The following is a 288,358-nucleotide window of genomic DNA, read 5'->3' on the forward strand; positions in this document are numbered from 1 at the left end:
TTTATCCAGTGGTCATGTATGGATGTTGAGAGTTGGACTGTGAAGAAAGCTGAGTGCCTAAGAATTGATGCTTTTGAACTGTGGTGTTGGAGAAGACTCTTGAGAGTCCCTTGGCCTGCAAGGAGATCCAACCAGTCCATTCTAAAGGAGATCAGTCCTGGGTGTTCTTTGGAAGGACTGATGCTAAAGCTGAAACTCCAGTACTTTGGCCACCTCATGTGAAGAGTTGACTCATTGGAAAAGACTCAGATGCTGGAAGGGATTGGGGGCGGGAGGAGAAGGGGGTGACAGAGGAGGAGATGGCTGGCTGGAAGCATTGACTTGATGGACATGAGTTAGGGTGGACTCCGGGAGTTGGTGATGGACAGGGAGGCCTGGCGTGCTGCAATTCATGGGGTCGCAAAGAGTTGGACACGACTGAGAGACTGAGCTGAACTGAACTGATAGCAATGCTATTGCCCCACGGGGCCTTCACAGAGCTCCTTTCTTCCTTTGTTGTATGAAAACTGAGGCTGTCTCTCATACAGGTTATCATTACCATCTTTCTAAATTCCATATATATGAGAAACAAATCGCCAGTCCAGGTTCGATGCATGATACTGGATACTTGGGGCTGGTGCACTGAGACGACCCAGAGGGATGGTACGGGGAGAAAGGTGGGAGAGGGGTTCAGGATGGGGAACACGTGTATACCTGTGGTGGATTCATGTTGATGTATGGCAACACCAATACAATATTGTAATTAACCTCCAATTAAAATAAATAAATTTATATTAAAAAAAAAGAAAAACTGAGGCTGTAAGAGGTTGGATAACTCTCTCAGATTCACACAGAAAACACAGAATTATTATCTAAATTATCAAACCCATTCTTGCAAAGGGTGAAGCCAGATAAGTATACTCAGAATATGTCATCTGATGTTCTTGAGTCCAGTGCACTAAAAATAACAAAAGTATCAAAGTAAAACAGATCTGGATTCAAGCACAGCTGAGCTACCTATGAGCTGCGTGATTTGGTTTTTACATTTGACCATTTCTAAAATTCAGTTGGTGCTTCCCAGTTGGCACTAATGCTAAAGAATCCACCTGCCAATGCAGGAGATGTAAGAACCACGGTTCCATCCCTGGGTTGGGAAGATCTGCTGGAGAGGGAAATGGCCACCCAGTCCAGTGTTCTTGCCTGGAGAATCCCATGGACAGAGGAGCCTGGCAGGCTGCAATCCATAGGATTCCAAAGAGTCAGACATGACTAAAGTGACTTAGCACACACACACAAGAAAAGAAGATCAGATGAGGTAAATTTAGAAGGTATCTAGTGCAGTAACAAACATGGTTATTTTTCAAACTGTCATTAAAGAATAACATGAATTATACTTAAAGCAAAACAAAATGTAAGTATAATGGTGTTTTTTTTTAAATTCCTGTGTGCATTTTTCATTTAAAGACCAAAAGTTAATATATAGTTACTAAGATACTAATCTTCATACACAATAGTTGAAACTATAAAACCAAAGCTTGACTAATGTTGCTGCTGCTGCTAAGTCGCTTCAGTCATGTCCGACTCTGTGCGACCCCATAGACGGCGGCCCACCAGGCTCCCCCGTCCCTGGGATTCTCCAGGCAAGAACACTGGAGTGGGTTGCCATTTCCTTCTCCAATGCATGAAAGGGAAAAGTGAAAGTGAAGTCGCTCAGTCATGTCCGACTCTTCGCGACCCCATGGTCTGCAGCCTACCAGGCTCCTCCGTCCATGGGATTTTCCAGGCAAGAGTACTGGAGTGAGGTGCCATTGCCTTCTCCATGACTAATGTTACATTACCTTTAAATGTGTATTTTTAATAAATACATGTCTATGTTATTCTAGCTTTATCTGTTAAATTATGCTGTATATATGTTAGCTATATTTTACAGATAATACAATGATTGAAAATAGATCTTTCTTTTAGAAAAAAATTGAGGTCTTACATATTAATCAGTTGGTCAGTTTAAAAATTAGAGGGCCCCTTTTATAAGCTTTGTGGCACAGATGGTAAAGAATCTGCCTGCATGCAGGAGACCTGGGTTTGATCCCTGGGTTGGAAAGATCCCTTGAAGAAGGGAATGAATACCCATTCCAGTATTCTTGCCCAGGAAATCCCATGGACAAAGGAGCCTGGCGGACAACACCCCATGGGATCACAAAGAGTTGGACACATCTGAGTGACAATCATTTTTTATGAGCTTACCTGTGTGGCAGGCATGTAATAATGTATGTGGTGGTAATGCTACAATGTGTAAATAAGACTAGATTTTAGCCTCCAATGAAATTGCTTTCTGATAGAGGTAGCACGGTCTATTTCTCCCTGAGAGACAGAAAGAAACATATGCCCATTAGTAATATCTAAAGAGGAGTGGTGTATCATTACCTTTACCCTCACAGAGGACATGACATTTAAACTCTTTTGAAAGATTCAAAAAAAAAAAAAAAAATGCTGAGAGCGGTAAGAGTTCCCTGGCAGAAGGAATGGTATATGCAAAGTATTTAAAACAAATGAACAATAAGGAGTTCATTAAGGAAGTATGAAAAATTACATCTACCATGAGCACTGCATATCATGTTGGAAGCAGTGGAACCTAAAGTCTTTGGAGCTTTCAAGACATCAAATGCTTAGACCCTCTCCTGAACTTAACCAAGGAGTGAATCTGCAAGCTCTTTCTCAGATCAGCTCCCAAGCCTGTGGCTGGGAAGTTGGAATCACCAGGGAAGCCAAGGGAACTGCCAGGATCTGGGCTGTATTCAGCCTAGAACAACTAAGTCAGAATCTCAGGATGAGAAACCTATCCTCAGGTGATTTTCATGCATGAACAGGGTCAAGTACCACTGATCTAGTTATTCCAACCAGTTTTAGACGCTAACAGGCAGGAGATAAGAGTCAAAAGTCTTTCCTTTTTATTGGTTTCAAAGAAAACTCAAGGTCACCTTCACTTTGCAGGGTATAAATTATCCCTATCATATCTTAAGAAACTCAAACTTGCCACTCTGGCGTTTTGTGCTTCTAGCAAAGTACTGTGTGTGAAGATATTCTTTAAAGGTTTGCTTATTTATGGAGATGATTTTAAAGTCACTGTTCAACTCAGACCTTTCAATCCTTTTTTTGGCTGTGCATTTAAGACATATGTATAGCATCTTATAATATGTTAACTATAATTTTTGTACAATATATAATATGTCTACTATGATTGTAAAATGTTTCAGAATATGTTGATACATCATACACTTTGTAAAATACATAATATAAAATTTTGCAAATGTTAAATAAATTTAAAAATATATAAAACTTAAAAAAACTAAAAATATAAAAGAACTATAATACAAGTTACGTTTATCTTTAAAAGACTTGGGAAAAAAGTTAAAAAGGACATTAGCAGCTGAAAGATTTGCAAGACAAGTTATATTAACGGCATGGATGGAAGCATCCTTATGAACTACCAATTAGAAATTGCTATTAAAGAAATCAAAACATGAGACACACATAGAACAGCTATTAGATTCATTGTTGAGGAAACATTTTTCTTCTTTCAATTCTCTACAGCTTCTGTTATTTGTATGAGCAGCCTCCTCTTTTGAAGCTTTGAGATACTGTTTATAACAAATTTCTTTGATTTAAGAATCCTTGCTTTCAGCAACTAAACTGTTAATACCAGGCTTTTCAATATCAAACTTTCTCAATTCATATTTTTCTTTTCAAGTTTGGTAGAGCAAATGCCATTATATTATTTTTTTTTGTATTTTATTTTTTCTTTAATAGAAAATTATTTAATTAGTATACATGTGTTCCCCATCCTGAACCCTCCTCCCTCCTCCCTCCCCACACCATCCCTCTGGGTCGTCCCAGTGCACCAGCCCCAAGCATCCAGCATCATTATATTATAAATGTTCTTCTATAAATCAATAAACTCAAACCTAAACATAGAGCCTGCATTACTCTGGGAAGTGAACACATATATATATATATATAAGCTTCCTTCCTGATACCCAAATGAAACATATCCCAGTGAAGAAAATAGCAGAAGAGTGTAGTCACTAAAATTCAGAAATTTAAAAACAGGAATTCCCTAGAAGTTCAAATGTTAGGACTCTGAGCTGCCACTGCAGGGGAATGACTTCAATCATTAGCCTGGGAACTAAGATCTCAGCATAGTCAAAATAAATAAATAAAAGAAACTTGAAAACAAGTGGCTTTACTGTTTCACTAAGCAAGGCAAATTCAAAAATTGCATTTGAGAAATTTAATATAAATGTAAACTTTAAAAATTAATAAATATTACATAAAATACTTAGCAACCTTTGAAGCAATCAGTTCAATTCAGCTTAGTTCAGTCACTCAGTTGAGTCCAACTCTTTGTGACCCCATGGACTGCAGCATGCCAGGCCTCCCTGTTCATCACCAACTCCTGGGTTTCACTCAGACTCATGTCCACTGAGTCAGTGATGTCATCCAACAGTCTCATTCTCTGTTGTCCCCTTCTCCTCCTGCCTTCAATCTTTTCCAGCCTCAGGGTCTTCCAATAGATCAGGTCTTCGCATCAGGTGGCCAAAGTATTGGAGTTTCAGCTTCAGCTTCAGTCCTTCAAATGAATATTCAGGACTGATCTCCTTTAGAATGGACTGGTTGGATCTCCTTGCAGTCCAAGGGACTCTCAAGAGTCTTCTCTAACACCACAATTCAAAAGCATCAATTCTTCATTGCTCAGCTTTCTTTATAGTACTACACTCATATCCATACATGACTACTGGAAAAGCCATAACTTTGACAAGACAGACCTTTGTTGGCAAAGTAATGTCTCTGCTTTATAGTATGCTCTCTGGGTTTGTCATAGCTGTTCTTCCAATGAGCAAGTGTATTTTAATTTCTTGGCAGCTGTCACCATCTGCAGTGATTTTGGAGCTCAATAAAAGAAAGTCTGTCACTGTTTCCATTGTTTCCCCATCTATTTGCCATAAACTGATGGGACTGGATGCCATGATCTTAGTTTTCTTAATGTTGAGTTTTAAGCCAACTTTTCACTGTCCTCTTTCACTGTCATCAAGTGGCTCTTTAGTTCGTCTTTGCTTTCTGCCATAAGGATGGTGTCATTTACATATCTGAGGTTATTGATATTTCTCCAAGAAATTTTGATTTCATCTTGTGCTTCATCCAGCCCAGCATTTCTCATGATGTACTCTGCATATAAGTTAAGTAAGCAGGGTGACAATATACAGCCTTGGTGTACTCCTTTCCCGATTTGGAACTAGTCTGTTGTTTCATGTCCAGTTGTAATTGTTGCTTTTATGACCTCCAAACAGATTTCTCAGGAGGCAGGTCAGGTGGTCTGGTATTCCCATCTCTTGAAGAATTTTCCACAGTTTGGTGTGATCCACACAGTCAAAGGTTTTGGCATAGTCAATAAAGCAGAAGTAGATTTTTTTTCGGGAACTCTGCCTTTCTGATGATCCAACAGATGTTGCCAATTTGATCTCTGGTTCCTCTGGCTTTTCTAAATCCAACTTGAACATATGGAAGTTCACGATTCACATAATGTTGAAGCCTGGCTTGGAGAATTTTGAGCATTACTTTGCTAGTGTGTGAAATGATTGCAACCGAATGGTAGTTTGAGCATTATTTGGCATTGCCTTTCTTGGGGATTGGAAATAGAACTGACCTTTTCTGGTCTTGTGGCCACTGCTGAGTTTTCCAAATTTGCTGGCATACTGAGTGCAGCACTTTCACAGCATCATTTTATAGGATTTAATATAGCTCAACTGGAATTCCACTATCTTTGTTCATAGTGATGCTTTGTAAGGCCTGCTAGACTTTGTGTTCCAGGAAGTCTGGCTCTAGGTGAGTGATCACACCATCCTGAATATCTGGGTCATAAATACCTTTTTTTTGTATAGTTCTTCTGTGTATTCTTGCCACCTCTTCTTAATAGCGTCTGGTTCTGTTAGATCCATACAATTTCTGTCCTTTATTGTGCCCATCTTTGCATGAAATGTTCCCTTGGTATCTGTAGTTTTCTTGAAAAGATTTCTAGTCTTTCCCATCATATTGTTTTCCTCTATTTCTTTACACTGATCACTGAGGAAGGCTTTCTTATCTCTCCTTGCTATTCTTTGGAACTCTGTATCCAGGTATATATTTTCTTTTCTCTTTAGCCTTTCACTTCTCTTCTTTTCCCAGCTATTTGTAAGGCATCCTCAGACAATCATTTTGCCTTTTTGCATTTTTCTTGGGGTTGGTCTTGGTCACTGCCTCCTTTACAATGTCACAAACCTCTATCCATGGTTCTTCAGGCACTCTCTCTATCAGATCTAATCCCTTGTATCTATTTCTCACTTCCACTGTATAATCAAAAGGGATTTGATTTAGGTCATACCTGAATGGTCTAGTGGTTTTCCCTAGTTTCTTCCATTAAAGTCTGAATTTGGCAATAAGGAGCTCATGATCTGAGCCACAGTCAGCTTTTGGTCTTGTTTTTACTGACTGTATAGAGCTTCTCCATCTTTGGCTGCAAAGAATATAATCAATATGATTTTGGTATTGGCCATCTGGTGATGTCTATGTGTAGAGTCTTCTCTTGTGTTGTTGGAAGAAGATGTTTGCTATGACAAGTGTGTTTTCTTGGCAAAACTCTACTAACCTTTGCCGTGCTTCATTCTGTACTTCAAGGCCAAATTTGCCTGTTACTCATGTATTTTTTGACTTTCTACTTTTGCATTCCTGTCCCCTTTAATGAAAATACATCTTTTTTTGATTTAGTTTTGGAAGTCTTGTTGGTCTTCATAGAACCGTTGAACTTCAGCTTCTTCAGCATTAGTGGTTGGGGCATAGACTTGGATTACTGTGATATTAAATGGTTTGCTTTGGAAATGAACAGAGATCATTCTGTCATTTTTGAGATTGCATCCAAGTACTGTATTATGGACTCTTTTGTTGACTATGATGGCTACTCCATTTCTTCTTAGGGATTCTTGCCCACAATAGTAGATATAATGTCACCTGAGTTAAATTCATCCATTCCAGTCCATTTTAATTCGCTGATTCCTAAAATGTCAATGTTCACTCTTGCCATCTCCTGTTTGACCACTTCCAATTTGTCTTGATTCATGGACCTAACATTCCAGGTTCCAATGCAATATTGCTCTTTTACAGCATTGGACTTTACATTCATCACCAGTCACATTTACAACTGGGTGGTGTTGTTGCTTTGGCTCCTTCTTTCATTCTTTCTGGAGTTATTTCTTTATTGCTCTCCAGTAGCATATTGGGCACTTACCTACCTGGGGAGTTCATCTTTCAGTGTCCAATCTTTTTGCCTTTTCACACTGTTCATGAGGTTCTCAAGATAAGAATACTTAAGTGTTTTGCATTCCCTTCTCCAGTGGACCACGTTTTGCCAGAACTCTCCATCATGACCCATCCATCTTGGGTGGCCCTACATGGCATGGCTCATCAATTGGCTTCTAGAGATGTTTCACAATATATTAAGTGGTAAAGCAGGTTTCCAAGAAGGTAATAAAATATATGGTCTATTTTTAATTAAAACACTAATAGGTAGAGTGATTGATAGATATAAATAGGTGATAGAGACATAGATGCATAAATACAAAGATATACAGATTAAAACATGAATAGATAGATTTTTAAATTTGATCATAGAAGATACAGAAAATTGTATGAAGCTATTAATGTTAGTACCTACATTGAAAGAAGGGGTTTGAAAAGAAAAGAAGGGCAGAGAGGAAGAAAAATAAGGGGAAAAGAAGAAGTATAAAAAACATTTAAGGTTTCCATGATAAAAATAATATACAGGATATAATCTCATCTATTTAAAATTAAATGTGTTGGTGACTTAAGTTACATGCTAAAATATAGCACTAGAAATTTTCTTTTATTTGAGTGTTATTGAGTGATCTCTGTTTGACTTTTAGGATAAGCATACAATGTTATATACCCACTTATACCAATACTATTTTAAGTAAAAAAGAAAATAAATAACAATACTTTTTACTAAATTTTCATTTTGTTTGAAACATATAAAGTGCATTTACTGGCTAACTAGTTTTATTTCATGTGCTAAAGAGATACAAAGATGAGTAAAAATCTAGGGATTTTTAAAATATATCTTTCTCTAATGTAGGTGTTAAGGGAATTTTTGTTATAACACATTATTTTCAGAATACTTATCTGACTAACATAATCTAGATGAGCATTTCTAAGTATTTCCAAAGATTTACTCATGAGCCAGAAAAAAGAAAAAAAAAGCTTTAAAATATGCTTAATACTTACAAATCATTTATAAATTGTTGTGTTCTTTTAGCCTAATTCCTTAGTAAAACTTATTCTAAATGTAGATACACATTTCCTAAGTTATATATAATAAAATATATATAGTAAGAATTTACATTTTAGGTATAATTCTATGCTGTATAGAAATTTGGTGAATGAGAAATCTTTCCAAAGGATACACAATATTACAGCTACGCTTGGCCATCAGTGCCTAGAGTCGTAATGTGTTTTGTTGCCAATGAGCAGTTGAAGGAGACTATATAGTGCTTAACATAATGGGCACTAAATTTAAGTATAACAGGTTTCTACTCCTGATTCTATCAACTGCCTAGCTAAGTAAATTTTGACAATTTCATTGACTGTCAGTATCCTTATATCAAGTGAAGTCAACATTCATCTTCTAAATTTGAGATGTTTGTAAAATACTTGTATTTATTAATGCAAATACGGAATAAGTCAGCCATTGCTATTATGATAATCAGTTGTATCTTTATGAGTGATAGCAATAGCAGTTGCAATAATTATAACAGTGACAATCAGGTGACAATTATAAATATAAGCAGAATTTTTAAAAAATAATAAAGGACTCATATAAGTCATCCATGTTCTGCATGGTTTATGAATATCCAAGGAAAGACTTCAAGGATTCTTAGAACTCCCTAAGTTTTCATCATCTGCATAAAGACTGGAAAATGTTGAAGTTCTTCAAACTATGATGAAAAACAAAGATCAACATGAATAATGAATCCAGAATTCTACTTCTGCTGCATTATTTGGTACATGCATCAATCCAAGATCCCAGAGTCTGTGCATGGTTCATGTTTCATTACTACAAACATGATAGTAAACCCCCCTCTCTTTTATATATATTTTTTCAATACTTTAGAAAAGTATTGCTTATTGCTCACTAGAGGGGGAAGAGTACATGCAGTTATGAATCAAGAGTAGAACAAGAGCATATGCAAATAAATAATTTTGATAATGGGCCCTGGGATCAAACCTGAGTGAACTGAGAAGTAAGAATCACAAAGGGGTGAGAAACATTGAAAGAAGATGTGAGGTCAATGGCGTGAGATCACAAGGAGAATTAGAATGGTGGTCATAAGATTCAAGGAAGAATTAAAATAGGAAAATCAAAGCAAGGAAGAGTCAGTGTGTTGTGTGGATAATCTAAGTGATTGCTGAATTTATTTAAAAATGATGGCAATTGTTGAATAGAGTGTCTTTTCACCATTGTATATTCTTTCCAACTTTGTCATGGATTAAATGCCCATATGTGCGTGGGTTTATCTCCAGACTCTCTTTTCTGTTCTATTGATACATGTATCCTTTTTTGTGCCAATATCATGCTGTTTTGATTACTGCAACTTTGTAGTATAGTGTGAAATCTGTGAAGATAATACTTCCACTTTGTTCTTTTTCTCAAGATTGATTTGGCAATTCAGGATCTTTTGTGGTTTCATATGCATTTTAAGATTATTTGTTCTAGTTCTGTGAAACGATGAGATTAGAGTATTTCTCACATCATATACAAAAATAAGCCCCACATGGATTAAAGACATAAAAGTAAGACCTGAAACCATAAAACTCTTAGAAGAAAACATAGGCAGAACATTCATTGACATAAGTCATACAAATATTTTTGACTTATTTCATAAAACAAAATCTAACAGCAAAAATAAATAAATGAGACCTAATTAAACTTAAAGTTTTTGCATAGCAAAACCCAAAAGATGACTTATGAAATGGGAGAAAATATTTGCAAAATGGGGGAAATTTTTTTTGAATTATATGACAGAGAATAAGTTAATTTCCAAATATAGAAACAGCTCATACAACTCAATATTAAAAAAAAAAAAAATCTGAGCACCTGAATACACATTTTTTTTCCAAATAAGAAATGCAGATTGCTAGCTGGCACATGAAAAGATGTTCAATATCACTAATTATTAGAACGATGCAAATCAAAACAACAAGATATTACCTCACAGCTGTCAGAATGGCTGTCATCAAGAAGCCTAAAAATAGCAAATGCTGGAGAGAATGTAGAAACAAAAGAACCCTTACCCATTGTTTGGGGAAAGGTAAATTTGTGCAGCTATTATGGAAAACAACATGGAAACTCCTCCAAAAACTAAAAAGTAGAACTACCATATAGTCTAGCATTTCCATATCTGAGTATACAGCTGGAAAAAAAACAAAACAAAAAAACCCACTAATTTGAAAAGATACAGGCAGATTCTTTGCCATTTGAGACACCAGGGAAGTTCTAAATGTTCATATCATCACTGCTTACAATAGCCAAGTTAAGAAAGTAACCCAAGTGCCCATCAATAGATGAATGGATAAAAAATGATGAAATTGAAATTTTGCCATTTGCAGCAATGTGGATAGATTCAGACAAAACTATACTTAGTGAAATAAATCAGATCAGTTCAGGTGCTCAGTCATGTCTAACTCTTTGCGACCCCATGGACTGCAGCACACCAGGCCTCCTTGAGTTTAAACTCCCGGAGTTTAAACAAACTCATGTCCATTGAGTCGGTGATGCCATCCAACCATCTCATCCTCTGTCATCCCCTTCTCCCCCCACCTTCAATCTTTCCCAGCATCAGGGTCTTTTCAAATGAGTCAGCCTTTCACATCAGGTGGCCAAAGAATTGGAGTTTTCAGCTTCAACATCAGTCCTTCCAATGAACATTCAGGACTGATCTCCTTTAGGATGGACTGTTGGATCTCCTTGCATCCAAGGGAATCTCAAGAGTCTTCTCCAACACCACAGTTCAAAAGCATCAATTATTTGGAGGCTTCATTACATAGGTATAATTGATTAAATCATCAGACACTGGCCATTGAGCCAATCTCCAACTTCTCTCCCCTTCCTATATCAGGGGAGTGGGACTAAAATTTCCAACTCTTATAATCACATGTTCTGAACTCAAGCAGGGCCCTGTGGGATTCCTAAGCATGGAAATCTTTCTGTCCCCTGTTTCTTGACTCTAGCATTAATGACCTTTTTCAAGTTCCAAAGGGTAGAATCAAGTAGTTGCTAATTTAGGAAGGGAGAGTGAGGCAAAGACTATGGAAGAACAAGCCAGGAAATAAAGAGTGCTGTCTTGAGGTAGGGTCCTGGCATGACCACGAAGGATACACATAACGTTATTAGGCTCTTTTAAGTGGTTAACCTCTTTGAGAGTTGGACCATAAAGAAGGTTGAGCATTGAAGAATTGATGCTTTCATACTGTGGTGCTGGAGAAGCCTCCTGAGAGTCCTTTGGACAACAAGCAGATCAAACCCATCAATTCTAAAGGAAATCAACCCTGTATTTTCATTGGAATGTGATGCTTCCGATGCTGAAGCCAAAGGTTCAATAACTTGGCCACCTGTGATGAAGAGTCAACTCATTGGAGAAGACCCTGATGCTGGGAAAAATTGAGGGCAGAAGGAGAATAAGGTGGCTGGATGTTATCACCAACTTAATGGACATGAATTTGAGCAAACTCCAGGAGATGTTGAATGACAGAAAGCCTGGTGTGCTGAGGTCAGTGGGGTCGCAAAGAGCGACTGAACAACAACAAAGAGGTTAATATTCTTCATACCAGAGAAAGACACGTCCCTCCACTCACGTTGCCTTAAAGTAATCAGAAAAGCTGATTACTGTGCATCCGTAATTAGTAATTACTGTGCATTACTGTGAAGACTGTGCATGCTCAGTCACTTCAACCATGTCCAATTCTTTGCAACCCCATAAACTGTAGCCCACCAGGCTCCTCTGTTCATGGGACTATCCCAGCAAGAATACTGAAATGGTTGCCATTTCCTCCTTCAGGGGATCTTCCTGACCCAGGGATCAAACCCTTGTCTCCTGCGGCTCTTGCACCGGAGGGCGGATTTTCTACCACTGAGCCACCTGGGAAGTGCCAATCTTTTCAGCATCCCTCTACTTAAAGCATTGTCATGAAAGTTCTCACCAAATCCCCCTGGGTTGGGACTTTGTGAGGGCAGAAGCCCACTGTGCCCCTCTTTGCCTGGCAAACCAATAAAGCTATTCTTTTCTACTTCACTCAAAACTCTGTTTCTGAAATTCAGTTTGGCACTGGTGAACAGAGACTGAGATTTTGGCATCAGTTATCCTGTCATCCAGCCCCCATCCTTAGGTGCAGTTTAGTAGTCACCTCACTAACCTAGGAAGAGGTACCTTTTGGATCTTACTTCTTAGAAATTCCAATGATTTTAAGGAGCTCTGTGCCAGAAACCAGGATGAAGAGTCAATATATACATATATATTTCTTATATACCACAATATCATACAGGAATAAGTCAATGGTTTTGAATTATGTTATAAAGATGAGTCCCCAGGTATGAAGACACAGTGTATTCAAAGACTAAGGAAAAGAAAAAAAACAAAACAAAACAAAGTAAAACAAACAAACAAAAAAAAACAGGGTTTTTTTTTTTTGCAGTAAGGTAGTACTTTTAAAGTACTAAACAATTAAGAAAAGCTAATTCGAGCTAAAGTAATATTGAAAAGAATAATTCAAATAACATTTTACATTTACTAGAAAAGGAAATATACTCCTACTACTGTTAATAATGATGATGATGACTAGTTTTGTGCAAACTTTTTGCTAAATATTTATAAACATTATACTAAGTATCAAAAGCTATTTTATATGATGCAGAATGCTACTTATATTTGAAAAGATAGCTATACATATAATAAGGAGAAGGCAATGGTACCCCACTCCAATACTCTTGCCTGGAAAATCCCATGGACAGAGGAGCATGGTAGGCTGCAGTCCATGGGGTTGTGAAGAGTCAGAAACGACTGAGTGACTTCATTTTCACTCTTTTACTTTCATGCATTGGAGAAGGAAATGGCAACCCACTCCAGTGTTCTTGCCTGGAGAATCCCAGGGATGGGGGAGCCTGGTGGGCTGCCGTCTATGGGGTTGCACAGTTGGACACGAGTGAAGTGACTTAGCAGTAGCAGTACTTTTAAAGTACTAAACAATTAAGAAAAGCTAATTCGAGCTAAAGTAATATTGAAAAGAATAATTCAAATAACATTTTACATTTACTAAAAAAGGAAATATACTCCTACTACTGTTAATAATGATGATGATGACTAGTTTTGTGCAAACCTTTTTGCTAAATATTTATAAACATTATACTAAGTATCAAAAGCTATTTTATATGATGCAGAATGCTACTTATATTTGAAAAGATAGCTATACATATAATAAGGAGAAGGCAATGGTACTCCACTCCAATACTCTTGCCTGGAAAATCCCATGGAAGGAGGAGCCTGGTAGGCTGCAGTCCATGAGGTCGCTAAGAGTCAGACACGACTGAGCAACTTCACTTTCACTTTTCACTTTCATGCATTGGAGAAGGAAATGGCAAGCCACTGCAGTGTTCTTGCCTGGAGAATCCCAGGGACGGGGGAGATTGGTGGGCTGCCATCTATGGGGTCACACAGTGTCTGAGACGACTGAAGCGACTTAGCAGCAGCAGCGGCATACACATAATATAAAGTAATTTTCAGTAATCCCAAGGTTTAGGCCCCTTGTTTTCAAATGCTCCAAATCACTGTGACAAAGGAGTGAAAGGTAGAGGATTTCTGAGATAGTAAGATAACACCCATTCTTTTAGTTGGCAAGTTCCCCTCTCCCACCTCTAGAAGTAGTAAAAATAACTTCAAATCAGGCAGTAGAATGTTTTGTTGGATTGTGAATTCACACAAAACAGCCTTTCCCTACAGTTGGGTTTCAGTGGGAAATGAAATGCATGCAACTTTAGGGATTTAAAGCTTTTATTTGTGAACATTCACCTTAAGCTATGATAAAATATTTTGTTTGGTTCCTTTTTCCCACTCTACAAGCATTACTTTATCAGCATTAGCAGAGAGACTTTTATAATATGTTTATTTAAAGGAACAAGTAGACCCAGAAGAAATGAATATAAAGGAGAATGTGAATTTTATATTAAGTGTCTTTGCCTCAAGAAAACTCTCTTAGCCTCCGTGAAAAATTCACTAAGCTGTTCTTAACCACTTGGATCTATCCAGTCCTGGACAATATACTTTATTTCTTCTTTCACTTCCTTCATTTGTAGATGAACAAAGTTAAGTCCCTTTTTGTTGTTGTCCATCGGTCGCTAAGTCACATCAGACTCCTTGCAACCCCGTGGACTGTAGCACTCCAGGCTCCTCTGTCCTCCATTATCTCCAGGCGAGTTTGCTCAAATTCATGTCCACTGAGTAGGTGATGCTATCTAACCATCTCTTGGTGGGGGGCTGGGGGGCGTGTCCATTTCCTACACTTTAAATTCACAAGTATTTAAAAACTGTGTACTACTTAAATTATCATGCATTAGCTATGTCACATTTTATTTTGGGACAAGTGAAACTGTATTTTTAAGTATTTGTTTTCCCTTTTAAGAAAGGAATTTCTATAATGTACATAAATAACAATGGCTCAGATAGGCAGCTCTATTATCTGCACTTCGTGGATAAGCTTCACCACTGGGGGGGCAGAAGTGGCAATTTTATTTTTATTTTCTATTGTCAGTTTTCCTTTGAAGCATCAAATAGAATATTGATATTTTTGGCACTTATGCTATTTACTTACTGTGATTTAACGAGCCGTTATAAAGTGAGCCATATTCCCACTATGCATTTCATACAACTATTACTAGAACTTCTTTTCAGAAAGATTTATCTACAAATCAATATTTCTCTTATTGTACCATTTCCAGAAGTACTAAAGAAACTTCTAAAACAGGATTTGATTCTGTTATAGTTTACCCTCTCTAATAGTTGTACAATGTACAGCAGCAAATCTAACAGGTGGAATATCTAGTTTTTATCATGTTGCTATGGTCACAATTATATGTGGACATTTCCAAGAAAGGTGAAAATACATCAATTGCATTATCAAAAGATTAGCAAAACGTTATAGAAATCTGAAATCATATTTAAAATCATTCTCTTTACTGAAAAATCATGTTAAGGTATTAGATGTGTTAAATTATTGTTAATGAAAGATTATTTTAGTCTATAAAGTCAGAGACACAGATAAAAATTCATGATCACTGATAAATAGAATTTAGATTCTTTTTCTTAAACTTGAAATTTTGAAATTTAAACAGATAGTCATGAATTCTGTGGGGACTATACACAAAATTCCTTTTGAGTATCAGAACTGTCCATGTGATATATATTTGCTACAGATGATTTACAGGTTACAGACATGCTGTGACCTTTCTCTCCCAACTGCAAACATATTAAGCAGAGCTGATTAACGGAGACGGAAACACTGGGTTGTTTTCTCTAATGGGAGTCTTTGACAAAGCCCTCTTTGAGCCCTCCCACTTTATTCGCCTGCAAATCGCCGTGCCTAAAGAGTCTTTAGTCCCCAGCCCAAACCTGGAGCCCTGCAGCGCCATCAGCGGCAATATCTTCCTATGTGAGGGACGTCTCTTATTAATCAGAAACGCTGAATGGAAACCAATCAGATAGAGAGTTCCTTTGGCTTCAGCTTCCTGCCTGTCTGAGTTAAAAGTGATGCTCGCTGTACGAGGAAGGCACACTGAGATTCAGGAAGATTCAGCTGAGAAGATACTATAAAAAGAGAAGAGAAGGAATGAGAGAGAAGCAACACCGGAATTGTCAGCGCTGAGCAGGGCTAAACTCAATTTCATTACGGAACAAGGTAAATGTCATTTACTTTGCTTGACATTATAAGCTCTTTAATTTTTGCTTTCTTGTAATGTAATAATACAAATAGTGCTTTTCTCTTAGTTGCTGTATTTTGCTCTTTCATTCTCTCTCTCAACATTTGAAAGCAGGTAAGAGTACATTTTTTAGTATTTGGATAAGATATTAAAATGCTCAGGGAAAAACTTGCAATGTTTGCTTCTTATTTTACTTTTACAAAACTGATACCACCAAAGCTCTTTTTGTAGTGCTCAAATTTGCATATGGAGCTTTACTAAAAAAATAAAGCTAAACTTCACATCATGTTGATTTGGGTGGCTTTCAAACACATATTAATTTTGTTTGTGTGTACTATTATTATATTAATTTGAAATAGACTCCTGTTTTTCTCATAACTTTTGCTTACATAATTTGAGTCAGAACTGTCAAAGCCATCTTGATCATGTCTTAAAAAGTGATTTATTTTTAATATTAAAATGAAATGACATAGAAATAATAAAAATACCACATATATAGATAAACATAGGATGCCAGGATAATAGTGATCACTTTACCTGGTGAAGGAGGTTTCTTCACATATTTGTGGTTCTCACTCAGGTCAACATTCTGAGTGTGTACATCTGTTGGCTATAATTGTTCTCCATTATTCTGGGCAAATGTATCTTAATGTAATAAAGACTGGATGAAAACCACAGGAGGGAGTTTCAAAGGCAAAATTGATGTGTTTTATTTGAAGTGATATGGAAAATGCAACGACTTAATGGAGCATTTTTTTTTTACCTTGCATACTCAATATAACCATTCACATCAATTATATTTTCAAGCATGCTAATCTCTAAAAAGCCATGATGAATTTTAATTAAAAGGTTATCAATATTCTATAGCACTTACATTTAGATACTGTTAACAGTGTATGTTCTCAGAATCTATTTTAAATAACAAAAGTGCACAAAGGAACAGTGATCACCTGTAGTAAAGTTTACATTTATTTGTATTATCAACTTTTGGAAGTCTTTTCTGGGAGACTTGTAATATAATATTGTGTTATATATCTATGAGATTAATAATCAAGATTTTTTAACAAGGTCTTTGAAATCTGTAGCATAAAAAAATGAGTGATTTTTGTAATTGACAAAGGTGGTAACTTTTGCAAGACAGGAGGAAATTTTCATGTGGCTCTCTACTTGTCTGTGGAATTAGAATGTTGCCCATCTTCAGCCATTAACTAAGAATGAGCTTGATCATTCAATGTTCTTAACTTGGCAAAAAAGTACAATTTAAAAACCTCCAGCATTCAATAGAGGATGGATCTTATTTTCAGACTGAGACACTGCTTCATTACCTAGGCAGTGCTATGTCAAGGGTAGCATAATTTGTGTAACTACAAAACTTCTTAATACAGGATTGAATGGTAGATATATTTTGAAAAATAAAGAAAATGAAATAACATGCTATTCCAGCCCATAGCAGCAGAGAAATGGAACTCAACACCAGCAGCATGTATTGTGGTCTTGTCGTCAAACATATTATGGATTCAACTGAAGTTTTCTGAAATGAAGAGAACAAAATAATTGTACGCACTTAATAGATATATTCTGAGGTGTTGAAATACTGTCATCTCTGTATTTGTTTTGAAACATGAGAAAATGTAAGATAAAGCTCATTATATGAGCAAATCTAATTCTGGAAATAATGAATAGAAAAATGCTTCAGAGGAAGCAGAATAGTAGTATCAGTTTAGAAAGAATTCACTAACTTTAAGTCAGAAAGGTTTGTTAGGACTGAAAAAGCAAATCATGTAAGATCATATTACTTTCTAGGATAGAAAAATGATTTTCCCCTTATTATACTATTTATAGTTTAAGAACAATTTTGAAATGTTTCACATAATTATACCACCATTATTATACTCATTGTATAATTGAAATAAAAATGTCTTGTACCACTGCCTATGTATAAAAGATTATGGTATCAAAGTTAGCTTTGAAATTATGTCTTTAAATGTTATGTTGCTCTACTTGATAAATTACATGTTAGATCAGAAGCTCTTCTGAATGTCACCTTGCATAAAAAGATTTCACTGGGTATTTGGTATTTTACTGTGACCCTCATACACACAAAGTTTAGTCAGTTTAATGTCCCTTCTTTGGTACATGCCCCAAATGTGAATTAAATAAAATTTCATCTGATATTTTTTTTTTCTACTGAGTTACTTCTTTATAGACATCAGTAGTAATCTAAGGCAGACATGCATTCCCTATAATCTTTGCACAATCTGGAGGTGCAGTTAATCAGAATGCTTTGGACAATGCTTAAAATTACAATAAAATATGTGAGTAATATGGAAATATATTGTACACAAGAAAATATAAATTAAGCTCTGTTAATTAAAAATATGAATGTGTGTCATGAATAAACATTGGCTGTAACTTGTTCTCTATGAAAGTGAATGGACTAGATGGATAATTATTTAGTGTTAATACAAATGCTTCAATAAACTAGATCATTAGCTTGTTATACTCTTTAATACTAATTCTGTCCTCTCAAAGGCATTTTAAATATAAAGTATAAATAAATCTAATGTTTTTAAAAAACAGAGTATGATACTTTAAAAATGTTCTATGTGATATTTTAAATATTTGCACCTCTGACTTCAAGGACACACACACACATATATATATATCTTATATATATATATATATACACACATAATATATTATTCTCTTCTATTATAAAAGCTCTAGTTAGGTTCTTAGGCATTTTACTTGCTAATTTATCTACTTAAGTTTTCTTAAGAAAGAAGAAAATATTCTAAATGGTACCAAAGGGTATTGGTCTTAGTTAGCTTTGTTTTTACCTAATGTAAATTTATGAATACATTATTTTTATTGTAGAATAAGATACTTCTTAAGGTAAAGAAATCATTTCCTTTGTAGCTTGCATATCTGTTTTCAAAATGAGCTGTGTCTTAAAATATACCCCCCTCAAACCTCTTAATGTCTATAACATCTTATCATCTTATTTAGGTGTTAACATAAAATCCTAGAACTTTAAAAAAGGGATTTTAACCACCTCCAACTCTGATGTTGCACAGGAAAACTAAGGTTTAGAAAAATCAGATTATATAACCGAGGATGTCGAATTATATGTGAAAATTGTCAACATTTTGTAAAAATATATCATTACGTGGGAACATTATGTGAAAGTTGAGTCATGAGAATCATATCAGGGATACACACACAGACACACACAGACACACACACACACACACACACACACAGAGTGACTAGCTGAAAATACTAGATTGTTTTAAACATCCTGAAAAGTTTTTTTTTTTTCTTATAAGTCACTTCAAATTACTCTTCCTGGAACTACCATTATCCTCATCAATAAAATAAGGTAAGGAATGCACAGTGAGGAGAGTATCTTTATAGCACTGTTATACATTTTCATAGCAGTCCTAATATGTTAATGTACTTATTCCTAAATTTAGCACTACTAAGAGATGGTCTTATAGCCATATTAAGAATGCAAAGTGCCTGAATAAAAGAAGGATCTCTGGAGCCTAACCAAGACATTTTATATTAACACTATCAAGAAACACCTCCCAAAGCATAAAAGTCATAATAATGGATCTTACTACTTATGAAGAGCAAATGGAAATCTCATGAGGTTACTGTTGCTGTGGTATGTGTGTGTGTGTATAATACATATGTCTTTATACTACAGCCCATGGGATCACAAAGAGTTGGACACACCTTAAGGACTGAACAACAGTTTATTTTTAAGAGAAAAGGTGGGGACAAGAAGAAGGGAGAAGACCTGAATATTTTCTTAAAGTGACATTCAAGGTTTTCCTTTTTTGCCCATATTCAATCACTTTGCTAAATTATAAATCAATTTCAGGAGGAATGGTTGTACTCATAGTCTATATTTCTATTCATGAGCAAGGTAATTATTGGTCTTTCTGATTAATCAATGAAACACCAGAGCGTATGGTTATTTTGTAAGCATTAATTTAAAAACCTACTCTTTATATCACTGTCTGAGATTAACAGTTTGGAAAGAATGGAGATAGTAGTGGCTAGTAGTTGCTATTTGATTCTTGAGTTTAAAGGTGAACGTGTAAGAAATAGATACACCTGGTAGAATTTATATTCAAATATGTTAAAATCACTACACTTTATGTATTATTAATAGAGTATCTAATGAATAGTGGACATTTTCCTCATATTTACTGAAACAAGATCTTAGGAAAGTCATAAAAAGCAAGAAACAACATTTACAGGAAGGAAGTGTAATAAGGATGACAACAATGCATATCAATGTGTAATCTAAGCAAATAAACACCAGTAATTCACTTCCTGTGATAAAAGATATCATGTGAAATACAGTACTTTTATGAACTAGGCCCTCAATACTATAAGTTTTGAAAGGGTGTTTTCCTTCAGACAAATAATTTCTTTATCATCTATTTTTTTCTAGCAAAACAGGTTATTGAAATGATTTAATATAATTGCTTGAAATATTTTTCAAAATATTAACATCTGTGTGTTATAAACACTTCACAATTCAAATCTCTTTCCACTGTAATGGTAATTAACCACAGATGAAACACTGGAGAACATTTACAGGTCAAATTACAAAGTAATATCTATCTATCTATGTTGTGTAGTGTACTTAGTTGCTTAGTCATATCTAACTTTCTGTTACCCCATGGACTATAACCCGCTAGGCTCCTCCGTCCATGAGGATTCTCTATGCAAGAATACTGGAGTGGGTTGCCATGCCCTCCTCCAGGGCTATCTATCTATATCTTTATATATTTATCTATACATCTCCATCTGTATGTATTTCTTTTTCTGTATATATATAGGTAGATCTGTGTACATGTGTTTTTGTGTACCCAAAAATATATAATGGAAAAAACAGACTGTTCTATACGTGAATGTCTCTTTTGCTGTAAAGTTAAAAAATAAAATAAAATAAATTAAAAAAAATAGAAAGGAATAACATGATCATTGCAATGTACAAATTATTATAGCCTTTAAATTAGTAGAATGGTGTAATATTAAGCAGTAAAAATCTGTTTTATTGGCAATCATGGATATGAACAAATAATAAAATAGGAGTTAAAACTACATTTTAATACTGGAAAAGTTTAAACACAAAGTTCATGTTTATGGCTGATTTTTTTAGATAGGGAGAGTTACACGTCCATTTTTTAAGACCATAACTAGAAATAATCACTTTCCATTTAATGTACAAAATTCTTGAAGACTTCATAAAATTATAATCTCTTTACCCACTTGTATGGTGGGTAGAAAATAAAGTAGGAATTTTAATGCTATCTCAAGCCATATTGGTTAAAACTTAGATTATTTTTATTGGAAAATAAGATCTTTATTATTTATTTAAAATATAGCCATAGCATGTAATGATTTATTTGGTCATTTTCCATAGTTGAGTGTGTCAATAGCCATTTTATATTTCTTGTATTATTGGGTAAATTAACTATTTGCTTATCCAAATTTTCTTTGTATTAAAAATATGATACTAAGATTAAATATCATTGCTTTATGTCATATAACTTATGTACAATAATTTAATAAATCAGTGAAGGATAAATATGTGTATTACAGTCCTTTAAGGTTAATTTTATATAACAGCATATTACAAATTAACTATGCATGCACTGAGCAGGGTTGAAATAGGTTTAACTGTTAGAATAAAAGCAATACTTTTCCTTCCCCCCTAAATCTTGTCAGTTTATCTAGATGATGTGACATTTTATATATATTTTCAATTCAGTTACACTTTTTTGAGTACAAGAGCATTAAATAAGATTCAGGTTTATATTTCTGATAATACTTAACTCTTCCAAAGACTAAATAATTAATACTATTGTAATAATACATATGAAAATCATCTTTCTTATATGTTTAACTTAGATTAAGATTCCTGATACAGTCATTAACAATGAAGAATGTTATCATATAGGGAATAAATATTTTTTATATAATTGAAATTAACTTTGGTCAGTTTAGAATAGGGAGTTCTATTGAAATATAAATAGTGAATAACAATAATAAGCTTAAAATTTTTAATATAGAGTTATTTTAACTCTTTAAAATAAAGACTTTTTAAAATCAATGCTATCTATGTCTATATATTTAAATGTCTATATGTATACTGAATATATATATGTATGATGTGTCTCAAGCTCACTACTTTGGACTTGAGACCTATGTTAAATTTTGTTTTCAGTAGGTAAATATGGAAGATTGTTTTATTTAAATAAGAAAGTTTCAATTTTAGAAATTTAGAAAATTGATTTCAGAAAATTAAGTGGGCAATTGTTCTAATAGAATTTTTAAAATAAATATATATCAGGAAACTACTTGAGTATATAATTACAAGTGCTCAAAGATGAATACTGAAACTGATGGAGACCAAATGACAGAATGGAGACTAAAAAAGTAATGAGATTCAATGGGAGACTCAGTAGCAGAGACACACAATAATTTAATAATGATGCTATCATAAGTGTCTGATGTCTCCCCAAACATTCTTATGGTTTGGTGCTGACAAATGAAGCATTATCTTTGGATTCACTGTAACTCTATTTAAACACAGGCATAGAGATTCCTCTCCATTTCACTCAAAACTGAACTGTATTTATTGCAGTTTTACATTGAAATTGAGCTTTAAGCATTTTCATGGAAGAATAAAATTTACTTCATGATAAATATGTCAATTGTGTATGTCTCGCATTATACTTCAATGACCATATTATTAAATTATGGCCTTCCCTGGTAGCTCAGTTGGTAAAGAGTCTGCCTGCAGTGCAGGAGACCCTGGTTCAATCCCTAGGTAGGGAAGATCCCCTGGAGAAGGAAATGGCAAACCACTCCAGTATCCTTGCCTAGAAAATTCCATGGATAGATAAGCCTGGTAGGCTGCAGTCCATGGGATTGCAAAAAGTCGGGCACAACTGAGCAACAAACACATTTTAAATTGCACTCTTCTAAAACAATAATTATGTTTTAAACAAAATATTTAAACAAAAATAATTATGTTTTAAACAAAAAAATGTAGGTAAACAACCCAAATGGAAAGAGTGTTGAGTAAATTCTACCCCAGAATGAAAATTTTATTTAGATGATGGGTTTTGACAAACATATCCTTATGTATTTATAACTAATATTTTTATGTAAAATATGGATTTGGAAACAGATTTTAGAAAATAAATAACTAGAATTAGACACATAGTCTTACAATGCAATGACTTTCTAAAAATAAGAGATGTTTTATAAACTATCAGTGATACACATTTTATTAAAATTATAGCTTTATATTATTTTTTAAATGTAATCATTTAATGTTTTTATTACTTTTCATCCAGTATTTTGACTTATGTCAATGGAACTCATATGAAATTAACCTTTATCCCCAAGATGAGAAAAATTTTAAGTATAAGTAGTTAATTTACTAAAAGTATATATATATATATATATATATATGTATGTATTTGTTTTTTTTTTTTGGTCATGCCACACAGTTTGCCCTGGGCAGTGAAAGCACACAGTGAAACCACTGGTCACCGGTGCATACATTCTCAGTTGCTCAGTCATGTCCAACTCTTTGTGATCCCATGGACTGTAGCCTGCCAGGCTCGTTTGTTCATGGGATTCCCCAGGCAACAATACTGGAAGGCGAGGAAATTCCCACTAAAAGTAGCTTCTTAACCTATTTAATATATAGGAAAGTAACCATATTTTAAGATTATGTAAAGAACTTTTTGTCTTTAACATGTGATTAAAATGTTCTCAAGAAACAATTCAGTAATAAGATACATCAAATGAGGGGGTGACAGAGGATGAGATGGTTGGATGGCATCACTGACTCAATGGAAGTAAGTTTGAGAGGACTCCGGGAGAGAAAGACAGGGACACCTGGCATGCTGCCTTCCATGGGGTCACAAAGAGTTGGACATGACTTAGCCACTGAGCAAATACATAACTATATATAATGCAAGTATATAACTATATATAATGCGTTAATTTTCTAATATGCTTGGTGACATGTATTGTGCTGAAAGTGTTAAATATATTTCTCCTTTAACTATAACTATTATCTCTGAGGAAAAAAAAAATGATCCACATCCATCTTCTTTTAACCTTTCACTTCTGCTTGAATTCTGAATTGTTTGGTGGCTAAAATAGACTTCATTTGAGTTGTACGTTTCCCACTGATTTCTACCAAATTGAATGTAAATCTTTAGTGATTCATAGAAGGCAGATTTTTTTTTTCTGATGTAATGACCTATGATAATTTGTTTCTCTTGCTGCTTTTAACTACTTTAGCTTTCTTACCTTCACTGAAGTTTTACTTTTCTGCTATTTCTGTTTCCCTGTTTACTGCTTTGCTCCTTCCACCTACCCCTACACCTTCTGTTTTTCCTACCCCTACACCTTCTCTAATTTCAAGGCAGAATATGTTTAACTACAAGTGCTTTTTCATTCTTAATTTGGCTTGCTTTTCAGGGAGATGATTCAGTGAACTGTAACAGAAAATAGCTTTTCTAACTCGAGGAGCTCCTTAGATGTGATGCTAATAAAAATTGGTCAAAATATTCAATGGATGATTTTATTGATAGAAACACTTCTCTGCCATTCCACTTCTCCCAACTTTACCTTCTAATTGACTGGAAATGGGCGTTATGGTGGTGGTTTAGTTGCTAAGTCGTGTCTGACTCTTGTGATCCCATGAGCTGAAACCCACCAGGCTCATCTGTTCATGGGGTTTTCCAGGCAAGAATACTGGAGTGGGTTGCCAGTTCCTTCTCCAGGGAATGGGCCTTATGGGGAGCTGAATATTACCTGGGTCACAATTCATTAAGAAGAGATAAGTGGAGCAAAGAGACATGATACTATTGACTAGTGGGTTTGACTGCAGGTCCAGGAATGTAGCCCTGACTTGCATACAGCTGCATCAAGATTTTGGAGAACCATTAATAAAAATCAGGACTTGCAACTGGTAAGGCTGTTCTTTGTATAGTTAATATACATAAGGTGTATGTGTGAGGAGACAAATTAGCAAAAGTATTTTCATGCTGACTGCTCAAGAATCCCAAAACTGATACCTATGAACTTTTCACATTAAGAAGCTGATTGTGTTCCATTTTCATGTAGTGGAAATGACAGTCCATCTTACAGTTCGCTGGTATTGGCAGAAGCAATGCTTCTCATAACATCAATAGCAGTATGTGGTGCTCTAAATATGTGCAGGTTTATTGAGAAGTCTGTTCAGAATCTTATATGCATCCTTTATGTTCTTTTAAGTTCACTATCAGGAGAAAAAGATCTTCTGATTAGTTGTAGAAATTAATTTTTCCATTGGCTGATTATTTCATTTTCTTAGCTTTGAATTTATTCATCAGTGAAGATCTGCTTCACGTCTTAGGCTCTGTGCTATTGTGGGACATGTTCTGGGAAGACCATCACATGGAAATCACTTTCATTTCCAAACAGCTTCAGTTGTTAGAGAATCTCCTCTTGCCATAAGTGGCAACATTTATCTTTGCTGTCTCTCTTTATTTTTTCTTAGTTTTCCTTGGTATTAATTTTTCTTTCACCATTATGTAATAGTATTAAAAGAAAAGTATTCAAAGAAAACATTGTCCAGCCTATACTTTCCTTTCAGTGTGAACAGGCCTCGTTTCTTCAGTTTTAAAATAAGTAACATTTTATAGACTGCTATACCATTCCAGTTGCCCTGTGCAAATTGAACTCTTGTTTGATATTATCCCAAAATTGAGATCAATAATCCTAATATGAAATAGGAGTACACAATAAGTAGGACTATAACTCCCTTTTATAAGCTGCTTTCCAAGTTAATCCAAGACCATTTTTCTATTCTTCTTCACTGCTTTCGAATGACATACATAGAAAAAAATGTCTTTATGATTTATAATTCTGTGTTACAAGGCAAAATACCAAATCCTAAGAGATAAAATACTAGTCATATCTTACATCGATCTTTTACTGTCTTGTCCTTCAACCAGTCTTCTTATGAAAACTTTCATATCTCTTTTCCCTAATAAGATAAGAAATTTTAATTGCTCACCTACCCAACAGTATGTTTAAATATTTTTCTCTTTTACATATACCCCTTTTTTTTTTTTAATTTCCTTTCTATTTAGGTCATCATAGGGCATTAAGTATCCCTGGATTGGGAAGATTCCTGGAGAAGGGAAAGGCTAGCCATTCCAGTATTCTGGTCTGGAGAACTGCGTATAGTTATGCGGGTCACAGAGAGTTGGACACGACTGAGTGACTTTCACTTTCACTTTCTTTTCTGTTTTCACTTTCTTTTAGGGCATTAAGAAGAGTTCCCTGTGCTACACACCAGGTTCTCATTAGTTATCTATTTTATACATATCAGTGTGTATATATGTCAATCCCAATCTTGGCCTGTTCTCTAGTATGTTTAATTAATGATATATTCCACAAACTATAATCTTGTAAATTAAGAATATATCTCAGTAACCTCTTCTCCCTTACCTCTAACCCACCCTTCATCATGTCTAGAAATACATCAGTACTTCTCAGCCTTGGATATGAGTCTTCAGCAATTCGTTTATATATTTTAGTTTTGTTCTGCTATATTATGAATCTTAAAAGTATGTTCACAGCCTTAAAGGGCCCAAAATATACATTTCAAATGATCAGAACTATCCTGGAATCCTTATAAAAATATTTATGATTTGGTGTGAGTTCCCTGGAAGAAAGACCAAAGCTTTCATTATATTTATGGACTTTTCATATTGAGCTGACAAAGCTGTGGACTGCTTAACAGTTTATAAGTTAAAATATTTGTAGTTAACATACAAGTTTATCAAAATAATAGCAAAAATGCACTTGGCTGATGATGTAGGTAAATATACAATCTCTTCCCAGCTCCATTTACAGGTTCTGTCTTGTTGGTAAGTTATCTTCTGTTCTGGGTACAAATTTTCTCATATATAGTAAAATGCAATGAGCAGGAAGTTTAGATAGGTAATATTTTATGGTCATAAGGGCAAGCAAAGTCCTGGAGTCATACATTTAAAATATAAAAGTAGTTTTACTATATACTTCATGTATGAGGTTGAAAAATATTTTTAATGCTTCAGGGCTCTTGGATCTTCCTGAGTAAAGATATTAGCAATACCTACATGATAGTATATTATGAAGAGACACTATTGATACTATAACAACCACTGTTATTAAGAATGTTATTTCTCAGGTTCATTGTGTCTAGGTAAAGTGTATTGAAACTTGTATAAAAGCATAAGAGTGACCTAGCTTAATTTGATGACTACTTTCATTGTTCTTGAAATTAGATAAGGTAAATCTGAAAGTCACATACAACATTATTAATATAAATATGCATATTTATCACATGGTTTCTTAAGTTGACAGAGCATACAATGGCAATATTTTACATTTTGAAAAATTATGTGGTATAAATTTATACCATATTTAAAGTAAGATAGAATATTTACAGTCATAGGTTGGATACTATAAAGTTTATTGCTTCAAGTTGGGATGAGTACGTTACACATGAATCTTGATGATGTGAATGAGTTATGAAAGTCTTTTAAATCAATGGTAATAACATTTCATAGTAACTCATATCTTCCTTTTCTATCATTTTTATGGTCTTCTACCTTTTATTCTTTGAATTACATTAATAAATATAAAATGAATGACATTCTTGACCTTAAAGTGCCTAGAGTTTATAAAGATGGTTTACTTGTATAAGAATTTTACTATGATTTGAAAAATATAGTTCAAATAAAAATGATAATAATGATTGCAGGCTTGTGACATTCACTAAAATTAACTTGTAAGCTATCTTTGTGATGAATATTACTGATTTGATGGTTTATTCTTAATCCATGTAAAATGGAGATAATAGTCATAAAATATAGAAACTATTTAGTTATATTTATTAAATATTTACTATGCAGATAGCACTTTTCTGAGTGCTAAGGTTATTGCAGTAAACATGATACAAAGTGTTTCTAGTCATCAGATTGTACTTTCTTGGGGAGTAATATAAATAATAAATAAGATAAACATGGTACTGATGAATGCTAAGGAAATAGGCAGTGGGATAGAGAGGTACTGAGGAGGATGGGGTGGAACTTATCAGGGTAGCCAGGAGCTTTTTTTTGAGGTGATATTTAAATTGGTTCTGAATGGAAATATTAAAAAAAACCATCATTTTAGGCAGAAAGAATGGCAAGTTCTAAAGTTCTAGTATGTTGATAAATTTTGCCCTTTTTTAATAATATTCTGATATAACTGCTTTAATTTATAAAAATTATTATATATACTTAGATGCTTATAAACTTAATAATAAAGATGTGAACTGGACATTTTCCATTTTTCACCTATTGATAACAATGTGCATTCTCCCATTTTTTTCTTCCTTCATGAAATAAATGGTTCTGACATAATAGTCATCTTTGTATGTATACAAAGCTAGACTTTTATTAAATGTTACTATTTTATAGTGGTAGGAATTTCAGACAACTACTATAGAATATATAAATATTAATTCTTAGTGTCCAAAATATTTATTTCTCTTTTTTCTCCTGGTTATAAGTTGAAGATTCACTGACGCTAAGGCAGGAAAGAGTATCTTATTGTAAGGAGGACATATATATCTGTATATATCTCTGTATATTTCTGTGTCTATAATAAGGGACAGTTAATCTTAAATTCTCCAAAGGGGAAAAATGAACTCTATAATAGGTTTGATCCTCCTTTTTCCTAAATATTGAGGGAAATTCTATCCTTCTTGAAGGCACTAGGGACAGCAGGATCTGTTCTAGAATTGTCTCGAATGTCTCCAAATGTTGATACGTTCCTATCTGTGTTATTATTTTGAACATGATTTTCATACTTCTCTAGAGTTTCCAAAAGAAAGAGTCTAATTATGTGATTGAATTTTTCTCTACTCCTGAAGATCTGCTGTCCTACATGTTCCACTTTTATCACTTTATTATGTCATGCTTACCTTTAGATTCTGGCACATTTGCAGTTTCTCTTTTGTTACTCATTTCCTCTTTTTTGATGATCTGTGGTTAAAATTTCAGAGATAATTGTATTACTCTTTTATTTCTTTGTTCCAGGACCCTAGACAATCTTTTAGTTGGTGCTCAGTATTTTGAGCACCAACTAAATTAGGTTGTTGTTTTTGTACAGTCACTCAGTCATGTCTGATTCTTTGCGACCCCATGGATTGCTATACACTAGGCTTCCCTGTCCTTCACTATCTCCTAAAGTTTGCTCAAACTCACGGCCATTGAGTCGGTGATGCCATCCAACCATCTCTTCCTCTGTCGTCTCCTTCTCCTCCTGCACTCAGTGTTTCCTAGCATTAGGGTCTTTTCCAGGGAGTCGGCTCTTCACATCAAGTGGCCAAATATTAGAGCTTCAGCTTCAGCATCAGTCCTTCTAATGAATGTTCAGGGTTGATTTCTTTTAAGATTGACTGGTTTGATCTTACTGTCCAAGGGATTCTGAAGTCTTCTCCAGTACCAAAGTTCAAAGCTACAATTCTTTGGTGCTCAGCCTTCTTTGTGGTCCAACTCTCATATCTGTACATGACTACTTGAAAAACCATAGCTTTGACTAGACAGACCTGTGTTGGAAAAGTGATGTCTCTACTTTTTATTATGCTATCTATGTGTGTCATAGCTTTACTTCCAAGGAGCAAGCATCTTTTAATTTCATGGCTATGGTCATCATCTACAGTGATTTGAAGCCCAAGAAAATAAAATCTGTCACTGTTTCCACTTTTTCCCCATCTATTTACCTTGTAGTTATGGGACCAGATGCCATAATCTTCGGTTTTTGAATGTTGAGTTTTAAGCTATCTTTTTCACTCTCCTCTTTCACCTTCATCAAGAAGCTCTTCAGTTTCTCTTCACTTTCTGCCATAAGGGTGGTGTCATCTGCATTTCTGAGGTTGATATTTCTCCCAGCAATAGTGATTCCAGCTTGTGCTTCATCTAGTCTGGCATTTCATATAGTACACTCTGCATAGACGTTAAATAAGCAGGGTGACTATATACAGCCTTGACATACTGCTTTGTCAGTTTTAAACTAGTTCATTGTTTCATGTCTGGTACCAACTGTTGCTTCCTGATCTGCATATAGGTTTCTCAGGGGGCAGGTAAGGAGGTCTGGTATAGTTGATCCTAGTCGTATTCTCTTGGATCCTTGATATACAATGTATTTGTGGAGAAATTGACCTTTGACCTCATCAAGGACTGGTTGGACACCCTTCTTTAAAAGCACCTGTCAGCACAGTACTCAATGTACATGTATAAGATTACACCATTTATGCAAAGTAAACAATTATAATGACAAGATTCTCAACCCAAATGACATGTAGAAAATATGCTTATCTTGCAAAATTGTGTTCATTTTGGCTAAAATTTCATTTGCAATTATAAAACAAAAATGAAAACATACTCAGTTTAGACTTTTAAGATTATATCATAAAAAGTTATTGGATGTTTTCAGTAAAGAAACACAATGGTTTAAGTATATTGGGTGAATTGTGCTTTGCTAAATAATTCCTTCCATAAGTTCTACATTGCTTAATTATGAAACTGATTCATATACCATATTGGAAGGTGTGTTATTTATAACTTTTGATTTGATGCTTACTTTATATTTCCTATATCCCTGCTTCTCCCTTTCCCAATGCAAATCTACCTGCCATTCTTTTGAACTACAGAGTAGGGAACAAATTATATTTACTTAAGTGCTAACTGTAATAGTTAGAGCTTAGATTCTTAAGCCAGAAACACCAGCTTTATATCTTGCCTCCAGTGTGATCTCAGGAAATTTATTTTATCTTCCTAAATCTAAATTTCCTCAGGTGAAAATATGGACAATTGAATCATTAAAATTATTGCAAGAGGGGTTATTATAATGCATACATCCAAGTGATCTCTGGAGGCCTTGGCTTGCAGTGGCTCGAAGCAGGACTTGTGTTCCCATCCAGAGACTGGTCAGGTCACAGCAATGAGAGCACCAAATCCTAGTCACTGGACCCCATAAGGGTCTGGGCCTTTCAGCTTTGCAGAAAAGAATTCCCACAAAGATGGAAAGTAGTGAAAACAGTAAAGTATTTATTACAAGAAAAAAAAGTACAGTACATGTGGATAGACATATGGGTGGGCAGACACACAGGTGGGCTCAGAGACAGAATTGCTGTCATTCCCTTGTGGTGGCCTGAATTACTTTTATGAGGCATTTCTTCCACATTTTCTTGACCAATAATTCTGACTTGCTTGGTTCAGAGTCCATATTTGGTATATCTCAGGATCCTCCCATGTGTGTGTACATATCACCCAGTCAAGATGGATTCTACCAAAGAGGTCTATGGGTAGCGTCATCAATTGACATCACTCCCCTTTTGAACCCCAAGGAGCCTTTCTGCACGTGTGTAGTCAGGAAGATCTTCTGACTGAGAATGAGAAATATGTGGTCTCTTATCTTCTGTCTGGGCAGGGCCCAGGCTCCTCTCAGTTGTCCTGCTATTCTTATCTTGGTGTACTGGCCCACAGGGGGAAAACGTCCCATTGTTTTACCCTGGCTCGCCATCTACCTCCTCCCTCAAAAGCGCTTATATAGTAGCCATTTAATAAGTATTAATTTTGCTAACTATTCTTGTTATATTCACAAAATACTCAAACTGTCAGTTTCTAATACTATTTTTAGAGAATTTTACCCTTGTATTTGGAAAAATGTAGTTATAAAATTCTGTACATGTTTCAGGACTTTTCCTGTCTAAACTTTTAAAATAAAGCAGAAAAGGAAATATAATTGTACCTTCAAATAATTGACTGAAAAGATGCTTTTGCCCTGCTAAGGTTTTACTTGATTAGGCAACATATTTTTTCAAAAGAAATCTTCACTGACTTTTAAAAATACCATATCATCAATCATGAAAGCAGAGAGTAGGAGTAACAATAAGAACATATTGGAAACATTGAAGAAATGTTGTTTAAAATTATGTAAGCAATCACACTTTGAAAACGCACAGAGCACTAAAAAAACTCCCAATTATCAGAGGATGAAAAATAGGTTTGAAAATGCATGAAAAATACATTGGTCTTAGAAAAATACTTGTCCAGTTTTCATTATTAATAAAAATAGGGCCAAGTTGTCATAATGATTTTTAATGCTATTTTTAAATTAAAAAGTTTATGCTATAAAATGTGATCTTTCTCTTGGAAGGAAGATCTTAAATTAAGAAAAGATTGATTCAGTGTAACCAGGGATTTAGGTAAGGATACCAAGACCCTGAAAAACTTGCTTAAACTGATCCTATACAAGAAAACTCAGGATAAAATCTAGGTCTCCAAGGATAAGTTATGTGATTAAGAATGACTGATCAATGTAAATCATTATATTTTTTAAAAATCAGTTTTGATTCATACCCTTTACATGTAAAATATGGCATATTAGTAAGCATGAATAGCCAGACATAATGACTGCCATTTATTTCACCACTGTAGTTGGCCTGACTTTCTCTATAAACCCTACAGAAAGAGTAGGATAAAACTAATCAACTCTGAATACAGAGAAGGAAAAATAGCCTTATGCCAATTGTCTCTGCTGTCTGCAAGAATTAAAGTGGGGTTAACTATTTCTAAAATTTTATGTGGTGGAATTACATTACAATCTAGTCAAAAGAACAAGAGATGGGGCTAAAAAGACTGGAGATAGGGGCTCTGTATTCATTTACCACTTTGGAATTTCTTCATTTTGAAAATGATTGATGGAGATAAGATTTCTAAGGGCCTTTTCAGTTCTGAAGTCAATTAAATTTGTGAAAACAGTTATATTAATATTTAACATTCTGTTATTTCTCTAACAATCTTCCATCTTGTAGGGAAATAAAAAACAGAACAATAGAAATAAAACAGTTTGAAAGTACCCAAAAACCTGGTACTATGCTCTTATGCATGGTCCTTTTGAAGGCCTTTCCTGAGATGTGATCCCTCTATGTTGATGTCCACTCTAGTATTAGAGTAATAGTTTGTGTTCAGTTGATACTGTCCATATTGCCTAAGTTTTTCACATTGATATCAGACTTTCTTTGCATTAAAAAATATGAGTTTGAATTTTATTATTGTCACAAATATTCAGAAATGTATTAATTTATCATGTTTACAGCACCAAACATTCTGTGTTTTTTCAAGCACATTCACAACTATTATATTTTTTCAAGCATATTTGCAACTGTTGTATTTGTATAAAACTTATTGTATACAATAAGCTATACATAGCTTATTGTATACGCTATGTATGTAGAAATACATAGCTTTCTAAATAAATTATCTTGTTTTTTGTTCAGATAACTGAAATAATGTAATCTACTCATTTGATTGAACTTATATGTATGTTTCTGTAGTTATAAAATTATTTAACACTATTTATGTACTTTTATATATGGATTTCCCTGGTAGCTCAGCTGGTAAAGTATCCGCCTGCAATGCAGCAGACCCCAGTTCGATTCCTGGGTCAGGAATATCTCCTGGAGATGGGATAGGCTACCCACTCCAGTATCCTTGGGCTTCCTTGGTGGCTCAGATGGTGAAGAATCTTCCTGCAATGTGGGATACCTAGGTTCAATCTCTGGTTGGGAAGATTCCCTGGAGGAGGGCATGGCAACCCATTCCAGTATTCTTGCCTGGAGAATCCCCATGGACAGAGGAGCCTGGTGAGCTCACCATGGACAGAGGAGCAGAGCGGGGCAGGCTACAGTCCATGGGTCCCCAAAGAGTTGGACACAACCAAGAGACTAAGCACAGCACAGCACATGTGTGTGTGTGTGTGTGTGTGTATTATTTTTATTTTTATTATTTCTGTATTGTAGCAAAGATTGCTTGAAATGGAACAGTTTGCTAACATAAGAAAAAGCTCAATCTTTGGGAAAAAGAAAGTATGTCAGTTTCCCAGTTTCAAAGATAACAATTGGATTCATTTAAAGAATATGTAATTCTAATATCAAGTGAATTCCTAAAAATACACTCAATTTGTAAATGACCAGATTTAAAAGAAGAAATGTAGGTCAGTTATTTCTTCTAGACTTAAATATTGATATCTTTCAATAATTCTATCCTTGGATATCATCATACCATTGGTTTATATCAAAAAATATGTCAGGCATTTCAGATGTTAGATCCCTCATTTAAACCTAGAAGAATTTATTACCCTTAACTATGTTTTATTTATAGTGCTATCAGAGTAGTAAAAGCATAAATGTATAAGATAAGTTCTCCCAAATCGCAAAGGAGCAACACCCTCTGTTTCAATGTAATGTCTTGAGGAAGCATAACATTACAAGTATTTGATAGTCAATTAAACATTTTGCTTTCACAATCTATTTACATGAAAATTAATTATTTATAGGTAAATTATTTCATCTCTTTGTGATTTCCTACTGGACTTAGAGATTTCTTTATGATGTTTAGGAGAAGGAAATTAAACTATACACTAAATAAATTAATCCCACTGTAAAGTAACATTTTGTAATAAGGAACTACAGACTCTATTTTTCTTTGGCAATGAACCTTTATTAATAATGGTATCTTGCCCTAGTCTGTAGGGAAAATGGGTAGTAGCTGTCCTGGATAAAACTCACATATTATTAATATATAAGATCTCTTTGCCAATGATATCACTGGTTATGTAAAATATATACTTTTGGTGTCCTTTTTAAAATCCATCATATTTTGTTTTATTTTAATTGTATTCATGTAGATGAAAACAACCTCAATGTTATTGACCTTATTTATTCAAGTATAGGGACTTCCCTGGTGGCTCAGATGGTAAAGCGTCTGTCTACAATGAAGGAGACCTGGGTTCGATCCTGGGTCGGGAAGATTCCCTGGAGAAGGAAATGGCAACCCACTCCAGTACTCTTGCCTGGAAAATCCCATGGACGGAGGAGCTTGATGCAGGCTACTGTCCATGGGGTCGCAAAGAGTCCCGCACGACTGAGCGACTTCACTTTCACTTTCATACAAGTATAGACAAAAATCATGTGATTCAAGTAACTTGAAGATTATGTGATTTCTCTCTTTATAAGACTAAATTTTTTAAGAGTTTGCATAATATATCAATGTTAATTGGTCAATATCAGACCTAGTTAAATTTACATCTAAATACATCCCTTCCAGTCCTATGTAAAATTGATCCATATAAAAAACCAAGCTACGTAGCACAATACTTTAGCGCCCTCTTTTGGTTGGCCCAGATTGCAATATGAAAATTACAAGGAAATGCTCTAATATGCTTTCATTTCTACTGTCATTTTATATTTGAAACAGTACTTATTTCATTGTTCCTGCATAAAATTAAACATCTAAATTACTTTTATAACAAAAATAATCAAATCTATTTCTGGACTGTTTTTACATAGCTAAATGCTAATTTACTGAACACTTCATTTTAAAGTTAAAGATATATTTCGACACAGTTTTACAACATATCATTTAAAAAATAGTATTTACTTAATGTTTGAGATTTTAAAGTATGATTTCTCCAAATAAAACGTGAGCGTATATATCACTTATATGTGTTTCCTAATCTGTATCAAAACTTGTATCTCCAAATCTATATTCTCATCTGTATTCTCATCTATATTTCTTAGCCTCATTTTTCGAGTCTTCATATTTGTGGCTTTCTTTCATAACCTGTACTTAATCCTAGTTCCAGCTTTCATGATTACACCAAACTGAGTCCATCTCTCTAAATATTTCCTTAAAATTTCTGGGAGTGTTTCCAAGTTCTGAGTTTCACCTATTAGTACATACTTAGGATCCCTTTTCAAGTTTCAGCTGACCAATGCTCAGCCCCAATAGGCCTCTGCTGTTTTCTCTCAGCCCTACTAATTCTAGGACATAATAGTAATTAATAATAATATCAATAATGATAATGTAACACCCTTGAGGGAAGGATGGGCTTCCCAGGTGGCTCAGCAGTAAAGAATTGACCTTCAATGCAGAAGCCATGAGTTTTATCACTGGGTTGGGAAAATCCCCTGGAGAAGGGCACGGCAACCCAATCCAGTATTCTTGCCTGTAAAATTCCATGGACAGAGGAGCCTGCCAGGCTACAGTCCATAGAGTTGCAAAGAGTCGGTCATGACTGAAGCAACTGAGCACACACACACTCAGTGAAAGATAGAAGAACAAAGATTATGTTAAGGAACAAAAGACATCAGGGAAGAAAAATTACAACAGAGTACTTCACTGCTGTTGTTTAGTCACTAAGTTGTATTAGACTCTTTTATGACCACATGGACTATAGCCCGCCAGGCTCCTCTATCCATGGGATTCTCCAGGCAAGAATACTGGCTTGGTTGACATTTCCTTCTCCAGGAGATCTACCCAACTCAGGGATTGAACTCACATCTGCATTGCAGGTCGATTCTTTACTGCTGAGCCACCTGGGAAGTCCTGCAGTTCACTGATGAATCAAAATAGTCCATGCAATTTCCCAGAACTTGACTCTAAAAATTCTTCTTCCTTTGCTCTCAGCCTGCTGACTAACCAACAGATATTGCCTTGACAATAAATGTCATTTGCGAGCCCCAAATCCTCAATTCTTCTCAGACTATAGAAAAAGTTTTTTTTTGTTTTTTTTTTTTAATGAAATAATTTGGGCTTCCCCAGTGACTCAGTGGTAAAGAACCTGCTAGCCAGTGCAGGAAATGCAGGAAACATGGGTCTGATCCCTGAGTTGGGAAGATGTCCTGGAGGCAGAAGTTGCATCCCACTTCAGTATTCTTGCCTGGAAAATCCCATGGACAGAGGCGCCTCCCAGGCTACAGTCCATGGGATCACAAAAGAGTTGGGCATGACTTAGCACCTAAACAACAACAACAAAATAATTTACTCTAATATTATCTTAGAGATGCCAATATTTTTGAAAATTATATTATTAAAGAGTACACGTGAGCATTTGTAGTTTCTCATTAGAAATCACAAGACCATCACTTAACCTTTATCTACATGACTTACAAGGCTTTCTGTGTGTGAGGACAAATCACATCTTCAAATTAGATAATCTAAAAAATTATTCTATAAACTTTGTCAATGATATTTTGTCACTAATCACTATCCAAAGATCAAAAGTATTTTATACTGTTTTCCCTCCTAATTTTGGGTATATATAAAAGTACTTCAATGTTTATGCTTATTGTGTGGTTAAGTGAAGATGGTATAAATTTGAGAAAAATCTGTATATAGTATGTGAAAACCAAATTTCTTTATCTCGTCTTTTAAATAAACAGAAACCCAAATCACTTTGAATAGCTTCCTATTTTTGTTTGTTTGTTTTTTGGTTATCCTCATTTATGACATTTGTAACATAATAATTGTTTCAAATAATTTTTAGAAAGATAATGAATCTTAAACTTTCTTTTAAAAAATGAATAAAAATTAGAATCACTGTCTTTCAGCCTTATTAGAACTAATGCCAGCCTTTATTTTAAAAACCAAAGATAATATAATCTCTGTCACAATACATCAAAAGAGGAAGAACATATGTGTTAGAAATAGTTGGTTCTGAGATTAAAATGGTAGCACAGATTACTAACGGAATTTTGAAAATTAGGCAGGGTTTGAACCTGATCTAGGTGGCAGCACCAGAGGCTGGTCTAAACAAGTAAATGAGACTTTATTTACAAAAATGTTCTTGGAAATAATATCATGTGGTTTCATATTCCAACCCAGTCATGCTCTAACTCCAGTCCTAGAGGAGTGATTTGATCCTTCTGAGGCTCAATTTATTTCTGTATAAAAGACCCATAATAGTTTTTCATATGTATTCCTTTATGAGTCTTGATGAAATATACCTAAATAGAATGTGTCTATTATGATAAAAGTAATATTTGGCAGAAAAATATTTTAAGAAAAGCACTTTGACACATGTATGTCAGAAATCAAAGAATAAAGAATAGAATGAAGATAATAACAGTTTATAAATAATGAGTTCCTATATTTATTAAGCTTGAAGCTCGTCATGTTGAAGGAGACAAAGAGAAGAAATTAATGACAGAACTTGATAACAATCTGGCACTGAAACTCCAAATGATCTTCATTCAACCCTTTGGAAAACAATCAAGGATTAATTCCAATGAATAAAAATATGTCTCTCTTCTCTGTGGATTAAGGTATGATGTATTTTTGTAACTTTGTGCTTCCTTAATTGTCTCTTAATTTCACCAAAACTCCATACATAAAAAGTTAGCATATCCTAAGTTTAGGTTCTTAAAAGCATTTTTTGAAAGCTAATTGAAAAAAAAAATAGAATTTTACTTCATGAGTGATTTCCACAATGAATTTAAGTTACTCTTGGATTTGAGAATGCAAAGAGAAATATCAACAATCTCAGATATGCAGATGATATCACTCTAATGGCAGAAAGTGAAGAGGTACTAAAGAGCCTTTTGATGAGGCTGAAACAGGGGAGTAAAATACTTGCAGAGAGAGGAGAACAAGATGGCAGAGGAGTAGGTGGATGTGGATCTCTCTCCAAGGATGCATTAGGAATACACCTTCAGACACAGACATGCATGCAGAACACCAACTGAGAACGGACAGGAGTGCCTGACCAATGGAAAAGAATATATAGAACCATGCAAAACTCGGTAGGATTCAAAGAAACCAGGGGGAAAAACAGGAGTGTTAGTAAGAATGGACCTGCCCTCCACAGGTCAGGGAATTGAAGCAGGGGTCAGATCCCCACATCAGGGCAATTGTCTGAGTCAGAGGAGAAACATTTAAAGCTGAATGTGAAACAGCTGATCTGTGGCAGCCTAAATAGAATGAGAATCAGACAATCCTTGCTGCAGCCATACAGACCCTGGACAGGGATGCCTACCTAGAAGGCGCAGAAGCTAGATGCTGGATTTTAGGGATTCTGGAGCCATCCCAGGGCAAGGGCTGCTGTTGACTGCATAGAGATGGATTGAGGGGATGTGAGGGAGGAGATCATGGTGGGAAGAGAGTAGTTTGCAGCAATACAATCCTACCTCAAGAAATAAAAAAAAACATCAAATAGACAACCTAACTATACACCTAAAACAACTGGAAAAAGAAGAACAAAACCCCCAAAATTGGTAGAAGGAAAGTAATCATAAAGATCCAAGCAGAAATAAATGAAAAAGAAATGAAAGAAACAATAGCAAACTAAAAGCTGGGTCTTTGAGAAGATAAACAAAGTTGACAAACGTTTAGCCAGACTCATCAAGAAAAAAGAGAGAAGAATCAAATCAACAAAATTAGAAATGAAAAAGGAGAGTTTACAGCAGACAACACAGAAATAAAAAGGATTATAAGAATTATGAACAACTATATGTCAATAAAATAGATAACCTGGAAGAAATGGGCAGATTCTTAGAAAAGATCAATCTTCTAAGACTGAACCAGAAAGAAATAGAAATTATGAACAACCCAATTACAAGCACTGAAATTGAAGCTGTGATAAAAAAAAAAAAAAAACTCCCAAAAAACAAAAGCCCAGGACTAGATGACTTCACAGGAGAATACTATAAACATTTAGAGAAGAAGTAATGCCCATCCTTCTAAAACTCTTTCCAAAAATTGCAGAGGAAGGAACACTTTCAAACTCATCCTATGAGGCCACCATCACCCTGATACCAAAGCCAGACAAAGACAACACACACAAAAAAAGAAAACTACAGGCCAGTATCACTGATGAACATAGGTGAAAAAATGCTCAACAAAATTTTGGCAAAGAGAATCCAGCAACACGTCAAAAAGCTTGTCATGATCAAGATGGGTTTATTCCAGGGAAGCAAGAATTCTTCAATATATGCAAATCAATCAATGTGATACACCATATTAACACATTGAAAGATTAAAAACCATATGATACTCTCAATAGATGCAGAGAAAGCCTTTGACAAAACCCAGTACACATTTATGATAAAAACTCTTCAAAAAATGGGCATAGAAGGAACCCACTTCAACATAGTAAAGGCCATATATGATAAGCCTACAGCAAACATTCTCAATGGTGAAAAACTGAAAGCATTTCCCCTAAGATCAGGAACAAGACAAGTGTGTCCACTTTGCCACTATTACTCAACATAGTCTGGAAGTCCTACCTATAGCAATCAGAGAAGAAAAAGAAATAAAAGGAATCCAGATCAGAAAAGAAGTAAAGCTCTCACTGTTTTCAGATGACATGATACTGTATGTAGAAAACTCTAAAGATAGTATCAGAAAATTATTAGAGCTAATCAATGAATTTAGCAAAGTGCAGGATGCAAATCAATACATAGAAATCACTTGCATTTCTATATACTAACAATGGAAAATCAGAGAAATTAAGGAATCAATCCCATTCACCATTGCAACAAAAAGAATTATATATCTAGGAATAAACTTACCTAAGGAGACAAAAGAACTGTACACAGAAAATTATAAGACACTATTGAAAGAAATCAAAGATGACATGAACAGATGGAGAGATATTCCATGTTCCTGAGTAGGAAAAATCAATATTGTGAAAATGACTCTATTACAAAACACAATCTACAGATTCAATGCAATCATTACAAATTACCAATGGCATTTTTCACAGAACTAGAAAAAAATTTCGTAATTCATATGGAAACACAAAAGAATCCGAATATCCAAAGCAGTCTTGAGAAAGAAGGATGGAGCTGGAAGAATCAACCTTTCTGACTCCAGACTACACTACAAGCTACAGTCATCAAGACAGTATAGTACTGGCACAAAAACAAGAAATATAGAAAATGGAACAAGATAGAAAGCCCAGAAATAAACCCATGCACCTATGGGTACCTTATTTTTGACAAAGGAGGCAAGAATATTCAATAGGACAAAGGCAGCCTCTTCAATAAACGGTGATGGGGAAATTGAAAAGCTACATGTAAAAGAATGAGCTCAGAACACTTCCTAACACTATATACAAAGATAAACTCAAAATGGATTAAAGACCTAAATGTAAGCCCAGAAACTATAAAACTCTTAGAGGAAAACATAGGCAGAACACTCAATGACCTAAATCAAAGGAAGATCCTCTATGACCCACCTCCTATAGAATAAGTAAGTAAGTGAAGTCGCTCAGTTGTGTCCGACTCTTTGCAACCCCACAGACTGTAGCCTATCAGGCTCCTCCATCCATAGGATTTTCCAGGCACGAATAGTAGAGTGGGTTGCCATTTCCCTCTCCAAAAGATCTTCCCCACCCAGGGATCGAACCCAAGTCTCCTGCATTGTAGACAGACGCTTTACCATCTGAGCCACCAGGGAGGTCTTTAGAGTAATGGAAATAAAAACAAAAGTAAACAAGTGGGACCTGATTAAACTTAGAAGCTTTTGCATAGTAAAGGAAACTATAGGCAAGGTGAAAGACCCTCAGAATGGAAGAAAATAATAGCAAATGAAACAACTGACAAAGGATTAATTTCCAAAATATACAAGCAGCTCATACAACTCAATACCAGAAAAACAAACAACCCAATCAAAAAGTGGGAAAAATACCTAAACAGACATTTATCCAAATAAGATATACAGATGGCTAACAAACACATGAAAAGATGCTCAACATTGTTCATTACTTTCTAGCATGTGAGATGAGTGTGATTGTGCAGTAGTTTGACCATTCTTTGGCATTGCCTTTCTTGGGATTGGAATGAAAACTGACCTTCTCTAGTCCTGTGGCCACTGCTGAGTTTTCCAAATTTTCTGGCATATTGAGTGCAGCACTTTCACAGCATCATCTTTTAGGATTTGAAATAGCTCAACTGGAATTCCATCACCTCCACTAGCTTTGTAGTGATGCTGGGAATGATGAAGGCAAAAGGAGAAGGGAATGCCAGAGGATGAGATTGTTAGATAGTATCACTGACTCAATGAATATGAGTTTGAGCAAACTCTGGGAGATGGTGAAAGACAGGGAACCCTAGCATGCTTCAGTCCATAGGGTCGCAAAGAATGGGATATGACTTCAGTTCAGTTCAGTTCAGTCACGCAGTCGTGTCCGACTCTTTGCGACCCCATAAATTGCAGTGCACCAGGCCTCCCTGTCCATCACCAATTCCCAGAGTTCACTCAAACTCATGTCCATCAAGTCGGTGATGCCATCCAGCCATCACATCCTCTATCGTCCCCTTTTCCTCCTGCCCCCAATCCCTCCCAGCATTAGACTTAGCGACCTAAAAACAACTCAGGGGAAAATTATGTGACCAAGCATTCTAAAGTTTTTTCCTACAATGGATAGAATCAAATCCTCAGATTTTTTTACCACAACCATTGAAAAATTCAAAGTTCACAAATAGCTAAACTTAGATAAGCATTCTTATCTTATAAGATAAATATCATATGTGTTTTAAGTTTATTTGCCAAATAAATTCCTTTTCTGAAATGATGGTAGACTCTAAAGTGCACAATGTTTAACCTCTTTGTGTACACATCCCCACTTGTGTACACACAGTAGCATTTTGTGACTAGTATATTTTTTTTTTCATTAAATGAGAGTCCTTCTCAACTGCATCCCTCTGCTCTATCTATTAGTCTATTGATTTCAGATCTGTGTTGTATTAACAGAAATGAGTTTCGAGTGCATGGTCAAAACCCATACCTGATAGTCCATCAGTGTTCTGGAAAAATCCAAGACAAAGTTTATGAATAGCAGCTAACCAAATACCAGTACTCTCTGTTATAGATTTATTGAAATGTTCCAGTATCTAAAGATGGTTTAATTAAGGAAAATAATAAACTGTTCAAACCTGTAAAATATGCAGAAATTAAACAGAGAGACTATCTCACTAATACAAAGATATGTTAGTGCACATTGAATTTGTCTTTATTCAATCCTCCTATTTATGTACTTACATTAGTTCTGATGATGATGATGATGTCTCATTAGATTAAGATGATGAAATCATGGACTAGAAGTAGTTGTTCTCTAAGTTATTATTAGGAAATAATGATATACTGGATGTTCTGAGTTGCAGTGTTGGCACAGGTGATTCTCATATGCTTAATAAGCAGAATCCTATTAAAAAAGACAGCTGGGTTAAGTGTTTGGCAGAGTATGTAGTTATAATATTATGCAATGGAAACATGAATTAATTCTGGGAATCACTATTAATGCTCAAGAAACCAGAGCATATATTAGAATTTATACCTAGTAATAAGTATCTTCCTAAGAGATAAACATTTGAGGACATCTTGACTTTAGTTAATATATTGGAGAAGACTCTTGGGAGTCCCTTGGACAGCAAGGAGATCCAACCAGTTCATCTTAAAGGAAATCAGTTCTGAATATTCATTGGAAGGACTGATGCTGAAGCTGAAACTCCAATACATTGGCCACATGATGCAAAGAACTGACTCTTTTGAAAAGACCCTTATGCTGAGAAAGATTGAAGGTGGGAGGAAAAGGGGACAACAGAGGATGAGATGGTTGGATGGCATCACCCACTCAATGGACATGAGTTTGGCTAAACTCCGGGAGTTGATGATAGACAGTGAGGCTTGGCATGCTGCAGTCCATGGGGTTGCAAAGAGTTGGACATGACTGAGCAACTGAACTGAACCAAATATATTACATTTAGTATTTCACATCTCTGATACTTAAAGACACTATTTAAGCAGCAGGCATATATTCCTTTGTCGAATATATAGAGAAAAAAATTAAAAATAAATTGATCTTATCATATATCTTACTTAAAATAGTTTCCTACAGAGAAGGATCCATAGCTGGAGGAATAAGAAGCTCAATAGGGCCTGACTTTAGAAGGTATTTCTGATCTATTTTTACTTCTTGGAGTTTCTCTTATAGCAAAGAAAAGATAGCCTAATAAAGATTAATAGTGAGACTGAAGTGACATAGCATGAATGATAATTTAAACTGAAAATAGTAAATATTCTCTGCTTGGGATTCAGTGGATTAAGAGATACTTCAAAGCTTTATTAACCTCATTGGCTGTGCAGTATTTCTAACTAAATTTTTAGCATTTTTAATATTACAGTGCCTTAAAAATGAGATCCAATTATGTGCAATATGTGTAGAGTGAAAGATAACATGTTGAAGTCATCTGTTATAGTTAGCTGTTCCCTAACATCCCCTTCCTTAATGTACAGACTCAGTGCATTGAGTCACTCGAACTCTTAGTCCATTATTCTTCCTCCAAATCAGACCATGATTCTACACTAATCTTAGGGCACATGATGAGGTTAATTAATTTTATTATAAAACACTTTGATTCCCAGGTTATATTATTTATTGAAAAATCCTCAAGAAAACTGGGGGAGGTGAGAATGGCAGATGGGAATAAAATAAAAATAAATCAAGAAACAAGAGAAGGTCCTTGTATGATGTGATAATAATTACAGTCCATGAGCTGAGAGTATAATTTATTCAGCCCTCTACCCTTGAGGTTGGGCACTGAGATAAGAACTGAGTCTGTTCTTTAACAACCTTCCTTATAAATTCATATGTGTGTATACACACACATACACTCATACACACATACCCCAAAATGTCATATTTGTGCCAGTTTTACTACACTGTTCTTTGACAGTTTTAACAGTTCTTTGATAGTGATATTGTTTTAATCTTACCCTTTGATGTATTCAAACTATCTATCATGGAATTACATTAAGAAAGGAACTAACCTAAGTAAACTCATTGATTCTCAAAATTCATACTGCTCTGTTTCAATGACAGCATAGTTGTTGTGTGGTGGACAATAGAATCAGACTCCCCAGGTATAAACCTTGATTCTCACTGAAAAGTCCAATACCTAAAGGACAGCCAGGAACACAGTTTTAGTCAAAATTTGGCATATTAACTTCCTGGAACAAGGTATAGTGCTATCATGGGGAAATTGGAGATATTTGGGGCGGAGGGAGTTAAGATAAGCCTGCCATAGAGTTTGGGGGTATGCTGGGGCATTTGGACTGTGTTGATAAAAGCAGGGATCAGCACTAGATTAGGTAATACCAGGAAATTGAGGCAATTCTGTACATGTATATTACTTTCTACATGGTACCTGGGAAAACAGTTTGAAGATGTTTTTGATAAAGACATAGTAACTAAGAGAGGGAAGATATTTGGTCATTTTGAGGCTGCCTAGTGCCTGAGAACTTTGTCTTATTCATTCATAGAGGGAGCTCATCTAGTGATGGTATTCTGTTAAATTGTGCTCAGCAGAAGAAACCACAACCTTTTCTTAGTTGCCAGAGCAGATACCAGCTGTCAGCTCTCAGAGCTGATTTTAATTTCTCCCTTATCACCTAATGGATGTTTATCTTGGGCAATTTATTTAAACACTCTGAACTTTCATTTTTTTGTGTGTAAAGTAGGAATAATATAGTACTTCATCAAGCAGATTTTGAGACTGTTATGTGATTTAAGATAGATTCATCAGTCCTAAAGGACTAAGGTGTTCAGGGAGCGTAAACAAAAATTTTAATTTTCTCTCCCCCTGTTTACAGTTTTCCTAGGGGGGATGTTAGGGAGCTCCGTGTGGTCTTCATTTTGGGTCCTCGTGGGAAGTCCTGCTATTTGGTATGGCAAAGGGAAACGCATAGTGGCAGGATTATTTAGCCGTTCATAAATTTTCTTCCAGAAAGACCAGAGATCACATCCACTCAAACTTCAGTGGCTAAAGAGCTACAAAGAACTTCAAGATGGCAGTGCAACACAACCCCAGTGGACTAGAATTGGCATAATGAACTGTTTGTGAACTGAACAGACACATTACCAAAACTGTGAGGCACTTAGAACAGTGCCTGGGGTATAAGATGGGTTTCATAAATGCTAGATATGACAATAATAAATAACACTATTATCTTCATTTTCCTTCCCTCCATAAGATTTCACAGTAATGACTTACCTATCATATATGAGTTTATTTTCAGATGAACTTTCCAGATGAAATAAACACTGGATTTTTAATATCAATGTCTGTTAACGACATATGAAGCAATTTCTTTGTAACTTTATTGTGTTTGAGCAGGTGGTTTGCAAGGGAACAATGCTAATGTATTTTTACACTAGATTATTTGTAAAGTTTAGTGAGTACTTGAAATTAAAAAATTAGGGATAGTACATGGTCGATGCTTTTTTCATTTTTTTTTTTTTGGCCTGTTTAGATTTTATTGACTAGTAAAATTAAATAATCTGTAGATCCATTATGAACCTGCCAAGTGGTACATTAGACTCATGTTATGCTGTGACTGTGAACACTAATTGAAAACATTACCATAGTGATTGCTATAGTAACATTTAAATTGGCATCAGTGCCAAGAAATCTTTATTGTTGATCTGATAGAGATTAATTCACACTACATTTCTAGAATATAAATGAATTTTTGCTCATATTTTCATTCATATGAGCTGAAAAAAGAGCATGTGTATATGTTCTTAAAATAATAGATTTTAATAAAAATTGCTTAAATGCAATTTGCTACATTTCATATATGATGTGATATTTTAATGATATCAGAGTACTTCATATAGTTTTCTTCCATAATATCACACTATATTTTCAGTTTGAAATATAAAAGATATTAAGGTACACTCTGCTGCTGCTGCTGCTAAGTCGCTTCAGTCGTGTCCGACTCTGTGCGACCCCATAGACGGCAGCCCACCAGGCTCTGCCATCCCTGGGATTCTCCAGGCAAGAACACCGGAGTGGGTTGCCATTTCCTTCTCCAATGCATGAAAGTGACAAGTGAAAGGGAAGTCGCTCAGTCGTGTCCGACTCTTAGTGACCCCATGGACTGCCGCCCATCAGGCTCCTCCGTTCATGGGATTTTCCAGGCGAGAGTACTGGAGTGGGTTGCCATTGCCTTCTCCGAAGGTACACTCTAGGTAATTCCATATACTAAATATTAAACATTTTAAGTCTATTAAAGTATTTAATCCTTCAACATATACTTCTAATCTTCTTCTCTGCTCTGTGCAAGATAATTTAATATAAAGACAGAAAAGCCTGTTCTGGTTTTGAATAAGAATCTGAAAAAAGAGAGTCATATGTAATTTAAAGATAGTTAAACTTAATTGAGCATTTTTCTAAGCTTTTTATGAGAATTAGCAACAACTTCATGAGTATTATTATTAAGTTTTACAAATTAAGAAACTAAGACATAGAGAGAAGTTAGTGTCTTACCTAAAATTACACTCTGATAACCAATAGGTAACATAGCTTTCTGAAACAATTCCAATTTATGGTCCTAAAAATGCTTTATGTTAACTCCCTTCACTGAATATTATGTTCTCATTGATATTGAAGCATCAAAAAGAAATCTCTTACCTTTACCATATACAGTGAAGAAAATCTTACAAATTGATAATAAATATTAATATTTAGTTAGCACTGTATTAGTTTCCTAGGGCTGTTGTAACAAAGCACAATAAACTGAGTAGCTTAAAAAAACCTGAAATTTATTATTTATTATTTTACAATTATGAAACTTAGCTATCTGAGGTCAGGGTATTTGTAGGTCTCTACTCTCTCCATAGACTCTAGTGGAGCATACTTCTTTATCTCTTCCAGCTTCTGGTAGGCTGTTCTGTGGCAGCACAATTCCAGTATTTATATCTGCCTTTCCAGGGCCCTTTTTTCTCTACATTAGTCTCTTCTCTTATAATTCAGTCATGATGGATTAAGGCCCACATTAATTCAGAATGACTCCATCTTAATTTGATTACATCTTCACAGACCCAATTTCCAAATAAATTCACATCCATAGGTGCCGGGGTGAGGACTTGAATATATCTTTTTGGTGAACACAATGCAACATGTAATGAGCACTCTCATAAGCAATCATCCAGACTGTTGACCAAATATTTCTGGATTTCTTTTTCCCAAATACATTGTTAAGACTGTCCTCCTTCCTAACCTCTGAATTTAAACGTAACCATGGAATTTGTTTTGCACATTAAAATATGCGTGCAGGTGAGTGTTCCTCTTCTGTGTGTACAGCCTAGGGGCCAGCCTGAGAGGCCCTATTTTCCTTCTTCCTTCTCTTGGTAATCCTGGATCATGGAGATGGGACGTCCTTTGCTTTGGGTTTCTGGTGACAAGGTTTATCACAGCCTCCCAGGAAAACCACAGTGTTGTATCTCTTGAGCAAGAATAAGCATTTGTGTCTAAGCCACCATGGAACAATGTGACTGGTTAATAAATATTTGCTATAACTCATATGCTGTCCAAACAACAACAACAACAACCCATGCAGTTTGTAACACTGACTTAAAGCCTGGCCATTCAGCAGTCAAGAAAGCCTTGTCAGAGTCTCAAAATGTGGAAATTCATTTCATACATGGGTGTAATATTTGGCAAAACTATCACCTGTGATAACTTGGAAGGTAGATTCTGGGCCCAGTGAGCTTGTAGCCTGAGTGGAAATGTGGAAAAACAGAGTATCAGTAGAGCGTACTTGTCATTATGGCTGTGTCAGCCAAGTACTATAAAAAACAGATAAATTCAGAGAGCTATTGCTTCCCTTGTGGCTCAGCTGGTAAAGAATCTGCCTGAAACATGGGAGACCTGGGTTTGAACCCTGGGTTAGGAAGAACCCCTGGAGAAGGGAAAGACTACACACTCCAGTATTCTGGCCTAGAGAATTCCATAGACTAATGGGGTCGCAAAGAGTCAGACACAACTGAGTAACTTTCACTTTTCAATGCCAGTTTGCTGGCAGGAAAAGGAGATGGCATGAATGGAGTACCAGGTTGCAACTTTCTGATACTCTTTCATAAAAGAGAAATAATATTTTGTGTGAAAATGGCTGATTAAAACTTTTCTAGCAAAAGCAAATCAAGAGAATGGTCATACATCTATTTTTTAAACTTCTGAATGAATTATATAAGCAAGTGTTCGGCTGTACCCTGCAGACCTACAAGGCCTGTACTTGCCCAGCTTTAACACCAAAGAAAGCCCAGAGTCAGCATCAGAGATATCAGTCATTTAACAGATGAGGGATCTTATATGTCTGAACCAAGGTCCTGACACCACAACTCACTATATATGGCAGACGGAGGGTAGGACATGATGGCAGTCTTCACACCAGAGTGGAAAGGGGAGATTGCCAGTTATAGGGGGAGTTGAGGGCAGTTTGGCTCATTGGTTACCAGCGAAACCAAAAGAGGGGAATGCCCTTCATCACCCATTTGATAGGCTATCATGGTGGAGATGTTATGATCTAAAGCTAGAACCAGCATTCATTATCTGGGGCCTGGAGTATGTAGGAAGGTCAGTCATGTGACTGTAATGTAAGTGAAGCAGGCATTGGTCTAGCTGAGGATGTACAGAGAGCAAGAGAACAGACATTTTGTGTGGCTTGACTCTTCAGCAAAATATTCAGGACCCAACTAAATGTTTGGTTCCCAATAAATACTTTTACTTGGACAAAATTTTTCATGTTAAAGACACTAAGACTGTGGTTTGTCCTGTAAAACCCAACGAGATTAAACAAACTAAAATCAAGTAGACAAATAACAAGAAATGTGGAACAGTAAAAAAAAATAAATAAATAAGTATAGAAAATCTAATTGTGTATAAACAGAAAATACCCTATGGAGTGTCTCTTGGCACATGAAATTGAATGGAGCCAAAAAGACAATGAACATTTTGTTTTTAAGAGTTGTACTGCCCCCAAACCAACAACCCAGGCCAAAAAACCCAGATCTCATTGTTAAAATGATCTTTGGACTATCAATCCCCATGGTCCATAAACTCACTAAGAATTTTTTTAAACTTTCAAGGTCCATGAAGGTTTCTTAAGATGTGGTCAGTGAGGTCAATAGATATGAAAGAATTTGGGAAGGTGAAGAGCTGCAAAGAACAGTGGACAAGAGTTACCATCTCAGGAATCAGACTTGAAGAATACTGTCTAATAATGGGCTGATTCTCCCACTGCCAGGATAGTAGGACATGCAAATGTGATTTCAAAACTGCCATGGCTTTCAGAAGAAAAACATTTATTATGTTTGTATTGCCCCTATGTCACCATTATTTATTGCATGTGTTGGGGGACAGATATCCTATTTTAGTTCATAGGTCTTGGGTCATGAGACACTTCATCCAGACTTGGTGTAGACTGTCTCCCTCAATTTAAACTTGATGACAAGTCTGTATATGACCCATAAGTTGTATTTTTGTATATTTTTTCTCCAGGAGGAAGAATCAGCCTTACATTTGGTAGCTAGGGCTTTAATCATAATGATTATCCTTGTTACTTATCAAATATTTCTGAGTGTTTTATAAGAAGGCACTTCACTAATAACTTTGAAGTTAGACACAGTAAACCTGATTTGGTCAATGATAAGTAAGTGGAATTGATGTGTGTCAATACTAGGTAGAGATTTTAAGAGACTGAATGCCAAAGTTACTTTTTTCCTTCCTTGGAAAAAGTGGAATCAGAGATTGGAGCAGGTCTCCTTCAGCCTGAAATTCTGATAAAGTTGAGGTAGAACAACCTTCACTAACTGACCAATGATAAAATGCTGTGTGTATGTGAGGTACATATTATTATTTTACTATAATGTTATCATTGTATTAACTAGCCCATTCAAGCTAGTAGTGAGGCACTATTCCATTTAATTTATGTATATAAACTAATGTAACACAAAACACTAAAAAAATGATAATACAACTTTCACACTAAAGCAGCTAGGGAACTAATGGCTAAATAACACATTCGGGATCGCCTAGCTAGAAGTTGAAACCAGGCATTTGTGCTTCAGAGGTCATGTCCTCAAATAATGAGACCTGTTACAGTCTGAGTCTTAACATTTGAACAGTTTTCAAGGTTCTCTCTATGGAAACATAAAATCATTGCAGGTATTAGGACATTTGCAAATATATTCATCTATTCATAAGAAAGATTGTAGCACCTTCTAGTAATTAAAAGCTAGACCACTTGAATTTTTTTCTTATTTAGAGACCATTTGAATAATCCAGGTAAAATGTAATCTGCATTTACTAATAAAAGCATTGCAAAATATTAATTGTATAGTGAAGATTGTGATTTCAATTCAATGGACAGCTTCCTGTCCCCATATTTTTGATCACTTAGCTTGATGTCATTAGCTTCTCCTTCATATGCTTTCCTCTCTGGGCTACAAGAACCTCCCTCCACCCACGCTCAGTTTCTCTGTCCTCTTCTTCTATACTCTCCCCTCTTATTTCTCTCAGATAGACACAGATGAACAAACCAGTCACACTACTGCCAACTCATTGGAAAAGACCCTGATGCTGGGAGAGACTGAGGGCAGGAGGAGAAAGGAGTGACAGAGGATGAGATTGTTGGATGGCATCATCAACAAAATGGACATGGATCTGAGCAAACTCTGGGAGATAGTGAAAGACATGGAAGCCTGGGTGTTGTAGTCCATGGGGTCACAAAAAGTTGGACATGACTGAGCAACAAAATTTATATAGGACCTTTGATTTGGCTATTACTATGATTGGGCTTCCCAAGTGGCGCTAGTGGTAAAGAACCTGCCTGTTAATGCAGGAGACATAAGAAATGCGGGTTTCATCCTGAGTCAGAAAGATCCCCTGGAGTATGAAATGACAATCCACTCTGGTATTCTTGCCTGAAAAATCCCATAGACAGAGGATCCTGGTGGGCTACAGTCCATAGGTCGCAAACAGTCGGACACGACTGAAGTGACTTAGCATGCGCATGTATGTGTATGATTGAAAGAACATCTCCTACATATCTAATTGGATGTTTCCCATTTCTTCAAATATTTACTCAAATAATGATTTCTTAATAAGACAAACCTGGAATGTCACTTCCTTTCCCTTGCCCAGCCTCTATATTCTTATCCCACTATATTGCTCTAAGTTTTTTTTTTTCAATAATTCTGAATGCTTTCTATCTACTATATATTATTCACATTCATTGTGTTTATTGATAGTGTTTGTCACTTTCTGTATGCTTTTGTTTGTATCTCAAGCACCTGAATCATGCTGATGCCTGGCAACATTAGGCACCAGACAATATTTGAAGAGTAGGTGAATGGATTACTTCTAACATGCTAAAGGCTCATTCAGACCAATTGTGTAGGTATTTCCTTAGAATCAGTCTTGGAACTGAGACTTGGATTTGGATATAGGTGTTAAATTGAAAACGTGCTTCTCAGGAGGAAACTGTAAGGAAGGAACAAAGCAAGAGAGAGAAAGAGAAAGAAGACAACTTCCTAGCTTGATGGTTCTCGTATGTCCAGAAGAATTCTCAAAAGGGAACAGCTGTAGGCAGTTAGTAGCCAGACCTCACAGCAGCTGGCTGGTAAGTAGACTGGCATGGTTGATGAGATCTGCATGGAACACAATAGAATTTACCTCTATAGATTCCAGATTAGCACTTATAGTAAACCGTGGATGTGATTATGCCTGTAAAATGGTTAATGTGATAGTTTACAATGTCCCTCTCAAACCTCATATTTTAAGTTTTCTAGACAAATGCATACTGTTTTATTGCACATTCAGTTCAGTTCAGTTGCTCAGTCGTGTCCGACTCATTGTGACCCCATGAACTGCAGCACACCAGGCCTCCCTGTCCATCACCAACTCCCGGAGTTCACTGAAACTCACGTCCATCAAGTCGGTGATGCCATCCAGCCATCTCATCCTCTGTCGTCCCCTTCTCCTCCTGCCCCCAATCCCTCCAAGCATCAGAGTCTTTTCCAATGAGTCGACTCTTCACGTGAGATGGCCAAAGTACTGGAGTTTCAGCTTTAGCATCATTCCTTCCAAAGAACACCCAGGGCTGATCTCCTTCAGAATGGACTGGTTGGATCTCCTTGCAGTCCAAGGGACTCTCAAGAGTCTTCTCCACACCACAGTTCAAAAGCATCAATTCTTCGGCACTCAGCTTTCTTCACAGTCCAACTCTTGCATACATACATGACTACTGGAAAAACCATAGCCTTGACGAGATGGACCTTTGTTGGCAAAGTAATGTCTCTGCTTTTGAATATGCTATCTAGGTTAGTCATAACTTTCCTTCCAAGGAATAAGCGTCTTTTAATTTCATGGCCTCAATAACCATCTGCAGTGATTTTGGAGCCCAGAAAAATAAAGTGTGACACTGTGTCCACTGCTTCCCCATCTATTTGCCATGAAGTGTTGGGACCAGATGCCATGATCTTCGTTTTCTGAATGTTGAGCTTTAAGCCAACTTTTTCACTCTCCTCTTTCACTTTCATCAAGAGGCTTTTTAGTTCCTCTTCACTTTCTGCCATAAGGATGGTGTCATCTGCATATCTGAGGTTATTGATATTTCTCCCGGTAATCTTGATTCCAGCTTGTGCTTCTTCCAGCACAGCATTTCTCATGATGAATTCTGCATATAAGTTAAATAAGCAGGGTGACAATATACAGCCTTAACGTACTCCTTTTTCTATTTGAAACCAGTCTGTTGTTCCATGTCCAGTTCTAACTGTTGCTTCCTGACCTGCATATAGGTTTCTCAAGAGGCAGGTTATGTGGTCTGGTATTCCCATCTGTTTCAGAATTTTCCACAGTTTTTGATCCACACAGTCAAAAACTTTAGCATAGTCAAAAGCAGAAATACACGTTTTTCTGGAACTCTCTTGCTTTTTTGATGATCCAGGGGATGTTGGCAATTTAATCTCTGGTTCCTCTGCCTTTTCTAAAACCAGCTTGAACATCTGGAGGTCCACAGTTCAGGTATTGCTGAAGCCTTGCTTGGAGAATTTTGAGCATTACTTTACTAGTGTGTGAAATGAGTGCAATTGTGTGGTAGTTGAGCATTCTTTGGCATTGCCTTTCTTTGGGATTGGAATGAAAACTGACCTTTTCCAGTCCTGTGGCCACTGCTGAGTTTTCCAAATTTGCTGGCATATTGAATGCAGCACTTTCACCACATCATCTTTCAGGATTTGAAATAGCTCAACTGGAATTCCATCATCTCCACTAGCTTTGTTCGTAATGATGCTTTCTAAGGCCCACTTGACTTCACAGTCCAGGATGTCTGGTTCTAGGTGAGTGATCACACTATCTTGATTATCTTGGTCATGAAGATCTTTTTTGTACAGTTCTTCTGTGTATTCTTGCCACCTCTTTTAAATATCTTCTGCTTTGGTTAGGTCCATACCATTTCTGTCCTTTATGGAGCCCATCTTTGCATGAAATGTTCCCTTGGTATCTCTAATTTTCTTGAAGAGATCTCTAGTCTTTCCCATTCTGTTGTTTTCATTATTGTACATTAATGTAATATAATTATATAATGACCTAATCAATAGGTCAGTTTGAATGAAAGAGTTTAATTAACACAGATCGACTATATTTCAAGGTTTCTTTATGCACACGATTTTATACCCTCTGTTTGAGATAGACTTATGATTCCTATTATAGATATGTTGAAAATAAAGACTAGTTAATAATTTCCTCTATGCTCAAAAAAAGTTACAAACTCAGGATATTAACCCATATCCCTCTTCACAATTGCTCTTTATTCTATCTTCTGCCTACATCTATAATGTCAATGTAATTTTTTTTTTTTTCAAATTTTATGTCCCTGTTACTTTAAAATATGGAGTCCATACATTTAAACTGGGAAACACTACATTACTATCCATACTAATTTCTTACTGAAATTTCAGTTCAGTTCAGTTCAGTTCAGTCGCTCAGTCGTGTCCAACTCTTTGTGACCCCATGAATCACAGCACGCCAGGCCTCCCTGTCCACCACCAACTCCCAGAGTTCACTCAGACCCACGTCCATCGAGTCAGTGATGCCATCCAGCCATCTCATCCTCTGTCGTCCCCTTCTCCTCCTGCCCCCAATCCCTCCCAGCATCAGAGTCTTTTCCAATGAGTCAACTCTTCGCATGAGGTGGCCAAAGTCCTGGAATTTCAGCTTTAGCATCATTCCTTCCAAAGAAATCCCAGGGCTGATCTCCTTCAGAATGGACTGGTTGGATCTCCTTGCAGTCCAAGGGACTCTCAAGAATCTTCTCCAACACCACAGTTCAAAAGCATCAATTTTTCAGCGCTCAGCTGTCTTCACAGTCCAACTCCCACATCCATACATGACCACTGGAAAAACCATAGCCTTTACTAGATGGACCTTTTTTGGCAAAGTAATGTCTCTGCTTTTCAATATGCTATCTAGGTTGGTCATAACTTTCCTTCCAAGAAATAAGCGTCTTTTAATTTCATGGCTGCAATCACCATCTGCAGTGATTTTGGAGCCCAAAGAAGTTTACTAAATGTTTCCCAAATTTGTGTTTATAAGTATCAATCTACAGAAGTTTTAGAGGTATCTGTGACTTTATCATTAATAGAAATAAAATAATATTCTAAATATTGTGTTTGCTCATTTTTTCTTTGTAAACTTTGAAACCAATCAGATCTGCTACTAGGTCTTATTATTTATTGTATTACTTAAGAAGCATATGCATTATTTTTATCATATGTGTGAGTGTATGTGCTCAATTGTGTCTGACTCTTTGCTACCCCCATGGACTGTAACTTGCCAGGCTCCCCTGTTCATGGAATTTTCCAGGCAAGAATACTGGAGTTGGTTGCCATTAGCTACTCCAATGGATCTTCCTGATGCAGGGATTGAATCTGTATCTCCTGCATTGGCAGGCAAATTCTTTACCGCTAGCACCACTGAGGAAGCCCTATTTTGTAATAATCAGTTTTTTAAAAATATATTAATAGTTGTATTTTAATAAAATTGATCTCCCTTTTAATACTATACATCTTATTTCTTAATTCATGCATTAAAATATTCTTATCAGATTGATAGAAAGATTCATGAAACAAAGAATTTAAATTTCCTGTGTAAAATCCATGTATGTGTATTAAGTCACTTCAGTCATGTCTGAATCTTTGAAACTCCATGGACTGTAGCCTGCCAGGCTCCTCTGTCCATGGGAATTCTCCAGGCAAGAATACTGGAGTGGGTTGCCATGCCCTCCTCCAATTGATCTTCCGTACCCGGGAATGGAACCTAGGTCTTCGGCTTTGCAGGCAGATTCTTTACCATCTGAATCTTTACCTGCTAAAGCCCTTAAAATCCATAATATATATTTTTTGATTAAACTATTAATTTCCCATCTGTATCTGTATATGGTAATTAGTATAAGTGCTTGCATATTTGTTTTGTAATTTGTTCTTCCAAAATTACTTAATTTTCCCTCTACTCCTCTGTACTTCCAAGCATACCTCACCACCCACTTGATCCTGGAATCTCCTGCTCTACCCTAAGACATAAGCTGGCCAGCAGTTTGGTGTGAACTATTGCTTTCTAGAGCTACTTTGGGAGAAAAGCTGTGTAAAATCAAATATAGTTTTAAACATGGACACTTTTTAACTGTGTAAAATCAAATATAGTTTTATTTTTAAACTTTACATAATTGTATTAGTTTTGCCAAATATCAAAATGAATCCATCACAGGTATACATGTGCTCCCCATCCTGAACCCTCCTCCCTCCCCATACCATCCCTCTGGGTCATCTCAGTGCACTAGCCCCAAGCATCCAGTATCGTGCATTGAACCTGGACTGGCATCTCATTTCATACATGATATTTTACATGTTTCAATGCCCAAACATGGACACTTTTTAAACTGTGCTCTTTCTTAAGTGAGAAATACTTAGTGTAGGCGGGTGCATGTGAGACACTTATTAGCTTGCATCTGTCAGGTTCTGATGTTCACTGGAAGCTAACATGAAACCACCAGTATAAAATTCATTTACACCTTTCTCCACTGATTAAAAATTTGAAATATAGAATTTTATTTCATTTTCCTGATAGATTAAATATTAGTCAATAAATCAGTTGTAATCTCAGTAACCTCTTCAGATATGTCATAAGCACATTTTCTCATGTTATATTTGTAGAACATATTCTTAGAATATAAACTCCTTAGAATATAAACTTCACCTGATGAGAAGAACTGACTCATTGGGAAAGACCCTGATGCTGGAAAAGGTTGAAGGAAGGAGGATAAGGGGAATACAGAAAATGAAATATTTGGATGGCATCACCAACTTGATGGACATGAGTTTGAGCAAGCTCCGAGAGTTTGCGATGGACAAGGAAGCCTGGCAGGCTGCAGTCTGTGGGGTAGCAAACATTCCAACATGACTAAGCGAATGAACTGAACTGAACTGAAACTCTTTAGGGAATCTGCAGTTCTGTTGACCTAGAAAAATGCCTAGAAAAAGATTAGGCACTTTATACATATTTGGTGAAAGAATTACTAAGTGGAGTTTTTGATGACTTCATGTATGATCTCATATTACATGTAAGTTGTAGTCTTAGACAATTAGTTCATTCTTACCTTTTTCCCAGTGTTTCTGTTAGGATATTTTCAGGAAACAACATACTAAATGAATGTGAAGGACAAAGTTTTGTTGTTCTTTTTGCTTAGTTGCTAAGTCATGTCTGGTTTTGTGGACCCCCCATGGACTATCGTCTGCCAGGCTCCTCTGTCCAAGGGATTTCCCAGGCAAGAATACTGAAATGGGCAGCCATATCCTTCTCCAGAGGATATTATCAACCCAGGAATTGAACCTCCATCTCCTGCACAGCAGGCAAATTTTTTACCACTAAACCACGAGGGAAGCCCCAAAAGATGGCATGGGTAGGGTTAAAGGAATTGATTGGGGATGGTGTAATGTTTGAACTGTGGTGTTGGAGAAGACTCTTGAGAGTCACTTGGACTGCAAGGAGATCAAACCAGTCAATCCTAAAGGACATCAGTCCTGAATATTCATCAGAAGGACTGATGCTGAAGCTGAAATTCCAATACTTTGGCCACCTGATGCAAATAACTGACTCATTGGAAAAGACCCTGATGCTGGGAAAAGGCAGGAAGAGAAGGTGATGACAGAGGATAAGATGGTTGGATGGCATCACTGACTCAAAGGACATGAGTTTGAGTTGGTGATGGACAGGAAGCCTGGCATGCTGCATGCAGTCCATGGGGTCTCAAAGAGTCAGACACAACTGAGCAACTGAACTGACTGAACTGAATGTTTGAGGTGTGTGTGTGCATATACACACACACATGTGTGTGTGTTATTTTAAGCACTGACTCATTTTCTGGCTTCCTTGTGTCTCAGACAGTAAAAGAATCTACTTGCAATGTGGGAGACTCTGGCTTAGTTCCTGAGTTGGGAAGATCCCCTGGAGAAGGAAATAGCTACCCACTCCAGTATTCTTGTGTGGAGAAACCCCTGGACAGAGGATTCTGGCAGGGTTACAGTTCATGGGGTCACAAAAATACGACAGAACTGAGCAACTAACACTACCAGTCACTTACTGGCACTACAAAAGGCTTATCTTGTATGTCTCCTGCGCTAGTTCTATAATCAGACATTTCTCCAAGAAGCCCCAGTTCCTTTAATTTGGAAAATGGTATTAGAAACTAAGATTGGTATACTAGGTGAGTTCATTGGTACTGGGTAGTATTGTTGGCAGGCCACCTCAACTAATAAAGTAAGGGCTACATATACAGCTACCTCATATGTGTAACCCATATCTATAAATATTTCAATATATAAACATCTGTGATTACATTAAAGTACATAAGTTTTCACTGATGTCTCCAATTCTAATCTGTTACCACATGGATCATGCTGTCCTCCTTTCCTTTGTTGTTCAGTCACTAAGTCATGTCTGACTCTTTGTGACCCCATGGACTACAGCACACATGACTCCTCTGTCTTTCACTATCTCCAGGAGTTTGCTCAAATTCACAACCATCGAGTTGGTGATGCTATCCAACTATCTCATCCTCTGCCTCCCCCTCCTCCTTTTGCTGTCTATCTTTCCCAGCATCAGGGTCTTTTCTAATGAGTCGATTCTTCCCATCATATGGCCAAAGTATTAGAGCTTCAGTATCAGTTCTTCTGATGAATATTCAGGGTTGATTTCCTTTTAAATTGACTGGTTTGATCTCCTTGACGTCCAAGGGACCCGTTTTCTTGCTTATCTGTAAATTCTCACAACAGCAGTGAGAAATGTGACTTCCAATATCTGCCATCCAATTACTTAATTGTTCAATTTCAGTATATATGTAGAGCAGCATAATTCTTAACCTATATTTGCCGGGGACCAGCCCCAGCTGATCCAGGGTATTCGAAGCGGGGACAGCATCGGCAACCTATTTATTTAAATATTTTATCAAAGATATAAAGAGTAATAGGATGAGGATAGCTCAGTAGGAAAATTCAGTGGAGAAAAGAGGCTGAGTAGCTTGGTTTACGCGGGAGACCAATAAAACTTCAAGACAAGAAGTTTGCACCACTTACGTAGGCCGCAGGTGTCCTTCCATTCTCCCGAAGGAGAGGAGACACTGAGGCCTCCCCGGTTGGATCTTAGAAGCCCAGGCATAATTAGCAAGCATGGTGGGTTCCATGCTCCAGATGGAGACTCAGCCAGAATTTGGGAGAGAGAGCGACATGGGGAGACCAAGTTTCGGTGAACAAGGCCCACACTTTATTTTCCAAAGTAGTTTTTATACCTTAAGTTGTGCATAGATGATAATGGGGGAAGGGGTGGAGTCATGCAAGGACAGCAGTTCCTGGTCCTAATCGAAGCCAGGCTTTCAAACTTATCATATGCAAAAGTTCAGGTGAATTACATCATCTTCTGGCCAGGAGGCCTGTTAACACTTAAAGAAACTTATCTTTCTCTAAAGGTGATTATTCCAAAGTCAGGCACCAGCCTCCAAAAAAGCATTGGACAAAGCTGCATTCCTATAGGGCAAAGGTGAGGTGGGATCAATCAAGAAAAGACTTAACTCAAGGGTCCAAGGTTACAAACATTGAGGCTACTACTTACATTTCTATACACCCATTATATCAATCAATACACTGCCAAGGACACAGTAGGTAAGGAGTATGGAGACATAGCAGCAAACATTGGCCCAATAAGTGAAAAAACCTTTCACCAATACAATTTCTAATCAATCTTTTAACTACTCAAAGGAATCTGTGTTTAGACAGTTTAGAACATCTCCTGCCTCTCACAGTTGGGAGGCTCTGAACAATCACATGTGGCCAGAAAAACCTATTCAGGCAGGCTAGAGGATTTCCAAAGGAGTTTGTAGGTTAAACACTGTCACACCCAGGAATTATTAACTGGAGTTGTAAGCTAACTCTTTTTTCAGAGAGAGGTAGTGGGGGACAGCCCCTGTAAAGTCAGAGGTGTAGGTGAAAGCACAAAGCAGAAAGTAGGCAGACTCTGGTTTTGGGGGTAGATGCTCGAGAATTTCCATGGGGACTCCTGAGGCTCAATCCCGCCTTTGCGTATGCCAAGCCTCCTTCCTCATGACCTTTGTCATGGGCGGAGTTCCTCACGCTGGCTGCCAGCAGTGATAGAATTCCAGTTGAGCTATTCCAGATCCTGAAAGATGATGCTGTGGAAAGTGCTGCACTCAATATGCAATATGCACTCAATATGCAATATGCCGGCTCCCAGCATATATTCTTGGAAGAAACAACCTTATTGGCTAGAAGGCAATGCGTATGTTCAGTTTCTTTCCATTTAGTCTTAGAGACTCATTCCCAAAGTTGTTTAGAGCAGCACCTTTCTCTCCCCTCCCCCACCCTTCACTCAGGTGGTTTCATACAATTTTAATGTTAGATTCTCTTGTAGTAGTCTGCATTCCTTCTTGGATTCAACCTCTGCAGTTTTCAATTCCTAAGTGATTTTTTTCAAGTGCATAAATTAATTATTTGAGTAAAGTTGCATGGGTTTTGACAGATATATAATGTCACACAGGCCACTGTTGTAGTATCATACAGAATTCACTGTTCAAAAGTTCCCCTTTGTACACCTATTCATCCTTGTTATCTTCCTCCCAAACTGCTGCAACCTCTGGTTTTTCTATTGTGTCTGTAGTTTTGCCTTTTCCAGACTGTCATTCAGTTTTAATGATTCAGTATTTTCAAACTTGAACGCTGCATTTTAACATTTCACTTATCACAAGGCATTTGTTTTCTCAATTTTGTGCGAGTGACTTGATAGCTCTTTTTGCCCCTGAATAATATTATATAGGTATATCCCGATTTGTTTACCCATTCACCTACATTTTGTGCCAGTCTGAGCCTACTGATAAGCAATGTCATGGCTAGATCATCCCTTACAGTTCTTTTTATGATTGCAAAACATTCTCAACACCAACAATCAAAAAACTTTGAAAAAAAGAAAAAAGCCCAGAGGTTTACTCTCACAACTCCTGGAAAGCACATGGCACACCTGAGTGCACATACCTATTTCCTGGAGGGAGGAGTTGAGGGAGAAAGAGATACACACACACACACACATATACAGAGATAGAGAGCAAGAGTAAGTTAGCTAGCCCGTGCATAGTTCTGGAGTTCTGCTGTTACTAGTGTGGAGAGTGAGGGCCTAGGGCTCCTCACTCTTTATTGGTGAATTAAAAATGTAACAGCAGAAATTTAAAGGGCAAGAAGAGAAAAAACAAGTGGCTCACAGGTTGTGAGAAGTGTTGAGTTTGGTGACTTTTAACTTCTATACGGGCATAATTATTCTTTCCTATGGAAAGCCTTCTCTTTATCTGATTTCCTGCATTTTCATAGACCCACTGTTTTTCTTTGTTTTTTATTCCTCCCTCAGGTGAAAGTGTTGTTGTATGTGCTTATGCTAATTAAATGGTGTGCATTTCTCTCAGTCTTAGTATAGTCCAATTTTATGCTGCATGTTATGTCATTTTGCCACACCAACTGAAAGTCTTTTTGTTCAGTTTTGAGTGTTTAAGAACACAGAAACAAGAACTGTCCCTCTTTGTGATATCAAATTCCAGTAATACTTTACTAGCCAACAGTCTTAAACAAATTGTGAACATGACTGTCTCTTAACAGTTTTTCCATCTCTGACCCTGACTAAAATGATTCACTTGTAAGGCAGGTCCCCCAATTAAAATATGTCCAAAATAACACCCCCTAACATGTCCCTGTTTTCTTTATCTTGTTATATTATAGGGGGTACCTCAACCAAACAGATAAGTAGTATCTTGGCCAACTACAAAGTGGGCATCTGTGTAATAGAAGGTCACATGTAAGTGTCCATCTTTTTGGTCCCATTTAGGGGACTGATATTGGGGAAAATATGCTTGCCTATCTCCTTTTGTTTGAAAGTTGATGTGTTTTCCAGAAATCATAGAGAGTCATCCATTATCATTTATTTTTTAATCTAGAACACTATTCTTACAGACAGTATTTCTCTTCAGTTCAGTTCAGTTCAGTCGCTCAGTTGTGTCTGACTCTTTGCGACCCCATGAATCGCAGCACGCCAGGCCTCCCTGTCTATCACCAACTCCCGGAGTTCACTCAGACTCACGTCCATCGAGTCAGTGATGCCATCCAGCCATCTCATCCTCTGCCGTCCCCTTCTCCTCTTGCCCCTAATCTCTCCCAGCATCAGAGTCTTTTCCAATGAGTTAACTCTTCACATGAGGTGGCCAAAGTACTGGAGTTTCAGCTTTAGCATCATTCCTTCCAAAGAAATCCCAGGGCTGATCTCCTTCAGAATGGGCTGGTTGGATCTCCTTGCAGTCCAAGGGACTCTCAAGAGTCTTCTCCAACACCACAGTTCAAAAGCATCAATTCTTCAGTGCTCAGCTTTCTTTACAATCCAACTCTCACATCCATACATGACCACTGGAAAAACCTTAGCCTTGACTAGACGGACCTTTGTTGTCAAAGTAATGTCTCTGCTTTTGAATATGCTATCTAGGGTGGTCATAACTTTTCTTCCAAAGAGTAAGCGTCTTTTAATTTCATGGCTGCAGTCACCATCTGCAGTGATTTTGGAGCCCCAAAAAATAAAGTCTGACACTGTTTCCCCATCTATTTCCCATGAAGTGATGGGACCAGATGCCATGATCTTCGTTTTCTGAATGTTGAGCTTTAAGCCAACTTTTTCACACTCCACTTTCTCTTATTTTCACTCTTCATTTTCTCTTATTTTCTTTTATTTCTCTTGCTGCTGCTGCTGCTATGTCACTTCAGTCATGTCCAACTCAGTGCGACCCCATAGACGGCAGCTCACTAGGCTCCTCTGTCCCTGGTATTCTCCAGGCAAGAACACTGGAGTGGGTTGCCATTTCCTTCTCCATTATTTCTCTTAGATTCTGACAATAGATTGTTTACATGTCTTCAGATTGTATAATCCTATACGTCCCTATTCAATAGATCCTTGATTACAAGACTTACAAGACTTGTAATTTTGGTGTCTATTCACATTCATAGTATTGATTCTTTGTATATGCATCATTTAACTCGCTAAACTATTAGACTTATCTCACCAAACACACAATAGTGTGTTGGAAAGCTCACTAGCCAAGCAAAAAACAACAAATGTATGCCATTTGCCAAATCTACAGAGTAACTGGTAATCAGAAATAGTAATAGTTTTCTTTATCTCTCCAAACCTTATATATCTCATCTGGAAAGAGATTCAGAATATAGGACCATAACCCAGGGATTTATTTGTTGTTTCTTTTGTTTGTTTGTTTTTCTTTAGATAAATATGCTGATGTGTTTGGAAGTGAGTTGTTGACTACATATCTTAAAATAAGATACTAAAATCAATCTTGTTTTGTGTGTACATTTTATCTCAGAAACTTTGCCTGAAAAATATGGTTGGAAATTTGAAAATACTTTGTCTGAATTGAGGATAAGAAATAATGATATAATTCAAATCTGGCTGGTAGTTTTATATGATGAACATCCTACTTAATTACAATAATTTACATTTTTTCTTGGTTCACAAATAGCCAACAGTCATTTTTCTCAAATGCAATTGAAATATATTTAAGAGAACAAGGGACTGATAATAAAATAATTTTCTGTTTTTAAAGTTAACAACATTCAAGTGAATTCCTTGATTACAAAATCAAGATTAAACCAAACAAAATATTATACTTCATAATATATCTGATGTTTTTTATTTATCAACAAAAATGTGGTTAAAATGCAGAGTATTTTAGGCTGATAGAGATAATTAACCATAGAAAATTTAGTAATCAGCTTGTTGCTATTGAGTAAATAAAGGCTATGAAGAATTTTTAATAAACCCTATGGGATAAGAGCTTGCTAAATTTAAAAACAAATACAACAGAACCCTTTATGATGTGCACTATTGTTCAAGAGCTGAGGAAGGTAGAGATGTTAAAATGGCCACACAAGGGGTTACATTTAATTTTTCCTAAAGGTGAATGAATTATGCTTAGAATCATGAGGAAAATAAAGAAGATATTTAATAAAAGGGCTTCACTGTAGTCTATAATTTGTACCAATCACTTTGTGAAGTTCATACTTAATCACATGTTATGCAAACTTTTATGAATATCAGTCTTACTTCACTGCAGCTACTCTTTTTTTTAAAGACTTTCCCCCCCAGAACCCTTTTAAAAAGCACATTTCCTCCCAGTTAATCTCTTTCCATATCTTTATTAGATACTTATGCAATCAGATATCATCAATCTCATATTTGATCCCAGGCTCAAATGAGGATTATCCAATTTAGGCATGAATCAACCAATCAGTTAATTTTACAAATACATATTAAGTACCTATGGTATGTCAATAATTGTTTCATGCAGGACACAAAATATCCCACAACCATCCATTATTACTAGAGGAAACTGTCAATAAACATATAATCTAAATGAAATACATAATTAAAATCATTGAAAATTATATGAAAGAAATAAATGGATGTTATGAAGGAAATCAATAGAGACTGAAGTTGGCTAAGCTATTTTTGAAAAGTTTATTTTGGAAGATTTTGAAAGAAAGCAAAATTGACATAGAAATTGAAAATAATGAGAAGGAGTTGACGATGGATGAACCAGGTAACATTGTTCAAGGTCAGAGTGTGAGTAAGGAAAAAACCTTGATTTATGCAAGCATTTAAAAATCATAAAGGAGGCCTCCAGGTAAGTTGCATGGGTAGTAATATTACTTTACAGCAGTACAATTAATATCAGGAGCCCTGATATCAGTCCAACAGAATTCAAATCCTAAACCCTTTCACTTTCCCACAGATGCCTGACTTTCTGTGATATTAGCAAGTTACTTCAGTTCCAGTTTATCCCTCTTTCTCGTATGGTCATACTTTCCTTGTAATATAGTTATGAGGAGAATTATAGAAACTGTGTTTGAAAAAAGACTTAGCACAGTGCCCACAACACAGAAGGCGAGTTGGAATGAATGTAATTTGCCAGCATCACAGATGTTAGTAGTCTATTTCTGGAGCAGTAGAGCCCAACTGCAAGTGAATGCCTAGTTTTAGCTTTCAGCCTTTCTGTTGCTATTTATGTGAACTTGTGCCATCAGTTAAACTGTGCCTCAGTTTCCTTACAACATGAAAACTATGAGGAGTTACAGAAGACTTTAGTTTAAAAGGTTGCCATAAATATATAAATTAAACTATATAAAGTCAGTAGACCAGTGAATAACTTTGCTTCCTATTATTATGCTGAAATGTTAGTAGTAGCAGTAAAAAAAAAAAATTTTTCATTTTGACCAAGAACAAGGAGAAAAATGAAACAATTTTTCTAATATATCTCCCCTGCCTCAATATAAATGACACTCCAAGTGGCTCAAGATTTTGTTCAATCATTTGCCTAGTTCACAAACTAATAATCTAGGAATTATAATTTATTTCTCCTTTATTTAATACTTTATAATCAATACAAGGACTGATGCTGAAGCTGAAACTCTAATACTTTGGCCACCTGATATGAAGAACTGACTCATTGGAAAAGACCCTGAAGCTGGGAAAGATTGGAGGCAGAAGAAGGGAATGAGAGGATGAGTTGGTTGGATGGCATCACTGACTCAATGGACATGAGTTTAAGCAGGCTCTGGGAGTTGATGATGGATGGGGAAGCCTGGTGTGCTGCAGCCTGTGGGGTCGCAATGAGTCGGCCATGACTGAGCGACTGAACTGAACTAAATCAATGCAATCAACATTCCCTTTTGAATATTGACTATGAAGATCTTACTCTGGTCTTAGTTTCCCCAGAAACAGGCAAGGATTTGGGTGCAAGTGATTGGTTAAGATTGCTTCCAGGTCAGGAAGTGTGGGAGAGAGTGGGAAAACAAGACAAGAAAAAGAATCTAAGTGAAGGTGTTATTTCAGTCAGCCCAGGCTCAGCATGATTCTTTAGGGGAGCTGCGGGATGCAAATAACATGTTGGTTTTTAATATTTCTGCACCTGTTAAACAGTGGCTCAGGGATTCCATGAGAGACAGTTGTAAACTTGCAGGCACTTTGGACTCCCTGTGCCTGTGGGCAAAGTGTCTCTAGTAACCAAGGGAAGTCCTTCAAAGAGAGTAGCAGGTGCAGGCCATTAGAAGCAAAGCATACAAAAATTGCAGTGAATATAGTGTGTGTATGTGGCCGTATTAAAGAATCAAAGGCTATCTGAGCAGAGATTCAGTGTCCACTTCAAACCACTTCTCTGTGAGCCATCATCATCACTTTCTGGATTACAGTGATAGACTGTCTCCCCAAATCATTTCCTCTCCTCTAACCTGTTTCCCAATCTGTAGCCAAATTGGTCTTTTCTAAGCATGGCATGTTAAAGCCTTCCAAGTGCTTTCCATTTTGCACTGAAATGAAAGCAAATTTCTTATGATAGATTATAGAGACCTATGGAATGCTGGCCTCTGCCTAAGTCTTTGGCTCCATCTAATACAACTGAACTTTTCAGCTTAAAGACTTACATGCTACCTAAAGTGGATATCACAGAACAAATGACAGGAAATGAAGAATGCTCTTCAATTTCTCATGGAAATCTCCCAGTGGGAAGAAACCAGGGTACCCAGTATATTCTACCAAGGAAGTGTGATTATTTATCAAAGTGAGTTAACAGCTATTCTTGAGATTCTCTGGCTGCTCATTTTCTACCACACCATCCCTGATAAAGGACTTCCCTGGTGGCTCAGATGATAAGGAATCTGCCTACAATGCGGGAGACCCAGGTTCAATCCCTGGGAATATCTCTTGGAGAAGGAAATGGCAAGCCACTCCAGTGTTCTTGCCTGGAAAATCCCATGGATACAGGAGCATGGTAGGCTCCAATCCATGAGGTCACAAAGAGTTGGACATGACTGAGTGACTTCACTTACACTTCCATCCCTGATAAATAAAACGTGGGGCATATTCTAAACTATTGACCATTAGATACTTTTCATTATATGTTTTCCATGCATTATTTGCTGTTGTACTGTTCTGAAATTTATTTCACAGTTTTATGGGTTGTGGTTAAATTTCCCAGTTTTCAGTAGTTTACAAGATTACTACTAGCTATGTAAAGTCAACAGGAATGATCAATGAACAATCTATAATGAGGTTGTTGATGGAAGTAATAAACAATCTATTGTGAGGAAAAACAAAGGGTTTTCTCTGAGTCAAACAGAGCACAAGAATTCCAGAGACACTGAATCAAGAACTTGAATTGTGTTTTGCTGGACTACAAAATGGTGATGACTGATAAAGGCAAAAACCTTTATGCATTAAAAATTACATAAACTGCTCATCAGGAACTAGGATTGGAGCTGCAAGAAGTAAGGATACTTGTTAAACAAGGATAAGTTGGTGTCCAAAATGGTTGCAGAGTTAAAAGAGAAGACCTTGAAACCATAATGTTGCAGCTACCAAAGGATGTTAATTTGAGAATGACTGGTGTTGTTGAATCTGAAATCAGGACATTCAAGTTCTCCGTGATGCAGGAACATGTCTGAAACTATGTCCATTTTGGATGACCAAACCGCAATTACTCCATTTTGGTTTTCAAATGTACTCTCTTCTTAAATGGTTAAAACAGATTTGCAATGTATGTTCAATAGACCACAGGTAGGCTTTTTTAATTAGCATAAAGTTCAACTGAAATCAGGTATAAGCCAGAATGACTTTCCCATACCTCAATAAGTGAAAATTTCTCCCATCAATAATAATTATCACCACCCATGCTTTCAGAGTAAAAAATAATAACATGACTTTGATTTCTCTCATTCTGAGTGTGTAGATTTGTGGTTACATATATGTATTTTGTTAAGTAAGAAGTTTTTTTTTAATAATACGTATGGAAATTAGAGTGCATACAGGTGGACAAGGTCTGTACCATAGCAAGTATCCATTCTTTATTATATTGGTATACATTGGGAGCAAACCTCGTTGATTGCAAACACTAACATATTGGGGAATTGTATGCAAGCACTGTGCTGATTTACTATGAGCTACATGTATTATATAAAAATTAGTTTAAAGCTGAGAATCTAAAAACTAGCTCCAACATGTACTATCTGTATGAATTTTGGCAAATTATTTAATTCTTCACACCTCAGTGTTCTCATAGGTATATGCTACTGTAAAAATTTAATCTTTGTATTATAAATAGCTATGACTTTGTGATAAATGTTCAAAATAAAATAAATACCAGTACTTTATGAGACAGATAATGATTATTCTCCTTTTATAAAAGAAGTAGTTGAGACCTCATGATGCAGGTAAGTATCCAAAGTCTCAGATAATAAGGGATAAGCAAGCTTGAGGGTTATATATGACTTTTATGACTTGATAAGTAAGTAAGTGAAGTCGCTCAGTTGTGTCAGACTATTTGCGACCCCATGGACTGTAGCCTACCAGGCTCCTCTGTCCATGGGATTTTCCAGGCAATAGTACTGGAGGGGATTGCCATTTCCTTCTCCAGGAGAGGATCTTCCCAACCCAGGGATCGAACCCAGGTCTCCCGCATTGTAGACAGATGCTTTAACATCTGAGCCACCAGGAGAGTCTTAATAACTGCAACTAAATCCAAGGTACATAGTCTAGTACTGGACATCTGGCCGAGGCCAGGTAAATTGGAGTCCATTTCTAGGATTTTTTTGTTTTTTAAACTCAGAAAAGACTATCAGTTGCTTTCTTAATTGGAAGATATTGAATCTGAAATTCATGTATTTGCAGATTTCATCAGGTTGAGAAGGCTTAGGTTGAAGCCTGAGAAAAGTGAGAGAGAGAGAGAGAAGGGGAAAAAAAGAACTCCAGTACCCAAAGCCCTAATTCTCAGTTTTCATGAGCAGAAAGTGCCCAGTTGCTTCTCCTTTCATCCTCTCCTTTCCACACTTAATTTGATGTTATAATCTAATGAATTATTTATTTACTTTTGCCTGTACTAGTTTGAGATGGGTTTTTCTTGCTTTTCAAATCATTATAATCAGTAACAACATCTCAAATGTTCTAGATTATATATGTTTCAAATTAAAGCAAAGTACTAATAGATAAAATTAATTTTTAAATACTAAAACATTTCAAAATTCTGGGTCAAATTATCTCATAGGTAAAACTGCCTATCTATTTTGCAATTCCAATTTTGTATTTTCCTTTTTGTTATTATTATTATTTGAAATAAATATGTGGCTTTTTTATAATATCAAACAGGATAATATAAATGACTAGGAGGAGAGGACATTCTCCTCATTTACTCAACTGATAGTTGGGAAAAAAGTTATTGATTGTAAAGGATCAACCTTACACTGCTAAGTAATTAAAGGCACAATCCAAAGTATATTTGGTATCATTTAATTTGCCTTGAGGCAACATCTCAACATGTTACAGAAGAAAAGAGAAGAGAAAGGAGAGAAAGAGGTACAAGAGGAGAAACAGCTCATAAAATTTGGTAGATTGTGGACAGAAAACAGTGTTCTTGTTCATATATATTTATATATTAATAAATATTCCACTTTCATTGGTCTTGAGACTTTAGGAACTCAATATGATCTTCGGTGTATTATAGAGCTTACTTTTTTTCAAAATAATGAATATTTTAAAATATGAAAATATTCACATGTACATGTCATAATACAGTAGCAGTAATTCAACTGTTTTCTGTTTATTTTTTCTATATACTTCTCCTTTACTATGAATATAAGTTTTTAATGACAATCCATTGATGTATATCTAAAAATATGTCAATATATTATTTATAACATCTAAATAATATAACTTCAGAAAAGTTTTGCAGGTTACAGGTCATATGGAAAAGAAACACAGTCTAATTATTTTTCTTCTACTACTTTTCAGGTGAAAAAGACAGTACATTGAATTTGCTTTCCTGCAGAAGCCACAGATAATGAGGACTTATCATTGCCTATCACTATTCATCTGGACCTATATGTATCATACAACTGATGCTATCCCATTTCAAGAAAAAGGTAACAGTGATTTACCGAGTGAAAGGATAGTGGGTCTGACACAAGATGATGGTAAAATGCTACATCGCACCAAGCGTGGCTGGATGTGGAATCAGTTCTTCTTGTTGGAAGAGTATACAGGTACCGACACACAGTATGTAGGCAAGGTAAGAGTTTTTATATGATAAGTCTAGAAGTTGAAAGTGATAGTTATTTTTTTACATCAATTTTACATGTCACTAATAATTATTTTAAAGTATTTGACTAATGGCAATATGCAGAGGTATCATGTTGTCAATTCATTCAGTAGGATAATGTGGGGAATGTGATTTATTTAGGTAGTTGGATTAGGGCAGTATTCATAGTAAGCCTCAAAGAATAAACTATTTGTGGACTTACTTCACTGTTAATCAGCTAGATATGATATAATTTCATGTGCATGTATCTAAAAGATTTTTTAAAAATTTCTTCAAAAATTAAGTCATGAGTAAAAATAATTTGATGCATTATATAAGGCAGAGCAAATAAAAGTGTAATATACAATTGTTACTAAAATATATTAGTCTCTGCTGATGAATAATTTGTTGTAATTAAGAATAGTATGCTGTATATGAAAAACAAGTAATTTGAATACTTCTAGATGCTTCTGTCTCCTAATCAGTCAAAATGAACTATATCTTGCCTATAATCCAGACCAAAGGATTTAAAGCAGAGGGAAGAGGAAAAGAAAAGAAAAAAAAAAAAAAAGAACTAGAAAAAAGACAGTACCCTTAGACAGACTTAATTCCATTCCAGTTGCAGCAAGTGAAAACTTGCTCATTAACAATCACGATCAAATGGCAGCAGGGAATACATAACTCCCTTCTTGTATCCAGTTTTGATGAAATAGAGTTATTGCCTCACTCCTCTTTCTGCTGTATCTTGAAATAGCTGACATATTCTTTCTGCCATCCAGAATTTTCTAATTATCTATTGTCCTCTTACCAATCACATTCATTCTATTCCACACATACACTAATTCCTTTTTTTCACTGTGAATTATCCCCCAGTTTGTGCCCAGTGCTGAGATAGTTTCAAATTCTGAACAGAAAACAAAATAAATAATTATTAATACTAAAATTTCCCACTAGTCATGTATTTATTTATTTTTTATTTTTGGCACAAGACACTAGAAGTGACTCTAATGATATAAACATTGTTTGACTCACTGGCAACTTAGGCAAATCGGATAGAATCAGACAAAAAGGAAAACATGAAAAGTACCCAGTATCACAAAAGTTATGCTTATTGCTATTAGATCAGAAATATTGGTGAAATAGACAAAATCTTGGTTAATTCTTTACTCTCTGTATGTGACAGTAGATATTTTTTTCAAATGCAACTTCTTTTAACCTATTATTTCCTTTTCTTTTGATATCTCTCTCCTCTGGTTCCATGTCATACTCATTTTGCTCCATGCATTTCACTTCCTGACTCTTTTTTCCCTTTTATTTTGCCTTAGGTTAGTCACATGGCACCTTCCAACATCCCTCATTTAACATCACTTCTCACACTATATTTAATAACTAACATCAGGATATTACAAGTTCAACTGACAAATGTTTGTGTCTGAGGACTTGAAATTGCTTTATGATTCTTTTCCTAAGGCAATGTGTAAAGGACAGATTCAGTTCATGGGGCCTTGCACAAAGGGATTTATCCTTGGAGATTCACAGATACAGAAGAATAGATACAGATAGAAAGAGATTCTAGTAATCTTAAGGTAATCAAGGCTCCTCTACAAGCATTTATTTTTAGCCATAAACAGAAACACTTCTTTCTAAATATTGATTGCACATTAATTAACTGATCACCATTACTGCACTGACATTTAAAAATATACGTTATGCTTTAGATCCTCTTGCTCCTTGTTCATTTTTAATTAGTTCTATAATCTGTCAAAAAATAGTGAAGTGGGACCTGCTTTTATTAAATTACTTTTAATCAAATATTTTATCACTTGGTACTTGGGAAAATAACCTCACTTTGATCATGGACAAGTTTCAACAAGATCATGAACCCAAAATATAAAACACATTAAAATAGCAAAATTTTTCACATGAGGATATTCAAACCAAAACTATGTGTCAAATATTTTTATATTACCAATGGAAACAACACTCATATGAAAGAAAATCTTCAACAAAACACTGTTTGGAAAAACTACTTTATCTCTTTTGTAAGAAGACCTTGTCTTAGATATGCTATCACCACCTATTTAGTTCATTATAAAAATGTGATTTCAACTCCTCCTTAACATTTATCAAGATTTTCTGTTGTGTTAGTCGCTCAGTTGCGTCCAACTCTTTGTGACCCCATGGACTGTAGGGAACCAGGCTCCTCTGTCCATGGGATTTTCCAGGCAAGAATATTGGAGTGGGTTGCCATCTACTCCTCCAGGGGGATCATCCCCACCCAGGGATTGAACCCCAGTTCTCCTGCATCAAGGGAGATTCTTTACCACTTGAGCCACCCAGGAAGCCCTATTAAACTCTTCAGCTCAGTTCAGTTCAGTCGCTCAGTCGTGTCCGACTCTTTGCGACCCCATGAATTGCAGCACACTAGGCCTCCCTATCCATCACCAACTCCTGGAGTTCACTCAAACTCACGTGCACTGAGTCAGTAATGCCATCCAGGCATCTCATCCTCTGTCATCCCCTTCTCCTCCTGCCCCCAATCCCTCCCAGCATCAGAGTCTTTTCCAATGAGTCCAGTCTTCACATGAGGTGGCTAAAGTACTGGAGTTTCAGCTTTAGCATCATTCCTTCCAAAGAACACCCAGGGCTGCTCTCCTTTAGAATGGACTGGTTGGATCTCCTTGCAGTCCAAGGGACTCTCAAGAGTCTTCTCCAACACCGCATTTCAAAAACATCAATTCTTCGGCACTCAGCTTTCTTTACAGTCCAACTCTCACATCCATACCATAGAGTTGACTAGACGGACCTCTGTTGGCAAAGTAATGTCTCTGCTTTTTAATATGCTATCTAGGTTGGTTATAACTTTCCTTCCAAGGAGTAAGCGTCTTTTAAACTCTTAAGGCTCTGTAAATTCTCTACTAATCTGCTCTCCTAGCATTTGACATTATTGCTCACTTGCATATACAGCTATCTCAGCTCTCACCCTTGAACTTGGTCAAACACTTGAGTTATGATGACAGATTAATATTTTGAACACAAGACATATTGTCTTTTTGACCACCTTGCTCTGGTTGCCCTGGGTAAACTTAAACTGAACCTTCAAGAATCCATTGCAGTGGCAATACCCTGAGTGAAGACCTACTGTATCTACCATGCATCAAGATTGGGAAAGAATAGGAGCTTCTAATAGGAAGAAATTTTCAAAGGTTTTTTTTTTTTTTTCTTCTTATTTTTCAGAAGCTAGGTATCACAGAATATGGTAAGATATATTAATTTATAGCTGATTAAAATTATAGAAATTTAGAAGTGTATCTGATCCTTGGATGTAAAATCCAGGGTTCAATTACTCTTGCCTGGAAAATCCCATGGACAGAGCAGCCTGGTAGGCTGCAGTCCATGAGGTTTGCTGAGTGACTTCACTTTCACTCTTCACTTTCATGCATTGGAGAAGGAAATGGCAACCCACTCCAGTGTTCTTGCCTGGAGAATCCCAGGAACGGGGGAGCCTGGTGGGCTGCTGTCTATGGGGTCGCACAGAGTCGGACACGACTGAAGTGACTTAGCAGCAGCAGCAGCAGCGGTCTTAGAACAAACAAAATGGCAGCTATGGAATTTAATAAATATACAAGTGTACACACACCAAACATAAAGCTTACAAGATTCAGTCCTGATTGTGCCATTCAGTAACAGTGCAAAAGTTGTAAGTCAGCTAACTTTCCCAAACTTCAGATTCTTGTTAGGTTAAATTAAAATGTCATTAAGATTTCTTAACTCGAAATTCCTGTTGTTTTCTAGGATTGTGGAGGGAGGGAGCTGAGTCTGTAGCTAGGAAGTGCTAATACAAATTTTTAAAATTTCATGTGGATAAATCCAAGGGTTGGGATTGCATACAGCAAGAAACAAACACACACACACACCCCCCTAAATAAAAGCTAGTCTAATGGGGTGAAATTAGACCACTACTATGAAATGCTGAAAATTCAATTCTGTGATGTTTTCTTATACATCATGTGATGTGAATCCCTGTTGAACTAGTGTACAAACTCATCATGAGTGGAGCACAATTCTGGGATGATCATTTTGCTTTCAATGTCAGGGTGTAGTGGAGGACTAAGGAATACATTGTGAGGATACTTTTATAAGGAAATGTTGTAGAATATTTTCTTATGTCATTTCAGGTCTTTGGAATACAAGAGAAAAGTCAGACATGTTGAAATAAAAAGCATTTTTGTTTTCACAATAATGCAAGCTGAGGTTTACTGATTCTGTTTTCTTCAATGAGGGAAACCTTTGCTTCTTATTCTTGAAGATTACAAAGTTATAACAATAGCCATGTGATTTCTCAGTAATGTGAATAGATGTGTGACTGAATTACTTGGGCAGTACTAATATCGCTCAAGAGAATTATAAAGTAAATTTAAGAAAAAGTATAGCAAAGGTTCCTACTATTCTTATAGAGAAACTTCATACACAATTGATTTTTTATATATTAGGTTTAGATCTTGAAAAATCCATACTTATGGATTAATAATCAATTGATCATATGTCTATACTTAATGAGCAGAAGTTAATTGTATTATTTTAATATTTGGCTGTTAGAACACATTTATTGCCTGATGAGATAAATTTACAGATAAAGCAATTATTGACAATTATTATTTTTGAACAAAATTTTAGTATTCATAAAATAATTTTAATATATCAACTTAATTGACCAATATATTTTAATTCAAAGATATGTAATATTTATGCTTACTTTTCTCAGGGAAATTGTTGAACTGCCTATTAATAGTCGCCATCTAAATTCAAGTTATCTTTTTTACAAAATAGCTCTCAATTATTTATAGTTTAATTCAAAAACATGTACTATTCCATAGCTGAAATCATCCAAAATATAATCATAAAATTATAAACTAGAAAAGAGTTTTAACATTCATGAAACTCTTGGTTACAGCTGGATACTATTGAGGTAGGTTTTAACAAAAATGAAGCAAAACAGAAGTATCGATTGTCAAATAGTTAGGAATCTGATTTACATTTATTGAGTATCAGGGGGTGGAATAACTCTCTTGCACTTTTACAGGTTGATGTGGTCACTAAATATGTGTCTTTCCCCCAAGAAAATATAAAATAATGTTCTTGGATAGGCAATTTTCTCTTAGGCTTTTAGGTAGGATATGGCGGTATGATTTGTACAGAGACAGAAATAAAGTCTGAAATTTCCTGAAGGCTATTTGATAAATGGTTATAGAACATTATAGTGTTTTTTCTGAATCTAAATAAATGATCTTTACAAAGGTTTTAGAATGTCATTACTTATGATGCAGTCCAGGTAGCAACTGCATCTGGTCTATGCGCACATTGTATCCCAAAATGCTCTTTATAAATTCATTGTTTAAAACCAAGAACATATGAGAAAAATACTAAGCATTAAGGCGAGGTGCTCAGGAGAGTCTACAAAGGCTTATATCATACTGAATTCTATACAAATCTACTTTTACAATAGAGTGCTGTCATTTCCTTCTGACTACCAATCCCCTCACCACCAGTACTGTAATACCACAGCCCTGTACCACTGTTATCACCACAGTAAACAGACTTTTCCCTTGACTTAATTTAATGTTTAATTCTCAGAAATATGTTGCACACTATTTCTTTCTTTTTTATTAGGAGATAGTTGCTTTATAATGTTGTTTTAGCTTCTGCTGTATAACAAAGTGAATCAGCTATTTGTACACATACATCCCTTCCGTCCCTGTTGGACCTCCCAACCCTTCACCCCTCAGATCAGTTGATATTTCAATATTCAATAAAAATATTTTTTTCAAAAATAAAAGTGAAATAATGATATTTTCACATTAAAAAGAGCTAAAAAATTTTGCTTCCAGCAAACACACTAGAAGTAATGTTAAAGGAAGTTTTTGGTTTTAAGGGAAATGACAACATACAGAAATTAAGGTCTACACATGAAAATCAAAAGCATGGCTAGAAATGGTAATCACTTAATATAACATGATTTTTTAAAAATCTTTTCCTTTTAAACTGGTAATAAATACCTAAATAATAAATGATAGCAGTGTATAAAGCAATTTGCAATATATACAGAAAGAAAATATATAACAAAACTAAAGTCCTACAGGCATGGGAGATTATAATGTTGTAAGATTGCTATTTTAATTATAAACATGTTGTAAACAATTATAAAATATATAATGTTGATTCAATTTACAGTATAATTTATAAGGTAGTAATTATTTTGGAGTAAAAGTGATTATAAAGTATATTTCTTTGAGGTTTTCTCTGCTCTTTCTGTGATGATATATAGTGTCAATCTCTCAGGACCCAAATTAATAAACACTCAATGAAAATCTATTGAGATAGCACCTCAATGTTAATTTGAGTAAATATATGATGTCAAATACTTTGAGAAAATTAAAAAAAAAATCTAACACAAATTCAAAGCCCAAGGGTCACATATTGTGTATAGGAAATAAGCTAGTAAACAAAAATAATTAAAATTCTGCCATAAATACAGTTTTGATAGATGACTTCATAACTTTGACAGTAGATTCTAGCTGGGGAGAATGAAGATGGGCTTCATGTAGGAGGAAGCACCTGATGTAAGACTTAAAGCAAAAGAGAGAAGATGAGATTATGGAAAAAGATGTTAGATACTTCCCGGAAAAGGGCCTATGAAATGATCAGATAGAGGTCAAGTATTTTGAAAAGGAAAATTTTTACTTTACCCAATCTGTTTTATCACTCATTTGCTTTATAGTATGGCTGAACCATTTCAGTTTGTCATTACTTCTAGGATTTGTCTCTTCTTGAGCTCTATAGGAGGTTTGATGTAGTTGCAAACCCAAAATAACTTGGCAATATTGAACTCTTCCATTTCCTACTGATGAAATCCACAACTCCTTAGCCTTCTTGCTGACATTTTCTACTGTTTATTAAAATCAGATATTGTTCATGTGAAGTTTAGACATCAACTTAGAGATGTTGACAGAGACTTGAGGGTTCCATTTTCTGTTACTATCTCCTCCTTAAGATTGTGCTCTGCGGTTTCTGTCTACTTTGGCAAACCCAAACTCCAACCACTGACTCCTCAGCCCAGTGATATTACTTCTTCCTTCCTGGGGTCTAATTAAATATTCCTAACTCTATCACTGGAAAATACCCTCAGAGGAAAAGTCTGGTAATAATCTGGTGGTTTAGGCCACAGAAATTTAACTCAGAGTCATAGGCTTTGCAATACCACCTCTTTTGCTTGGTGGTTTGTGTCATCAAGCAGTTTTGTCTGTTTGTATATTTGTTGGGGTCATACATTCATAATTATTCTCAGTGGATATATTTGTACATTTTATCCTGTGAGGATAAAATGCCAAATATCAAGACTGATTTTGAGAAAATGCTTTATGATGTGACTATGCATGTTTCATGAACCAGTAAGATTTATTATAATATTGTAAGACTTAAAAATGTTTCAAATGTTCTAAGTCAAAGTAAACTCTTTTTCCCAAATGTATACTTATTATTTCTGTTTCATGGTTGATTATATTAGGTAAGACTGTCAGAATGTTTTACATCATAAGTGATAGTGTGAATCAGTTCCTTACTGTGATATGTCACTTTAAACAATACAGTCCTTGGTATTTTAAAGTTCTCTGACATGTAAAGAAACATGATGGCTCACTGTTTGCTTCCTGGAAAAGAACTCAGACCTTTGAAAGGAAATTCGCTGTGACCATTTGCAAGTGTTTTCTATTCACGTCTTGTCTGGACCAGCAAGTCTATTTTAGAGTCACATTTCTGCTTTTCCATTCACACATCAAATGCCCCACAAGAAAAAGTGATAAATGACCTTTCTTTCCAGAGAAGTTTTGAACAGCTCCACTCAATCTACCAGTACATCAATGAGAGCATGAGGGCAAAATTCAGGTTTCAATAGTTAGCCTGTATCTTTTAAATTATTTACTCTTCTACTGTGTATGTTACAGTTATGTAAAATAAACATAAATATTACCATTTTGTTTTACTGCATTTTGTAAAAATAGTTCTATTTTATCTATTCAGGTTGGTTTAGTCCTTGAAAATATAGATCCCTGCCCCCCCCCCAGTTCAGTGTCTATGTTGATAGTAATCTAGGTTTTTTAGCACTGGACTGTAAGGTTATCATCAACTGTTATAATCATTACACTGATTAACCACAAGATAGAGCTAAAATTGAATAGGCGAATAGCTTCTAAACCCATTGAATGTCATTAATGGAGTTTTGCAAAAAGAAAAAAAAATCACGTATCATGCCTTTTTACTTATTCATTTTTATAGGTACATAAGTCATTATTTAGCTCATTAAAGATGGCCTTTTATTAACATCAAACATGATTTTAACAAAATGGAGCAAAAGAGGAGAAAATTAAGTTTTAAAATATATTATGCAAGATAGTTAAAACTGAGCCATGCCAAAGCCTTTGACTGTGTGGATCACAATAAACTGTTGGAAATTCTGAAAGAGATGGGAATACCAGACCATCTGACCTGCCTATTGAGAAACCTATATGGAGGTCAGGAAGCAACAGTTAGAACTGGACATGAAACAACAGACTGGTTCCAAATAGGAAAAGGAGTATGTCAAGGCTGTATATTGTCACTCTGCTTATTTAACTTATATGCAAAATATATCATGAGAAACACTGTGCTGGAAGAAGCACAAGCTGGAATCAAGATTGTTGGGAGAAATATCAATAACCTCAGATACGCAGATGACACTACCCTTATGGCAGAAAGTGAGAGGAACTAAAAAGCCTCTTGATGAAAGTGAAACTGGAGAGTGAAAAAGTTGGCTTAAAGCTCAACGTTCAGAAAATGAAGATCATGGCATCTGGTCCCATCACTTCATGGGAAATAGATGGGGAAATAGTGGAAACAGTGTCAGACTTTATTTTTTGGGGCTCCAAAATCACTGCAGATGGTGAATGCAGCCATGAAATTAAAACGCGCTTACTCCTTGGAAGGAAAGTTATGACCAACCTAGATAGCATATTGAAAAGCAGAGACATTACTTTGCCAACAAAGGTCCATCTAGTCAAGGCTATGGTTTTTCCAGTGGTCATGTATGGATGTGAGAGTTGGACTGTGAAGAAAGCTGAGTGCCGAAGAATTGATGCTTTTGAAGTGTGGTGTTGGAGAAGACTTTTGAGAGTCCCGTGGACTGCAAGGAGATCCAATCAGTCCATTCTAAACGAGATCGGTCCTGGGATTTCTTTGGAAGGAATGATGCTAAAGCTGAAACTCCAGTACTTTGTCTACTTCACGCAAAGAGTTGACTCTTTGGAAAAGATTCTGATGCTGGGAGGGATTGAGGGGAGGAGGAAAAGGGGATGACAGAGGATGAGATGGCTGGATGGCATCACCGACTGGATGCACATGAGTTTGAGTGAACTCCGGGAGATGGTCATGGACAAGGAGTCCTGGTGAGCTGTGATTCATGGGGTCGCAAAGAGTCGGACACAACTGAGTGACTGAACTGAACTGAACTGAAAATATATAAACATTATGTGTTATTGTGTTAATTTTCAACATAATTTAAAAAGTAAAGATACATTATAAACATTGTTTTAACCTTAAATTCATTCATGTTAAACACGTTAAAACAGAAAACCAGATCACAATAAAAAATGTTCACAAAATAAATATTTTAACATGTTATTGAAGGTATATGAGGTAGAGAGACACTCAGATCGGTGAAACTTGTTGCAATCATTTGTAAAACTTCGGTCATGAAAGAAGTTGAAATTAATAGTTATTGTTCTATAATCATATGCTTTTGATGAGTTTAAATTTTCTTAACTGTATATCAATACAGTTGATATATATATGCTGCTGCTGCTGCTAAGTCGCTTAAGTTGTGTCCAACTCTGTGTGACCCCATAGACGGCAGCCCACCGGCTCCCCCATCACTGGGATTCTCTAGGCAAGAACACTGGGGTTGCCATTTCCTTCTCCAATGCATGAAAGTGAAAAGTAAAAGTGAAGTCGCTCAGTCGTGTCCGACTCTTAGCGACCCCATGGACTGCAGCCTACCAGGCTCCTCTGCCCATGGGATTTTCCAGGCAAAAGTACTGGAGTGGGGTGCCATTGCTTTCTCTGGATATATGTATATGTGTGTGTGTGTACATATATATATATATATATATATATATATATATATATATGCATGCCTTGCACTGCTAATCTTCAAGGAACTTTTTAGGTAAAATAATAAAATCTAAAATAGATGTTATAAAAGTGACTATAAACTAAAGTACAAAATAAATGATATATTTATGCAATCAGATATCTAAAGATTCTTCCACATTAACTCAGGTAACTTAGGTTTTCCAATTTCTTAAACCATTACCTGAAATCATGAAATATGTTAATATAGAGAGCACATTGAGTAAATAATCTTAAAGCCCCATCTCATGATCAGGCATACTTTCAAAATTAGATTTTATATATATATATAAACTTAATATTACTTTGCTGCAGTTAGCAGTCCTAAGAATAAGACTCAGTGTCCTCACTCAGTATTTTCCTTTTTTCTGCAACCTGCATCACAAGTGCCATGCCAGAAGACATTTTTAAGTGTTTGGCCATGTGCTGCAAGTCCTAGCAAGAATTCTTTTAACATTTTTTCCTCACAGGGAAAAGCATACAGTAGAAAAGGGATACAAAATATATTCAAGGGACGTCAATGCATTGAGTTTATCATTGATGTCTCCTCTATTTCTCTTGTGTAATTGGTTCTATTGATTTATTTTCCAAATTCATAGGTGTGTTGACATATGTGTTGCTTCTGTCAGTCTTCAGTCTCTTAAAAGTCTCTAGTCAGCTTTCTTACACTATTAAATTCCTAAGAAGTCCGATGACTCCCTCTATTGTTTTTTTTTTTTTCTAACAATTTACTTTTCTATACCTAATCAGAGTACTTTTTCTAAATTATGAGTATCAATGTTATCCTCTCCAAAACATTTTAAATGGTTCTTACTTAGGAAAAATGCTCACATGTTGAGATCATCATTCTTTTAAAGCTCTTAACAGTTGAATATTCACTACTGTGTTGTTGTTTAATTGCTAAATCAACTTTGACTTTTTTGCAATCCCATGGACTGTAGCCCTCCGGGCTCTTCTGTCCATGGGATTTCCCAGGTAAGAACACTGGAGTGGGTTGCCATTTCCTTCTTCAGGGGATCTTCCCAATCCAGGGATTGTTTCCTGCATTAGCTGGTGAATTCTTTACCACTGAGCCACTAGGGTTTTCCACTTAATACTCATCCCTCCACAATTTATTTATACTCTCCATTGTATTCCCTGCTTATCATCTTATTCAATTTAAAAGGTCTATATTTGATATCACTCTTTATGATTGATTTACCCATCTGCCATGTAGAAGTTACTGTTTTCCCTTTGATATTATTGTATATTTTATAGCATTTTTTAAAATCATAGAACAATTGTATTTCTTTCTATGTGCATGTATTTGTGTGCAGGCTGTTAAAAAAATAATTACTTATCAATTTCCATGATCCTAATATAGTACAGGCATATGTACACATGAACACACACATGTGTTAGAGAAATAAGAACAGCTTTCTTTGTAAATATATTAAACTTTGTAAGCAAATAATCTAAAGTGAATTCTGTGGTTAGTGCATTTTAAGTGTGTGGTTGAATTTAGCAACATATACAAATAATATGATATAAGACAATGATTCAAGCTAAACTCCTTTCTTTTTGACGCACGGGTTTTTATATTTAATGAATTTTATGCACTGAGAGCACAATGGATAATACTGTTTCAAGTTGTTCCTACTAAACAAGTATTTCTCTAAAGTTGGAATAAAATAGTGAGAGTGATAATGCATTGCTGTAGTTAACACTCCCCCGAGTATAAAAATCGCTTCTTTAAAATGATGTGTTCAAGGCTATAACCTTCTCTTGTATTCTATGAGATATAATATGACTGATGAATGAATCCTAATTTTCTCTCATGTCATTTCACTCCTGGTTATGTGCTTCATCTTGGCCATTTTTATGGTGAATAATGCTGGAATCATAGAGTACACATTCTCTTTTCTGACTTTCCGGTCAAGGCTAGAAATAGAGACTCTCTTTTTAGCTTTGCGTAAACCTGAAAAGAAGCAGAGTTTGCATTTATGTCACAAGGAATTTCATAGAATAAAAGGTAGCTGAAATGTGTGAATTGTGATAAGAATGGCCTCTTCTATGTCAGAAGCATTTTTTGAGGTTTTTACTTGGTAACATTCTTTTCCTCGCTATGGATCAGAAAATTTAGACGAAATGAAAGTTTATGTTGGTATTCAATTTGAATTATATGTGAAGAGCCCAGGACCATTCTTATTATATTCACAGTAGACATTTGAATTACTGTAGGACTTGCAACGTTTATGAGAAAAATCATCTTATTTATATGTATACAGGTATACAAGACAAGGTCAAATTTGCAAAAGTGAGTTTTTTTCTGAAGTAAATAAGGCTTAGTCTATGTAAATATATGGAAAAATTCATTGAATGCATAAAATGAAGATTACTAATGAAAAAGCTTCAAAGTGTACTCGATTATTCTGTCGTACTGCTTTGGAGTTATTGCAATGATTTAGTTATTTTCTGTTTATTTTAGGCTAACAAGCCAAGTAAATACAGTATAACTTGAACAATGAAGCTTAGTCATAAATATCCAAGCAATACAATATTGGAAAAATCATTTACATGGCATGTGAAACCACATATGTCATGTATATTGTGTGTGTGTGTGTGTGGTGAGTATCCTTTTTCTCATATATTTCTAAGGTTTGGTAATTTGTTAAAAAAAAAAGAACTATAAATAAATCTATAATGCTTATTCTTTACAGTAAAATAATGTGCCTTATGGTGGCTTACTCATCTGACTACTTGAAAAAGTTTGAACAGTAATTAAAGGTCAGTAACTACAATTCCAATTATACATATAAAGAAAAAGTCAGTGACTGCTTAATTTTGTGACATTTCTTTTGAAGCAAAAACCTGACACTTCTTAAAATATTAAAAATTAAAGATTTACTAACTATATTTTAATTTAAAAATTCAGACTGTTATTCAGTTCAGTTCACTTCAATCGCTAGGTCATGTCCGACTCTTTGTGACCCCATGAATTGCAGCATGCCAGGCCTCTCTGTCCATCACCATCTCCCGGAGTTTACTCAAACTCATGTCCATCGAGTTGGTGATGCCATCCAGCCATCTCATCCTCTGTTGTCCCCTTCTTCTCCTGCCCCCAATCCCTCCCAGTATCAGAGTTTTTTCCAATGAGTCAACTCTTCGCATGAGGTGGCCCAAGTACTGGAGTTTCAGCTTTAGCATCATTCCTTCCAAAGAACACCCAGGGCTGATCTCCTTCAGAATGGACTGGTTGGATCTCCTTGCAGTCCAAGGGACTCTCAAGAGTCTCCTCCAACACCACAGTTCAAAAGCATCAATTCTTCAGCGCTCAGCTTTCTTCACAGTCCAACTCTCACATCTATACATGACCACTGGAAAACCCATAGCCTTGACAAGACGGACGTTTGTTCGCAAAGTATTGTCTCTGCTTTTGAATATGCTATCTAGGTTGGTCATATTCATGGCTGCAGTCACCATCTGCAGTGATTTTGAAGCCCCAAAAAGTAAAGCCTGCCTGTTTCCCCTGTTTCCCCATCTATCTGCCATGAAGTGATGGGACCAGATGCCATGATCTTCGTTTTCTGAATGTTGAGTTTTAAGCCAACTTTTTCACTCTCCTCTTTCACTTTCATCAAGAGGCTTTTTAGTTCCTCTTCACTTTCTGCCATAATGGTGGTGTCATCTGCATATCTGAGGTTATTGAGTGTTATTAAAAATACTTAAATTTTAAAATGGGTTTTGTTATGAAGAAAGTTGAGACTATGACTTACCTTGAAAAAGATGTATATGTATTTAGTGTTCACATACATATATATGTATATACATTTGTATCCCACCCATCAATAGAAGACAAGAAAAATATAAATCTAAGATTCTTGATGTCAGTAAAACAGGAAATATGTGTTAAAATATGCTAATAAAACAGGAAAAAAGTGAATTAAAATAAATAAGAAAAATATATATTAGGCAAAGGAAATTTTAAATTTTAAAGTATTAACACAATATAATTGAACTCTATAATTATGCATTGATATCTGTTAGTTCTAGCACTATGCTGTGTGATACCTAAGGTTTACAATGAATGTTTACTTAATTCATATAGTCCAGTGACATAGATATCAGAAGCATATACCCAAGAGAAAAAGCTCAATGTTTTTCACAACATTGTTGGAATCTCTGCTTTTGCTTACTTCCTTGCCCTAATTTGTCACACTGTTATTTCAAAAATTTTAAATGATCATCATCCAAAAATCTTTTATGTTCAATTAACATAAGAACAGATTCACTTCAATCACAGTAATAAAAATAATATCTAAACAACTATTAAATATAGTTCTCCAGTTAGCCTTGTAAAGATAACAAAGTTTGAGACCTGGCAAGGGATTTGAAGTGTGTTTTAGCTATCAGTATCCAAAAATAGCAAAAGACAAAATAGTAGTTAATAGTTGATGCTGTGATTCTCCCACCAGAAATGTACCCATTAGATACAACCTCAGAAATATTTGAAGATATATGCACATCTGCATTTAGTATACCACTGTATATAATAGCCAATGGCAACAAAAACAACCTGAACATCCATTCACTGAACGTTGCTTAGATAAGAATGAACAATTTCCCCACAATGTAAAATGAGTATATGGAACTACTTTAAGTTATATGAGAAGCTATCTGAGATAAATTATTTAGTATTACAAAAAAGGAAAGAAAAGTATGGGAGATGAAATTTTAGGAGGACAGACAGCTCCAGTTAATATTGCATATTTATACCTTTGATATATTAGACTATATTTCATATCAATAAGGTGAGGACAGATGTTATCTTTATATTCACTTTGTTTTTATATTTGCTGCTGCTGCTGCTAAGTCGCTCCAGTCGTGTCTGACTCTGTGCGACCCCAAAGACGGCAGCCCACCAGTCTCCCCCATCCCTGGGATTCTCCAGGCAAGAACACTGGAGTGGCTTGCCATTTCCTTCTCCAATGCATGGAAGTGAAAAGTGAAAGTGAAGTCGCTCAGGTTGTCTACTTGAAAGTTACACAGTCGTGTCTGACTCCTAGCAACCCCACGGACTGCAGTCTACCAGGCTCCTCCATCCATGGGATTTTCCAGGCAAGAGTACTGGAGTGGGGTGCCATTGCAGGTTATCTTAATTCTTTATCATCATCACATGTTCATTTCATAGTAAGTAAAAGTACTAACATGTATCCAATTTTGCCTGATGTGAGATCCTATCCAGACTTGACCCCATCACTCTTTTTAAATTCTAGGTACTTCCCCTGCCAAAGGTTGGACTGCCTAATCATACCAAAATCCTTACTATCTTCAGATCAGATTATGCTTCTTATACCTCCCTTTTGCCTCAGAGGTTAAAGCGTCTGCCTGCAATGCGGAGGACCTGGGTTCGATCCCTGGGTTGGGAAGATCCCCTGGAGAAGGAAATGGCAACCCACTCCAGTATTCTTGCCTGGAGAATCCCATGAATGGAGGAGCCTGGTGGGCTACAGTCCACAGGTGACAAAGAGTTGGACACGACTAAGCGACTTAACTAACTAACTATACCTCCAGCGTTTTGTAAATGGTTGGTTCTTTTTTAAATGTCCTGAAATATTTCCCACCTCTTTTGTTTGCCATTAACTGGATATAACTCCTATTCATATTTCATAATTACTTCATACATCACCAATTCCAGAAAAGGTTTCCTCAAATCTTCCCTCTCTTCCCTCAACATAGTTCTATATATAATTTCAGTAACATAATTTTATATTCCCTTTGTTTGTATGTTTCACATTACACTAAGATATAAATACATTAAATTGATGTTTATGTCTTTATCTCTGCATATATAATGTATTGCACAGCTCCTGACACACAGTTCAGCTCAGTTCAGTCACTCAGTCGTGTCCGTCTCTTTGCGACCTCATGAATCGCAGCACGCCAGACCTCCCTGTCCATCACCAACTCCTGGAGTTCACTCAAACTCATGTCCATCGAGTCGGTGATGCCATCCAGCCATCTCATCCTCTGTCATCCCCTTCTCCTCCTGCCCCCAATCCCTCCCAGCATCAGGGTGTTTTCCAATGAGTCAGCTCTTTGCATCAGGTGGCCAAAGTACTGGGGTTTCAGCTTCAGCATCAGTCCTTCCAATGAACACCCAAGACTGATCTTCTTTAGGATGGACTGGTTGGACCTCCTTGCAGTCCAAGGGACTCTCAAGAGTTTTCTCCAACACTACAGTTTAAAATTATCAATTCTTCGGTGCTCAGCTTTCTTCACAGTCCAATTCTCACATCCATATGTGACCACTGGAAAAACCATAGCCTTGACTAGACAGAGTGTCTATAATTTGCATGTAGTGAAAAAATAAAAGAAGAATATAAGAAATAGTATAGATATTTAAAAGGCTGGGTGTAGTTTAGAATACATATTTGAGTATCATTCACTGTTTCATGATTTATCTTTACTAGTAACTAAGTTCCCTTCAGTAGGCATTTTCATTCATGTATTTCATTGTTGGGTTCCTAATGCCTAAAAAGATACCTGGAATGTATATATGTGTGTGTATATATATATATATATATATATATATATATTCCAGTGATCTCTAGGGATCACTTCATAATGTCCAGTGAAATACTGTATCATTTTTAAAAGGAGTAATTACCAACATGCAGTAATGATCAAATGATACATGGTAAAGTTCAACTTGCATTTGTGTCCATCACTCTAGGATAATATATACAATAAATGAAGTAAAAGTTCCTCAGTTTCTCTATTTCAGAAACATTTGTAAGAAGGCTAATGGTTGCTATTGATTGAATGACTGAGTGATGATTGATTTGGTGTTAATGTCGCATCTTTGCAGCAATCTATAAGTAATAGTTAGTCTGTAATGCTCTGTTTTGGTTCAAATATCAGCAATGAATAGTTGTCGTCACCACAAACCAGAAAAGACAGAACTGACATTCACTGCCTTTGTACTTAAGACTTATTTTCTGTATATATTTTGAGGGGGTCTAAGACATAAGTGATTTCTCCAAAATAGACTTAAAAGTAGTCCAACAGAGAGCACTCCAAAGGGGACTGGAGCCAGAAGCTCAATTAGCTGCTATCCTACAAAGGGATTTAAATTATTTGAGTTCTATTGTATGCTCGTTTTCCTCTAGGCAAAATAAGCACTATTTCTTTAAAAGGACAAAAGTCAAAATGCTATAGATTATATTACTACTGATAGTTGTAAATGATCAATTCTAATATGATTTACTGAGTTATCATCAGTTCTTATTCAGTACTTAATAAGAAGTATTCAATTCTTATTCAGTCTTTAAAAGGACAAAAGTCAAAATGCTGTAGATTATATTACTACTGATAGTTGTAAATGATCAATTCTAATATGATTTACTGAGTTATCATCAATTCTTATTCAGATATCATCAATATCTCATAGTGATTATATTTGTAAATAATAACATTGGTAAATTTTTACTTTTATGCTTTCATGAAATCACTGCAGATTAACTTGTTTAAAAAGAACAGATTTTTTTTGTAGAAACATATTGAGTTAGTTTTTATGAGGGTTCTTTATAGTAAGAAAATAATTCTTGTTTAGAAAAAATTGTTAAACAGATTAGATATGGAGTAAAATATTTAGAAATAGGAAAGTTTGGGAGTTTTTTGCTCATTTTGGTGAATAGTACAGCAGAAGAGCACAGAGGTAAGGAGACTACTAATGACAGAAGGCTAACTGCTTCGATGAAAGGTCAATAAAAGCTCATAACAAAAGCTTACATTTGATAGCAAAAGGAACTCTAAGATAATGAACGCATAGTACTAAATTTCTGTATAGTGGTCAGAGTGACTCTGCTAGGTCTTCCATGCAATAAATATAATCTTCTACAACAAAGTTAAAATTATGTATGGATTTGTTAGTAGTTATGAGGTAGAATTATTAGGCAGTCAGTGTAAGGTTGGAGGCCTCAGTTCTTTTTTTTTTTTTTTTAATTTCACCTCATTTTCTCACATAAGCGTTTTGCTCCATCAGCCTAATGCTATACTTGTTGCTCCAACCAATCTAGGCATTCAGAGGAATGCCGTGCTGGTCTGAGGATCATAAAACATCCAGATCCGGGACAAAACAATCAGTAACTGCTGTCCAATTTATCAAGGAGGAAAATTCAAGGTGGATCATTAACTTTTAAGTATACATCTGGTCACTAAATGGAGAAGGCAATGGCAACCCACTCCAGTACTCTTGCCTGGAAAATCCCATGGACGGAGGAGCCTGGTGGGCTGTAGTCCATGCGGTTGTGAAGAGTTGGACACGACTAAGCGACTTCACTTTTCACTTTCATGCATTGGAGAAGGAAATGGCAACCCACTCCAGTGTTCTTGCCTGGAGAATCCCAGGGATGGGGGAGCCTGGTGGGCTGCCGTCTATGGGGTCGCACAGAGTCGGACACGACTGAAGCGACTTAGCAGCAGCAGGTCCCTAACTAATGGTCTGGGGTCTTGAGAAAGGGTTGAGGGCTGACACTCAATGTCTGGAGAAACTGAGAAACTGGGAACCCAAAGAAGCCATAAAAATGACAAACTGGATGTTGTGATATTTAACTGCTTGGTCAGAAATTACGTACATCGGGCTCTGAGCCAAACAAAAATGAACAGATCAATTCTATAAAGATATAAACTGTTTTTATTACTGCTCTTGCAGGTATTTCACCCCCTCTCAGTGTCTATGCTGGGAGTTTTGTATCTCTATCCTCTAAAATAAACTTTCTCTGTGTGTTTGAGAGTTTGTGCAATTCTTTATTCAGCTCCGCAAACAGAATTTGGTTTTCTGTTTCAGTTATATTGGTTGGCTCATTAATTAGCTTGGGTTGAAATTAAGTGGATTAAATTTTTTTCTTCGACAAAGGAGGCAAGAATATACAATGGATTAAAGACAATCTCTTTAACAAGTGGTGCTGGGAAATCTGGTCAACCACTTGTAAAAGAATGAAACTGGACCACTTTCTAACACCATACACAAAAATAAACTCAAAATGGATTAAAGATCTAAACGTAAGACCAGAAACTATAAAACTCCTAGAGGAGAACATAGGCAAAACACTCTCTGACATACATCACAGCAGGATCCTCTATGACCCACCTCCCAGAATATTGGAAATAAAAGCAAAAATAAACAAATGGGACCTAATTAACCTTAAAAGCTTCTGCACATCAAAGGAAACTATTAGCAAGGTGAAAAGACAGCCTTCAGAATGGGAGAAAATAATAGCAAATGAAGCAACGGACAAACAACTAATCTCAAAAATATACAAGCAACTCCTACAGCTCAACTCCAGAAAAATAAACGACCCAATCAAAAAATGGGCCAAAGAACTAAATAGACATTTCTCCAAAAAAGACATACAGATGGCTAACAAACACATGAAAAGATGCTCAACATCACTCATTATCAGAGAAATGCAAATCAAAACCACTATGAGGTACCATTTCACACCAGTCAGAATGGCTGCGATCCAAAAGTCTACAAATAATAAATGCTGGAGAGGGTGTGGAGAAAAGGGAACCCTTTTACACTGTTGGTGGGAATGCAAACTAGTACAGCCACTATGGAGAACAGTGTGGAGATTCCTTAAAAAACTGGAAATAGAACTGCCTTATGATCCAGCAACCCCACTGCTGGGCATACACACTGAGGAAACCAGAAGGGAAAGAGACACGTGTACCCCAATGTTCATCGCAGCACTGTTTATAATAGCCAAGACATGGAAGCAACCTAGATGTCCATCAGCAGATGAATGGATAAGAAAGCTGTGGTACATATACACAATGGAGTATTACTCAGCCATTAAAAAGAATACATTTGAATCAGTTCTAATGAGGTGGATGAAACTGGAGCCTATTATACAGAGTGAAGTAAGCCAGAAGGAAAAACATAAATACAGTATACTAACGCATATATATGGAATTTAGAAAGATGGTAACAATAACCCGGTGTACGAGACAGCAAAAGAGACACTGATGTATAGAACAGTCTTATGGACTCTGTGGGAGAGGGAGAGGGTGGGAAGATTTGGGAGAATGGCAATGAAACATGTAAAATATCATGTAGGAAACGAGTTGCCAGTCCAGGTTCGATGCATGATGCTGGATGCTTGGGGCTGGTGCACTGGGACGGCCCAGAGGGATGGTATGGGGAGGGAGGAGGGAGGAGGGTTCGGGATGGGGAGCACATGTATACCTGTGGCGGATTCATTTTGATATTTGGCAAAACTAATACAATTATGTAAAGTTTAAAAATAAAATAAAATTAGAGAAAAAAAAATTTTTTTTCTTATTTAATTTTTCTCTTTCCTTACTTCAAAGTGTTATACATGGGATTATCTGGAAGACACACAAGAGGGAAAGAGTAAAAGTGAAAGAATATAGGCATCTTTGATAAAAGTGTTCAGTTAAATGGAGAGGACTTTGCATTTCCGGAAGACATTAAAAGGGGCCAGTGAAGTCTTATCTTAAATTTCAAAAGATCAAACGATATCAGCTGATACCCAGTTTAAAACTGGAGCTATATGTTTGAAAATATATGTCACCTAAAGAACAAATGAATAAATTTTAAAGTTTCAAGATCATGTGAATTTCCTTCTCTTAAAATTTCCCGACCCAGGAATTGAACCAGGGTCTCCTGCATTGCAGGCATATTCTTTACCAACTGAACTACCAGGGAAACCTCTCTTAATATGTACTAGTCATTAAAATCATGCTACCTTTTAGTTTCAGTCTGTTTCGTAATTGAACTACTAATACTCTCCAGAAACTTACTTTTATTTTTTTTGAAGTAATTGGTTGTCTTCTTTATACTGACAAAGATGCATCAATATCTTTCTCAACATAAAGCCTCACAGAACTATATTATCAATTGGAAAGTCTAATGTGATGTCTAAACTTTTTAATTGTTTTATAATGACATACGGAAGGTAAACTCTGTGTCTATGAATGAATTTTCTTGATTTTATCCTCTGTTTAATACCTTTACTGTGTATATAATTTATTTTCAAAATAACTTCAACTGGAACATGAGCAGCATCAATCACTCCTTTATCTTTCAGTGTCCAAAGTTGTTGATGAGAACATACCTGAGCAGGTGATCTCACTGGAAGCATTTAGGATACCTTTTCTTAATGTAGTGGTATAAAATTTAATGATAACAGAGGAGAAAGAAAATCAAAAGTAAAGGATCCTAATTCTTATGTTTTATCACTTTATCACTTTTAGAACATTTTGGAAATATTGTGAATATGAAAATCAATCATTTTGAAGTATATAATTCAATGGAATTTATTTCATCTTCAGTGTGCAACCATAATTCCTATTTAGTTTCAAAACGATTGTATTACCCTCCATATAAACCCTATATTCACGAAGCAGTCACTGCCTAGTCCCACACCTCCAGCCCTGTCAACCAGTAACCTGTTCTGGATACCTCATATAAATGGAATCTATACGATGTCATCTTTTATTTCTGGCTTCTTTAATTTGGAATAATAATTCTGAGGTTCAACCACACTGTAGACGAGATCCGTTTAAATTTCTTTTTCTAATTGAGTGATATTCCATTATATGAATATACCCCATCTTGTTTATCCATTCATCCAGTAATGAATCCGGTTCCACTTTTTGCTATTGTAAATAGTGCTGCTATGAACATTTAGGTACAAGTATTTGTTTCAATATGTGCTTTCAGTTTGGGAGGATATACCATTAGGAGTGAAAATTCTGGGCATACGGTAAATTATATTTTTAACTTATGGATGTTACAAAAACTTTTTCATATTTTGTTGGTCTTCCATACATCATCTTTGATTTAAAAATTTGTTCAAGTCTTTTACCCAATTTTTAATTGTATCATCTTTTGGTATTAAGGTACAAGAATTCTTTACATAGTCTGAATACTGGACACCTCTCAAATATATGTTTTGAAAAACATAAGCTCCTATTATGTAGGCTACTTTTTTTTTACTTTTCTTATAGTGTCTTTTGATGCACAACAGCTTATGTTTGCTTATTTTTATTTACCTATGAGATTCGATTTATCTAAGTCTTCTTTTTTTGCTTGTAAGGGTGTCCTGTATAAGGGTCCACAAACAAATCCAAGGTAATGGAGATTTACTTCTATGTTTTCATCTAAGAGTTTTATATTTTTAGCTCTTAAACTCAAGCCATTGATCAATCTTGAGTTAATTTTTGGTGCCATGCTATTTTGCCCATACTTTTGTCCAGTCACTCTTATTAATATTTTTGCATAGGTTCTTATTAAATAGATAACTTCCGGATTTCTAATTGTTCTACTTTCATAGTAAAATATTTTACTAGTGTGTATGTAAGTTCTGATACAATAAACATACAATTTAGATTTTTAAAAAGTGAATTTGTTTTCACTGTACTGATACAGTATCTCCTGAGTACAGTATTCTAATCTTTATTTGCTTACTTTTAAGTCACCAGTTTTCTTCAAACTTAGCGTTTTTGTCTGTTCACCTCCATGTATATTATTATAGCCACTATTCCTGAATTTGTAGGTGACTTTCCCTCTGTGCATATGAAAGATCTCTACAAAATAACAGGCTTTATCTCAGGAGGCACTTGTGGGAATCATAAGGGCAAACAAGGAGATCATTGCTTCCTTAAATAATCAAGGGAGACTAGTGTAAGATATTGTTCTGATTTTTTTAGAAAGCCTTGTTTCAATCTCTTGTTTAGATCTCTTGTTTCATTCTGAAGGTAAACTGCCTCTTTCCCCCATGTTAGTTAGGGAAGAAGAGTAACTAAAATCAACCAATCAATGATACCATTGCCTAAAATATTATTTAATTAAGTTCTTCAATATTCAACCTTCTCATTTTCACTTTTCTGTTAATCTCAGGGTTTAGTGTGTGTGTGTGTGTGTGTGTGTGTATATATATATATATATATATATATATATATATATATATGAAACAAAAATTAAACAAGCTTCTCCATTCCTCACTAGAGTGTTCTTTTTGTTTTTTGAGCTTTGGGTCTCTTTTTTTTTTTTTATAGAATCATGTTAGTAAATCTCACTTATTTGCTCTGCTCTAGGACTTGGCTAGAATTAACTAATGCATTCATCTTTGTTCTCAATATTACTCTAAATTCATTCACTTGAGTATTTTTTTTCATATTTCATTTGACTTGTGAGAAAGAATGAGAAACTAAATTTGCTTCTGTAATCTATCTTTTTAAACTCAATGTCTCAATGACTTTGAAAGTGAAAAGAAAGTTAGTGTCTCAGTCTAGGCTCTCAGTCATGTCCTATTTGCCATCCCATGGACTACCCATGCCTGCCAGCCTCTCTGTCCATGGAATTCTCCAGGCAAGAATACTGGAGTGGGTTGCCATTTCCTTCTCCAGGTGATCTAACCCAAGGATCAAGCCCAGGTCTCCTGCATTTCAGGCAGATTCTTTACCAACTGAATCACTAGGGAAGCCAAATGACTTTGAGACAATCTTTAAATAGAATTTACATGTAAAATAATGTATTTTGTTTAAAATATAAGAGGTGTCAGAATGTATTAATTTAAGTAGAGAAAGCATAAATTTGTATCACATGAAATCTTTAGCATGCCTATATTTGTGCATTAAATTTGCCACCAAAAATATATATATATTTAGGTAATTTCAAATATTTATGGGAATATCAATTTGACAACAAAAATAAGTTGACTTTATTACTCCCAACATGTTTTTAAGACCATTTTTTCAAATAGCAACAGACTCACAGACATAGAGAACAAGCTTGTAGTTGCCAATGGGGAGGCAGGCGGAAGAGGGAAGGACTGGGAGTTTGGGATTAGCAGATGCAAACAGGATGGATAACACAGGGAACTCTATTCAATATCCTGTGATAAACCACAATAAAAATGTATAAAATATATTTTTAAAAATCTATATGTGTGTAACTGATCCACTTTGCTGTACCACAGAGATGGGCATAACATTATAAAGATTTCAATAAAAATATTAAAAATTTAAAGAACCATTTCTCATTTATATGTAAAAGTTTCTCATCAATACTATATCAAATGTTCTCAATATCACTCCTACAGCAAACCTGATTACAAATTTCAAAGAGAAGTTTACTCCTTTTAAAATTTTATATTTGATATTAAAATCCACTAAATATATGTAAAAGTTATATTAAAATTCAATTAAATAAAAGGATATTTTTGAAGGACAAATTAATAAAATTTAAGGATCAGATGTACAGAAATTACTCAATTTATCCCACTATAGTGTTTTAAGGGCATATTAAAACTATGCATTAAGAATAAAAAGCTAATTAAATGTATTCAGATAAATTAAAAAAAGGACATGGAAGGACAACTTCATTGAATTATGCCTATGATTATGTCTAATATTTCATTGAGCACTAACCATGGTCTAGGAACTTTTCTAAGTTTTTCCTACATTTTAATGAATTTATTCCTCAATTCTAAAAGTGATTGCTGGTATTAGGATGATTTTATGGAGATGCAGATGTTAAGTCACTTACTAAGGTCACACAATACCAATTTGCAGACCTAGGATTTGGGTCCAGTCTGTCTGCCTCTCAGGAACATATTTTGAACCACTACACTCTACTGATGCTTAGTGCAGCTTAGTGTATGATATATAAATAGTATATTTACTAATATAGTAGGATATAATATAGTAGATATTTATATAGTAGATATATACTATAATATATATATATAATACATAGAATAATTAGTGTAATAAACTGTACCTGAAAATATGTGATAAGTAGAATGATGGTCCCAAATTTGCCTATATTCTAATACTGAGAATCTGTGATTTTTGTACAGTATATGGCAAAAGAAAATTTGAATCCTTCTGATAGTCAGAGGGAGAGGGAAGGACAAAGAAAGAGAGGGATGCAACCACAAAAGAAAGTTCAGAGAGATACCATGTGAAAATAATTTGACTTGCCATTGCTAGTTTTGAAGATGAAGGAAAAGCTTGTAAGCCAAGGAATCAAGCAAGCAAAAGAAACTTAAAAACTCAAGAAAATGGATTCTCCCTTATATGTTCTAGGAAGGAATGCAGCCTTGATGGAATCTTGATTTTAACCTAGCTAGACCTTTTAGACTTTTGACTAAGAGAACTGTAAGAATTGGAAGATAATTAATTTGTGTTACTTCATGTCATTAAGACTATGGTAAATGGTTAAAGCAGCAACAGAACAGAATAGTTGAATGATAGACTACTGATGTTTGGTTTTAGTTTACAATGACTGTTTGCATACATGCTAAGTCCCTTCAGTTGTGTCTGGCTCTGAGACCCTATGGACTGTAGCAAACTAGGCACCTCTGTCCATGGGGTTCTCCAGGAAAGGATAGTGGAGTGCGTTGCCATTTCCTTTTCCAGGGGATCCTCCCAACCCAGGGATCAAACTCACATCTCTTGTGTCTCCTGCATTGAAAGTTAGATTCTTTACCACCAGCACCACATGGGAAGACCTCACAACTGTTTAACGTTTGTTATGGTAATGTTCTAACAGCCCATTGTAATTTGTTACTTAATTTCAAGTTTATAATGACATACATAATACAGTCAGCATTTGATTTCATGAACCTTTGCTTAAGTTATTATAATTTAAAAACTATCATTCATTATTCTTTATAACATTAAAATTATCTACCTTCACCTCAGAAGGTGGGTTTTTAAGATCCAAAGAGTGGCGATTTAATTTTCCAAGAATGGGAAAAATTAGGTAGTTACCAAAAAGACAAAAGCTCTAAACTTCCCAGCTCTAAATTTCTCTAAGTCTAGTTAGGGTGAGAATTAATGTTCAAAATTGTTAATTAATCAGAAATGAAGGAAGTCATGGAAAGTGTTGTTGTTAATTGAAATGTACATACTTGTAAGAGGAGTGAACAATGATGAAGAGTCAATAAATTGTGGCTTAAATAACATTCTGCAGTAAAATGTTAGCATGACCTTGGACACAGTAATTCATCTGTCACTCCAAATTGAAGGGGTTGTGCTCAATTATATTGAGATCCAAGGTGAATAAAGAAAGTACGGTTACAGTGAGCAAGGAGGAAAATAATGCCTGGATAAATCTGGAGAGATAGAAAGAGCAAGGCCACGTGGGTTCTTGAAAGCCATGGTAACCTTTTGCCTTTATTTGTGTGTGTGTGTGTATGTGTAATTTAGCACAATCAAAAGATGAAAAGACATGAATGTGCTTTAACCAAGTGATTTTCATATAACTGCTTCTATTTTGAAAATAATTGGTCTGGTTGTTGTGTGGAACATGGGTTCTAAAGGAGAAGGAGATTCAAAAAGACTGATTAACGATTCACTGAAATACTACAGATGATCAACAGCAGTGGTCAGAACTAAGATGTTAACAAAAGAAAAAAAAAAAATGTCACCATAGGACTAAGACAGATTGAATGAAGGGGAAGAGAAAAAGAGAGGAAATACCTTTGTCATGATCCGCTGCACTACTGACCACAATGGAGTCTACTGGAAAAGGCAAAGTGAGGGGATGAGGAGGGAATAACTCAGAGAGAAACAGACAATTCCTATGGGGCCATATAAAGTTTTACATGGCCTATTTGTCACACTGATGGGTATGAAAGGCAGTCATTTCAATGCTAGGTTTGAAAAGATAGTGGAAAATTTAGCATGGAGATATCACATGTGATACCATTTGCATAAATTGGTATGTAAAGACATTCAAATAGGTAAACTACTTTGGGAGAAAATATAAATAGAAAACAGGGATATGGACATTTTTATTATAATGACAAATTCTTTCAGGTAGTATCCATGGCAATGTCTAGAAGAAAATCCTTTATGAGCACACTTGCAGTGCACTGGTGCCTAAGTTTTCTTTTACAAATATTTTTGAAGTATAATAGAGAAAAAATTTAATAGAATGATAGTCAAATTTTAAAATTTAATCTGCAATAATAGAATCAAAACTATATAATGCCTATATGTGTCAAATTACTGTCTCATTAGGTTTTCTAAGGAAGAATGTTTGATATATTACTGAGTATGAATTTTAATGTTTTTCAGTAAAAATGAGGAAATATGTGGCAGAATTATAAAAGTTTCTATAAACACTGAGGTTACACTGAAGTTAATATGAAGAATCGACTGCAGGTAGTGTATAGATACTGCATAGAATATCAATTATTTAGCACACTTCCTAATTACATAATTTAGTTTATTATTTTGAAAACCGCCTTACTGTTCAACTTTGATTATTCTTTCCTTAATCTGTTCATTCCTTAAGAAATGGGCACATTTGGGGTTAATTCCCTGAACATTAGTCTTAAGGGGAATTGTTTTCTTTCTTTCTTTTTAATTGAACCTATTCATTGAAGATGAAAGTTTTGTAGGCATATTTGAATCAATAAAAATGGAATCTGTGAGAACAGCCTTGGGATGTCACTGATTAAGAAATGACAAATGATTGCCTTCTCTTTCTAAGCTAAGATAGGGAATTGTCAGATCAGAGATATTGCCCAACAGGAAGTAAGCTTTCCTGATGGTTTTAAGGACACCACACAATCTATGCTAAAATACAGATGGAAAGGTGCAGGGCACTTAGTGAAGATTCCAAGATCCCTAAAAGATGCATCTCAAGCCCACTTCTCAAGAATAGGTCAAGGTAAAAAGCACAGTCACTTGCTTTATAAATCATGGTGCAATTAGGTTATGAAGCATTTCCATTTTATACTTATAGAGCTTACATGATATTTTCCAGAGAGTATGTTTCATTATTCATAGATTCTTTAATACTAAAGGCAACCCTAAACCAGGTATAGTTGAGTAAAGCATTTTAAAGGTAAGTATTCTCCTCCCATTAAACCCCATTAGTTTGTTTTTAGGATATCTTTTCTTAGCATGTTTGCAATGAGATTAGATTATGTTCTTTCATCCTAAGGGGTGTTTCTTCATTAAAGAGAACGTTTTATAGGTGAACTATTTGTTAGTCATCTTCTGTCCTCTGTCATTATCTCTATACTGTATGTTTTATAGACACATTTTTACTTTCTGTCTTACATTTTGTGTTATATTATCTACAAAGATTAATCTTACTAACATGACAATGAATGAGATTTTTTAACTTATATTATAAATAGGAATTTTCTTTGCAAAACTTGTTAAATATCATATGTCTTCAGAGTTGTTTTAACTTTTTTGTCAGTGCAATTACTCTTATCCTTCAGTGAACACAATCATTTGAGTTTTTTATATATGCTGATGTAAGCCTTTATTCAATGTTTAATTTTTATAAGGTCAACTTTACTTCCTTTTCTGGACAAAGTTTTCACAGGTCTTTGTTAAGTGGTGGCTTCAATTAAGATCATAAAAATCTTTTCTCATTCTGAAGAATTATCATTTACACAAGTCTGGTTTTAATTCTATAAATCTATTTTTGAAGCATTTGTTCTTTGTATAGCTTTGTCATAGAGATTAATGTGGTAATTTCCCCATGTACCATACCGTTTGACTGATGAGATGGTAACTGAAGAACATTATGGTGTGAATTCTGGGATACACCTGGTTTGGGAATTTAACAACAATAATAGGAAAATGTTTTGGACGTTAGTGTCCAGGTGTCAGCGTTTTACACAGTTTATATACACCTAATAGGGACGGCACAGTTTTGCTCCTCTGTTTATTCAAACCCAATGAGTTGAATCTTGCAATTATTTTAGTTGTGATATTCAGGCTATTAGAAAACAATGGTTAACACCACACTTCTTTCTGATGAACCACTATTCCCTAAAGTTTAATATAGCATTCACACAATTGAACTTCCTTTGCTTGGTTCGCTAAGCCACACAGTCACTGACCTTTAAACCCATCAGGGATTGTATCTGATCCCCTGTGCTTGTAATGAATAAGCCCTCTGCCACCACTGTTGGCAGCTTTGCTAAAGTTATTATTAAATTAATCCATATAATTAGAGCTTTGTTTTCTCTTAAGGCCAATTTCCAATCATTCCTGGTCTTCTGGAAAATAGCTTTTCTAATGCCTTATTTGTGTTAAAAAAAAAAAAAAAGACTTTTTCATCATCCTGACAATGTTCTAGGGCTATTATTTTAATCCTACTGAGACTCTGCAAACAAGATCCCAACATACCCACATAATATTTGAAACAATGGGGCTGGTGCTTATCAAGTCACCATATATGTTGTTACCACAAAGGAATGAGTAGGAGTTCAGTCTTTCTTCTGTGGGGATAACAAGTCCTGAGGTTTCTCCCCTTATTGTCTTTGGTCATCATTAGACAGGAGGGGGATAACTAAGAGTATTCCTCCCCTGTGCTGAGATGCTCATTTGGATACTGCATACTTGAATCACTCTCTAGTGTTATAGTCCTTTAATGGATAAACCTTTTCATTTATTATGTCTTCTGCTTCTACTTATCACTTTTCTTTCCACCTAAGAATGATTTTTTAAGCTTAGTAGGTTTCCTTATGGACCTATAGAGCTGGTGACAAAAGAAGTCTTATTAACACTTGGTTACTCTCATCCCTGTCTCTAGGCAGATGAGGAATTTGAAAAGTAGAGAATATAGGCCAAGCCTTGCTACTTGGTAATAGAACTGCATTCATAGGTTGTCGTAATTGGGCCACAAGAGTTGATATTATGACTGATCCCAAAATACCTTTAGAAATATGTGCAGTAAATTCAATAACATCAAAATCAGATCTTAGGCATTCTTTAGACATTCAATATTTTAAAATGGGTCTGGCATCACTGGAGGAGTAATGGAAGAAAAATTTTTCTTAGATGAAAAGTTGGAGTGTTTTATAATTGCATGTCCCTACTCTTCAATTCCTACCGCTAGATTCTACAAACAATTTCAGTGAGGATCTTGCATTACTTCTTCTCATACTCAAAGTTAGGACATGTTCATTTGAATGATTAAGACAAACCATAATCTTTTTAGCCACCTGTTTTTAATAACAAGTGTTTCTATTGCCTATTGATTAGAGAAAATCTCTGTATGTTATATGTATTTTGATAGATTCATAAAATGTCTCCTTGACTCTTTCAGTATAGTAATAACAGTGTAAAAATTGTGTAGCTTGAAGAGAAGAAATACACCCATATAGGCCACATTGACGGAAAATTGCTGTTCTAATGCTTGACTTGTATTCTCTGATGTATGTCTGTTACATGATTAGAAAAACTTAAATAATAACTGGTGTCAGGCCTGCATAACTCATATTTTTAACCCTTAGGGCTACCAGTAGAGGTTGTGTGGTATTAGCTATAAGTCTTCATTTTTGGAAACTTCAGCCACAACCATGTTCAATCACTTCCTTTTTAGTTGATATTGGATGAAGTTATAGACATATGAGACATTTTGTAGGAGCTACGGGAATTTGTTATCTCTCAACCTATCAGGGATTGACTGAGTCCTGACATGTCCTTTCATTTCATGAATCAAAATAACTAGCTCTATAAATCTAACTAGGCTTCCCTGGTGGCTCCGTTGGTAAAGAATTCACCTGCAATGTGGGAAACCTAGGTTCGATCCCTGGGTTGGGAAGATCCCCTGGAGGAAGGCATAGCAACCCACTCCAGTATTCTTGCCCAGAAAATCCCCATGGACAGAGAAGCCTGGTGTGCTGCAGTCCATGGCATCACAAAGAGTCAGACACAACTGAATGACTAAGCACAGCACATAAACCTACCTAGAGCACTGCCCCAGCATTCCATTGTCTTCTTGAGCTTCTGTTTTCTGTCAGTTTTGTTTAAAGAACACCATTTTATAGTGATTTTAAGTCACAATTTACATACAATGAAAAGAAAACTGTTAGACATAGGAACAACTGTCTATTCTTAACAGCTTGGTGATGTCATATATGTTTACATGTACTCTCTCTCTCTCACACACACACACACACACATATACATTTGTGACCACTTCTCAGAACAAAGTATAGAGTTCTTATCATTTCTGGAAGTGCCACTTTGATCTTTCCAATCAACCTACTGATACTTTGATTTACTATCACCATAAGTAAGTTTTGCCTAGTTTTGAACTTTATATAAATGCATTCATACAAGATGTTCATTTGTATGTTTCATTTGCATATTTGACATTTTTTAGTTACTGTACTATATTTGCATTTCATATATGTTTCTGAATGCATCAGCATCTTGTAGTTAAATGCCGAGTGCTGTTCAATTTTACAGATATACGTAATTTGTTATCAATTCTCCTATTAATGATCAGATTATGTTGAATAAAATATCTTTGAACAATTTGATAAAATAAAATAAATATGAAGAATACAATATAAAAATTTTAAACAAATGTTTAAGTACACATTATCATACACAGGTACATATCAAGGAGTGCATATACTGTCTTTGGGTAACTATGTAATTGACTCTATTAAAAACTGCAAAATTAGTTTATCAGATTGATAAAATAAGTTACCCTTCATTATGGATAATGCTTTGCATAGCTTGTCTTTGTCAATATAGCTTTCAATTTCAGGTGTTGTGGAATATTTTAGTATTAAGCATTCAAGATTGAAGTATTTTGATGAAGAATAACATTGTTGAAAATATTTTTATGTTTAACTGTTCAAGCAACTACTTTTATGAAATGCCTGTTGTTCTTTTATCCATTTTGTATTGGTTAGATTCTTTGTCTTTTGTTTATTAATTTCTAGTATTTCATTTTATAGAGATGAGATCTTTCCTAAAGTATGTAATTCTGCAGATATTTTATTCCAGTCTATAGCTTGATTTTTATTTTCTTTACATTGATTTTTTATGACTTTGTATTTGTTGTTTTGTTTTTAATTAAAATAATTTATTTTTTAAAGTAGTTTTTGTGTTTACTGAAAATGGATCAAAAAGAGTTCCCTCTCCATTCACTCCATATAGCTTACCTTATTATTAACATCATGCAATAGTGTCACACATTTGTTAAAATTGACGTAACAAATATTGTAACATTGTATATAACTAAAGCCCATCGTTTAGATTAGTTAACTCTTTGTACCATACAGCTCTATAGGTTTTGACAGGTGGATCCAAGAATCCACCATTACTGTGTCATACAGAGTGTGTGCTGTGCTTGCTAAGTCGCTGCAGTATGTCTGACTCTTTGTGACACCATGGACTGTAGCCTGCCAAGTTCCTCTGTCTATAGGATTCTCCTGGCAAGAATAATGGAGTGGGTTGCCATGCCCTCCTCCAGTGGATCTTCCTTACCCAGATACAGAACCCATATCTGTTATGTCTCCTGCACTGGCAGTCAGGTTCTTTACCGCTAGCACCACCTGGGAAGACTCTTGACATACAAAGCAGTGGAATTTGAAAATCCCACGTGCCTCCACAATTCATCCCTTACTTTCCTGAGACCCTGGCACCTCTGATGTATTTTTATTTCTAAAGTTTTGCCTTTTCACAGAATAAAATATATTTAAATCATATAGTGTGTAATCTTTTCAGACTAGCTTGTTTCACTGAGTAATATGAATTTAAACTTCCTTTACCTCTCTTTTTTAAAGGATTATAATTTATTTCTCCAGAGTTGAGAGAAAATATAGAAAATATTCAATATAACCAGAAAGGGCAGAAAAAGATTAAACATATAAGAAAATAAACAAAGAACCAGGGATATGAATAGAAATAATTGTGAATATGGTAAATATTAAACAAACTATATCAATAAAACTTCTAAGTTTGAATGACTTAAATATACCAGTGATAGAGAATGATTAATAAATACAAAATATCACTAGATGTTGTTTAAAATGAACTCACTTTAAATATAAGTATACAAAAAGTTTAAAGTGAAGAGACACATATATTCCAAGCTAGTAGTAATCAAACTTTGAATTATCTATATCAATTTCAATCACAGCAAATATCAGATCAATATTCTTATCAGGAATAAATAGGAACAATACTTAATGATAAAAAAGGACAGTTCTCCAAGAAAACAAAACCATAGTTAATGTGTATGCACTTAACCATATAACATCAAAATAAATTGTCTTTTGATGACTATATTTTAGCATCTACTAAATCAAAACTATTGTTTTATTTTCTTTATTGGTGAGGTCTATTGTTTCTTTATAAGAAATATTTGCCTACCTTGTGTCATAAAGCCATGGTTTCTTTTTCCAATGTGCTTCTTTTGTTGTTCCATTTATCACATTCATGTCTGTGTTGCTGTTCAGTGCACAGTCATGTCCGACTCTTTGCAACCCCATGGAGTGCAGCAAACCAGACTTCCCTATCCTTCACCATCTCCTGGAGACTGCTCAAACTCATGTCCATTGAGTCGATGATGCCATGCATCCATCTCCTCCTCTGTAATCCCTTCTCCTCCTGCCTTCAGTCTTTCCCAGCATCAGAGTCTTTTCTAATGAATCAACTCTTCTCATCAGGTGGCCAAAATTGGAGCTTCAGCTTCAGCATCAGTCCTTCAATGAATATTCAGGATTGATTTCCTTTAGGATTTACTGGTTTGATCTTGTAGTCCAAGGAACACTCAAGAGTCTTCTCCAACACCACAGCTCAACACCACATCAATTCTTTGGAATTATGGTCCAACTCTTATAGCCATACATGACTACTGGGAAAACCATAGCTTTGATACAGACCTTAGTTGGCAAAGTAATGTCTTTACTTTTTAATGTATTGTCTAGGTTTGTCAAAGCTTTTCTTCCAAGGAGCAAGCGTCTTTAAATTTCATGGCTGCACTCACCATCTGCAGTGATTTTGGAGCCCAAGAAAATAAAGTCTGTCAGTGTTTCCCTTGTTGCCAGAGGCATTTTCCATGAAGTGATGGGGCCAGATGCCATGATCTTAGTTTTCTGAATGTTGAGTCTTAAGCCAGGGTTTTCATACACCTCTTTCACTTTCATCATGAGACTTTTCAGTTCCTCTTCGCTTTCTACCATAAGGGTGGTATCATCTGCATAACTGATATACCTGATATTTCTCCTGGCAATCTTGATTCCATCTTGTGCTTCATCTGGCCCAGCATTTGGCATGAGGTACTTTGGATATAAGTTAGATAAGCAGGGTGACAGTATACAGCCTTGATGTACTGCTTTCCAATTGGAAAACAGTCCATCATTCCATGTCTGGTCCTAACTGTTGATTCTTGATCTCCATACAGATTTTTCAGAAGGCAGATAAGGTGGTCTTGTATTACCATCTTGTTAAGAATTTTCTGCAGTTTGTTGTAAACACAGAGCTGAAGGCTTTAGGATATTCAGTAAAGCAGAAGTTGATGTTTTTCTGGAAACCTCTTGGTTCACCTATGATCCAGTGGATGTTGGCAATTTTATCTCTGGTTCATCTGCCTTTTCTGCAGTCAGCTTGAATGTCTGGAGATTCTCAGTTCATGTACTGTTGAAGCCAAGCTTCTCTTCAAGAAAATTAGAGTTACCAAGGGGAAATTTCATGCAAAGATGGGCACAATAAAGGACAGAAATGGTATGAACCTAACAGAAGCAGAAGATATCAAGACGAGGCAGCAAGAATACAAAGAAGAACTATACGAAAAAGATCTACATGACCCAGATAATCACAATGGTGTGATTACTCACCCAGAGTCAGACATCATAGAATGTGAAGTTAAGTGGGCCTTAAGAAGCATCACAATGAACAAAGCTAGTGAGAGTAATGGGATTCCAGTTGAGATATTTCAAAACCTAAAAGATGATGCTGTGAAAGTGCTACACTCAGTATGCCAGCAAATTTGGAAAGCTCAGCGGTGGTGACAGGACTGGAAAAGGTCAGTTTTCATTCCAATCCCAAAGAAAGGCAATGCCAAACAGTGTTCACACTACCGCACAATTGTACTCATCTCACACGCTAGCAAAGTAATGCTCAAAATTCTCCAAGCCAGGCTTCAGAAGTACGTGAACAGTGTACTTCCAGATGTTCAAGCTGGATTTAGAAAAAGCAGAGGAACCAGAGATCAAATTGTCAATATCTGTTGGATTATCGAAAAAGCATGAAAGTTCCAGAAAAACATCTACTTCTGCTTTATTGACTATGCCAAAGCCTTTGACTGTGTTCAGTTTAGTTCACTTCAATTGCTCAGTCATGTCCAACTCTTTGTGACCCCATGAATCGCAGCACGCCAGGCCTCCCTGTCCATCACCAACTCTCGGAGTTCACTCAGACTCATGTCCATTGAGTCAGTGATGCCATCCAGCCATCTCATCCTCTGTCATCCCCTTCTCCTCCTGCCCCCAATCCCTCCCAGCATCAGAGTCTTTTCCAATGAGTCAACTCTTCGCATGAGGTGGCCAAAGTCCTGGAGTTTCAGCTTCAGCATCATTCTCTCCAAAGAAATCCCAGGGCTGATCTCCTTCAGAATGGACTGGTTGGATCTCCTTGCAGTCCAAGGGACTCTCAAGAGTCTTCTCCAACACCACAGTTCAAAAGCATCAATTCTTCAGCGCTCAGCTTTCTTCACAGTCCAACTCTCACATCCATACACGACCACTGGGAAAACCATAGCCTTGACTAGATGGACCTTTGTTGGCAAAGAAATGTCTCTGCTTTTGACTATGCTATCTAGGTTGGTCATAACTTTCCTTCCAAGGAATAAGCATCTTTTAATTTCATGGCTGCAGTCACCATCTGCAGTGATTTCAGAGCCCTCCCAAAAATAAAGTCTGACACTGTTTTCACTATTTCCCCATCTATTTCCCATGAAGTGATGGGACCAGATGCCATGATCTTTGTTTTCTGAATGTTGAGTTTTAAACCAACTTTTTCGCTCTCCTCTTTCACTTTCATCAAGAGGCTTTTGAGTTCCTCTTCACTTTCTGCCATAAGGGTGGTGTCATCTGCATATCTGAGGTTATTGATATTGGATCACAATAAACTGTGGAAAATTCTGAAAGATATGGGAATATCAGACCACCTGACCTGCCTCTTGAGAAATCTGTATGCAGATCAGGAAGCAACAATTATAACTAGACATGGAACAGCAAACTGGCTCCAAATCGGGAAAGGAGTATGTCAAGGCTGTATATTGTCACTCTGCTTATTGAACTTATATGCAGAGTACATCATGAGAAACGCTGACCTGGATAAAACACAAGCTGGAATCAAGATTGCTGGGAGGAATATCAATAATTTCAGATATGCAGATGATACCACCCTTATGGCAGAAAGCGAAGAAGAACTAAAGAGCGTCTTGATGAAAGTGAAAGAGGAGAGTGAAAAAGTTGGTTTAAAACTCAACATTCAGAAAACGAAGATCATGGCATCTGGTCCCATCACTTCATGGCAAATAGATGGGGAAACAGTGCAAACAGTGGCAGACTTTACTTTTTGGGCTCCAAAATCACTGCAGATGGTGACTGCAGCCATGAAATTTAAAGATGCTTGCTCCTTGGAAGAAAAGCTGTGACCAACCTAGACAGCATATTAAAAAGCAGAGACATTACTTTGCCAACAAAGTCAAAGTCTGTCTGGTCAAAGCTATGCTTTTTCCAGTAGTCATGTATGGATGTGAGAGTTGGATTATAAAGAAAGCTGAGTGCCAAAGAATTGATGCCTTTGAACTGTGATGTTGGAGAACCTTGAGAGTCTCTTGGACAGCAAGGAGATCCAACCAGTCAATCCTAAAGGAAAACAGTTCTGACTATTCATTGGAATGTCTCATGCCGAAGCTGAAACTGCAATACTCTGGCCACCTAATTGCAAAGAACTGACTCATTTGAAAAGACCCTGATGCCTGGAAAGATTGAAGGCAAGAAGAGAAGGGGATGTCAGAGGATGAGATGGTTACATGGCATAACCAACTCAAAGGACATGATTTTGTGTAAACTCTGGGAGTTGGTGATGGACAGGGAAGCCTGGCGTGCTGCAGTGCATGGGGTCACAAAGAGTCAGACATGCAGAGCTACTGAATTGACTGAACTGAACTGAAGCCTAGCGTGGAATATTTTAAGCTTTACCTTGCCAGCATGTGAAATGAGTGCAATTGTACAGTAGTTTGAGTATCTTTAGCATCCCTCTTCTTTGGGATTGAAATGAAAATGGTCTTTTCTGGTCCTGTGGACACTGCTGAGTTTTTCACGTTTGTTGGCATATTGAGCACAGCACTTTAACAGCATCCACTTCTAAAATTTGTAACAGCTAAACTGAAATCCCATCATCTCCAGTAGCTTTGTTCGTAGTGTTGCTTCCAAAGGCCCACTTAATTTTGCACTCTAAGATGTCTGGCTCTAAGTGAGTAATCATACCTTGTGGTTATCTGGGTCATCAAGATCTTTTTTGTATAGTTCTTTTATGTCTTTATCTCAAATTAATTATTATGGATGATGTGATATATAGATGGTGTTTCTTATCTTTTTAAAATAATGATAACCAAGTTGCTACAGCAGGATGTATTGAAAATACTTTCACAATGAAATTGCATTGACACCTTTTTTTAAATTCAAATGACTATCTCTGTGAGTTTACTTCCACATTTTCTATAGTTCTTATTAGTCTTTCTAATGCCTCACTGGTTTCATTATCACAGTTAGGTAGGAAATCTTGCAATATAGTAACATAAGTTCTCTTTGCTTTTGTTTTCAAAATTGTCTAGGCTACTCTACGTTTTTTGCATTCTCATGTTTATTTTAAATTTAGTTGTCAATTTGTTATTAAAAATACTTATTGGAATTTTGATATGGATAGTATTGCCTCTGTATATTATATTTACAACTCCTTTTGGTCCCATAGACTGTAGCCTGCCAGGCTCCTCTGTCCATGGAATTTTCCAGACAAGAATACTATAGCACCCTACTACAGTACTCTTGCCTGGAAAATCCCATGGATGGAGGAGCCTGGTAGGTTGCAGTCCGTGGGGTCGTGAAGAGTCGGATACAACTGAGCAACTTCACTTTCACTTTTCACTTTCATGCATAGGAGAAGGAACTGGCAACCCACTCCAGTGTTCTTGCCTGGAGAATCCCAGGGATGGGGGAGCCTGGTGGGCTACCGTCCATGGGGTCGCACAGAGTTGGACACGACTGAAGCAACTTAGCAGCAGCAGTAGAAGCAGCAGCCATTTCCTACTCCAGGGGAAATTCCCAAGTGAAAGACTGAACCCTAGTCTCTCATGTTTCCTGCATTCTTTACCACTAGCACCACCTTGCAAGCCCACATTATACAGAGAAGGGGAAGGAATCATATAATACAGATTATACATAAATAGACTGTGGGATGTTGGTTAATTCTAGCTCATCACAGTAGTACATAGCAAAATGTGATGAATACCCCACGTGCACTTGAAAAATGTATATTATGCACATCACTGTCCAAATGTTTTATATCTTTACTAGTATTTGTTTTTCTGTTCTTTAAGTGCTAAAATTAGTATTTTAAAATATCCAAGTATCGTTCAGTCTCTCAGTCATGTCCAGTTTTTTTTGCGACTCCATGAACTGCAGCACGCCAGGCCTCCCTGTCCATCACCAACTCCCAGAGCTTCCTCAAACTCATGTCCATTGCAGTCCAAGGGACTCTCAAGAGTCTTCTCCAACACCACAGCTCAAAAGCATCAATTCTTCGACACTCAGCCTTCTTTACGATTCAGCCCACACATCTCTACATAACTACTGGAAAAACCATAGCTTTGACTAGACAGATTTTTGTTAGTGAAGTAATGTCTCTAGTTTTTAATATGCTGTCTAGGTTGTCTATGTTTTCTTCCAAGGAGAACGCATCTTTTAATTTCATGGCTCCAAGTATCCAAGTATATATATATATATATATATATATATATATATATATATAAAATATATCAGAATAAACTGCATATAGATGCAGCTAGTTTCATAGTGCATGAATGCCTGCTCAGTCACTCAGTCATGTCCAACTCTTTGCGACCCCATTGACTGTCACCTGCCAGACTCCTCTGTCTATAGAGTTCTCCAGGTAAAAATACCAGAGCATGTTGCCATTTCCTCCTGCAGGGGATCTTGGAACTGAACCAGCATTTCTGGTGCCTTCTGCATTGGCAAGAGGATTCTTTACCGCTGAGCCATCCGGGAAGCCCCCTTATTTCATAGTACTGTACAATGTAGGCTTATAATACTTTTCACATAAGTAATACACAAGAAACACAAAGATAAATAAAACATTTTTTAATCCTACAGTATAGTACTTTGAAAAGTACAGCAGTGCAGTACAATAGCTGGCAAACAGGAGTGACTTTGAATGAACAGGCAAGAAGAGTTACTGACAGGAGGAGGGAAAGCAGTTGAGAGATTGTAGAGCTGAAGGATCATCAGCAATAGGAGATGGAAGACAAGCTACAATTTCACTCATGCTTTACATGTATAGAATCAATGGTTCTCATCTTTGAAAGTTCACAACTTGAAGGTTCATACGTAGGGGACTTCCTGTAATATTTTTAGAATATGTTTTTAATTTACAGGAAATATACAAAGATACAGCAGTTAGTTCACAAATACCTTACATCCAGTTTCTCCTTTATTAACCTCTTACACTCCTATAGCATAGTTCCTACAATTAATGAACCAATATGGACAAATTATTATTGACTAAAGTCTACATTTTATTTGGAGCCCTGAAGAATTGATGCTTTTGAACTGTGGTGCTGGAGAAGGCTCTTGAGAGTCCCTTGGACTGCAAGGAGATCCAACCAGTCCATTCTGAAGGAGATCAGTCCTGGGATTTCTTTGGAAGGACTGATGCTAAAGCTGAAACTCCAGTACTTTGGCGACCTCATGCGAAGAGTTGACTCATTGGAAAAGACTCTGATGCTGGGAGGAATTGGGGGCAGAGGGAGAAGGGGATGACAGAGGATGAGATGGCTGGATGGCATCACTGACTCAATGGACATGAGTCTGAGTGAACTCCGAGAGTTGGTGATGGACAGGGAGGCCTGGCATGCTGCAGTTCATGAGGTTGCAAAGAGTCAGACACGACTGAGCTACTTAACTGAACTGAACTTTTTACCTAGTATCTTTTATCTTTTCCACACTGCATTTAGTCCTCATATCCCTTAGGCTTCTCTATGTTGTGTGATTGTTTCTCAGATTCTTTTCATTTTTATTACCTCCAAAGATTTGAGGAGTCCATGTTATGTCTTTAGTAATATGTTCCTCTAATAGGATTTATTTCATATTCTTTTTCAAGATTATACTAGGACTATGGTTTGGGGAAAAAGACCACAGGCGTAAAGTGGGGTAAAGTGCCATTTCATCACATCATGTCAAGGGTATTACTTTCAAAATGATGTATTACTGTCAATGTTAACTTAGTTGACTTAGTGTTTGTACAGTGTCTCCTCTGTAAAGATACTCTATTTTTTCCCTTTCCTTAGTGTGTTCTTGGGAGAAAGCCACTATGTTCTATCAACATTTAAAGGGTGGGACTCATGTTTCACCTCCTTGAAGGACTTAAGAACACAGTCTGAATAGAACTTGTTTGTATGTAGGGAACTTTCTGTATTAATATGAGTGTACAGCATTAAGTGAACCTACCTATTCTTTGTGCCTAAATTGTTATTTGCTGTTTTAATTATATGTGGACAGCATAATGACTCAATGGGATCATCTACTCTAAAATGTCATAATTTCGATTATATATAGAAGAAATAAAACTTGATCATTCCCATAATAAAATTCAACTGTGATTTCAATTTGTCTACTACTTTAAGTTTTATGAAATGCACTTCATGTATTTTGAACTTTTATGGTGGCTGAGCTGGTAAAGAATCCTCCTGCAATGCGGGAGACCTAGTTTCAATCTCTGGGTTGGGACCATCCCCTGGAGAAGGCCATGGTTACCCACTCCAGTATTCTGGCCTGGATAATTCCATGGACTGTATAGTCCATGGGGTCACAAAGGGTCAGACATGACTGAGAGACTTTCACCTTTGTGTAGTTCTAAAATTTCTTTTAGTTCCATTCACAATAGTTATTGTTACATATTTTTAAGATAATTCCCTTTTATCATTATAAAATATTCCTCTTTATCATCTCTCAAACTTTAGGTTGTTTGGTATTAATATAGCCCCACATATACTCCTAAAATTATTATTTCTTATGTCTTTATTTTTTACTTTAAATGTATTTGTACTATTAAATTGAAATCATGGCTGTTGGAATATACCAATAGTTAAGTATTTTTTAGTGGATTCTCATAATCTCTTTATTACTTGAGGTTTTAGTCTATTAATATGTTATGATCTATTTGTATTATATTTGTCCTACTTATTCTTTTTTTTAACTCCTTCTTTGTTTCTTGTCTTTGTTTATGAAACAGTGTTCCTGTCTCTTTTTCCCCTTTTTTCTCCCCTATGGTTTAAATTTCACTCTGATATTTTCAGCCTCATCTTCTTATATTATTTAGTGGTTGTGCTAAGGATTATAGAACAATTAAAAGATAAAGATAAGTATCCATCCTTAATTTATATCCAAATAGAATATGATGCCCTTATTACAAAACATTATAACTTTGTAAAAGTGCAATTCCAGTTACTTTTTACACACTAGGCGATTATTTCTATATAATTTATTTTTACTGTGCTGTAGAAACCTCATGGAGAAGGCAATGGTACCCCACTCCAGTACTCTTGCCTGGAAAATCCCATGGATGGAGGAACCTGGTAGACTGCAGTCCATGGGGTCGCTAGAGTTGGACATGACTGAGCGATTTCACTTTCACTTTTCACTTTCATACATTGGAGAAGGAAATGGCAACCCACTCCAGTGTTCTTGCCTGGAGAATCCCAGGGATGGGGAAGCCTGGTGGGCTGCCATCTATGGGGTCGCACAGAGTCAGACACTACTGAAGCGACTTAGCAGCAGCAGCAGAAACCTCATAATACATTGCTATTATCCTAGATTTAAACAATCAATTATTTTTAAGGAATATGTCTAAAGTCTCAGATTTACCAAATGTTTTTCCCTTTCCAAGGCTCCTCATTTCTTATGTCAAGGATTCAACCTAGTATTATTTCTATACAGCCTAACGATATCCACTTAGTATTTTTTGCAATGAAAGTCCTATTATAGTCAGTTCTCTCAGCATTTTTCTCTGAAACGTTATTATTTCTTTATTTTGGAAAGTTATTTTACTCAACAATTTTGCATTTCAATAATTCTAATTCCCTGAGCATATGTTTATTTTTTTGGATGCTTTAAAGATCTCTTTATTCATAATAGAATGAGATTAAAAGTGATAAAAATAATAAGAAAACATTTGCAAATTAATAATACACTTCTCAATAACTAAAGAGGAAATCATAAAAATTAAGAAACATCAATTTATTTTCTAAAACTTAGTTTTCATTGATTAACCTTCGTGTGCCCCCATTTACATTTTTTGTAATTATTTTCATTGAAATTCACTGAAATTGGATATATGGATCAATGCCCATCACTAACTTGGAGAATGATCACCATTATCTCTTTTAAAAATTATTCTCTGCCATACTTTTTCCTCTCTTTTTAACTACATGTATATTAATTGGTTCTCTAAGTACATATACTTTTGTTAGTTTCCATGTCTGAGTTGTTTCCTTCCATTGAGATGGAGATACAAACAGACACACATATATATGTGTATGTATATATAACATTTTTCTCCTGATTTTGTTGTTGCTCATCTCCTCAGTCATGTCCGACTCTTTGCCACCTCATGGATCATAACCTGCCAGGATCCTCTGTCCATGGGAGTTCGCAGATAAGAATAAAGAGACACTGATGTATAGAACAGTCTTATGGATTCTGTGGGAGAGGGAGAGGGTGGGAAGATTTGGGAGAATGGCATTGAAACATGTAAAATATCATGTATAAACGAGTTGCTAGTCCAGGTTCGATGCACGATACTGGATGCTTGGGGCTGGTGCACTGGGGCGACCCAGAGGGATGGTATGGGGAGGGAGGAGGGAGGAGGGTTCAGGATGGGGAACACATGTATACCTGTGGCAGATTCATTTTGATATTTGGCAAAACTAAAACAATTATGTGAAGTTTAAAAATAAAATAAAATTTAAAAAAAAACTATCATGGATTAAAAAAAAGAATATTAGAATGGCTTGCCATTTCTTTCTTCTGGGGATCTTCCTGACCCAGGGACCAAACCTGCTTCTCCTGCTTGGCAGTGGATTCTTTACTGCTGAGCCAATTGGAAAGCCACTATCTATCTATCTATTTATATCTATCTATCCATGTAATATTATGTGTGTGTGTGTATATATATATATATATATATATATATATATATATATATACATAATTTTCTTTTTACTTTACTAATTAATTTAAGTTACTATATTGTGGGTATTATAGATAATACAGTGTCTTGTTGTTTTGATTCTAGAAACTATTTGAATGGGTCTATGTTAGTCTTTTCTTCTTAGAATGTACTTTCTTATTCATAGAACACATTCCTTTCTCCTGAGGCATGGGTTTTCTCAAGTCTTAATGCCCAAGATACTCACTTAAGATGAATTATTCTAGTTGTGTCCAAACTCCTATCTCTTCCCATTCTTTGCAGTGGCTGACATTATCTGTTAAAATCTTAGATTCCCACAAGTGTCTTTTTCTGGGCCTTCCTCCCTGTATATGTACAGATTAAGATTCTACTATAAATTTTAGCAGGAATCTTACAAAGTTACCTTGGTAAGGCCCTTCTGTGGTTCTCTGGTTCTCTCCTCTTTGTATCCTCTCCATGAAATTTATGCCACAATAGCAGCCCTGGATTCTGATCTCTGTTTTTTCTGCAGTATTGCTAATCTCTGTACACAGGCTACACATCCCTACAATAAAGCTCTTCCCAAACAAATGCTAGAGTGAATTTATATCTTATTCTGTTGCTTCCCCTCTGCTCTTCAGTTCTTATAATCAGAAACTTCATATATTTTGTCCAGATTTTTACTTGCTTACTATGAGAGTATAAGTCCAACTAATGTATTTTAGGTTAAGCTAGAAATCTTTATGGTGTAAATATATTGCATATCAGTGGCTTTCTATTTAGGTTTTATTTACTATAGAACTGGATATTAACATAAAGTTATGAAGCCAATACTTAATATAAGTAAATGTAAAAAGTTGTTTTATCTGAAAGAAATATGCAAAAAGACACTGTTAAAACTGACACACAATGTACTGTTTTTGAAGATGTATTTTAACATTATTAAAATATCAGAGATATATTGTAATTCTTATTAATTATTTTTTAGCAACTCTCAGGAAGAGCTCTTTGGCTTTCCTCACTAAAGTTTGAGCAGAATGTTAGAAAATTCCAAATATAATTTTAAGGATGTATAAGGATTATTTATAAGAGTTGGTCAATATGGCCTACTTTTGCATTTAGAAGCACTTTCAACAAAAATTAAGTGAGCAAACAATTAAAGACCTTTATTTTTAATTTTTAAAGGAAAGGTGATTATAAGTGAATTTGCTTTGATTTTGCAAACTTTGCTTCAAAATGTTGTATTATTCTGAGTTCTTTCTTCTGTCACCTGAAGAAGGAACTTATGAGGCTATAAATGCAGGCCGGGTAGAGAAGTCAGTATAGCAGAAGTGGGGACCATGGGCATTTTGGTCACTTCTTTCTGTCCTTTTACTTGAGTTTTGGGGGTATGTCCAGGCCTGATCACATATGAACCAGTTCCATTTGAGGATAGAATGCTGTCATGCACGCTTACCTTTATGGCTCGATAGGTCAGATAACACACAATTTGTGAAGAGCATCTTGGACTGCATGGTCACTTGGTACTCCATGGGTTAAGAAATTAGTTTGTAAGCCTCTGTAGTAAGCCAAGAGGTTTTTCTCAAAAGGAGACTAGTTATCCACAGAGGATGGCAGGGCCTTGTTCCAAAATCAGGAGGGTCTGTAATGCAATTCACCTCTCACAGGCTCCAACCAAAATCTCTACCTGCCATTGCTACTGTAAGAACTTCTGGATCTATAGGGTTATATGGCCAAAGTGATGGAGTAGCTTGCAAACCAGCCCAGACCTATCACAGTCAAAGCCAGCAGTTTTTCAGGTGACTTGGTAAATGGATTTGGAGAGAACACCCAAATGAGGAATATGTTGCCTCCAAAATATGAAGAGGCCCACTAACCCACTGTGCTATTTTTTTGGTTATAGGATGGCCCAGAAGTGACAATGTGTTATTTACCACAATATGGGTTTGGGGACACATGCAGTACAGTATGAGATGGACTGCAGTCAAAACTCTATTGGTCACCCGAGTTTCATACTCCTCTATTCGGGATGGCAGATCACACTGATACTTTGCTTCTCCGGGAGTTGATATCAGTTCAGTGTCTAATAATACCAAACTGTTCAGTTATTTCCTTTTCCCCAGTGCACTGCTGCTGCTAAGTCACTTCAGTCATGTCCAACTCTGTGTGACCCCATAGACGGCAGCTACCAGGCTCCCCCATCCCTGGGATTCTCCAGGCAAGAACACTGGAGTGGGTTTCCATTTCCTTCTCCAATGCATGAAAGTGAAAAGTGAAAGTGAAGTCGCTCAGTCATGTCCGACTCTTAGTAACCCCATGGACTGCAGCCTAGCAGGCTCCTCTGTCCATGGGATTTTCCAGGCAAAGTACTGGAGTGGGGTGCCATTGCCTTCTCCATCTCCAGTGTACAGTTCTCCTTAAAAAAAAAGGCAGAGGGTTTTTTTTGGGAAGACTTGGAGAAAGAATAAGAAATGTTTGGTTTATACTGGGATCCTTCCTCAAGGAGACTTGGCATCCTTTTATTCAAGGGATTCTGGGTCTGTAAGTTGGCTCAAGCCTGGAACTGACTGATTGTTTTTATGATTCATGTTGGTGCTTTGCTCTCTTGACCTTGAACTTTTTGGCTTTTATAGGTTAAGTGTGAATTTAGTAGCCCTCCTATCCACTTTTAGGAACATTGTAATCAGTTAACCAATGCCATAGATCTATATGAGTCAAACTATTCTGCTGTTTGACTCAGCTGACCACTACGATAATCCTGCCACCTATCTTTTGCCAGGTGAGTGCGCTTAACCTCTGTCACTCTGGGATCCAATTACTCCCACAGCACTTAGGTTTCCCAGTTCAGTGATAGCAGGTCCATTGTATCACAGAAAACAGTGATAACAAAGCTCTTCAAGGATGACTGGGCTACCTCATAGGTTTGTATCCCACAATAGTGATGAAAGATATGTTTTCTGTACCCTTTCAGTGTGGGTGAGTAGATGTTAAATAACAAAGCTAGTCTAACATTCCAATCTCCCTTAAGACTATTCTCCCTTTATTTTCCTCAGGAAAACCCAGACAAATACAGATTTTATTTACATAAAATACAATTTATATATACATAATGTATATATGGAGAAGGCAATGGCACCCCACTCAAGTACTCTTGACTGGGAAATCCCATGGATGGAGGAGCCTGGTAGGCTGCAGTCCATGGGGTGGCTAAGAGTGACTTCACTTTCACTTTTCACTTTCATGCATTGGAGAAGGAAATAGCAACCCACTCCAGTATTCTTGCCTGGAGAATCCCAGGGATGGGGGAGCCTGGTGGGCTGCCATCTATGGGGTTGCACAGAGTTGGACATGACTGAAGCAACTTAGCAGTAGCAGCAATTCTTTCTCTGGAAATATTATATATATATATATATATATATATATATATATGTAACATATATATATTATTATAGACAAATATGTATTTGTAGTATATTATCATATAAACATATATATGTAAAAATTGGCTCCCATGATTATGGAGCCTGAAAAGTCCTAAGATTTGCAGTTGGCAAACTGGAGACTTAGAATGTTGATGTACTGGTTTAAGTCCAGTTCCAAATACTTGAAAACCAAAATCAATGGTGTAACTTCCAATCTGAATAGAAGACAACACACAGAAACAGTAATTGTCCCTTATTCAGCCTTAGATGAGGACACCACTTAGGAAAGGACAACCAAAAAAAAAAAAAAGGAAAGGACAATCTACTTTAGTCCGTTTACAGATTGAGTTGTTAATGTCTTCCAGAAGTATCCTCATAGATACATTCAGAATTATGTTAAACCAAATATTTAAATTGATTTATAAAAGTAATTATCAGTCTAAAATTTTAGCCTATTTTGCATGTGCATGTTTAATTTTTTCAAATTTTTGAAAGTAAAAAATATTGTAGCAGAGAAAAACTAATACTGTTTGGAAAAAAAAGCATTTGAGATATTTATCCACAATTTATTTTGCTTTCAGTGTATTTATTCAAGTCTAGAAGAGGCAAGAAAGGTATGATGAGGAAGTGAGGACTACTTGGTTTGTTGATGTCTGGAGAAAATAATTACATTTGGCACTCATTTCTTAAGGCATTTTATGTTGGCTTTGCTTTATAATAGATAAAAAATATTTTTAAATTTTCTATTTTGTCATGATCCTAAAAATGCTAATTTTGAAGTTTATTTTTGTCATTTATATTTAAGCTATGGTAGAATAAATTTTAATATTGATTTATATCAATTCTAAATATATAATGAAAAATTAATAATGTACATAAAGAAAAACTTAATTTAGTGGCTTTTGTTTCTGTTATATTTCACCAGAGAATAACTTTTGAAAATTTTCATTTTTAAAATGAAATTGTGAATTAAAGCCATTAAAATGTGTTTGATTTTGTGTAAAATAATTCTTTTAAAGTGGAATTTTAAATTAACAGAATAAGGAATATTATGAAATATTGGAACAGGGATTAGAACAGGTAGGAATAGAATAATAAAATTATTTCAGTGATTTATTACATCATTGAATGTAATGATTTCAATATATGAATGACTAAAATAATATTATGTTTTATTGCAAATATTTATTTTGTAACTAAATTTTAATATTTTCAGACAAAATACATATTCTGAAAGTTTTGTATTTCCATGAATATTTTAATTTCCCTTTGGTAGTCCAAACAGCATGATCTAATACAGAATTTTCCTTGAAAATTTAAAAATTGAATATAGTATCTTATAAAAAATATATATAGCTTCTATCCAACTTAAATGGTTTTCTAGACTTCAAAATATTTTGAATGAGTATAAAATCTTTGAAGAGTAAATTGTTTCCATAAATGATTGAATCTAAGATTTAGATTCATATATAATTCAGTGTGATAGATACAGGTTCATTTTCCTACACATTTTAATAACCACAACAGAATGTTAAACATTTATTAAATGCAAAAAATAAAGGTATAACACAATATTTATTATAGTATTATACTATTTATGTTAAATGTATGGAAAATAGTGGGAAGAATTTAGAAAAATCAAAATTAATTTTCACTTGTATATACATATGTAAAATTTCTACTGAAAGTTTATACTATAAACCTGTTCCTGCTTTTTATTTTGGCTACTTATTAATAATTTCCATAATATAAACATGGGATGGGGTCCCTGACCTAGTGCACAATATTTACACTACTGTATTTAATATTCCACAATTTTCAATTGTGGAAATTTAAATTGTAGCATTATCCCTGGGTTACCTTTGTTTCAGCCTGAGAATATATTTGACAATATTGATAATTGAACAATATCTCAAATTTGTTTTTTGCTGTGTATAAATGTGTATTGGGCTGCCCTGGTGGCTCAGACAGTAAGAAATCTACCTGCAATTCAGGAGACCTGGATTTGATCCCTGGGTTGGGATGATCTCCTGGAGGAGGGCATGGCAACCCACTCTAGTTTCTTGCCTGGAGAATCCCGATGGACAGAAGAATGATGGGCTACAATCCATGGGGCTGCAAAGAGTTGGACACGACTGAGCGATTAAGCACAAAGTGTCTTACCTGTCTAGACTAGACTCTTTAGAACAGAGAGTTAAGGAAAGCATCCCTAAGAATAAAAATTATAAATGAAATTTGATAAACATTTAACTAGGGGAAAATGCAGAGAAGAGGAAAGGTGTTAAAGGGTGAGAGAAACATCTGCAAGCATCAGGTATAAAAGCTGGAACAAGCCATCTGAGAAATGAAGAAAACAAAACAAGGCAAAACAAAGCAATTGATATGTATAGAATGTATAGCAAAGTGGATTAAGGTGACAAGCACATCTGGAGATGAGAACAAGATTATGATTAATGCATAAATAAGGCTATAGAGTCCAAGCAAATAGAATAACAATAAAAGTAAAGATTATTATAAAAGAATATTATCCCCTTTTAATAGAAGTGCCTTAGACTAAACACACACATACACATACATACAGAAAATTTGCCTAATATAACAGAAATTTGCATTAGACTAAGCCTGATTTCTAAGATTTTAGATTCATATTTCTTATGTACTGTACCTGGTTGGAGATTTTTTTGCTACAAAGTAGTATGACTACATTTGTGATGTAGAAAAATCAACTTCTTTAGTACAGAAAATTGTTTGGAGTAGAATGAGAGGGAAGTAGTCATCAATCCGAAGACTGCGGCATTGGTCCAGATAAGACCAGTGCAGGGTGGTAGCCATAGAGATGGAGACAGATGAATAGGCGGGGAGATAATTCAGAGAAGAAAAGTCTGCATATATTTATTTTAATGTTGGGCTTAAAAGTAAAGAAGGAGTAAAGTATGAATCCCAAGTCTGTAATTTTTGCTACCATAAAAATAGATTCAGGTGCTCAAATAGTTCAAAGACGGAATAAGATACCAAAGATAGGTGGAATCAGAATGTGCTGGGAATTGCACACTAAATGACGGAGGACAATAGAGCAGGGGATAGGCTGAAAATTACTCAAGGTACAGAGTAGTGTTAGGTTTGAGAAACCATTGTTTCCCTGTGGCTCAGATGGTAAAGAATCCACCTGTAATGCAGAAGACCTGGGTCTGATCGCTGGGTCCAGAACACCCTCTGGAGAAGGGAATGGCTACCCACTCCGGTATCCTTGCCTGGAGAATTCCACGGACAGAAGAGCCTGACAGGCTTTGGGTCACAGTCCTTGGGCTCTCAGAGTTGGACCCGACTGAAAGACTGACTCACTTTTGGAAAACCATTAGGAATTTTTCCTACTGAAAGTTTCTGTAAATATTGATACATGATTCATGTGTCTGTTTTAAACACTTGATGAAAAACCATCTATACTAAGAAGTTTATTTTTAAGATGGGAAAGAATAGAATGAAGATACATAAGATTATTAAGATGGCCAATGGAAAAGGTCTGTGAGTTTTATATCCCTTGAAATTTCAAATGTCCTTAAAATTTGTCAATTTCCAAAAAAATGAGAACATTCTGGTAGAAAAAGTACTCTTCTAAAGTCATATAGAGAAAAATCTGTGAGGTTAAGATTAATATTCTATCTCTGGTCAGTCTCTGATGACAGAGCCTGTGTATCTGGAAGCAATATTATACTGAGAGAATTTAAATCATTTAAAATTATGTCATATAGCCTAACTTTATCATAATAAGATTTGAAATTCCTCACATTATCTCTTTGAGTTCAGTGATTTTAAGTGTAATCAAGAGTATATTAATATTTTACACTTGAGATCTAGACAAATAGATTATTTTCTTGTTAATATGCCAGGCATTTAAATCTTAGTGGTATTCAATTAAAAAAAATATTGTATGAGCACTGTGTTTTGAAGATACATTTTACTTTATTTCAAATTAATATATGTGTGTTTTTGAGAATGATAAAATTAAAATGTTTAATCTCTCCACAGTGAAAATTAAGATAACCACCTCAATCATTGTTCTAGTGATGTTATGTGGAGATAAATTGATATTTGCCAAAATTATTTTTTCTGTAATAACAATGCATATATTTATAGACTCTTCCTTTCTACCTCCCTGAAGCTTCACACTGACCAAGATAAAGGAGACGGAAATTTAAAATACATACTAACAGGAGATGGGGCTGGCAGTCTGTTCGTCATAGATGAAAACACAGGAGATATTCATGCAGCAAAGAAACTAGACAGAGAAGAAAAGTCCCTTTACGTTCTTCGTGCCAAGGCTATAGACAGAAAGACCGGGCGGCAGGTGGAGCCTGAATCTGAATTTATAATTAAAATTCATGATATCAATGACAATGAACCAAAATTCACAAAAGACTTGTACACTGCCAGTGTTCCTGAAATGTCTGGAGTCGGTAGGTATATGCTGATTCATGTAAAGTAAGTTGTTTTTATTTTTTGCTAAGGTAGTTATTACAGACATACAGTTATGAGATGTGATCTCTTTCAAGATAAGAGCTATAAATGAAACTACTAATTAGTGTTAGCTAACTCACTTCTAATGATTTTCAGTTGTATTTCTTAACATTTCCTGCTATTTTGTAGCTGATATTTAAGATGATTACGGAGAACAATTATTCCACTGAATTTCAACCAAATCTTTACCTCTACTCAACTGCCATTCAGATGGCACTCAGATTCAGTGTATTTTTGCCTGAAATGAAAAGAACAGTGTCAGCAGTTTTACAAAGTTTTGCTTGCATTATTTTGCATAATAACAACAAATACTTGCATTTGACAAATTTCTTTTGATAGTCTCATTTGATCATTGAAACAACTTTATGTGATAGGCATGAGAAATAGAATTTTAAATCCCCATTCTGTTAATTAGGAACCTTGGATTCAGAAAGATTAAGTAAATGAATTAAGATCAAATAACCTGGCAGCATATCAACAATATTCTAATTCTTTTTCATGTTATTTTAGCTATATTCCACATGGCATGATTAGTCCTAAAAACTGAAACTAATCATTTCATTCTTTAAGGCTGCCCATAATTTTAAGTGCCTTTTGTTATTATGCAATATTTTTATCTGTAAAGGTCACTACATTTAGCTATATTTATATGTAAGGTTAGATTTATTAATGAGATAGTAAAAGCTGACTCAAATCATATTTCTAATAAAAACACTGAAAAACATAAGATTGATTTTCAAACTTTGATATTTAATTGAATATTATTTCAAAATCACATATACAATTTTGACATTGTTGTAATTAATATCTAGGTCAGTCTTAAATAAAAGAAGAAAAACAAACTTATGTACACCTTTGCTGAGTGATTGATGTTAAATATTTTTTAATTATGTGTGTCATCTAGCCAGAATAACCAAAAGTTTGTAAAGAAGTTTTTATTTTTTCTAAACTAAGATGAAATCTCACCTGAGGAGGGGAAAAAATCTGCCTTTTCAGGTATAAATTCCAATAAATGAAAAGCACTAATCAAATTAGAAAGGAGTCTTGTGAAATCATAAAGCCTAGGATGAAATATGAGTGGTTGTATTTTCTTTTAAGATTTTTAAATATCTGTTAGCTTGGTTCCGTTATATGGAAAGTACTGGGTTGGTCCATAAAAGTTGACCAGTGGGCTAATGTAGATATACAGCATGTCTCTTTGTAGGCTTATATTTGAGGTAAAGATACATCTAAAATGATGTTTTCCATTTCAGCTTTCTATCAATGTACGTTCTACAGTTGGGTTTTCTGATTAATACCCTTCAACAATTGTAAAACTTTTTTCTTTTTTTTTGTATGTATGTTATTTTTCCAGATGTTTTGACACATAATAATACAAAAAGTGAAACTGTTAGTTTCTCAGTTGTGTCTGACTCTTTGCAACCCCATGGACTGCAGCCTGTCAGACTCCTCTGTCCATGGAATTCTCCAGGCAATAATACTGGAGTGGGTTGCCATTCCCTTCTCTAGGGGATCTTCCCCACCAAGAGACCAAACTTGGGTCTCCTGCACTGCAGACAAATTCTGTACTGTCTGAGCCACCAGGGAAGCCCCAATAGTACAAAAACTTTCATGTCTTGTTTTTCTTCAGAAAGATTTTATATACCTATAGGATATGCGATTATGCAAAATTATGCAAGCAAAGCTGTCTAAAACTGCTGACACTATTCCTTTCATTTCAAGCAAAAATACACTGAACCTGAGTGCCATTTCAATAGCAGTATATTCCCTAGCTCAGACATTGAAGAATCTGTCTGCAATTCAGGAGACTCAGATTTGATCCCTGGGTCAGGAACATCTGGAGACGGGCCTAGCAACCCACTCCCGTATTCTTGTTTAGAGAATTCCATGGACAGAGGAGTCTGGCCGGCTCTAGTCCATGGGGTAGCAAAGAGTTGGACACAACTGAACAACAAACATTTTCACTTTCATAGAAGTAAAAAGTATAATTAATATGATAGAGGTATTTAAATGTAATAAATTTGGATAATTGACTTAAAACCAAAAGACTTTTTAAATTTCCACACTATTATTTCATCTTTAAAAACAGAATATTTACTAATCAGAAACTCTTTATATTTAAACTCAACCTGTATTTTCTCCTATATTATTTTAGATTATTTAATGGGATATTATCTTCTACTCAATATGTTTTTATAATCTATCTACCAAATTCAAATTCAAAGACTATTTTGAATTTGATGAAATTCATTAGAATTAGATGAAATACTAATTCATCAGTATTAGATGAAATGCTAATATCATCTAGATTCTATTAATATTTATCAAGTGTGTGATAAGATCAGAACTAGACTAAGTGCCTCTCTGATTTATTTTTCATAAAACTTTCACTTGTTCAAACCTATATTAAAATATAGAATATATAAGTTTATACATAGGAGAAGGTTGCAGATTATCTTGTCCAAAAAGCCCTTCATGTAAAGCAATCTGTATGTCATTTATATAAGCTTTAAATTATGGGCAGTACAATCTCTAATTACTGTAAACCTTAAATATGAGAATTTGGGTCATTGCCAATAACATTACCTGCATGTCTACAGTTACAACAAAACTGAGAAAAGTGTATAGGTGGTGGCTGTATGGCTCCAGTTGCAGATTTTGGTACTGATAAACAAAGATTTAAGAACTACAGGTGAATCTTGATCCCATTTATAGAGAGAGGAGTAGTGTTAGTCATTCAGTCGTGTCGGATTCTTTGTGATTCCATGGACTGTAGCCCATCAGGCTCCTCTGCCTATGTAAGTCTCCAGACAAGAATACTGCAGTGGATTGCCATGCCCTTCTCCAGGGGATGTTCCCAACCCAGGGATGGAACCCAGGTTTCCTGCATTAGGCAGATTCTTTACCATTTGAGCTAACCAGGGAAACCTGCCCCTTTATAGAGGATAGTTATTATTCTTTATTACTAATATTGACATTATTGCACTAATTGATTCTTCCTTGCCCCACTCATAGACTTGTATGTGTATGTATTTTTAAACAGAAATGTGCATATTATAAATATCATATATATATATATATGTGTGGAAGATACTTACTTGGTTTAATTACCACTCAATAAATAAGTAAAAATGAGTCTAAAAGAATTAAACTGACTTGCTCAAAAAAATAGAGACAAATTGTTACTATACTATTTTTAAAAAGGAAAAAAAAAGTTAATAAAATGAAGAAATAGCTGGATAATTTAAATACCTTACTATTTTTCTCTACTATAAAATAGTTATGATTATTATGCAAAATGTACTTTGGAAAACTTCTAATTTTATTAGATTGACTCTTTGAAAGTAGAATTTTTTTCTTATTATTTTAATTCAAATTTCTCAAAAAATTAAATCTAAATAAGGAAAGGGGAAACTGCATTTTACAATAAGAATTTAGATCTATTTATCTATATATATATATATTTCTTGTATATATGTATATATTTTTTGTTCTTTTCCTTTGCAATTCTTCTACCTAATTTAAAGGAAAATAAAGATTAACTCATTATAGGTTTATAGATGTGATTTTCTCTGCTTTTACCTGTACAAATTATCATTTACAGAGAAATATAAAGGGTGATATTTAGAAACTTTGTCAGGTTATGTGTAGCCCATATGTTAACAGCTAAAGCCTAAATATAACCACATAAGAAAGAATGTCTTCTCTCTAAATGAAGTAATTCATAATTATTTAATTATAAACTTATTAATTGTAAGCTTATTTTCACTATATTAATGATTTTAATTTAAACCCAATAATTGAAAATCTGCTATTAACTTTTATGGTAACTTAAACCTAAGATCAGAGAAGGCAATGGCACCCCACTCCAGATTTCCCAGCCTGGAAAATCCCATGGATGGAGGAGCCTGGTAGTCTGCAGTCTATGGGGTTGCTAAGAGTCTGACGCGACTGAGCAACTTCCCTTTTTCTTTTCGTTGTCATGCATTGGAGAAGGAAATGGCAACCCACTCCAGTGTTCTTGCCTGGAGAATTCCAGGGACGACGGAGCCTGGTGGTCTGCCATCTATGGGATCACACAGAGTCGGACACGACTGAAGCAACTTAGCAGCAGCAAACCTAAGATAATAAAGTATATAAATTCTTTATTCTCATTTTATCTTTCTTTCCAATGTTGTAGACCAATGTTCTCTTTAGAGTGTTCCCTTCTATTGGATTATGTGTTATTTCTTAATACATTTGTCTTTTCTTTTTCTCTCTCACCAAATCCTCTGCATGCTTTTTCCCTCTGCCTCTTCTTTCTGTCAAAATCATAAACCATATTTCACTTTTGTTCTCAGAATCATGTGCCTCAAAATAAAATGAATCTGGTAGCAAAAGAAATCTTATGAAATCAGTGAATTAACAATTTGAATTTAGCATCTTGGTTATGTTTAATAATTCATATTTCAAATAATCCTCAAGTATGAAAACAATTAATAATCTAACATATCTGCACAAAACTTTTTGTTAATAGCTAAATTCAAATGATTCCAATTAACTCCAAATGATTTCAATTAACTCTTGAAATCTGAACCACATTAGCATCTTCTGATCAGAACACTAATCTGGGTAATACATGAGGCTATATAGTGAAGGAAAATGGGATACACTTTGATTTAGATATTTGTAGCAGATTCCTATATTTTATGTTTTCCATTTTTTGTGACCATTTACTTTGGTTAAAGATTATCTATCAACTTTCTATATTTGCATGCATTCATCTCCATCAAGGCAAATTCCTACTGTGTAAATTTGGAGGCTTCTCATGACTGGGTATTTCCCCCAACTGGTCCCTCAAAAACTTATCCAGTTTACCTCCCACACCATCACCCCCAACAAAGAAAGTATTGGTAGCTTTTCACAGATCACACAATTAACTCATCAATGAATGCTTCATGTCCGAATCTAGGGCTCTATCTTATCTATCTACACTGCCTGTAGATTCAATAATGTGTTCAATTATATGACCAGACAGGCCATTTAGTAAGTACAGTGTTTAGACTGAAGCTTCTTCAGACTGGCTAGCTCAAATACCATCCTATCCCCTACTAGCTATGTGATCATGAGGAAACTCGATATGCCCCAAGGTCTACATCCCATGTTTATCATGAGGATAAAATAATAACATAAATGAAGCACTGAGAACTCTGCCTCGTCTACGTTAAGCATTTTGTAAATGTTAGATCTTGTTATGACTTTGTACTAGGAACTCTGTTGGGCTTTAGAGATAAAATATTGAACAAAAGCAGACAAAAGCCCTTGCCTTAGGATATTTTACATCACACAGGAAAATACCTACAAGTAACAAATGACATGAATTTGTCATTCAGGTTTCATTACATTTTACTTAATATTTGTTTAATAAAAAAGTAAATATTTATTTTAAATTATTTGAGAATAAATGAAACATATAGCTGCAAATATCTAGAGGGCTGTAAAAATCCATGTATTCCCTTTTAGTCTTTTATAAACTAATATTTATAAAATTAGGACAAAAGCAGATAAACTAATTTTATTACTAAATAATATGAATTGTGAAATATTCTTACATTTATGGAAATAGAAAACAAACAAACCAAAAAAAAGCTGACCTTTCCCTAAAGTTTAGAACACTATATATTTCTCATTTGTTCATTTTTCTAGTATAAGTAATATATTAGCAATATGCTCTTAGTATTCATTAGTGTTTAACAACATTCTAATTATTACTATGTTCTGAGAAGGGGAACAATATTTTATATGGGTGTTTGTGGCATTAAACCACATTGATTTCCATTCCTTTATTTAATGCTTTTAAGTTAAATAGTTTTGGGTAGATTCAAAGATCACATACCCATGATAAAGAACAAATGATCATAACCAAACTTAACAACAAAAAACACTAAAAGTGTCACAAAATTATAGAGGTGTGTTTTTACTTACTATGAAATGATAGCCACAGTCAAAATGAATCTACTAGCAAAAGAAATTTACGAAATCAGTGAATTAACAACTTGAATTTAGCATCTTGGTTATGTTTAATAATTCATATTTCAAATAATCCTTAAGTATGTAAACAATAATCTAACATATATGCACAAAAGATTTTATAAAAATAAACATAAATCAGAAAACAGCTCTAATTGAACTTTTGAATGTTCTTGTGGGTGGAAATCACTTTAAAGATTTCTGCTTTGGTCTAACTCAGATAAAAGTGGATGCTTTTTAAGTGATAAAAGAGTACACCTAGGACTGAGTACTCCGAGAAAGCAATGGCACCCCACTCCAGTATTCTTGCCTGGAAAATCCCATGGACAGCGGAGCCTGGTGGGCTTCTGTCTATGGGGTCGCACCGAGTCGGACACGACTGAAGCGACTTAGCAGCAGGACTGAGTAAAAGTCGGACTCGACTGAGCAACTTCACTTTCACTTTTCACTTTCATGCATTGGAGAAGGAAATGGCAACCCACTTCAGTGTTCTTGCCTGGAGAATCCCAGGAATGGGGGAGCCTGGTGGGCTTCTGTCTATGGGGTCGCACAGAGTCGGACAGGATTGAAGCCACGTAGCAGCAGGACTAAGTTACAATGTGTCCTCTCACAAGATATGCAAATTCCATTGCAGCTGAGGAAAATAGAGGCTCTAAGAGGAAGAGATCAAGTTCTCATGTTAATTAGTTTTGAGAAAACAGAAAAATATTTGCTAAATTCATGCATTCAGATATATTGATGAAAAATAAAGTTGTTGGTACAATCTTAATGTGCAATATATTAGTTTCTATAATCTGCATGTACACACAAAGTTCGAGAAACATTCACTACAACTCATTACACAAGCTCTGCCTGTGTAATGTATGTGGGATATTACAGTAGGTGACAGAGCCAACATGGAACTCACTTTTTCTAAAGAACTTCAAAATCTATGTAAGAATCAGAGTCAACAGTTTGAAAAACTGCATGTAATATACTAGAAAATGCTCTACAAACTCATTTTGCTCAAGGAATACATGTAGGATTTATTTAATGGTAGTTTAGAATCATGCCTTGAATCTTTATAGAGTTCTAGAAAATAGAGAAAAGTCCATCAATATATTACATTATATTTAGCTCCTGAAACTAGCTCCCTTAAAGTTCTTTTATCTTTTAAAAATAATGATGTGTGATGAAGTTAAGAGAAAATAATTGAAATTTTACAAAATAAAATTTAACCGAGAGTAATGGTAGATTATAGTATTGTATATGAGACAATTATACACTTTCTTAACTCTGGAAGGATATATCTACTGATTTACATATGTGTAGAAAATAATACAAAGCATATCAATAGGTATGATTATATATGACAATGTTAACTACATTTTAAAAAGAAACACAGACAATACACATATAAATCTTGCATACCAAAAATGTTGGCAATTTTATGTCTTTTGTTTCTTTCTTCGTGAAAAAAGAGCCCCTTTATTTTCATTAAATTTACCATATATATTTAATTTATTAGAATAAAAGCAGCAAGAGTGCTTTCATTGTTGGATTTATCTCTGAGTCCACACTTCCAGTTAGCAATAAACGTATTAACTGAGAATTGCATGAGCACTGTATTTAGTGAAAAATTGTTTTTTGTCATAATATTTTCAACCAACCAGTGCATAGTCACCTTTATGATAAATTTTGCTTTTGATTGTTTAGATAGCCCCATAACAATATTATTCAGGAATATTAAAATTTAAAAAAAATGAAATATGAGTGATTTTAGCAGCATAATTTAAACAAATATCTTGAAAAATGTACCATGGTCTAAGATACCATATTCCCAGTAATATGTTTTCATAAAGATAGCTTCAAATTTCCAGGTACTTAAGTATCTGTGTTTGGGTGGGAATTCATGTAGGTACATCTGTTATACAAGTGACTGCAACAGATGCAGATGACGCCAACTACGGAAATAGTGCCAAAGTGGTCTATAGCATATTGCAAGGACAGCCATATTTTTCAGTGGACCCAGAATCAGGTAATAACATTTAATACTTGGCCTTTTTCTCATTATGTAATACATCTGGATGCACAGTTAATTTTTAGATTTTTATATACTTAAAATCAATCTATTACGTATTGCGTTTTTATGTATTCCTAATACTTACTCCATGAAAACAGAAGCAGATTTCCTATTATTGAAAACGTTTTGAATCCTTAGCCCTTGAGACTAATATTAATTGAGTTTAAATTTATGATGTAAAATATAGACTTTCATAGAGATTGAACACATTATGTGTCTTAGAAATTACCAAAACCTTAAAAATGTGACAATCATCAATATTAAACAAGCTGACTCATCTAAAGTTTTTGGCTCAAGTTAGTTTTTTTTAAATCAAAATGGTAATTAAATTGATTTATCAAAACCTGTTTCCTAAACAATTGCCCATGGAACAATTTTTGCCTGTTCTGTGACTAATGTTAAATTGGTTATGGATTGAAGGACTTATCTAGGTCCACTGACATGTTATCATCTGCATGTTCTGATTAATTTCTGTAAAATGGATCTTGCATGGCTTAATTTTAAAACTCGATTGAATTGCAAAATATGTGTCTACTTTTTCCAAAAGGTATAATAAAAACTGCATTACCAGATATGAGCAGAGAAAACAGAGAACAGTACCAAGTGGTTATACAAGCCAAAGACATGGGAGGCCAGATGGGAGGACTTTCTGGGACCACCACAGTCAACATCACTCTGACAGATGTCAACAACAATCCTCCTCGATTTCCTCAGAGTAAGAGAGGTTTCCGTGATATCGTGTGGAAAGTTTCTCAAACACACTGTGAACAGTTAAATGTTTTTGCTCCTAGTTTATGCATACAGATGAATCCACAAACCCTCCTTCAACAGAATGTCACAATTTCCCTCATATTAAAGTGAAGAATCCACCTGCAATACAGGGGATGCAGGTTTGATCCTTGGGTTGGGAGACGCCCTAGAGGAGGAAATGGCAACCCACTCCAATATTCTCGCCTGGGAAATCCCATAGACAGAGGAGCTTGGTGGTCTACCGTCCATAGGATGCAAAGATTCAGACACGTCTGAGCTGTTAATACTGCATCACTTCAAAGTGACTATGGTCATTTTTATCATTGAGTAGTTAATGGAGACAACAAGGAAATGAGGTTCTTTTTGGCAACTTTAATTATCCTCTCCTACCTTTTGAAGAGTTATAAAATTTTCCAGCCTAGCTTTCCCAACATTTCTATGATAATCTAGTTCTTTTGATTATCTTTTCCCTGGTTATGTGTATGGACTCTCAAGGCTGACCACTTGGTTTCAAATCCACGTCTGTAACTGGCCTCAGTTCTCTTGTTTGTACCTAAAAACTATAATTCCTTTTTTATCCAATTATAAAACAGGTTTGTTGATGTTTTAATGTCTCTGAAATCAAATACTATATTAAAATCAATGCAAGTTAGTTTAATTGGCCACATTTTTCTTTTTTATTTGCCCATAGCCTTATGGAATACCTTGGTTGTGATGACATCTGAGCTATGTTAAACATTTTCTGTTATCTGTTACCTACTTGTGAATAATCACACCAGTCTATAGCCTTTCAGTTGTAGCCATTTTTAGGTATGCATGTTAAACCATAGATTCTTTGTAAGCCATGAGACCCTATAAATATAGACTGATTCTCTGCTGCAAATATTTCCATTTGGCAGTAAATAAAAACATAAGGGGCCCTTTCTTGAAATGCTTTACTAAGGACTCTGACAATTCAATTTCTGACATTGATTCCAATGCAATAAAGCATTTTTTCAAGCTAATCAAATTTGAGTACTTAATAATATAGCTCTGGATGGTGGACATATACATACGATAAATGTTAAAAAATAAACTTCACTGAGAATGTGAATAATAAGCTTAATTAACATAAATCTAAACTTTGAATTCAGTTTCCTTAAATATAAACTGAAAGGGTATGATCTGATGAATTCTCAAATGACTTGCCACTCTATAATTCTTAGCATAAGGTTTGGAACTGTAATAGTAATAGTAGAAATGATCTTGAACTAAGAAATGAACTAAGCATCTTAACGACATAATTTCATGTAATCTACTTAACAAACATACGAGTTAATTGCTATCATCATCTCAATTTTATAGATGTGGAAATTAAGGGTTAAAGAATTTAACTAACTTGCCCAGTGATGAGAATTCAAATTCACAGTAGCTGGATTTAGAAGTCTCTCTTCTTAAGAACCAAGCAAATTGGAAAGAGAACAGACTTTGAAGTTAGAGAGGCTTAGTTTTGCCTTCTGCATTTCCCAATTTTACAGGGTAATTTCCTTGAGCCTTATCTCTGAGGACAATATACCTGCCTTCATTCTATGAGGATGAATGTTAGAATTAAATGAATTAATATAGAAGCCCTTGGCCTTATATAGACATCAACACATATTAAATGTTTAAAAACATTTCTAACTTTCATTAATATTTATTGTGATATTTTCCAATTATCTCTTGAATAAACCCTCACAAACTTACATGCTTTTGGGGACAGCACAATGTAAACATTTCAGGAGACAAAAACATTTATATCCCAATAAAAGACATTAACAAGCAAAAAAGAAAAGAAGGAAATAAAGAAAGAACTTGTCATGAAAGGATTTATTCTTTTTTAATCCTTGAGTTAGAATATAAGAATAAATGCATGTTCTAAATAATTTCAGTTCAGTTCAGTTGCTCAGTCATGTCCAACTCTTTGCAACCCCATGAATTGCAGCACGCCAGGCCTCCCTGTCCATCCCCAACTCCCGGAGTTTATTCAAACTCATGCCCATCGAGTCGGTGATGCCATCCAGCCATCTCATCCTCTGTCATCCCCTTCTTCTCCTGCCCCCAATCCCTCCCAGCATCAGAATCTTTTTCAGTGAGTCAACTCTTCTCATGAGGCGGCCAAATTATTGGAGTTTCAGCTTTAGCATCAGTCCTTCCAGTGAACACCCAGGACTGATCTCCTTTAGAATGGACTGGTTGGATCTCCTTGTGAACCTGTCATGAAAGAATTTATTTTTTTCTGTCCTTGAGTTAGAATATAAGAATAAATGTATGTTCTAAATAATTTAGCAAATGAATAATGTGTAATGATAATACTGAACACTTCAAATAAGCAGTAAACAATTGCTTTCCTCCCCTCTTAAGTCAAAAAGTTCTGGATTCTAATATCAGAACTACCATCTATTATCTAAATAACCTTGAGATATCCATTTATTCTTTCTGGAACAGATTTCTCATTTACAAAATGAGAGAGTTCTGCCTTTATAAATTATTTTCCCTACTTAATAAATCTGTAAATTTTTGACAGCTTACAATTCGATATGATGAAAAATTCTCCTAAATTAAAATTAATTTAATAAAAAGAGCAGAGGAAATGAAAGTTTTTGTTATCTAAAGATGAAACAGCTTTGATTTAATTTTCAGGTACGTATCAGTTTCATTCTCCTGAGTCTGTACCTCTTGGAACTCCTCTTGGAAGGATAAAAGCCAATGACCCTGACGTGGGGGAAAATGCTGAGGTGGAATACAGCATTGCGGAAGGAGATGGAGCAGACATGTTCGATGTCATCACTGACAAGGATACACAGGAAGGGATTATAACTGTCAAACAGGTTTCTTCTTGCTGTCTTCATTTTTTCATTGAGCATTTTATGGTTTATTCTTGCTTTTTAGGTAAGAAAGCCTAGGATTATTTCTTCCATCTTTTATATGCTTCTGTCCTTCACATAAATGGGAATAGTTGTGAGTTTTCTTCAAGTGAGTTAAGCATCTTTATCACTGACACTTAAAATTGCTATAAAACTTCAACAGCTCTTGCTTAGAGTAAACAACAAGTACAACTAGGATCAAGTAACCTCAAAAGTCATTTTTATATTTCTCCGTGACATTATTTTGCCATGGTGATACTCTGGCCACCTCACATGAAAAGCGGACTCATTGGGAAAGACTTTGATGCTGGAGAAGATTGAAGGCAAAAGGAGAAGGGGGCAGCAGAGGAGGAGATGGTTAGATAGTATCACTGACTCAATGGGCATGAATTTGAGTGAACTCTGGGAGATAGTGAAGGACAGAGAAGCCTGGTGTGTTGCATTCCATGGGGTCGCAAAAAGTCACACAGGACTTAGCGACTAAACAACAACGACAACACTATTATTTCATGTACATTTCCAAACGTACGCAACTTATATGAATAGCCTGCTAAATCTCAACTTTATATTTCTGCTGATTTCAAATTTTTATAACTTTAAAATAATAATACATAATATAGTAATAAATAAATAGCCTATTTATTTATTAGATATTTCATTTACCTGTGACCACCAAAATATAAAATTTATTAATAAGTGCAAATAAGTATTAATGTTATACTGTTACATCAACTACTCTTTATAAACATGTAAGGCAAAATTAAAAATGTACTAACTTATTTGATATACCCATGAAGCAATAATTGGGAAACTTATTTAACCAAAATTACTGGAACTACTGGAGGGATGTTTATTACATTTTGATATTTTCTCTGCTTGTTATGTCTGCTATGTTATACTAATTTTTCTTACTTCATTTCACTTTAGAATTTAGATTTTGAAAACAAGATGCTGTACACTTTAAAAGTGGATGCAAGTAACACTCACCCTGATCCACGATTCTTACACCTGGGGCCTTTCAAAGACACAGCTGTGGTTAAAATATCTGTGGAAGATATAGATGAGCCTCCTGTGTTCAGTAAAGTCTTTTATTTGATAGAAGTAGATGAAGATGTAAAGGAAGGCAGCATCATTGGACAGGTGACAGCATATGACCCAGATGCCATGAACAATTTAATAAAGTAAGTGTTTTGAGAAAACATAAGTTTGAAGATATATAACAATTACTCACTATTTACGAGTTGTGTGAAAAAAATGTACAATATGTGATCGAGTACAGTAATAAGATGAAATGCTTCCATAACAAAGACTCAGCTGTGCTGCCTTTTAAGTGCTCTGGATATATTGATTTCTTTGACTCATCACACTTTGGGCTTCCCTGGTGGCTCAGATGGTAAAGAATCTGCCTGCAATGCAGGGTACCTGGGTTTGACCCAAGTTGAGAAGAACCCCTGGAGAAAGGCATGGCAACCCACTCCAGTATTCCTGCCTGGAGAATCTCCAGGGAGAGAGAAGCCTGGCTGTCTACAGTCCATGGGGTCGCAGAGAGTCGGACATGACTGAGCAATTAAACACGCACATCACACTTAACAAGGCAGCTCCTATTATTTTATCTTTCTGCCGATGATAAGACTATAGTACTGAGCATTTAAAGAACATGCCAAAAAATTAGTCACTGGAAAAGCTGGTTTGAGATTCAGGCTATCTGGCTCCTGTGTCCATGTTTTAATCCATTAGTTATCGAAGTAATCCTTATCTCACTGTCCTTCTTAGATAAATCATAGTTCAAATAATAAGAGATCTAAATAAAATTTTCTAGAAAAATGTTCTTCTAGAAAAATTATTAAGAGATAACTGGAAAATTGATGAAATTAGTCTCTAGGCACATTTTACATAAAAATTTTTGGTAAACAAAACATCAACTATATTCTATTAAAAACACACAGGATTGGTAAAGACAGTAGTGATATTTGAGAACAGTGAAACTATTAAAAATTAATATTATTTGTACAGAATAGTGTAATAATTTCTCAAAATCTGAAGATTGTATTAACCATTTTAAAGCTTTCAAATGTGCCATAAATTATGCTTAAGTGAAGTGTAGTGAAAATCACTCAGTCATGTCTGACTCTTTGTAATCCCGTGGAGTGTATAGTTGGAATTCTCTAGGCCAGTATACTGGTGTGGGTAGCCGTTCCCTTCTCCAGGGGATCTTCCCAACTCAGGAATCGAACCCACATTGCAGGTGGATACTCTACCATCTGAGCCACCAGGGAAGCTCAAGTTATGCTTAAGGAGAATATAAATGTAATTGTGATATTAACTGACAAATAGGATGGGTGGATGAAGATGGGTAGGTATGCTGATGAAGACAAAGAAGACTAAAGGAACAAATACTATATTGTTTGTTAATGTGTGACTAGGATAATAAAATACATAAAATTATACTTTATTAAAATTTAATTTTTTTACCCAACAAGTACTTACCATGTAGCATAGGGAACTATACTCAATATCTTGTAATAATCTATAATGGATGAGAATGTATAAGAAGAATATATATATTGACATGTAGTATAAACTGAACTATTTTGCTGTTTACCAGAAACTAACACCACATTGTAAAATGAACTATATTCATACAATTTTTAAATTTTTATATTGATTAGGGAAATTAAATAATTAAATATGTGTTGGGAATGCCCAAATTTCCTACAATTCATGTCATATATCATACATAGAAAATCAATGAGAGCAACACTAAATATATAGGCATTACATTTAGATGTAATAACTATTCATGTTAATTTACAAAGCAACATTTTTTGCACTAAATATACACTGAGTTTAATTTGTTGGTTAATTAATATGTTTTTAAAATAAAGAAACAATTCATGAAATTTTAATCCATACTTAGTACTCAGAGTTTAGCTTGAACCATTTGGCTAGTTTTAGGTTAATTAGAAAAGAATTAATGTAACTTTCTCTTTTAAGTAAATGTTCAGGTTCAAATCATATATTTGTATATTATTCAACATTAATTTAAAAACATAATACCAATGAATGAAAGATTATTTGTACTTTTATATCATCATGCATAAAGAGTATTAATTTTACATTATCATGTTGTATAAAACAAACCTCTTAAAATTAAGTAAGTAATCTAGTTTTCCGGTGGTCTACACGTATGTTCCAGCAGGTTTACATTCAAAATTATATTTATTTTTTATTGAAATTGAGTGTGGCTGATTGGCTTTGGCATCTCTTATATGTGAATTTATTTTTTTAAGTAACAAAAGGAAGTTCAGTGTTTTTGTGTTCTTTGCAGTATTGAAATAGAAATAATTCACCATGTACATAAAAATGCATAAAGGGAAGAATTGCATAAGGGACTGTAGATACCAATAGCTATAAATGCTCAATAAATATCTATTCTTGATAGATTTTTCAGTTTCTAAAAACATAGTAGTCAGTGTTATATGTGCCTTCATTTAGACCTAGTATTTGTGATACTAAATATTTATGCTTAAAATTCCACATTTATGTTTTTAACAAAGTCATTGATTTTACCTTTTGTCAGTTAATAATACCCACTGTTAGAAAGTTTTAGACAAGTGACAGGATATTGACTGTTTTAGATTAAGAACAATTTATTGCCCTACTTGGAAAAGACTCTGATGCTGGGAGGGATTGGGGGCAGGAGGAGAAGGGGACGACAGAGGATGAGATGGCTGGATGGCATTACCGACTCAGTGGACGTGAGTTTAAGTGAACTCTGGGAGTTGGTGATGGACAGGGAGGCCTGGCGTGCTGCAATTCATGGGGTCGCAAAGAGTTGGACACGACTGAGCGACTGAACTGAACTGAACTGAATTCCCCTGCTGCTGAGCATTCTGCAGTATAAAGGAGACAGTCTCTTAGTAATCTTTCTCATTCATTTGGTATATCTTGCATTCATATCTTGAATTCAATGAATGTTGATTAACTTGAGAAAGGCAAGCTGATTTTCCATGTTGCCAAGGATATTTGTTTATTTATTCAGATAACATCAAGGATTGTATTAAGTTTAATCATTTTAACACCCCTTTCTACACAAAGATTTTAATCTTTTCATTGAATCAAGTGATAAGCAACAAAATGCTTTTCTACTCAAATGGTGGCATCAGATTCATGATATGAAACTCAAATATTTGTCGATCTTTTTCTCTATAAAGTAATTGTTATTTACTGTGCCCTTGCTATGAACTGGGAACTATCCAAAGTATCAGATCATTTAAATCTCATCACAACAGTATAAGGCAAGTACATCATTATCACCTATATTGTTTAAATAAACTATTTTATATTAGAGCATAGTTGATTAACAATATTGTATTAATTCCAGGTGTACAACAAAGTGATTCAGTTATGCATATGTATGTGTGTGTGTGTGTTAGTCGCTCAGTCACATCCGACTCTGTGACCCCATGGACTATATCCCACCAGGTTCCTCTTTTCATGGAATTCTCCAAGAATCCTGGAGTGGGTTGGCATTACCTTCTCCAGGGGATCATCCCAACCCAGGGATCGAACTCGCTTCTTTAGTGTCTCATGCACTGCAAGTGATTCTTTCCTTACTGAGCCATCAGAGAAGCTCACAGACTTAGAGAATAAAGTTGTGGTTTCTTGAGGGGAAGCCTAAGAGGAGAGATAGATCGGGAGTTCAGGATTGACATGTACATCTATATTATTAAAAATAAATAGAGATAGAGATGCAAAGAGTTTAAGGAGCTTTACCAAGGACTCTATAGAAATAACTGGCAGGCTGAGGATTCAAACTATTGTTGATCTGAATGCACAGCCAATTCTTTAACCTACATATTCTGCTTTCTAGGCCTGAATTTTAGACATAATTAACAAGGTTTCACGTTCATAAACTAATATGACTGAATTCAGTAGTACATGGCAGAGCCTCAAGGATGAACTTGTACAAAAAGCAACCCATGGCTTTTGTCCCTCAGAATTGGTTTAGTTTTTCCTTGTCTTTTCCATTGTCCATAATAAGGCATTTTTTTTTCTTCTAGTTTTATTGAGGACTGTGTTGTAGGTTGTAACTTCTCTTTTTTCATTTCTAATTTTATTAATTTGGACCCACTCTCTTTTTTCTCAATGACTCAATGACTCAATGACAAAAATATCAGTTTTGTTTATTTTTACAAAGACTTAATTCGTAGTTTTGTTGATCTTTCCTATTGTTTCTTTGTTTGCTTGTTTCTTAGTGTCTGTTTCATGTATTTCTGCTTCTTATAATTACTTTTCTTCAACTAACTTTGGATTTTATTTTTTCTTCTTTTCTTAGTTACTTTAGGTGTAAAATTAGGTTGTCTCTGAGATTCTTCTTGTTTACTGAGAGAAACTTGCATTGCTATAAACTTCCCTCTGGATCTGTTTTTACTGTGTCCCAAAGGTTTTGTATTGTTATGTTTTTGTTTTCATTTGGTCCATTTGCATTTAAGGTAATTATTGATAGCTATGTACCTACTGTCACTTTATTAATGGTTTTGGGGTTGTTTTGTAGCGCTATTTTATTCCTTTCTTCATCCTTTTCTCTTCTGCCTTCTGATTCTATGGTTGCCTTCAGTCTTTGGTTTGAATTCCTTTCTCTTTTGCATGAGTGTATCTGTTACAGATATTTGAGTGATTCAAGATGATGCTGTCCTCTTAGTATGCATTCAGAGTTATCCATTCCTTTAAAATTTTATGTAATAGTTTAAAAAGGATAGGTTTTAATTCCTACAAATGTTTGGTAGAATTCAGCTATGAAGACATCTGGTCCTGAATTTTTGTTTGTTGGGGGTTATCATGAGGTTGTGGTTACCATGAGGTTTATATATATATCAGTTCATATATATATATATATATATGAATTTTTTTAGATTCATATATATATATATATGAATTTTAAGCTGCATATGTCTTAAGTTCAGCCAGCACTGCATTTTTACTCCACAAATCCTCTCTACATTAAACGTTTTTGACATCATATTTTACGTCACTTTGTTTTACGTGTCCCTTAACTACTTGTTGCATATATGCATTATTTTACTACTTTGGTCTTTCAACCTTTGTATAGTGTCGTGCATCATTGATTCACCACCTCTACTGTATAGTTGCCTCTACAAATGGGATTTTTTTTATACATTTCTAGTTCTGCTGTTCATTTTTACTCAGAGAAATCCCTTTAAATTTTTTTTAAAGTTGGTGTTATGGTTCTGAACTCTTTAGTGTTTGCTTGTCTATAAAACCTTTGATGTCTCCATCAAATCTCAGTGAAATCTTGCCAGGGAGCATATTATTGCTTGTAGGCTTTTCCTCTCATCACGTTAAATATACTGTGTCACTCTCTTCTGTCCTGTGTAGTAACTGTTGAAAAGTTGACTGATAGCCTATGGGCATTCCCTTATATATATCTTGTTGCTTTTCCCTTCCGGCTTTTAATATCCTCTCTTTAATTTTCTGATTTCATTACAATATGTCTTGGTGTGGTCCTCTTTGGATTGGTCCTGTTTTGGACTCTGTGCTTCCTGGCCTGGATGCCTGTTTCCTTTCTCGGGTTAGGAAATTTTTCTGCTATCATGTCTTCAAATATGCTCTCTTCCTGTTTCTCTGTTTCTCTTTTTCTGGACCACAGAATATGAATCTTATGGTGCTTGATGTTATACTAGAAGTCTTGCAAGTTTTCTTCCTTTATTTTTATCTTTTTTTTTTTTTTTTTCGTTTTTCCTATTTATCTTCAATGATTTCCACTACTCTGTCTTCCAGATTGCTGGTCAATTCTTCTGTATCACATAATCTGTTGATTCCTTCTGGTGTATTTTTTATTTCAGTTATTATATACCTCATGCTTTTTTCTGTTTGTTTTCTAATTGCTCTATCTTTTCTTTGTTTCATCATTCCTATTTTCTGCCTTGTTTGGATTAATACTGTGCTTTATTTTGAATTCTTCAATATTTTCTTTTTTAATCTTATCATTCTTTTCTTGTTGGTATAGTATTTTAGATTGAGGGTAGCCGTTGCTTTTTTCTAGATCCTAAAGTAAATATTTTTAAATGTCTGTATGTTTATTTTGTCAAATAACTTAGTTGTTTCTTAGGATGCATTTAAATTTTGTCAAAAGCTTTAAGCAATTTGATTATGATGTGACTTTATATAATAAGCTTCATATATTTTGTACTTGAAGTTTATATGCTTCTTGGATCTGTGAGTTTATGGCTTTTGTCAAACTTGGAAAACTTTTCAACCACTGTTTCTTCAATAATTTTGCCCTACCCTCCTCTCTTTCAGATCATTTAATTTTAATTATGTTAGGTCTCTTGAAAGTGCAACACAGCTCACTGGTGCTCTAATTTTTTAATCTCTCTCACCTTAGTTATTTTAAATAGTTCCTATTCATTTTTCTTTTAAGTTTACTAATTCTTTTTTTTTTTTTTTGTAATACCTAACCTGCTTTAATTCCATCATAGGATGATTTTCAACTCACAGACTGTAGTTTCTTTTCTAGAAGCTTTATGAAGGATATATATATATATATATATATATATATATATATTATATGTGTGTGTGTGTGTGTGTGTGTGTGTATCCTTATTCTTTCATCTCTTTGTGATTGTACAGACTATTACCTACCAGACTCTTCTGTCATAGTATTCTCTGGACAAGAATACTGGGATGGGTTGCCATTTCCTTCTCCAAGTTAAATATTCAGAATGCATTTAAAATAACTGTTAAAATATCATTGTCAGCTAATTCTGTCAACTGTGTAATATCCAGGTTAGTTTTGTTGACAGATTTTCATTTGCAGTCACATTTCCCATTCCGTACTTACCTGTGATTTCTGATTGCACAAAAAATATTGTGTTTATACTGTGTTTAGTGTGTGACAGCTTTACTTTTTTATAAATACTCTTGAACTGTATTCAGATGTGTGGCTAAGTTACTGGAAATAGCTTAAACCTTTTAGCTTTTGCTTCAGCAGCCCTTTGTCTATAACTGGTTTTGCCCCATAAATCAGGTAAGACATTTCTGAGTAGTCCAACAAAGCCCCATGAGTGATGAATTTTCCACTTTGGCTGGTGGGAACTAGAATTATTTCCAGACACATGCCAGTTCAACTTTGCTCCCGCCAGACCTTATAATTGGTTACATCTTTAGAAGCCATAGATTTTACTTGTTCTCATGTGTATTCTGACCAGTACTCAGCTGAAGAGTTGAGTGGGATTCTTTTCATATTTATGTGGTTCTCTGTGAAATTCTATTCCCTGAAATCCTCTACCCAGAAAATTGTAGCCCACATTAGTCTCCTTGGACCCTCAGAATCATCTCTTGAACACAAGAGATTGACAGGCTCCACCTGGGCTCCCACTTCCTGTGTTATTACCTAGAAACCCTCCCAGGCCAAAGCCACTTCCGAGGATTGCATCATTTCTTCCTCTTTGCCCAGGAACTACCCTCTCTGTCTCCTGATATCTAATACTTCAAAAATAATTGTTTCGTATATTTCATCTGGCTTTTAGTGTGGAAACAGGTGGTAAATATAGTCCCTGTTATTTTATATGTGAGAACATTCATATCTTTTCAAGCTTTCAAGTTTTCAAGATTATATAATTATAGCCATTCATTTTAGAAAAATGTATTGCACAGATAATTTTACAGCAAATAAGATGTCTATAATTATCCCCTTAGTAGATACATCAGTGCTATTTATTCTATTTCCATCAAGTATTTCATCTTTCAAACAACTTATCAATCTCCTAATTATTTATTATTAAGTAGAACTACTGTAACATTTATGGATTTATATATTTTACTAATTGTAAATATTTGCTAATGTCATTACCTTTCTTAATAAACTTCTATTGTCTATATATGTGTATATATATATATATATATGTATATATATACATATATACATATATATATGCAGTGAAGTGAAAATCACTCAGTCATGTCTGACTCATAGTGTGTGAGTCTATATCTCACACATTATATCTGATAATTTCCACATGATACAACTTCAGGAGAAAAAATTCTTGGTCAGAGACTGATAGTAAAACTTGCAACCTTTATTATGATACATAAAAGTAGCTGATATGTTTTTAAATTCATAGTTCTACCAGAAATATTTACTTTTATAGGGTACTTACATCTTAAAAAAACAATGAGTAGTAGTTTTACCTGTAAAATCTCAAGAATTGTGACAAAGGGAAGAAAAATATTTGGGGAACAAATGAACTTGAAATTATGCTTCTAAAATTATGCTGCCAAATCTGATAAAATATAGGGCCATGCCTGAAAATATAATATTAAACTCATCTTGTTAGCATAAAAATGTACATAAAAAAAAAGCTTTAGATATTCAATTACAGTGTGAAAAGCGATCGGTAATTAAACCAGAAGACAACATTGTAATATTTGACTCTTTTGTTTGTCTGAATCCTTTAGAAGGATGACAGATGCCTAGAGCCTGAATAGGCTATGATAAACATCATGGAGAAACATTTACCAGGGAAAGTTTGGGAAGTAATTTACCACCCACAGTAAATCTGTCCATGAAACATATTTTCTGAAATACAGCTGCCACTTGCAACATAAGATTCTGGTTACAATTAGCAGCTGTTGTTAACTCTGTGTCACCTCATTAGTTATTCTGGATTTCCTAGTTTTAAGGTTGATTATAGCTTTACAGTTTCAGAAAGAGTATGTTGTCTCATTTCACACCTATTTTATGCTCAACATATTTAAAATTCAACAAATTTTAGAAAAAATCAGCTCTACAGCAGTCATGCAGAGAAGTACAAAACAAACTTGCTGGTGAGAAATTTAGTTACATCACAGTAAAGTACATGATTCCACAATAAACTGGATTAAGTGCCCTCATATATATTAGTATTTTCATAATATTTGATTTCATTACAGAAAGTAAAATAATAATTTCAAAATTACATCACTGGTATTTCCAAAATGTTATGAATTATTTGTTCAAGCAGTATAGCCACATTCTCAAGGAAGGTTTCAATTTGTAGCTGGAAGACACATTTCTGGAAAGCAGTAGCTGAAAAAATGATTAGCAAACTCACAGTCTAAGTATATTGACTTAACGGAAGATGTACCTGGTATACAGAAAAGGGAAAGGAATGCTATCCCTGACATACTTCTGCATGTTTCTGATTTGTTGATTTGTTCTGGTATCTGTAATTTAACTGACATTTTTGTAGTAGGTGAAAATACAAGGATCTTCTATGTGTTTGCTTCTTTTTAAGAATTTTTTTTTTTACGTTGGAGTATAGCTGATTAACAATGTTGTATTAGTTTCAGGTGTACAGAAGAGTGGTGATGTGCTCAGTCACTCAATCCTGTCTGACTCTTTGTAACCCGAAGGGCTGTCACCTGCCAGACTGTTCTGTCCATGGGGATTCTTCAGGCAAGGATACTGGAGTGGTTTGCTGTGCCCTCCTCTAGGAGATCTTCCCAACCCAGGGGGCAAACCCAGGTCTCCAGCATTGCAAGAGAATTCTTTATAGTCTGAGCCACCAGGGAAGCACATTTTCTCCTACCTATAAATATATCGATTCTTTTTCATATTTTCCCATTTAGGTCATTACAGAATATAAACAGAATTACCTGTGGCAACAATAGGTCTTTATTGGTTATCTATTTTATTTATTTTTAAACTTTTTATTTTATGTTGGGATATAGCTGATTAATAATGTTATGGTAGGTTCAGGTGAACAGCAAAGGGACTCAGCCATGCATATACATGTATGTGTTTGATCCTTAATTGTAGAACTTGAAAAACAAACAAACAACAACAACAACAACAACAACAAAGAAAACAAGCTAGAACTAGAACTAGGTCTTAGGTTCCACAGTCTCAGCTTTCTTGTGACCTTTTGACCTTGCTATTTTTGCTGCTTATATGATTGGCTCCTGTTTCTGCATAAGATATTCATTCAAAAAATCATGCCAATGACTTTCTAAACTTATTATTAAAAATTCAATATAAGGAGATCAATAAAAATTTGTTTTATTAAACCATCTGCTGAGGCATAGAGACAGTTTTGTCTCGCGCTGTTTATCAGCCTCCTTTTGGTCGTTTGTTGTAATCTGGTGTATTTATTATTAATAGGTAAACCAGAACATCATATTCTGTGTTCAAAATAGAACATTGGTTGCTAAATAAATGAAAATGATCTCTGGGTTTTGAAAAATGGCAAGATAAAATTTGCAGGGGGGCAAACTTATAAATACATATCCAGAAGTTTGCAGTGTTAATATTAAAGTGAACTATTTATAAATCATCAAAGTGATTTTTCTTTATGAATTCTTAACTTGAAGATGGTACCTTTCAAGGTTGAACCTAAGAGTGGGGCAGCCAGAAACACAGACTTATTTTGATGCCACAGAAGTGCCAAGTCAAAGCTAGATTTATGTAATGTAAGAATTATTAATTATTCCACAATCACAGAAACTCTCACACAAATCTCAAGGGCAAGTAACAATGGGAACGAAGAAATTTTTATTTTCCTCTTGATCTCTCATATAAATGATAGGAAGAAATCAGAGATCTATTCAGCAATAAGCAGATTATGGTTAGCTACTGAACTTTCCAATGATGGGAATAAAAATATAAAAGTGAATATTATGAACTGAGTTTCATTCAACATATAGATTTGATGGGTTGTGCTCTTTTATTTACTTTATTTGTGTTTCTTTTAGGATTGTTTGTATTGATAAGTAAAATTTGGTCCAAGTATTTTAGGAAAAACATTTTATTTTTAATATTCCAGTAACTCTCAGGCTACATTAAGGGCTGAATTTTAGGAAAATTGAAACCTAGAGATAGAAAACACTCTATCTTGCTTCATTTTAACAGTACTTAAGCAATAAAAGACCTTCCCTGATGGCTCAACAGTAAAGAATCTGCCTGTAAAGCAGGAGACTCCATTTAGATCCCTGGCTCTGGAAGATGCCCTGGAGGAGGAAATGGCAACTGACTCCAGTATTTTTCCCTGGGAAATCCCATGGATGGAAAAGCCTGGTGGGCTACAGACCATGATGTCACAAGAGTTCAACCTGACTTAGCAACTAAACCACAGCCACCACCAAACAATAAAAATTAAAAAGAAAACATTTCGTATGACTTTTAGTCTTGATTTTAATACACTGATGTTTATTTTAAAAAAAAGAACTATCTCAGATCCTTTGCTGACAATGAATTCTTAGTTATAACCCAACATAACTTTTGTCTCTAAGAAATATAAATATATATAATATATACACACACATACATGTATACATACACAACTATGTAGAAAATTATAATCATAATTATTGGAAAAATGTCCTCAGTCGCTTCAGTTCAGTTCAGTTCAGTTGCTCAGTCTGTCCAGTCATGTTCAACTCTGCGATACACACACATACTGCAGCCCACCAAGCTCCTCTGTCCATGGAATTTTCAAGCAATAATATTTGCATAGGTTGCCATTTCCTACTCCATTTGCAAAAATAATGGGATACTACCATTTCCATATAGCTCTACTGTCCATTGCACAACATGTCCAAAGGATAGCAAGGAGGTGACTGACCTGGTTTCATATCTGGGAAATGAAGTACAGAAAGAAATCTGAGAACAAGTATACAAAGCTTTTAGTTATTCTATCTTAAGATGAAATCCAATATATATACATTAATAGGTATATGTCCCCATGCCCAAATACTCACTTTGAAATGTATTTGTGATTTGAAATAATAAATTTATAAAACTTAGCATAAAATAAATGACATAAACACCATCACATACTATATAGTTAAAATTATTTTTGAAATCTGAATTTATTAATGGATCCCTTAAGTTAAGCATATTTCTTATAAAAGTCGACTGTTATGTATATTTTATTATAATAATCCAAACATAAAAACATAGCCTTTACATAAATCCATTTTCATCCAATATGTCAAAAATTACCAATGTTTTACAGTGTTAGAAACCTAAATATCTATTACTAATTTTTGTCAAAGTGCCCAATAATAGATATATTATAGAATCATAATGGGAGTTGTTAATTCCCAAATTCACCAGATTAAAAAGGAGTTCATTTTGCTAAGTGTCTTTAATAGAAACCTAAAAAAATCAGGATGCCACTTGATGCTGATTTGTCTGTTAGTTCTTTGCTGTTGTTCTTCTTTTAGCTGTCCTTATTCTAACCAGTTTATCCCATGGTCTATAACCTTGTTATACAAAACCTTGTCAATGGACTTACAACCTGCATTCACCTAAGCTTGTTAGAATTGCAGAATAACTGTTCACACTCTAGATTTACTGAATCAGAATCTGTTCTACAAAGATTTCCATTAACATGTGAGATGCATTTAGGTTCTTACATGGTTCAATTAAACATTCAACAGCAGAAATTTAAAATATGCAAAAATGATAACTAGTACAGTCTAACATGGCTTGATGTAACTAAAGGATTTTCATGTAAGCTAGAATTTTACTTTTCTGCCTTCTTCTTCAACTTTTAAGGGTTCATAGGATTAATTTGTAGCTCAGACAGCAAAGAATCTGCCTGCAATGAGGGAGACCAGAGTTCAATCCCTGGGTCAGGAAGATCCTCTGGAGAAGGGAATGACAATAAACTTCAGTATACTTGCCTGAATAATTCCATGGACAGAGAAGCTTGGTAGGCTACAATCCATGGGGTTGCAAAGAGTCAGAATGAGTGACTAACACACACAAATAATCAAGTTTAATCTCCCATCTCAATGTCTTTAACCTTAATCACACCTGAAAAGTTACTTTTACCATGTAAAGTAAATTATGTACAGCTTCCAGGGATTAGGAGATAGACATCCATTAGAGGAGGGTGGGCATTGTTTTGCCAGTCACCAAATAATACAAAGTTTAGACTGACATCTTACATACATACCTGATGAGAGAGAGTCATGTAATTCTGTGGTCCTTTGTCATTTCAGTTTTTATTTGAAGTAAGTTAAAGGGAGAGAGTGGAGGAGGACATTTGATTCAGCTGAAATAATCCTTGAAGAGATCCATTCAAGACCCATGTATTTTACAACAGCCTCTGCATATCCACTTATAAGGACTCTGTGGACACACATTTTCATGTGTTATTTGCAACTTAATTTCAATTTATCCAATGGAATTGATTCTATCAAATTTAATATGGCTGTTTAATATGTCTCAAGTACTGTAATAGGTCTATGATAGGATAAATAAATCAAATGGCTATTAAAAACTCACTTAAAAGCTGCCACAAGGACTCACAAATGTCAATAATGACTCTGAAGTACACATAATCATAGAATAGTACTAATGAAATCAGTCAAATGTATCAAATTGTCTAAATGAAAATTGCACTAAATAAAAATTCAAGAAAATCATCAGTATTTCACTTGTCTCCTTTATCAGACCATTATGTGAATTGCCTCTAACTTTATGAAATGGTAGATGAGCTGTAATCTTAAAACAGTGCCTGGAATGATGAGTCTCTTTCCTGCTAGGTACTCTGTTGATCGGCATACTGACATGGACCGGATTTTCAGTATTCACTCAGAAAATGGCTCTATTTTCACTTTGAAGCCTCTAGACAGGGAATCTACTCCTTGGCATAATATAACCGTCACAGCTACAGAAATAAGTAAGTTGGAAATACATCCATCTGAACACATTATTTTTCACCAAAGTCTTAAAATAATAGCATTAAATAAACTTTTTCCTGAGTGGGATGATTTTATTATTAGAACTGAGAGAAATTACTTAGAGTGTGTTGGATTTTTAAGTTATTTTAAGGATTACCAAATATTCATTCATTTTAAACTTGGTTTTCTTTTACATCTTACTGTAGAATAAAACATGATCTAATCATAAAATAATCAGTCTAAGAAAAGAGTATCTTACCAATAATATTCACTCTCAATTATATTCTCCTCATTCTATCATGCTTTTCATCAGAACCTTGTAAGAAAGCTGAGATATACATCAGCAATCCAATCAAAAAATGAATACCCTAGAAATGATGTGTTGCTAAGTTACAAATGGGGCAAACAATACCACTGCTACTCTGTAAATGAGACTAAAATCTTACACATGTTCTCACTGCAGATAACTCAAAACAAAGTAGCCACATTCCTGTCTTCATCAGAATTCTAGATATAAATGACCATGCTCCAGAATTTGCCATGTACTATGAAACATATGTTTGTGAAAACGCAAAATCTGGACAGGTAAGTTATTATAAACTTAAAAAAGCCTTTTCCTCTTCACCAAGGCAAATGACATTGCATTAATTTACTTGGGCTTTGTTTTTTCCGTGAAAACTATTGTCAATTTATCTTTATCTCCCATACAAAACAACTCACAATAATCTTAAAAATATGAATTTTTAAATATTTTATATAATCTATGATATAATAGGAAAATTAGAATATATGCTTTAATTTATATACCAGGTACATAATAGATATCACATATATAAAAAGTTCCTACCTGGATTCATAATTATACTGGTAGTGATATATAATCATGAATGGGATGAAAATATATTATTAAATAAAACATGAAGTAAGAAAATAAAATTGACCTTTGTTAATATAAAGGAAATCATACTAATTTCTTGCTGATTATATTTGGCACTTTCAGTTGCTCAATCAGGTCATTTTGGTTTGAAATTTGTTATATTTTGTCTGTTTTTTCAGCTTTAATATTAGTGAGATAAAAAAGATTGTACAAGAGTTACAAGGTCATCTTATAAAGCAATATTTGAGACATCACTAAAGTAATTTTAGGAAAATGCTGAATATGTTCACTTTTTACACTAATATAGTGTTTTATCACTGAGCCTCCTGGTATGGACTTAGAGAATACACAATAACCACAATGAAGGATGCATTAAACTACTGCAAAGCTCTGCTAATTCTTCATCACAGAATTTTGGACTGTGATACCTGGAAGTGGTGAAACTATTTGTTTTTGTAGAAGAGGATTTGAAAGTAATGGTAATTAAATGACTGTGATTACAAATCACACAGATGGCAGACCCAGGACTGGAAAACAGGCACCCCGATGTGTGGCTTTGTATTTTATCCATGATAAAATGCTCACTTAGCATTTCACTGCCCAACCTGTCATTTGCTGTTCCATCTTCCCATGGTGGCACACCTCTGACCTACAGGGAGCACAGCTGAGAGGTGCTATAATTTCTCAAATTCAACAGTGTATTACAAAACTTTAGAAAGCTTTATTCATATATTCTTCTAAATTTTTCAGCTACCATTAAAAAGAAGAGCAAACATTTTGAATAAATTATGCAATCTTATTGTAATTATGGCACCCCAAAGCTTTAAAATCTTCTGCTTTCTGGTATTATATGGCATATTGCTCATTTTTCCAAAACTGTATTTATAGTTTCCTTAATCTCTAGGAGTGGTTGTAATAATCACTTAAAAAAAATCTATCTGTTATATTCTTGGCTTTTGAAACAATCATTGTCTAATGGAGGCAAGATGTTGGTAACCAATTGATAATAAAATGGACTGGTAGTATATATTAACAAGTCAAAAGGCAAAAGATATAAACTTGATCTAATTTTGGATTTCTTTTTTTGGATACAATAGTGGCCAGGAAGCAGACAATGATTCATAGAGGTGCTCTGCAAACTGAGACTTGATTGACATTTTTTATTCCTCATTAAATAAGTTGCATTAGACAGAGCTATAAAAAATGCTGGAAATTTTTCTCAAAATGGAATTTTTTTTGGTTTAGTTTCAGTGATATATTTAAAGCCCAAACGTTGATTTTAAATGTCTTCTAATAACAAGAGTTGCTTTTTGTGCTCTATTTAATTGATTTTTCTTCGGTTTTAGTTGATTCAGACTGTCAGTGTCATGGACAAAGATGATCCTCCCCGAGGCCACAAATTCTTTTTTGAACCAGTGCCAGAATTCCCCCTCAATCCAAACTTCACCATTGTAGACAATAAAGGTACAGAGCATTGTTAAAGACAAATATTATGAAACATTAAGAGGCAAAATTTAAAAGACTGATCTGACTTTTTTTTTTTTTTTTTAACAGATAATACAGCAGGAATCATGACTCGAAAAGATGGGTACAGCCGCAACAAAATGAGCACATATTTGCTGCCAATTTTAATTTTTGACAATGATTATCCAATTCAAAGCAGCACTGGCACACTCACCATTCGTGTGTGTGCTTGTGATAATCAAGGAAACATGCAGTCCTGCAATGCCGAAGCCTTGGTCCTCTCTGCTGGGCTGAGCACTGGGGCTCTCATTGCTATCCTTCTCTGTGTCATCATACTGCTTGGTAAGTGTGCCCCAGAGTGATGTGCCCCTGAGATATACTCATTCATTCAAGGAATTTTCTTCTTCCTTATCCAGTGATCGTGGACTGAAAAACACTCTTCTTTATAGCTAAAGAGGGAAAATCTAAGCTTGTTATTAAAATAGTTCTTCCAATTAAAAAAAATGACTTTTTGATGAAGGATAGGTCTAGCTTACAAGAGACCAAAAAACAAGGATATAATAACGTGATATATACAGATATTTTAGAGTACATTTTATATATGTATAGAGTTTAGTGTGAACTAATATGGTCACATTTCAAAGGGTATTTCATTTAATAATTGATTAAATTTTTATGTCAACTCTATAAGATACTTTCATTCTTGTACAGAAGGTTAGATAACTTACACAAAGTCACTCATTCAGAAAGTGTTCTAACTATCATTCAAACCCAGGTTATTCTGTTAAAATTCACCTTTCTAACCATTGTCCTCAAAACAAAAGACTATTTTACAAATAATATTCTTAATATTACCACGTATTTCACATATGGAATTAACCAGCACATTTAAGTTGTCACAATAATATAGACATTTTTTCATAAAATTTGTTATATGTACTTTCAATCCACCAAAGAAAATTTTTAAGTTCATTTTTTAAAATATTACTATGACATTGTGGCCATACCAAGTTCAGCAATATTTTCTAAATAAAGTCATGCTTCCAATTGCAAATGCTTTATCTGAGTAGGCCCTAAAAGGACAACAATTTAATTCAATTAAATGGTTGTTCCACTGTAAAACATTCCCCCCAAACTTGTTTCCATCAAATACTCATCCAAAATGAATCCTTAGGGCTGGAGTGCTAGCCAAATTTATGTTCCAATGCTCATATGTGTTGGCTCCTTTTCACTGCAAATCCCTTCAACCTATCTGGATGAAATCCCTTTGGCCAGATATTCTTGCAGGACATCAGCGGGGAACTGATTCAAATAAGGGGAAAACATTTGTCCCAGTTATGATGGTCCAACTATTTAGAAAAGCAATTTATCAGAGTGATTTTGAACATACACACTACTACCATCGACAGCAGCAGTCTGCATGTCCACGTGCTGTTAGAAATTTCAACTCCTCTGTAAAATATTTTTGTATCCCTATGGAGATTAAATTTTGGCTTACCCTTTCAGCTAAGTGCTACTGATATCATGCTGTTTTATTTGCTAAAATAGTTCTACTTCTCTAGTTTAGAACAAGATGGAAATATGTATATTTTGAGTTTTTTTTTAAATTTCAATATTAATATAATACATACACACAAAAAGACATGCATATGAGAGAATAATATTCATCTGCCAAAGTAAGTTTAGATATCATAACACTATTCAACTAAATCTCTATGCAGAAATTCTAGAAGGCTCTTTTATTCAGAAAAGTTTGCCATCTTTCTGACCTGGGCAATATGGAGGGCACACATTTCTTACATTTTACCTTGCAATTATTATCTAAACATGGAATTATTTTCTATTATTTTTAGTCAGAATGTGTTCTAGTTCATAAGGTTTTATTATAAAGTTTCTTAAGCACTCTTACCATTATTTCAAGCCTTTATACTAATGGCTGCGCATAGTTGCTATATTTCTATAGTTAGGAGAGTCGGCTCTGCAAGGTGGTGATATAACAAGGGCCATGATAGTTTAGGCCTATCCTTTCACAGTTTGAAGAAATGTAGTTCTTCGTTTATACCCATGACACAAAGCAGGGGTTAAAACCTAGGGCAGGATTTCTTAACCCCTTTGGTTCCTTGAACACCTTTGGTAGTGAAAATGAAACTTACGGACCATTTTAGAATAATAATTTAAACTTATTAAATAAAACATGTAATACAAAATTAACAATTTTGTATTGTTAATTAAATTAACAAATTAATTAAAAATTAAAATTAAACAAAAAACGTAAAGCAAAATGTGCCTATATATGCTTTGTTTTAGTGCAAGTCTAATGATCATTTGTGATATGTCCTAACATAAAGAATCTATGATTTCTACTAGTTTGATAGTCACTGTACTTACCATCACTACAATTTATGCTGATATTTATGACGGGAAGTGCTACATTCAGTTTACAAATTAGTAAAAATAATGATGCATTTTTTTTTTCTATTCCTTATCCTAGCTTCTCTGAATTGCATTCACATACCCCAGATTAATAACCTCAGTTGGGAAAAGAAGCAGGTAATTTTGACCTGGCAAAGGAGAAAATACTCAGAGCAGATTCTAAAGGCCATTTGTAAAAATGCATAAACATTACCTAAGAAACCCTTAAAGCAATTTGACGATACAGTTGTTGTGCTACACATATAGAGAATTTATAAATTAGTTTGGGCTCCCCAGGTTGTGCTAGTGGTAGAGAACTCATCTGCCAATCCAGGAGATGTAAGAGATATGGGTTCAATCCCCAGGTCAGGAAGATCCCCTGGAGGAGGGCAGGGCAACCCACTCCCATATTCTTGCCTGGAGAATCCCAGACAGAGGACCTTGGTAGGCTTCAGTCTATAGGGTTGAAAAGAGTTGGCTACGATGGAGTGACTGAGTACACACATGTAAATTAATTCATTCAATATTAAACTTGGAAAGAACCTTCTTTTTCTAATTCATAGCTCAATAGATTGGTGGATTTCAGACCTATATTGGATTTAATTAACATGCTCATCCTTTAATAGGAGAGAGTAAAGATATGTCTCGTTTTTAATGGATAGTTTTTTATGTATCCAGCATGATTCTGAATATGGCTCAACACCAAAAGCCTGCTTGGTGCAGGTTAGTAAAGATATTTCTAATGATTTTTTTATATTCTTTCTACCAATTAGTAGAAGCTGAGGAAAGTGCATTGGTCAATAGAACAATAGCATTGGACAGGCCTTAAGGGTGAATTACAGAGGTATCAGGGCCATGGTGAAGTGCAGTCTCAATGAAAATCAGTTTCTATAATCTCAAAACAAAGATTGAAAAAATGAAAGAATTTGAGCCAACACTTTTCTTATTTTTCAGTGAAACATCAGTAATACCAAAAAACACTTTTTACTTTCCTAAAGTAAGAGAAAATTTTCTTTTATTTCTCCCCAACAATGTATAAGTATGCTTTGGGAAATTTTTCTTTATATAATTTTAACTTTTCTTATATATAAAATTATGGACTTGATCCATTTTCAATGGAAAACATACTTTGTTGGAAATCAAATAGTCTTTCTTACATTTTTAAATGTAATTTTTAGTTTATAAATGTATTTATCTTGCAAATGTTTGTTGTCAAATATATGCAGAATAGTTTAAATTTCACTAGTATAAAAGAAATAAGAAGGCGTATCATATGTGGAGAGGGTTCATAGTGTATGCAGAGGGGCCACAATTTACATATCAGCCTCGAAGCTTGAATACAACTGTATAAGTCAAGAAAGTCCTTAGAAACAAGATAATTTCTGTAAGATGAATAGAAGGTAAGGATGAGTTTAAGTTTGAATTTAATATTGTAGCATATAGAATTATATTTCAGATTTTAAGCAGGCTTTCAAAACCAGGTCAATAACGGGAATGGATGAAACCATGATATATGTGTGTGTATGCTATGCTAAGTCACTTCAGTCGTGTCCGACTCTGTGCGACCCCATAGACGGTCATCCACCAGGCTCCTCTGTCCGTGGGATTCTCCAGGCAAGAACACTGGAGTGGGTTACCATTTCCTTCTCCAATGCATGAAAGTGAAAAGAGAAAATGAAGTCGCTCAGTCATGTCCGACCGTCAGCGACCCCATGGACTGCAGCCTTCCAGGCTCCTCTGTCCATGGGATTTTGCAGGCAAGAGTAATGGGAGTGGGGTGCCATTTACATATCTATAATGTGTGTATACATATGTATATACAATACACATGACACATACTTACCTGTGTCATATTTACATGTATATACATACACATGACACATATATGCATATAAAGCATTTATGTATATATATGCATACATTTGAATGTTTTGCATATATCCCCTTGAGTCATTAAGAAAACATAAAATTTATGCTCAATTTCTCCTGTAATAATAATGATTGTAGTTTTAAAATTTTAATATTTTGAGACAAATGTGCATTGAGGAAAAGTCAGATATTATATACTCATTTGGCTAAATGCATTAGCCATAATTAAAGTTTTTCAATGCTTGAGCCCTATAGAAGACTGAGTCTCAAAAGCAAGTAAAATGCACTGTATTATCTGCTTTTTTTGTTTTGTTTTGTTTTATCAATATAGTACATCCAGTTTTTGGCCTAAATCATGCTGTATTTGTACAGGGTAGTTAGTCTTTATATCCAAATGAACTTAACACCTCTTTCACCACATCAAGGTCACAAACATAGGAGCATGCTCTATTTAAGCCTGAATTATGGAAACTCACAATTTTCTCTCTCTTTGTTATATTTGTTTTTTGTTGTTGTTTTTTTGTTAATAGTTTTAGTTGTGCTTTTTGCTGCATTGAAGAGGCAAAGAAAAAAGGAACCTCTGATAATTTCAAAAGACGATGTCCGGGACAACATCGTGACCTATAACGATGAAGGCGGTGGGGAAGAAGATACCCAAGCTTTTGACATCGGCACTTTAAGGAATCCAGAAGCAAGAGAAGATAGTAAACTTAGAAGGGATGTAATGCCTGAAACAATTTTTCAGATAAGGAGGACTGTACCTCTGTGGGAAAATATTGATGTACAAGATTTTATCCATCGAAGACTAAAAGAAAATGACTCAGATCCAAGTGCACCTCCTTATGATTCACTGGCAACTTACGCCTATGAAGGGAATGATTCCATAGCGGATTCCCTCAGTTCTCTGGAATCTCTTACAGCAGATTGCAACCAAGATTATGATTACCTCAGCGACTGGGGGCCTCGTTTTAAAAAACTTGCTGATATGTATGGGGGTGACGACAGTGACCGAGATTGATTATGGCATGACTTCATGGATGTCGGTGGAAGTACTCTCTTTGCTACTAGGTGGAGTGGCCTGCATTCTCTTCCTTGGAGGAAATGTTTAAAAAGTTAAAATTACAAACAATACGTAGGTGTTGTCTTAGTAAGAGTTTGCTTAATCAGTAAGTTTCTGTGAATGAATACGAATGACATAGATTTTAAAAAGTAATAATAACCAGTTCACCCTCTATGCCTGACAATCTCTGAAGAAAAGTATATCACATCAATAATCAATAAAATATACATAAAAGGCTTTTTGTGCCTTTTCTTAGATATAAGAACTTTATAAATAATGTTTTCTTAACTGACTTGCAGTCACCTTTACTATTAAATGAAACATTGTGCAACTGCTTTGTAAATTAATATAAAAAAACATATCCCTAAAGAAATAGGAATGACTATTACTGCCATATTTATTTAGTTGAAGAATGTCTTTGTGTTAATTCATTCATATTTTTATAAATGTATATTTATATTTTTGTATTTTTATGAAATAAAATAGTCTTTATAAAAATAAATTTCATTTTATTTGATTCCTATTAGTATGTCTGATATTGCTTTTAACATTTTTTAAACATCTTTAAAAATAAAACATGATTTACTCAGGGAAAAAGCAGCTAAATTGTTGCATGTAATTTAGAACTAGAATATCATGGGACTATAAAAAACTTTGGTACAAATTGTGATTTTTCTGCTTCCAGCTCTCAAATATGGACAAGTGTTTATCTAGCCACTGATGTCTACCCATTGATTAGGATGTGAGACATTTGGAATATAAAATATTATAAATATATCTGTGAATAATTAACTAAATTTTTGTACATTTTTTTCCTATGGGATCAACCAGTGAATTTTATCTGAGAGTAAAGTATGTGTCAGTAATGTGTTGATCCTAAAAAAATCTAAACCTTCCTTCAACAATAGTATATTTCTCAGAATGAGAAATTATAGTTCTGACTTTCCTTTTTATGATTAGATAATTCACGGAATATATTAATTATATGGGTAATATTTAAAATGTGTATTAATAAATTATTGGAGTTTTTTGGCTGATAATTTTGTTGTGGAGGTTGGAAGCCATTGTACTTGAGGAAATCTTAAAATAAGTGACATATAGATTGGAGATAAGAAAACTTAAGTAATGTAAAATTTTGCTAATAATTGGGATTGTCCAGAAAACAGAATATGGACACCCTAAGGCATGGGAAATAGAGAGGGAAATTTGTGTGTTATAATCATTTGTAAATTTTGAAAGACTGCAACTCAGAAAACTTGCCCTAGTTTAGAAGAACCTTCATGAGGAGATTACATGATACCCAGTTTCTGTGTCATGAATTTCCCTTTTCTTTCTTTTGTATTACTCCTTTGAAGAGCAAATGTCATGCACAGGGTGTTTCCTAGGTGGAATTTATATAAAAGTTTGGCTTTCACTAGTCTGTTACCAAGTCTTATAAAATAGCTAATACTTAAATTATAAACAGATCCTTATGTATTCTATTACGTTACTATATTGGAAAATATTTAAAGACAAAGACTATTTCAATAACTTTACCACCAATAGCTAACACGTGTTAAATATTTAATTTAATGCTAAGAAAACAAAAATATACTAGGTCTTTAAATAATATGAGAAAATTTTCTTATCATTGGAATTGCCCAGAAAACAGAAAACTTTTAGTTCAGAAAGTATTAGTTTTCACTTAAAAATAATTCCTTTCCCTATTGCTAGAGATTTTCCATTATAAATCAGACAAATATTTGAGGAGGATTATATAAGCGGCTTAAGGTAGTCAGAAAAAATGAATTTGATATCTATTAATGCCACATAATCACTTTATTCTATAATCACTAGAAGGATAAGTGACAATAAGCAAACACATTCTAAGGAGAGCCATACTTACAGTCTGAGTAACGTCTGCTTCAAAGAGAAGAGATTATGTGAGAGCAGAACTAGAGGAATAGGCAGTTACATTCACTGCCTGGTTTTACATGCTATAAATACTAAGAACACCGCAATAAACCAAGCTTGAGTTGTGATCTATAATTGCTGTGAGAAAACCATAATGATAATAGAAAAGACATATTGAATTTTTAAGCTCTATTACAAATAATTGTTAATTTGACTACATTTTTCAGCAATTAAATAATGAATTCAGTTTTAGGTTCTTCCTTTCCTTGATCTGAAAATCACTGATAATTTACTGGAGTCTTTATAAAGACAGAGCTACAGACTTCATATTTTAAATAGACATATGATTGTGTCTGCTATAAATTAGAGGGTCAGATTCAATCAAAGAAATTACCGGGTCTGTGTAATACTAATTCTTACTACAATTTTCCAGTAATCCCTAAAACTCCTACAGTGTAAATAATGCCTTTGAGAATCAGATCAGATTTTATAATTTCCAAACCGACAAGTAAAAAATTTTCTAACTTCTATAAGAAAATGTTGATAATATTTACCCTATTGAATTTGGTTAATTTGATTTCACTAAATGCACACATTAAATTTGATAATATTAGTTTCCATTACTTGATTCTCTTGGATGGTGGAGTTGGTATTATTTGAAGAAAATTAACACAACGTGTGCTTACTTTTCAAAAAAATAATTGATTACTCTTGAGGTAGAATTAAATTAAAATCTGCTTGAATAACCGTTTTCCAAATATAAAGCTTAATCATTGTTTTATTTTAATGTTCAATAATTTTCAGAAAAATATAATATCTGTCTATATTCATATCTGAATATTTTTCATTGAGGGGAACCCATCTACATTGTTAGAACTTTAACACAATCTGAATGCTTTCACATTCAATCCTGTTATCTGACAAAGGAAATAGAATGCAATGGCTTAAAAATCAAGCTTAGTAAAGAAAATATCATTAACAACAAAAACAAGCTAATAATTAAGAAAAAAAAAAGTAACAGCATCTTACCTTAGTCAGAGTTGAAATGGTCCCAGTCGATTATTCCCTTTATTCTGGATAGAGTACCACAATTGGCTCCCAAGATTCTTCATTATTTGGGGCTTTCTTAATACTTTACTCTTTTCGTTCTTTCTACCTCTGTATTTAGGAGTAAACCAAGCCTGAACCTTTTTTCCCCTCTATTTAAATGTTGATGTTCTTTTCTACGGATAAAATACATATCTCTATCTTGATATAGATGTATCAATAATTACAAATATAAGTGGAAAATTTCCAAATTTCCACTTATCTTTAACTCTTCTTTTATAATCCAAATATACACACACATATATATAAAGCTATTGTAAATTTCCACTTGTGCATTTAATTAAGTGAGGTATGTCCATATTTTAACTTATAGTTTCCACTCCTAAATCTGTCCTATTCTCTACCTCTTTTATGCAGGTTGATGGCAACTGATCCATCTACTTGCCCAGGCCAAAACCTTATAGTGATCCTTCATCCCTCTCATTCATATTCAATATTTTATAAAATCCTATTGAATATACCTTCAAATTTACTTAAAATATAATGACTTTCCGTCACACTTCCTGATAAAATCCTGGTATAAAAGTCTTATCTTTTAGACACAATGAACATGAGTTTGAGCAAACTCTGGGAAATACTGAAGGAAAAGGAAGACTGATATCTTGCAGTTCATGGGGTCACAAAGAGTCAGACACGGCTAAATGACTGAACAACAACAAAAGTTTTACCTAGACTACTGCAATATGCTTCTAAGTGGTTTTGCTCCTGCTGTCTACTTTGAAAGTGAAAATGGATTGCATTTCTTTTTACTTTTGCTTATTTGTTTCAATTAGGTAAGTGTGAGCATCTCATCTCTTGATTCAAAATTTATCAACTGCTCTTCAAAGTGAGGGTCAGTCCTCCCAAATGATATATCATTTGAGAACCACGTTATCTCTTTGATCTTATTCTTCTCTATTTCCCTAATTCATGTCACTTTAGTTTCTGGGCTTCTTGTTATGCCTTAAAAATGCTAAACTCTTTCCCTTTGAACTGACTGATCACTCTTTTAGAACAATCTTTCCCCAGATATAGATGAAGTTAACAGAGTAACTTCCTTGAAGTGGTCAGATGCCACTTTCTAGATGAGGACTATATTAAACAATCTCAAACCGGGGTCTCCTGCATTGCAGGCAGATTCTTCACTGACTGAGCTATGAGGGAAGCTCTTATTAAACAATCTATTAGTATTTAAAACTGCAGTCCTTCTAACCCATTTCTTCTTTCCACACTTATGTTAAAGTCAACATTTTCTCAGCAAATACTATCATTAAACATTATACACAATTTGTTTGTCATCTAATTGTTGTCTGCTCATTTCCACTAGAATTATTTTTTTAGTTCATAGCATATAAGACAAGGAGAGACTGAATAAAGAGGCAAGCAAGTCCAGATTAACAGGTGGCAGTTTTAATAACCAAGGATCTTATGTATGAGATCTCCCTTTGCAGTTGTAAGATAAGTAGATCTCCTCACTCTCCCACCAAAATCTTAGACATTTCTATAGAAGACTTACCTGGGTCTAGTCATGTATTCACTCCAGAGGGTATCAACATATCTTACACTCTCAAAGCTGTGTTTTTAAGACAGCATCTTGATGCGGGATGGTGAGCGGAAGGTGCTTTCCAAGGGTGGAGAATATATGTAGAGCCTCCAATTGCCCAGTCCAGTGTGCAGGTCAACCAGCAGTCACATCCTCTTGATAACCTCCTCCAGCAATGACTGGTACCTTTGGGTAATAAAGGTATTTCATATATTATATTCAATAAAATATCCCATGTGTCTAGATTAGTATCTTATACTTCGTTGGAAAGCAGCAAATATTTTACAAATGGGGAATGTCAGACTCAGTATTTAGATGTGATATCTAATTGCATAAAATAATATAAATGCATAGAAGATTAAAATAAAACAAATGTAAACAAAAATGATTATACTTAAATTTATGACAGTGTGTATGCCTTCAACATGATATTGATTATAGTCTAGAGTTTTAAATCTAAGTACTGTTTACTGAATTTCATTTGATCATCATCAGTCACTATTTGAAAAGACCTTTTAAAAATTATTTTTAAAAAATTAATAATTTTTCCACTTTTGCTTTTAAAAAGCTTTGCAATGAACTAAAATTACATGCAATGATCTTTGCTTCTCAAAGAAATTGGTAGTGAAATTTTACTAGATTTTAGGCCATCAGTACCAAATGTGCCAATCAAAACAGAAGCCAACGCAAAGAAGGAGTAGATACATTTCTCTTCTTCTGTTTTAATTATTTTTGCAATCTCCTAATCACTATACTGTTCTCAGATGACTATTTCCTGGCACCTCAGTAGTAGAGTGAAGGTGAAAGTAACTGACTAAATCTAAGAAAACATTCTCTGATTTAAATATGTATAAACTTAGTAATAATATTTTTGAAGAACAAATACCATACCACTTGAAGGCAATTTATATGGAATAGAAACACAAATTATTTAAATCTGTATTTTCAAAATAGCAATGCACCAACATCTGATTACCACTCTTTGTTGCTGTTGTTTCATGGGATATTGCTATTTAACTTAGGTTGAAAGCATGAATAAAAATCACCATATTACTGCCAGCATTTAAAATTCAAGATACTTTCAATTATTTCCTCTAAATTTTCTTGAATAATTTAGTAGTGAAATTAAGTATTCTTGCTCTAATGTTTATGTGAGTTAATGTTTATTAACAGTTCATTTCAGAAATTGCCAGTTCATGCTATCAAAATTATATATATATATAATTTTGATAGCAATAAGTTTTAAATAATATATATTATAAATATCCTTTCACAAAAATGTGGCTTCTGTTTTCACTGTAATTTATTTCAATATACTCAAAATGGTGTATGGTATGATTTATAGTTTCCTTGCTATTTTTCTTGGTTTTCTGTGTGTCTGTATTGCTAGTTTAACTCCAAATTCTGTGTCAATAGTTGAAGCACAAAAAGTAGGGGACCAACTTTAGTCCTTGAAGAAATCTTTCCTTCTGTCACTGCTACTGCTACTGCTAAGTCACTTCAGTCGTGTCCGACTCTGTGAGATCCCATAGATGGTCGCCCACCAGGCTCCTCTGTCCCTGGGATTCTCCAGGCAAGAACACTGGAGTGGGTTGCCATTTCCTTCTCCAATGCATGAAAGTGAAAAGAGAAAGTGAAGTCGCTCAGTCGTGTCCGACTCCTAGTGACCCCATGGACTGCAGCCCACCAGGCTCCTCCATCCATGGGATTTTCCAGGCAAGAGTACTGGAGTGGGGTGCCATTGCCTTCTCCGCCTTCTGTCACTAAACCTCTCCATTGGGGTGGATTAATTGTCCTGTGCACTAAGTGTATCTAGGTACCCTCTCTCTTGATCAAACTGGTCATTCAAGGATATATTCTTCACAGTTAAGTCCTGATTCTTATATGCCATGTTAATTTGCTTTCCTTGCTCTTTCTCAGCACATTTAAAGTAATTTGGCCAATATATCTACCTAGTGATGGCATTGCTTAATTATATCTATATTATAGTTCCATTATATTTTCTTCCAATTTTATTGAGATTAATTAACATACAGTACTGTATACATTTAAGATGTGCAGAATACTGATTTGACTTGCATACTTTATGAAATTATTACCACAATAATTTTAGTGAACATCTGTCATCTTATATAGGTACAAAATTAAAGAAATAGAAAAAAAATCACTTTTTTGACATGAGAATTCTTAAAATTTAGTCCCTTAATTTTTATGTGTAATGTTGTTGTTGTTCAGTCACAGTCGTGTCCCACCCTTTGCAACCCCAGAAATTGGTGTCACTTCTTTCTTGCTCCTCACTCCCCATTCGCTCTGGCGCTGGCCTGGTCATGCACAAGGTCGCTTATATGTAATGTACAGCAGTGTTAATTATATTTATCGTATTTTACATTGTATCATGAGCACTTATAATTAAAAATTTGTACTTTTTGACTGCTGCTGCTGCTGCTAAGTCACGTCAGTTTTGTTCCGACTCTGTGCAACCCCTTAGATGGCAGCCCACCAGGCTCCCCTGTCCCTGAGATTCTCCAGGCAAGAACACTGGAGTGGGTTGCCATTTCTTCCATCCAATTCCACATTTCCTACCTCCTGCCTCTGATAATCACAATCTGATCTCTTCATTTATTTGTTTTTGAAGTATAATTGACTTGTAACACTATATTAGTTTCTGTAACACAAAATAATGATTCAATATTTTAAAATAAGTCTATTACCTATCACCAAACAAAAATATTATGTAATTATTGACTATATTCCCTACACTGTAGACTTTATACCCATGACTCATTTATTTTACAACTGGAAACTTGTACTTCATTCTCTCTCAACTATGTTTTTACTCACCAAGTCAAACCTCTCCCCTCTGGCAATGACCTTTTTGTTCTCTGTATCTATGACTCTGTGCTGTTATATTTATTCACTTGTTTTTACATTTTTTAGATTCCACATAAAAGTCAAACTATACAGTATTTATCTTTCTTGTTCCAACATTTCACTTAGCCTAATGCTCTTTAGGTCCATCCATTTGTTGTAATTGGGAAGATTTTATTCATTTTTATGTCTGAATAATATTCTGAGTAATATGTATATATGTGTGTGTGTATATATATATGTGTGTGTATATATATATATATTCAAAGTGGTCTGTTAAGGTTTTGAAACATGGGAGGTGTCTAAAATTACACAGAAATTCTAGATAATGATAATATTGAAACTGAAGCCATGTAAATCTGACAAAAGCAAAGTAAAACAAAACTGCGATATATTAAAGCAAAATATTAACAATGTATAGTCTGTTATAGTATAAAACAAACAGTTCAGTACAGTACATACAACAAACATTTATTTTGCAATTATAGTGAGTCTTGGTGCTTCATTATCGTTCTTTAATGGCATGAACATCAAGGATAGGCGGATGGAGCAACTGAAACTTTCATCATTGGAAAGTTTACTATTAAATAACAATATATATTATAATCTCTACTTTATAGAAATAATTAAATAAGTCAATACATATTCCATTAATTATTTAAAGGTAGCAAAATGCTAGGATAATGTTCAAAAACTCACAGAGAGCAAAACTAAGATGCAAAAATGTGAACAGTATTTCTGCTGGTCATTTCTCAAGTGGGAAAATTACATGTGATGGGAGAAATTCCAATCAGAACATGCAGAATTATGTATGTTCTGTTATTACTTTGCCTTTGACAGTAAGTAATATGGAAATGTGTATAGAATTATTTTATATCTGTTCTATTTTTCCTTAAAAGCTAAAATAGTTTATTTTGAATCTTCTGTTAAAAGGAACTTAAAGGCAGGTAAGAGTGGGAAGTTTGTTCTGTTTCCTTGCACACAGGATTTGGGCAGAGAAAACACAATGAAAGATCAGGGATTTGAGGTCAGAGTGAGCCCTTACCTTTTAAATTTCGACATGATGCTTTGAAATATTTGAAAGACCACTCTGAGTTAATCTGTGGAACAACCAAATATGGGGCTTAGAAGCAATTAAATCCAACTCCAGGAATGGTTGTTGTACATCATTTCTGCCTTTAGCCATACTAATTCTAAAGAGGGCAATCTGAAACTTAAGTACCTCCTACTAGGATGAAAGAAGAAAAATGGGTAACGCTGACACTAGGTACATACCTCTTTCTCTGGTTGCTGGATAAATTATATGTTTTCATTTATCTATTTTATTGCCATGTGTAGTCACCTAAATCACAGGGGTAAGCCAGGGTAGCCCTTGATGGCCCTCCCTTCTGGACTCCCTACACCCATATTCCCAGCATGTTTTAAATCTGTCTAAATCCAAATATTTCTCAAGTGCTGAGACAGCTTTCCACTGATGCAAAGTTCCAAATGTTGCCAAGGGTAAAGCTAAAATGATATTGTGCTAAATTATCAGAAGCTCACATATTGATTCCAAGTCATTGTTGGCATCTATATAATGGAATATTTAGAAAATGTAGAGGACTGCTCATACATTATCTGAGTGTGTTTGTATACTCAGATTTAAATATTCATAGGAAAAAGCATACTTTAAAGTACAACTGTCTAATCAATGGGGAACAGCTATTTGTGAAGCTTAGACTTCTCTAAATATCCCCTTGTTTTCCTGTATCGATGCCATCATGCTAATAAACTATCTAACTTATAAAAAAAATGAAGCAAACAGATTCACACTTGTTCCAGTTTCAGAGATGTTGATGTGTTTGCTTAATGAAATAAGGCATCTTATCAAGAACTAATCATCATATGATCTAGTTCTTACCTGGGTATTATTTATTGAATTAACCTAATGAACAGATGGAAATGTCAATCTAGTGTCACTAAGAAAAGAGACATGCTCTGAAAAATGGAGTTGATTATACAGATATAAGCATTAGTTAATAAAATATTGGGGAAGTTATTTCCATTTCATGGTCTGTAAAATGAATTCTTTAACCTTCCAGCAATCGTGAAAAATCATATTCTGCATTTGTTGTTAATAATCTACTCATACTTACTATCACCAAAATTATATTAAGTATTCTCAACCTTATTCATTAAAACTTTAGTGCAATAACCATCAGTTTTTCTCACTGAATAACAAATAATTTAGAAACAATGTTGAAAGATATTTAAATGCAAATCTATGTTAAATGGAAGAGTGATCTGAATTCCCGAAAATTTTGATTTAAAAACTGACTCTAATTCAGTTGAAACTAATAGAGCTAAACTTCTTGCTGTGAGTTCATTTATGACAAATTAATTAATTAGTGTGATTTGCTATTTTCAGCAGCGTAACAAAAAATATATTCTATTTATTCTCTAAGTACTCTATTCATCTTCCTTTTAAGAATAAATATGCACATCATCAGGCAATAGAAGCCTGTAAATAAAATACTATTTCAGAAGAAAAGCAAATGTGTACTTAATTTTAGGCATCTATTGTTGATATATTTCTGCATATGTGGCAAAACATCTATGTAAATTGGGATGAAGGATGTGAATTTAAGATTATGAGAAAATTCTGCTCCTCTTTGAAGGAAAAGCTCTTTTTGCAGATTCACATGAGGTTCCAAGAAGAAAAGCAGTAAATGTAAGTGATCAAAAAGAAAAGCCCCAAGCTAAAAAATACGTGGCTAACCTCAAATGTTAATTATTTTCAGAATTTTTTTTAAGACTAGAATACTGTTTTGAGATAAAAGGGAGAAAGCTTATCCTTATGCTTCAATTATGAGGAAAGGGAAATTACCTCATTATATTTTAACTTAAAATCAAATCCCACTTAAAATAAAATCAACTTTGGAAAAATAAGTACGAATCCACAGAGAACCAAGATGATAACAATTTAGGTAATAATATGCTGAAGCTGAAACTCCAATACTTTGGTCTCCTGATGCGAAGAACTGACTCATTGGAAAAGATCCTGATGCTGGGAAAGATTGAAAGCAGGAGGAGAAGGGGACAACAGAGGTTGAGATGGTTGGATGGCCTCACCAACTCAATGGACATGGATTTGAACAAGCTCTGAGAGTATGTGATGGACAGGGAAGCCTGGCGTGCTGCAGACCACGGGGTCGCAAAGAGTCAGACATGACCGTGAGACTGACCTGAACTGATGCTCATATAAAAGTTCTCATGTTCTCTTACAGCATTCATCATCTTTCTAGACAAATGTTCTTTGTGAAAATGAAGCCTATCAATGTGTATTGACAGAAGATAAATAAGTAGGCAAGGAGACAGTAAATAAGAAAGAACATGCTTCCTTCCCTTGGTTTACCTTGCTTCTCTTATTTAAATCATGTTTTTTACTATGTCTTTTTTTTTTTTATATTTGTGAAGTGTCTATCGTCATTAGCTTACTCAGTAATATACATAGCCAAAGGAGAAATCTTCAGCTCTGAAAATGTATGTAATGAAAAGGAACATGCTTGTGTATATATTATAACTCTTTCAAATATAAGGGGGCAAAATAAATTCTGGAATCAAAATCCTGATGAAACTTCTTAGAAATTTACTTCCTTGGAGCAACTATAAAATTTCAAATGGCAAAGAGATAAAGTGTAAGCATATATATCTGATATATATGTATATATCAGACTATGCATTTTATCATACTCACATTAGCATCTCATATGGAGTTTCAAGGGAAAATAAAAACAAATATTTTTAAAATATAAGCATTACAAAAGTTATTATTAAGACCATTAACTAAAATTCATACTACACTAAGATGTAGATGTTCAAGATGGACTTTATCATGCACGTGTGATTTAGAAGCAAGCACATAACAATAGGGTTCAAACCTCCATAACTTTGTGTCTAATACAAAATATATTCCCACTAAGACAATGATGGTCACATTTTTGTGCTGAGACAATTTTAAATATTAAAAGTTTAATATCACATCTAAAGGAATTAAAAAACAACATAAAAAATTTATCATCAAATCATCTTCTTGTCTGGCAATTATGTTAGAATTGTTTAGTGACTTGACCAACTGTCTTCATACTCACAAATCTAATGATCTCCTTTTCTAAGGATATTAGTCATTTCAATTCAAGCGAATTCTCTGTGCTTTCTGTGCTCCTTCATATGGTATTTCAAAAATTCTGAGATAACCTTCTTTGTCCTGTTAAGGTCATGGAGAAAGTGGGGAAGGCAGTGGGACTGAGAAACTGAGATGCAGCCACCATCTTTTCCACAGGCACAGTTATCCCAAACTTTGTTCTTTTCCCACCATCATGGGCTATTTCAGTATCATAGCCTTAAAAATATAAGCAGTAGTAGAAAGAGCCTCCAGAATTTTGCTCACCATTCAAAATCAGGAGATACATGTTGGATATTCCCTAAAAAGTCTCCTGGCCCATTTTTTCTATTCTGCCTTGATGACAACAGAACTAAAGCAAATCTCTTGTTCAGAAGCTGAGAAAGCATCCAATGAAGGAGTCGAAGGAAGCCAGATTGTCTTTTTAAAAGATATCTCCAACCTGTTTGTGTGAATTTTACTTGATTCTCTTGAAGTAACACTTCATCTGACTGTAGGAGGTAGGACTATAATAGACTGAAAAAAAAAAAAATTGGACATTGATTCTCTACAACTTTTCAAACCAGAGTTTTCATCTGTGTCCCCATGTCTTGAAACTAGACTTTCAACTTAATCTAATAGATGTAAAAGAAGGGATTAGTACAACTTCCAAGCCTATACCTCAAGAGGGAGAACTTGGAGCTCTGCTTACTCCCTGAGAACTACACCTCCCCAGCTTGAACAAGCCTGGCTCACCTTCTGGAGGGTAAGAGGTCACACTCATAGGAACAGAGCATCCAGCTATTCCAGCAAATACCCCAGTATTGGGACCAGGTCCAGAAAACGATATCAAGGCCTATATGAAAACGCCCACACACTGAACTTAGGCCAGATTGGCAACCCATGGAATAGTGATCTAAATGAAATGCTTTTGTTTGATAGTGCTAAGTTTTAGAGTGGCTTATTATATTAAAAAAAAAAAATATCAGAGGCTCTAAGGAGAATTTATCTCCTACCGTGCACATTGAGGAGGCAAGCTAAAATATCAATTTTTCATAAAGAAGATCCTCTGTAACCTCTGAAATCTCATGTCATCACTCTGCTTCCCTGGAATCTTAAGCACATAGAGCTACATCAAGAGTATGCGCTTGGTGATTGAAGAGTAAAGACATTTTACGAGTCTCTTAGCATCACAGAGGTATTAATATTTAATGACACATTTTTGTCCTCCTTTTATATCTAATTTATCAAAAAAGATGTCACACCCGATATGCTAAATATGTTTAACTGAAGAAAGTGGTTATATGTGAGAGTGGACATAATTAGAAAACTGGTAAGAGAGAATGAAGCACCCAGTGACCAATGACAATGAGTAGACCCTCTACCATTTCCAAAGAGAATAAGGAGGAAAACAATGTGACAGGAACAGAATTTAGAATAGCATTCCTAGTCAGTACCTGTGGGTAGAGAAATTTGTCTATTACCACACCTATGTCAAGGGGAAAGGGGCAACAATATTTTGGCATCTCTCCCCTCTTAGCTATTCCAGGTGCTTTCCATTGGCTAAACCCTCAGCAGCTAAAAGACATGGAAGCCCAATGACGCAGTCACACACTACTAGATTTTAGCATCCTGAAAAACAGAACAGGTCAACACAGCAGATCAAAGAAATTTGGAAAATTTATCTGGAAAGACAATAAAAAAGGTCTATTATGAGACCTTTGTGCAAGTTCCATCTAATATAAATGACACTCTATACATATAAACTAATAACTCGCTACGTTCCAATACAAATGAAAAGTTAGAAAAGCAATAAAATAAAAAAAAAAGATTAACCAGAAGTTAATATTTGAACTTATTTCTTCAGCTCTCTTTTTGTATTTTAAATAAATAAAATGTAATAGAAATAGTTAAAGCCTTATCATTATCCTATCTTTTCCTTTCCTCCCTATTTATAGGTCAAGATAAAATTCTAGGAACTTCTCTGGTGGTCCAATGGTTAAGCATCTGCCTTCCAATGTAGGGGACACAGGTTTGATCCCTTGTCAGGGAACTAAAATCTCACAAGTTGCAGGGCAATTAAGCCCATGCACCACAACTATGGAGCCCACATTCTAGAGCCCCTGTTTCACAAGTGAAGCCCTGTATGCTACAACTAGAGAGAAGTCCTCATACCTCAACAAAATGAAATGTCCCCCATCTGCTAACATCTGGCAGAAAACTCTAACACAGTGCTTTACTCTAAAACTTGTTCATCTGTGTCTCTTTTGCTGTCTCGCATACATATGGCAAAACCAATACAATATTGTAAAGTAATTAGCCTCTAATTAAAATAAATAAATTTATTACGATTAAGTAATTATTCTATACTCAAAAAAAATTCTACACCAAAAAAAGTCATTTTAGAAGTATTAGATCTTAGTGTTAGAGCAATAACATTTTGTTTAATTGGAGTATATATGACAATTTCTTTTAAACTCACTGAAGCAAAGTACGATCTATTAAATAATGCGTTCAGGTTGGTAGGAGATAATCTGCCTTGGGTTATGACAATGCTCACCATGATTGGGTCCTTTGAAATGGGTTGACACATTCGGTATTCAGCTTGTGAAGAATCCCTTTAGGAGATTCGTGGGAGACTTGTTTAGGCCAATTGACTCAGTGACCTGCTGAGTGAACAGCTACTAGGTAGGTATTGAACAAGTTTTTTTTTTTTTTCCTTTTTTTAATTTAAATTTATTTATTTTAATTGTTCAACTATTGTAAAGCAATATAAGTTATAAACCAAATGATAATCTGAAGAGAAGACAATTTCAAATTATTTTCGAAAAACCATATTACCAGAATAGTCAATCCATATTAATCTTATGATTTCAGTTTTTCTAATAAAGTTGGCAATTTATTTTCAATTCTATATGTTTGGGAAGGGACTTCCCAGGTGGCATTAGTGGTAAAGAATCCACTGCTAATGCAGGAGGGACAAGAGATGCTGGTTTGATCCCTGGGTCAGGAAGATCTCTGGAATAAAAAATCGCATCCCACTCAAGTATTCTTGCCTGGAACATTCCATGGGCAGAGGAGCCATGGAGGGCTGCAGTCCATAGGGCCACAAAAAGTTGGACACGATTGAGCTACTGAGCATATCCATATGTCTGGGATGGCATTAAAAACTTCCATATCAGTTATAATAACTACGATTAAGTAATTATTCTATACTCAAAAAAAAATTCTACACCAAAAAAAAGTCATTTTAGAAGTATTAGATCTTAGTGTTAGAGCAATAACATTTTGTTTAATTGGAGTATATTGCTTTACAATAGTTGTGTTAGTTTCTGTTGTACAACAAAGTGAATCAGCTATCTGTATACATATATCCCCGCCTTCTTGAGCCTCCCTTCTACCCTCCTATCTCACTGCTTTAGGTAATCACAGAGTAACTGAGCTGAGGTCCCTATGCTATATACAGTGGAGAGCTATATATAGATAGCGATTCCTCACTAGCTATCTATATTTTATACACTGCATATATATGATGGCAAACAAACACAGGAAAAGATGCTCAATATTGTCCATTATTGTTGTTATTCAGTTGCTCAGTCATGATCAACTCTTTGTGACCCCATGGACTGCAGCATGCCAGGCTTCCATGTCCTTTACCATCTCCAGGAGCTTGCTCAAACTCATGTCCATTGAGTCAGTGATGCCATCGAACCATCTTGTTCCTCTATCGTTCCCTTCTCCTGCTACCTTCAATCTTTCCCAGCAGCAGGATCTTTTCTAATGAGTCGGCTCTTTGCATCAGGTGACAAAAGTATTGGAGCTTCAGCATCAGTCCTTCCAATGAATATTCAGGATTGATTTCCTTTTATGATTGACTTATCTGACCTCCTTTCAGTCCAAGGGACTATCAAGAGTCTTCTCCAACACCACAGTTTAAAAGAATTAATTCTTCAGCACTCAACCTTCTTTAGAGTTCAAATCTCACATTCATACATGACTACTAGGAAAACATAGCTTTGACTATATGGACATTTGTCAGCAAATTAATTCCTCTGCTTTTTAATATGATGTCTGGGTTAGTCATATTAGTCAGTTTTCTTCCAAGGAGCAAGTGTCCTTTAATTTCATGGCTGCAGTCATCATCTGCAGTAATTTTGGAGCCCCCCTAAAATAAATTCTGTCACTGTTTCCATTGTTTCCCCTTTTATTTGCCATGAAGTGATGGGACCAGATGTCATCATCTTAGTTTTTTGAACGTTGAGTTTTAAGCCAGCTTTTTCACTCTCCTTTTCACCTTCATCAAGATGCTATTTAGTTCCACTCTGGTTTCTGTCATAAGGGTGGGGAGTCATCTGCACTGATATATCTCACAACAATCTTGATTCTGGCTTGTATTTCATCCAACTCGGCATTTTGCATGATGTACTCTGCATGTACGTTAAATAAGCAGGTTGACAATATACACCCTTGACGTAGTCTTTTCCCAACTTGGAACCGTCTGTTGTTCCATGCCCAGTACTAACTGTTGCTTCTTGAACTGCATCCAGGTTTCTCAGGAGGCAGGTAAGATAGTCTTTTATTCCCATCTCTTGAAGAATTTTCTACAGTTTGCATGATCTACCCAGTCAAAGATTTTAGCGTAGTCAGTGAAGCAGAAGTAGATGCTTTTTCTGGAATTCTCTTGCTTTTTCTATGATTCAATATATTTTGGTAATTTGATCTCTGGTTCTTCTGCCTTTTCTAAATCCAGCTTGAATATCTGGAAGTTCTCGGTTCAAGTACTGTTGAAGCTTGGAATGGAGAATTTTGCCCCTTATTAGGTAAATGCAAATCAAAACTACAATGAGGTATTACCTCACACCTATCAGAACAGCCATCATTATAAAATCTGCAAACAATAAATGTTAGAGAAGGTGTGGTGAAAAGGATCCCTCTTGGACTGTTGGTGGGAATATAAATTGATACAGCCACTATGGAGAACAGCCTGGAGGCATCTAAAAAATTAAAAATAACACTGATATTAGTAAATTTGTAAAACAAATGTAAGGATTATTATATTCCTAGAGTCTGAAGTTAATATATTCTCAAAAAATATTGTATTTTGATAATTTAGTGCGATATAGTACTTTATTCATCATTGCACCATTTCAGTAGAAAATATGAGAGAATGATCCTATATATCTAAAATAAACAACTCATATTTCTTGGTAATAGGCTGTCTTAAAATACAGACAGAAAAATATGGTATATTCATGAAGTTCAAAATTAAACTGAATTCATATCCTAGGTGAGATGTATATATTTCCTTTTGGTTTTAAAAATTTAATAAATTAGATCCTTTTCATATAAGCTTTGAATGTACTAGCTACATTTTATTTTTCTATGGCCATCTACTACACCACTGTGGAGGTTACAGGAGAACACAGACAAAATCCTCATTCGCTTATCTTTAGCACATAGTACATACCAACAGTCTAGAATTAGTTTACATACGTTTATCGGTTACCTGAACGAAAATGTTTGGTATGAATGTTCCTTGTTTTCAAAGAGTAGAACAAACTAGAAAAACCTTACCTCTTAAAATTAAGAGGGTATTCAAAATTATTTTGTACAGAGAAACTTAAATGGCAGACACAGATCTTTCCAAAGGATTGTCTCCACTAAAAGGATATACTAAATAATAATAATAAAGTCAAACTCACTGACTTATCCTTTGTCAGCAAGAGAATCAACAAAAAGACAATAACTGCAAAATAATCTTTGAAAACTTCTAGCAACTGTTCTTACAGGATAAGTGAACAAAAACCTGAGAGAAGTATTGCTATTCTAAAAAATGATGACAAAAAATAATTCATTTAAATGAAGAGGATATTTGGAGGAGACCAGATTTCTCAGAGGTTACTGAGTGGCAGCCCTGTTAAATAATATCACTTTTAAGGAAGCAAGACATGAGTAATTCATCACAGACAAAACACTTACTTGGTTTTATATCTAAAGAACATTGTTTCTTTAAATCACTAGGATGAATCACCAGTTGGCATTCATTGCAGTTATATACCAGTGAGAGCAGATGGAATATAAAATGGTATGAAACATGTCTACTGAAGAAACAAGCATTTTAAAAGTTAATGAAAGACAAAACAACGTAAGTATAAAGTAGGCTGGGTGAATGTTAACATAGCAACTATAGCATAAAGAGAACCCCTACACATCTAATGATGATCCCAATGGTACATAATGATACTAGTAACAATACTGCTAGTAATGTTTATATCATTTTTGAAGCATCATCTTAAACACTTTAGGTATATCATATTATATGATCCTACAGATAATATTTGAGACATGTGCTTGTATTAATCCTATTTTCTTAGTAAGATAAATGAGACTCACACATTATAAAACTATAAGGAATGGCAGATACAGCAGTCTAATTAAATTCATCCTACTATGTTAGCTTATAAATTTCATGCTATAACAATTAGATTAAATCATATTTTAAGTTTTGAATTCATTGTGTTCACAAATATATAAGTGATGAAAGATATTTTAGTGTAATACCTGAAAACTTACTAACTCAAGACATATCTTAATGCTTACTCCATACCAGCCACTTTGGGCATTGGAGATAGAATAGTAAACAAAAAAGATGACACCTTACCTTATTTGTCACCCTTCCTCAAGGTGTTTATTATTTTAGTGGACAATATAGTCAATAATACTTATTGAATATTGACTATGGCTTTGCTACTCTTTTCAGCTTTTTAAATCTATTAATTGATTCAATCTATCATTGAGCTAGGACATGCATTTCTGGTATAAGTAAGCAGACACAAATTAGATAATTTGCTTTGGTTCTCACAGTTAATAAATAATTAAGTTGGAATTATTCTCCAGTAAGTTTATCCCTAAATTTTTCAGATGTAGCCACTGTATAATAACCCAGGGAAAGCTTACCAGCTAGCTATCATAGTTTCTAAACTGCTTGCTGTGGTCAACCCCAAAACCTGCTTCATTAAGAATAAATAAAATAATGGAATCTAAAGATGGAAACCATTCTTGAATAAGTTAAATATTATCATTTATATTATCAAGATATTCTAGCCTCATATATAAGCCAGAATTCATGGAGCTGGAGATTATAAAGAATAAGTGCCATGCCTTTGTGGGGCAGCACTATCAACTGACTGTAATACTGACCTTGATTTATAATATGAAAGAGAAAGAAATTGCTATATTTTAAGTAACTAAATTATTGTATCTCTCTGTTACAGCCTCACTTCACTATGACCAATACATAGAACTATTAAATAATTTAGTTCAATTCTTTGAATTTATAGAAAAGTATATAATTAACAGTATCTATTTATTATGCTCCAAATATAGACTAGGAGCAATTTTAACTTTCAGACATTTACTAAATTTTATTCTCAGTGACACTGCAATCCTCATACAATTTATATGAAATGCCACATACTTGTAAATTCTTTTTGGAAATCCAGCTTTAGTATCCTACTCAACACATACTCTCACTAACATGCACACATGCAGACACACACACATACACACACACCAGCCAATGAACAAATGCCTAACTTATATTCATTTTCTGTTTGTCACCTTGACAACTGTACTCAATATAGCTATAACATAGGAAGATTATGAGGAACAATAGCTGGAAACAGGAGATTTTGTTTTGTTATTATGAGTGTGAATAAAAGCTCTGACAAACTTAGACAGTGTATTAAAAAGCAGAGCTGTCACTTTGCTGAGAGAGGTCCGCATTGTCAAAGTTATGGTTTTTCTAGTAGTCATGTACAAATGTGAGAGTAGGACCATAAAATGTCTGAGTACTGAAGTTGTCAAACTGTGGTGCTGGGGAAGACTCTTGAGAGTCTCTTGAATAGCAAAGAGATCAAATCAGTCAATCCTAAAAGAAATCAACCATGAATATTCATTGGAAGGACTGATGCTGAGGATGAAGCTCCAATACTTTGCCCACCTGATGTGAAGAATTGACTCATTGGAAAAGACCCTGATGTTGGGAAAGATTGAAGACAGGAGGAGAAGGGAGCAACAAAGGATGAGATGGTTGGATGATATCACTGACTCAGTTCAGTTCAGTTCAGTTCAGTCACTCAGTCATATCCAACTCTTTGCAACCCCATGAATTGCAGCACGCCAGGCCTCCCTGTCCATCACCAACTCGTGTCCATCGAGTTGTTGGTGCCACAAATTTGAGCAATCTCAGGGAGATAGCAAAAGACAGGGAAGTCTGGCATATGGTAGTCCATGAGGTCACAAAGAGTAGGACTTAGTGACTGAACAACAACAACAAATCAATGAAATAGTATCAGTAGAACCATGTTACTATGATTCAAAATATGAAAGATAAAGAGGAAGACATAATATTCCATATAAAATTTTGAGAATTGATAAACAATGGATCTTTTATTCTATTTATTTAGTTGGTATATTAAAGAAAGGAGACCCATGGTATATAATACAAATGCAATTGCTTTTTTAAAATTAATGTAGTAAAATATGGTTGTAACTACTGTTTTTTGTCTAATATCTATTACTGTCTTCCTCCAATGTAGTAATCTTTTGCTTAGCAAATGGTAATGAACAATGACTATCATACTTCAGTGTCTCTTGCAGTTAAGTGTGGCCATATTACTGACACGAACCATTTGAATGTGAGCAGGATTCCTGTGGTTAGCCTCTGGAATGATACTCTGCTTTTTCCCCTGGATTTAATGCAGGAAAACTAGAAATGTATGTTTAAGTGTAAATTACAAATCAATATACTAGTTCAGACTTTATATGATAAAGAGATCGATTTCTATCTTGTAAAAATTTGCCACAAGATAATAGGAACTAAAAGGCCTCTTGATGAAAGTGAAAGAGGAGAGTGAAAAAGTTGGCTTAAAGCTCAACATTCAGAAAATGAAGATCATGGCATCTGGTCCCATACCTTCATGGGAAATAGATGGGGAAACAGTGGAAACAGTGTCAGACTTTATTTGGGGGGGCTCCAAAATCACTGCAGATGGTGATTGCAGCCATGAAATTAAAAGACCCTTACTCCTTGGAAGAAAAGTTATGATCAACCTAGATAGCATATTGAAAAGCAGAAACATTACTTTGCCAACAAAGGTCTGTCTAGTCAAGGCTATGGTTTTTCCAGTGGTCATGTATGGATGCGAGAGTTGGACTGTGAAGACAGCTGAGCACTGAAGAATTGATGCTTTTGAACTGTGGTGTCCCTTGGACTGCAAGGAGATCCAACCAGTCTATTCTAAAGGACATCAGCCCTGGGTGTTCTTTGGAAGGAATGATGCTAAAGCTGAAACTCCAGTACTTTGGCCACCTGATGCGAAGAGCTGACTCATTGGAAAAGACTCTGATGCTAAGAGGGATTGGGGGCAGGAGGCAAAGGGGATGACAGAGGATGAGATGGCTGGATGGCATCACCGACTCAATGGATGTGAGTTTGAGTGAACTCTGGGAGATGGTGATGGACAGGGAGGCCTGGCATGCTGGGATTCATGGAGTCACAAAGAGTCGGACATGACTGAGTGACTGAACTGAACTGAACTGAGCTGAATAAACATTGAAAATATGGTGACAATTCTCTGGTGGCTGAGTGGTAAAGAATTAACTTTCCAATGTGGGAGATACAGGTTCAGTCCCTAAGTTGGGAAGATCCCCTGGAGAATGGCATAGCAACCCACTCCATTATTCTTGCTTGTGAAATCCCATGGACAGAGGAGCCTGGCAGGCTATAGTCCATGGGGTCTCAAAAGAGTTGTATATATCTTAATGGGTAAACAACAATGACAGTTCAGATATAGGTTTTTGGAATGTTCTATACCTCACAATTATTGAAACTATGAACTCATTTTAACACCAAATACTCTCAACTGGTCAAGGCAGAATGTTGTGGATTGATCATTTGTTATAGAGTTTAGTCCCATCATATTTCTCATTTCCTCCCTCAGTGGGTAGCTAGTAGTCCTGACCTTCCAGGTTTGGATCATAAAAAGTTAAGAAAATTGGAGGTAAGAAGATTGCTATAAAAATTCTTTCTCTGTGTGGTTCACATCTGGTACATGTAAACAAACACACATACACTTGGAACTTTGCCCACAAATATTTGTTTTCCAGATGTAGCAGAAGGCTTCCCCAATACAGCTTTTTCAAAGTATCTCATCAGTATAAATCTTATGCCCTCCGAATTTCTTAGGCAAAAATTACTTCTGTTAACAAGGAAGAAAGAGTCTTCATATCCCAGTGGCTTAACAAGTGAAGTTCATTTAATGCTCATCAGTTCAAAGTGGTTATACTGAAGGTGATTTTCCATACAGCCATTAAATGAAATAAATCAGATCATTTTATTTTACAGTTATAGCAACCTTTGCACTTGGCCAGGAAGCAGAGACAGACAAAGAAAGAGAGAGGAGGGACTTTTGGGGAAATGTGTGAAAGTATTTTATCTAACTCCTGTCCACACTGCGGTGCCCAGAATGTAAACAAACAACCATGTTTAAAGGAAGTTGGCAACTGTCATCTAGATATAATTTTAGGGAGAAAGATAAATGATTTTAGTGAATCAGTAGCCAAAATAATAGCTATTCTCTGAACAAATTTCAGACCATGGTGTCTAAGAAATTTCATGGATACCTCCCAGTCTCTTCTACAGGTCCCACTTAGTCCTTCGATCTAGACCTACTTTGTAAAAGAGACTTTTCCAACCTGCTTCTTTTCTAAATATTTTTGATGAAATTTTGGATCAGTTCAGCTTAGTCGCTCATCTGTGTCCGACTCTTTGTGACCCCATGGACTGCAGCACACCAGGCCTCCCTGTCCATCACCAACTCCTGGAGTTTACTCAAATGCATGTCCAACGAGTAGGTGATGCCATCCAACCACCTCACCCCCTGTTGTCCCCTTCTCTTCCTGCCTTCAGTCTTAACCAGAATCAGGGTCTTTTCCAATGAGTCACCTCTTCACATCAGGTGGCCAAAGTATTGGAGTTTCAGCTTCAACATCGGTCTGTCCAACGAATACTCAGTACTAATTTTCTTTAGGATTGACAGGTTGGATCTCCTTGCAGTCCAAGGGACTATCAAGAGTCTTCTCCAACACCACAGTTCAAAAGAGTCAATTCTTTGGCACTCAGCTTTCTTTATAGTCCAACTCTCATATCCATACATGACTACTGGAAAAACCATAGCTTTGACTAGACAGACCTTTGTTGGCAAAGTGATGTCTCTACTTTTTAATATGCTTAGGTTAATATGTTTTAATATGTTTAGGTCGATCATAGCTTTTCTTCTAACGAACAAGCGTCTTTTAAATTCATGGTTGCAGACACCATCTGCAGTGCTTTTAGAGCCCCCCAAAATATTCTGTCACTGTTTCGATTGCTTCCCCATGTATTTGCCATGAAGTGATGGGACCAAATGCAATGACCTTAGTTTTCTGAATGTTGAGTTTTAAGCCAGCTTTTTCACTCTCCTCTTTCACGTTCATCAAGAGGCTCCTTAGTTCTTCTTGGCTTTCTGCCATAAGGGTGGGGTCATCTGCATATCTGAGGTTATTGATATTTCTCCCGGCAATCTTGATTCCATCTTGTGTTTCTTCCAGTCCAGCATTTCTCATGATGTACTCTGCATATAAGTTAAATAAGCATGGTGACAATATACAGCCTTGACATACTTCTTTCTTGACTTGGAACCAGTCTGCTGTTGCATGTTTAGTTCTAAATGTTGCTTCTTAACCTGCATGCAAATTTCTCAGGAGACAGGTAAGGTGGTCTGGTATTCTGATCTCTTGTAGAATTTTCCATAGTTTCTTGTAATTTACACAGTCAAAGGCTTTGACGTAGTGAATAAGGCAGAAGTAGATATTTTTTTTCTGGAATCTCTTGCTTTTCCAATGAGCCAACAGATATGGTAACTTGATCTCTGGGTCCTCTGCCTTTTCTAAGTCCAGGTTGAACATCTGGAAGTTCATACTTCACATACTGTTGAACCCTGACTTGGAGAATTTTGAGCATTACTTTACTAGCGTGTGAGATGAGTGCAATTGTGTGGGTTTTGAGCATTCTTTGGTATTGCCTTTCTTTGGAATTGGAATGAAAACTGACCTTTTCCAGTCCTGTGGCCACTGCTGAGTTTTCCAAATTTAATAGTATATTGAGTCCAGCACTTTCACAGCATAATCTTTAGGATTTGAAATAGCACAATTGGAAATCCATCACCTCCACTAGCTTTGTTCATAGTGATGTTTCCTAAGGCCCACTTGACTTTGCATTTCAGGATGTCTGGCTCTAGGTGAGTGATCACACCATCATGGTTATTTGGGTCATGAAGATCTTTTTTGTATAGTTCTTCTGTGTATTCTCACTGTCTCTTCTTAATATCTTCTGCTTCTGTTAGCTCCATACCATTTGTATCCTTTATTGAGCCAATCTTTGCATGAAATATTCCCTTGGTATCCCTAATTTTCTTGAAGAGATCTCTAGTCTTTCCCATTCTATCATTTTCCTCTATTTCTTTGCATTGATCCCTGAGGAAGTCTTTCTTATCGTTCCTTGCTATTCTTTGGAACTCTGCATTCAAATGGGTATATCTTTCCTTTTCTCTTTGCCTTTAGTTTCTTTTCTTTTCTCAGTTATTTGTAAGGCCTCCTCAGACAATCATTTTGCCTTTTTGCATTTCTTTTTCATGGGCCACTGTTCTCCTTGCATAAGTTTTAGCATGAGGTTTCTATCCAAGGGAATCCAGACTTATGTCAGGCTGTTAAGGCAACAATTCTGACAATTTATCAATTTGTACTTGGGGTTGATATCACACCATTATTCATATCACCATGCTTGTGGTAGGATTTCCAGTTTAACATCTTAGAGAACAAGAATAAAAGTAAGATTTGAGAGTTAAAGCACAGGAAAGAACTGAGATGGGAGAAAATTCTGAGAAGATGAGATACAATGGAGCTCCAAGCATATCTGGAAGTGTTTCTTAAGGTAGGAGAAAATGAAACTAATTCATGCAAATTCAGCAATCCTACTAGATTTCTCAGAAGAACTTGAATGAGTGTCTAGTTATAGGCTTCTGTTTTCTACTGAGTATTACATGGGAAGTGCTGAAATGGAAACTTTGGAAAAAATTATGAAACTTTGGAATAGCTCATTCCAGAACATCTCAAAGTATATATTTCATGAAATATCTATTCATGGACCCATTACAAATAGTCTGTGGTCAGTGTAGGAAGAATTACGTGCATATTCAATGAAGATATGCACACTATGCAGCATATAATAGGGTCCAGATTTCAGTGCTGAGAATGGACATGTCACCCAACATTTAATCTACTCATTAAAAAACTATAGATAGCTTTCTTTGACTATATTTATTTAAATAATGTTGAATTTATTAATTCAATATAAGCCACATGAGAGGATAGTCCTAATACATTTTCTCAAGAGCTAGTAATTATTACAACATTCTTAAAGTAATAAAAAAAAGCAGACAATGTCCATTCAATTTGTTCTCTCTTTAGATATATACCATCAAACACAATGATTTTAAGTGATCAAGCTGAATGGATATGCATATGATTGTGGACTGAATCAATTTCAGTTTTGCTGTCAGATCATACTGCAGGAAGAAAAAATATATAGAGGTTATGGTAAGGGCAAGACTGTTTTCCAGCACCTAAGAGATATGTACCTACCTCTGAAAACTAAAAGCCATAGTCATATTTTTCCTAGATCTGATTCGAATAAATTTACTCTTTTCCCATGTGGTGAATTTATCAGAAGTCCAGGGCAAAATGATTGGCCCATTACACTTCAGAGTGAAAGAGTGAGGGCCAGAAGTATAATCCTTTGAGGTTCACGGGATTTTATTGCTATTTATTGAAGGAAGGGTTCCAATGTATTTTAGAAGACAAAAGGATTCTGCAAGTTCATTTGAAAGAAAAGTTTCCCCAAAGTATGCAGAAGTTACTCCATATATCAGCTTAATAGAATCATTTCCTATCTCATGTAAAATCAGACTTTTTTATTAACCCATAAACATTTTTCATAATATCATTATCATTTAAGACAAATATCTGCCTCAGAAGCAAATGTGGGGCTCTGTAATATTTCTCTTGATATTTTCACCTGAAATTCTGATTGTCTTATTCTGAATTCTTAGAACTATATGATATATCAACTAACACTATAAATGTGAGTCAGGTTTATAGTAAAACACTTGCATTACATTGACAACAAAATTCCACTTTCACCTTTTCAGATGGCTCTCTAACAATCTGTGCACATGAAATAATTATTTAAAATTACTAACTTAAAACTTATAGAAAAAAATAGGAAAATGCATATTGATTTAATTAATCAACAATTCCAGGCCTGAAAAATTCTCCAAAATGGAACTAAGTTGTTATTCATCATAAAGGGTTTATTCCATCACAACTATGGACAATTCAGTTCAGTTCAGATCAGCTCAGTCGCTCAGTCATGTCTGACTCTTTGCGAGCCCATAGACTGCAGCACACCAGGACTCCTTGTACATCACTAACTCCCAGAGTTTACTCAAATTCATGCCCATTGAGTCGGTGATGCCATCCAATCATTTCATCCACTGTCATCCCCTTCTCAACCCACCTTCAATTTTCCCCAGCATCAGGATCTTTTTAAATGAGTCAGCTCTTTGCAACAGGTGGCCAAAATATTGGAGTTTCAGCTTCAACATCAGTCCTTCCAATGAATATTCAGGGCTGATTTACTTTAGAATGGACTGGTTGGATCTCCTTGCAGTCCAAGGGACTCTCAAGAGTCTTCTCCAACACCACAGTTCAAAAGCATCAATTCTTAGGTGCTCAGCTTTCTTCACAGTCCAACTCTCACATCCATACATGACTACTGGAAAAAATATAGCCTTGACTAGACAGACCTTTGTTGGCAAAGTAATGTCTCTGCTTTTTAATATGCTGTCTAGGTTGGTCATAACTTTTCTTCCCAGGATCAAGTATCTTTTAATTTCATGGCTGCACTCACCATCTACAGTGATTTTGAAGCCCCCCAAAATAAAGCCTGCCACTGTTTCCACTGTTTCTCCATTATTTGCCATAAAGTGATGGGACCAGATGTCATGATCTTTGTTTTCTGAATGTTGAGCTTTAAGCCAACTTTTTCACTCTCCTCTTTCACTTTCATCAAGAGGCTATTTAGTTCTTCACTTTCTGCCATAAAGGTGGTGTCATCTGCATTGGAGTAAAAGGCAAATTTGGCTTTGGAGTGCAGAATGAAGCTGGGCAAAGGCAAATAGAATTATGCCCATAGAACTTACTGGTCATAGCAAACACCTTCGTGCAACAACACAAGAGAAGACTTCACATGTGGACATCATCGGTGGTCAACACCAAAATCAGATTGATTATATTCTTTGCAGTCAAAGATGGAGAAGCTCTATACAGTCAGCAAAAACAAGACAAGGAGCTGACTGCAGCTCAGATCATGAACTCCTTATTACCAAATTCAGACTTAAATTGAAGAAAGGGAAAACCAGTAGGTCATTCAGGTATGACCTAAATCAAACCCCTAATGATTATACAGTGGAAGTGAGAAATAGATTTAAGGGACTAGATATGATAGACAGAGTGACTGATGAACTATGGACTGAGGTTCATGACATTATACAGGAGACAGGAAGAAAGACCATCCCCAAGAAAAAGAAATGCAAAAAAGCAAAGAGACACTCAGAACTATTCATTTCACAGCCTTACAAATAGCTATGAAAAGAAGAGAAGCAAAAAGAAATGGAGAAAAATAAAGATATACCCATTTGAATGCAGAGTTCCAAAGAATAGCAAGGAGAGATAAGAAACCCTTCCTCGGTGATCAGTGAAGAGAAATAGAGGAAAATAATGGAATGGAAAAGACTAGAGATCTCTTCAATAAAATTAGGGACTGTTCTATACATCAGTGTCTCTTTTGCTGTGGGAGAATGGCACTGAAACATGTAAAATATCATGTATGAAACGAGATGCCAGTCCAGGTTCGATGCAGATGCTTGGGGCTAGAGCACTGGGACAACCCAGAGGGATGGTATGGGGAGGGAGGAGGGAGGAGGGTTCAGGATGGAGAACACATGTATACCTGTGGCAGATTCATTTTGATATTTGGCAAAACTAAAACAATTATGCAAAGTTTAAAAATAAAATAAAATAAAATAAAAAATTAGGGATACCAAGGGAGCATTTCATGCAAAGATGGGCTCGATAAAGGACACAAATGGTATGGGCCTAACAGAAGCAGAAGATATTAAGATGAACTGTACAAAAAAATCCTCATGACCCAGATAATGACAGTGGTGTGATCACTACTCACTTAGAGCCAGACATCCTGGAATGCAAAGTCAAATGTGCTTTAGGAAGCATCACCAGGAACAAAGACAATGGAGGTGATGGAATTCCTGTTGAGCTCTCTCAAATCCTAAAAGATGATGCTGTGAGAGTGCTGCACTCAACATGCCAGCAAATTTAGAAAAGTCAGCAGTGGCCATGGGGCTGGTAAAGGTCAGTTTTCATCCCAATACCAAAGAAAGGCAATGCCAAAAAATGCTCAAACTACCACACAATTGCACTCATCTCACATGCTAGCAAAGCGATGCTCAAAATTCTCCAAGTCAGGCTTCAACAATACGTGACCCATGAACTTTCAGATGTTCAAGCTGGTTTTAGAAAAGGCAGAGGAACCAGAGATCAAATTGATAGCATTCACTGAATCTTCAAAAAAGCAAGAGGGTTCCAGAAAAACATCTATTTCTGCTTTTTGACTATGCCAAAGCCTTTGACTGTGTAGATCACAATAAACTATGGAAAATTCTGAAAGAGATGGGAATACCAGATCACCTGACATGCCTCTTGAGAAATCTGTATGCAGGTCAGGAATCAACATTTAGAACTGAAAATGTAACCACAGACTGGTTTCAAATTGGGAAAGGAGTACGGCAAGGCTGTATATTGTCACCCTGCTTATTTAACTTATATGCAGATTACATCATGGGAAATGCTAGGCTGAATGAAGCACAACCTGAAATCTAGATTGTCAGGAGAAATATCAATAACCCAAATATGCAGATTACCATGGACAATAGGAAAATAATAAAATGAATTTATTTGCTCAGCTTATTTTAATTGACATAAGTTCCCAGTTTAAACCAACCAAATATACTATATTATTTACCCAATATAGAATGTAGTATGAAGAACTTAGTTTATAGCTAATGTTCAAATGTATCGTCTTTATATTAAATACTATATATTCTACATAAATTTAAAAAAAAACTATCATAGCAAAAGTGTAGATATTCAATTTTATTTCAAGGTATTCCCTGGATAGTTTGTAAAACTCTTTCTTTTGAGATGTATTTTTTAAATTTATTTATTTATTTTATTTATTTTACTTTACGATATTGTATTGGTTTTGCCATACACTGACTTTCATCTGCCACGGGTGTACATGTGTTCCCCATCCTGAATCCCCCTCTCACTTCCCTCCCCATCCCATCCCTCTGGGTCATCCCAGTGCATCGGCTCTGAGCACCCTGTATCATGCATCAAACCTGGACTGGCGATTCATTTCAAATATGATATTTTACATATTTCAATGCCATTTTCACATATCATCCCACCCTCGCCCTCTCCCACAGAGTCCAAAAGACTGTTCCATACATCAGTGTCTCTTTTGCTGTCCTGTACACAGGGTTATTGTTACCATCTTTCTAAATTCCATATATATGCGTTAGTATACTGTATTGGTGTTTTTCTTTCTGGCTTACTTCACTCTGTATAATAGGCTCCAGTTTCATCCACCTCATTAGAACTGATTCAAATGTATTCTTTCTAATGGCTGAGTAATACTCCATTGTGTATATGTACCACATCTTTCTTATCCATTCATCTGCTGATGGACATCTAGGTTGTTTCCACATCTTGGCTATTATAAACAGTGCTGTGATGAACATTGGGGTACACCTGTCTCTTTCCCTTCTGGTTTCCTCAGTGTGTATGCCCAGCAGTGGGATTGCTGGGTCATAAGGCAGTTCTTTTTTTCCTTTTCTTTTTTTTTTTTTTTCACCTACATGCTAGCTTTTATTAACATCTTTTTTTTTTTTTTTTTACTTTACAATATTGTATTGGTTTTGCCATACATCAACATGAATCTGCCACAGGTGTACATGTGTTCACAATCCTGAACCCTCCCTCCCACCTCCCTCCCCATACGGAATCTCCACACTGTTCTCCATAGTGGCTGTACTAGTTTGCATTCCCACCAACAGTGTATGAGGGTTCACTTTTCTCCACACCCTCTCCAGCATTTATTGCTTGTAGACTTTTGGATCGCAGCCATTCTGACTGGCGTGAAATGGTACCTCATTGTGGTTTTGGTTTGCATTTCTCTGATAATGAGTGATGTTGAGCATCTTTTCATGTGTTTGTTAGCCATCTGTATGTCTTCTTTGGAGAAATGTTTATTTAGTTCTTTGGTCCATTTTTTTCTTATCCATTCATCTGCTGATGGACGTCTAGGTTGATTCCATGTCCTGGCTATTATAAACAGTGCTGCAATGAACATTGGGATGGGTACATGTGTCTTTCGATTCTGGTTTCCTCAGTGTGTATGCCCAGCAGTGGGATTGCTGGATCATAAGGCAGTTCTATTTCCAGTTTTTTAAGGAATCTCCACACTGTTCTCCATAGTGGTTGTACTAGTTTGCATTCTTACCAATAGCATAAGGGGGTTCCCTTTTCTCCACACCCTCTCCAGCATTTATTGCTTGTAGACTTTTGGATAGTAGCCATTCTGACTGGCGTGAAATGGTACCTCATTGTGATTTTTATTTGCATTTCTCTGATAATGAGTGATGTTGAGCATATTTTCATGTGTTTGTTAGGCATCTGTATGTCTTCTTTGGAGAAATGTCTGTTTTAGTTCTTTGGCCCACTTTTTGATTGGGTCTTTTATTTTTCTTGAATTGAGCTGCAGGAGTTGCTTGTATATTTTTGAGATTAGTTCTTTGTCAGTTGCTTCATTTGCTATTATTTTATCCCATTCTGAAGGCTGTCCATTCACCTTGCTTATAATTTATTTTGTTGTGCAGAAGCTTTTAAGTTTAATTAGGTCTCATTTGTTTATTTTTGCTTTTATTTCCAATATTTTGGGAGGTGGGTCATAGAGGATCCTGTTGTGATATATGTAGTAGAGTGTTTTGTCTATGTTTTCCTCTAGCAGTTTAATAGTTTCTGGTCTTACATTTAGATCTTTAATCCATTTTGAGTTTATTTTTGTGTATAGTGTTAGAAGGTATTCTAGTTTCATTCTTTTACAAGTGGTTGACCAGTTTTCCCAGCACCACTTGTTAAAGAGATTGTCTTTTTTCCATTGTATATTCTTGCCTCCTTTGTCAAAGATAAGGTGTCCATAGGTGCGTGGATTTATCTCTGGGCTTTCTATTTTGTTCCATTGATCTATAATTCTGTCTTTGTGCCAGTACCATACTGTCTTGATGACTGTGGCTTTGTAGTAGAGACTGAAGTCAGGCAGATTGATTCCTCCAGTTCCATTCGTCTTTCTCAAGATTGCTTTGGCTATTCGAGACTTTATGTATTTCCATACAAATTGTGAAATTATTTGATCTAGTTCTCTGAAAACTACCGTTGGTAGCTTGATAGGGATTGCACTGAATCTATAAGATTGCTTATAGTATTATACTCATTTTCACTATACTGATTCTTCTGATCCATGAACACGGTATATTTCTCCATCTATTTGTGTCCTCTTTGATTTCTTTCACCAGTGTTTTATAGTTTTATATATATATATATATATATATATCTTTTGTTTCTTTAGATATATATATTCCTAAGTATTTTATTATTTTTGTTGCAATGGTGAATGGAATTGTTTCCTTAATTTCTCTTTCTGTTTTCTCATTGTTAGTGTATAGGAATGCAAGGGATTTCTCTGTGTTGATTTTATATCCTGTAACTTTACTATATTCATTGATTAGCTCTAATAATTTTCTGGTGGAGTCTTTAGGGTTTTCTATGTAGAGGATCATGTCATCTGCAAACAGTGAGAGTTGTACTTCTTCTTTTCCGATCTGGATTCCTTTCATTTCTTTTTCTGCTCTGATTGCTGTGGCCAAAACTTCCAAAACTATGTTGAATAGTAGTGGTGAAAGTGGGAACCCTTGTCTTGTTCCTGACTTTAGGGGAAATGCTTTCAATTTTTAAACATTGAGGATAATGTTTGCTGTGGGTTTGTCATATATAGCTTTTATTATGTTGAGCTATGTTCCTTCTATTCCTGCTTTATGGAGAGTTTTTTTTTATCATAAATGGATATTGAATTTTGTCAAAGGCTTTCTCTGCATCTATTGAGATAATCATATGGTTTTTATTTTTCAATTTGTTAATGTAGTGTATTGCATTGATTGATTTGCAGATATTGAAGAATCCTTGCATCCCTGGGATAAAGCCCACTTGGTCATGATGTATGATCTTTTAAAAATGTTGTTGGATTCTGTTTGCTAAAATTTTGTTAAGGATTTTTGCATCTATGTTCATCAGTGATATTGGCCTGTAGTTTTCTTTTTGTGTGGCATCTTTTTCAGGTTTTGGTATTAGGTTGATGGTGGCCTCATAGAATGAGTTTGGAAGTTTACCTTCCTCTGCAATTTGCTGAAAGAGTTTGAGTAGGATAGGTGCTAGTTCATCTCTAAATTTTTGGTAGAATTCAGCTGTGAAGCCATCTGGTCCTGGGCTGTTATTTGTTGGAAGATTTCTGATTACAGTTTCAATTTCTGTGCTTGTGATGGGTCTGTTAAGATTTTCTATTTCTTCCTGGTTCAATTTTGAAAAGTTGCACTTTTTAAAGAATTTGTCCATTTCTTCCAAGTTGTCAATTTTATTTGCATATAGTTGCTGATAATAGTTTCTTATGATCCTTTATATTTCTGTGTTGTGATCTCTTTGCATTTCTGTTGTGATCTCTCCATTTTTATTTCTAATTTTGTAGACTTGATTTTTCTCCCTTTGTTTCTTGATGTGTCTGGCTAATGGTTTGTCAATTTGATTTATCTTCTCAAAGAACCAGCTTTTGGTTTTGTTGATTTTTGATATGGTCTCTTTTGTTGCATTTGCATTTATTTCTGCCCTAATTTTTAAGATTTCTTTCCTTCTACTAAACCTGGGGTTCTTCATTTCTTCCTTTTCAAGTTGCTTTAGGTATAGAGTTAGGTTATTTATTTGACTTTTTTCTTGTTTCTTGAGGTAGGCCTGTATTGCTATGAATCTTCCCCTTAGTACTGCTTTTACAGTGTCCCATAGGTTTTGGGTTGTTGTGTTTTCATTTGTTTCTATGCGTATTTTGATTTCTTTTTTGATTTCTTCTGTGATTTGTTGGTTATTCAGCAGCACATTGTTCAGCCTCCATATGCTCCAATAGTTTTTCTCCTGTAATTGACATCTAATCTTACTGCATTGTGGTCAGAAAAGATTTCAATAAGTTTCTTTCTTCTTTCTGAGCCATCTTCAATCAAATTGTATTCCTTTCCTGGTCTGACTTTTGCCTATTTCTCTATACTTTGTAAGCAAAAGATTCCTCTGAAATGATTCAGTGTGTAAAACTGATTAGTTTCATTAAACTTTCATTTCACTTACTGAGAAAATTTATAAACACTGTATGTCCCTTGCTCTTTCTTTTTCATGCTTTCTTTTTGCTTTTTGAAGATTTTGCTTCTGTCACTTATTGTGAACTTTTGTTCTTGTATCTTCATCTTACTTCATGTAATAATACCAATGAAAAATAGATATTCTCAAGTGTACTGTGATCCCTTTGTAACTTTATTTTGGAGTATGGTTACTTTACCCCTTTTTACACAGTAAGAACACAATGTATTTTTCTTAGGACTTCATTCGTTATATTTGGATTAAAAAAAAAAATGATGCTTTGAAAAATAGGATGATTTTGACAAAAGACTGATCAGAATTTCAGGAAACAAAATTACTCCCCTGTCAATGAAACTCCTGGTCAACTAATTCTAAAGTGTCCCAATTATAGCTTCTGAGCAAGATCAAAGTCATTCTTAGATTCAGGGAAGGAGGGAAATGCAATAAGAATACTTCCACCTTTCACTTTATATGATTCACCCCATGAAGATTTAAATGGTCCAGCATAATCTAAGATCTGCATTGGCAGATGTCTCAGCATTCAGTAGTGCACAGTTTTTAGATAAATATAGTCACAGGCATTAAACAAAAGACTCTTATACTGAGTTTTTGTTAATAAGATTAAAGATATAGGCTTATGCTTTGAAAATTGTAGCTAAAGACTTTTCCAATCTGTGCCACTTGAAGAAACAAGACCATTGAGGCAGTGTTAGAACTGCTTGGGGGCCCTTTTAGGTATCAAAAATTTTAATGCTTTAAAAAAAAAAAAGATTTAAGTAAATAGTTTACTAATGGCTAAGTCTGCAAAGCCTACAATAAAGACCATGTGAAATGATTATTAAGTCTACTTTAAAGCTACTGTCTCCAATCATAGGACTTATTTTTCTATATAGAAACTTGTATGATGGTTGTTTTCCCTAGTCAACGATATGTAGTCTTCATTGATTTTTGTATACCAGTTACTTAATGTGATGCCAAACATATGACAGACACTCAGAACTACTCATTTATATCAAGAAACCTTGAATAAAATTGAGTTTTAAGATTTTATAAATGAACGTAGAAAAACAGTAATTGATTGTTTATCTGGAAAAACAATGATTATCCATGCTAATTTGTTCCTGTGCAAACACATTTTAATTTTATTCTGAAATCGTATTTTATGTTTGCATATTTCTAGACATACTTGGGTTTTCTATAACCTCTGAAATGTATCACATTGCTCCTTTCATTTATTATTCATCCATTCGTTTTTTCAGTCAACTGTTTATTTATGATGGAGATGGCTTCAGGATGATTCGCCAGATTTGATCTGGGCAAGTAGAAGTGTCATTTTCATGAAATTGGAATACTGTAGAAGGTATCAGTTTATTGAGAGATGATGAAAAGTTACATTTTTTGCACATTAAGCTTGAAGTGTTCTTTAGGCATCTAACTACAAGTCCTTAAGACATAAGGACATACTTTCATGGAGTTAATGAGTAGACTTTAGGCTGGAGATGACTTTGCAGCTCATCAGTGTATAGAACATTTTAAAATTGTAGAGACTGAATATGATTATCTAAATAAAGATCAGTTTGTCAGATACTGCTGATGGTTGAGAGAGATGAAGTTTTCAAACTGTCCATTGAATTTGGCATCCAGGGTCTATTCATGATTTTAAGAGCATTTGAGTGGAATCATGGGGGAATGAAGCATGAATGAATGGTTTTTGCAAGAGAAAGGGAAAACTAAACCAGAAAATTTTTTAAAAAATTTCAAATTTAAATCATTTTCTCTAAGTGACAAGTCAACAAAATTTATGTTAATTGGAAGGTGTTCAGAGTCAAAGGAAAGTCTTGAAGTTGGGAGATATTAAAGCCAGGTATTTGTTGATAAAAATGATTCAGAAGAACAAAAGCATGCTAATAGAGGAAGTAGAAAGCAGAGATAAGTTCTGAAGTGATGATAAAGAAGGGAAGGGATACAAACCACAAGTGGATATTTTTGCCTTAAGAAAGACTGAAAACAGTGATCCATTGTCATAAGAAGGAAGACAAAGAACAGATTCAGATAGATTTGATAGTTTTGGTGGTAAATGCAGGTAGAATTTTTCTTCTCAGTGGTTCCATTTTTTTTCAGTGGAAGAGAGCTAAAGTTATGTTGAAACAAGGAAACAAAAGTCTTAAATGATAAAGGATAGAAGAGAAGGTGTGACATAGGTATCTAAGAGTGCATCTCTGAAATCGACTTAAATTAATTTTTTCCAAAATAAGAGCACTTACTCTCTTTTGGGGCTTCCCAGCTGGTACTCGTAGTAAAGAACCTGCTTGTCAATGTAAGACAAGTGAGAGACCTAGGTTCAATCCCTGGAGGAGTTTTCCCTCCAGGAAGTTCCCCTGGAGGAGGGCAAGGCAACCCACTCCATTATTCTTACTTGGGGAATCCCATGGACAGAGGAGCCTGGTGGGCTATGGTCCATGGGATCACAAAGAGTTGGACAAGACTGAAGCGACTTAGCATGCAGGCATGCACTCATGCACATGCTCCTTTTTGCCCTTTTAAGACTCTAAGCACTGTTAGAGTAGAATTGACCCCAGGTAGAATTTACCACTCTTTGTTTTTGGTTACCTTTCTTTTGGGTTACTTGACTCTGAATTTTGTTCTCCTCCTGTAACACTCTCTGGCACATTAGTTTTATCTTGGTCTCACTCTGATAGATTAAGTGATTCAAAGGTTATAACACTGGTCTTATAGTTCATGGTATGCCCAGTGCTTTGCATATAATATTCTCTTATTATATATTTCATTAAAGGGACAAATGATATTTCATACAATGACGAAGTATTAAGAGATACAATTTGAAGCCTTCATCATAAGTTTAAATATGAGACAGTTCCCACAGCATGATATCTAAGAAATATTCCAAATTGCACTATTATCATAGTCGCAGATATCTAGGGTTTCAGCAGAAGTGTCTTTAAAAATCTACTTGAAGTACTTAAATGTCTTTGGTGCTTCCCAAGCCTAAATCTTCACTAATAAAGCAAATCAATCAAACATTATTCTCTTGAGTAGGAACTTTATTTTGGCCTATATTTGAATATATAAGTATATAGGAGTATTCCATTCGGATACCTTGTGTTTTGTGCCCGAATAGATTGGAATTTTCACTTAAAATTTAAATATGTTCCTAAATAGTTTAAAGATCAGCACTAATTTCAGAATAGAGGACATATTACTCATTCTCATAAGAGTCATATTTGAAAGTGGATTTTAGAGTGTGATTAAATTATATTTGGTTGGGACGAACACAGTTTTAATAACTGTTCTATATTGTCAGCCAAAATTAAAAATTACTTCTAGCCAAATCTGCTTCCATATATAAAACTCTTTATCATAAAATACTCTTAGCCATAGACCTACAATCCACATGCCTGCTTGAATCACTTCCTGGCTGACTCAAAGAAAAATTAAACTGAACAAGACCAAAATAAGTCACGATCTTTCTATGATCAAAAATGATTATCTTCCAGCATTCCCTGTCTTAGTAAATGACAACTGAACCCAACAATGATACAAGCCGGAAGCCACAATATCATATTTTCCTGCATTCTTCCTTAATTAATCCATCACCACATTTCTGTCAGTTTTGCTTTCTGCTAAACACTGTTTAAAAGTGTCTCCTTTTTTTTTTTTTTTACCAAATGCAAAACTACATTGGTTTTCCAAAATACTGCCAAATCTTGCTTGGATTTCTACAAGAGCCTTTTAATTTGCCTCCAAGTATCTTGGCCTCTTTTAAACCATTTTATTTATTCTGTATTCAGGAATAGTTACACAAAGTTTAAATCTTATTTATGTTATTCCATATCCCCAAAAATTAAAAATTAAATTAAAAATAAAGATCAGTGCATTCCCTTTGTTCTCAAATTATTTAACATGACACAGAAGATCCGGCTTTTATATGCCTTTCCAGTTTTGACTCAGATACACTCCCCATTCTCTCTGAATATTAGCCATTTTGTCCTTGTTACATTTTTGCAAACATGACGTGCTTCCGTTCAAAGGCATTTAGTTGTCTCCATTGCCTGGGACACTGATAACTTTGCCTCACACATTATTCCACTTTGTCAAATTATATTTTTCCTTCAATTTAACATAAAAGTCATAAAAGTCACATCTCCAGAGAAGATTTTCCTGGTCTCTCTGAAAGAACTGCTCCTTTTGCACCATTTCAAAGTTGCATGTGTGTTTGACTCTTTGTTATGTATGGACATATTACTCATTCTCATAAGAGTCATATTTGAAAGGGGATTTTAGAGTGTGATCGAATTAAATTTGGTTGGGACGAACACAGTTTTAATAACTGTTTATCCGCATGGCTCCTCTGTCCTTGGGATTCTCTAGGCAAGAATACCCGAGTGGGTTTTCATGCCCTTCTCCAGGGAATCTTCCCGATCCAGGGATTGAACCTGCCTCCCTTACATCTCCTGTGCTGGCAGTCGGGCTTTTTATTACTAGCGCTACATTCAAAGTCCATTATTTATTTATTTCATATGGATTCAGTGTTACATGTACTGTTTTCACCAGAGCTATGGTATTTTACATATATTTGCATATTTTGTGAATATCTGCTTGATTACTGGGTATCTCATTAGACAGGGACTCCACAAGTTTCAGCAGACCCTGTCAACTGCCGTCTATGGGGTCGCACAGAGTAGGACACGACTGAAGCGACTTAGCAGCAGCAGCAGCAGTGTACTTTGTTCACAATTATTTTAGTAGTGTAAATGAGTGAAGTCACTCAGTCGTGTCCAACTCTTTGCGACCCCGTGGACTGTAGCCTACCAGGCTCCTCAGTCCATGGGATTTTCCAGGCAAGAACACTGGAGTGGGTTGCCTTTCCTTCTCCAGGGGATCTTCCCAACCCAGGGATCGAACGTGGGTCTCCCGCATTGTAGGCAGAGGCTTTTACCGTCTGAGCCACCAGGAAAGAACCTACTTTAGTAGGGTCCACTTGAAAATGAGCTCATAGAATGTCCATTAAATAGTGCTGAGAGGATAGCTAAATAAAAGTACACAGATACACTTATGTAGAGCAATAATGCTCCATAGAATATATAATAACTTCCCAAAGACAGAGTCATTATAGACTTATTAGAAACATTCTGGTTTTAGACTAACAAAAACATGCTTTTTTTCCCTTCTTTTTCTCTACAGAAGCAAGGTGCCAGAAGCAATTCTGAAATCAATTGTGCAGAATTGCACAAGCTAAAAGAGGATTCTGCAAACTTTTTGTTTGTTTGAACAGATGGCAGCTGTTCCTATAAGAAAATAGATGTTATATAAAAATAAATAAATAAAACAGATTAAAATCAAATAACAAAATATATTTAGGTTAATGGTATATCTATCTATAGAGGAAACACTTATTCCAATGATTGCTCATAAATCATTGCTCAATTTTCAAATTGTCTTGGTCTAATTCGAAGCAAGTTCTTTTTACAATAGAGAACAATATAATTATTTCCTTATATATAAGGAATTCTACTGTGTTTTACAAGAAATAACATATATAATGTAATATTGAAAAACTCAATTTACTACACATTAAAGTTTATTAAATTAAGTATCACATTTCTAATCACATGAATTTTAAATAGTATTAATGGAAAAGTTTCATAAAGCAAATATTTTAAAGAATCAAGTTTTCTAAAAATTAATACAATTTTTGTAAAATATACTTCATCCCTAATTGTATGGATAGCTCCTTCATTTTTTATTCTGTTTTTGTTACAGCTTAAGTACAATAGTCTTTGCAAAGGAATAGGGACAATTGCATTTCCCTGGAAGCTCTGCCACTCACTAGCTACTTGGCCTTGGGCAATGCACACTGGCATCTTAGAACTTGTTTCCTCATATCTCGGATGAATGTGCTACTCTTGATTATTTCTAAGGGAACATTCAAAGCCCTGATTCTGCAGTTTGATTTTCTAATTCAAATAGAATACCGCATTAATGTAGTCATAGATTTTTATCCCTGGAGTTTCTTTAATGGGGGGAATTAGAAGAGCTTAAAGAAAATCACAAAAGTAGAAGCAAAAAGGGTAAGTAGACCTGGGGATTATTTCCCAATTTAGATTTTGTTGCTGAGAGATTGTTTCCATGGTACAGATTCTGTCAAAATCCCTCAGAAAAGATGTCTCTATTACCATTATTTGCTCTGACAATATTAGCCGTTAACAGCCTTATACCTCCTTTACAAAACAGAGAAAGAAGCAAAGCCAAAGAGTGGAATGGTGTAAACTCATTACTGTGCCAAAATTTAATTCAAGCACATTATCATTTAAAAACTATAATCTTGTGCTCTCTCAAGATGAGATACTCACTTAGGGATACTGCATCATTATCTTTCCTCAGAAACCATTAAAAAAAAGTTCTCTGCAGGGAAGTGAAGGCTAACAAAAATCACCATCTCATCTATTTAAAACTCGAACATGTTGCCTTTTTCTACATATTAATTTATTTAAAAAGTAAATACGTTTTTTAATTTGAAAAGTTAAGTTTATGTAGCAAGCCAGGTATAAATTACACATTCATATGTATGTGGGTCCATACATGTATGTATGTGTTTATCTACATACACATATTACAAAGCCAGAGCATGTATTGTTTAATCAAATTGCCCTCTGACACACTTCCTCTAGGTAATGATGAATCATATATACCTATTCAAATAAATTAATGAAGAACTAACTTACTCTTTTAAATAGCTAATTATTCTTTATGTGGAGTTTATGTTTTAATTATATGCTTGGAAACACTATCATCAAGTAACCTATTATTCAACATGCTTTTGTATACTATATGTATTTTTTGTACGCTGTATGTACCAGATTGTTGAGTTCTGCTGATCCATCATTTTTTTTTAAATTAATCATACAATGAACTGTGTCATGCTTTGATGTCAATTGTTTTGTTCTGAATTTATGTCTTTCTCATATATTATACCATTTTATACTTGGAGTACATACCAGAAAAAAGAATCTGAAACAGAGCAGGCAGTTTGTTTTAGTATAATAGTTACATTCTATACAATAGCATATCAAACTGTACACTGCATATATTAATGTTGTTAATTCTATTCTTTTTGTGAGATATCTGAGACCTTATAGTTAATTAATTTAGATTCAAAAGTATTTTTCAATGATAAAATTAGTATATAATGTTAATGCACTTAATTTAATCCAAAATAAAATGTTATTTAGTGTTCTACTCCAGATTATTTAAATTTAGTCCATAAAAACTGTAGTAATTGGGAAATATTATTTTTTTAATAAATAAATACATAACTCAAGCACATGCATTTCTTTCCATTTGAACTTGGATTGAAATAACTTCTTTTAGGAATTATTGTGAATGGTTTTTGTTTGCTCTTCATCTGCTTTTTTTGCTCTTCATCTTTGGTTTTCGTATCTCAACTCTTTTAGTGCTTGCATATCCTTCTTTCTCCTCTAATTTATCTGTTATCCTGACTCTCATTCTTCCTTATGTTTACTTTGTCTTTCCAGTGCATTCATAGCTTTATTTGATCCACAATTTTGACATTCCCATAAGAACTTGAGTGGGAATTATTCTACTCAAGGTTTTGGAACAACATAAAAGCATTGGCTACTGAAAACTCCAGATTTCATATGCAGGGAGTTAACGTGACAATTTGTCATGGTTCTTGCAAGAATTGGCTGTAAGAAATGGAGACTTGGCTGTTCGCCATTCTCACTCCCTGCATCTAATTCAAATGGCCTATGATTCGTGGCTTAACTCAAAATTCAGGTGATATAACTGCACTTCCAGTAGATTTAAAATATTCCATTCTGATACTCTTTTAATCACCAGGGACTGGTAGATAGGATAGCAAATTTAATTGATATTCCTCACATTTCTTCACATCATATTGTATCACCATAACATATCAATATGAAAACACAGAACTCTTGGTTTGTGGTTGATAAAAAGTTGGCAAATTTCCTTATTTATGTTTTATCAAACAAGGAGACTTATAATCTTGTAATGAGTAAAAATCCTCTCCTTAGAAGATTATAATATACTTGTCCCTAACAAGTGGTCACTTACCTCAGGGCAGAATAGTTTTCACAGGACTCTCGGGTAAGAGAATTGATTCTTAATTACATTTCATCAATTAAGTTTTTGCCTGCAATTTTGAGACAATCTACAGAAAGAACTGCAGATCTTTCCAGGCTTTAGGTGCAAATTTGAAAGTTTGTCTCTATTTAAGCTACTTTTACTAATTGATAAAATTGAGCTGAAAGATCAAGAACCCTTCTTTTCTTCCACTTTTCCTGTAGCAGGAATGTGAAAAGTGCCAGTTCTTTTGTAAATAGCACTGGAATTGTTTCCTTCTCTCTCTTTTCACCTTTCTGTACTTCCTATTGCTGAGGAAATGGGCTACAGAATTTTCCTTTTACTGCTGGATCAGAACTTCCAGCCAGCAACCAGTTTCTTCTTCTCTTTGTGTAATGCTAATTTCTTCAGTCTCTTATCTTTGCAGGTGGTTGTATGATGCTGTTATGGACTTAACTCTGCTGCTGCTAAGTCGCTTCAGTCGTGTCCGACTCTGTACGACCCCATAGACGGCAGCCCACCAGGCTCCCCTGTCCCTGGCATTCTCTAGGCAAGAACACCAGAGTGGGTTGCCATTTCCTTCTCCAATGCATGAAAGTGAAAAGTGAAAGTGAAGTCGCTCAGTCGTGTCTGACTCTTAGTGACCCCATGGATTGCAGCCCACCAGGCTCCTCCATCCATGGGATTTTCCAGGCAGGAGTACTGGAGTGAGGTGCCATTGCCTTAACTCCGCCCCTCCCCAAACATATATATATATATATATATATATATATATATATATATATATATATATATATAAGAGAGAGAGGCTTCCTAGGTGGCTCAGACAGTAAAGAATCCGCTTGCCAATGTAGCAGATGTAGGTTCATTCCCCAGGTAGGGAAGATTCCCTGGAGAAGGAAATGGCAACCCACTTCAGTAATTTTCCCTGGGGAATCCCACGGACAGAAGAGGCTGGTGGGCAACAGTCCATGGGGTCACAAAAGAGTCGGACACAACTTCATGACTAAGGAGCAACCACATTTGTGTATGTGTATGTATGTATGTATGTGTGTATGCATGTATATATATATATGTACATATCAGATGAGATCAGTCCCTCAGTCGTGTCCAACTCTTTGCAACCCCATGAATCAAGCACGCCAGGCCTCCCTGTCCATCACCAACTCCCGGAGTTCACTGAGACTCATATCCATCAAGTCAGTGATGCCATCCAACCATCCCATCCTCTGTCGTCCCCTTCTCCTCTTGCTCCCAATCCCTCCCAGCATCAGAGTCTTTTCCAATGACTCAACTCTTCGCATGAGGTGGCCAAAGTTCTGGAGTTTCAGCTTTAGCATCATTCCTTTCAAAGAAATCCCAGGGCTGATCTCCTTCAGAATGGACTGGTTGGATCTCCTTGCAGTCCAAGGGACTCTCAAAAGTCTTCTCCAACACCACTGTTCAAAAGCATCAATTCTTCGGCGCTCAGCCTTCTTCACAGTCCAACTCTCACATCCATACATGACCACAGGAAAAACCATAGCCTTGACCAGATGGACTTTTGTTGGCAAAGTAATGTCTCTGCTTTTGACTATGCTATCTAGGTTGGTCATAACTTTCCTTCCAAGGAGTAAGTATCTTTTAATTTCATGGCTGCAGTCACCATCTGCAGTGATTTTGGAGCCCAGAAAAATAAAGTCTGACACTGTTTCCACTGTTTCCCCATCTATTTCCCATGAAATAATGGGACCGGATGCCATGATCTTCGTTTTCTGAATGTTGAGCTTTAAGCCAGCTTTTTCACTCTCCACTTTCATCACGAGGCTTTTTGTTCCTCTTCGCTTTCTGCCATAAGGGTGGTGTCATCTGCATATCTGAGGTTATTGATATTTCTCCTGGCAATCTTGATTCCATCTTGTGTTTCTTCCAGTCCAGCATTTCTCATGATGTACTCTGCATATAAGTTAAATAAACAGGGTGACAATATGCAGCCTTGACGTACTCCTTTTCCTATTTGGAACCAGTCTGTTGTTCCATGTCCAGTTCTAACTGTTGCTTCCTGACCTGCATACAAATGGTATTCCCATCTCTTTCAGAATTTTCCACAGTTTATTGTGATGCACACAGTCAAAGGCTTTCATACATATATTCTAAACTTTAGAAACTACATGTGTGGCCTTATTTAAAGATGGAATCTTTACAAAAGTAATCGAATTAAAAAAGGTTATTAGTTTGGGTTCTAATTCAGCACAACTTCTGTCCTTATAAAAAAACAGGAATTTGGAAACAGAAACAGACAAGGATGAAGGAAGATTATGAAGAAACACAGAACAATGATGGTCATCTGCAAAGCAGGCAGAGCCTTGGAGCAGAATGCTCCCTCTGTAAGAACAAATAGAGTTTAATTCTGCTTTATAAAGAAGGATGGAGACTTTTCCTCTACTGTCCTCTTTTTAGATCATTTACTTTAGAAAACCTGCAAGTATAAGTTCTTTCGTTGTCTCTTTGAAATGTTGTAAATATTTTCAGAAACTAAATGAGCCTTTTGTCAGCTCTATGACCCAGGAATATCTTTTTTAGAAACTGGGAACCATCTCTCTGAAATCTATATGTCTAAAGAGATAGTACTGCAACATCCCAGATTTTTTGGTAAGGTAGGAGCTTAACCTCTATGGATACTTTTTTCTTTATTATTATTATTATTAATTTTACTTTACAATATTGTATTGGTTTTGCCATACATCAACATGCATCTGCCACAGATGTACATGTGTTCTCCATCCTGAACCCACCTCCCACCTCCCTCCCCATACCATGGTTCGATGCAGGATACAGAAAGCTTGGGGCTGGTGCACTGGATACTGTTTTCTAAATTACAAAGCTGTCTCATCTTACAACAAAATGAGAAGTTTGTTTTTCATCTTCATAACACCAGTTAGATAACACCTGATCTTACCAGATGAGCCTGGAATAAACTATGTGTGAAAAATGGTGCTGTCAATACTCTTACTTCAGGACTAATTATTGTTCACCTTGAGAACATGTATGTAATGGGTTATTTCTGCTTGATTACATCAAATGATTTTTTTTTTAAATTCTGTCTTTGCAACATCTGAGGGGATTACCTGTTGAGCATCATATTGTGCTTTAATGTTTCATTATTGGTATCAGTTCAGTCGCTCAGTCATGTCCAGCTCTTTGCCACCCCATGAACCGCAGCATGCTAGGCCTCCCTGTCCATCACCAACTGCCGGAATCTATCCAAACCCATGTCCATTGAGTCGGTGATGCCATCCAACCATCTCATCCTCTGTCGTCCCTTTCTCCTCTCGCCCTCAATCTTTCCCAGCATCAGGGTCTTTTCAAATGAGTCAGCTCTTCACATCAGGTGGCCAAAGTATTGGAGTGCTTATTCAGTAGTAAAAGTAGGAACTTCCCTGGTGTTGCAGTGGATATTAATCATCTGCCAACAGGGAACATAGCCTCTATCCGTGATGTGGGAAGATGCCACATGAGATGAAGCAACTGAGCCCCTGCACTACAACCACTGGCACTCTAGAGCCTGTCTCAACAACGAGAGAAGCCACCACAGTGAGAAGTCTGCATGCACAGTAAAGCAAAGAGTAGACCCCATGCACTACAACTAGAGAAAACCCAGGGAGGAACAAAGACCCAAGCACAGCCAAAAATAAATAAATAATAAAAATATTTTCTTTGTCTAATAACCTATATGTTTTCTTTTTTTTGGGGGGGGGTAGTATTTTGCTTTTAATTATATTTCCCCTAGTATTTCACATTCCTCAGAAGGAAATGAATGTGGAAAAAGGAAAATCAACATTTTGACTTTCTATTCTAACTTCTACAGATTTGAAACAGTAAATATCTGTTGCTTAATCCATCCAGTTATTTGCAGGGAGACATATCAACAAGCTCAGATATTCAGATGATACCACACTAATGGAAGAAAGGAAACAGGAACTAAAGAGACTCTTAATGAGGGTGAGTGAAAGAGCTGGCTTAAAACTCAATATTCAAAAAACTAAGATCACGGTACCCAGTTCCATCACTTCACGGCAAATAGATGGAGTAAAAGTAGAGACAGTGGCAGATTTTATTTTCCTGGGCTCCCAAATCATTGTGGACAGTTATTACAGATACAGGACTAAAGGACACTTGCTCCTTGAAAGAAAAGCTATGACAAACCTAGACAGCATATTAAAAAAGCAGAGACATTGCTATGCTAACAAAGGTACATATAGTCAAAGCTGTGGTTTTCCAGTAGTCATGTACAGATGTGAGAGCTGGACCATAAAGAAGGCTAAGCCCTGGAGAACTGGTGCTTTCAAATTGTGGTTTTGGAAAAGACTCTTGAGAGTTCCTTGGACTACAAGGATATCAAAACAGTCAATCCTGAAGGAAATCAGCTCAATAATCATTTAGACGGGCTGAAGCTGAAGCTCCAATACTTTGGCCACCTGATGTAAAGATATGATTCATTGGAAAATATCCTGATGCTGGGAAAGATTGAGTTCAGGAAGAGAAAGGGGCAACAGAGAATGAGATGATTGAATGGCATCACTGACTCAATGGACATGAGTTTGAGCAAGCTCCAGAAGATAGTGCAGGACAGGGAAGCCTGGTGACCTTCAGTCCATGAGGTCACAAAAAGTAGGACATGGCTTAGCCACTGAACAACAACCCAGTTAGTGGTACTTTGTTACTTTGTTAGCTTTAGCATACTAATTAAATATTAAGATGAGGGTTTGAGTTTAAGGCCTGGGAAAACTTTAAGACCTTAATCCAAGTCTGTTTGACTTCTGTTCATTGGTCTATGTTATCCTAAACATACATTTCCTTTTAAGATTTCATGGGAAACATGAATGTTTCCTGGGCTTTAATAACATAACACTTTCCTAACGTACATTCTACCATTATGAGATGGAGATTTAATACTAGTACATTTTTCACCTCCTGCCTTAGAGATTAATATCTAAGAAACATATTGTTGACCACTATAAAGGAATCCCCTACTTAAATCTTTACATGTCTATATGCCTGCATGACTTTTCAGCCATTCCAAGCTTGTTAAGAATTGATCCCCAGCTTGTGTGAAAGTTGCTCAATTGTGTTCAACTCTTTGCAACCCCATGGACCATAGAGTTCTTGGAATTCTCCAGGCCAGAATACTGAAATGGGCAGCCTTTCCCTTCTCCAGGGAATCTTCCCAACCCAGGGATCGAAGCCAGATCTCCTGAGTTTCAGGTGGATTCTTTACCAGCTGAGCCACAGGGGGAGCCCTTATTTAATACCCACCAGTTTAATACCCACCCAAATAATGTCATGATGAAAAATAATCAGTCAAAAGAGAAATTTTTAGGTTTCTTTTAGCAACCAATCAAAAAATATTTGGGGAATCCTATCATGTTTGCAAGTAAATGTTTGTTTTGCATAAATCAAGCACCTACACAACATAGAGGGAATCGCTGAACTCTCCCAAGAGTGATATGAATCTCCCTTTCCTCACAAATTAATAGATTCAGATGTGATACAAACTATTCTGTTGTAGTAGTTGTTTTCGTTCCTCTTCAATGCCTCTGTTTATGAAGATCAATAGTTAGATAGAAATAGCTTTTTTATCTTTTTATCCAAGACGGTGGAGACCACAGTAAAAATAAAGAAAAAAAAAAAAAAGAAATCGAAGTTTTGGCTAAGACTTATCCACAACTTTTCAGTGTTAAATGGTTCCTAACTCAATTGCTAATATGGAGAGGAATCCAAGCAGTTCTCCACCTGGCCCAGCATTCTAGGCCCAGGGCAGGATGTATCATAAATAAGGGACAGGGAATTGTCTGTGGAAATGAGCTTGGGTTTTTTTCTCAGAATAAACATTTGTTTCTATTGTTGCCTCATTGGAAAAGACCCTGATGCTGGGAGGGATTGGGGGCAGGAGGAGAAAGGGATGACAGAGGATGAGATGGCTGGATGGCATCACCAACTTGTTGGACATGAGTTTCAGTGAACTCTGGGAGTTGGTGATGGATAGAGAGGCCTGGTGTGCTGCCATTCATGGGGTCACAAAGAGTCGGACATGACTGAGTGACTGAACTAAACTGAGCTGATTCTGCCCATTTTTGCTTTCTAATTCAATTTACAGTGTAGTGTCAAATACATATAAATTTGAACAAAAATATGGAAATACTTTTCTCAGTAAAACTACTACAAAGGGAGAATTCCTGGATCTCTGAAATATACAAGCATCTCAAAATCAAATGAAAAAAGAACTTTTATGTGGTGAGGAAAAGTAAAAGTGAAAGTCACTCAGTCGTATCCAACTCTTTGTTTAGACCCCATGGACTATACAGTCCATGGAATTCTCCAGGCTGAAATACTAGAGTGGGTAGCCTTTCCTTTCTCCAGGGGATCTTCCAACCCAGGGATCAAACCCAGGTCTCTCGAATTGCAGGTGGATTCTTTACCAGCTGAGCCACAAGGGAAGTCTAAGAATACTGGAGTAGGTAGCCTTTTCCTTCTCCAGGGGATCTTCCTGACCCAGGAATTGAACCGGGGTCTCCTGTATTGTAGGTACATTCTTTACCAAAGGGGCAACAAAAATCAGTAAAATCTTATAGCAGAAAGTTGTGCAAGCAAGGGGAAATGATCAGTGGAGCCTGAAGGCTCCACTGTCTCTGCAGTCAGTCAGTTCCCCAGATGAGCTTTCAGCTCTTGCTTAGATTTAGGAGAAGTTAATATTCAGTAACTTGCAGGGAGGAGAGAAATCTGAGGAACCTTTGTTCAAGATAAAGCAAATGTCACTAAATGGCAACTGAGACCATTCAGTCAATGGAGATGAACACCTTCTCTACTCCAGGAAATGTGGTTCCTCTGTTCAGAATGTTACTATAATGGGCAAAGGCTACTTGGTATTTTTGTGGACCAAATTCAGTTTTATTAACACCAACCCAACTTCTTCAGCAATCCAACCTTTTTGAGGAAACACTCCCTCTGGACCATCATCCCAAGCAAACCCATTAACAATTATTAGGAACTAAAAATAGAATCTGGGTAATAAAATAAAGCCAAATTTTTTTTATTTTCCTTTGTGCTTGCATTCTCACTTGCTCATGGGGTGCCGGTTACAGAGGACTTTTCCCGGCACTTCAGGCCAGAGTTCCTAGTGCCAAATAGCTGTTCCCATCACCTCAGCTCTGGGACACTCAATTCAAGATGGCAGTGGGCCATATGCAGATACGCTGTACCTGGCACTGCACTCACTCCAGAGTTAAACAACACAGCTGCACCAGCCCCACTAGAATTCTGCTCACTTCCCTTCTCACTGACTAAGCCCTAGAAAGGGCCCACCGTACAGCTTGTTGGGGGTAGTTAGGACTTGGAGCATGAAGCCACACTTCTTCATCCTCTGATTAAAAACTGAAGCTTTACTTTGCTTCTGAACCAAACTCAGTCTTGTTCTATTGGCACAGCTACAGGAGGGCGTTTGTAAGGGATCGATTTGGAAGGGTTGCCTGATGACAACTTCACTAGATCATTTATTTGGGGAATCACTTATAACATCTTCTACACTTGGAAACTGGAAAAACTGTGAAGTCTCAAAACCAGTCTCCAGGGAAACACTGTGTTTTTTTTAAACACTTAATATACAGGATCCTTTCGCATCATTTTGTGTTAAAAAAGTAAACAAACAACAACAATAACAAAAGCAAATGTATTATTAGCATTAACAAACAATTATTTAAGTATGCTCTTTAATGATGCTTTATATTCCAGGTAACTTGAAGTTATTTAAAAATTTAGTCGTTTTATAAATTGAAGCAGCCTAATAAAAAATTTACAGAATTCTTTTTAAACAAATACTTTTATCTCTTATCAAGAAATGTCAATTTGTAAACATGAAGTTTTATTTTTTTCTGAAACAGTGGGGAGTAACTATGACAAAGATGATGGAAATGCATAAGAAATACATTAATAATGCAATCGAAAATAATTTTAATAGAAAAAAGGACAGGTGTAACCAATGTCAGAATTTTATCAATGATGTTTACATGTATATATTTACAATATGTAACTATTATGGATAATCCTTAAGGATAGAAAATATAATTTAACTGTGAAAATTGTTTAGTCATTTAACATTGATTTCCTGCTGAAATATCTGAATCTATGACACCACAATGTTTCTTCTTTTTTTTTTTTCTTCAGATTTCTCATTCTCAAAGCTCTCATTATTGCTCTCTGGATCCATTTTCCTCAGAGACAGGCTGTGTGCTTTGTTCTTATATCCCTAGAAACACTGGGCTTAACTGCAGGTGTTGTGGGAATACATTTAAGAAATTTAGAGAAAGACTATAAGGGAAATGACCCAGTTGGTAGAAAAATCCTTGTCAATAGTGTGTCTGGAATGATCCATGTTACTAGCTTGGAATACACACAATTACCTCACTTTTATTTATTCATTTTCTTGCTTGAGCACTTACCTGCCCTCAGTGACAGGAAATCCCTTTACTTTAAAAAGCCTTCCTTAACCACCCTACTTGGGCAAGAACACTAGGAATTTAGATAAAAGTAGATTGGTCCACCTTCAAGAAGTCAGGGAGAGAGAGAAAACCCAGAGACATGACCAATCCATTAATGCCTTGGCTTGTGTCTCTGCCACATGGATTTACAGGTGATCTGGCACATTCTTATGGCAGGAAATTTGTTTGTAATTTCTACAATACTCCATTAATTCAACTATTTTCTTCCCATCACCCCAGCAGCATCCCCCTGAACTCTAAGGACACCTCTCGTTTTGATCACACTCACCTACTGAGATCCCCCGCCCCGCACCGAGGTTTAGCTCAATCCAGGTGGGCCATGCTGGAGAAGAACTCAGTCCCAGTCTCCTGAGGTGCTAGAATTAGTCTTCCCCATGGAGCCTGGTTTGCTCCTCTTCCACGGGACCATCTCAGTACTAAGGGGAAAGGCAAATGTTGTTAAATAATAAACACACATCTTACATACCTATACCTACACACAAATCTTCACTGGCAAGGACTGCCTATTTGCCTTACATCTTCATAATTTAGAGGGTGTTTTAAATCTTTGTCTACAATAAAGCAATATCTTCCAAGGGACTGTTCTTGGCTATGCAGTAGGAGTTGCACCTCATTCTGATACTAAATTTTCACAGAGAAAAATCTGGCTATTGAGTGAGACCAAGTAATCATATTTCAGGGTTTGAATGCTCATGGTGGAGGAGTTAATTACCAGTTGCATCTTCCCCAGCATTTGATAGTTTTACTCAGCATGTTTTTTTTTTTTTTTAATTTGTTACATATGTAACTGCAAATGATTGATACCCAAAATATATAAAGGATGACAATGGTCAAGAAAGAAATAGTGCAGTAGGAAAATAGACATTTCACAGAAAGGAAATCTAAATGTCTAGTAAGTCTTATTAGTAACCTTGAAAATTCATATTAAAATTAAGAAATCCATTTCACACCCACCAAAGCAGTAAAAAAAAAAAAAAAATAGAAATGGGGCTGAAGGGATGTGAAGAGATGAGATGAGTATGGGAGAGCAAGTTTCCTCAACTCCTTGGGAGGACAGTGGTGTTCACCAACCACCATGCTATTCAAATAGCCCTTCATGTCAGCAGGTTGTGGGTCATGATATGGGCATCTGCTGCTAGGGATGAGTGAGGCCTTTCCAGGACTGGTTGGTGCAAGTAGCCCATTGCCCTAAAGGAGGTTCCATGCTCCCAACTCCAACACAGATCTCAGAAATCTTCCTAGTCTCCACGCATTGGAAGTGTGAGCTTGTGGAGAAACTGCTGGTTCCCCAATTGTAATGGGCATGGTCAGCGCCTCACATTGACACCAGTGAGCCTGCCCTGTGGTATTCATGGCCCAGGTTGTCTCTCCCAGGCCTAGTGAGGCCAACCTGTATAATGACATAGGACTCTGGAGCACTGGGACTTTCTCCTGGCTGTCTTGGATCACTTGCTGTGGGTCCCTAGCTGCCATGTTGTAAGGACACTTGAGGTGTCCCATAGGGTGAAGAGGCCCCATGATGAAGATCTGACACCTTTGGCCATGGCAGTATTACTTGGCCAGGCTGCGAGTGGGTTCTTCAGACCCAGGCAAGTCTTGGCCAAATCCTACTGCAGTCTTAGGAAGGACTGAGCTAAGCCACCCAGACAGGCTGCTTCCTGACCCTCAGAAATGATGTGAGATCATAAATGTTTACTTTTTTTAGCATCTATGTTTTGGAGTGATTTGTTATGTAGCTATAGATAATTGAGAAACCTTATCAAATGCAGATTCTCTAACAATCTGCTGCCAAAGGATTGGCACTTCAATGATGCCAGTGAGCCAGCTCATGGTCCAAGATGATGAGGAGGAGGATTTGGTTCCTGCTCCCATTACACTCATTTCTAAGTGGCTCAGTTGGTAAAGAATCTGCCTGCAATGCAGTAGACCTGAGTTCGATCCCCAGGTCTGGAAGATCCCCTGCAGAAGGAAATGGCACTCCAGTATTCTTGCCTGGAGAATCCCTTGGACAGAGGAACCGGGCAGGCTTTACAGTTCACGGAGTCACAAAGTCGCACAGGACTGTGCGACTTTCACTTTCAATTTCCCACTACACTGGGAGGCAATAACACAAAACAGTGCATAGTCAGCAGTCTCCATGCTTCAGAAGGGGTCAGAACAGCCAGGCTATGAGGACCAGCAAGGACAGTCCAGTGTAACGTGGGGGACCAGTTGCAAGCACCAGGCTTGATGGGAAAGGATGCATAGTGGACTCTTGGAGCTTCTGAGATCCTGAATCCTCCTGGTGAGTTCTAGTTACATTTAGCTCAGAATTTGCTCTGTGGGCTCCAGAAGGTTATGTTTGTAACATAGAGAAGAATAAACTGCAATCCAAAAATTTATTAACGCAGAACATCACAATAAACCATAAGTGTAGAAGTATTTATGTAATTTGCTTTCAGGTTAAAAAGTTTTAATCAATTATGAGATATCAGTGTATATGATACATGCATATTTGACAGGTCACTTAAATATGGTACCTTTTTTATTACTTAAAGGAAACATAGTTAAATGTGTAGTTGATATTGTAAGCAAGGAAATCCCTTTGATTCTTAAATTTGTATGAATAATGTGATAATCATCTTCCCCATGAATTATTTTTACCACTGATTGCAATGGCTCCACCACTTTTTTAAACTTAATTGTTCTTCAATTTGTTGAAAACATTTCTGTTTAGAAATATTACTGAATAAACTAACACAAATATAAAAAGACAGGATTACTCATTAGTAATTGATAAATTAATCCCCAAATTATTGTTTTAAATAGAAATTGTAGCATCCTGAAATATAGATTTGCATTAGGTGTAGAAATAGGATTTGGGGCTCATGTTGGTAAGTGCTAAGAAACGAGTCACATTTTAAAAATATGGGAAGTGAGACTTGTCATGTTGCTATATTATACACAACTAATAGCTTCTAAAAAGAAATTTGTGTTTTCAAAAGCCATTGTCAACCTGCAAACATCTCAGCATGAATTAATTTCTTAGATTAAGAATTTGTGTCTAAACAGAATACTACAGAGATGAGAGATGACAGAGAATAAAGTAATAGTATGATCACTGGGGAAGGTACTGAGCTGATTCAGGAGTGACCTAGTGATACAATATCAGATGAATTATTTTATCTTTTAATTTCTCAGCCTCCTATTTACAAAGAAGGGTTAATACTTGCACTCATTATATTTGTAAGATGTGGGTAATTTCTTTTCAAAATAAGATATTAACCTATTACCCTGACCTCTACAGATGAGATAATCAATCACAAGAAATTCAAAAGTAATAATTATATTTGAAAATAAAATAAGTATTATGAATGTTAGGTGGTTCTAATCCACAGTACACAATCAGGAACTCATGAGGCCAAATGTGTTTCAAATTAAGAAATTTGGGATTTCAAAAATCTAATTTGATGTATATACTCTATATTGATTATCCCCTAACCAAACAAAGGTATGCAATGAAACATGAATATTCATTAAAAGGGATAAATGAAGACTATAAATATTTCATATGTAGATGACTAATAAAATTAAGTATTTTACACTTTGCTTAAAATTTTACTTTAGAGATTAACTACTATGGAATAAAATAAAGATTTTTATTACTGTGGGAATATATTTTTATCCATCTTTCCACCTATGTGTGTATATATGTGTATATATATATATATATGTATGTATGTAGATAGGTAGGCAGATAATTATAAATATGTATTCTACATACTAGAACAAGAGAGTTAGAGAAAAACAAATATTATTTATTTTGAATAAATTAAATGGCATACTCTCTTGATTTATGAAATGGAATTTGATCTTAGCCCATATGTCACCTACATTACATACATCACATCCTGAGGGTTAGGGGAAACTGATGGCAAGTATTCATCATTATTCAAAGTGAATAAAAAGTAATGACATTGACAAGTGTAAAGTACACAAAAAGAGTCCTGCCCACTTTGTGGTACTGTCCAGGTTTTTACAATTCCATACAATAAGAATTTAGCGCTCTTTTGTTTGCTTTGTGCTTGTTTATTGTGTTTACCGTTTGCCATAAATGTTATTTTTCCTGGCAAATAACTTCATGCTAATTAACCACTTGAAACTTTAAATGGTTTCCAATATTTAAACCAATAAACACACTAAGTATGACTATATACCCCAAAGAAAACTCAAACTTGAGTTAAAAAAAATAGTAGGTCAATAGCCTTAGTATGTTAGTATAAACCTTCCAAGGTGTAACTATATTTTTTTTTCATTGTTTGCCCTTCTTCACAAAAAAAGTAAGATTTTCTGAATATTGTTTACTATGTATTGACAGATGTGCTTTGAGGGAAAATAATGTATTTCAGGAAATGACTAATTCAGTTGGTTTACATGACAAAGAATTTTATACTTCAAATATTTTTCCTCAAACTTTACCTTTATGTTAAACCAGCACTTTTTCATATAACAAACTAAACTTTAAGTCATCAACTAGATTATTATGAGGTACAGATTACTGAGTTCTTCTTAATAAAGAATTTTTAAGAATTAAGCTAGCTGGATGAAGGATGGAGTAACAAAATATCCAGAAGATTTTCTAAGGGAAAGTAATTGTGTTATGTGTTCACTTACTGTATTTCATTTTAATCTTCCAATAACAGTATCATTAACTTCCTCACATGTGAAGAGATTAGAACTCAAAAGAATGATATTTTTGTTTCACATCAAAGAGCTAATAGATAGCATAGCTAAAACAGTGGATTCACAAAAACCTACATTTTAAAGTATGTTCTTTTCTAACACTTTCCTGTTGAAAGTTACTGAGAAATTGTCATGAAATTGCCAATACTATTTTCTTACATTTTTTTGCAGAATTATTCTTTTATGTCCTTTTATATGTATATAATTGATTTCATCTATATAATATAGTTATAAATATATATGAATATATTCATAAATATATTCACTCTCTAAAATAAAATCTCAAATACTAGTACCAGCCAATTCCTCAGATAAGCCTCTTTAAGTGTGCATCTGAGACCTTGAGCTGATCTGTCTTTCTCTTGGGGTCTCCATATTCAAACATATAGGAGACTTCCTTGGTTACCTAAGCATCAACATTTCCCACCTGAATCTTCCTTGCACCAGTGTCTAGCCCATCCCTCTGCAGGTTGAAAATGCAAGTTACTGGCCAAATTCTTCTTCTCTCTTGTAGTGAGGAGTCAGACAGGAGGCCTACTCCAGCTGACTAAATACAAGGTGAAATAGGCCAGGAGCTTCTGAAAAGTCTGATAGACTAAAAGATGAAAAAAGGAGTGACCAGTCTTGGCCTTCCTCCTAGTGGACATAGTTTTGGAGTACTAAAGATTAAAAGCCATGCTCATCTTCTAAAGGAAAGGACAAAAAATAACAGAAAAGCTGACAAAAATCCCAACATTATTGACTGATATCCTTGGAATCCATTACCCCTTGATTTCTTGGTATTGTTAAGTAAGTAGATAAATAACACATGAACAAGATTTACTTTTCAGAAACTTTTAGTGAAATATTCTATCATTTCAGCCTAAAACCACCTTAGCAGGTAAAAGGTCTTGAAATTATCAGTTATCATGATGATTTGGGGCTGTGCATTTATGAAACCTTCCCACATTATTTGAGTTAATATTTAAGAGATCATATATAATTGTTCAGTTATTTAAGATTGAGTTTTACATGAATGCTAAGAATAACTTTCTACACAAACACATTCTATAGATTCAGATACAAAGATAAATCTGATTTTGATGAAATATACTTTATTCATTTTTATAGCTTTATCTTATACCTTGATTAGTGTATGGTAAAGTTATCTACAATAACCCTAAAATCTCTATTTTTGCTAGTATCTGCTTTATCGGAGAAGGCAATGGCACCCCACTCCAGTATTCTTGCCTGGAAAATCCCATGGACAGAGGAGCCTGGTAGGCTTCAGTCCATGGGGTGGCTAGGAGTCGGGCACGACTGAGTGACTTCACTTTCACTTTTCACTTTCATGCATTGGAGAAGGAAATGGCAACCCACTCCAGTGTTCTTGCCTGGAGAATCCCAGGGACGGGGAAGCCTGGTGGGCTGCCGTCTATGGGGTCGCACAGAGTTGGACACGACTGAAGCGACTTAGCAGCAGCAGCAGCAGCTTTCTACCATTGTAAAATTCTGTGACTGTTTATGACTACGCAGTTAATATGTGCAGATATGTGGTATATTTTTGCCACAACTAGAAAAATAAGCTAAAACTTCCTCTTAGTAATTCTGTGAAACCAAAAATAAGTGGCATATTCATCCTAATGTTAATGTATTTCCCAATTGGAATTGACTTCTTAAGCAACCTTCCAAGATTTCTAAAGAATGATATTCACAGCATCACAGCTTCATTACACTATAAATTTGAGTTTAGCTTTTCTTTCTCAATTTTTTTAGACAATCCTACTATGTTTAGGACAAATCATGAGAACCAAGTGACTCACTACAATATGGCTAGCCAGCTGTTTCAACCATTACCTAAAACTGAAGGAAAAAAGCCTTCCCTGGCTAGAACTTGAAAAAAGCAAACAAACAAAATATAAAAGCAAACCATGAAATTATTGAAGACTTTAGCACATGAAAGTACAATGACTGCCAAACATTATTATTTTAAGTTAATATAGAAACACTTATCAGTCACTGGAAGAAATTTATCTTTAAGACTGCAGCTTCCCAGGTAGCGCTCAAAGTAAAGAACTTGTCTACTAATGCAGGAGATGTGCAATTGCGGGTTTGATCCCTGGGTCAGGAAGATCCCCTGGAGGAGAGCATGGCAACCCACTTTAGTATTCTTTCCTGGAGAATCCCACAGACAGAGTATCCTGGTGGACTACAATCCACAGAATCACAAAGTGTTGGACATGATTGAAGCAACTTAGCATGCACACACACACATCTTCAAGATGGTTTGGAATTATTGACACTGCCTTGTGTAATGAATACCTTTGGAAAAATGCTGGAGTGTCAGTTAGTTCAGTAGCTCAGTCATGTCTGACCCTTTGAGACCCCATGGACCGAAGCACACCAGGCTTCCCTGTCCATCACCTACTTCTGGAGCTTGCTCAATCTCATGTCCATCAAGTCTGAGATGCCATCCAACCCATCTCATCCTCTGTTGTCCCCTTCTCCTCCAGCCTTCAATCTTCCCCATCATCAGGGTCTTTTCTAGTGAGTCAATTCTTTGTATCAGGTGACCAAAATATTGGAGTTTCAGCTTCATCATCAATCCTGAATATTCATTGTCAGGGAATATGATATATTCCTTTAGGATTTCCTTTAGGATTGACTGGTATGATCTCCTTGCAGTCTAAGCTGGAGTATGGACTCCCCAAAACATTTGACCTTCTTTTGTCCTTGAGAGGGATTTATTCAACCTTCAAAACTCAGGAATCATCTTCCATTTTGAAATATATCAGGCAGGAGGTCCAAATTTGATTGTAAAAGTGTTTTCTTACTAGAATGAAGACAGATTAAGAGAGAATGTGATTGCTGACACTCATCACCATTCTATTAGATAATATTAAAAGGAATGCTAATAGTAGTCTATGCACTTATGTTATTTTTAATAGCACTTTAGTAAAAGTACTGAAAGTATTGCTACTGGCTATCATTTTAAGTTTCCATAAGGTACTACACTACTATTTTTCATTATTTTAGATACATAAAATAGCAATTGATTTATGTTAAATAAACAGATAATATTGTAAATGCTTTATGTATAATGAACAACCTAAAATCTATATTATATTATTGGAGTAAAAATAATTCATTTCATCTATCTACCAGCAGATAGATATATCCATGTTTAGACAGATAGGAAAGTTGATGATCAGATGCAATAAGCAACTGTTTCAAGTCTTTTTAGAACCTGATTTAAATATAGATCTGTAAATCTAAGGCACTACATGATTTTCATCTCTAAGCAATATTCCGTATGCCTGTGATCAGATAAGATAAGATCAGTTGCTCAGTCATGTCCGACTCTTTGCGACCCCGTGAATCGCAGCACGCCAGGCCTCCCTGTCTATCACCAACTCCCAGAGTTCACTCAGACTCAAGTCCATCGAGTCAGTGATGCCATCCAGCCATCTCATCCTCTGTCATCCCTTCTCCTGCCACCAATCCCTCCCAGCATCAGTCTTTTCCAATGAGTCAATTCTTCACATGAGGTGGCCAAAGTCCTGGAGTTTCAGCTTCAGCATCATTCTCTCCAAAGAAATCCCAGGGCTGATCTCCTTCAGAATGGACTGGTTGGATCTCCTTGCAGTCCAAGGGACTCTCAAGAGTCTTCTCCAACACCACACTTCAAAAGCATCAATTCTTCGGCGCTCAGCTTTCTTCTCAGTCCAACTCTCACATCCATACATGACCACTGGAAAACCCATAGCATTGATTAGACGAACCTTTTTTGGCAAAGTAATGTCTCTACTTTTGACTATGCTATCTAGGTTGGTCATAACTTTCCTTCCAAGGAGTAAGCGTCTTTTAGTTTCATGGCTGCTTTCACCATCTGCAGTGATTTTGGAGCCCAGAAAAATAAAGTCTGACACTGTTCCACTGTTTCCCCATCTATTTCCCATGAAGTGATGGGACCAGATGCCATGATCTTCATTTTCTGAATGTTGAGCTTTAAGCCAACTTTTTCACTCTCCACTTTCACTTTCATCACGAGGCTTTTGAGTTCCTCTTCACTTTCTGCCATAAGGGTGGTGTCATCTGCATATCTGAGGTTATTGATATTTCTCCCAGGAATCTTGATTCCAGCTTGTGTTTCTTCCAGTCCAGCGTTTCTCATGATGTACTAGGCATATAAGTTAAATAAACAGGGTGATAATATACAGCCTTGACGTACTCCTTTTCTTATTTGGAACCAGTGTGTTGTTCCATGTCCAGTTCTAACTGTTGCTTCCTGACCTGCATACAAATTTCTCAAGAGGCAGGTCAGGTGGTCTGGTATTCCCATCTCTTTCAGAATTTTCCACAGTTTATTGCGATCCACACAGTCAAAGGCTTTGTCATAGTCAAGAAAGCAGAAATAGATGTTTTTCTGGAAGTCTCTTGCTTTTTCCATGATCCAGCGGGTGTTGGCAATTTGATCTCTGGTTCCTCTGCTTTTTCTAAATACAGCTTGAACATCAGGAAGTTCTAGGTTCACATACTGATGAAGCCTGGCTTGGTGAATTTTGAGCATTACTTTACTAGCGTGTGAGATGAGTGCAATTGTGCGGTAGTTTGAGCGTTCTTTGGCATTGCCTTTCTTTGGGATTGGAATGAAAACTGACATTTTCCAGTCCTGTGGCCACTGCTGAGCTTTCCAAATTTGCTGGCATATTGAGTGCAACACTTTCATAGCATCATCTTTCAGAATTTGGAATAGCTCAACTGGAATTCCATCACCTCCACTAGCTTTGTTTGTAGTGATGCTTTCTAAGGCCCACTTGACTTCACATTCCAGAATGTCTGGCTCTAGGTGAGTGATCACACCATTGTGATTATCTGGGTCATGAAGATCTTTTTTGTACAGTTTTTCTGTGTATTCTTGCATCTCTTCTTAATATCTTCTGCTTCTGTTAGGTCCATACCATTTCTGTCCTTTATCGAGCCCATCTTTGCATATGCCTGTGATAGGTTAGGTCAAAAAGCTAGAACATGATGGGAAACAGAGAAAGGAGATTGGGAATTATATTTGATCCAATAAAATATCATTATGCTCAATTTTCACAAATAAATCTTGCTAAATATGAGGTGATTCTGGTTGAAACCATCAGTATGTATTAGTGCATGTATATATGCATGCTTCTTTCTAATTAATAAATGATTAAAAGATAGTAACTATTGTTAGAAATTTTACTGGTTATAATAAGAAAAAAAAAGAGGAAATCACATTCACATATAAGACCTCATGATTGACAAGATAATACTGTGATGAAGTGCAGAAAATATTAGCAGAATTCTTTGCACAAAGTAATCATTGATACCATGAGTTTAAGTAAACTCCGGGAGTTGGTGATGGACAGGGAGGCCTGGCATGCTGTGATTCATGGGGTGGCAAGAGTTGGACATGACTGAGCAACTGAACTGAACTGAATATCTATTTTTAATCAAATGATAAAAAGAGAAAATAGTGATAAGAAAAAAAGTAACTGTCTAAAATAAACAAGAAAAAACAAGCTTCAAGAATATATAACATTATATATATTATACATAAAACATATAATATATAATATGTTATATAATATATAATGTAATATATATATAATATATATATTATATTAAATATATAATATATAATATAATAACATTATATATTATATAACATATTATATATTATTGTATTGTATTATTATATATTATATTATATTATTATTATATATAATATATGTAATATAATGTTATATAGTATATAATATTGCTGCTATAACAATCACCATACATTTAATAGTTTAAAACAACACAAAGATATTATCTTACAATTTTGGCTGTCAGAAGTACAAAATCAGTAGCATGGGGATAAAAGCGTGTTGTCAGAAGATCTGGTTCCTTCTAGTCTCTAGGGGACAAGGAAGTGGATTGTCCCCTTTCCATCACCAACTCCCTTAGTTTGCTCAAACTCATGTCCATTGAATTGGTGGACATGAATGGGATAAAGAATGGATTATCATTTCCATTTTTCCTAGCTTCTACAAGCTACTTTGATTCCTTAAGTCACTCTTCTTCCTTCTCAAAGCCAGCAGTATTGCACCTTCAAAACTCTTTTGGCTTCCCTAGTCACATTTTCTTTTCTGACTCTAATACTTCTGCTTCCCTTTTATAAGGAGCCTTGTGATTATAATGCACTCACCTGGAAAATCCAGGAGAATCTCATCTCAGTACCATTAATCTCATCTGCCTCTGCACACTCAGTTGTGTCTGACTCTTTGTGACCCTATGGACTGTAGCCCACCAAGCTCTCCTGTCCATGGGATTTCCTAGACAAGAGTACTGGAGTGGGTTGCCATTTCCTCCTCCAGGGGATCTTCTGAATATAGGGAGAAGATTCACTATCTTCTGCACTGGCAGGCGGATTCTTTACCACTGGGAAGCCCCAGTCTCATCTGTAAAGAATATGCCTGCAATGCAGGAGACCTTGGTTTGATCCCTGGTTTGGGAAGATACCCTGGAGAAGGAAGTGATAAAAATGACAAACCACTCCAGTATTCTTGCCTGGGAATTCCCATGGACAGAGGAGTCTGGTGGGCTACAGTCCATGGGGTCACAGAGTGACGCAACTGAGAGACTAACGATTTATTTTAATTTTAAATTTATAGTACAATAACATCTTATCAGTGATTATTATTCAGGAACCATGGAATGCTTTTAACTATTGTTGATGATTCTGACATCCTTATTAATTATTCATCAATGCAAATTAAATTCAATTTTTTTTCATTTTAGGCAAAAGTTCTTGCAATTAAATTATTTAGATACAACTGAGCTTGACTTTCTTTATTTTTAAGCTTTCAATGTTACTAAAAAAGGTACTTATAGGAAAGTAAATAACAGCTACCTTCCAGGACTTTCTTGCCTTTTAATTATTTTGGTATTTAAAGTAGATTTGATCATTTTATTTCTCCAGTGTCATTTCCTTAAATCCAACAAGAAATGAATATGTTTCCCAGATACAAAATACAGAAAAAATATCTAAATCCTCAAGCTTCTTTTCCCAAAAATTTTCCTTGGCAAAACATATGACCACTCAGCAAATGAGGTTAATGTCAAACATGTTAAACACAACCCTACACGTATTGTGACAAAATTATATAATCAGATAAGATATTAAAATATATATTTTAAGGAAGCAAAATATAATATTTATATCCATAGAAGTTTTTCAATAAACATAGAAAGATATATAAAACAGTAGAGAACATTGGCATTATTAAAATAGGCTAATTTGTGTCATAACAATCCCTTCAAAAAATCACCCGTAATTATTTCTTTAGAGTCTATTAAAAAAAGTCCACAAAAGATTTTTCAACAGAAAAAGAAGATATAAACAAGTAGTTAAAATTTAGGAAACACTTAAAAGTGAAAAAACAGTTTTATGATTTAATTTTTGATTCAATTTGTTGAAATTCTGTTCCACTATAGGAAGAGAAATGGAAATGCAACCAGGTGTAGAGATAATTCCTTTCTTATCAAGTGTGAGCAGCCAAGCAATTGAGGAAGACAGAGCACTACAATTAATAATAAAATAGTAATAATGTTAAGAAAACAATGCCAAGCATGAATTGAAAACATAGACATGCAATAAAACTAAGCTTATAAAAATATTTACTAAGAAAATTTATATCATGATGTCAATCGGGAATTTAGAACAGAGCTGAGAGTTAAGGAAGAAACGGACCATAGATTTAGAATAATTTAAAACTGAATTTGAGCAGTGTGAACACATTTTTAAAAAGATCTCAACATTTCACATCAGGTGTGAATAATATTTAATGTACTATATTTTATGTTATATACATGTTTATCTTATATGATATTCCTTTTTCCATGAGAAATTTCTGGCAACATTTTTCTTTTCACTTTGTCCTAATGAGAAATTTACTCATTCTAATTATGTGGTAAATAAACTGTCAAAATTGAAATGTCAGTGCTTAATGTAAAAGTCAAAGAAAAAAGTCAATAGGTATTTGTAAAATTATGTACTTGATATTTTATAGCTGTTATTTTAAAACAAACAGTTTTGATACTATAAGCAGAAAAGCAAATTATTGAGTCATAGCCTCAAACAGAAAATAAAAAGAAAGGATAGCACCTAACTGAACCAAAAAGATAATTTGTTTGACTAACATCTGTTAATCTCAGGATCCAATATTCAGCTATTTTTTTTTTTCTGTCGAAACCCTACTGTAACTACAAAAGAAAAAATTCCTAATGGAGACTGAAATATGGATATTTCACTAAGTATGTCACATTTAAATATAAGGGTTATGTGATATGGGTGCCATGACCCAGATCAATAATGATAAGAACATATTTTATTCTGGAAGGTTAGGATTCAAAGAAAAAAGTAAAGTAAAAAATAGAAAAAAAAAGAAACATAAGGAAAGAGGTCTCTTAGTAATCTCTTGTTCCATAATAAATCACTTCAGAGTATGCTGGCTTAACACAATCCATTTACTTTATCTCACAGTTATTTGATCTCACATAGATTCTGTGGGTCAGAAAACCCAGTGCATAGGAGCTGGATTGTCCTGGTTCGGGACCTTTCATGAAGTTGTAGTTATGAAGTTGGTTCAAACTGCCATTCAGTCATCAAAAAGCTAAACTCTGATTGGAGGAACTATTTCCAGGATGGTTCCTCATTCACGTCTAATCAGTTGGTCCTGGCTCTTGACAGAAGCCAAAGTTCCTGACCATATGAATCTCTCCAGCTACTTGAGTGTCCTCACAAGGCAGTAGGCATCTGGTACAAGATATTAAAGGAAAAAGAAGGTGGAATCACAATGTTTATTATAACCTAGCTTTGAATACCTTATGCTGTCATTTCCATGTTGTGTTGATTATACAGCTCAGAGAGGGCTGTATAGTATGTGAATACCAGGAGGTAAAGTTCACTGGGCCTCTTCCTGAAATCTGGCATCCACAGGAATGAACAAAGTTAGCTATTTTTGAAAAAAATATACAATGTATATAATTTTAGTGCAAATTCTATGATAGAATCTGAACTGAAGGATCAAAGGCCATCCCACAACATGGGATTCATGAGCCATGAATTTGTCTCATTTTTTGATCCCATCCAAAATAAGTGTGAGTGCTGGGGTCTTGTATTAATCAACTGTTATACATAAGATTCCCCAAATTTTATTCTGGCTTTGCTGCTGGGAAAGATCTTTCCCTGGTGGTTCAGATGATAATGAATCTGCCTGCAGTGCAGGAGACCTGGGTTCGATTCCTGAGTCAGGAGAATCCCCTGGGAAAGAAAATGGCTACTCACTCCAGTATTCTTGCCTGGAGAATTCTTTGGACAGAGGAGCCTGGTGGGCTACAGTCCTTGGGGACACAAAGAGTTAGACATGACTGAGTGACAAACACTTTCACTCTTCACTTTTGTTGCTGGGGGAGATTCCTCAAGGTTTTTGAAGTTGTTTAGGGGTGAGAATACCTTTTTTTAGAATCTAATAAAATGTTCTATTAGAAGTGAGATTAGTCTTCACAAGGTCTGGATGAGTGAACTTTCTAATCACGCATGAACAAATTTTGATCCAGTCTTCAGGGACTCCATTATATCAAGAACCGGTGTAATTCAGAAAGTATAAAACTTACTTGTGATAGGAAAGAAAACTCTGAGTTCAGTCTCATTGGAGGAGTGTGTCATTATAGTTTTTCTCTCCAGTTACATAATCATCAAAAAGAAGGAAAACTTTAAGGGAGATGGATGTGTGTTTGGGGTGAGGATTGGCTAGAGATTAGTCCCAGAGTTAATGGATGTTTGTATAATCACCACTTTTAGAAAATCTACTCCTAATATTGAGATATATTATTTGGAGGTATATGAAATATCCCCTAGGTTATTGTATTTATGAATTGTATTCATAAATTGCAAATTGTATTGATCATTTTTCAATCTCATCATCCTAGCTAAATTTCCAGATGGCAGTCCTTCATTTTCAACTGATTTAATAATCCATTTTTATACCCAATTCCTGGACCTTCACAAGCATCCTCCCCATTTTACATTCAGTTTTAAGCAGAGAGATTTATTTTCTATATTGAAAGCCAATATGTAACCCTAGAAAAGTGTTCAATCCTCACATTTTTTATCCTGATGAGAAAAGCTTATTGTTGGTGGTGATATCTCTGCCTTCCATTTAAATATTGCATACTACCAATCTTCATCAGAAAGCAGTGTGTGTTAAGATATTTTCAACTTCTCACAATTTTTCAAGAGAAACATATGTGGCATATTTTTCTTATCATTTGAGGAATCAGTGAGAGGAAGAGTATTACAGTTTATATGAAGCACCTGAGCATTAAGAGTCTCATAAACAAATACTCCCCTCTTGCTCTTGTCTTATGAATCTAAAATAAAGGATCACTGGGGATATATCAACAGCAGAGATAATTGATTACGGTCATTTCACAAATTAAGAAGGATTACAGGTTTATATCCAGCTCATCTCAAGTCACGTCTAGTGATGAATTACCGCTTCTCTCTGTTTTGAGGAAAGTAGTATGCAAGTAATTATTATTAGTACAAGGAAATATTAGACTTGAAAGATACATGGAAGAATAGTTATACTGTAAACTCAGATTCCTTGCAATTTGTCTGCTAACCATACTGAGTCTCTCACTGGAAAGGGACATCACCTGAAAGTGTCATTCACACTTAAATGTCTAGAATAAGACTAATTTTGAGGTGATCATCGTAGAGTTCTTGTCTCAGATATAATCTTGTACAAGATGCTTATCCAGATAACAGCATTTTTTAAAAATGTAGCTGAAAAAACATCATAGAACCTAGGAAATTGTTTACTTTGCTTTATTTCTGAATCTACCCTACATACCTTAACATCAAATAGATGCCATGTAAGGAGTGATAATATTTACTTATTTAGACAAAGTTAATCAGAAATATCTGATGTTTAGTTTGAAGCTTGGGTGTCCTAGCATTCATTTACTAATGCTTTTAAGTACACTAAACTAATTATGTTAAAGACGAAGACTTTATTTGGACTTAACAAACCAAATTTCACCTAATTATTGAGATCAATTTTCCTTGGAAGAAAGTGAGAAACTATTACACTTTCATTATTTCCTCTCATATACACAAATTGCTGTCTTCTTTCATCACCTCATTCTTGTTTGAAAGTCACTAACTAGAACACCACTAAGAAGAAAGCTTAAAGCCCTCAAACTAAACCCAGGTTCATTATAATTCAATGTGTGTGCTTCAGGATTTGGTTAACCTTGAAAAGACCACAAAGAGAATCGTCCTAGGAACATCTAGGAAGACAACTATCTAGAGAAGTGAGTAATATCATCAAAAGGCAGCCTTATTTCTGAACACAAAGTTAATAATAAAGATGATGGTTTAATTACACATACTCATTGGAAAAGACTCTGATGCTGGGAGGGATTGGGGGCAGGAGAAGGGGACGACAGAGGATGAGATGGCTGGATGGCATCATTGACTCAGTGGACGTGAGTCTGGGTGAACTCCGGGAGTTGGTGATGGACAGGGAGGCCTGGCGTGCTGTGATTCACGGGGTCGCAAAGAGTCGGACACGACTGAGCGACTGAACTGAACTGAACTGAAGCAATTACTAGCTCAGGATCTGGCCAATTATCAACTATAATTTCTAGTAAACCAAGTGTTATGCTATTATTTGTCTTCACAAATTAGGCTGATAACTATAATCATCATTGAATATCTACTATGTAGTTATTCTAGCTATAACTTCACCTTGCCTAGATTTATTGCATCAAACCTATCTTTATGGATACTCGCATTATTGCTCAGTGATTTAATTCCTTACATAAATGTTAATGTTGATGTCATTAAATTTACTCCAGATGCTTTGAAATCACATACTCTCTGATGGACCAGGCAGAAACATTTATTTAATGTAATTAAAAAGCAGAGACATTATTTTACTGACAAAGATCCATATAGTCAAAGCCATGGTTTTTCCAGTAGTCATGTACGATGTGAAAGCTGAACCATAAAGAAGGCTGAGTGCCCAAGAATTGATACCTTTGAACTGTGGTGTTAGAAAAGACTCTTGAGAGTCCCTTGGACTTCAAGGAGATCAAGCCAGTCAATTCTAAAGAAAACCAACCCTGAATATTCATTGGAAGGACTGATGCTGAAGCTGAAGTTCCAGTCCTTTGGCCACCTGATGCAAAAAGCTGACTCACTGGAAAATACCCTGATGATGGAAAAGACTGAAGGCAGGAGGAGAAGGGGACAGTGGAGGATAAGATGGTTGGATGACATCACTGACTCAATGGAAATAAGTTTAAGTAACTCCAGATGATGGTGATGGACAGAGAAGCCTGGTGTGCTGCAGTTCATTGGGTTGCAAAGAGTCAGACCTGACTTAGGGACTTAAAACAACAACACCATCTCTGACCTACCGAATCAGAATCCAGTTCATTTTAATATGTTTTTAGACAATTCACAAACACATGATACTTGAAGTATTAGAGATTCTGCTTCAAATGATCTGAGGTCGTTGGGCTGGTGAAGTGTACATGGACTATAGTTAACATACTAAGAGTCAGAATCTGCTTTTAAATAAGAAAATGTGTGCTTTTCATTTATAAGAAGAGGGAAGGGGGAGAATATGGCTGAAGTGTAGCTCAGGTAGGTAAGTTTATTTCTTCATCATTACTGTCTTTAATATTAGATTACTTTGAGAAATTAAAACTGCTCTTTAATGTTAATTTTGTGTAAGCTTGACTAGTCATGGTGTGCCCAGATTAAATATTATTTCTGCTTGTGCCTGTTTCTGGATGAGATTAATGTTTGAATCTCTAGACCCAGAAAAGTACATCTGCCTTCCCCACTGTGGGTGAACATCATCCAGTCTGCTAAAGGCCTTAATAGAACAAAAGGAGGAGGAAGAATTCACTCCTTTCTGCTTCCTGTCTCACTACATGACTTAAAACAAAACACTTCTCCCTTTTCAGCCCTCAGACTGGAATTTACACTAGCAGGTCCGCAGTTCTCAGGCATTTGAACTCAGACTGAATTATACCACAAGCTTTCCTGAGTCTCCAGTTTACAGATGGCAGATTATGAAACTTCTTTGATTCCATATTACCTGAACCAACTCTTCTTCATAGTAATTACCCATAATAAATCCTTTTCTCTAACTGCAAACAAATATGTATACATATATCTTTTGAGTAAAACAGAACCAGTACATAAAAATATATTTATAAATATACATATATATGTGCTTAGTCGCTCAGTCATGTCCAGCTTTTTGTGACTCCATGGATTGTACAGCCAGTCCCCTCTGTACATGGGGATTCTCCAGGCAAGAATACTGGAGTGGGTTGCCATGCCTTCCTCCAGGGGATCTTCCCAACCCAGGGATCAAACCCAGGTCTCCCTCATTGCAGGCAGGTTCTTTACCATCTGAGCCACCAGGGAAGCCCAAGATTACTGAAATGGGTAGCCTATCCCTTCTCCAGGGGAACTTCCCAACCCAGGAATTGAACTGGGATCTCCTGCATTGCAGGCGAATTCTTTACCATCTGAGCTACCACAGAAACCCAGATATATATAATACATACAAATAATGCATACACACACACAAATATATATATATATATATATATAACCTATAAAAATACAGTTTCTGTTTCATGGTAGACTCCTAATAAATGTTGGCATTTTCTTTCTTTGATAGTCTCATAAGAGGAAAGGGACTCCATGAGGAACAAAAAAAAAAAAGAAAAAAGAAGAAAAGAAAGACTTTAGAAGACCTGAAAAGGGTTAAAATTCCAGTATTTTTTTCGTTCATTATAATCAGTATGATCATCATCATCGCCACAATAACAGCATCAACCGAAGCAAAGACACATTTATTTTATACCTATAATATACCACAGAGATCAAAGTGTTTTACAGGTAATATTTACCATTCACAACCTCTCATGAAATGAAAATTATTCAGGACTCCATTTTTATAAATAAACAGAGTGAGGCACAAAGATGTTAAGAAAATCACTCAGTACCAAATAGTGAGTAGAATAGTGTTTTAATACATTGCATTTTGGCTTGAGTTCTCTTGATGACTCTTCACTATCCTCCTGACACATATAAAACCTTATCAAAATGTAAAATAATGTCTTTAAATGCACATTTATCATTTGTATGATGCTCAGTTACATATGTGTCTGTTCTGTCACAGTTTGTGAGGTCACCGATGGCAGTAGTCCTCTTATCTCCAGATTCTTACTACAACACACATTACAGCAGATCTTTTATAGATGTGTGCTGAATTTTAACTCTAATTATTTTAAGGTAGTAGGAAATACATATATCAAGACAGAAATCAGACATATTAGCATTTTTTACTATAGTATGCTTGACAATTATTAATTTCTCGGACAAGTAGAGATATATGGGATCAGAGAAAGGGACTGATAATACACATCATATATCTTTGATTTCAAAGAGGTGGTAAGAAATTATCATCTAAGCCTGTTGTCATTTCTAATATACCTTATTTAGAGCACAGAGAATGTAAAAATACTTCTCTTTTAGATTTAAATAGATGTAGAAAGGTGAAGGTTAAACATGGAAGTTAAGACATTCTTAAAATAATCTAAATTTTCTGGGTAAGAAGGGAAAGCAGAGAGGAGACTATAGAGACTGGAGAGAGAGGAGACAGAAAGAAAGAGATTTCTAAAAAAGAATTCACCAAATATATGAAAAGACAAGAGATTTTTCTTGCTGAATGTGAATATTCATTTATGGAGACAACAGAATAACAGAGACTAAATTGGCCTAGTTAATCAAAGAGAGATTGAATAGAAATTAAAAACTAGATGGAAGCTTTCTAGAAGAAAGAAAAGCCAGAGATCTGAGTATTATATGAAGGAAGGAAGAACACACATAAGCAAACTTAGATAAGAAATAAGCACAGAGAGGATTTTTCAAGTGAAATGCCATATATAGTGTACTGTGCAATGTGACCCTGCCCGCAACCCCATGCATCCTGAAGAAAATTACAGAAAACAAATTATGCTGGTGTGATTAGATGCCTCCCTGAAGCCAGCAACAGGGATGAGTTTTATGTCAGAGCTGTCTGAGGCCAACAGGACACCCATCTATCTGGATCACCTTCTCTAATTCAGAGAGCTTTTTTTCTGTTAGATATCAATCCTAAGGAAGAAAATAAATTACATGCTTTAAAGTTTGGGTGGTCTGCATAATTTTGAATATTTTGATTTGCTTTAAATTGTTTTCCCTCTGAAATATTTCCCATGTTAATATTAGTCTCAAAAATATCAAGGTTAAGAGAAATATTCTGTGCAGGGGTGCCGGTACCAGTGATATCAGTGAGAAATGTTAGGTAATGCTTATTAAGGAAGTTGTGAATAAACAGTGCACATTCTAAAGCATTGATTAAAACACGATGCTGCTGCTGCTGCTAAGTCGCTTCAGTCGTGTCTGACTCTGTGCAACCCCGTAGACAGCAGCCCACCAGGCTCCCCCATCCCTGGGATTCTCCAGGCAAGAACACTGGAGTGGGTTGCCATTTCCTTCTCCAATGCATGAATATGAAAAATGAAAGTAAAGTTGCTCAGTCGTGTCCGACCCTCAGCGACCCCATGGACCACAGCCTTCCAGGCTCCTCCAGCCATGGGATTTTCCAGGCAGGAGTATGGGAGTGGGGTGCCATTGCCTTCTCCCTAAAACACAATGATATGCCTATAACTAGTCAGATATCTTTATTTTACATGAATAAATACTCCTTAAAACTCTACTTCTAAAAGATATTTTTATGATTTATCAGGAATAATTTGAAGGGACATTTGATCATCTATTTTCTGGGCTGTACTGTGCTTGGTTGCTCAGTCATGTCTCACTCTGTGTGACCCCATGGGATATAGCATGCCAGGCTCCTCTGTCTATGGGGATTCTCCAGGCAAGAATACTGGAGGGTGTTGCCATGCCCTCCTCCAGGGAATTTTCCCCACCCAGAGATCGATCCCAGGTCTCCTACATTGTAGGCATATTGTTTACCATCTGAGCCACCAGGGAAACTCAAGAATACTAGAATGGGTACCTTATCCCTTCTCCAGGGGAATCTTCCCACCCAAGGAATTGAACCTGGTCTTCTGTATTGCAGGCAGATTCTATATATTATTTAAAGTGCTTTTGACAAAAAAATCTAATAGAAATATTAGCAAGCTGGGTATTATTATGCCCCATTTTTTTTGTCCATGAAGAAATCAAGATATTGAGCGATTAAAATATTAAATCTAATATAATGTTACCAATAAACTGAGGAAAATTCTGAAAGATATGGGAATACCAGACCACCTGACCTGCCTCTTGAGAAACCTGTATACAGGTCAGGAAGCAAAGTTAGAACTGGGCATGGAACAACGGACTGGTTCCAAATAGGAAAAGGAGTACATCAGGGCTGTATATTGTCACTCTGCTGATTTAACTTATATGCAGAGCACATCATGAGAAATGCTGGGCTGGAGGAAGCACAAGTTGGAATCAAGATTGCCGGGAGAAATATCAATAACCTCAGATATGCAAATGACACCACCCTTATGGCAGAAAGTGAAAAAGAACTAAAGAGCCTCTTGATGAAAGTGAAAGAAGAGAGTGAAAAAGTTGGCTTTAAGCTCAATATTCAGAAAACTAAGATCATGGCATCCGGTCCCATCACTTCATGTCAAATAGATGAGGAAACAGTGGAAACAGCGGCTGACTTTATTTTTCTGGGCTCCAAAATCACTGCGGATGGTGATTGCAGCCATGAAATTAAAAGATGTTTGCTCTTTGGAAGGAAAGTTATAACCAACCTAGACAGCATATTAAAAAGCAGAGACATTACTTTCCCAACAAAGTCCATCTAGTCAAGGCTATGGTTTTTCCAGTGGTCATGTATGGATGTGAGAGTTGGACTATAAAGAAAGCTGAGCACAGAAGAATCAATGCTTTTGAACTGTGGTGTTGGAGAAGACTCTTGAGAGTCCCTTTGGACTGCAAGGGGATCCAACCAGTCCATCCTAAAGGAGATCAGTCCTGGGTGTTCATTGGAGGGACTGATGTTGAAGCTGAAACTCCAATATTTGGCCACCTGGTGCGAAGAGCTGACTCATTTGAAAAACCCTGATGCTGGGAAAGATTGAGGGCAGGAGAAGAAGGGGACGACAGAGGATGAGATGGTTGGATGGCATCACCGACACAATGGACATGGGTTTGGGTGGACTCCGGGAGTTGGTGATGGACAAGGAGGCCTGGTGTGCTGAGGTTTATGGGGTCGCAAAGAGTCAGACAGGACTGAGCGTCTGAACTGAACTGAACTGAATAAGTTACCATAAACTAAGTAGCTTAAAACGACAAAAATGTATTTTCTCAAAATTCTGGAGGACAGAAATCCATAGCCAACAATAAGCAGGACCATACCCGCCCTAACTAGTATGCATTCAACTCGACCCCTCTGCAAGGATCTTGTTTCAAATAAGGTCATGTTCACAAGTTACTCAGATCTTAAACATATTTTTTGAGAAATATGGTTCAACTCACTACAGATGCCAATTTTTTTTTTCAATCTATTATGTCATGGAATTTCTAAATTAACCCAAGGAGCTAAGTATTAGTGTTACTTCTACTTTTATCTTTTATTTGAAAATCCTATAGCCTGGAAATAGAATACCTTATACATAACTGTTCAGCAAGTAGGAGGTGGAATTGGGATCCTGATCAAGACAGTTTCACTCCAGTGATCAAAATCTTAATCAAGTGGAACATTTATACAATGTTCCAGCTGGATGTCACAGACAAGCATGTGAAACTGTGTTTCCAATTCCATAGTTTGTATTTTTTTTTCTTTATGTTATTTCAAACCACATTTGTTTCTAAATTTATTGTGGTTCTTCAGTAACTTTATTATTGAAAAATTAACCAATACCACATTTCTCTTTTCATTTTCCATTATTTGTTTACTTGATACTTAGTGAGTTCCTCCTCTAAGTGAGGTGTTGTTCTAGGTACTGGGTATACTGCACTGAATTAAACAAAGATTTCTGCCCTTGTATACCATGTAGTAGAGTACTGTGCTATGCTCAGCTGCGTCCGACTCTTTGCAACCCTTTGGGCTGTAGCCTGCCAAGCTCCTCTGTCCATGGGATTTTCCAGGCAATACTGGAGTGGGTTGCCATTTCCTTCTCCAAAGAATCAGTACATTTCCCTATCTAATACTATTATCACAGGATTCAGTTCATTTGTAAAGAAATTTGTTTAAAATGTTATTGTAGAAAGCATTAAAGGACAAATTTCAAGTCAGTTCCTCAAACTAGAAATAATAACTGATCCTACAATCTATAGCAGAAAATTTTATGGAGACCAAAATGGTATGTATAGCTAATCTGGGGGTACCAGGAATTTTTTTTCTGAAATACATGCAGAACATTTCTGTCACAAGTGCTTGGTGTCTCTCTAGGGCCTTAGCTAATTTTGCAGCTGTGTTTAACTGCCAGTAGTACCCGTTATTCAGTAATTGACTAGTAGTGAGGAGCTGGATGACCTTTGAAAATGCCAACATTTGATCAAGATCTGGTGTAAAAGTCTTCAGTAGACTACAGATCTCCATATAAGATGTCACTGCTGCTGTAGCCATGATTCTTCTACTCTTGATGCCATATTAATATCAATTTTTACTTGATATAACATAAAAGTGATAGCCATTGTTTCTTACTATTAATACAAAACATTCTGAGTTAAAAACTACAGGATATCAGAAAATTAAAAATTACAATGAAATATATTTGAAGGGCACTTTCCAGCTTTTTGTCTTTGTGTTCCTTATGCAGCTGAACACTGAGATAATTAAAATTTTATGTTGTAAAATATGTTACAATGTTCTGTTAGGTTCTCTATGTCATAGCTTAGAATAAAAAAAAAAGTTCAGGGGTATGGTTTTTTGTATGTTTGTTTTTGTCCCATGGAAGGGTTAGATCATTGTATGGGTACAAACAGAATCATTGTGTGAATTAAAAACAGTTGTAATGGTAAAACTCTCCTGATTTTTTTTTTTAAAGTACTTTGGAAATGTTTAACATGCTTGACATCTACAGTAAGGTTAAATATCTTGAGTATTAGCAGAAATTAGTATGATATAGTCAAAATAATGAGACTTAAAAATACAACTTGGTATTTTTAGCTATTTTTGACACTTAAACTGGTAAAATAATATTATTGGACTGAACCAGAAAAATCATGAAATATTATATAGGAAGAAAAGTACATTGTGCTATCTCTCAAATATTTTATGTATTCATTTTTATTGGACTATAAGGTCATATTGAGAATTATAAAAATAAATTATGTGTCATTTAATATGGTACCCATTTTGGAGATCAGGTTTATATCACTGTCTTCTCTATATTTTTATTAGATTTTATAAGAGAATTTTATTCCCTACTCTCAATGCCATGAAAAGATGGACTTTTCCATATTTATTTTTTATCAAATTCATATTGTGATTATTGTTACTGAATCTGCTTTTTAAATTTTTTTTTTGCCTAGCAGAATTATGTAGTTGATTTCACAGAATAAATCAACTAATTATACATGACCTAATAACATATATTTTCATGAACTAACTTTCCCTTCATTATTATAATTCCTGTTTTCTCATTTAATATAATACTCCCCTTATTCTTAGAAACACTATAATTTATAAATTAAGTACAATATAAACAAGTGAAAGAGTGAATAATCAATGTAGTAATAAGAGAAAATCTATTAGTAGTTGTTATAATTGGGGCACTGCTTAGTCACTAAGTCGTGTCGACTCTTTGTGACCCCATGAAAAGTAGCCCACCATGTTCCTCTGTTCATGGGATTCTCCAGGCAAGAACACTGGAGTGAGTTGCCATTTCCTTCTCCAAACTGGGGTACTACTGACATTTTATTATTTTTCTCCATTTCTTTATGGCTATAAATCTACACACATCTTGTTTTTAATATAAAAAGAAACTATTAAAAAACCTAAGTGTACTAAAGTTTAGAATGAGTTACTGACACATATCAGTGGATCTACTTTGTAGCATATATTGCACTACCGTAAGTATTCAGTAGCATAAAGAATACTTACGGTATTAAAATTTTTCTTTATGCCTCTATGCCACCTAGGGGCCTTACTATACTGTAGGGTATTATGCCAAATGAAATGTCAGAAAAAAACAAATACCATATAATTGTGTTTGTATGTGCTATCTAAAATAACTAAACAAACAAAACAAAACTAAAATAGATCCATAAATATAGAAAACAAACTGGTGCTTGCCAAAGAAGGGAGAATGGGACACTTACAAAATAGGTGAAGGGGATTAAGAGGTACAAACTTCCAACTATAAGATAAGTAAGTCACAGGCATGTAATGTACACTTAGGGAGTACAGTGTTGTAACAACTTGTATGGTCATTTGGTCTTATTGCAGTGATTATTTCAAAATGTTAAAAATGTAAAATACACTGTATAGAAACATCAAATCATTACGCTGTATACCTGAAACTAATGTAATATTGTATGCTAATTATAACTCAACAAAAAATAAAATGAATGAACATAAGATGACTGTTCAAATAAAATTATTTAACATACTAGAGAAAAATGTTTCAAATAATATACTTTGAAATCACTCATTTAAACTACAAGAAAAGTAAGCAAAGATTCGAAAATCATTTCAGGTACAGAGAGGTAGAAAAAGACTAAAGAGCAAGATAAAATTTACAATGGAATGTTATTCTTCTATTTTCAATGCTGTGAATTTGCTTATTCAGAGAGAGAACATATTTTTACAATCCAGAGAGCAACTCTCTAATAAAATAGACATTAAGTATCTATTTATCCAGATGATAAATACTCTTTCCTATAAGAATATATTACCAATAAAGTAAATAAAAGTTCATAAAATATTTTACATCTGATATTATGAAATAAAAAGTTATTTAAGTAAATTTATTTAAAATACAACATAGAGATAAATATAGGTATGCTATTCTTTTCAGATTTGCATTCTTATCCTAGATATTAGACATACACTCTGATTACTTTAATCAAAATATTTTCTATATAGTGTAGATTTTTTAAACAACTTTCAATGTATTTTACATCAGTTTATATATTGATAATTCATGAAATATAACAAGACTGCCAAATTTCACACATTCAGAGTAACCCAGTTAAATTTTAAAAAATGTCATTTTTTGTTTAAAGACATGATATGCTTTCTGTGGGGTTGGTTGGTGAATTAAATTTTAAAGTTGATATGCTTCCCTGCAAAACACCCAAGGCAAAGGCTAATAGTAGAGTCTAGGAAGATATTAGGTTTTAGAAATTTTTGATTCACAAAATAATTAAATTTTTACATGTTGAATATGCTTCCATTTTTGCCAATAACCCTATATGACATCAAACTTGGATTAGGGTTTTTAAAAATTAATATGAAATTCAATTATATTGTACTATATTATATAGCTACAAAATTAACAAAAATGTATCAGTGAATCCAACATAAGGCACTATATTGAAATAAATTTTGTTTATGCCTTGTTGTTTTTAACATATGTTTATACTGTAGATCTTGCAAAGTTGGCAATATCATTTTTGGGGAAAAGTCAGTATTTTACTGTGAGATAATATAATTTTCTAAATTTAGGTTCCAAAATATCCTTCCTTTATGAAACATGGTAAGGATAAATGGTGCTTTTGTTTGGGTTGCTGTAGATTTGTCTTACATTTGTTATGCACTTACCACTACAATCAGAAGTTGAATATGTTAATCTACTATTTAGTAGAAACTTAAAATTCAGGGAACAGCTTTCCAAAGAATCAGCTACATCTCATGGATATGGGTTTTAAACATAATGCTAACTCACATTAAAATTATTTCCCACAGGAAAAATACCAAAACCAAAATGCATCTAAATTTCAGGTAGTGTTTCAAACATTTTAAAAAATTCTACATACATGAAAATTAGCACCATTTAACAGAATTTGCATGTCTGCTGTTTTTTTTTTTTTTTAAGTTTGATTTTTGGTTTCCACTTTATTATATTTTTTCAAAATATATGCTAATTATTTAGCATTCAGTTTAACCAAATTCTAAATATTTCTTTAAATCTAAGAACTCATTTATTTCAGTTAATTTAACCTTTATACTATCAAATATGGGATATTTTCATTTTCTTTCTAATACAGACTCGTATTTGACCTTTTTTATGACTGGCAGAATCTAAATGTGAATTACAGTCTCGTTCTGATTTCTAATATTCACCTTAATGCAAATATGCTCAGTTGTTTCAGTCGTGTTCAACTCTTTGGGAACCTATGGACTATATAGACTGCCAGGCTCCTCTGTCCATAGAGTTTTACACGCAAGAATACTGGAGTGGGTTGCCAAGCTCACCTCCAGAAAATCTTCCCTATCCAGGGATTAAACCCATGCCGCCTATGTCTGCTGCATTGCCACCAGCAAAACCCATTCACCTTAATGTGTGGTGCTAAGTCACGTGACTTGTGTCCAACTCTTTGCAACCCCATGGACTTCAGCCTGCCAGGCTCTTCTATCCATGGGATTCTCCAAGCAAGAATACGGGAGTGGATTGCCTTGCCTTCCTCCAGGGTATTTTCCCAATCCAGGGATTCAACCATGTCTCTTACATCTCCTGCATTGGCAGGCAGGTTCTTTACCACTAGTACTACCTGGAACACACATTTCACTTAAAAAGTGATGCTAAATCATATTATTTCACTATTCAACTAAACAGTAAATTGTAGTTAGGCAACTGTGATAGATAGTTTATAAATAGTCAAAAATTCTTCATTTATTTAGTTAGGCCCACAGCATTTTTAAGAACATGGTTTAATGTTAAAGCAGCACTGATTCATATTGCACATTGTTGAATCTGAAATGTGATCTTTAAAATATTGAATTGCATAATATTCATATATACATATGCACATTATTAAATTAACAATACCAGTAAAAAGGGCTTAAATATTTTAAGTGAATAATTAAGACTGGAATATAATTTATAAATTCAAAATAATTTGATAATACAATTTAAACACATTTAAAGGTATGTCTATATGGCACCCCACTCCAGTATTCTTGCTTGGAAAATCCCATGGATGGAGGAGCCTGGTAGGCTGCAGTCCATAGGGTCGCTAAGAGTCAGACACGACTGAGCGACTTCACTTTCACTTTTCACTTTCACGCATTGGAGAAGGAAATGGCAACTTACTCCAGTGTTCTTGCCTGGAGAATCCCAGGGACGGTGGAGCCTGGTGGGCTGCCGTCTATGGGGTCGCACAGAACTGGACACGACTGACGCGACTTAGCAATATATTATTTTTCATTTCTGAACTTGTAGTGATAATAAGCAATAATAGAACCTAACCTTGATTTTCTAAGTTCAAATCAGATTTTTAAGTTAAAAAAATACAGTTTCCTACCCTAAATCATCAAAACTGATAAAATCTATTTTGTGTTATAATTTCCTTAATTTAAAATATACAGTTATTAATAAAACTGTATTTTGTATCCAGTAGAACCATAATAAAATATTTGAACAAAATTGAATTTCCAAGTAAATTCTCAAGCAATATATCTTTTAAATAATTTATATAAAATATTTGAACAAAATTGAATTTCCAAGTAAATTCTCAAGCAATATATCTTTTAAATAATTTATATAAGTATCTTGCTTTATAAATCAAATGAAAACTATGAAGCAACCAAGTAAAAACTCTTAAAGAGAAGGAATATATGTTTAATGAAAACAACAAAATCTATATTTCTAGGAAATTGTATCTACTTGGAGATACAATTAGATTTTCAACTTGGAGTCATCTTGAATGTTGTTAATGTCACTTCCTAGGACCTTCTAATTGCAGTACAAAGAATGTTTCCATCCTGTCTCTAAAGTGTTTTTTGTATGATAAAGCTACAGCAGAAGTGAAATAGAAGACTAAAACTTAGTGCTAGAGTGTGGCACAAATAAAGAGAAAACATCTCACAATGATAATAAAATAACTATTAATTGTTACTTACTTATTATATGCTAAGCAATATTCTAAGCCCTTTACATATATTAACTCACTAAATCTTTCCACCAGAATTAAAGTGATGTACATTCATTATCTCCCTTTTAATTACTTATTTTATTTGCAGAGGGTAAAATTGAGTAATGCTATAGCTATATTTTATTGATGAATATTTTCTCCAACTTTAAATATTTCTGAAGCATATATCTAAAAAAAATGATATCTTATGTATAGAAGAGTAACTTATGTAAGGCTATACAGATGTATTTGTTCAAGTTTAGTTTCAGCTTCTTGTTAGCTTAACCACATTAAGCTAAGACACACTGCCATTGTGTGGAAAGTAACTGAAGAAATAGTTTTACACTGACATATTCATTTATGACATTTAAAGTTTAGGTTTCAGGAAATTACTGACTAAAATAAACTGAACTATTTTAGGTAGTCAATGAAAGCCCTGATTCTAAAAAAATGACACTCAAATGCCCACTGACTTGGGAAAGATACTCATGGTAAAATGATGAAATCAAAAAGGAAATTACTATCAGAAAAATAAAATGTTCTTATTTATTACTAAGTCTATCATTCATTTTGTAGAGAAATAGTATTCAAATTAATATTAGAAACATACTCTATTGAATTTATATTCTATGTATGTAAATGTGTTTAATTCTAAAGGCACATTATATTTCACTGTCTATATTTCTCAGTATATACTTTTTAGGTTTATGCATTTTTATTGAACATAATTTATCTATCATAATAGAAATAGTATAGAGTTGGAAGATCCATAAATATCAATTCCTGCTATGAATATGATATCAAGAATAAGCAGATCAGGAATAAAACAGTATTTGTAGAAGAATTTCCCAGTAATTTTTTTCTACTGATATATTTCACAGTATATCTATGTAGCATAAGTACTTCCATTTTCAGATAAACATTTTTCTTCTTTCTTTAAATTCAACATTGCATAAATGAAACTTTGCTTCCTCATGCTCATAGCATTATCTACCTATTCAGATTAATTTCACTTTCTATTTTCTTTTCTTCAACAAGTGTTATTTTCAAATTTAAGTTGCTGTCTTCATATTCTCCATGGTTACCTTTTTTTTTCTTTTCTCTCTATTCCAAAACATTGCTTGTTTTACAGTGTCATGTGTTGTGTCTTCACTTAAGCTACTGTATCAGAATTCTTCAATCAATACCAATTCTTAACCTACCTTCAATTTGTAAAATGTCTAATGCATTTGAATGATATTTGGCATCTGAAAGTGAAAGTGTTAGTGGCTCAGTCATGTCTAACTCTTTGCGACTCCATGGACTATAGGTCCCCAGGCACCCCTATCCATGGATATCTCCAGGTAAGAATGCTAGAGCGGGTAGCCATTCCCTTCTCCAGGGGATCTTGCCAACATAGGGATTGAACCCAGGTCTCCTGCTTTGCAGGCAGATTCTTTAGCATCTGAGCTACCAGGGAAGCCCATTTGTCATGTGGTTATATGCAAAACATAATATAGATTTGCATGATAAGCACTGAAACAGGCCTTCACAGTTTGTTCAATAAGTTAAACCTTTTAAAAATGCTAAAGAAAATAATTTCTCAACTTATAAGAAGCAAATATCTCCATAGAAAATTATCATATCTAAAATGCCTGCTCTAGATATGATACTGGTGTGCTTTTTAAAAAGTATTGGTAATGATATAGAAAAAAATTTAGATACAGCTATGAAAGATACTCCCATTCATACATGTTTAAAATAATCATATTTTTATGTTAAGTTCATTTAAAATTCATGACCAAAACCCACAGATGAACATTAAGTATTGCTTACTGGTTCTGTTTTTTGATATGTCAAATCCTGCAATGATTATTTTATCTTTGCCCTTTTCCTCAATTCCCACACATGGTCTTCTCTTTTCATTCTCCATATATAGTAGATGAACTTGTGTTGGAGAGTACAAAGTGGATCTGGGCAATGGGAGTTTTATTACCCTAGTCCTTGAAATGTACGTTCTGCCCATTGTTTCCATACTTCAATGATGCAGCCTTGAGAGCAAGGTATTTTTGAGATCATTTATATGTGACTGAACTGAGTTAAGGCCTTTATATAAATTCTTAAGATTCTGCTGGGCATTTGTGGAGAGCGACTCATTTTGCAGCAGCCCAAGATAAGTCTCTCATGTAAGTTCCCTTGTTTATTAAAACTGCTGCCTATCAATCAGGAGCAGCCTGTTTCTTTCTATGGTTTCTTCTTGCCCTCCATTTTCCAGAGTCAGTTTCAAACCTCACCCTGGAACTCTCATGGTTGTGTATCAATGTCCTGCCTCATACTTTGTCAAGAAAGTGAGTATATTTAATTCATATTCTCAGCTCTCCATATGAAATTCTACCTGCTAACCTCCCATTGTTCTTCAACTATTTTGTTCTAGGAGGAATTTTAATTATTTTGCCAAGAATTAATCTCTTATAGTCTAGAATCCAAAGTTACCTGTAGTTCTGAAGATGTCTCTTGCCTATATCATTAATCTTGTTATCATTCTGTCTACATACAAATGACTACTAATAGTTCACCTCTAAAGTGTACACACTAACATTTCTACTTCAAAACAGCTTAAATATCTGACTTAAATTTTGTGATGGTCCACAAAGTTGCATTACTGGAAAACAGCATTAAAACTGAATGGCCAGACTTCCCTGGTAGTCTATTGGTTAAGGATTCACCTTCCAGTGCAGAGGATGTGGGTTTGATTCCTGGTTAGGGAGCTAAGATCTCACATGCCTCATTCAGTTCAGCTTAGTTCAGTTGCTCAGTCGTGTCAGACTCTTTGTGACCCCACGGACTGCAGCACGCCAGGCTACCCTGTCCGTCACCAACTCCCAGAGCTTGCTCAAATTCATGTCCATCGAGTCAGTGATATCATCCAACCATCTCATCCCCTGTTTCCCCTTCTCCTCCTGCCTTCATTCTTTCCACATGCCTCACTGCCCTCCTCCCCCTTAAAAAACCAGAACATAAACAATGGAAGCAATATTGTAAAAAATTCAATGAGGACTTTTAAAAAATGGTCCATATTAAAAAAAAATTTAAAAATAAGAAAAAGCCTGAAAACCTGACCTATATATTATTAAATACTATTCTAGCCTCACTTGTATGTGTATCAGTATGTGCAGTCTTCTGTGTCTGTGGAGGAAACAGAGCTGTGATTAGTCAGCAATTATATAAACAAGGAGATCAGGAGATGGACTGGTGCATTACTGTAAAGATGCCTTCATCTTCACAGAGCAAAAGCAGAGCTATACTCTTTCAGAATTCCACTCCAGTTTTTTTTGTTAATTAATTTTGTAACTGTAAGATGGAGGATGGAACATATACATGAGCAGTATCATACACAGTAGCTCCTTGGGCTAAAATGTGGATTTTTAAAAAGATATATATTTTAATTAGCATAAATAAACAAAAATAGGAAAATTGGTTATCTGATTTCATTTATTCCTAATCTAATCGTTATTTTTCTTTTCTTTTTTCCCCTTCTTAGAACATGCCATTCTCTTTTATTATAGTGTATTCTCCCGTAAAGTGCTAGCTTTTCAGTTAAAATAATTTCTTTGGGTCTTGGTAGTGTTTGCAAATGCAGTTATCACCTTTACCCTTCCACTCCTAAATCTTCACTGCTTGATCCCATCTTAATCCAATCTTCGTTTTCGCTTCTCTCCTGGATCAGATAACATAAATGGATTTCTTAGAACACCCTTTACATTTTATGATACCTTGTTTCCCAAGATTGCAGTAATCAGAAGGTGGAATGAACAGCAAAATCAGTGAGAAAAAAAAATACATCAATCTCTTTTTTAGTCAAAAGAATGTGACAGTGAGACTACAGAGCAGCACTAGTCAAAGTTGTATTCGCATCTATGCAGCAGCAGCAGCATCTTCTGGACAAAAAGAAAAAATGTGAAATTATAGCAATAAGACTGTAATTAGTGAAAAAGCAGTCACCTGCTAACCAAACTCGAATTCTTTTCAGGTCATTATTAGGAATCTAAATAAATAAAGCTCAAAATAGAAAGGATATAAGTATATAAGCTATAACAGTGTTTTTAAATCTCATGTTTCACTTAAATATAGTAATCTGAGTATGACTTGATATTCATAATTTTTAGAGAAGGAGGTTATCTTAATTGATTGAGCTTCTGTTATAGATTAGATCTTCTGTTATAAATATGTGTGTGCACTTTTTAAAAAATATTCACATTATGACAACTACACAATTTGTTCAGCTGGCATTTTATCCTGCCAACTTAAAGCAAATTTTATGAATTAGCATGGTAGTAACTACGTACAGTAAGCAATATCATGTGTAAGAGTTATTTTTACATATAATGTTGGTATTTGTTTTCTTGTTAGTAGCTTTCAAGATATATTAATTAAATTAGACATATAATGAATTTAATCTTCATTTTTTTGTTTAAGGGATTTGAAATAAAAAAATTTTTTTTCATCACTTAAAAGTTATTGATAGAATTCTGTGTATAGTAGAGAGAATTGGACAGGAAGAGAAACCACTAATAGTATTCAAATGAATAGCACCCACCCTTAGGTGGAAAGGTTGCAAGACTACACCTCAGAATTTTATAGAGAGGGAAGTTAGTTTGGGCAAATATAGCGCACAGTAGCACACAACAATTACACCAGAGTTTACAAGTACTAGAGTCAGACATGAACTAGAGAATTTTGTAAATTTGTGTGTAAAAACAAAATGGCCAGTCTTCTCAAGCCCTACTTCCTTTGGCCAAATATGCTTCCTCTTTATATAAGTTCCATCTATGTACAGAAATCTGAATCATATATCATTTATATGGAAATAACAATATGGCAATGTTAGTTAGCAATGCCAAATTTATGATATGATTTTGAAGACGTGAATTCAACAAAATAAGTTTGAATCACATGCTCCCAGATCATGATTTTAAAATTATATTGAACATTTGCTACTGTCTGAGCCACCAGTAAAACTCATATGAAGCATTAGATATCTTAATTACCTCTGACTTGAGCATCTCAGCAAACTTGCTGCTCATTCTCCAAAAACTTGACATTTATCTTTCCCTTGTTACTCAAAGTTTCTTACTTCCTTTGAGCTAACTCAAGTTCTATAGTTTGGAGCCTTTAAAATATTTTTTCAATAAAGGCCAATCTCTAGTTCAAGATCTTCTTGTATTAGCTGTTTAGAGAATAAAGTAGTATCTAAATGATTACATATATTTATTTCTAGCCTCTCTAAACAGAGATGTATACACACACACACACACACTCATAATCTTTCCCTATTTTCTGCTTCAAAAGACCTTTTCATTTACAGGGCCTAGAAATTAATTTTTGAAAACAGATAATTTTCCAGGTGCTTACATATTAATTATTGCCAAGTTCCACGTGTGGGACTAGGTTATTCCTGGATCAAAGCCCAAAATGTATTGCATTAAAAAATGATTGTAACAGTCCATATGAAAATTCACATCTGTGTATTTCCGTAGAAGATCACAGTTCATGTTATGTTACATGATGACTTTTTATTTTTCAAATGTTATCAGTATTCCTAAATAATACAGAGAGTTAATAGAAATAAGATTTTTTTTTTTCTGTAAATATCTCTCAACTTATACTGTGCTAACTTTTGTGGGACTATACCTTAAATAAGTTTCATGACATGATTTTCTTGGAGCCTCCTTGTAAGCTAACCACTTTCAGTTTTCGGAAAGTTCACTTTCCAGATATCAGTCACCAAGGGGAAAAGGAGGGGGAATATTTTACCTATTAGTGCAGCTAGTCTTTGGGGCCTGTGTATTTACATGTGTGTGATTTATTACAGCTTGGATATTTCTCTAGAAATAATATCTATACTTTACCTGATGTTGAATCTGAAACCTTCTCTTTCACATATTGGCAATCAATTTTCCTTTCTTGGAATCACTACTTTAATTGGAAGATAGAGGCAAAAGCACAGCTGTAAGAAAATTAATGAACATCTTCATTTACACAACTGCCTCTGCTTCTCATAATATACGAATCTTCCTGGATAAGAAGAATTGAGGGTAAGGCTATTATTCAGAAGATCCTCAGAATGGATGTGGTACAACTTGATAAGAGTTCAAAGTACAGTTTTGAAGTGTCTCTAAGAAATACGTTAAAGTAAATTGTTTTCTCCTCTGACCACACAAGGACCCGAATGGGGGTTGGCATTAATGGTACTGGGTGTTGGCAGGGAGTGCTACTTAACTGGTTTCATCTAGATAAACCATTTTGAAAAACTAAAAATACTGACATCTATTTCAAATAAATTCTAGTCAAATAGAAACCCCATGTTCCCTCTCTGTTCAGTTCAGTTCAGTCACTCAGTCATGTCCGACTCTGCGACCTCATGAATTGCAGCATGCCAGGCCTCCCTGTCCATCACCAACTCTCGGAGTTCACTCAGACTCACATTTATCGAATCGGTGATGCCATCCAGCCATCTCATCCTCTGTCGTCTCCTTCTCCTCCTGTCCCCAATCCCTCCCAGCATCAGAGTCTTTTCCAATGAGTCAACACTTCACATGAGGTGGCCAAAGTATTGGAGTTTCTGCTTTAGCATCAGTCCTTCCAAAGAAATCCCAGGGCTGATCTCCTTCAGAATTGACTGGTTGGATCTCCTTATAGTCCAAGGAACCCTCAAGAGTCTTCTCCAACACCACAGTTCAAAAGCATCAATTCCCTCTCTGTAAGTGCTCTCAAATATGCCTAGAAAAAAGCAGAGCTCACTGATACCAGGTAAATTGCAAATGGATTTATGTACCATAGATCAAATAGAAGGTTCACCATATCTTCAAGAGGATGATTATTGGATTCCTTCTAAGCTTCCTGTTTCTTGTTTGTAGGAAAGAGGCTGAAGGCTTCTTGACATCCCCTGAGTACCAAAAGGAAGATTCAAACAGTTGATAATCAGAAAAGTGACTGAATACCAAAACAGAGGAGGAACTATTAAGAAACAATAGTGCAGAACAAGAAACCCGGGTTCTGGTTCACCATAAAGGATATACAGAACAATATCTTGAGTTTTCCTGAAGAAATTAGGGCCACAACACAGCTAAAGGATGGGAACTCTCTAAGTTGAGCACAGGAGTTCTGGAGCATCATCCTGTTACCTCAGTTCAATTCACTTCAGTCTCTCAGTCACGTCTGACTCTTTGTGACGCCATGGACTGCAACACACCAGGCTTCCCTGTCCATCACCGACTCCTGGAGCCGGCTCAAATTCATGACCATTGAGTGGGTGATGCCATCTTACCATCTCATCCTCTGTCACCCCCTTCTCCTCCTGACTTCAAAGTCTTTCCCAGCATCACGGTCTTTTCCAGTGAATCAGTTCCTTGCATCAGATGGCCAAAGCACTGGAGTTTGGGCTTCAGCATCAGCCCTTCTGATAAATATTCAGGACTGATTTCCTTCAGGATTGACTAGTATGATCTCTTTGCAGTCCAAGGAACTCTCAAGAGTCTTCTCCAACACCACAGTTCAAAAGCATGCATTCTTCAGCACTCAGCTTTCTTTATAGTCAAAGAATATATTGCACATGCATACATGACTACTGGAAAAACCATAGCTTTAACTAGGCAGATCTTTGTTGGCAAAGTAATGTGTCTGCTTTTGAATATGCTCTCTAGGTTCATCATAGTTTTTCTTCCAAGGAGCAAGTGTCTTTTGATTTCTTGCCTGCAGTCACCATCTGCAATGATTTTTGAGCCCAAGAAAATAAAGCCTTTCACTGTTTTCAACATTTCCACTGTTTCTATCCTGTTCCCTAACCACCAACCAATCCCAAGAAAGTCTTCACACAGTGAAAGATAATGAAGTCTCTAATTCCCTACCAAATGACTAACTGTGATTAACCTCACCTTTCTCCCTTTATAGAGGTTCATGATTTTACAGAAACATATACATATACATATAAACATATACTCATCTCACACGCTAGTAAAGTAATGCTCAAAATTCTCCAAGCCAGGCTTCAGCAATATGTGAACCGTGAACTTCCTAATGTTCAAGCTGGTTTGAGAAAAGCCAGAGGAACCAGAGATCAAATTGCCAACATCCGCTGGATCATGGAAAAAGCAAGAGAGTTCCAGAAAAACATCTATTTCTGCTTTCTTGACTATGCCAAAGCCTTTGACTGTGTGAATCACAATAAACTGTGGAAAATTCTGAAAGAGATGGGAGTACGAGACCACCTGATCTGCCTCTTGAGAAATTTGTATGCAGGTCAGGAAGCACCAATTAGAACTGGACATGGAACAACAGACTGGTTCCAAATAGGAAAAGGAGTACGTCAAGGCTGTATATTGTCACCCTGCTTATTTAACTTATATGCAGAGTACATCATGAGAAACGCTGGACTGGAAGAAACACAAGCTGGAATCAAGATTGCCGGGAAAAATATCAATAACCTCAGATACGCAGATGACACCACCCTTATGGCAGAAAGTGAAGAGGAACTAAAAAGCCTCTTGATGAAGGTGAAAGTGGAGAGTGAAAAGTTGGCTTAAAGCTCAACATTCAGAAAATGAAAATCATGGCATCCGGTCCCATCACTTCATGGGAAATAGATGGGGAAACAGTGGAAACAGTGTCAGACTTTATTTTTCTGGGCTCCAAAATCACTGCAGATGGTGACTGCAAGCCATGAAATTAAAAGATGCTTACTCCTTGGAAGGAAAGTTATGACCAACCTAGATAGCATATTCAAAAGCAGAGACATTACTTTGCCAACAAAGGTCCGTCTAGTCAAGGCTATGGTTTTTCCTGTGGTCATGTATGGACCACAGAGTTGGACTGTGAAGAAGGCTGAGCACCGAAGAATTGATGCTTTTGAACTGTGGTATTGGAGAAGACTCTTGAGAGTCCCTTGGACTGCAAGGAGATGCAACCAGTCCATTTTGAAGGAGATCAGCCCTGGAATTTCTTTGGAAGGAATGATGCTAAAGCTGAAACTCCAGTACTTTGGCCACCTCATGTGAAGAGTTGACTCATTGGAAACGACTCTGATGCTGGGAGGGATTGGGGGCAGGAGGAGAAGGGGACGACAGAGGATGAGATGGCTGGATGGCATCACTGACTCGATGGACATGAGTCTGAGTGACCTCCGGGAGTTGGTGATGAACAGGGAAGCCTGGCGTGCTGCGATTCATGGGGTCGCAAAGAGTCGGACAAGACTGAGCGACTGATCTGATCTGATATATATATATATATAATAGTCATTTGAATGTGCCCAGCTCTTTGTAACCCTATGGGGTCGCCAGCCAGGCCCTTCTGTCTACGGAATTCTCTAGGCAAGAATATTGGAGTGGGTTGCCATGCCCTCCTCCAGGGTATCTTCTCGACCCAGGAATCGAACCAGCATCTCCTGCATTGCAGGAGAATTTTTTACCCACTAAGTCACCAGAGAAGCCCATATACACATAAATTCATAGACTAAATCACTTTGCTGAACACCTGAAGCTAACACAACATTGTAAAGCAACTAGGAATGTGAAAAATGAAAGGGTTAGTCTCTCAGTTATGTTTGACTCTTTGCAAACCCATGGACTGTAGTCCACCAGGCTCCTCTGTTCATGGAAATCTCCAGGCAAAAATACTGGAATGGGTTGCCATTCTCTTCTCCAGAGGATCTTCCCAACACAGAAATCAAACCCCAGTCTCCCACATTGCAGGCAGATTCTTTATCATCTGAGGCACCAACTATACTTAAACACACACACACACACACACACACACAAAAAAAAAAAAAAACAACACCACACTTTTATTGTTTATCAGAATCTTTGGAGTTGGTTTTCTTGGACACAAGTCTGCCTTCTCCCCAGGTTTTTTATCTCCTGAATATAGCAGCCTTTCTTTTCTAACCAACACTTGTCTGTTGAGTATTGGCTTTCAAGAGGTGAGCAGCTGAACGTGAGTTCAGCAACTAGATTATTATATTTAATAGGTAATTAGAAAATTCAGGCAAAAAAAAAGTTTCATGGCACGAAAACTAGTGATTCATGTGAGTATTTGCCTGAAACCAAAGGAGGATCAAACCAATCAGTTCTCTGCCTCCTTCATAGTAAGATATTCTTAGAGCGATGTGCCAAAGCATGATATAAGATTGTTCCTAAAGTGAAGTAGTTTTCAGTTTAATCTTTAAATGAAAGGATAAAAATATTCTGCAGTAAGTAGCAGGTAATTCTTTTATGTAATTCTCTCGAAGTCAAATCTGAACTATTGATATGTCATTCATCAGAACGAGGCAGGTATGTAGCTCCATCTGTGCGTGTGTGTGTGTGTGTGTGTGTGTATCACATTAATTGTTGCTACAGAAAGTAGATACAAGTATTTTTGATGATCAGAGTGATGAAAATATTAAAGAATTGATAAAATCAAGGAAGCAGAGTTTAAAAGTTTTCTATTTTTTTGGTTGAATGTCCTTACAATATCTCTAGAGAATTTGGCAAAAAACTGCATGTACATACACACTCTGTATAGGCACAGCTAGACAGTGCAACAGTATTTGCAATAAAGAAGATGTTATTAGAGGAAGATAAAAGGTTTTCTTTTCTTTTCTCAGTAAAGAGACTGAACAGAAATCATAAAATATTACAGGTTAAACAACTAGAATCATTTTTAGAGATCATTCAATTCTTTACATAAACATTTTGGAGATCACCTAACATTTCTGTACAATATCACTGATAATGGTCTATTTAATTTGTGTTTAAATTCCACTTTTGAAGGCTTCTTCATTTGTGAGACACTTTATTCCATTTTGATGTAAAGCTTGATTTTAGAAAAATATCTGCTTATATGATTCTATGTATACTACTTCTTAGCCCAAATTTTGCTTCTAAAGCTACAACTTATAAGAATATATATGACTTTCTCATAAAACTCTTCAAATACTACAAGATAAGAATATTTACCCTTTCATTCTTCATGGTGTTAAGTTTTCAGGTTTAACATACGTGAGTGCATGCTAAGTCACTTCAATTGGGTCCAGCTCTTTGCAAACAACTGTGTAGACTGTAGCCACCAGGTTCCTCAGTCCATGGGGATTCTCCAGGCAAGAATACTGGAATAGGTTGCCATGTCCTCCTCCAGGGAATCTTCCTGAACCAGGGATTGAACCTGTGTCTCTTATGTCTCCTGCATTGTCAGGCGTTTTTGTTTTTTTTTTTTTTTTTTTTACCACTAGTACCACCAGGGAAGCCCTTAATATATGAGTGAGTGAGTGAGGGAAACTCAGTCGTATCTGACTCTTTGTGACCCCATGGACTATACAGTCCATGAAATTTTCCAGGTTAGAATACTGGAGTGGGTAGCCATTCCCTTCTCCAGGGGATCTTCCCAACCCAGGGATTGAACCCATGTCTCCCACATTGCAGGCAGATTCTTTACCAGTTGAGCCACCAGGGAAGCCCCCTTAATATATATATTTGCATATATATATATATATATATATATTGCTGCTGCTGCTAAGTCACTTCAGCCGTGTTTGACTCTGTGTGACCCCATAGACAGCAGCCCACCAGGCTCTGCCATCCCTGGAATTCTCTAGGCAAGAACACTGGAGTGGGTTTCCATTGCCTTCTCATATATATATACATACACATACATACACATACATACACACATACATATATATATATATATATATATATATATATATATATATATATATTAGGAATACAAAAATTCATATTAATCAGGTCTCAATGTTTAAACCCCTGCACAACCCCTGTTAAACACATGTTCTGTGCACAACACATGCACACAAAATAATTCCACATTGGCTTGATACCATTTGTTAAGGATATGGTGTTTCTTCATAAGTTATTTTTCTGCTCTTAATTGAATCTTACCTCTTTATGTGGACTTCCCTGATGGTTCAGATGGTAAAGTGTCTGCCTACAATGTGGGAGACCTGGGATCAATCCTGGATTGGGAAGATCTCCTGGAGAAGGAAATGGAAACCCACTCCAGTATTCCTGCCTGGAGAATCCCATGGATGGAGGAGCCTGATAGGCTACAGTCCATGGGGTTGCAAAGAGTTGGACACGACTGAACAACTTCCATGTTCATTTTTCTAATGCAAGCTTTATTTCTATTGAGTCTACAACATATTACCTACTTCATTTATATGCAAGGTATACTCAATATGGGCTTCCCAGGTGGCACACTGGTGAAGAATCCACCTGCTAATGCAGGAGATACAGGAGATGCAGGTTTGATACCTGGGTCAGGGAGATCCCCTGGAGTAGGAAAGAGCAACCCACTCCACTATCCTTGTATGGAAAATTCCATGAACAGAGGAGCTTGGCAGGCTATGATCCATGGGGTTGCAAAGTGTCAGCCACAATTGAGCACATACACACACACATATACTCAATGTAATATAATTTTCCCATGATAAGTCATCTCACATGAATGAATATTAATTCTTATACAAGACTACACTAGAGAAGTTTTCCTAAATTCCCACACTGATAGGTTATCAGTAGTCACCCCTATTTTCAGTGTATTTAGACTTAATTAATAGATTTTGTATCCTAACTGGATGCTTCTGATATTCTGAGGTATGAAAAGTCATATAAGAAAGTTTTTTTTTATGTTGTCTTTAAAATAAAGCAATGATGTGGTGGTGGTGTTAGTCACTCAGCCACGTCTGACTCCCTGTGACCCCATGACTCTAGCCCATCGGGCTCCTTTGTCCATGGAATTCTTCAGGCAAGAATACTGGAGTGTGTTGCATTTCCTTCTCAAAAATAAAGCAATATCTATTCAATACATGTTTAAGATGGTAACAATAGAGAAAAATCTATATATTAATATTTTTATACTGAGAGCTTTGTGATAATTTTTCAGTGATTCAGGGCACAGGTAAATTTTAAACTTTATTTGGGTTCTAGAACTATGATGAAAACAGGATTATGTTTGAATCCTGGATCCAACACTTTCTAGCTAAACAACCTGGGCATTTTAAACCTTCAGAGTCTCATAGACCACTTAAGAAAAATAAGAATAATAATAGCCACAGCTCAGAAATATTTTAAGAATTAAGTGAATAAAAGCAGATAAAGTTCTTAGAAAGTTCATGGATACTGTAAATAAATGCTCAACAAATTCCATTTGTATTTTTAATTTTTTTCTACTACTAAATTCCTACCTAACATGCATCTTTACTGAAGTCTACACTGCCATCTATGTCTACATTTACATCTGTATTTATGCCTATGTCCATATCTAACAGTTTGCAATTGGAAGGTATGTAGAAGCAAAACAAACTTAGTAATTGCATTAAACTTAGATCTATTCTCCATTAATTTGAAAAAGGGACATCATAAATTTAGCTTGATATCATTAGTGGAAAGAATAGACAGGTATACTTAGAGCTGAGGAATAAACTAGTCAGATTCAATAAAGAGGAGAGAACCAAAATAAATAAAATAAAATAAGTATAGACATTTTATTATTGCCTGGAATCTTTATTTTATTTTTGACAGATTTAACTAGTAAAGACTTCTAAATGACATTTTTAATTTTTGCTATTGAGGACTACATATTTGTTCATTCAACATCTAATAATCAAATTAAAAAGTTTTTCTAAATTTTGGAAGTATATATTTGGCTGTGTATAGTTATATCATGGAAATTTTTAAATTCACAAGATAAATTTTTCATAAATATAATAAAGATATTTCAACTTAGAAGCAATCATTTAGGGAATTGTGTACTGATTTTATGTAATTATTTTCCTAGAGAGGAAAGAAGAATATAATCAAAGTGTATAAATGGTATCATAATATGTAATAATAAAAGGTTCAATGACTATGAATGGATATGTCTAGATTTCAGGATGACATAGCAGCAGAATTAATTGATATTGATTGGTCAAGTAATAATCACCAAAGCAATGAAAATAACAGTGAATTTTCTTGCCTAGTTTCTACCATGTGAATTGATTTTAGTATTATATTCATCACAAAACAACAATTTTGATATTTTATATAGAATTTTCTGCAATATTATCTCAAATATACATTTCAATTTTGCTGTGCTATGCTGTCCTTTGTTGTTCAGTCGTGTCTGACTCTTTGTGACCCATGGACTGTAGCCTGTCAAGGTCCTCTGTCCATGGGGATTCCTACCAATCCTACCAAATCAGGTGTACAACTAGGGTCTCCTGCATTGCAGGTGAATTCTTTATCAGCTGAGATATCAGGGAAGCCCACATTATGTAAAATTAAAATGCCCTCCTCCATGTAATCCCTGGAAGAGTTTATTTCAATTTTAGTTAATGTAAATCTAAGTTTCAAAAATGAGAAAGAGAAACCCCACTGCTGGGCATACACGCTGAGGAAACCAGAATTGAAAGAGACACGTGTACCCCAACGTTCATCGCAGCACTGTTTATAATAGCCAGGACATGGAAGCAACCTAGATGTCCATCAGCAGATGAATGGATAAGAAAGCTGTGGTACATATACACAATGGAGTATTACTCAGCCATTAAAAAGAATCCATTTGAATCAGTTCTAATGAGGTGGATGAAACTGGAGCCTATTATACAGAGTGAAGTAAGCCAGGAAGAAAAACACCAATACAGTATACTAACGCATATATATGGAATTTAGAAAGATGGTAACAATAACCCTGTATATGAGACAGCAAAGAGACACTGATGTATAGAACAGTCTTTTGGACTCTGTGGGAGAGGGCGAGAGTGGGATGATTTGGGAGAATGGCATTAAAACATATATAATATCATACATGAAATGAGTTTCCAGTCCAGGTTCGATGCACGATACTGGATGCTTAGGGCTGGTGCACTGGGATGACCCAGAGGGATGGTTCGGGGAGGGAGGAAGGAGGAGGGTTCAGGATGGGGAACACGTGTATACCTGTGGCAGATTCATGTTGATATATGGCAAAACCAATACAATATTGTAAAGTTAAAAAATAAATAAAAAAATAAAACAAAACAAAAAAATGAGAAAGAATCTCATAATCTCTTGTTTTTATTAGAGATGTGATGTTCTTTATTTCCCATACATTCTAAGAAGTAATCTGAACTTAAACCTCAAGTTCTCTATTAATAATTAAAACTGAGTAACAGATCATCATACTTTTTTTTCACTGTACTGTTTTATCACACTTTTAAAATTAGTATGTATTCTAATTTTTGTATACAGTTAAAAGAGACAAAAATGATGTACATTAATTGCTTTATCAAAAGAAGAATTATGAAACAAAATTAAAAAATTTTTGCTTTTCCAGAAAGCTATTTCCAAAACTTCATGGAATTGGGGGGGGGGGGAAAAAAAGCCATATTTTCCTGAGTCTGAGATTGCATGTACAAGAAAATACAATGTTTTTATAGCAATGAATGATTTATACCTCTAGAAAACTGGTAGAGGAGCCTAGCAGGCTACAGACTATTGGGTCCCAAGAGAATCTGATGTGAATCAGCAACTAAACAACAACAATAGGCTGTGTATTTTAGGCCAATAGACAACTTTAAATCTAGGCCCAGGTTTGCTTGAATATATCCTTGGGAAGAAAAAAATTTCCCTTGAGGATCACAAATTTCTATAAAAGTTATAAATTTAACCAGAACATTAATAAAATACATATCAATGGTAAAATACAATGTTATGTTTAGAATTAGAACTTAGTTGTGAAGTTCAGTTTAAACATATAAAGTGTCAAGTGTCAAAATCTTTGTGCACTTATTATGTACTTATCATTGCAAAGAGCTTTCTTATGAGCCATAATTTTTAATATTTTTATCTTCATTATTTAATCTATTTAATCACTTCTTTGGCTCCCATATACATATATAAAGCAATTCAAGTAGTATGGAAAAGCAGATTATATCTAATAGCTAATTACTAAACTTGTAGAAAGTAACACTGAATATCACTGTGTGTTATCAGTTCAATTCAGTCGCTCAATCGTGTCTGACTCTTTGCGACCCCATGAATCACACCACTCCAGGCCTCCCTGTCCATCACCAACTCCCGGAGTTCACTCAGACTCACGTCCATCGAGTCAGTGATGTTATCCAGCCATCTCATCCTCTGTTGTCCCCTTCTCCTCCTGCCCCCAATCCCTCCCAGCATCAGAGTCTTTTCCAATGAGTCAACTCTTCACACGAGGTGGCCAAAGTACTGGAGTTTCAGCTTCAGCATCATTCCTTCCAAAGAAATCCCAGGGCTGATCTCCTTCAAAATGGACTGGTTGCATCTCCTTGCAGTCCAAGGGACTCTCAAGAGTCTTCTCCAATACCACAGTTCAAAAGCATCAATTCTTCGGCGCTCCTTCTTCACAGTCCAAATCTCACATCCATACATGACCACAGGAAAAACCCTAGCCTTGACTAGACAGACCTTTGTTGGCAAAGTAATGTCTCTGCTTTTGAATATGCTATCTAGGTTGGTCATAACCAAGGAGTAAGTGTCTTTTAATTTCATGGCTGCAGTCACCATCTGCAGGGATTTTGGAGCCCCCAAAAATAAAGTCTGACACTGTTTCCATTGTTTCCCCATCTATTTCCCATGAAATGATGGCACCGGATGTCATGATCTTCATTTTCTGAATGTTGAGCTTTAAGCCAACTTTTTCACTCTCCACTTTAACTTTCATCAAGAGGCTTTTAAATTAAAAAACTGCTTTGGAGGATGTACTTGGCAGTCCACTTGGGCATCATATGACACTTTATCTTTCTGTGAATTTTATCATCTGAGAAAATATACTTGCAATTTTTCTCACTTAAATGATAATAAAATGGTAGAAGAATAAATTAAAATTGTTGACTAATGCAAAAATGTCAGGGCAGATGGATTAAATTAATAAATTATTGATTCAGCAAGAGGAGAAATCAATAGCAAATTGTTGAACTTTAATTATAATGATTGAAAAGGAGTACTTCAAGGCTGTATATTGTCACCCTGTTTATTTAACTTATATGGGGATTACATCATGAGAAACGCTGGGCTGGGTGAAGCACAAGCTGGAATCAAGATTGCCAGGAGAAATATCAATGACCTCAGATATGCAGATGACACCACCCTTATGGCAGAGAGCAAAGAACTAAAAAGCCACTTGATTTAAGTGAAATAGGAAAGTGAAAATGCTAGCTTAAAACTCAACATTCAAAAAACTAAGATCATGGCATCCTGTCCCATCACTTCATGGCAAATAGATCAGGAAATAATGGAAACAGTGACAGACTTTATTATTTTGGGTTCCAACATCACTACCGATGGTGACTGAAGCCATGAAATTAAAAGACATTTGTTCCTTGGAAGAAAAGATATGACAAACCTAAACAGCTTATTAAAAATCAGAGACATTACTTTGCCAACAAAGGTCCATCTAGTCTAAGCTGTGGTTTTTCCAGTAGTTATCTGTGGATGAGAGAGTTGGACCATAAAGAAAGATGAGCACTGAAAAATGGTTGGTTTTGAACTGTGGTGTTAGAGAAGACTCTTGAGAGTCTCTTGGACTTCAGGGAGATAAAACTAGTCAATCCTAGAGGAAATCAGTCCTAAATATTCATTGGAAGGACTGGTGTTGAAGCTGAAACTCCAGTACTTTGGCCAGCTGATGTGAAGAACTGACTTACTGGAAAAGACCCTGATGCTGGGAAAAGTTAAATGCAGGAGGAGAAGGGGATGACAGAGGATGGTTGGATGGCATAATGGACTCTGTGGTCATGAGTTTGAGCAAGCTCCAGGAGTTTGTGATGGACAGGGAAGCCTGGCATGCTATAGTCCATGACGTTACAAAGAATTGGACACAAGCGACTGAGCTGACTGAATTATAATGATAATTGCATCAAAATTAACATAGACTACAGTTAATAGACAGGGCTTCACTGATGGTTTAGAGGGGAAAGAATCTGCCTACAATCCAGGAGACTCAGGAGAGGCCAGTCGATCCCTGAGTTGAGAAGATCCCCTGAAAAAGGAAATGGCAATCGATTCCAATATTCTTGCCTGAAATATCCTATGGACACAGGAGCCTGGCAAGTTACAGTCCAAAGGGTCTCAAAGAGTCAGAAAGGACTGAGTGACTGAGCACAGCACACAGTTAATAGACAAAGATTAAAAAATGGATAAAATAAAAGGCCCAACTCAATGCTGTTTATAGGGCACACAATAAAATATAAATGTACAAATAAATAAATAAGACACAAGGTGAAAAGATAATCTGAACATGATATAGCATGTAAAAATTCAGCAAAGGATGGTTTAGCTATATTAGCACCCAGCACACAGATTTTAAATCAGGAGGTTTCCTAAAAAAATCAAGACTTAAATTCCTTAAGTAACAGTGTATTATGGTCCATATGCTTTGTTCTGTGCTTACTTGCTCATTCATGTCTGACTATTTATTACCCCATAGACTATAGTCTGCCAGGCTCCTCTGTCCATGGGGATTCTCCAGGCATGAATACTATGAACTAATAACACATCCTCAGCATATGCATAGATATAGATACAGACATATAGATATACATCAATGTAAGTGTAGATCTAGTGTAGACCAGATGATAAGAAGGATAAGGATTTTAATAATTCAGAGTTTCTGAGGACTGCTATTAATCTTATTGCTTCTCTTCCAAAACTGAAGAGTCATTTTTCTCTTGATGTGTTCAAGAAAGTCTCTCAACAGTTTGAATATGATGTGACTAGTAACGGATGTCTTTGAATACATTGTACTTAGAGTTTGTTGAGCCTCTCGAATGTATGGATTATCATTTTTTATTAAATTAAACTAAAGAAGAGAATTTGGTCTTCTGCATTCTATTCAGCCTCTCAAAGGACTGGATGATGCCCACTGGCAATAAGTCAGTCTACTGTTTCAAATGCTAATTTCTCCCAGAAACACTCATACTAACACACTCGGAAATAATTTTTTATTAGTCACTTGGGCATCCCTCAACTTAGTCAAATTAGCACACCAAATTAACCATCAAGATAGGTGTCTTCTCAAGTAAACTGCAAGTCCATTTAGGCTAGGATTGTGTTTATTGTGACATATATAGAGACTATACTTGAGTATGTCTCAAATAATGAAATAAGTAGAGCAAACTGAGTCATCAATGACACATATTGAATTTGAGAAAGCATTAAAATGGAGCTCATTTTCAGCAAGCAAAATTTTTAATGGGACAAATAGTACCTAGAAATTATCTTTCAAAAAGATTCAAATAAATTTTCCACTGATAATATGATTCCCTTTTCAGGCTGCTTATTAAATTGCTTCTAAGATTAAAAGTAACAAATATGCTTATAGATAAAAGTCAATTTTGTTATTATTTATTATATATTCTTATTATTTATGTTCTCCTGTATGAGGGCTTCCTTTCTTTACAGTATCACATACTACCAATGCACCAATAAGTTTAAATTTGTCCAGAATTTCTCACTTTTTTCTAATATTCTAATAAGTTCAAATAAGAACATCAAACTTGTTGGTTTGGAAGTGAATTTTTCACTTTGTCCTATGCAAAAAAGTGAATAATTAATATAATCCATTATATTCAATATATATTCTAATATATGGCATAAAACTTGTACAACATACAAAGTATCAAGTGCATACAATGTTCAGTCCTATAATAAGACAAAAACATAATAGATGATATTCACAATAATAAACCAAGGTATGGCAAGATCTTAAAACAATGCCTTTAAAAAAAAATATGCAAGCAGTGAAATTCTGAATGCTTATCCTTATACTTAATCACATATGGAGAAAAAAAGACTTATAATTTTGGGTCTCCTTCCTCTACTTGACAAGGAAGAAGTCACTAAATATTGCTGAATTCTATTTTTTATTGTCTTTAAAATAACAATACCTATAAAATGTTCATAATGTTAACTTCAAGAGATTTATGTAGATATAAAAATTCTAATCTTAACAAGCAAATACTATTATGATCACCAACAGAAACAAACATTTTTGATAATGTATTCATCCTTTCTATGTATCGCCTCATTTGTCCCTCATACATATCGTATCAGGCATTTTCTATATTTTGGCTTGTTATAAAGGATGAAGAAGCTGAGTTCTGTTGAGATCACACAAACTGCTCTTGAGTGCATGACTCTACCTTTCAAGCAAGTATTTGAATGCATGCAATTTAAAGACTTTACTCTTAATGAAAATCTTTAATATATGTGAACAATCTTCACTGGTAGCCTAATCATTTGCACAATCTTTTTCACTTATCCAAATAAACAGAACCTACAGCATATTCAAAAATCCATAAATTCAAAATAGAGGCAGCTAGCACTTGTTTTGAGAAGGAAATGGCAACCCACTCCAGTGTTCTTGCCTGGAGAATCCCATGGACGGAGAAGCCTGGTGGGCTGCAGTCCATGGGGTCGCACAGAGTCGGACACGACTGAAGCGACGCAGCAACAACAAGCGCTTGTTTTGCTCCTAAAGCCTGGTGAGGCTCAGCTGCAAGAATACAAATCAATTTGGAGTATCACTCTCTCAGCACTTGGCAACAAAATCTCAAAGTGAATGGAAAATTACAAGGGTTGGATTTATTCCACTTACCAAATAAAAACTACAATCTTATCTTCTTCTTAGTATAGAAAAAAATCAAATAAAAATACTTCATTCTGCAAATGCCAAAAACTGCTTTTTGTACAATTACAGTACCAACTCTTCTTTTCCTAACTGTACATTTGTGGGTTTTATGTACCGACCAATCAAGACTATTTGCTTCACTTAGAACTTCTCTTGCCAAAAAGGCAATTTTGTGTATAAATGGCTCCAATCTGGGAAGCCATCCAAAAGAAGCTGTTCAGGTGAAAAACAGTGTGATTTACATCCAGGTGCAAAATGTAAACTTAGCAACAGTTTGAAAATGCTAACCAAAGATAGGGAGTAGAATTGAGTCAACTAGACAGGTATATCATCTTCCTTCTGGTAGGTTAAACATCCTAGAAATGCTTTATTATTATTATTTTTAGATTTATAAGAATGCATCTTCCCTTGAGGTTTGCTTATGCTTTTGATTTTTAAGGAAATGGATATTAGGGTAATGACTCATGCCCCACAGAATCTAATGGTAAAAAGTATTAGTAGAGTGGAAAAGAGACCTGTCCTCCTTGAAAGAAAATAAGAAACACTTCAAGGAGATACATTCATATACCTGAAGATATAATGCAGTTTTCCTCTTTCACTTTCACAGCTCTTCATATAATAACTATGGTGTCTTTTATTTATTTATTTATTTTTAATAGAATAAAAACAAAGCAACCATGTAAATCATCAAAAAACTGAAAATAGAAAGAAGAAAAAGCCCTTGGTTTGTGAAAAAGTTCAAAATACATCTACCTACAATACTGCCCCTGGATCATTTTAGAAGTTAAAAGAAAAGTATGAACCAATGAAACTATGAAATAATATATAGACTCATAAGTTCTGAGAGGTAGAGGAAATGTTTCTCTCCTTTTCCTTGGGTAGTCTTTTAAGTTCTGATTGCTATCAGCTGCAGCAGGGATTTACTAGAAAAATACAGATGGTAAGAAAGCTGAACAGACATCTAATGATTGGAATTCTAGTGGTGAAACAAACAATTATTCAAAATGGAAACTTAAGAACTCTGAGGGTTTTCCTGGTGGCTCAGATGGTAAAGAATCTGCCTGCAATGTGGGAGACCTGGGTTCAATCGCTGAAAAAGGAAATAACTCACTCCAGTATGCTTGCCTGGAGAATCCCATTGACAGAAGAACCTGGTGGGCTACAATCCATGCAGTCATAAAGAGCTGGACATGACAGAGTGATGAACACTGCTACCAAGGGTTCTGAATCTCAATTTCTTTATTGTAAAATAATGTTTAAATGACTAAGCTTTATTATATGGGAAAAATATTTTATAGTTATGAAACTTTTCATAAAATGAATTTGTAAATTGGTTTTATAGGAGTAAAAGGAAAAGCAATTTAAAATTACTTAATGAATAAATATAATGATTTGTACAATGTTATTAGCAAGTATCATTTATATTCCAGGTGCTGTAAAATTTTAGATTCCTATAAAAGGAATTTAATGTCAATGGTTCTAACATGTTAAATGAAATGTGACATAATCTCTTCTAAAAATGAAAATTAAAGATATTAAATGTATGCATTTTTGGTTCTACATGCAATGTTCATTTATTCATTGTACTCAGTCACTCAGTCGTGTCTGACTCTTTCCCATCCCATGACTGTAACCTGACAGGCTCCTCTCTGCATGGAATTTTCCAGGAAAGAACACTGGAGTGGGTTGCCATTTCCTTCTCCAAGGGATCTTAATGATCCAGGGATCAAACCCACATCTCCTGCATTGGCAGGCATATTCTTTACCACTGAGTCACTTGGGAAGCCTTAAAAATAGTGTTACTATTTATTTAATAAGTAAGTAATAAGCATAATCAGGCCTTTCTGAAATATAAGGTAGATTGCTTCTTTCATTGTCGCTGCTGCTGCTGGTAAGTCGCTTCAGTCATATCTGAATCTGGGCGACCCCATAGATGGCAGCCCATCAGGCTCCCCCATCCCTGGGATTCTCCAGGCAAGAACACTGAAGTGGGTTGCCATTTCCTTCTCCAATGCATGAAAGTGAAAAGTGAAAGTGAAGTCACTCAGTCGTGTCCGACTCTTAGGGACCCCATGGACTGCAGCCTACCAGGCTCCTCCGTCCATGGGATTTTCCAAGCAAGAGTACTGGAGTGGGGTGCCATTGCCTTCTCCATCTTTTATTGTTAGTCATGCTTAAATTTACATTTTATTTTTGGCACACAATATAACCTTCCAGTGGTCATGTACAGTTGTGAGAGATGGACCATAAAGAAGGCTGAGCACTGAAGAATTTGATTCCTTTGAGCTGTGGTGCTAGAGAAGGCTCCTGAGAGTTCCTTGAACAGCAAGGAGACCAAACCAGTCAGTCTTAAGGGAAATCAACCCTGAATACTCACTTTAAAGATTGATGCTGAAGTTGAAACTCCGGTATTTTGATTATCTGATAGGAAAGCTGACTCATTGGAAAAGTCCCTGATTCTGGGAAAGACTGAGGGCAGAAGGAGAAGAGGGCATCAGAGGATGAGATGGCTGGATGGCATCACCGATGCAATGAGCATAAACTTGGGCAAACTTTGGGAGGCGCTGAGGCCTGCAGTGCTGCACTCCATGGGGTGGCAAAAAGTTGGAAAAAACTGGGCGATTGAACAACAACAACACCGTATGACTTTGGATAACTGTTTGAGTTTCTTCTTCTTCATGTATAATAGCATAACATGACATGGAAGACAGAAGTAAGAGAGAAGAAACGGGAAATGAAAGGAAGGTATTTCAAAAATAAATGATGGAGTAGTGATTAAGACTTTGCCTTCAATACAAGGGATGCAGGCTCAATCCCTGGTCTAGGAGCTAAGACACCACATGCTTCACTGCCAAAAAACTAGAACATAAACTATAGAAACAATATTATAACAAATTTAATAAAGACTTTAAAAATGCATGTGTTGTGCTAAGTCGCTTCAGTTGTATCTGACTCTGTGGCCTGTAGCCTGTCAGACCCCTCTGTCCATGGATTCTCCAGGAATGAGTACTGGAATGGTTGTCATGTCCTTCTCCAGGGCAACTTCCTGACCCAGGGATCCAACCTGTCTCCTGCATTATAGTCACATTCTTTACTATCTGAGCCATTTAATCATTCCCTTCTACAGGGATTCCCTTCTACAGGGATCAAGCTGAGGTTTCCTGAATTGCATGCAGATTCTTTACAGTCTGAATCACCAGGGAAGCCACCTTTTAAAATGGTCTTTGTCAAAAAATCTTTAAAAAATAAATTTATAAAATGAGAAACATAGATATTAAATCTATATAAACCTGGAGAAATGAGTTTGAAAAACTTGATTAATAATATTTCTTTATACTAATTGTTGAGCAGACCCAAGGGGAAAGTTCTATGATGGAAATCACCTTGTAAATTTGTTTTGTCCTCTACCATAAATAATCCTTAATCTGATACTTTTTAATATCTGCTCATATTCCAGTGAATTGTTCTGACAAAAAATGACTATTCTGTTGGTTTATTTACTAATTAGTAATTATTAAAATATAGGTATGACTTTATTATTTTATCTAAATTACTAATCCTAAAATTTTATCATTTTCACCAGTAATTTTTGTACATTGACCAACTATATTGCATTTCAAAAGCATTGGTTGGATAGTTTCTATAAAGCTCAACAATTAAGATGTGATATTGCTAGAAGAGAAGATTGCAGACCACAGGAATGATACGTGAAGCTTATAACAGACCTAAATATTTAAGGACACTTGATTTGACAAAATGAATTTACAGGTTAGTGAGTAAAGGAAGACATTTTTAATAAACAGTGCTGGACAAATAACTATATAAATCAGAGTTACACAACATGTCCTCAAAAAGAACAGGAAACATAGACTTAAAATATTAATAGATACTACTCAGATCTATCAAAATTTCCTAATTGAAAGACACACTTAATATTCAGTATTGGTAGAGGTATAAAACAACGGGAATCTTCTTTCATGGCTGGTGAGGGTGTAAGTTGGAACAACTATTTTGGAAATGTCTTGTACTTGATAGTATTCAAAAAATCTTAATATACATATACCTCATAATTCATCTCCCTGTTTATACAATATATGCACATGTTTTACTAAAAACATGTACAAGTGTGTTAATGGAAACATTATTCATAAGGGGAGAATATAAAATCAACTTAAATATTTATTCATTGCAATGAATTCATATCATGGAATCAAATAAAAATCTGAACCCTGAAACAGCAAACAATAGCTAGGTGAACCTAAAAAAAATAGGCCAGGCATCAGGTACAGAAATGAACGTGGAATATGATCCCATTTAAATAAAGTTAGTAAACAGAAAAATTTAAGTTTAGAAGTCAGAATATTGGTTATTCTCAGATGTGATAATGAACAGAATGGGGCTCAAGGAGGGATGTGATGTTGGTAATGCTGTATGTCTTGATGAAGATGTGATGTTAGCGGTAAGTTCCCCTTGGAACAATACCATGGAGTTATTCGTTTAACATTTGTTCAAAGTATTTCTAAATCGGAAAAAAAAAAAAAAATCTACCAAAATTAACAGTATTTCTTTTCTTCTACTGAGAGATAAAAGGATTCCTTTTAGTTGTTTGTTTGTTTGTTCCTCCCTTTTTATAGGCTGTAGGATTTTTCGAAAGTTTAAGAGAATGAATTACTATTAATCTGAAACTAAAATACTATACTAAAAAAAACCTACACAATTAGAAATTAAAATTGGTGGATGTGGGAAAGAAGAATGACATAGATATTGTAAAGTAAAGGGACATTCACTACTTTTATGACCTCATCTTGATAAGTACATATCCCCACATGTGAAATAAAGCTGGACATATCCCAAAATAATATTAGATAAACATTTATGTGTGCAGTTGCTTTAAAAACTATTTCCTTTTGCTCTTGGGTGTAAGCAAAGTGAAACCTAATATATATATATTAGGTCTCCCACATTGCAGGCAGATATTTGGGAGATATTAATATATATATATATATATATATATATATATATATATATATATATAATATTGCCATCAGGAAAAAACCTATGGTTTTTAACTGAATTATGAGATATCTGGTAAATTGAATCTGGGACAGAACTAAAAAGTATAAGAAAATGTCACATAAACATTCTATGGTTTCAGGTTATTTTGTTGTTGTTATTGTTGAATACACATAAGAAATTTAAACGCAGTATAAATAATGTGGATTTGGAGAACAATATGACTAGTTATCTGACTTTATAAAAGCTACAAAACATTTTTCCTCAAGTCAAAACTTTAAAATACATACATTTGATATTAACTTATTTTATAACCTTAGTAGATTTTCAACGTAGGAAAATGTTGAAAGGCACTGGAAGATAAAAATATGTTTAGGCCAGTTAAATACGTTAATTTTCTTGTTATTCAATTAAATATGTGCTTACAGTCATTTGCAAACATTGAGTTTATATCTGAAAAATTAAGGTAATGTTCCATGCCAATTGCAACCCATAAATTCTGTCTGTCCTTTCTCTAGATGCTGACGTCCTCCATCTGCCCTTTGGCTATTTGTTACTTTGTGGAACATTTATTTTTGTTTCCATAAACGCTTTAAATAAAAAGCCATTTAATCCAGTCATCTGAAGCATAACATATGCTTTTTCAGGGTTATCAAAATATCTTACTCTTATTTTAAAGGATCTTAACTATGCAATTCTACTTTTGGGCTTTCTTCCAAACAAGACTAAAATAGAATTGCAGTGGCACAATAAACAAGAGTTGCTAATTGCCACTTTTGTAGAATTTCTTACAAAAAAAGGAATATCACTTCAAAATGTGTTTTGATGGAACTTTTTCCTCTCTATTCATCTTGTTTCTGATAACTCAGGACTATTTCTTTGCACTTGTGCATTTGAATTTTGCCTATGTTTTGAAAGATAAGTTTCTTTTGTTTAATTTTTTCTTCACTAAATGCATTTTCTGCTTTTCTATTCTAGAGTTAGAGTTGTAGTAATTTTCAAACTTTGTAATTTATCTTTAAAACATTATGCTTACTTGTTCATCTTCAAGTTGAAACTAAGATTCTTAAAAATAATGGTCAAAACAAATGATTTTAATATTGTAGTCAATAGAGTTTACACTTAAAATTATTTATTAGTGTGTTGATGTTGCATAGTGTTTTATTTACAGACACCCCTCTAGACTCCTATGTCCTTAACTTTGAGATAAAATGTCATCTTTTAAGAATGCTGAATTGCTAATTATTAAAATAAAACTCCCAATAGGAGAATATGAATGGCTCCCAACTTATTTTATCTAATTATCTTATTATGAGCTATGATTTCTATGTGATAGCTTATTTTTCTCCTCTGGAAAAATAAATACACGAAATTGATTTTATATTAAAACATGGGAAGGAATGATTATTAGATAAATCATTTGACCATGGCTCTTTTATCTACTTCAACTGATATTTTTCTTAGGAACACTGTGAAATAAATTTATAATATATATATATGGCAGCTACTTAATATCTCCCCAAAAAATCTCTCAAACAAATTTCTCCCAAGATACAGAATTCTTTATAGGTTGCTGACCAACCAAGCTGTCAACTTTGAGTCAACTGAGAAAGTCTTTATAATATTGTTCTTTACTTAGTAACAACCACTTTCATAGTCTGATCTTTTGGTCATTCATGTTTTGGATCTAAATTTATACATTGAGTTTAGTACTATTTCATTCCTTAACTAGGTAAAACTACTTTGCTATATGTTTTCATATTTCCCCAGTGTAGTAAGTAGAACCTATCATAATTGAAAAAAAAAGAGTGAAGTTGCTCAGTCATGTCCAACTCTTTGTGACCCAGTGGACTGTAGCCTATCAGGCTCCTCTGTCCATGGGATTCTCCAGGCAAGAATACTGGAGTGAGTTACAATTTCCTTCTTCAGGGGAGCTTCCTGACCCAGGGATCGAACCTCAGTCTCCCACATTGCAGGCAGATGCTTTACCCTCTGAGCCATAATAGGGAAGCCATAATAAAAATAACATCTTAATTTTAGGACTGTCCCAATGGACTTCAGTCTTCATTAAGTGGAATATTTATTTACATTTCCAGGAACTAGAAACTTTGTTTTTATGTCTATCTATCATCATTATTAATAACTCAGGTCAGTTCACTCAGTCCAGGCACTCAGTCGTGTCCAACTTTTTGTGACCCCATGAACTGCAGCACGCCAGGCCTCCCTGTCCATCACCAACCCCCGGAGTCCACCCAAAACCATGTCCTTCGAGTCAGGGATGCCATCCAGCCATCTCATCCTCTGTCGTCCCCTTCTCCTCCTGCCCCCAATCCCTCCCAGCATCAGAGTCTTTTCCAATGAGTCAACTCTTCGCATGAGGTGGCCAAAGTACTGGAGTTTCAGCTTTAGCATCATTCCTTACAAAGAAAACCCAGGACCGATCTCCTTTAGAATGGACTGGTTGGATCTCCTTGCAGTCCAAGGGACTCTCAAGAGTCTTCTCCAACACCGCAGTTCAAAAGCATCAATTCTTTGGCACTTAGATTTCCTCACAGTCCAACTCTCACATCCATACAGGACCACTGGAAAAATCATAGCCTTGACTAGTTGGACCTTTGTTGGCAAAGTAATGTCTCTGCTTTTTATTTTTTTTTAGATAACTTATTTATTTATTCATTCATGCATTCTTGAAATGTTTACTGAGCACCTATATTAATAAAGGTACTATTCTAGGTACTGACAATAAAAAACAAATAAGTCAATAATGTAACCCCAACTGTAATGGAGCTTATATTCTAATAGAGAAGATAGACAACAAAAAATAAACAAATAAATAAGATAATTCCAGATAAGGCAGTTAAATGGTAACTTACTCCAGTATTCTTGCCTGGAAAATCCCATGGACAGAAAAGCCTGGCTGGCTCCAGTCCATGGGGTCTCATGTTCAAAATTCTCTGCTTTTTAACATGCTGTCTAGGTTGGTCATAACTTTCCTTCCAAGGAGTAAGTGTCTTTTAATTTCATGGCTGCAATCACCATCTGCAGTGATTTTGGAGCCCAGAAAAATAGCTCAGACAGATGTAGATAAATCTATGAAATAGATTTATAAATGAATACTAGTATTTTATGTGAGCTTTTCAGTGGTGGAGGGATTCTAGACAGCAAAACAAGTGAGAGAACTTTCATAACTAAGAGTTTGTAACTAACACCAGATTATAGATATTTGAAAGAACATTAAGAGGAGAAGGGCTTCCTGGTGGCTCAGATGGTAAAGAATCTGTTTGCAATTCACAAGACCTGGGTTACATCCCTGGATGAGGAAGATCCCCTGGAGAAGGGAATGGCAATCCATTCTTGTATTCATGCCTGGAGAATCCCATGGACAGAGGAGCCTGGCGGGCTACAGTCCATGGGGTCACGAAGAGTTGGACATGACTGAGTGATTAACACACACACACACACAAAGAGGAGAAATCAAAATTTTGAGACAACTAAAGTCAAAATTGACTTGAGACATATTTGGATAAACAGTGTTTTGAATTAAGAGCTGGATCTTATTTGTAGCCCAGCAAGAAGACCACAGCTAGCAATACGGAGACCAAGGTCAGCTTGACCAGGTTTAGGAAGCCATCTGTGGATCTTGATTTGTGAAAGTAGCATGTGTGCTAAGTTGCTTCAGTCATGTCCAGCTTTTTGTGACACTATGGACTGTAACCCGCCAGGCTCCTCTGTCCATGGGATTCCCCAGGCAAGAGTACTAGAGTGGGTTGCCATGCCCTCCTCCAGGAAATAATCTGGACTCAGGAATAGAAGCCACATCTCTCACATCTCCTGCATTGGCAGGTGAATTCTTTACCACTAGCGCTACCTGGGAAGTCTGAAAGTTGCATGACGTAACTAATTCCATTTTAAGCTAGACAGGCAAGTCCAGAGACTGGCTTACAATTTCAGTAAAGAAAGCATGTTGGAGGTTGGATTTGAATGTGCCAATACCTCTGCTGCCTGTAAGAAAAGTCTATGGCATTGCTTCTGGTTTTGCAAAATCTAGCCAGTACTTTCACTCCAGAGGCAATTTTCCTGACATATGCCATGTGCTAAGATAAAACCATGAAGTAAGGCAATGAATTGAAGGTTGATATAAACAGCTGTTATAAAATATAAAGTGTTAGACTGTTTAACAGAAGAGTGAGGAATTGTTTGAAAGCTAAAATAGGCAGAAAGGAGAGCTGAACATAGCCCATGACACAGGTGAACTGTGAAAGAATATAAACAGCTATAACTGAGAATCCTGCTGATATTAATATAATGTTAAATAGTTCTAAAGACCTCATAGCAATTGCACTTTTAAGTCAAATTCTAACTCTTTGTGTGTGTGTGTGTGTGTGTGTGTGATAAAGTTTTATTAAAGTACAAAGGAGATAGAGAAAGCTTCTGGCATCAGAAGGGGGCAGAAAGAGTACCCGCTTGCTAGTGTTAACAATGAAGTTACATACTCCAAAGAATGTCTGGAAGTTGTAAAGACCTCCCATAATTTACATTTTAAGATAACAGAATTAGCCAGAAGGTTTAATCCAAAGACTGTCCTTAGGCAGGATACATTATTGTTATATAATCCTAAGGAATGTGGAGAAAGAAAAAAGTTTGTCCTTTCTTCCTCCTTGAGAATTCCAGACCCTTCTCTCCTTGGGGACCCCTAGACTCCCTATCAACCTGCCTAGGAAATGACTCTCTCAGTGTCCTGAATTATAAGTATTTTCTTTTCCATAATGTCCTACTGGAAAGAGGATTGACAAAGAAAGGTGTTAGAGTGAAAAGTGGTTCATAAGGTGAAACTGAGTCTCTGGAGAGTATGCACTGTACAAAACGCTGAATAACACCTAAAATGACTCATTTGATGGATACACACTAGCACCATATATTTTGTCATTTTCCAGAAATGATATTATTTGCTCAAACAACACAGCATTATGTACCTCACCCTGACATCCAGTAATCATCCTCTTTTAGTTCTGCATCCTAACATCAATCACACTTTGTAGTTGAGAAATGACAGTCACAACTTGGGCTCAGGTGTGAGGTACCAGGCTTAGAGCTTTCATTCATCCTGATCAGCTCTTCCATAAACTTTGCTACCACTGTCAGCAGCATTATGAGCTTCTCAGCCACCCAGTTAAGGTATTATACAATTTAACTTTTTCAGCTCCATTTATTCAACAAACCTTAGCAATATTTCTCTTCTAATTGATAGTACTCAAACTCAGGCCCTCATCCTTTAGCTCCTGGTTCAGTTCATTGTCATTCTTTTAGATCACTTAATATTAGGTTTGCTTCTCTCTGACCCATCTGGTTCACTTTCACCAGTCCAATTTTAAACAAACACCCACAATGTATTCCTTTATATTATTTTGTTGATTTCCCAGTGGATCTCTATTTTCTACCAAAACCAATTTAAACTTCAGTTTCTTTTTTCTTTTTTTTTTTTGAATTTAATTTTTTTAATTTTTTTAAATTTTATTTTATTTTCAAACTTTACAATATTGTATTAGTTTTGCCAAATATTGAAATGAATCCACCATAGGTATACCTGTGTTCCCCATCCTGAACCCTCCTCCCTTCTCCCTCCCCATACCCTCCCTCTGGGTCGTCCCAGTGCACCAGCCGCAAGCATCCAGTATCGTGCATCAAACCTGGACTAGTGACTCGTTTCATACATGATATTTTACATGTTTCAATGCCATTCTCCCAAATCTCCCCACCCTCTCCCTCTCCCACAGAGTCCATAAGACTGATCTATACATTGTCAACTAAGAGATCATTATATTTTATTTTAGATTAAGGCCTTGGATGTAGTTTCATTGTCTTTAAAATGAATAAACTTTTTCTGCTGATAAGAAAAAAAAAAAGGTTGTAGTAAAGTGATGAGGATGATGATGAAAGGATGAAAGTGAAAGTCGCTCAGCCGTGTCCAACTCTTTGCTACCCCATGAACTATACATTCCATGGGATTTTCCAGGTCAGAATACTGGAGTGAGTAGCTGCTCCCTTCTCAGGGATCTTCCCGACCCAGGGATCCAACCCTTGTCTCTGGATTGCAGGTAGATTCTTTACCATAAAAGTACACTATGTGTTTTTTTTTTTTTTTTTCTTAAAACTCACAAGTAATTCAAATATCCAAATGGTATTCACCATGTCCTTATTAATATAAAGAAAATTATTAAGCTTTATTTTATCTATAGAAACAAAATAGTGACTTAGAATTGATGATAAATTCTGTCTTAGAGCAATGCATGGAATTTATTAAAATAAAAGTACATTAATTATGAAAAGTACAATCAGGAGGCGGTCCTAAGAGATGGAGGAATAGGACGCGGAGATCGCTTTCTCCCCCACAAATTAATCAAAAGAACATCTGAACGCTGAGTAAATTCCAGAAAACAACTTATGAATGCTGGCAGAGGACATCCAGCACCCAGAAAAGCAGCCCATTGTCTTCGAAAGGAGGTAGGAAAAAATAGAAAAGACAAAAATAGAAACAAAAGAGGTAGGGACAGCACTCCATCCCAGGAAGGGAGTCTTAAGAAAGAGAGGTTTCCAAACACCAGGAAACACTCTCACTACTGAGTCTGTGGCAAGCCTTGGAACCACATTTCAGTTCAGTTCAGTAGCTGAGTCATGTCCGACTCTTTGTGACCCAATGAATCGCAGCACTTCAGGCCTCCCTGTCCATCACCAACTCCCAGAGTTCACTCAGACTCACGTCCATTGAGTCAGGGATGCCATCCAGCCATCTCATCCTCTGTCATCCCCTTCTCCTCCTGCCCCCAATCCCTCCCAGCATCAGAGTCTTTTCCAATGAGTCAACTTTTCGCATGAGGTGGCCAAAGTACTGGAGTTTCAGCTTTAGCATCATTCCTTCCAAAGAAATCCCAGGGCTGATCTCCTTCAGAATGGACTGGTTGGATCTCCTTGCAGTCCAAAGGACGCTCAAGAGTCTTCTCCAACACCACAGTTCAAAAGCATCAATTCTTCGCTGCTCAGCCTTCTTCACAGTCCAACTCTCACATCCATACATGACCACAGGAAAAACCATAGCCTTGACTAGACGGACTTTTGTTAACAAAGTATGTCTCTGCTTTTCAATATGCTAATTAGGTTGGTCATAACTTTTTTTCCAAAGAGTAAGTGTCTTTTAATTTCATGGCTGCAGTCACCATCTGCTGTGATTTTGAAGCCCAAAAGCATAAAGTCTGACACTGTTTCCACTGTTTCCCCATCTATTTGCCATGAAGTGATGGGACCGGATGCCATGATTTTCGTTTTCTGAATGTTGAGCTTTAAGCCAACTTTTTCACTCTCCACTTTCACTTTCATCAAGAGGCTTTTAGTTCCTCTTCACTTTCTGCCATAAGGGTGGTGTCATCTGCATATCTGAGGTTTCCCTCTGGCTCAGATGGTAAAGCGTCTGCCTGCAATGCAGGAGACCCAGGTTCGATCCCTGGGTCAGGAAGATCCCCTGGAGAAGGAAATGGCAACCCACTCCAGTACTCTTACCTGAAAAACTCCATGAACTGTTGCCTGAGGAGCCTGGTAAGCGACAGTCCATGGAGTCGCAAAGAGTCGGACACGACTGAGCGACTTCACATGTTCTTCACATGTTCTCATCTTTGCATAAGACGGTGTCTTAGGTTAGGGCTTTTCGCGTGGTAGCTATCCCACAGTCTGGTTTGCTAGCACAAGTTAGTTCCTTCAGATTGCCCTCAGAGCATTCAGGCCCAGTCCTTACTCTAAGCAATGCATCCCGCGCCTCCGTACCCAGCCCCCGCTGCTAGTGGCAGATGCAGAAGTCTGTGCTTCTTCTCTGCTGGGGGAGTTACAGTTGGGCATGTAATCTGTGGGTTTTAATTACTTATTTATTTTTCCTCCCGGTTAAGTTGCCCTTTGTGGTTCTGGAGGTTCGTGACATTGTACAGGAGACAGGGATCAAGACCATCCCCACGGAAAAAGAAAGGCAAAAAACCAAAATGGCTGTCTGAGGAGGCCTTACAAATAGCTGTGAAAAAAGAGAAGCGAAAAACAAAGGAACAAAGGAAAGATATAAGTATCTGAATGCAGATTTCCAAAGAATAGCAAGAAGAGATAAGAAAGCCTTCCTCAGCGATCAATGCAAAGAAATGGAGGAAAACAACACAATGGGAAAGATGTGAGATCTCTTCAAGAAAATTAGAGATACCAAGGGAACATTTCATGCAAAGATGGGCTTGATAAAGGACAGAAATGGTATGGCCCTAACAGAAGCAGAAGATACTAAGAAGAGGTGGCAGGAATACAGAGAAGAAATGTACAAAAAAGATCTTCACGACCAAGATAATCACAATGGTGTGATCACTCATCTAGAGCCAGACATCCTGGATTGTGAAGTCAAGTAGGCCTTAGAAAGCATCACTACGAACAAAGCTAGTGGAGGCGATGGAATTCCAGTTGAGCTCATTCAAATCCTGAAAGATGATGCTGTGAAAGTGCTGCACTCAATATGCCAGCAAATTTGGAAAACTCAGTAGTGGCCACAGGATTGGGAAAGGTCAGTTTTCATTCCAATCCCAAAGAAAGGCAATGCCGAAGAATGCTCAAACTACCGCACAATTGCACTCATCTCACATGTTAGTAAAGTAATGCTCAAAATTCTCAAAGCCAGGCTTCAGCAATATGTGAATTGTGAACTTCCAAATGTTCAAGCTGTTTTTAGAAAAGGCAGAGGAACCAGAGATCAAATTACCAACATCCACTGGATCATGGAAAAAGCAAGAGAGTTCCAGAAAAACATCTATTTCTGCTTTATTGACTATGCCAAAGCCTTTGACTATTTGGATCACAATAAACTGTGGAAAATTCTGAAAGAGATGGGGATACCAGACCACCTGATCTGCCTCTTCAGAAACCTATATGCAGGTCAGGAAGCAGCAGTTAGAACTGGACATGGAACAACAGACTGGTTTCAAATAGGAAAAGGAGTATGTCAAGGTTGTATATTATCACCCTGCTTATTTAACTTATATTCAGAGTACATCATAACAAATGCTGGGCTGGAAGAAGCACAAGCTGGAATCAAGATTGCTGGGAGAAATATCAATAACCTCAGATATGCAGATGACACCACCCTTATGGCAGAAAGTAAAGAGGAACTAAAGAGCCTCTTTATGAAAGTGAAAAGAGGAGAGTGAAAAAATTGGCTTAAAGCTCAACATTCAGAAAACAAAAATCATGGCATCTAGTCTCATCACTTCATGGGAAATAGATGGGGAAACAGTGGAAACAGTGGAAGACTTTATTTTTTGGGGTTCCAAAATCACTGCAGATGGTGACTGCAGCCATGAATTTAAAAGACGCTTACTCCTTGGAAGAAAAGTTATGACCAACCTAGACAGCATATTCAAAAGCAGAGACATTACTTTGTCAACAAAGGTCTGGCTAGTCAAGGCTATGGTTTTTCCAGTGGTCATGTATGGATCTGAAAGTTAGACTGTGAAGAAATCTGAGCACTGAAGAATTGATGCTTTTGAAGTGTGATGTTGGAGAAGACTCTTGAGGGTCCCTTGGACTGCAAGGAGATCCAACCAGTCCATTCTAAAGGAGATAAGACTCTGATGCTGGGAGGGATTGGAGGCAGGAGGATAAGGGGATGACAGAAGATGAGATGGCTGGATGGCATCCCAGACTCGATGGACAGGGATTTGGGTAAACTCCAGGTGTTAGTGATGGACAGGAAGCCTGGCATGCTGCAATTCATGGGGTCGCAAAGAGTTGGACAGGACTGAGAGAATGAACTGAACTGAAGACACCATCAGGCCCACGCACAGAATGAAACTGAGTAGAGCTAGCCAGCTGCAGACTGGCCCATTCCCCTCTCTGGTGACAGGCACACGAGGGCAGCCAGAACCGGAAGGGGGCAGTCGCAGCCCCAGAGTGGCATCATCTGCCAAACATCTGCAAGTAGACTTCATTGGTAACCAAGACTTCTTGGAATTCTGGACGGTCAACATCCACCTGAGAAGGTGCACCAGTTGTACAACCAGAAAACCGACCAGCAGGGACGGGGGAGGTGATAAGTTGCAGTGACCACGCTCTCCAAACACCTGGTCACCTGAGCTGCTCGAACCTGTGAAAGTGAAGTTGCTCAGTCGTGTCTGACTCTTTGTGACCCCGTGGACTGTTGCCTACCAGGTTTCTCTGTCCATGGGATTTTCCAGACAAGAATACTGGAGTGGGTTGCCATTTCCTTCTCCAGGAGATCTTCCCAACCTAGGGATTTAACCCAGGCTCCTGCATTGTAGGCAGATGCTTTACCATCTGAGCCACCAGGGAAGTATTGGACCTGGGAAGGGCACAAAATGCAGGCTCAACCATGTGTGTGCCTCTGAGGACTACCCGAGTACCTGAACCTGAGTGGCTTAGACCTGGGGACTGCATACAACCTAGGGTTGGCCTCCGAAAGTTCCCAGCAGAGCAACCTAGAGCCTAAGCAGTGTTGACAGGGAAAGCACACACGCCGGGGGTAAACCCAGTGTGGCTGAGACACTGTGAGCACACGCCAGTGTTATTTGTTTGCAGCATCCTTCCCTCCCCACAGCACGACTGAACAAGTGAGCCTAAAAAAGTGTCCACCACCGCCCCCTTGTGCCAGGGCAGAAATTAGTCACTGAAGAGACCAGCAAACAGAAGAAGCTAAAACAGAGGGAACCTCCTTGGAAGTGACAGGTGCAACGGATTAAAACTCTGTAGTTAGTACTGACTACATAGGAAGGGGCCTATAGATCTTGAGAAATATAAGCCGGATCAAGGAACTATCTAAAAATGAACTGACCCCACACTGCCCACAACACCACCAGAGAAATCCTAGATATATTTTTACTATCATTCTTTATTTTTTTTAATTTTTTTTAATTTTAAGTCCTCTATTACTCCTTTAACTTTCATTTTTATAACCTACTATTACTTTGCAAAATAAAAAAATAGAGACCCTATTTTTTAAAGCAAACTTCATATATATATATGGGAGCTTCCCTGGTGGCTCAGAGGTTAAAGCGTCTGCCTGGAATGCAGGAGATCTGGGTTCAATCCCTGTGTTGGAAAGATCCCCTGGAGAAGAAAGTGACTTTGTTTGTTTGTTTGTTTGTTTTCCTTTAATATCGTATTTTTGAAAATCCAACCTCTACTCTAGGTTTTTAATCTTTACTTTTTGGTATTTGTTATCAATTTTGTACCTTTAAGAACCCAATGTTCAGTACCCATTTTTACTTGGGAGCGAGATTACTGGCTTGACTGCTCTCTTCCCCTTTGGACTCTCCTCTTTCTCCACCAGGTCGCCTCTATCTCCTCCCTCCCCCTTCTCTTCTCTACCCAACTCTGTGAATCTGTTTGTGTGTTCCACATGATGGAGAACACTTGGGTAACTGATTACCGGCTGGATCTCCTTTTGATTCCCCTCTTTATCCTCCTGGCCACCGCTGTCTCCTTCCTCCCTCTTCTCTTCTCTGTATAACTCTGTGAACATCTCTGACTGGTCCAGACTGTGGAGAACACATAAGGAAGTGATTACTGGCTAGCTTGCTCTCTCCTCTTTTGATTCATGTCATCTCATTTGGGTCACCTCTATCTCCCTCCTCCCTCTTCTCATCTCCATGTAACTCTGTGAACATCTCTGGGTGTCCCTCACTGGAGAAACTTTTATCTTTAACTTAGATGTTTTATCAATGGTACTGTATAGATGGAGAAGTCTTGAGGCTACTTGAGTCTTAAAAATAAGATTGAAAACCAGAAGCAGAAGGCTTAAGTCCAAATCATGAGAACACCAGAGGGAACATTAATCGACAGGAGCTCATCAAATGCCTCCATACCTACACTGAAACCAAGAAACACCCAAGGGCCAACAAGTTCCAGAGCAATACATACCACACAAATTCTCCAGCAACACAGGAACACAGCCCTGAGCTTCAATATACAGGCTGCCCAAAGTCACTCCAAACCCACTGACATCTCATAACTCATTACTGGACACTTCATTGCACTCCAGAGAGAAGAAATCCAGCTCCATGCACCAGAACACCTACACAGGCTTCTCTAACCAGGAAACCTTGACAAGCCACCTGTACAACCCCACCTACAGTGAGAAAAGTACAATCAATCTGAGATCATTCAGAAATTAATTTAAAAAGCCTCTCTAGGGTCAAAGGCTATTTATCTAACTTTGAAGTATTCTTATATTATTATATACAGATATACCTCTGAGACATTGTAGGCCTGGTTCCAGACATTGCAATAAAGCAAATATCAAAATAAAACAAATCCCACAAATATTTTTATTTCCTAGTGTATATAAAAATAATGTTTACACTACTTCAATCTACTGTGTGCAGTAATATTATGTCTAAATAATGTACATACTTTAATTAATAAATACTTTATTGATAAAAAGTGCCAACTATCATCTCAGCCTTTAATGAGTCATAGGAGTAACATCAAAGATCACAGATTACCATAATAAATACAGCAAAAAAATGACAGCAGTAGACTTGATTGATGCAAGATTGGCATGAACCTTCAAGTTGTTAAAAAAAAAAAAAATCTCTGAAAAATGCAATAGAGCAAAGAGCAATAAAATGAAGTATGCCTGTAATTATAAAATGAAAAAATCCAGAAAAATAGTTTTAGTAGTTAGATTCCTACTGGAAAAACAATAGTGACAGAAAATTGTTTAAATAGAGAGAAGTATCACATTTAAATAGTTTATCTTATGTCAATGAGGTACATAATTTTATGAGAAAATAGAAATAGACTTTGGGGAAATAGAAAACCATTTAGAGATAATATTAAAAATATTTGTTCAAAACTTTGTTCACACATTTAACAGATTTCTAACTTCATTGTAAACATTTTGTGTGTGTGAATGCTGAGTCACTATGTGTGTGATTGTATGCTAAGTTGCTTCAGATGTGTCCAGACTCTTTGCAACCTTATGGACTGTACCCCACCAGGCTCCTCTGTCCATGGGATTCTCTAGGCAAGAATACTGGAGTGGGCTGTTGTGCCGTCCTCCAGGGGTTTACCTGACCCAGGGATGGAACCCTCATCTCTTACCTCTCTTGCATTAGCAGGTGGGGTCTTTACAACTAGCGCCACCTGGAAAACCCAGAAACATTTTAGATTCACAGAAAGGTAGAGAGACTAATACAATGAATGTACAGCACCCATCATGCATCTTCAAAAATTATTGATATTCTGCGACTCCATATCCTCTATCTATTCACAGTATTGAAATGAAAAATTACATACCTCACATTCTTTTGCAAATAATAACTTTCATATGTGTTCCTAGCATACATTTTAAAAATGTAAACACAGTAAATTATCAACAAAATAGATAATAAACCTTTAATGTTATCAAATACCCATTTGATTTTCAACTTTGCAAAATATATTGAAATTGCTTTTACAAAAATTGAGTTATTTGAATCAAGATCCAAATAAATTCTGGAAAACTCATACCTTATATTTGGTTCATATAGCTAAAGCTTCATCTAACATATAACCATTTATTCTGTTTTCTTTTTTGGAAAATTTCTCACATTCTGCCTAGAGTTGCATGCTTCCTGGTTTGTTTCTTACAATGATATGTCTAACTGTATGATTCACTCATTTATTTAAATACTCCCAAAGTATCTCAAAACCAGTATGGCTAATGAAAAAACCTATGATACACAGTGACCCCAATTCTACTTCTACCGTTTATCTTTTCTCTCTGTAAATAGTGCCATCCACTCTTTCCAAGGGAAAAACTTGAGTTATCTAGGCAAGAAGGCAGGAATGGGTTGCCATTTCATACTCCAGTGGATCTTCCCCACGTAGGGATCACATCATCTCTTTTGTCTCCAGCATGGCAAGCAGATTCTCTGCCACTAGCACCACCTTAGAATTATCAAGAATGCTACATAAAGTTCCTTGGAGGACTCTGCTTCCTCTGAGACCATCCTTAGCAGAGAAATTTTCTTATGAAACAATTCATGAACCATTTGATTAAAATGGGAGACAATACATTTTGAAGAAGGAATAAGCTTTTACAAATAATATTTTTCTTCTGTCACATAAATTTTTTTCTGACATCCCCAAGAACTGGTATGTCGTTCAGTGTCTAACTCTCCATCCTTGGTTCTTTGTCACTTGACAAGATTTAATGTCCCTATGTATTAGTTTTGAACCATTAATTTAATTCAGTTCCTTGACTTTCTCAACTTCAAACTCTTACATAGAAGTTCAAATATTTATAGCTGTAGTCTTAGCATAAATCTTGTTAAAACACTAACTGACTTGATGAAAATCTTTAATTCAAATAGCATAATCAGGGATAACTACCTGTGTGTGCATTTTTAATAACCCTAGATTTCTAACAAACATGCTGCTACTGCATTTTTTATGTGGACTTATTAAAATATTATCTCATGTTTACTTTTTTTCCCTAAAATCTTTTAACTGTCTTTGACCTCATTTCCTATTCTTTTTCTATGTGTATCTTTACTATATGGATTATTACACAGGATATATGCTAAGGTTTCCCTAATAAATGTATCAAAAAATAACAGCAGTGGCTTAAGCAAGACATACGTTTATTGATTTAGCACAGAGTTGTCAAGTTATAGTCAAAAGGCCAATTAAGTTGGAAAGCTGTTTTGCTCACTGCAATCCAGGAAGGAGAAAATATTTGAATAAAAATAAATAATAACAGCAAAAAAAAATTCTATCATAGTCTGACCATATCTTTATTACCTTCTGTGAATAACTTGTACTATAAAATCTCCATAATATTGTTAAATTATATATTTATACACATGTATGTTTGTATATTTCTGTATTCTATCTTGCAGTTATTTAAGAATTAAAGTGGGGACTGTCTTTTCCCCCACATTGCCAATTTCTAACAGCATTCTTAAAAATACTAAACAGTAAATAGATATAAGTTAGATGAATCAAGGAATGAATAAATTGTGAATAAATGCATGAATTGAGTAATTCCTTTTTGGAATTTTCTAAGCATAAAATTCATAATATTCATAAAATTCATAAATAATAAATAGCTTTATTTTCATTTACTGCATTTATTATTAAGGTGTAGTGAAATTCTACATCATTTCACAAATACTAAAATTCTATGATATATATTGTATATATTTATGAATGAATATTTACTTAATAATTTACTAGTAATTGATATTTTCTATATTTTTAATTTTCAAAGAAATATGTGAAATGGTCAAAAGATATAAACTTCCAGTTATAAACAAGTCCTGGGGGAGTGATGCATACAGTATGATGACTATACAGTTAAGAATACTGCATTGTATATTTGAAAGTTGCTTAAAATGTAGCTCTTGAAAGGGTAATCCTGGTGATTATTTTGTAATATATATGTATTTTCCATCATTTTGTGTACCTAAAGCTAATATGTCACATATATCTTAATTCAAAAAATACTTAAAAGCTATTTGTGCATATACTCTGGTGAAAATTATATAATATATGTAAATGTTCAGAATTTATGCATATATTTAATACTCAATATAATTTTCTATGTTGATTTTTAATAGGTTATGAAATGTTATTATTCTACTAGTAATATAAAAAATCACCTATAACAGAGCTGCAATAGCATCAACTGTTAGAAAGTGTAGACCTTTTAAGGTACTCATGATCAAAACAACTGAAAATCAGAAAGATGTTAGAACTGTGCTGTTTGAAAAAGAAATCACTAGCCACGAGTTCCCCCTCACATCTCTTTTTTTTTTTAGTTTATATTTGTTAATTAATTTTAGATAAATGAAAACTTCAGTTTCCTAAGTCATACTAACCACATCCTATGTGCTAAATAGCCTTACAAGTCTCAGTTCAGTTCAGTTGCTCAGTCATGTCTGACTCCTTGTGACCCAATGGACTGCAGCATACCAGGCCTCCCTGTCCATCACGATCTCCCAAGTTTACTCAAACTCATCTCCATCAAGTCGGTGATACCATCCAAACATGTCATCCTCTGTCCTCCCCTTCTCTTCCCACCCTCAATCTTTCCCAGCATCAGGATCTTTTCAAATGAGCCAGTTATTCACACTAGGTAACCAAAGTATTGGAGTTTCAGCTTCAACATCAGTCCTTCCAATGAATACTCAGAACTGATTTCCTTTAGGATGGAATGGTTGCATCTCCTTGAGAGATCTCCAAGGGACCCTCAGGAGTCTTCTCCAACCCCACAGTTCAGAAGCATCAATTCTTCGGTGCTCAGCCTTCTTCACAGTCCAACTCTCACATCCATACATGACTACTGGGAAAACCATAGCCTTGAGTAGATGGATCTTTGTTGGCAAAGTAATGTCTTTGCTTTTTAATATGCTGTCTAGGTTGGTCACAACTTTTCTTCCAAGGAGTAATCATCTTTTAATTTCATGCTCAGAGAAGGCAATGGCAACCTACTCCAGTACTCTTGCCTGGAAAATCCCGTGGGTGAAGGAGCCTGGTAGGCTGCAGTCCACGGGGTCGCAAAGAATCGGACATGACTGAGCGACTTCACTTTCACTTTTCACTTTCATGCACTGGAGAAGGAAATGGCAACCTACTCCAGTGTTCTTGCCTGGAGAATCCCAGGTACGGGGGAGCCTGGTGGGCTGCCGTCTATGGGGTTGCACAGAGTCGGACACGACTGAAGTGATTTAGCAGCGGTAGCAGCGGTAGCCCCAGCAGCAGCAGCAATTTCATGCTGCCGTCACCATCTGCAGTGATTTTGGACCCCCCAAAAATAAAGGCTTCCACAGTTTCTCTGTCCATTTGCCATGAAGTGATGGGACCAGATGCCATGATCTTAGTTTTCTGAATGTTGAGCTTTAAGCCAACTTTTTGACTCTCCTTTCACTTTCATCAAGAGTCTCTTTAGTTCTCCTTCATTTTCTGCCATTAGTATGGTGTCATCTGCATATCTTAAGCTATTGATATTTCTCCTGGTAATATTGATTCCAGCTTGTGCTTCACCAAGCCTAGCATTTCTCATGATGTACTCTGCATATAAGTTAAATAAGCATGGTGACAATATACAACCTTGATGTACTCCTTTTCCTGTTTGGAACCAGTCTGCTGTTCCATGTTCAGTTCTCACTGTTGCTTCCTGACTTTCCTACAGATTTCTCAAGAGGCAGGTCAGGTGGTCTGGTATTCCCATCTCTTTCAGAATTTTCCACGGTTTGTTGTGATCCACACAGTCAAAGGCTTTGGCATAGTCAAGAAAGCAGAAACAGATGTTTTTCTGGAACTCTCTTGCTTTTTCCATGATCCAGCGGATCTTGGCAATCTGATCTGTGGTTCTTCTGCCTTTTCTAAAATAAGCTTGAATCTCTGTAAGTTCATGGTTCAGGTACTGTTGAAGCCTTGCTTGGAGAATTTTGAGCATTACTTTGCTAGCGTGAGAGATGAGTGCAATTGTGAGGTAGTTTGAGCATTCTTTGGCATTGCTTTTCTTTGGGATTGGAATGAAAACTGACCTTTTCCAGTCCTGTGGCCACTGCTGAGTTTTCCAAATTTGCTGGCATACTGAGTGCAGCACTTTTACAACATCGTCTTTTAGGTTTTGAAATAGCTCAACTGGAATTCCATCACCTCCACTAACTTACATGTCTAGTGGCTACCATATCATAAGAACAGATATAAAACATTGCCATCATCAAAAATTCTGTAGGAAAGCTCTGTCTAGAGTCCAACTTACTCCAAAACAATTATTGGAGGATGTGGGAAAGTGTCTGTATATTCTTGCCCAGAGAATCCCATGAAGAGAGTAGCCTGGTGGGCTACACTCCCTGGGTCAGAATAGTCGGAAAGGACTGAGCGACTAAGCATACATATGTGGGAAAGTTTCTGTATACCTAGTGAGTTTTTTTCTGCTTTTCCAGGTTGAAGATCAACAATCTATTAGGAGAAGGCTGAATCTTGCCCACTGCCAGTATTTGCATGGTCTGCAAAATAAGAAAGATATTTCAGCAAAGAGCGGATACCTCCTTTTAAATGGTATATGGAAATTATTTGAATTTCAAATATCAGGGTTGATGAATTATTGCTTATTAAAACATAGCCACTCACATGTATTTAAATATTGCTTTTCCTGGGCTATAAACAGCATAGTTGAGTAATTGTGACTGAAACCTGAAGTCCTCTCTCTCAAAATATTTGGAGGTCAAGATAAAGAGAAAAGTGGAATGAAGAAAAATAGGAGGTAGAAGAGCTGGAACCAGGTAAGTAGTAGTACCCAATAGATTTTCATATTTCATCTGTTACCTTACATGTCCATTATTTCCAGAAATGAGTTATTCACACTGCATTTTCATAATAATATCCAAAATACTGACAATTTTTATAAATATGTTTCTTTTACAAAGTGAGAAATGGGAGGATTTGGGGAAAAATTTTTTTATTCCAATCAATAAAATGGTTTATTCAACTATTTGAAAAACTACATTGGATAGATTGTCAAATATTAAGAAAGAAGAAAAGGGTGAAGGGGATCAATTGTATGGTGCTGTGCTGTGCTGTGCTGTGACTGTAGCCTGCCAGGCTCCTCTCTCCATGAGGATCCTTCAGGCAAGAATACTAGAGTGGGTTTCCAGGCTCTCATCCAGGGGGTATTCCCAACCTAGGGATTGAACCTAGGTTTCCCACACTGCAGGTGGATTCTCTACTGGCTGAGCTACCAAGGAAGCACCAATTACACGGCTGTTGTTGTTAGTTACTCAGTTGTGTCCGACTCTTGGCAACCCCATGGACTATAGCCTACCAGGCTCCCTTGTCCATGGCATCCTCCAGGCAGGAAACTGGAGTGGGTTGCCATTTCCTGCTCCAATTTGTACAGTAGTGGAACATAATTAGACTGTTTTTGGTGATCATTTTGTAGTGTAAACAGATGTTGAATTAAAATGTTGTACACTTGAAGCATATAATATCATATGTCAATTTAACTTCAACTTAAAACTAAAAGAAAGCAGGGTATTATATATAACTTTATATATATTTATATATATATATGAAATACATGACTGCAGCCTTGAAATTAAAAGATACTCACTCCTTGGAAGAAAAACTATGACAAACTTAGGACACCAAAAAGCAGAGACATTACTTTGCTGACAAAGGTCTGTCTAGTCAAAGGTATGGTTTTTCCAGTACTTATGTATGGATGTGAGAATTGGACTGTAAAGAAAGCTGAGAGCTGAAGAATTGATGCTTTTAAGCTGTGGTGTTGGAGAAGACTCTTGACAGTCCCTTGGACAGCAAGGAGATCAAACCAGTCAATCCTAAAGGAAATCAACCCTGAATATTTATTGGAAGGACTGATGTTGAAGTAGAAACTCCAATACTTTGGCCACCTGATGCAAAGAGCTGACTCATTAGAGAAGACACTGATGCTGGGAAAGATTGAAGGCAAGAGGAGAAGGGAACGACAGAGGACAAGATGGTTGGTTGGCATCACCAACTCAATGGACATGAGTTTGAGCAAGATCTGGGAGATGGTGAAGCAGACGGAAGCCTGGCATGCTGCATCCCATGGACTAGCGAAGAGTCACACATGACTGAATGACTGAACGAGATATATATGACTAATTTAGAAACAGTGTTGTCCTTCGTGAAAATTTAGCCTTTTGATACTTGTGAGGGATCTATACTGCCAAATGCTCTTTTATTTTTACATTGGTTATAATCAGGCTCTGAGTTTTACTAATAAAAGAAGCAAAATATTGCTAATTGATCTTAACCCGGATGGAAATGCCAAGGTTTCTCATTCAGGCTCTGTATTTGAATTGGGAAATTTGAGAAAAGCTTAATGAATGATCTCCATACAGTGGTCTGGGCTGGAATAGGGAATCAAGAAAAGAAAGCGCAGCACTGTTGAGCTACTCACAACAGGACAGACCAACTAAACTAAGAACTGACAGAGCCAAGGTAATAGAAAGGAGGCTCATATAATAACCCAGAAACCTTTAGAGTGCATCTAAAATAGAGCTTTGACAGCCCATAGTCTGGCATCTGACTTTATTTTAATGTGCAGTGTGAGATAAAGATTAAAGTTCTTAACCTTTGTTGTCATTCAGCAGGTATTTTAAAATTAAACATAGACATACATAAATGCAAGGTTCATATACACTTGCCTGTTTAAACACAAAAAAGCATATACACAATACTCTTAAAGAATAGCAGTGCTTCTCAGAGAAAGTAAATCCTCTATTCATATGCTGGAAGGGCTATTTTGATCTAAATATAAAATAATATGCTCAAATTGACATATATATAACAGAAATGTCCTTTATTTTATTTTTTTATAAAAAGCATTGGTTCAGTTTGTTCACCTCTGCCTTTTTTCTTTAGTATAACTCAGTATGGTGCCTCTCTCTATATAAAAGCAACCATTACAGAAACACAGACCTTTGAACTTTGCACACTTGGTAATGAAGTCTTGAAACTAAAATTTGTATCCCATGTCAAGGTGATATTGAAATGCAGATGGGAGAGCAGAACACTTATTCCCATTTGAAAATGATTCCTCTTCTTATAAAAGCATGCTGACATCTAAATATGGGTGGGTTGATTACAGTTTATCTCTAGCCCCTATGCTCCTTTCCTGGGCCCCATCTAGAAATACTGACCCCACAAGCTAAAATATCTAGGATCTAATTTTGAAGCAGGCAATATCTCCATGTATAAAAGATTTAGCCACCTGTCTTGGAATTATGACAAATTCCATAAATACACACATAGACACACTATTAGAAGAATGATGTTTTCCTACGCAATACTAATTTATTTTTTAGAACAGTACCTTCTGATTCCTCTATCTTGTTTTCAGTTGCAGGGTATCTGTGTGTTAAACACATTATGTGAGGAGCAGTCTAGCACCAATCATTGGAAAGCTGTCTGATTTTCATTTTTGAATGCTTTAACTGAGCCATGAGGGAAGCCCTTAACATTTACATATATGCTAAAATAAAATAGCTTCTTTTTCTTTCATATTAAAACTGTCCATATACCTGATTCTTGTTCTCATCACCACTCTACTTCTACTTTTTCTATGTTGCTGGTAAATTGAAAGAATGCTTTGTTTGTTATTCATAGTTGTACTTTCAAACAATAGGTATATCAACAGGGCTCCAGGGCAACTCTTCAGGATAAATCAAAAGGTATTAGAAGTTTGATGTATCCTTCATGTTTAAGCAATTCCATTTTCCTCCTCTAATTCACTGTCCACTTTTGTCTTCTAATTAGCTTAGAGAAATAACTTTTTGCATTCTTTGGGGTATTGTTTTTTAGGAAGACCTTTAGTTATTTAATTATTTGAGGATAGAGATGCAGGTTTTCCAACTACATCTCCTATGATCAATAAACTTGTTCAATAACAATTTGTTCTATTACAATCTTTGTATAGACAGAGTCCACAAGATACTACATGACTAATTATCAGCTAATATATTCTATTGAAGAATTGACCAGAAGTGTTCAAATTACAATTAGCCAGTTTATTCTTCATAGTTCCTGCCTATCATGTGGCTCTTTGATTATCATGTTAGGTCTTTAACATATGTTAGTTGAATCATCAGCCAAGATTCTTCTCCCATTTGAAACCTAGCCAAAGTTTAAAGAAAAAGTGGTAAAGACTTAGCCAAAGTTTAAAGAATAAGTGGAAGATGTGGCTTGGTTTTCATAAATTATATATCTTATTAATAAGACTAAGAAGCAAATGTTGACATATAGAATGGTCATCGTGGTCTCTTTTATATAATTAAATGAAGAAGTGAAGTCGCTCAGTCCTGTCCGACTCTTTGTGACCCCATAGACTGTAGCCTACAAGGCTCCTCTGTCCATGGAATTTTCCAGGCAAGAGTACTGGAGTGGGTTGCCATTTCCTTCTCCAGAGGTTCTTCCCCACCCAGGGATCAAACTCAGGTCTCCCACATTGAAGGCAGACACTTTACCGTCTGAGCCACCAGGGAAACCTCAAATTAAATGAAAGATTTTCAAAAAAATTCTACAGGGCTTTACAATTTTCAAGTTTTGCACAAAAGATTTCATGGTCTCTCTTTTTATAGACATCTGGACAAATAGCTGATAAAATCCTTCCTCTTCTGCCTCATGCATTGTTAAACGTGTTTCACATTGATTTAGAAGACAGGCCATGTGGAGGTAAATACATAGTTCATATTAATAGCTGAAACTAACTTGTCATTGGGGCTTCCCAGGTGGCTCAATGGTAAAGAATCCGCCTGCCAATGCAGAATACACAGGAGATGTGGGTTTGATCTTTGGGTTGGGAAGATCTCCTGGAGGAGGAAATGGCAACCCAGTCCAGTGTTCTTGTCTGAAAAATTCCATGGACAGAGGAGCCTGTTAGGCTACAGTCCAAGGGGTCACAAAGAGTGAGCCATCACTGAGAACACACACACTTAACTTGTCATTAATTCATGTATCTAAAACCATTCAGCAATAACACCAAGATCATGGATATCTATAGATACACAAAGTAATTAAGTCATCCTGTATCAATTAGTTACTGGAGAAAAGATAATAGACCACTGATCTCCCAAACTAAATGGTATTCAATAATAACAACTCATGTTAATGAGTCTATAGATCTACTTTAGATTAGCTAATCTAAATAAAGCCCAATTTAGAGATTCTAGCCAGGGACCCTGTGTGAGTCTTCACTGCAGGCTACTCTTAGTGTATTGCAAGAGTGTTCACTCTGGACCCAGGTCAAGGAGCAGTTATCCTTACTCAGGGAAACCAGTTCTTCATGATGGTAGAGGCACAATAGAAACAGCTGCATATAACAAACAAATATCTCATTTGTCGCAGTAAGTCATATGGCTGAGCCCATAGGCAAGCTGGGAGGATAAATAATCAACTCAACTTGTAGCCAAAGCCCAGCTAAACTGAAGTTAAATGTTTTCTTAAGGAGACAGGAGGTGGGAGTGAATGAACATCAGGAGTAATTTAATCTATCTCAGAACTTATTCTAAATTCTATTCACTGGATTTAAGTATATACTGTCTGAGGACACAATACATGAAATTGCGTTTTCTGAAATATTTACATGTATATACATTGAGAGTATTGGAGATGCCTAAATTATAACAATCACACAACACATTGAAAATAAATACAAGTCCTTTAAAAGAAAGACCATGAACCTTGTAATTTTCTATATTAGGAGTCTACTCTTCAGGATTTTAATGATTCTTCTCAGTAAATTTAGGCATTTTATTAATCACCATAGGTAGGCACTCAAATATAAAAACATGAAGTTTAGAGTTAATAAAGTTGAATGCAAATGTTATTCAAAAAGTAATTAGAAGTACATTTTTGAAGGCATTTTATGCATTTTATGCTCATATTTATACATGACTATTATTTTTTAAATGTCAAAATTTTACTAAGTGCGTCAGTCTTTAAAATTATAAACCAAAAACATACATTAATATAATTGTCTGTTTTAATCAAGAAGTCAAAATAAATCAATTTTCTAAAGTATTGGAATGAATTATATCTTCTTTAATTTTTTATTCAGTAATAAACAATGATTTATATTCATACATGATTACAAGAAATAGTTTTATTTAAAGTAGCTTAACTGACACGTGCTGTGTTGTACTTTGTTGCTCAGTCATGTCTGACTCTGTGACCCCATGGACTGTAGCCCACCAGGCTCCTCTGTCCATGGGGATTTTCTAGGCAAGAATACTGGACTGGGTTACCGTGCTCTCATCCGGGGGATCTTCCCAACCTAGGGATCAAACCCAGGTCTCCTGCATTGCAGGCACATTCTTTACCACCTGAGCCACCAGGAAAGCCCAAGAATACTGGAGTGGGTAGTCTATCCCATCTCCAGGGGATATTCCCAACCCAGGAATCGAATCAGGGTCTCCTGCAATGCAGGTGGATTCTTTTTTTTTTTTTTTTCCCATGCCTTAAGGTAATTTATTTTATTTTTTTAAAATTTTATTTTATTTTTAAACTTTACATAATTGTATTAGTTTTGCCAAATATCAAAATGAATCCATCACAGGTGGATTCTTTATCAGCTGATCTACCAGGGAAGCCCAGCTTAACTGGCATAGTTAGTTTAAAAAAAATACAAATTCTTAAATTTAATTATATCTAAGGACTAAATTGAGGTATTTTAAAGAAACAATGTGAAAAGAAAGCAATCAGATATCTAGCACAATGATAGTGAATATGGGAGTACCAAATACACAGAATATCACTTCTGTTGTAACACATATTAACTTGTAACTGGACAAAAGTCTTAGACTTTCATATTGTTAATAACAAATCATGTCATTTTAAAATGTAATGTCATTATTTCAAAGCCTCCAGCCATTTCAATTAAAAAAAAATTCAATCTGCTAATAATCCAGATGTTTCATTTTAATTACACCAAGCATCTGGATATTTTGGAACATCTGTTTGGCTCTGTTTTACAACACACAGTTTTAACTTTTTGATTTAACCATAGCATTTGTTTATTAAGAAATAAGTGGTGTACATACACATACCCATATCCATGTCTTGATGTAAAAATTATCTCTAAAAGCAAACAAACAAATGTATGTAACAGGCCTTTTAAAAAACACATTTAATGACAGTTTTATTATGAGCTTAATAAAATATGCATACATATTTGTTTCTATCTATACAATGTGTCAGAGAAGACAATGGCATCCCACTCCAGTACTCTTGCCTGGAAAATCCCATGGATGGAGCAGCCTGGTGGGCTGCAGTCCATGGGGTAGCTAAGAGTCGGACACAACTGACTGACTTCACTTTCAATTTTCACTTTTATGCATTGGAGAAGGAAATGGCACCCCACTCAAGTGTTCTTGCCTGGAGAATCCCAGGGATGGGGGAGCCTGGTGGGCTGCCGTCCACTGGGTCGCACAGAGTCGGACATGACTGAAGTGACTTAGCAGCAGCAGCAGCAGCATGCAGTGTGTACACATAGGTATGTGATTTATGTATAATCGTATATACAAGGTAAATTAAGCTGTTTAAGGTGCCTAAAAAAATGGTGTCTTGTGGTTAGCAAAAAAGAAATCTATGTATTTGTTAGAAAGAAAATCATTTTTCCTTTAAAAGCCAAACTCGTGTTGTTTCCAAGAAAATATAAAATTTTCTATTGTAATTTAAACTCTAAAAATTTTAAAACCTGACACAAAATCTTTATTGTTTTCTAGTGAATACATAGAAACACAAGTCCCTAGTCTATGGATGTCTTTTTAACTTGTATAAACAAATCTGAATATAAATTGTTAACCTAAAAATTATTAGTGATCACAAATGTGCTCTTCCTTTTAAAAAGTTTTAGAATAAAGCTGTAATAATTATAAAATGATGAAATTTATTTAATTATATAACGTTCAGTTCAGTCACTCAGTCATGTCCGACTCTTCCCGACCCCATGAATTGCAGCACGCCAGGCCTCCCTGTCCATCACCAACTCCCAGATTTCACCCAAACTCTTATCCATCGAGTCAGTGATGCCATTCAGCCATCTCACCCTCTGTTGTCCCCTTCTCCTCCTGCCTCCAATCCCTCCCAGCATCAGAGTCTTTTCCAATGAGTCAAGTCTTCGCAAGAGGTGGCCAAAGTATTGGAGTTTCAGCTTTAGTATCAGTCCTTCCAAAGAACACTGAGGACTAATCTCCTTTAGAATGGACTTTTTGGATCTCCTTGCAGTCCAAGGCAGAGAAGGCAATGGCAACCCACTGCAGTACTCTCACCTGTAAAATCCCATGGACAGAGGATCCTGGTAGGCTGCAGTCCATGGGGTTGCTAAGAGTCGGACAAGACAGAGAGACTTCACTTTCACTTTTCACTTTCATGATTGGAGAAGGAAATGGCAACCCACTCCAGTATTCTTTCCTGGAGAATCCCAGGGACAGAGGAGCCTGTTGGGCTGCTGTCTATGGGATCGCACAGAGTCGGACATGAGTGACGTGACTTAGCAGCAGCAGCAGCAGTCCAAGGGACTCTCAAGAGTCTTCTCCAACACCACCGTTCAAAAGCATCAATTCTTTGGCACGCAGCTGTCTTCACAGTCCAACTCTCACATCCATACATGACCACAGGAAAAACCATAGCCTTGACTAGATGGACCTTTGTTGGCAAAGTAATCTCTCTGCTTTTGAATATGCTATCTAGGTTGGTCATAACTTTCCTTCCAAGGAGTAAGCATCTTTTAATTTCATGGCTGCAATCACCATCTGTAGTGATTTTGGAGCCCCAAAAAATAAAGTCTGCACTGTTTCCACTGTTTCCCCATCTATTTCACATGAAATGATGGGACCAGATGCCATAATTTTTGTTTTTTGAACATTGAGTTTATGTTATAATAACATGATACAATATATACATATATATATATTTCAATTATAGTTATTTAAATATATCATTTCCTATCTGGAGATAAATCCCGGTTAGTGTTTTGAATATTCATATTTAAAATTATTAACTGAAGAAATGTGTAAATCAACTTTCTGATTATGAATACTGTGTATTTTCTCTTCAAACACATCTAGTTAACACCAACTGTAGTAGATTTTTTGAAAATGAGCTTATTTACTCCATAGAAAGATGAAATCATTTAAAATCAGACCATCTTGATTACTGGTATTTTGTATCATACTATCCTTTAAAAATTTACAAACAGATTTTGCAAAATAAAGTGTGCATATTGTTTTCCAAGAAGAGTAAACTTTTCTTTCCAAATCAAACAAACAAACAAAATAAATAAGGGTCACTAAATGACATAAAATGATGAAGAGTAATAAGTCAAAATTATTTTAAATTGAAAATGTCTAAAGCCAATATTAATTCAACAGATACTTATTGATGTTTTTAAACACAGTGGCTCATATGATAAACAGTCTGCCTGCAATGGTGGAGATCCAGGTTCAGTCCCTGTCTCCTGGAGAAGAGAAGGGCTAATCACCCCAGTATTCTTGCCTGTGGTATTCCATGGACAGAAGAGCCTGACGGGCTAGAGTCTATGGGGTTTTAGAATCTGACATGACTGAGAGACTAAAACAAACTTTTTAAAATATCAAGTTATATACAAGTTTTGAATCTCTTTAGGTAATAAGTAAAATTTTCTTAAGGAATATAATACTGGCAGAATTATTTCAACAATTTTATGTAGAAATATTCACAGAATACAGTGTGGCATACAGTAAGGATGGAGATATCTTACATGAATGCTAGAAACTTCTTTTTATCAAACATTGGTCCTTAGTTATTTTGTGTACTAAAATACAGATATATTCACTCAGGTACATAAATTAGTTTCATTCTCATATATAGCAGAACCGCACTGCTTTCTGTATGCATTGGTTTGAGTTGAAATAAAAATATTTCTGTTAACATTGCTTAAGAGCTAGTTTAATTCTGAAGCTTTAAAGTGAATCAATCACCAAATGCAAGAAAATATCCATGACAGCTCAGAAATACATTGAGTGCTATTTTGAGAGAACTTTAAAATAACAAAGAAGGATGGCTTTTACGATAAAGGGAAGCATAAATAGTTCTGATAAAACATATCTGTATTCAGAGGTTAAACATAAAACAAGATCAACAAAATCCGACAAACAAAATTATAGAAAAAGAATTCATCACAGGGATGCGGACATTTGGAAATGGATTACTATAAGAAGCAATGAATTTTAAAGCAATCATTGTGCATAAAGTGGTTAAA

The 288,358-nt window shown here is 35.6% G+C and overlaps 1 protein-coding gene across 1 annotated transcript; it reads left to right on the forward strand.

Moving 5' to 3' along the window:
• Positions 1–15,731: 15,731 nt before the first annotated feature.
• Positions 15,732–156,517, forward strand: CDH9 (cadherin 9). The gene is made up of 12 exons (XM_027520374.1): positions 15,732–16,023; positions 70,245–70,521; positions 121,600–121,894; positions 129,862–129,981; positions 130,574–130,741; positions 133,438–133,625; positions 134,589–134,842; positions 148,218–148,354; positions 148,819–148,940; positions 150,579–150,696; positions 150,787–151,038; positions 155,508–156,517. Exons 2-12 carry the CDS (start codon positions 70,294–70,296, stop codon positions 155,993–155,995), a joined length of 2,370 nt encoding a protein of 789 aa, XP_027376175.1. The 5' UTR covers positions 15,732–16,023; positions 70,245–70,293; the 3' UTR covers positions 155,996–156,517.
• The last annotated feature ends 131,841 nt before the right edge of the window (positions 156,518–288,358 follow it).

The sequence above is a fragment of the Bos indicus x Bos taurus genome, chromosome 20 (genome assembly GCF_003369695.1).
Source record: "Bos indicus x Bos taurus breed Angus x Brahman F1 hybrid chromosome 20, Bos_hybrid_MaternalHap_v2.0, whole genome shotgun sequence".
In the NCBI taxonomy this organism is placed as follows: Eukaryota; Metazoa; Chordata; class Mammalia; order Artiodactyla; family Bovidae; genus Bos; species Bos indicus x Bos taurus.

Bases quoted from the DNA above. Each gene is read 5' to 3' on its own strand.
- CDH9 (XM_027520374.1), top strand. From the start codon at position 70,294: ATGAGGACTTATCATTGCCTATCACTATTCATCTGGACCTATATGTAT. The intron at 148,941-150,578 runs GTAAGTTATTAT...CTTCGGTTTTAG, and splicing joins AAAACGCAAAATCTGGACAG to TTGATTCAGACTGTCAGTGT. The intron at 150,697-150,786 runs GTACAGAGCATT...TTTTTTTAACAG, and splicing joins CACCATTGTAGACAATAAAG to ATAATACAGCAGGAATCATG.